This window comes from Hippocampus zosterae, chromosome 19 (assembly GCF_025434085.1).
Source record: "Hippocampus zosterae strain Florida chromosome 19, ASM2543408v3, whole genome shotgun sequence".
NCBI lineage: Eukaryota > Metazoa > Chordata > Actinopteri > Syngnathiformes > Syngnathidae > Hippocampus > Hippocampus zosterae.
Window position 1 is genome coordinate 11,180,198 of NC_067469.1, and position 212,262 is coordinate 11,392,459.

Consider the following 212,262-nt stretch of genomic DNA (forward strand, 5'->3'; position numbering starts at 1 on the left):
TGTGCTGCTGACCTTCGACACACCAATGGATGTGCTTGGGTCAGTAACAGGGCTTAGGCTACCACTGTTGTCCCTTTTCGTGAAAAAATTAATTGCCTCGGGCAAAGTAAGCTCCTGTTGAGGACCCAGTTCCACATTTATAGTGCTCGATACAGCATCTGTATCTCTGAAATTATCCTGAGCACAATGTGTGTCTTCGTTGGTTGGGCTGGAAAACAAAGGGGGATTCACCCCTGGTTGAGAGTCCTGAGATATGATGAGATAAGTTTGTTGAGCTCCTGGATTAGCCTCAATGTCTTCAGGGAGAAATATAGGCTTTGGTGTGACTGCATATTCTATAACTTTATCTGGAGCTTTGGTACCCAAAACTCGTCCTTTGGAATTTTTTTCACTTGAAGCAGCACGTTGCTGATATTTGTTACTATCACTGTCTACTTTTTGTAAAGGACTGCTTGGATGTTTACCAGTAACGTTTCCATATAGGTTATTGAATTCAGTTTCATCTGGTTGTTCGTTTGAATCTAATTGGGCGTCTGGCCTAAATTTAGCTTTGACATCATCTTTCCCATCTTTTCCTTTTCGTGAAGTATTATTACCTTGCGCTTTTGGATTGCGATGTGTCGACATGTGATTTGCTGCTGAATCTATGGATTGGCAAGATGAAATAGCTTGGATAGAATTTCCTTCTGCTTGCCGAGTATCTAAACGAGTTTCACGGTCACTTGTATCTTTTTCCTGGACATCATTCACTTGCAACTTTTTGGAAGTTGGTGGGTCAACAGAATCTGAAAGTACCTTTTCTGTTCCCTTTAATTCATTGCCGTCAATTTGATCCCTAGCATGCAGATCCGATTGCACACCATCACGGGGCCCATTTTGAAATATGTGATGCAAAGCAGCGAATCCTTCCTGGATGGTATTGTTGGGTACTGTTTTTTTAATTGGTGAAAGGGTCAGATTTAGTGTTTCCATGAAGCACAGTTTGCCGTTTTCCTCCACTGGTTCCTTTGCTGATGTTTTTCCAGTTTTTCCTTGTCTTTCCTTATTTATGGTGTTGCGTTTAACATTGTGTGATTCTTCTGATGGCCGATTTTCAGCTCGTCTGCCTCTCTCAGATGATGAGGTTCTTCTATGCCTACTGGTCATTTCTTCATGTTGCCTGTCTCCTTTCCACTGGTAATCTTTTGAATGCTTATCCCGTTGCATCTCTTTGGGGAAATCACTGTAGTTTTCTGCTTGCCGATTTGATGAAGACCTCTTCTGGCCTTTTGAGTCGGAATGCTCCCTCTGTGAATCGCTATGTTTAAGAATAATCTTTTCACGATGTCGGCTATAGTCCTCTGTACCTCCAAGATGAGTTGAATGTTGAGAATCTAGGGATGGTACCTTATGTCTCCTTTCTCCAGTTCTCGCTTTATAGGCATCTGAGGAACCTATAGTATGTGATTTTTCGAATGGAGGACTTTTACTCCTCTCTGATCTGTGATATCCATCTACATATTTGTTGTCTCTGCTTTTACATATCCTGGATTCATATCTTCTTCCGGTGTCTTTGTCGGATTTATGAGGTCTATCTTTCTCAAGAGAATATCGGTCCCTTCGAGGAGTTGAAGTAGTTCCGTACTTCTTGTCTGTGGTATCAAATTGTTTCTGACATTGTTTTTCTCTGTCTTTTGTTTTGTGCTGATCTGAACCATGATGCCGGCTTGATGAACTGATGAGAGAATTGCTGATGCAATGTTCGTTTCGTTTCTCAGGCACGAGACCATGTCCACTTGTAAGACCTTTGGAATGTCTTGTCTCAGTATTGGCCTTGCGGTTAGGGCTCTGACTTTCTCTCCTGGGTGGTCGAAGAGGAACCTTTGGGGAATGACTGTCCCTCGATGAGGACACTCGAGGAGAAGTGTTAAGCAAAGGACTAGGTGTTGTAGATTCTGGAATCCCTCTCATGGAGATAGTGTTAGCCTTAGTGGAGGAGGTTTGATCATGAAGATTATTTGCTCTAGAATGATGATAGTGAACTTTGTCTGATCTGTTGGAAAAAATAAATAAATTACTTCATTCTGGTGTACAAATCACATTTTGGGATATGAAAGAAAAGGCAACCAGTAGGGATGTAACAATAATGGCAATAGCGTGATATATATATATATATATCAGTCATACCTCGGTTTTCGACCAAAATCCGTTCCAGAAGGCTGTTCGAAAACCGATTTGTTCGAAAACCGAAACCACACTCTTTAAAAAACCAAAACAGAACACGTCTGTTCATAATATAATGCTACATGAGGAACCATCACTTCCTCGTCTACCCGAGGAAGCGTCACTTCCTCATGTAAGGAAAGCGAGAGGAGTCAAGTGATGCATTCAAGTGCGCTAAGTTTGTTTGAGAACCGAAATTCGGTCGTCATCCGAGGCATAAAAAAACTCAGAATTTGTGTTTGAAAAACGATTTGGTCGAGAACAGAGACGCTCAAAAACCGAGGTTTGACTGACTGACTCACTCTCTCTCTCCAAACCTCGGTTTTATACAGTATATATATATATATATATATTGGAGCTGTCAATTTAGCGCGTTTTTATTGGCATTAATTTAAATTAATTTTAACGGGATTACATTTTTTCGCGCAAGATTAACGCGGCACACTTCACAAGCGGATGTTACGTTGCTCTATAAATACACCAGAAACAAAACAACAAGCGCGCTGCAGAAGCCCACGCCCATTTCTGTTTTAGCAGCCACGGCAGCGTGAGACACCTAAAACGGATACTTAAAGAGTTTATGAATGGAAAGTTTACTTCTAAAAACTTGCCAGATTGCTCCACTGACAAGACCAAAGTTACCTGTTCTTCTCTCTGTGTGTATCATACAGGTATACGATGTATGCCACTGACGCGATTGTTACTTGTTTGGAACTATTTTATGTGGAAGGTTACAGCGTTTCGTGTCCATATAAATAGAGCGGTTGGAGCTTCTCTGTGTTCGTCTGACAGTGACAGTGCGCTGCTGTGGTAGCGATCTAGCGAAAATCAAACGTCTCCAGTGTTGTCATCGAACCAAGTGTAGTCATCCGAAATGAGGTCTACACAAAAACCGTAGAGAGACTTCCGCGCAAGAAGGACCAACACAATCAACATAAGCCTGACTGTGTTCGGGGGAGTGAAATCCCCCCTCTTTCAGAATGGTTTGCCCGAGCAGCACGGGGAAGTGTTTGCGCTTGTTTGTACGGTCGACAGTTTTGAATACAGCAGCACATAACGAACACTGGTGTCCGGTGTCTCGTTATTCTCCAACAAACATACAGAAACAGACTGCTGTGTTCAAAGCAAACTTGAGAAAAACGAAGTATGCAACCATGGTTTAAATCCACTATAGGCTGAGTACTAGTTTACCTTCGATGTGCACTTTATAATGTTATATTGCTCTGTTTTGATTTCATTAAAAAAAGCTGCTAAAGCAACTGTTGTGTGACAGAATATTTTTTTTCACTCTTGTTGATGGACAGTAATATTGTGTGAGAGATTATGTGTGAACAACTGCTCCAAGTGAAAAATGTTCATTGTTTGTATTTACTGAAATTGTTATTTCAGTAAATATTTGCATTTGCATTTGGCACATAGAAAACTGATTCAGGGAGGTTCCCTGACCAGAACCCAGTTACCATAACAGTGGCAGACATTCAGGAAAGAGTCTCAGATATGAAGAACTGGACAGCACCAGAAATGGAGCTACAATCAGTCACCTCCTCTACATGGATGACATAAAGCTCTATGCTAAGAGCGAAGGGGACATAGATTCCCTGATCCACACAACCAGGATCTACAGCAGCGACATCGGGATGTCATTCGGGCTTGAGAAATGTAGTCGGATGGTGACTAAGAGAGGAAAGGTAGTCCGCACTGAAGGGGTCTCACTCCCTGAAGGAACAATAGCAGACATTGAGTACAGCTACAAGTACCTCGGTATACCACAATCCAATGACAATCTCAAACTGGCAACAAGGAAAGCGGCTACGGCCAAATACCTCCAGCGAGTGAGGCAAGTCCTAAGAAGCCAGCTCAATGGCAAGAATAAGACCTGGGCAGTAAACAGCCCTGCCCTGCCAGTGATCAGATAAAGGAAGAGATTCAGAGATTCTGGTTGTGTGGATCCTAACCATGCATGGAGGGTTCCATCCCAAAACCAGCACCCTGAGACTGTACGCAAGCCGAAAGGAAGGAGGACTAGTAAGTGTGAGAGCCACTGTCCAGGATGAAACATCCAAGCTCCATGATTACATCAAGGAGAAGGCTCCAACGGATGACGTACTCAGAGAATGTCTCAGACAATGGGGAACAGAGGATGAGGAGCTGGAAAAGGGACCATCATGGGAGGACAAGCACCTACACGGGAAATACCACCGGACCATAACTGAAGTAGCCGATCTCAAGAAGTCCTATCAGTGGCTACAGGGGGCTGGCCTGAAGGACAGCACAGAGGCACTCATCCTGGCTGCTCAGGAGCAGGCCCTGAGCACCAGAGCCATTGAGGCCCAGATATACCACACCAGACACGACCCAATGTGTAGGTTGTGCAAAGAGGCACCTGAGACGATCCAACACATAACTGCAGGGTGTAAGATGCTGGCAGGGAAAGCCAACATGGAACGCCATAACCAGGTGGCTGGCATAGTCTACCGAAACATCTGTGCGGAGTATGGACTGGAAACCCAAAGGTCAAAATGGGAAACACCTCCAAAGGTGGTGGAGAATGACAGAGCGAAGATCCTGTGGGACTTCCAGATCCAGACTGACAAGATGGTAATGATAAGATAAGATAAGATATCCTTTATTCGTCCCACACTGGGGAAATTTACAGCCTCCAGCAGCAAGAATGTATGTAGAAAGAAGAAAGAAGAAAGAAGAAAGAGAAAAAAAACAACAAACATCTTTCATTTAAATGCAATATGAACACAAAATGGATAAATCGCAGTACTATTTACAATTTTCCTTCACATCATTTAATTATTATTATTATTATGGTTGTTATTTTTTATACATCAGCCTGACAGCAGTCGGTAGGAACGAGCGTCGGTATCTCTCCTTCTTGCAGCGCGGGTGTAACAGTCTCTGGCTGAAGGAGCTACCAAGTGCTGTCAGGGCGGGCTGGAGGGGGTCGGAGGGACTGGCCATCATAGCTTTTAGCTTAGTTAGCATCCTACTGTTGCCCACCTCCTCCAGAGTGTCAAGGGAGCAACCCAGGACAGAACTGGCCTTCCTGACCAGTCGCTCCATGCTCTTTCTGTCCCGGGCTGAGATGCTGCCTGACCAGCAGACAATGCCATAATGGATGGCCGAGGCCACCACCGAGTTATCGAACCAATGGCGAGAATGGCAAACCAACCAGATATCGTGATCATAGATAAAGGGCAGAGGAAAGCCGTGGTAGTGAATGTAGCGGTCCCAAGTGATGGAAACATCAGAAAGAAGGAACACGAGAAACTCGAGAAATACCAAGGGCTCAGAGAGGAGCTGGAGAGAGCCTGGAAGGTAAAGGTGACAGTCGTGCCTGTGGTGGTCGGACGGGGACGGACAACACCCGAGGGGTGAGATGAGGATTTTTTTCATATATATATATACATATATATATATATACATATATATGTAGCGGTCCCAAGTGATGGAAACATCAGGAAGAAGGAACATGAGAAACTCGAGAAATACCAAGGGCTCAGAGAGGAGCTGGAGAGAGCCTGGAAGGTAAAGGTGACAGTCGTGCCTGTGGTGGTCGGAGCACTCGGGGCAGTGACCCCCAAACTAGATGAGTGGTTGCAACAGATCCCTGGAACAACATCGGACATCTCAGTCCAGAAATGTGCAGTGCTGGGAACAGCAAGGATACTGCGCAGAACCCTCAAGCTTCCTGGCCTCTGGTAGAGGACCCGAGCTGAATGAGGGACGGACACCACCCGAGGGGTGAGATGAGGATTTTTATATATATATATATATATATATATATATAAAATACACAAAATACACAATATCACCCCCCACCCCCTTTATGTTTATTGGCAATACATCAAAATAATTTGAGGTGGTTAAAAAATTACGCAATTGAATGGGTGAGGCGCCACGGTGGTCGACTGGTGAGCATGTCTCACTCACAGTGCAGAGGTCATGTGTTTGAATCAAGGCTCTGGCTTTCCCGTGCCTGCGTAGGTTTTCTCTGGGTACTCCAGTTTCCTTCCACATTCCAAATCATGGATGGTAAGTTAATTGATCACTCTAAATTGTTCTTGGGTGCGGATTGAACGTTGAATGGCTGTAGGTCTGTGTGCTTTCCATTATCGGAACTGCTTATCCTCACAAGGGTCCCACGTAGATCCCGCGGGGTGCACGAGGAAAAGGGACAAACTACTTTAATTTACGGTTTCGTTCATGTTAGGGGCCGTTATGCCTGTTTCTCATCATAGTGTGTGTGTGTGTGTGTGTGTGTGTGTGTGTGTGTGTGTCATGTGCATGTGTGTGTATTTGTATGTGCAGTAATGGATCGATTGCGAGAGACTGGTTGCTTCAAAAGTAGATCTTCACTGAAAAAACGGTTAGGCACCCCTGATTTAGAGTGATCAATTAACCAGCTAGCATGTCATTGGAATGTGGGAGGAAACTGGACTCCTTGGGAGAAAACCCACACAGGCATGTGCTCACCAGTCAACCACCGTGCTGTATTTGTATTTGATTCTAGTTGATTTGCATATTGACATGGACACACTTACGATTGGTTCAGCCTTTGAATCACAGCATCCTTTCGCATAATCTCCTGTCTGGCTGTCCGTAAAAGCGCGGAGATATTTTTTTTGAGGTGGGTGTTCTCAGTGTTCAGCCCTGTGTTCTAAAACAAAACAAAAAAACAAAAACCCCCCCAAACAAACAAAAATGTATTTTGATTATCATTTTCTTACCAACATGTTTGGTTGGGCTCCATTAAACAGCAATAAATACAATTACAAAGTTGCCAACATTTAAAATTCATTTCAAGAACAATTTATCTGAATTTCCATATTTAACAAATTTGTCAAGATTATTATCGCGGGGCTGTGATCGCATATATTAGTCCCCATAGGAATATGTGATTTCAAAGCTCTCCGTGTAATTGAAAACGACCTGCAGAAATAAGGAGAAGGTGCAGAATATTAAATGTATATGTCGTTTTCATCCGGGCAGCTATGTTTTGCAATCAGACATGGCACACTACAGGGCATGATGCCCAATTAAATTTCGGGGAGGCGGTGGAGAAAATCCACTCTTTTTATCTTTTCGCTCGCATTACAAACACAAATGCGTCTTCTAACGTTAACTGAAGTCGTCCGTGATGTGACGAGTAAAGCACGAGTTGAGTGACATGCAAAAGACGATGACACGAGGCAGTGTTTACGGAATTAAATGTGATCCAACATGGAGGGTCTCAGTTTTTCATCATCTCATATCGACAGAGGAGCGATGCAGTAGATGGTGGATTTATTATGGGAGAATCAGGCGACGCTTTTGTTTTTCTTCATTTCATGGAGATGTCCTGAAAAGATGATGTAAAAGAGACGTCTACTAACGATGATGCCACAACTTTGCCGCACTTAATAAATGAACTGTCTGTGTTGTTTCCTTTTATTATCATACCGTATGTAATAGGTTTATATTATCCATTATCATTATTATTATTAAATAAATCTGCGATAGATTTACAGAAAGAATACCGTGGATTATTATACAACAATGTTCCTGTGTTTTTCAGACAAGCCGGCATACAGTATACCGAAAACTATTACGACAGTCAAGACACAGGTGCCGTAAAGTCATGGCAATTGTTATTCGTTGATGAATTAAGTTTCCGTGGGGACACAGTTGTTGTCTGAGCATTATTGCATATAATAATCTGGAGATGACGCTTACATTGGTCATTGCTCTTGTTCCTAGCCACTGATATAAATCCATTAAGGCTGGTGGCAATCAGGGTGAGCCTCAAATCGTTTGCTTTTGGCACATGTTGGATTGACGACGGCGTGTCTGCAATTACCATATTGTCAAACACACATCGCAATGTATGTTTGACAATCGCTCAGTATGAGGGGCGCAATGATTTAGCGTTTAGTGATTTCACTCACAATGTCCAAACAATTTGTAAGAGTTGGCAGCTCTGCAGTTATAAAAATGTCAACGGCATAAAAGGGTTATAATGCACTGAATTAAACTGGCAACACATACTCACATAAACCATAACTTTTCTCATAAAAATGTCAGTGCGATGGATACACGCAAAAATTAGACATTGGAAATGTGATTTTAAAAGAAGTACCAGTACTTTATGAGCCCAATAATTACGAGCAACAGCTACAACAAAAGATTAAAGATAACAAACCTTGATCTCCATTTGCTGAAGCCTTCTGTGCAATTCCTTAATTTGGTGCTGGGCTGCTTGAAATCGAGATTGTAACTGCAAACATTAAAAAAAAAAAGGTGAAACGGTTGGTGTAAGCCGATTGCAACCTCTGCCTTTTTAACCATGAATACAAATGATAAACATAATGATAGGCATTTCATAGTTTATTGTTGTTTATGTATGGCTTATAAACATGAATACGATTTGTAATTAAATGCTAATGTGAATCACTGCCTTCAGAGACAGAGCTCATCACCTCACCTGTGTATGATGGTAGCAAAATTACTTTACACATTGAGGCCCTACTCGCCAAACTTTGCACATACTGTACATTGAGCTTGCAAAAAAATATTTTCATGTTGTCATCCATGATTATAAAAAAGGTTTAAAGGAATCTTATCCTGTTACATTTGACCGAGGGCAACAAAAATTGGGAGGCACGTAGAGCACAGGAGTTTTAATGCAAAAAAAAAAAAACAATTTGACCGAAAACTTTTTGTGCTAAAAATGACTGCCGTCAATTAATCAAAATCTAGCAGTGTAGTGGGGCGCACACAAATTCTTATTAAATAATGCTGAACATGACAAGTAAATACTGTATCTTGTCCAAACAGGGAGAGATTTTTAAACACACATATATAAAGACAGAAAAGAGAGAATGGAAGCATTCAAGTAAACAGTGAGCTTCATTTAGAAGGGGTGGGGGGAGGGGACCCTCAAATTTTTTTCCAGGTCAAATTTTGTGCATTCTGATCAATTTCATTGGTGCAGACACTCTATAACAGAAAAAAATGACTGTTCTTAGAATCTAGATTTGGTACTGTATATCATTTTATGAAAATCTGAAGAGGATGTTTAGATTGGGCCCATAGTTTCCTTTGCTGCCACATTAGTGCCTCATATTTTACACAGTAGCACTTTGAGATGGCCGTAATCTAAAGTGCATTACAAATAACATTTAGGACAATTTTTAAAAAGTATTATTATTGCTATTCTGTTTGGCTAGAAATGTCCACCCTGCAGTTTCGATATTACGCAAATGCACGTAGCTGGCTGTTTTGTTTTTTTAAATATTTTTTAAAGTACACCATGATCAGTGTGCCATTTTCTCCTTTCTCGTCAAGTCATGCCCATCTCCATCTATTTTTGACTACAGTGTCGATGTGCTGAGGCAAGTTCATATGAGTCGCGAACAAAATTAGCTCAGAATGTATTGTTTTCTTGTCAAACCTGCAGCGTCTCATCACGAAGATTCAGTTAACACTTCCTGCTGCATCTCCAAAAGTCCCTCCAAATTCCAGCTGTAAGGAGGGCTTTACTGTGATGAAGTTTGACACCAACAGTGCATAAAACTGTGCTCATATGACATTTTCATCAGGATGTACCGAGTCTACTGTCCAAACACAGCTGGAATAGGCTCCAGCACGCCTGCTTGTGAGCCTTGTGAGGATAAGTGCTTTGGGTAATGGATAGGATGGATGACTGGAACAACTTAACTTTCAAAGCATGCACGCCTGTGTTTTTTTTCCCTTCTCAATTTTTGTTTTCCTAATGACGGAATTCCGTCATGGCGACGGAGATATTTAGGCATTGGTGTAACACCGAGATACGTACAAAAAAAACTGTCTAAAATGTATAGAAAGTGACCTAGGAGTTTTTGAATGTGCAATTTTTTTTTTTGCACATTTACAGGGGTCACACTTTTCCACCCCTATACATAAGATTTCATCTACCCGGTAATTGATTTCAAACTTGGCCTGTACCATCTCAAGACCGGAGACATTAAAGAGGAATAAAAAAAATCTTGAGTTTTGCGATGCAATATGACAGAGGTGGGGCATACCATTATGTGTATATATTATTATAATTATTCTGTTAGGAATATATTCAGCCTGCTTGTTTTGCCACATGAAAAATAAATGTTAGATAATAAAAGTGACACTCCTTTAGAGCAGGCATGTCCAGCTCCGGTCCCCGCTGGTCGCTATCCTGCCCGTTTTCTGTCATTCCCTGCTAACAACACACCTGATTCCAAGGATCAGCTCATCAGCAGGAACAGATGGAAAACAGCAAGACAGCTGCCTTTGGGCACCAAATTTGGACACCCGTGCTTTAGATACATTTTAACTATCACAATTAGATAACTATAAAAATGCACACAGTTTGAGTTAAATTTACTTCTATAGCCTTTCAGGTCAAGTGGGAAGTAATTTCAGAAAATCCCAAATCAAATATTTGTTGTCACAAGTAATTAAATAAAATACATGACAAATACATGGAAAAATAATTTCTATTTCATAAATTCCACAAAGAAATCATTTTCCCGCAATGAAATCCTGACAATAAGTGTCAAACCCGGATTTGCCCCTTCAATGATAACAATAGCAGTGCAAAGTATGGAAAGTGTGCAAAGCCAATCAGAAATCGATTTGGAAAGCAATGTTTCAAAGTTTGCGGCACTTGTCAAACCTGCAAACCTATATAAAACATATCGGAGGTGATCCAGGTGTTTTGAAGAGTTGCAAGAAGAGGAGGTTGTTGGCAAGATTTATGGTAGACCAAACATGTACAAGCCAGATGCTTAGGATGCGGAAAATGTTGTGCCCGAACGGCCGGACATGGAGTGGAGAAGAGACCCATCAAGATTGGAAGAATGGTAAACTGTATAGACTGCACTTATTATTTTAGCATTATTATTTGAAATTCTATGCTGTGCTGTAAATTGCACACGATGTAATTACCTATTTGGTCCATGTATTCCCACTAGCACTGAGAGCACAAGTAGGAGGGTTTTGGTGTCCTACATTGTCATTGCTAAGGTAGTTCTGTGAGATGTAGGCCACTCTGCACAATATATCGGCAGGATTGATAGTTGCAAACCATTACAGAGGATTCCATCCATGCACAGACATACATTTAAAAAATCGTACAGGATTCCATCCATGTAGAGGTACATTTTGGTTCTGATGTTTTTGTAAACAACAGCCAGACTATTGATTGACTATCACACCTACCTTTTTGCAAAACCTTTATCATAAGTAAAACGGTTGCGAAAACAGAGGTTTGTTCTTGAAACAAAAAATTGTAAAAGGAAAAAAAAATCATAAGGGGAAAAAAATTATGAACCTTGACCAGGGGCCACAGATGAGAGGATAGAAATAAGTAGATGGCGCTCTGGCAAAAATCATGCAAAAGACGGCTATTTTCAACCACATTGAAACATGAACTCACACTAGTGTGATCAGATTAAATTATTATACTACCAGCACACACTTAAAGATTTGCCACATTTCCAAGTACATTGATCGCAGTCTCGACCCACATCGAATCAGCCAGCTCTATACATATTCCAGATCTACACATATTGATTGTCCTTTGGAAAGTAATCAATGGGGTCGGAATTTGACATGTACTGTATGCTCTGCACCCAAAAAAATCTCATATACAAAAACACTTTTTGAAATGAATGGAAAAAAATCTCAGTTAATAAAAGTCAGTATCGGTGCTTTATAACTGGCAATTTCAAAGCAATGAAAAAAAATGGTTGCCCGTCAGCGAACACAATGTACTCATCTCAACTGGTATGTGACACAAAAAAGTTTGGGGACCACTGCTCAAAAAGACACCCGGCAACCATTTTCAACCATTAAAAAAATGTGAAAATGTCTTACTGTAAGCAAACTTTTCAGATGACGCAAAACTAACAAACCTCGGTATGAGATGATTCTTTATCCTGTTGTTCTTCTGTTACAATCTCTTCATATAGATCCATTGATTCTTTGAGTTGTTGAGAATTTGGAGAGAACCTCTCTGTACAATAAAAAGGAATACCACAAAGTCAAACAAAACATTTGAGCGTGACAAACACACAGGGTAAAAATTGGTAAAATCAAAGCCTATTAAAATGAAAATGACTGAGAAAAGAAGGTAGGAAGGGAGCCTTTCTAACGATGAAATGCCATTGTTAAAACAAGAAAAATAGGCCACAAAATAGTTTTTCCCTTGGGCTTTTCAAAAAGAATGGTGTTAACATGCTGTTAAAGTACTTTTCTACAATGTTACCGAGTGTTTCTGAAATAATAGCATGTTCACTAAAATCACATTTCAAAATATGGAGCAGAGCAAAAGAAATCATTTTAAAACAGATGTTACCTAAACTCTTGGAATAGTTGAGATCAAGGTCATCGTAGATATCCACAGAATCTTCATTGATCGCAACTGTGGATTTTAAAATGATATCAGACCGCCAGAGAATGTCATAACGGCATATAAAAAAGCCACATTCAAGGCATGCAGTGAGCCAGTATTGTTACATCTGTAACTAAAGCTACCTAACCCAAAATAAAAACAAACAAACAAACTACTACTGGTTTACAAGGCACACATGGGATGTTTTATTTTGTTTACTTATTGAATGTTTGAGTCAAAGAGATGATAGTAAATACTATGGAATATCTTTGTTGTAGTCTTCACTGTGCTCCATAATTGACATTAAAAAAATGACCGTGGACATCAGTACGTGGTGTGGTTCTTTACAAGAGTTTAAAAATTGTGTATACTCCAAATGCGTGTGATGTATTAAGTAGTACATTCTCAACGGCAATTGGTTGTTACCAATATGCCGCCGCTGTAGAAGATGATCTGACGGTCCTAAATTAGTGGACAAACTATGATTGAGTGATAACGGAAGCACTTTTAAAATATGATGATGGATTGACAGACCGGCAAGACCATTTTGGTTCATCTTGAAATTATTAGATTGGATTGGATACATCTTTATTGTCAAATGTGCTGTATGTGTAATATGACGGACTGACGATAACGGACAGGTGGCCCAGGAGTTGCCGAATGACGGAGTGACAAAATTTACTGATGTGCCCACTTCTGGTATATAGTAGACATAAAAAAAAAAAAAAGAGGATCGGGACCTGGGTCTGTATCTTTGAGACCTAATAACAGTTTTTAAACTAGTCCACTGCTTTTATATTTTTTCTACATTCTTTCTACTCTTAGTAAAACCTTCTTACTCTTTCCCAGGATTTATTTTAATTAACTTGCCTGATTTGCTTTGCATGCTAATATAAAGTCAGGTTTACTGAAGTACTGACCATGAAGCGTGTAGTTGGCAAAAACACATTGATCAGAGCGTTCAGTCCTTTTAATTTACATATTGTCATGTTTGTGTACTGCTACGGTTATTTTATAACGTGAAACTATGTATCTGTATTGTTATTTCAGATGATGCCTATTTGTAAGTGGCAATAATATTAACACCATACATTGCATCATAACTTGAAAATTATAGTTTCTGCAAAAGCACTCAGTCAAGACCGTAAACTAGTTCACTATCTTATTTTGTATTATTCTAAATTTGTTGTACTGTTCAGTAAAAATAAATAAATTAAAAAGTGAAAATTATGGATACGTTCTTATTCTGAATTTTTCTTTAATTTACTGCATGTTAATAAAAAAGTGAATGATTTTATTCACTGGTCAGATGAACTTGCCATATCGCCCATCCCTCAATTCAAGATTACAAATCCTCTGCAATATTTTTTCATTGTACATACCACCAAAAGCCACGGCGCTCCTGGTGCTCTCCATTCTTTCAAATAACTCTGCAGCTCACTTTGTACCTGAAAGTAATTTGAATTTAAAGTTATTACTCAAGGCGAGCTTAGAAAGTCTCGTTTAAGGACACAATCATACAGCAGAGCGGCATCTGATGTCCTCCCAGTAGCCATAAATCCCTCCCTGACCATTACATCAATCCGATTTTAATATCAGATATGTCCTTGGATTATATCTGCCAAATTTGAAATGAATAATTTAAAATGATTTTTCCCGATCTGTGCCAATAACACACATACAGTATTTACATATATAATCATCAGGTGAATGGTACAACGTTGAGTAGATAACCACTACGTAAGGTCCGCGAATATATTAGGTCGATATGACATGTATCACTTTTTTAAACTTGGTCGTCATTCCTTTTGTCAGTGAAGACTGCACTCGGTAAAGCCGTTGTAATCAGAAACCTAAACACACAGACATTACTCAACATTTGTCCTCTAGCTTTGACTGTCACACATCTTGCTTTGCATATCACCGAATAGCATTACCAACATCCACTGTTTTTGTTGTTTTCAATTGTACAGTCGACCAACTTGGTAAGACATTTTTGTTCGGTTTAATGGTTACAACTGATTCACTGCTCTTCCCTATTGCAGTAATAACAAAACTGACATCAAACCACGGTAGTTGCCAAAAGTGTATAGTGTACTAAAACATGGACGAAGTTAACTGTTTGGATTTTGTTCCACAGGTACCTTTTTAAGTAGATTAAGTAGAATGTCGCGCCAACAACCCTCCACACAGGAAGTAACGACACATCTTCCCGCGAAAGAGACACGACGGCATCTCCATGGGTATTTTGAAACACGATAACCCGATTTCCCCCTAGCCACTCTCAACAAAAGGAAAAATATCATACCTATTTTTTGCCCGTAGGACTCACATTCCCACTAACTGGTGTTGTTTGTAAAACCATAAGACTGCCTCATACTCGTTGTTAGGAAAAGCAAAGTTGGTCGCCTCCCTTTAAATCCAGCCTCGATCCTCATCGGTTTCGGATTACGTCATTTCTGCGTCCCTTGCTGGGCATAGATAGAAAACACAACTAGGCCCGGCTCGAGCGGCGTAACAAATTTGAGGGACGCCTAAACGCATCGCCATATTGGATGTGTCACAGCTGCTTGTTTAATTAACGCTTGTCAATGGGCTAAACTACAGACCAATGCCTCTCATTCAATGAACTGGATGCCAGTCAATCGGAGGGCACAAATAACGACCATTCACACTCACAACCATACATAGGTACGATTTTGAGTATTTCCTTAAAGTATCATGCATGTTTTTTGAATGTGTGTGGAAAACTGAGTACTTTAAGAAAATCCACGAAGGCACAGTGGAGAATACACAAACTCCAAACAGGAATGCCGGAGCCGGGAATCTAATCCTGGAACTCTGCACTGTGAGGCGGACCTGTGAACCAGTCTTCTTTCTGCTGTAAACAAAAGTATCGTCATGAAAAGCGGTTGAAAAAATAAGACGGTTATAATTTATTTACGGCTACATTTACTGGCCCCACCAAGGTGGCCCTCGTAGGCAGTTCTCTTCGACGGGTTGCTTCAGTGCTCTACATGATTCTGTTTCTACTTGTCTGTCTGTCTGTCTGTCTGTCTGTCTGTCTGCCTGCCTGCCTGCCTGCCTACCTGCCTGCCTGCCTGCCTGCCTGCCTGCCTGCCTGCCTGTCTGCCTGCCTGTCTGCCTGCCTGTCTGCCTGCCTGTCTGCCTGCCTGTCTCTCTCGCACCCTCGCTCACTTGCTCTTGATACAGATATCGCTCTTTTTTAAAATATGAACACATGATTATTTTCTTGGAAGTTTATGAATTTGTGTGTGTGTGTGTGTCTGTGTCTGTCTGTCTGTCTGTCTGTCTGTCTGTCTGTCTGTCTGTCTGTCTGTCTGTCTGTCTGTCTGTCTGTCTGTCTGTCTCTCGATATATAAATTTTCGCAGGATGACGTAGTCAACTCGACCCGGAAGTACTAGCTTTCTCACACACGTGGATAGCATATTATCACGTCGGATGGGAATCTGCTCGTCTACTTTGTAAAAACAATACAACTTTCACGGACTACCTCTTCACGGAACATTTGTACATTAGAGTTCATGAACGTTTTTATTTTGCTTAACTATTTCTTAAGAAGACCAATGATACGATGGAAAATTTAGAACTGAACCCATCATCGCTGGCAACGATATGTAACCATATCGACAAAAGCCACAGCCAACTAAGCCAATTTCTTTCCAAGCAGGTTTGTTGGAAGCAGATCGTGTGGTAGATTTGTGTGTTATGCCGCTTTTGGCGTTAGCTAATCATGGCATTCTGTAAAAAAATGTTGTCCTTTATTGTGCTTTAAGTTTATTTTGTCCCCTTACTTAACCGCGTGGTTGTTATTATTTGAGGAAATATAATCTTACGTGAAAAAGTAACTTTTTAAAAACCTTCTCTTTCTTCAGATATGGAGTCAGCAGGACAGACGATGCATTCTGGAGTGCCTCGCCCAGGTGCTGTTGGAGAAGGATTATACATTGTTAATTGCAAGACACTTGAGACCCCTTGTTCTGGACTTGCTGGAGCGAAATGCAGAGAGGGTTAAGAGAAATGGCAGGATCAACCACGACCTCCACGAACGCCTGTGTGTGGCACTCAGCAAACTTCTTTGGATTAGCCCCGATGCTCAGGCGTAAGTCTACATATTTCATGTTGTTTTACATTATTTGTCCATGTTACCTGTACTGGATGTTTTGTGTATGCGCCGTGTGTTTGACCCAGTAAGCACATTCTTGACACAAACTGTCTCGCATCATTGGGTGTTTTGATTTTCAAATGTATTTTAAACTATATTTACAATGGCTTGACAGCAGGAGAGTTCCACTTGCTTAAAAAGCGGAAATGTAGTTTTATTGTGAATGCCTGTGCGAGTGGTTGAGGTCATTCCGTGAGTGTGTGTGCATTACTACGTTCATGTGCGGCATGAAAGATTGTCAATTCTTCCACTTTCTCACAGTCACAACTTAGAAAGACATGCTTTGTAATCGAAACGTGGTACCTTTGGATTGTACATGAATTTGTGCTTGGTCACACTGACACAAATTGGTCCAGACCGCCTCCCGCCCCCAAACTACCATCCTTACACACTGTATAGTTTATTCATTCATTCATTCATCTTCCGAGCCGCTTGATCCTCACTAGGGTCGCGCGGGGTGCTGGAGCCTATCCCAGCTGTCTTCGGGCAGTAGGCGGGGGACACCATGAATCGGTTGCCAGCCAATCGCAGGGCACACAGAAACGAACAACCATTCGCACTCACACTCACACCTAGTGTGCAGGCAATTTAGAGTGTTCAATCAGCCTGCCATGCATGGTTTTTTTTTGGAATGTGGGAGGAAACCGGAGCACCCGGAGAAAACCCACGCAGGCCCGGGGAGAACATGCAAACTCCACACAGGGAGGCCAGAGCTGGAATCGAACCCGGTACCTCTGCACTGTGAAGCCGACGTGCTAACCATTGGACTACCGGGCCGCCACTGTATAGTTTAGTTCCTCTGTATTTGTTTTTGCTTTGGTTTTGCTGTTTTTTACACTACTGTAAGGTCGGTGTTGGAAATGAGAATCAATTCTCATTTGCCTTAGCTGGATAAATAAAGATTAAATATATAAAACTGTTTTCTGCTCATATTTATCAGGTTTGCTGCAAGGTACTTCATTGATGCCCCGCCAGTGTTTCAGAGGCTGTTCTTCACCAGTGAAGAGACGTCAACTGTTCAATACGGTCCAAGGCGAATGAAATTGCGTGATCTCATGGCTGCAACTCTTCGTTTCCTCAAGAGTGATTGTGGCAAGTTTGAAAAGCTATGGGACTGGAGTCCATGTGTTTCCCAGTTGCTCATGAGCGATGTCCTGGTTCGAGGGTAAGTACTGTCATCCTCTTTTACTACTTGCAGCTAAAAGCGGGTGCAAATACTGTTGTGACCCATTGAATCGCAATGAGGTGACCGTGGTTTGGGCATTCGAGGTTTGAAATCATGCTTGAGACTAAAACAGATATGGGAACTGGTTGTTGGATGTGGATATGGTAGCGAGATGAAGCCCCTTACACAAACAAAGGAGTCGTGCGAGTGTGCGCACGTGTAAAGATAATTTTATAATCCTGCGAGAAGGAACAAAAGCCATACAGCACAACATCTTCTCCAGTGGTTGTTCAAAGAATACTTTTCTGAGCTGGTATTTTATAATGTAAGCAACACCCTACTATTTTCACAAAACATGGATTGAATGCCACCATTGTTTCCACTTATCCCGGAAAGATGCTCTTATCACTGATTTCCTGGTATTGAAACAGCAACTCTACCCGGAACTACAAACATGCTCAACATTCTAATCAGTCTTTAGTCAGTATTAAGCAAATTACATATGAGCCATACTGTGGTTATTCGGGGTGCTGTGACACACAGAATTTCGGTTCGGTACTTAAGTGTCATGGTTAAAAGTGTGATTACCAGCTGATTGGGATTCTCACCCTCGATCTGTTATTGGGAAGTGTTGTGCTGAGTCCCTCATTCAGTGCAGAAGGCATGCAGCAGCAGGTGCCGTTTGGGCGATGACAGCATGCTAACTTGGAGACGTTGTGGCGTTTTTACTTTTTATTTTTGTGGCGTCTGTGTCTCCCAGTTGGCCTGGGAACGCCTCGGGATCCCCCGGGAAGAGCTGGAACAAGTGGCTGGGGAGAGGGAAGTCTTGTCTTCCCTGCTAAAACTGTTGCCCCCGTGACCCAAACCCAGATAAGCGGCAGAAAATGGATGGATGAATGGATGGACATTTTATTACAATTTATTATATATTTGTTTCTCCATGGGTGAAAGGAAAAAAAATGTGCCTCTCAGATGTGGCAAATCAATTCTTACTGCGGTCTACACATCCCTGTGCTTAACTTGCCCTCAATGTCGTTGCCCCTCAACAGAAGCCATGACTCTGAATAGCATCTCTCTAACAACAAATGTGATCAATTTTTTGTCTGCAGCAGGACTCCAACCAGAACCCTTTGATATTAAAGGTTTCAGGTCCCTACTATTGAGCTACTGCTATTCTATCTTGAGGTGCCCCCCGATAGTAAATGGCACTTTATTCTGATTCTTTTGCACAGGTACACTGCTCATTGTTTAGCACTGGTGACTCGGATGACTGATAATCAGAAAAACATCTTTTTGAGTAAGCTTCTGACAAGTGATGAGATTCTGCAGATGAAAATCAGGTATCTTTCCTTTGCTTTTGTCATACGTAATTCTGGTTATCAAATATATGTTCTCAGCATAATGCTTTAACTTTGTCATACCACCAAATATAAATTTACATAAAAGTATGCTACAAGTCGTCTTTTTAATAATCTGCAGTGTAAAGACAATTAGAATTAAATGTAGCGTTACTGTATATATTTGTTTCTTTGTTCAGAGCTTTTGAAGAAGCTCAGCAGATGACGATAGAAAAAGCCCTTGTGTTAGCCAATGAAGGATCATCCTTTGGGCGCAAGGAAAAGAAGCATATCCAGGGCCAGTTAATATCAGAGGACCTCTCTCAGAATGTTGTGGCAATCTGTGGCATTGTGCTGCCTGTAAGAGGACAAAAACAGACTGAAAAGGTAAGAGCCTTTCATTTACAATACATCTTCATTTATACAGCATATTCACTACAACTGCAGCAGTAACACAGCGCTTTCCAGAACATTTAACACAAAATAACCAGTGACGTGCACTTGACCCTATTTTGCCGGCTATTTATGGCTTGCCGCATAAGGTGGTTGGGCTGACATTGCTGCGACCCGGTCCAACAATTGTCTGCTACATAAATAACAATAAAAAGGAAAATATGTGCCTTTATTTTAGGCACATATTTCAAACCAAAGAGTTTGAGGCTCCCATGGAATCTTGTATCAAACGGTTCAAATGGCTCTTGTTGCCCACACTAATGTAATATGTCCCTCCTCGCTTGCTGTGCAGTGACACACCACGACGGTCTAAACTCGTTATCTAGGAATCTAAACGTTACCTATTGTATGAAAATTACGAACAATGGTCACAAAAATATATGCTGACATTTTACATTTGCTCACATCAACTTCTGAAAATTATCGCAGAAGTATTAGGAATTTTAGGGTTTTTTCCTCTTCAGAGAGGCGCTCACGACAAAGCTTATGCCTATTCAAGAGAGAAATGCGTCGTCCATAAAATGGACATGTCTTCACACATAACACAATACCACCCTTTGAAAACTGTGCTTGACTCTCGCATGCAAACATTGACGTATTCCTTGCATATACACCTGCGTCCTGAACCTTATTTTCAGTAACACCGTTTGACTGTTGCAGGTATGACCGGCCACCATTAGAACAAAAATGACATTGCCATTTCTATACGTTTTTAATGTCTTGGTGATGAGCAACTCAACATTAACATTTCACAACACAAAAATAGGGGGGTGGGGCACAAGCGAGTGTGAGATGGAACTGAGAGGCATAAACAACAGCCAGCCCTCTTAACCAGCTGGATTTAATTGTTTACGACTATTTAAACGTCAACGAAGAAGGCATTTAGCTGCGAACACAACCACCGTTGGTTACTAGACTGACTGGCGGTATGTAACCTTTTGGACGAAGGACAAGTGATCCTCTTCTTGTCCGCCTGACGCAAAATGAAGTCACTCTCTCCCACATACATACAAGCACGGTGAATACACACAGGACATGCGGTGCGTGGTGATTATTGCACATTCGATCTGAGGTAATGTATTGGCGGATTACACACGCAAGACGGGCTGGGCGTGTTTCTGTCAGTCGTGAAATGCGTGTCAGTCGGTACTTGACCCGGTAAGGGGCGATTAAAGGGAGTGATGAAAAACCCACTTCTGTCCTTACTTAGCCATCCTTTTTTAAAAAAAATCCTTGTCTTCCGTCCCCAAAGTGGATGTCCGTCCATCCCGGGGACTGCATGTCCATCTCTGAAAATAACATGCATAATAATACAACAGAACACAACATAAAACACAGACAATAATGCAATTGTAACAACGATTCTTTGTCACATAAAGTAATATTTTCTGTTTGTGGTTTTATGTTGAATGCTTTTTGCAGGTAAATGAAAAGGACATGGTGCTGGTGGACTCAACCTGCCTGAATCTGAAAAGACTGGCATTGGCTGTGGCTTCACAGAAGCCGGTGCTCCTTGAGGGGCCCATCGGCTGTGGTAAAACTGCTCTGGTGGAGTTTATGGCTACTGTTACTGGTCACACAGAATCTTCAAAGATTCTAAAGGTCCAACTTGGGGATCAAACTGACAGTAAGGTAAGAAAGTTAATCAGAAATAAGAATATGATTGAAAATAAGAATGATAACAATTATTTGAAAATTTAAATGGAAAATTTCAATGGGCCTGCTACCTGTCAGAAGTCCAAAACCCACATTTGTGAGGAACAGATTGCAAGATGGCCATTCCCTGTATAATTACTTTGGCCTCAACAAAATTGAAAGTCTTTGTATTGATCAATTTTGAAAGACTGTTGCTAACATCTAATCAGTTGGTAAATGCCACAGGCTGGCAACACAATGGTCCGAAGGCCATAATTGGTTCGCTGCTAATTATATCTCACATAAATTGTGAATGTGAGCGTGGATCGTTGTTCGTCTCTGTGTGCCTTGCGATTGTCTGGCAACCGATTCAGGGTGTCCCCCGCCAACTGCAGACAGCTGTGATAGGCTCCAGCACCCCCCGCGACCCTAGTGAGGATGAAACGGTTCGGAAAATGAATGAATGAATAAATTGAATATTCTACATGTTTTTATTACAGGTCATAAATGACTTAAAATAAAATGTGTGACATTGAACAATGTCAAAAGCAAATCTTTTTGTACGGAAACTCTTAATGGGTTTGTAGCATCAAATTGGCAAATAACATGAATTAAAGCCATGACATATATAGTATATATTAGAATTGTGACACAGATCCTTTGTATATGTCTTTCAAAAACAAGAGGTCCCAGCAGAGACCTCTCGGGGACACAACAGGTTATGCTCCTTCTTCATGAACTGTAGTCACCCATCCCTACGTACTGTCGTCTGTCAGTTAAAAAAGATTTTGGCCAGTTATTTGCAATTTCCATTTTGTTGCAATTTTTTTGAGGTTTTATGTGACCTGTTGTGTCAAACGCTTTTTCTTAATTCTATGAATATACCCACAGAATGCATTGCATTGTATATTTGATCCATTATTTCCGCTGAGATCAATCAACATCAGAGCTGTTCAACTGTGATTTTTGAAACCATACTGGATGCCATTCTGTACTTTATGCTTATTTATAAAGCCATTTAGGCGTATAGCAAAGACATTTTTCTCAATTGAGAACATATTGATTTAGATTCAGTTATTGGTTTGGTCTGTAACATGCAGTGTTAACCAACAGCATCTGTTTCTTAATAAGATGCGGCGCTTTCTCTGCAAGCTGGTTCTTAATAATTTTAAGTAATACGAAAAGAGGCTGCTAATGGCCATCAACCACTCAAGCTTTTTTTTTTGTTGCGAGCCACATTACGTTTATGGTTTTACCTCAGGGGGGCCGCTATGGATGCGGATTCACATTACAACAAATGTATGGTCGCTTCGTACAGTATCATTGTTGGATACATTTTGAAATCAGAAGCCAGTAAAAATATCTTCAAGTATTTTTGATTTAATTTTAAATTGGTGTATTGATAACAAAAAATGCTTGCAGCATCTCAACATTGTTAAAAGTGAAGACAATTTGCAATTTTGTCTTTGGCAAGAAATGTGGAGTCAATGCAAATCATTTGCCTTTCCAACATAAAATGATAAGCTGATTGTGACCCCCTGGCCTCGAATTTCACGCTTGTGCAATATAGCATCTACTGCTTAGCAGAAGTAGTACGTACGTACTTACTTACTTGTTCCTACCTAATGATTGCTGCACAAACAGGTCCATAATGAATGTTTAAGTTACATTTTTTTGTGTGTGTTTTCCAGCTACTGCTTGGGATGTATCATTGCACTGATATACCGGGGAAGTTCGTATGGCAACCAGGAACCCTGACACAGGCTGTCTCTAAAGGACTGTGGATTTTGTTGGAAGACATTGATCATGCACCGCTAGATGTGGTAAGTTTAAAAATCCCGAAACAGTTTTTTTACGACAACCTTAATTTAACTTGTAATATTTCGTAAAGGTATTGACACTCACATATTTAGGACAACAATGAAGAAACAAATTTTCCCTACAATGAGAAATAGTCAGTGCATGTCTTGTATGACAGTGTCAATGTACGGACACCTCTAAATAACTCAAAACGCAGCCATAACTGTCTAAATTGCAGGCAACAATAGGGTGTACTCCCCTACTTGTACCTACTTTATCACCTTTTCATTTTATATACTTGATTATTAAATTTAGAGTAGACAAAACAACATGGAAACTGCTACTTACTAGCTGTCTTGTATGTCAGTCAAGTGACAAATTTCACAATGGCAGGAAGGGAATCTATTTTATTTACCATATTTTCCGTATGTTATTTTCAGAGATGGACATTTACCTTCAATGAATGGCTATTTTGTAAATTTTTTTCATACATTTAGACGCGTCGCATTAAAAGGCACAATCTACAATGCCTCCACTAGATGGTGCTACGCTCCTTTCATTCAACTGGAGAGGCGTCCGTTCAACTTGAGAGGCGTTCATGACCGCCTCCGAAAAACGCATTGGCATTTCCTTTATTGTAGCTCCAACAGTACTGTCAGATAACATAAGATAAGAAGACCTTTAATAGTCTCACAAATGAGAAATTCCCACTTCACAGCAGCAAAGTTATCAGAGGAAGAAGTAGAAGAACAAAATAAATAGGAGCTGCTGGAAAAGCAGCCACTCTCGCAACCATCTTGAAGTCAAAATAACACAACAGGTGTTAGTCATAGTTATTTATTCCTTTGTTGTGTATTCACAAATGATGAAATCACAATATAAATTCTGTGGGAGGGAAGGCTATATAATTTATTTTGTGATATCCTCGCTTTTCAATTTTGACATTTTCATTTTTTGTATTTTCATGGAATTAATCGGTAGTTTACATTTTTCGGAGGCGGTCTTGAACGCCCCTCGAGTCCAACGGTAGAAGGCACGGAGACAGACAAATATGTACCTGTATTTGTTGAGACTGTTTTAAAAAATTAACACCACAGCTCTCCTTTTTTCGGAGCTGCAACACAAACTTATTTAATAAAGCAGCGACACAGTTCACTCAACCAACAGTGAGTTATAACATTGGAAGCATGTCTCCAGGAAGGAGCCATCTTGGAGTCTACGTATTACCGTAATGACCATACAAAAGACGCACCGGATTTTATGGCGCTCGGTGAGTTTTGAATAAAATTGAAGACTTTTTGGTGCGTCACCACTTTTTACAGGTAGCTGTATCAATAATATAAAACTGTGAGCCCCGTCAGTGATTGAGTTAATGCCATGCGATGGACCGACACCGCCTTTGCAAGGTACCGGTCAATAGCGAACGCAATACACACCCTTGCTTTAAATAGTCTAACCCACTGTCAAAGGCTCTCACAGTGGGGCGTATCAGTGCCAATTTCTCTTCTAAAAACACACAGCATTGTGACAAGGCCATTTTTCTTTTTTGCAAACTGGAGCGCCTTCTGCTGAGGACTTTCCATTTTGAATGGATACAAAAATGTGTTCTTCCCACAATTAAATGGCGCTGGAAGGATTGCAAAACGGCAGCAGTGCACTTGAAAATGTAAATTTAAAGTGTTAAACTGTTTGAAATTTGATCTCAGTTCATTTGTAAACTGTGAGCCCTGACATTTGCATGACATTCGGGAGGCCAACTTGTTGACAAGTGTGAGAGTATTTGTTGCTCTTTCATTGCTATTTCCGTTTGTTTTCTCTTGTCCTTGCCAGCAAATTATTTTCTCTGAAATGACTTTTTTGTGTTTTAAGATATCTGTACTCCTTCCATTGATGGAGAACAAAACATTAATGATTCCAGGACGGGAAGATAGCATTGACATATCGCCTGGATTTCAGTTCTTTGCAACAAGAAGGTATGGGCGTCATAAAATTTATCTACCGTATTTTCACGACCATTCGGCGCACCGTATTGTTGGGCGCAGTCTCAGTCACGGGTGCTATTTCTGTGTTTGACACATACACAAAACACATTGGGCGCAGCCAGGCATGGTAAACCATACGCCAGCTTAAACATACGGCATGCATGCACGCACGCTAAAAACCCCTTTTTAAAAAGGCAACGGAAGCAAAACTGAGTTCGGTTGTACCTTATTTAGCCATTTTAGAATGTACTCACGTTTTTCTCTTCACCTCTTACACCGTAGGTGTCAAACTCAGGTCCTGGAGGGCCGCTGTCCTGCATGTTTTCCAAGTCTCCCTGTTGCAACACACCTGATACAAATGAACAGGTTCAATGTCAGGCTTGCGCAGAGCATGCTGATGATCTGATCATTTGAATCAGGTGTGTTGCAACAGGGAGACTTGGAAAACATGTAGGACAAGATAAGATAAGATAAGATAAGATAAGATATCCTTTATTTGTCCCACACTGGGGAAATTTACAGCCTCCAGCAGCAAGAATGTATGTAGAAAGAAGGAGAAAGAGAAAAAAAAACAACAAACATCTTTCAATTAAATACAATATGAACACAAATGGATAAATCGCAGAGGACAACGGCCCTCCAGGACCTGAGTTTGACACCTATGTCTTACACGCTCACCCTTCACTCATTGGCGACTGGTACCTGCTAGGGGCGTGCCCTGAGCGTCCTCTTACACGCCCACCCATCACTCATTGGCGAGTGGTACCTGCTAGGGGCGTGCCTTTAGCATCCTCTTACACGCCCACCCTTTACTCATTGGCGACTGGTACCTGCTAGGGGCGTGCCTTTAGCATCCTCTTACACGCCCACCCTTCACTCATTGGCGACTGGTACCTGCTAGGGGCGTGCCCTGAGCGTCCTCTTACACGCCCACCCATCACTCATTGGCGAGTGCTACCCGCTAGGGGCGTGCCTTTAGCGTCCTCTTACACGCCCACCCATCACTCATTGGCGGACTTCCGCATGCCTGTCATCACTCACGCCGCCTTTTCTCTATATAAATAGCGTGTCGGTCGGTCGATCAGCGCTCTCAGTCATGCTTTGGAACTCGGCTCATAGGCTAGACGCTCCACATTATAAAGCTTCCTGTCCATTTTGGAGAAAATTTAAGACCTTTCATGGCGCCTTATAGTCGTGAAAATACGGTAAATGTGTTGACTGATTACATTTCTATCATTTTGTGTCATTTTCCCTCATTGTCGTAACATTTCTAAATAGTTTAGAAACTTCTAGTTGTCCAGAAATACTAGATTCTCTTAGATGTTGTGTAAAAGTAATAGTCAGTGATGGGAAATGCTTGAATTGATTGTAGCAGTAGAGGTGGGCGGTGTATCCTGTAGACATAAACTTGGCCAATCATATAGATTTGGACCGACTGCGGTCACGCTTGTTTATTACATCATTGTATTAGCCTTTGTGTGAAAATGGCATTATTGAGTTGGAGGAGCTGCTCCGTCCAGGTCAAAGTCACTCACCCCCGTGCTTTATTGCTGCTCTGAAACTACAGTAGGATAGCTTGGTGCTACTGTATCTTGTGCTGGACTAGCTAACTACAAACTGCGGCTGGACAAACAGCCAGGCTAAACACGATCTTTCCACAGTGCAGAGCTGCCCCTCTCAGTCATTCAACCACGCCTCCATGGCAGCTTATAACGACACTTCTGACAAGCTGTATTCACATCTAGCATTTGCGACAGCATAGATGTCATGAAAAATCGATCCATTTAGGTGCCCCCCCCCTTTATTTTTATTTTTTATTTTTAAACAAAAATATTTCCCGTGAGTCATCTGAAAGCTCCCTTCAAATTTCCTTCTGGTTCATCCGGATTGCAGCAGATGAAGGAAATACTCAAAGATTTGTTCCTTAACCAACGCGTGCACATATGCACGCACAAACGCCACGATGATCAACAGCCGTAAGGGCCCGAAACGAACGAAAACCAATATATACACTCAAATCTGCTCAATTTGACTCTCAATTCCTCCTTCACACCGCCGCACACACCATTAAACACACGCATGTGCTTTTCTCTCTCGCTCTTGCTCTCTCGCTCTCACATGCATATCCCGGTGTGAAAATGTTGCTTTGAATTATATCTTGGGACTATTAGTAGTCAAGAATTGTCAAAATTTATGGTGTACTACAAGCACCTGTAGTTAAGATTTGGTTTTTGTTGCAGAATGAATTTCAGCGGTGGCAGCTGGCACAAACCAACAAACTCCAATGCAGCTTTGCTGGATAAGTACTGGACCAGGCTGGAGATTGGTAATATGACAAGGAAAGAATTGAAGACGGTAAGTTTTGAGATGAAAAATGCTGGGTTAAAACCTAACCATCAGAAGTTAAAATTAAACACCGTATTTTCACGACTATTCGACGCACCGTACGGTTGGGCGCAGTCTCATTAATGGGTGCCATTTCTTTATTTTACACATAAACAAACTGCACTGTATTAATGGGCTCAGTTTTACAGTGGTAAAACATACACCAGCTTAAACATACGGCATGCATGCGCGCACGCTAACACGTTAGCTTGAAGCATACGGTAGCATGCCAAGACATGGAGATACAAGCTAAAACACGTTTTTAAAAAGGAAACGAAAGCAGAACTAAGTTCGGGTGTATTTTATTTAGCCATCGTATAATGTTCTCACGTTTTTCGATCAATCATCACCCAGAAATCCATCAAAGTCCTCATCCTCTGTATCAGAAGCAGAGGACTGCACATCCCAGTTGTCATTGAACGCATCACGTGCTAAAGTGTGAGTTGCTACGCATTGCCGAGCGGAAAGAAGGAGCAGCAACAGCGAAGTCAACATTTCTCTCGTGTGAAGCTTTCCCACATTTGAAAGTAAAGAACAGAGCGAAACATGGTGGCAGCGCGCGTGTGTGTGTAGAACGAACTGAACAATTGTGCAAGTACATCAAAAACGCCGCGTTCCCTCTCGTTGTCAGAGTCACTCTCATTGCCATGCGGCTCCACAGAACAACAGTGCAACCAGACACGTTCGTCCAAGCAGCCACAATCCATTTGCAAGTTGTGGCGTAACTCGCCCAGCGCTGCCTCTCACTCTTTGTAAAGTTGTGTTTGCCATCGATCATCCATTGTTCCCATGCCGTTCGCAACTTTACTTTGAACGCCTAGTTGATGCCGATGTCCAGCGGTTGGAGTTCTTTAGTCAAGCCTGCGGGAATAACGGCAAGCTCAGAGTTCATTTGCTTGACTTGGTTTTTCACCGCTGCTGTGAGATGGGCACGCATGCCAAAAGCATAACCGTTGGCTTGAAGTTTGAACTGAGCTTCGTAGGCGTGTCTCTTTGTCGAATTTATTTTCAGGGGTTCTTAGAAACCACAACCGAAGTTGTTTTGCAACAATGCACATTGCCACACTCGATACAGGTGTTGGTACCTGCTTGCGGCGTCCCTTCAGCGTCTACTTACACGCCCACTCTTCACCCTGTGGCATGTCTGTCCTCTCTCACGTCTGCTCTATCTATCTATCTGTCTATCTATATCTATCTATCTATATCTGTCTGTCTGTCTGTCTGTCTGTCTGTCTGTCTGTCTGTCTGTCTGTCTGTCTGTCTGTCTGTCTGTCTGTCTGTCTGTCTGTCTGTCTGTCTGTCTGTCTGCCTGCCTGCCTGCCTGCCTGCCTGCCTGCCTGCCTGCCTGCCTGCCTGCCTGCCTGCCTGCCTGCCTGCCTGCCTGCCTGCCTGCCTGCCTGCCTGCCTGCCTGCCTGCCTGCCTGCCTGCCTGCCTGCCTGCCTGCCTGCCTGCCTGCCTGCCTGCCTGCCTGCCTGCCTGGCTGTCTGTCTGTCTGTCTGTCTGTCTGTCTGTCTGTCTGTCTGTCTGTGTCTCTCTCTCTCTGTCTCTCTGTGTCTCTGTGTCTCTGTGTCTCTGTCTCTCTGTCTCTGTCTCTCTGTCCACACACGCCCACCCTTCCCTGATTGGCCGACTTCTTTCCCACATGCCTGGCCACAGTCACTTCCGCCTTTTCTCTATATAAACAGCGTGTCGGCTGTCGGTCAGATTTCGGAACTCAGCGCATACAAAAGACGCTCCGCATCATAAGGCGTCCTGTCCACTTTGGAGAAAATTTAAGACTTTTAATGGCGCCTTATAGTCGTGAAAATACGGTAGGTTAGCAAGTGTATCAGGAAATACAGGTCATTTTTTTTCTGTATTTACATTTTCAGTTTTTAATTGTCATCACATCTCTCTAAGGCATTGTTTAAACTAGCTATATAATATATTGGTGTATCCATACTGTCAAACTTTCATGTTCTTGTGATTTAAGGTGTTTCTTGTCAAATATTCTTCTATCCTAATACACCTATCTTGCACAATGATTCCTTTTGAAAAATCCTTTTGTACCCCACCGTGCACAGATCATGACACATATAACAGCAACTGTTAATTCAACTTAAAAATCAATCAAAACTTGAACTAACAAGGCATTTGAGGCCTTCACATATGTAACCCCTTATCCCTGTTGGTGGGGCGGGGGGTGGGAGGGGGGTTGCCCCTCCTAGTAAGAGGTCCTCCCCCCAGTGGCGGATATCTCCAATGTTGAGCTCCAAATGTCAATGTAGTCCTGATACACCTTAAGTAAAGAAAACAAGACAAAGAATACCTACATGACAAGACAAGTACTGTATTGTATCTTTCCAACTTCACTCAGTGTTGTAACAGTGACCTTTATTTTATTTGATCTGTTCTGTGTTTTTAGGTGGTTATTAGCAAGTACCCAACCCTGACAATGGTGGCAGATCGTCTGTTAGACATCTACTGCCACCTCACCGGTGATAGACATTTGGACCCATCATCCTCTCAAAGCTCCAATGAAAACCAGCAGTCCAAGTCTGAGGAGATCTCCACTCGGCTGGAGAGTAGAACACTTTCCTTAAGGTGTGGTTCCGCCCACTATTCATTTCGAAAGCCCTCTTTAAGGGGAATTTATTCATGTTACACACACACACACACACACACACACACACACACACACACACACACACACACACACACACACACACACACACACACACACACTGGACGTACACTTCCGTGGGCATAATATATATAAATGGCTCTGAGAGGCTTTTTATAGGTCAAATTGTTTGCAAGCTGAGACTCATTAAATTTCATTTTAAAATTCAATGTTATTACATTTTTAAAAAATACTAAAAACCGAATTGAATTATAAAGCTGTGTTTCTCAATCTTTTTCGAGCCAAGGTACAAAGCGTTTGACGGAAAAGTGGTTAGGACTCCACGACTGTCCGTGTTTTATGTTATGTGTTGTGTTTATTATTTTACTTTATGTTAACTGTTTTGTAAAGCGCTTTGTTACAGCTGCCGCTTTTGTGAAAGCGCTATATAAATCAGCATGTATTGTATTGTATTGTATTGTATTTCTTTCATTGAAAAAAACCTGCGCCACATCATCAGGTGAAAATGTGAAAAAAAGCCTATTTTAAGAATGAAAGTGTTATATCGTTATTAGAAGCATTTTTAACATTGAAGAATAATTTTATATTATAACACCTTGAATAGGAATCAAATATTTTATCATCTGTAATATATTCTCACTCGGTGTGATAAATGGTTTGGATGAACACAGATCTGAGATCCTGGCAGCAAACGAAAGACACACAAAGCTCTTCCTCCACAGCTCTCTCTTTCTCTGTTTTTAGTTTTTACAGCAGTCAGACTATTTCTTTAGCTGCTTCGGGTCCGAACATCTCATTTACAATAGCTTTGCAGGCGGGAAGTATTAATTGCTCTGCCGGTGAGACTTTTTTGATTTAACCACAAGTTCACTGGCATGGTAACTTGCTTTCAGGGCTCTCTCATTTACCTTTGCAGATTTTCTCAGGCACGTTGCTTGTTTCTCCATGTGTTTACGCAAGCGAACACAATATTCCACATTTTTGTTTAGAAGTAAAGGTTGTTTTGTTTGGAGATGGAGTTGAAGCCTACTTAGGACCATAGCGCTGTTTGAGACGTTTTCACCTCATACTAAGCACAACGGAGTTGGTGCCATTGCAGCTCCGGTAAAAGTAAATCCAAATGAAAGATGGCTTTCGTTGTAATGCCTCACGCCAGAAACTTCGCTTGTCTCGAAGCACAAGGTGATTAGCTAGCTGCTGCTGCTACCGACTGGTATGGAAGAGTACTACACGATTACTCTGCCGGGCGATAGACTGCGCAGGCATACAAATTGGATAATTTCCCGCCGCACATCTGACACTATCATGTGGCACACAAGTGTTTGAAAAACACTTATATAGTATATACCAGGGGTGCCCAAACTTTTTGGATCGAAGATCTACTTTTCGATCAACTAACCTCCCGGGATCTACCCTGACCGACGCACACACACACTCTCGCACACGCACACGCATGCCATGATGAGAAACAGCCTGAAACTGAGGCATGCGAAACTCTCGTAGCTCGCACGTACCGTTTTAAAGTGCTTCCCTGGGCCCTCCTAGATTCCTATTCTTTGCCCGTGCCCTCGGTGAATTGCACACGAAGCAAACTCTGAATGAGAATAATGACGATAAAAGATGCAGCGCAACGGTTCTAATCAAAAGCTGCAATTGCAGACTGCCGAGAGCTAACAACTTCCAGTGACGCAATCACGCGCCACCGTAAATTCAAGATTTATCTGCTTTATTTTATTTTTTAAATATTTTTTGGTGAAAATAAGACTGATAAGATGATTAGTGTGCAGTGTACATTAACCCCAAAAATATATTACTAACATGTACAAAGACACACAAATGGTTGTTTGTTTGTTTTTTTCTCCACGACACTCCTCGGATCTACTTGGGACCGGTCTTAGATCTACCGGTAGATCAGGATCGACCTAATGGGCACCCCTGGTATATACATTGTGTACTATATAGACAAATTCTGTCTTACATAAATTACATTTTAAAACTTATATCTTAATGATTTTTTAGAGAGTACAGGATGCCAAAATAAAAATAAATAACCTTATGTAGATGGTGGAGGAGGTGGATGGAAGAGTTCTGGAGAGGCTGCTGAGGTGGAAGGCATTGACCATTGACTGCTCAATACCATTTGCATGTGCGACATGAATCATCTTCTCAATAACGTCCAATTTTTTGACAATGGCAAGCTTTGTTTCCATGGAGATTGCCTGGCGTTTTCTACCACGACCACTAGCAATCATCGCTTGCATTATGCTTATTGCTGCCACCAGCACTACCATTAGTTTTATCAGCCATGCTAAATAAAGTTTACTTGTATTGAAACATAAATTGTCCAAGGACATGCACACTCAGATATGTTCATAGAGACAAGTGGCAGAACTAACTGGGGTTCCTCAGAGGGGATCGAGCCTTTTCTGTTGCCAGTTCTTCCCTCTGGAATGACCTTCCATTAAATCTTCCACTTTTAAAACTCATTTGAAAACTTCGTTATTCCTTGGCATTCGACCCAAAATGAGACCTACACTGTTCTGTTGTCTACTGTATACGTATGAGTATCATTAATTTGTTTTGATTTACTCTTTTCACTTTCTTTAGTTGTATTATTTTATGTTATGGAAAGTGTTTCGTTACAGCAGCAGCTGTTGTGAAATGTGCTATATAACAACGGTCCCCAACCTTTTTTGCCCCACGGATGTCAGCCAATATTTTCAGGGACCGGCCTTTAAGGTGTATCTGATAAATACAACAAAATAACTGATCATTTCAAAACATAATAACACTAATTATGACACGAGGAACATCCTATCTGGCCACAACACTCTGGTCGCTATGGTAACGTTTAAACGTGCCTTCAAAATAACACGCCGCAAATGCAAAGTGCATGAACAATACGACTCACCATCGCCGCATGTTATGCAGAGTGGGCATAACGGGGGAATCTCCCGTTGAGATAAATTATTCATTCATTCATTCATCTTCCGTACCGCTTGATCCTCACTAGGGTCGCGGGGGGTGCTGGAGCCCATCCCAGCCGTCTCCGGGCAGTAGGCGGGGGACACCCTGAATCGGTTGCCAGCCAATCGCAGGCCACACATAGACGAACAACCATCCACGCTCACACTCACACCTAGGGACAATTTAGAGTGTTCAATCAGCCTGCCATGCATATTTTTGGAATGTGGGAGGAAACCGGAGCTGAGATAAATTAATTTAATTAATTTTAAGTAGGACTCTTGATACTGTCTTTTAAATGTAGCCTTCTTTTTCTTGAAAGTTGGATTCTCTTCTGTCTCCTGGCTGGACCTTTTCCCCTTCCCAAAGAAACGTTCCAAAGATGTTTGTTTATTACTCATTTCCTATCTGCCGGGTTTCATTTTAGCAGTAACCTATGACGTAACCGAGAAGCATGCCTTGATCTGCGTCAAAATTGACATACTGTAGACGTTTGTAACAGAGTATCCGTTAATTTTTCAAAATAAAACATAATTCAGAGATCAAAATAAATAAAACAGAAGTAATGTAAGTTATTTACATGACTGCTGTCAGGCTGATGAATAAAAAATAACAATCATAATAATAATAATAATTTTTATCCATTTGTGTTCATATTGTATTTAATTGAAAGATGTTTGTTGTTTTTTTTTCTCTCTTTCTCCTTTCTTCTTTCTACATGCATTCTTGCTGCTGGAGGCTGTAAATTTCCCCATCGTGGGACGAATAAAGGGATATCTTATCTTATCTTATTCTTTCTGTGCGGCCTGGGGTTTGGGGACCACTGCTATATAAAATTGTATAATGTTAGAAGATAGTAAATACATTGACTCCCTTCATGATTATATAAATGTGGCCCACCTGTTATTTCATTGCTGCACATCTCTTTATGGCAATTTGTGTCTTCATTCCCTAGAGATTTGCTGAAATGGTGTGAGAGGATCAACGTCAACTTTAACGGCACTTCTTCCGCCACTGCCCAGCATGTGTTTCAAGAGGCAAGGGACTTCCATCACAATTTTTAATGTGACAAAAGTCAGTTTACAGAAAGTTTCCATGTTTTTATTTAATTGCTTACCAGAGGTGGGCAAACTATGGCCCGCGGGCCAAACCCGGCCCGTTGGTCTTTTTAATCCGGCCCGCCAAAGGTTGGTACACAATTAAGGTTCGATGTCAACGACTGCATTCATTTCATTTGGACTTGTAATGACAGGCATTTCAACGCCAGGTGGCACAGTTACTTGAAGTTGCAGAGCATAGGGAGGAAGGGGGAGACGATACGGAAGCCCGCAGTAGCGCCAAGTCAAGCAAATCCCGTTCGATACGACGGAATAATGTACTCTTAAAGTCTGAAAAAACGTGCCAAAAAATGCAAAATACTGCTTTTTAAATAAAGAAATCCAATTAATATTATGTCGAATTTAGTTCACCCTTTTGATCCGGCCCTCCATAATATTTTCTGGTTCTCATGTGGCCCTATGCAAAAAATAATTGCCCACCCCTGGCTTAGACTGTTATGGTCGCTTTTCCAAACATGTTTTAAATGGTACACAAGTAGAAAAAGAGATTAAGAGTTTTATTTGCTTGTTATTTAGCTTCCACGTATGAAAGCAATATCTTTGTTCCTCTCTCTGGAATGACCTCCCACTGAACATTCGGCAAGCCTCCTCGCTGCCCATCTTCAAAACCCTCCTCAAAACTCACTTGTATTATTTGGCATTCGACTCAGCACGACTTAGATTTGTTCTTGGTTTTACTGTTTGGTGCTTTCTACTGCCTTTAGTACCGATTTGTCTTACTGTTTATTGTGCATTTTAAATTGCTCCATGTACAGCACTTTGTATGCAGCGATGGCTGTTTGAAAGTGCTCTATAAATACAGTTGACTTGACTTGACTTTCTATTTCAATCAGGCTCTAGACTGCTTCACAGCAATGATGTCTCACCCTGAAAGCCAACTGCGGATCGCTGCGATAATTGGAAGCAAGCTCAATATCTCCAAAGAAAAGGTATTTCAAGCAAAGTTAAAAAAAAAAAGAACACAGGTGAATATACACAGGTAATCAAAAATGTGTACACTCTTTGAGCGAGAACACAGAACAATAACGTCCCATTTTTTTTCTATGAATTTTTTTTCCATTTACATGCTTACACTCTGGAACTTCTCAGTCTTTTTTTCATCTCATCACCCCCCACCCCCCTCAACCCACCCCTACACACACACACACATTAACACTAAGTGTTTGGCAAACACGTGACAATAGTTGCAGCCTTACTTTGCGTCTTTGATTTGCTTTAAAATCCCGCACTTTTGTAGCACAAGTGTTTTTGCAGGGAAATCCATCTCATAGCTCCTGTGTACTGTTGTGAAATGCCGCTCCAGATTCGTTTTCTTCACTAAAGCCATCGTTTCATTGAAAATCAAACAAACAGGCTTTGAATGAGAATTTAAAAAATAATCTGGCTCCCACTCAGGGTGATAATGGTAGTTCTTGGATCATTTCCTCTCAGCCATGTTGATTTTTCGGGGTGATAACCGCTGTAATCGCGAGCTGCTAACTACTGTTAATAGCGGTCAACTTCCAGCAGCGTTTCCAACACATCGGCAAGGAAAGTAGCTATTGGCTGTCCTAAACGTTGCTCAGTGATGTCATCAGCGCGTGTGATTTACTTGGGGGCGGGGGGGGGGGGGGGGGGGGTTCTAATCATTTTTTCTTCTGTAATTTTTATTTGTTTTTTTAGTTTATTTCAGACAAGGAAAAGTTTTACATTTACATCCAGCCCAGATTCTAAACCTGGCGCTTCATTTGGAGGAGGGGCCACAACGGCTCCCGGCGCTGCTCATTGAAAACAACGTGCTTTCACCACACAGACTCCAAAAGTCTCCAATAACACCAGAAAAAGTCACTAGATTCTTACAGTAAAAGTCCTCTACAACGAAATCATTTTGCAGCAAGACATTTCTCACAACATGGGGTTTTTCACTGTAGAAAATTTGATCTCAGATGTAAACACACTCACACACACGCACACACACAAACGTATGTGTACTTTATTTTTATTCCAGTAGAGCACAAGTATGAGCACACACTTATTTGACACTTCATATAGTCAGTGTAGAAAGGAAAAGAAGGGAAAGAAATTGCGAAATTTACCATCAGCATTCACTTAAATCAATTTCTTGGATGTCTTTTATTTTGCTTCCTCCGTCTTTCATTTTGATCACTTTTACCCACTTTAACCCTCCAGCGTCGGAGCACTTCTTGTCTTAGCTGCTTGACATCCAAAGGTCCGTTTTGTAGCCATTTTAGTAATGCAACATTCATGCTGCACCTGAATCTAACAATGACAAATACTCCCTGGACCCGGTGGCCTTTCTTTCCACCATCTCACTGTCTCTACCCGACCTCCCCTCGATCGCCACCCAAGACGGCGTTGCTCAGCTGATGTTATGCAATGAACTTTTAAAGCTAGCCACGGGACGCTTCGTAATCCTCGATGGCCATTGTTAGCATGATGGAACTCACCTTCTCTCTAATTAGCGCTCCAGTTAGCATAAGGTTTTTAGAATGACAACAAGTAAAGCATTCCAGGAAAAGTTCGTTTATTTGACTGTCCGTTGAGCCACTAGCAATTTACATTGAGCAGCTAATCGGAATCATTCCACTCTATCTTCCACGAATCTAGCTACAGTATCGACACACATAGATAGGGTCCCTCTTGGCCAATCGAAGGCCAGGATGATGCTCGGTAAGCCAATGGCAGAGCAGCTAAGGATATGTTGCGTTCAGGAAATTCAGAGCTGTGTAAACCAGTGTGGTGGTTGCTTTTGCCGTTTCCAAACGAAGCAGTAAAGGTCGCTGTTGGATTAAACTTTGTTCTAGTGAATCTCTTTGCGTGGCAAGAGCAGAGGAAAAGATTTTGTATAACGCAACAGGGTTTTTTCGTTGTAAGGGGGGCAGGAGAGTGGGAATGGTGTCGGTTTCGTTGTAGAGGAGTTTCACTGTACTAGTCACTTTTCTGAAAAAAGGGTTGCGCGAGAGGATCGGAATACTACAATAAATGCAATTACATACATGCATATAACAGTTAACATAAAGTAAAATAATAAACACAACACACAACATAAAATATTGTAACGTATATATTTTGATGCAATTTTATGCTTTAGAAAACAATTTGAATTTTTTGGTTGGGTGATTTGGAATGGATTGGGGCATTTACATGGGAAATGCGCCTCTACTTCCAAATTTTCTACTGAAGAAATTTCTTCCACAACCAATTAATTTTGTAAATAGCGGTACCACTGTACGTAGTATGGGATGTACAGTACTCTGCAAATTATTTTCTTGCAGTACCATCATTTTTGTTTAAGCCTGATGAAACCATCAGGTTTTTTTTAATAATCTTTTTGAACCGCAATTCAATAGTAATGTCTTGTTTTCATTGGCTGATTTTTATCTAGCTGTCTCTCTACCGCTCCATTTCGTCACCTTTTTTCCATTTCTTTCTTTCTTTCATTATCAGAGAAGTACCAACAACTTCATCCATGCGTGTAAAAGTGGTGCTGCCAACCAAATTTGGGACTGACTTTTTTATATTCACAATTAAGTAGAATACCGTAAATAAAGCATACAGAACTTTTGTTTTAAAACAACGAACATTCTCAATAAGACCTTTAGTTTCTGTTCAATATAATACACAGGTATACATTGTTGGAAACACATTTTTTTCCCGTTGCTTCTAGGTGCAACACTTCTGTCAGATGTATCAACCTGCCATCTCGTTGGCTGAGCATGAGACCTTGGTGGGTCGAGTGAGTCTAGTTCGAAAGCAGACTGAAACGGTGCAGCTTGTAATGTAAGTGGCTCATTTACACGGCAACCCCTTTTGCCGCCTCTGTCTATGCGTTTGCTAATGAATCATGGGGAAAAATCTGCTTTTTCCTGGGTTAAAGTTGATGTACAGGTTAATGCATGCGGCTAGTTTGTTTTTATTAAATCACATTGTGCATACAAAAGTATACTACAAACATAGAGCCTCACGTATGAACACAAAATGAAAGTGGATATTTTCTTTTTGAAAGAAAGTCCAATTACTAGTTATTTTTGATAAAACTTTCTTCATTATGTGAGCAAATGAAACATTTTGTAAAGCCTGAAAACAGCTGAATTTAAGTATAGTAAGGTTGCGAAACTTGGAGGGGACTACAGATATGCATTTTGAGCCCAACACCTTGGGTACCACAATTGCTGAATTGGCCAATTTTAAAAAACATTGCTAGATTTCTTCTTATCTGACTATATTTGATCAATGTTTTTTATTGTTATTAGCAGTGATCACCAGACTTTTGCTGCTACTCGTCCAGCTGCTGTTCTACTAGAGCGACTGGCTGTGTGCATTGCTAAACAGGAGCCTGTTCTGTTAGTGGGAGAGACTGGGACGGGAAAAACCACCACCGTACAACACCTGGCCAGAATTACAGGTGACGAACTGGATCCACAAATGGAATAGCCTGGTTTTTAAACCATATAATCATCATCACATTTCACGATGAGAGCAGCTTTGACAATACAAACATGCTATGGTCACTTGTATTTATTCTTTTCCCAAAATCGATAACAAAACCCATTTTTGGACCTTGTGAAATGGGGGCTAAGCTAATGTTGCTACCTTGCTGGCTACCTGCAGGTCCTGGCACAGCATTCTACCTCACTCACACCATTTTTACCTTGGTATTTGTGATTTATATTTTTTCCAGGGCATAAGTTGATGGTTGTAAACATGAACCAACAGAGTGATACTGCAGACCTCCTTGGTGGGTAAGTCGCACTAGTTACCACAGAAGCGGCCATTTTTCAGGAAGAAGCAAGGTATCCAAACCTTATTTAACTGACCAATGGGTGCATTTACATGCAGTCATCAACACCCCTTGTCACGGTGCGGTGTGTTGTAAAATAATAATTAAAATAACAGAGGTATTAAAACGGGACTAGAGAAGGATGTTTTAAATTTTTTTCCTTTAAAATGTCCTTTCAACAATGTTCTTCTTCTGCAGGGGTGTCAAATTAATTTTTGCCGTGGGCCAAATTTTAGTTACCGTTTCCCTTGGAAGGCCGTTATGGCTGAAACCAAATTAAAAAAAGTCAATAATAACGGTTTATTCAACTATAAATAAATAATTGTTATTATAGTAATTATATTTAATTATAAATAATAAATATATAATTATAAATAAATTGTGGCGCGAATAAAGGATATCTTATCTTATTGTTTAAGTTACCATAATGAGGGGTTTGGTTACATTAAAATGCGCACAAAATGTCTTTTATTTATTACATATGAGAATTTTAAATTTTGGTCTAGATTTTGGCAAGCATCATGCAAGTTGACATGCTTGATTTGCTTCCGTGGGCCACATAAAATGACGTGGCGAGCCGGATCTGGCCCCCAGGCCTTGAGTTTGATACCAGTGTAAGACTGTCGGGTCATCCGCACAGTTTTAGCGTATATGATAGTGTTTGTTTTTTTGCAACTTACTTCTCCCTTATCTGTCTAAATTAGGTACAAGCCAGTTGACCATAGGCAGATCTTACTTCCCCTGCGGGAGGCCTTTGAGGACCTGTTTTCCCAGACTTACTCCAGGAAGCAAAACCTAGCATTTCTAGGCCATGTGCAGACGTGCTTCAGGGAGAAACGTTGGCACGACCTTCTCAAACTCATGGACCACGTCTGCAAATCTTTCCTCACTAAAGAGTTGCAAGGAAAGCCAAATGGTAAAAAGCGTTCGTGTAAACAATTATAATTACTGCTCTTCCCTTTACTTTTTTTATCCCCTGCTTTTTATGCATAGCCGCCTTACTGCAAGAGAAGTGGGACTTCATGGCAACAAAATTGAGTCAGACTCGGCAGCAGATTCGAGCCTGTGAGACAGCCATGATCTTTGCTTTTGTGGAGGTAAAGAACTTGAGATCCAGCTGTCCATTTTTTTATTGCACATATCTTTTTTTCAGTGTTTCGGGTGAGTAGAAGTCATGAGGCAAAGATCAGATTCAGAACCATAACATATGTAATTTAACAATCACACTTATGATACATTCTCATGATTGTAGTCTCCTTTTAAGCCAACATACAAAGCCTACATAAAAATAAGTAAAACATTCATACTCAAAAGAGAAAAGCCTTGAAATATGAACCTTGTTTTTTCCTGATTACAATGAATTTCACATTCAAACCAATATGCTTGGGTGCCTCAGAAGCTGAGTGTATCGACTCCATCCATAATGACTTTGCTTGCGGCTGAAATGGTGGACATTTCGCACTCTGCTGGAGACCCAACAGAAATTGAACATCCTTGTCAGTGAGATGTTATTCCAATTTCTGAACACTGTTGAGGTGTCCATAAGCAAAACATCCAATCATCATTCTGCTTGCAGGCAAAAATAAATCATTGTTATGAAACATAAATTTGTCATCAAGTGTATCCTTTGTTTCTTTAGTTTCAAACGTTTTTTATTTAAAGGGAACATTAGCCAAGGCGGTGAAGAACGGCTATTGGATCTTACTAGATGAGATCAATCTCGCAGCATCAGAGACCCTAGAGTGTTTGAGTGGACTGCTTGAGAGCAGTGCTGGATCCTTAGTTCTGTTGGACCGTGGAGATTTAGGTAAGCTTGTTTTTTTTAAGTGATACTTGAGGTGTTAATTCTGCATGTTGTTGTTCTTCTACTTATTATTATTCTTACATTGTTATTCTGATTCTTATTATTGTGAATAATAAATGTTTATAGATGCCTTTGTAAACAAACAAAGTAAGGCAGAAAAATAAAATTGTTCTGAAAGTCTACAGTTATGTCAATTTGACAGTGATCAGTAGTCTATAAGTATGTCTTTGCAAATTCAACGGACATGTTTTTAGTTATCAATAATCTAATTATTAAAGTAGACCACAACAAATTGGTCTTGTAGAAGAAATATCCTGCACGAATAATTTGAGTAATGACTAATACTTTGCAGCTTCATCTGTTTTATTTTAGCTACCTCCCCTTGTCTAAATTCACTTCACATTCTCACGCACATGGCCACGTTGCTAGCTTGTGTCTAACTAGCTAGCTGATTGCTAGCTAGTGTCACATGTTGCTTATTGATGTTTACAGACTGACCTGTGATGACTATGTTACCATTATTTTATTATCCTTGGGAAGTTCGATACTTCTCTGTGTGCCCTTAAATTCCTGTTGGACGTTGACCGGAGTGTCATTTTGGTGATGCACAGTAAATTCATACAACACTTTTGTAACTCATTCAGTACCAGCCATGTACCTGGGGTTGAATGTGTGGAGTCTGAAAATACATAAAAATGTCTTTGGGAGTGGTATGTCCAATTATGTATGGAATTTGTGAGATGTATCCATCTCTAATCCCTCCTCTGCCATTGACTCCAGCTGTCAACAGATTTGAACCTGGACTTGAAAGCAGTCACATTTGGAGCTGTCTTCACAATCCCAACAAATTTCTTCAAAACCCCCATTATTGTTCAATGACTCTTTTTGTCCCAAAACACTAACATTGTACTTCAAACAATCTGGGAAACTTCTCGACCCAAGTATTCCATCAGTGACTTAATATCTTTGGGTAGAGGCAAAGAATCCATTCTCAGAGTGACAAACCTCATCATGTCTACCAGCTCCACTTTGTCAGCCTCATTTTCCTGCAAATGCTCACAATAGTAAAGTTAAATTTAGAATTTAATATTCCACTACATTTATGGCTTTTTTTTCTTCTTGGTTTTGCTCTAGCTGCTCTTATTCGACACCCAGACTTCAGAATATTTGCCTGCATGAACCCAGCTACTGATGTGGGTAAAAAAAACCTGCCCCATGGCCTTAGGAACCGGTAAGGTGGTGCAGACATGTGAACGCAAACCATACTAACACTTAATTGCGATGAACTTTAATGTTTTATCCCTGCAGGTTTACAGAGCTGTATGTGGAGGAGCTGGATAATGAGGGAGACCTGCGGATCTTGGTTTCAGTCTACCTAAAAAAACTGAATCCCCACAGGAGTGTAATCGATGGAATCATAAGGTTAAAACAACTTCATACACACTTTGAGAAATCCAAAAATAATTACCTGCGGGTAAAGGTTTATTGTATATCAGTTTGGCTTGTTCAAAAATGATCCCAAAGGAAATCCTTTTCTGTTGTTTAATGCAGGGCCCAGGGGCTTTTACTCAACCAGGCAGGGAAACAAGCTCCCGAGCTGTTGAGTAAAAGCACCTGTGTTTAAAGCCAAACTATGACCGTTTTTGCTTTCTAGACCTGGACTTTACACCTCTGATGAAACAGGAGTCATGGACTGCACTTCCCAATTACTCAGTTCATCACCTAAGGGGTGTTTACACGGCACACATTTGCTCCGGCGCTGCACCAATGTATTTTGTTGCGATATATTTTACACCGCAGCAAATTGTGTGGAGCGTTCACACGTACAAAGCCGCTGAGCGTGTCGGCACCGGCACAGCGTCGGTGCAGCCCCACTTGCGTTCACACGGCAGTTTCTGCAGCGGAGCAAAACGACAGAAAATAAACTAGCTGTCGTGTTGGTTCTTTTTAAAACATATACACAACTCGAGCGACTACCGGACTGGCACGTCCTTCTCTGTCTCCGTGCCTTCTGCTCGAGACTGACCGCCCCCGTAAACGTAAATCAACGATGACTTCAAAGACACTCAGAAAAGCAAACGCGTAATGCGCCAAACAGAAAATCAAGAGAGGAAATCACTAAATAAATTATATGGGGTGCGGGGGGTTGTGAACACGCAACATAGGAACAAACTACACAAACAACTCTGAGACAGTCCAGTCTCCTACAAAAGGAAAGATGTTACCAGCCAGTCTTGTGTCGTTATTAAACAAACACATGACGGAAGTCCGACAGAGCACGAAAGCAACGCATTCTCGGCGTACGTAATCAACTCTTCACAAGCATTTGCTCTGGAGCAAATTTAACTCATTTGCATTCACACGTGCAAATTTACATCGGAGCTGCTTCGCAAACGATTATTTGATCTGGAGCAAATTTTTAACCACCTGCCTGAGGTGGATCAAATTTGCTCCGGTGTAAGCTGTTTGCCGGGGCTACGCCGGCGCTAATTTGCACGTGTGAACGCTATACTGGGACACCGGACCAAATCTTGCCGTAAGAACACCCCTATAGACGAGATATCTTCAATCCTGTTCCTCGAAGGCCAGTTTGCTAGATGTTTTCCCACCCCACCTTGCTGCAACACGTTTGATTCAAATGATCAGGATCGTTATCCAGCTTTGCAGCCCTTGCTGAGGGCCATCGAGGAACACGCTGATGGCTGCTGATATAGACGGCTAAAAACAAAAAATAAATTAGTAATAAATCAAGTTTACCAATCTCAAATTAGTAACATCACATGCTAACTGATGGATAAAGTAAGATGATGCCTGCTTGTGACGTATCATTTTTCTATTTAAATAACGTTTAAGTGCCAGCGGTCATACGACTCTTGGACCTAACGTCAATTAAATGTGGAGGAGCACATTTTTTTGTCTTGGGGTTCATTCCCAGGCATCCTCCGACATCCCAGGCCTCGAGGTCTCTTATCCTGCATATTTTAGACGTCTCCAACTTCCAACACACCCGATTCAAATGTAGTATTAGTATCCTTATCAGGCTCCTGCTGAGCGTGTTGATGAATGATCATTTAAATCAGGTGTGTTGGAGGAGGGAAACATCTAAAACCCTCAAGGACCGGAGTTGGTGACGCATGCATTAAAAGCACGTCCAAATGTAACCATTTTATATTTGAACGATTGACAGCTTTGCATGGATTTATTTTAATTTGGCATGGCTCAAGTAGCCACACACTACCGTTGGTGTGTGTGCTCGAATCTCAAGAGACATATAATTCAAAGTAAACCCCTTTATTTGTAGAAGGCAGCACATATCCATCAGATAGACACTTCTTCACACGTGCTCCCACACGCGACGACAGTCGAAATGACACAAAATGCACATCGCATGTACATGCCACACCGCCGCCCCCGCGCAGTGAGTATTTTAAACCTTGCGAGGCAAAAAAGATGAAACATGATGGATCAGGGGTGCCCAACCAGTTTTGACCAAGGATCAACTTTTCAAGTAACTGACCTCCCACAATCGACCCACATACTGCACGCGTAACCACACGCATGCCATGGTGAGCAATGGCTATCATGGCCCAGAACACGAATGAAACTAAAAAATAAAGTCGATACAAGAGCTTGTGAGTTGGAAAAAGGAATCGGCTCCTACCTTAGTCGAGACCTGACGTGGTGGCATGGGACGCGCTTTGGCAGCGTCTTCAGGGCAACAACTTTACTATCGTAGCTCACCTGTATCGTTTTAAAAGTTTCTCTTGGGACTTCCAATTCCCATTCTTTGCCGGTGCCAGTGTGAATTGTACATGAAACGAACTTGGAATGAGAATAATAAAAATAAAAGGTACCGTATTTTCACGACTATTCGACGCACCGTACGGTTAGGCGCAGTCTCATTAATGGGTGACATTTCTGTATTTTACACATAGACAGACCGCACTGTTCCAATGGGCGCAGTTTTACAATGGTAAAACATACGCCAGCTTAAACATATGGCATGCATGCGCGCACGTTAGCTTGAAGCATACGGTAGCATGCCAAGACATACAGATACAAGCTAAAAACCCGTTTTTAAAAAGGCAACGAAAGCAGAACTGAGTTCGGGTGTATTTTATTTAGCCATCGTACAATGTTCTCACGTTTTTCGATCAATCATCACCCAGAAATCCATCAAAGTTCTCATCCTCTGTATCTGAAGCAGAGGACTGCACATCCCAGTTGTCATTGAACGCATCACATGCTATTGTGAGTTGCATTTGAAAGTAAAGAACAGAGCGAAACATGGTGGCAGCGCGTGTGTGTGTAGAAAGAATTGAACAATTGTGCAAGTACCGTAATCCATCAAAAATGCCGCGTTCCGTCTCGTTGTTGCGTATTGTGGCGTAACTCGCCCAGCGCTACCTCTCACTCTTTGTAAAGTTGTGTTTGCCATCGATCATCCATTGTTCCCATGCCGTTCGCAACTTTACTTTGAACGCCCGGTTGATGCCAATGTCCAGCGGTTGGAGTTCTTTAGTCAAGCCTCCGGGAATAACGGCAAGCTCAGAGTTCATTTGCTTGACTTGTTTTTTCACCGCTGCTGTGAGATGGGCACGCATCCCAAAAGCATAACCGGTGGCTTTAAGTTTGAACTGAGCTTCGTAGGCGTGTCTCTTTATCGAATTTATTTTCAGGGGTTCTTAGAAACCAAAACCGGAGTTGTTTTGCAACAATGCACATTGCCACACTCTATAGAAGTGTTGGTACTGGCTTGCGGCGTCCCTTTAGCGTCCACTTACACGCCCACCCTTCACCATTGGCGGGCTGCTCCCCAGCTTGCCTGTCCTCTCTCTCTCTCTTCCTTCCCCCATCCATATATGTGTATATATACACGCCCATCCTTCCCTGATTGTCCGACTTCTTTCCCGCATGCCTGGCCACAGTCACTTCCGCCTTTTCGCTATATAAACAGCGTGTCGGCTGTCAGTCAGATTTTGGAACTCAGCGCATACAAAGGACGCTCCGCACCATAAGGTGTCCTGTCCATTTTGGAGAAAATTTAAGACTTTTAATGGCGCCTTATAGTCGTGAAAATACGGTATATGGCAACAGCTCTAATCGCGAGCTGCAAGTGCAGACTGCTGACTGCTAATAACTTTCAGTGATGCAGGTAACGCGCCACCATAGGTTAAAAGTGACTTGCTCTGTTGTATTATTGTATTTTTTAAATACTTTTTTTGTAAAAGTGAAACTGAGAGAATGCTTATGGTGGCGTGTGCACTAACACAAAAATGTAGAATATTGATAACGTGCACACAGACACACATCAATTTAAAATATATACAGTATATTTCCCTACACCCCCACGATCGACTTGGGACCAGTTCACGGGCTACACGATCGACCGGTTGGGCACCCCTGTGCTAGATAGTGGCCTCAATGTCTTGTGAGACAGAAACCTCACTTAAAGCTAGTGGTCCAGCAGTATGCCTGCTCTGAAGCCCCCATCTGTCTCCCACCCACATAAATAGTTGGGGTTTTCACACTCCTCAGGCTGGTGTGTTCTAATCAAGCCTTGTTGCACGAACTAATGAAGACTTTTCGGATGAGAGGCCTTTCGTCTCAAAATTCAATTTTGATCATACCTTCATTATTTTTGCGCATCATATTCATGTACTTCTATCTGTATGTATAGTTTTTACCTGGCAGTGAGAAAAGAGGCTACCTCACACCTTGTGGGCGGAACCGGTCAAAGACCCCACTATAGCCTGCGCACACTATGTAGGGCACTGAAGTATGTGGCAGCGAACCCATGCAAAATTGTGCAGCGCTCACTTTATGAGGTAAGAAGCCAGTGAACATGAATTCACCAAATGTACAGTGGTACCTCTACTTAGGAACGTCTCTTCATGCAAAAATTTCAACTTTCAATTTTCAACAGGAAAATATTGCCTCTAGTTATGAAAGAAATTTCAAGATATGAAAGGTAAAAATACAGTATGAGTTGCTACTCACAGCGTTGAGCTTCCTGAACGCAAAATACTTATAGCTGCTCTGCCATTGGCTATTACCGAGCATCATCGTGGCATCCCATTGGCAAAGGGGGGACCTACCGTGTGTGTCGATAGAGAGATAGGTGTGTCGCACCGTCCTCGGCATTCGCCTCTCGGGCCATGATGTCTTCCAATAGTTTTACGTACCGGTAAATGTGAATCCCCTGACAAAGTGTTCACCAGTCGGGTGTTCGCTCACTCTGCTGATGTTTGCCGTGGACATTGGAATTTTGAAATCTGACAAAAACAGAGGTCCTTTGGTCAGTTGTTTACGAAACGCCAGGCAAAAAACACTTCTGAGAAAGAAAATGAAGAAAAGAAAAGAAACCCTTTATTTGTCTCACAATGGAGAAATGTAGCAATTTACAGCAGCAATAATTATGAAAAAGAAAGTTCAAAAACAAAACAAGTATTTGCATGCACACAAAAAACAATTTAAAAAAACTAAATGCAAAAAACGATGAACGCAGTTAAAAATTAAATGCCCATTTTTATTCTTGATTCTTTGCTTTTTACATTGTGCACAACTCTCATTTATTGTCCAATAATCAAATTTGTCACATGTATTTGTTACATATTTTGATGCGTTTTTATGCTTTAGAAAACGTTTGTCTGAATTTTGGGTGAGGCTTGGAACAAATTAGGGCATTACATGGAAAACGTGTCTCTACTTTTGTAAGTAGAGACACGAGATTTTCTAGTGAAGAAATTTCTTCCGGAACCAATTAATTTCGTAAGTAGAGATAACACTGTAATTGAAACACTAGACTTGTTCACTTTTTGTTGTTGAAGGCTTCAAAGACTAGCTGTCTATTTATTATCTCTGCTTTTATTGACTTTGGTGTTAAGCAGCTCAACCGCCCGATATCTACTTGCACCTAATCGTCCACTAACTGAATGTTTGCAGGGTTTCTGTCTCAGCTTTCTAACTCAGCTCGACAGAATGTCCCATCCTGTGGTCCAGAAACTGGTTTGTCAGCACATTCTCAAAGGAAACACCAAGTGTCTCAATCAAGTAAGAATTCCGAGAAAGTTAAATAGCTTCGCTGTAATGGCAATCAGTCACTGTAAAAGGGAAGATTGAGGCTGATGTTGGGGATTTATTACAGAAGGGACTGAGTAGAATTGTTCCTTTTTACTCATTTACGTAATATTTTTTAAACTTTATTATCATTAAACTGTCTCTGCTTTGGTAAATAATTATTAATGCGGTTTCATTTATATCCAACCTTATTTGCTCTTTATATTTCTTTCAGCCCATTGTGGCTCCTTTAGGCAAACAATGTGTGGCAGTTGAGGGCTACTGGGTTTCACAGGGAGATTTGGAGCCAACTTTGGATCCCAGCTACATTCTCACACCCTCGGTCAAACTCAACCTACGGGACCTTGCAAGAGTGGTATCTGCAGGGTAGGTGCAGCGCATTCATAACGGTGCTTCAGTTTTTCCACATTTTACAGACAAGTTGATAAATGTGAAGCCTTTATTTGTTTCAGTTTTGATGAAGAAAAATTGCTGGTGTTTTGCGTTTACCAAGTGTCAAGATTTATACACCTGAGGTCAATAATGTTCAGATTTGTCATAACATTTAAATTTTATTTATTTTATTTTATAACATTCTTATTTTTTTGGTGTTCCTGCTGTAATCATCAAAATGAAAACAAATAAAGGCTTGAAATGTTCAGCTTTGAGTGTGTCTAACGAATAACAAAAAAGTTTCCCTTTTTAAACGAATTATTGAAATAAATGAACTTTACTTGGGTATTCAAAATTTTTGGCATAGGCCTGTGTGTCCACACACACACACACACAGGAAAAATTAGCTGCTGAATATGCAGGCGGAAGTTTTATCTCCACATTCATGATTATCCAATCACGTTGCGTTTGTGACGTCCAAAAATCATTTCTTTGACATTTTTGACAAAAATAGATCAGTGTATAAATTAATAAATTGTAGCATCATTTTTAATTTGGAAAACAAAGAGTTAATATTGTTGTAACCTTGTCATATAGCCGTCCGAAAGGAAAGCCTCGCAGATAAGCTTTTGGTGCCGCATATTTTTTTTGGTGTTCTCTAAATAAATGATACATTTTCTTCATGTTTTGATAAGAATTGAAATTTCCCAATGCATTATCACTAATGTAAGTATATCTTGAAGAATTTTGAGCTTTACTTACACAAAACACCAAACACAACTGTACGGTATATCTATATTCTCTGCTGTAACACTGTGGTTCTTACCCAAATTAAATGTGCCCCACCCAAAAAAAGGTCTACTAATTATGAATTATTTCTCAACCGTAGACAACTTTCTACAAATCATTCCTTACTGATTGGAAACAAATCGTCTGTTGTAAATTTCCTGTGTGCTTCATCCATAACAGAACTCACCCAGTGCTGATCCAGGGGGAAACCTCTGTGGGGAAGACAAGTCTAATCCGTTGGCTGGCTGCAGCGACTGGTAACCATTGTGTCAGAATCAACAACCACGAGCACACAGACATCCAGGAGTACATAGGATGCTATTGCTCAGATGACAAGGGCAAACTGGTGTTCACAGAGGGTAAGAGATCAGATCTGTCTACTGAAAGTCTGAATATGGAGTCACTTGAAATGTCAAAGGATAGCTGTCGATGTTTAGTATTTTTCCGGAGCTACCACTCATTTTTCCACCTTGACTAAAAAAAACAAAACCACAGTAACTCATCAATTCTCTTTTCTAGTTAATCAACCCTGTTTTTAAAGCTCCAGCAGGGAATCGGTCACAAAATGCGAGGAGTTTGCAACTCATTCAACTGTTCGGTGCAGGTTTTAGTCCATTACAACTGAATATTATAATGTAGCTGAACTTTTGTGCTGGATCCTGGATAGTGTATAGAACTGCCTGAACGTCTCCTGTGGCAGGCTGTGCTTCCTCAGCACATGTTGGAATTAAATCCTCTGCTAAGCCTTTTTGAGGATTGACTTGATGTTGGCCTTCCTCTTCAGTTCTTGGGAGACTGTAATTCCTTGAAAATTGAAATTGTCTTCTGTTGATACCAGTTAGCCAATTACAGTATGAGGGGTAGCAAGTTCACAATCATCTCTTCCTTAATGAGCCTGCTTAGCTCAAAGTTGTGTTGTCTGCAAACTTCAGTTTTGCTTGATGTTTGTTGACAGAGAAATCTATTTTTGTCCAGAATCTGTGAGAAGTGGCTGAACTTGTCAAAGTCGAGATGTGCTCCACTGCTTATTATTGAAGAATGGAAAAACGTAGAATCAAACTTTTTTGCCTGTTGGAAAAAGAGAGTCTATTATTGCGTTGGGTAGATTTGATGTATAAATAATGGTACAACAGGAACAAGACCCCAAGACACTTCAACTCCTCCACTTGGGGCAAGAACTCGTCCCCGGAGAGGGCACTCCGCCCTTTTCCGACTGAGGACCATTCTTTTTTCACATTTGGAGATGCTGATTTTCATCCCAACCGCTTCACATGTGGCTGTGAACTGCCCCAGTGAGAGTTGGAGAGCCCCGGTTGAAGAAGCCAACCGCACCACATCATCTGCAAAAAGCAGAGATCCAACACCGAGGCCACCAATACGGACCCCCTCAACACCAAGGCTGTGCCTTGACAAGATTATGAACAGATTTAGCATTGGTCTGTCGTGGTAAAGAAGGAGCTGAGCCAAAAGGCGAAGCTTTCAATTTACCGGTCGATCTACGTTCCAACCCTCACCTGGCTACAAGCTATGGGTCGTGAGAGAAAGAACGAGATCCCGGATACAAGCAGCCGAGATGGGGTTTCTCTGCAGGGTGTCCGGGCTCTACCTTAGACCCTGGGTCAGCAGTAGAAAATGAATGGATGGATAATTGTAGAACACAATTGTCTGTGGGTCTTGAAAATCAGTCAAAATACTCTGAAATTACTCTGTGAAAATAGATTTGAATGAGTCAATTATGGTGTGCTCGGCTTAGTGGACTTGAGTTTGTGCTAAATACTGGACCTTTGTGTGTGCCTAATACAGAGGAAATACACCACGCGGTGTAAACCAATGGTGAACCTCAAAAACGGGAAGACCAGATTTGAGTTTGCCAAGAAACACCTAAAAGGACCTGTGTAGTTTGGAACAACTTATGGACAGATGAGACACAGACCAACTTGTACCAGAATGATATTCATTGCTTCACAATGCAGATGGATTCCTCGAACATACTGTAAAAGCAGCCAAATCGTTTTAAAGGCAAAGAAGCGATATGTTCTGCAAAAGCCAAGTCAGTTACCTGACCTGAATCTGATTGAAAATGCATTTGACTTCCTGAGGACAAAACTGAAAGTACCCAAAGGACTATTTAATTTATGATTTTTCGTTGTTCACTTACCTTTTGTTCCCTTAAAAAGTTGAAGGCCCTTATAAACTGTTGTAATTTTGCTGTAATTTAATTTAAAGCTCAGGGTGCACTTACAGCACATCTTGGTTTCATTTTAAATCCATTGTACAAAGCTGGAATGCTGAAAATAGTTTCAATGTCCAAATAGTGATGGAGCTGACTGTCAGCTGCTTGTATTTGAATCACTTGCAGGCATTCTCATCGATGCCATGAAGAAAGGTTACTGGATCATCCTTGATGAATTGAACCTGGCCCCCACTGATGTTCTTGAGGCCCTCAACAGGCTGCTAGATGACAACAGGGAGCTTTTCGTTGTGGAGACACAGGAAGTCATCAAGGCTCACCCAAGATTCATGCTGTTTGCTACCCAGAACCCTCCTGGTCTCTATGGGGGTCGAAAGGTATTCCATGAAGATAATACTGACAATTATGGCCACATTTATTGGTACCCTGTGCTTCTGTCACATAATGCAACAGTTCAATGGTTGCAATTAATTATTCTTTGCTGTTCACGTTTATTTCACGGGGTTGCTTCGGGCGGAGAAAAGAAGGGGTTTCTCCTCTACCAGCAGAGAAAAAAAAGTTTGAACATCACAGGGGAATGTGGTGACCTGTGGTTATGTTGTCTGCAAAATTATATCTTGGTTGACAGTTCAACTGATATTAGGGGCACATAATCATTTTCAGTAAAGGGGAAAATGGAAGAATTGCAAAACATTTTTTAATCCGGCGCAGCTATCCCTTATGACAAGAAAAGTCTGGTGAGTGTCTAGAGAACTTTTGACAAACCTTCCAGTGATAATTTTACAGTTTGAGCCCTGTAAGTCCCATGGACTCTGTGATCAGAAAAGTATGAGTCCCATTATGCATTTAGAGAGTCCCAAATTTTGAATTCTGAAATGGTCTACTTCAGGTCACGTCGATCCTGATCTACCGGTAGATCTAGGACTCGTCCCGATTAGATCTGAAAGGTGTAGAGGAGAAAAAAAAAGAGACATTTGTGTGTCTTTGTACATGTTAGTAATATATTTTTTGTGTTAATGCAGACTGCACACTAATCATCCTATCAGTCTCATTTTCCCAAAGAAAGATTTTACAAATAAAATAAAGCAGGTAAATCTTTAACCTAGGGTGGCGCGTGACTACGTCAGCGGAAGTTGTTAGCGCTCAGCAGTCTTCAATTTCAGCTTGTGATCAGAGCTGTTGCGCTATATCTTTGATCGTCATTATTCTGATTCAGTGTTTGCTTCGTGTACAATTCACCGAGGACACGGGCAAGGAATAGGAATCTAGAGGGCAGACAGGGAAGCACTTTAAAACGGTACGTGTGGGCTAGTCAACAGGCTGCAGAAGTGCATCGTTTGCTTCCGTTTGGCTTCTCATCATGGCGCGTGTGTGGGTGTTCAGTCAGGGGCGATCCCGGGAGGTTGGTTAAACGAAAAGTAGATCTTTGGTCCAAAAAGTTTGGGCACCCCTGGTCTACTTATTCAATTGCATATGATAATAACACAAACAACAACAATATACATTGATAATAGGTTTATTTCTTGTAAACACATGCTACAAAAATTTTAATAATTCAGGCATACAAGATTTGCTGAGAAAAAGGTTCTTATTTCATCCCATGGTTCAATCTTTGAGTTCATAAATTCTCCTCTCTTTACTCTGCTTCCAATGATGCATGTCTTTCTCAAAGTCTATATATCATCGCAAAAAACTATCCAACTTTAGCTGCTTCGTCTGTGATATCTCCGCAATCAACCAACACTTGTACGCAACACTTGTTTTAACGTTACACAACTTGGCAATTGTCTGCTTCCTGTGAGGTGAAGGCCGATCTTGCCAATCTCATCAAGCGAGAATGGAAATCTCGTCACGCGAGATTACTTAACACGAGATCAAAACAACAATGGCGGCGATGGTCAAACTGCGATCGTTGCTGGAAAAAATAATTTACCACAGTTTTTTTTTGTTTTGACTGAGAAATTTCCTTGCATCTCAAAAATGCAGATTATTTGGAACTGTGCGTCTCGTGGGAAAATTATGCGTCTAGGACACGGGACGCAGAGGTAGCGAGATGGCTGACCTTCGCGACCTTGACCGTGTCACGTTGCGGCCCCATTACGTCTTAATTTAGAACCCTGTTCATGTTTGCCTCTCGTTTTCCTCTAGGTTCTCTCCAGAGCATTCAGGAATCGCTTTGTGGAGCTGCACTTTGATGAGCTACCTAGCACAGAGCTGGAGACCATCCTCCATTTGCGGTGCAGCATGCCTCCATCGTACTGTACAAAACTAGTCAAGGTCATGATAGATCTACAGGTACGTCTGTTTTAGTGGTTGGTTGAAATAAGTGATAGATACTGTACAAACATTTTGTGTATTTTATTTTTTTAACAAACATTAACATTGTAACATAAAAATTCAAGTAACCTCTCTCTCTCATCATGACAATTGTAGATTACATTATTTTACACCTTGAACTAATAAACTCTAAAGTAATGTCTGTAACTATGGACGCTCTCTGCAACCCTTCGCTACGGTATGAGGTAACATCCCTCCTTCCATTTTCTGAAACACTTTATCCAAACAAGTCCAGTCTCGTCCATATTAAAAGTTTTGGGGAAGATATTCCTCGGCTTTGATGAGATTTTCATATTCAATTTTAAACTTTTCGGCAGCTTCCTTGTCTGAACTGGCTGCCTCCCTATGACGAATGACGGAATGTATCCCACTTCTTTTCCTAAACTTTTCGAACCATCCTCTGCTTGCTTTAAAATCAAACTCTTCGGGAGCAATGCTAGGATCCATTTTTCTATCAAATGTCCATACAATTGTCTTGCTTTGCCACAAATCGTATCTTGGCTAAGACTGCTAGCTGTTTCTCATTTTCGAAAATAAGCAAACGTTTCTCCACTTCCTCTAATATTTGTGGCCTTTTTTGCTAAACACACGAGATCCTTTCGCCACATCAGGGACTTTAAGATGGTCTTTCTTTTTTAGGATGCTGCTGATCGTCGATTTCGGCATGCCAAACTCATTAGCCAACACAGACACACGTACACTTGATTCACATTTCGCTATCAAATCTTTCTTAAATTTAATAGTTTTGCGCACTATTTTCCTCTTTCTTTCACCAGCTTTACGACTTCCACTTGCTTAATTTGGTGCCATGATACACAATGCAGACATAACAGTCCGATTTGCAGAGATGTCAATAAACATGATGCTTTAAAAAAATCTTTATTGAACACGTCCACTGAAATTGGACGCTCTTTTTTTTAAAAAAACCTTTATTGAACACGTCTGCTCACAACGGAACGCTACACAAGGAAGCGTCACTTCCTCGTCTACCCGAGGAAGTGTCACTTCTTCGTGTAAGGAAGGCAAGAGGAGTCAAGTGGCGCATTCAAGTGCGCTCAGTTTGGTCGAGAACCTATTTTTGGTTGTAATCCGAGACATAAAAAATTCGAAATTTCTCATCGAAAACCGATTTGGTCGAGAACAGAGACGTTCAAAAACCCACGTTTGACTGTATATCATTACTGTCCTGTGAAAAACACACGCATACACATATCTTTGTCATATTAATTTTTTTTGTTATTGGGGAGTCCGTGTTTCACTACCCGTTCTCCTTGTGTCATTCTCAAATTTATTGAAATCCGTACACAATGCAAATATGTTGGTCCTTATCTTGAGAAGCAAGCGCTGCCCTCATTTTGTTTGCATCATCACAACATCCGGTTTCGGCCGTGTTGTTTCTGGGACTGTGAGTCTTTTGGACCAAAACCGAAAATTTACTTTGGGACAATTTTGTCCAAATATTTCTGCCCGAAAAATTGATGTGAACGAAAAGCCATGATGTGAAGTAATATTGATGATGATATTTTTTAAACTTGATTCTGACCAGTGATGCCATTCCTGCTCTCTCTCTGCAGTCAATGCGCAGAGGCTCTTCTGTCTTTGCAGGCAAACATGGGTTCATTACTCTCAGAGACCTGTTCCGCTGGGCAGACCGCTACAGGCTGGAAGAGCAGACTGAAGCCTCTCAGGACTGGCTTCAGCATTTGGCTGATGACGGTAAGGCTTGTCAAAAATGTCTGTGTAACCGTAATCTATTTCTTATGTTAATTCAAAACCCCAAATCAACCCCCCCCCCCCCCCCCCTCATTTTCAGGATATATGTTGCTAGCAGGACGCGTGAGAAAGCCCGAGGAGGAGGCCACCATCCTGTCCATCCTCGAAAGGCACTTTAAGAGGACCGTGCACCCAGAAAACCTGTTCTCTCAGAAACAAGTCAACAAACAGTTTAGTGAGTAATTTAATATAATAAGAATTATGGGAGCATTTACTTCCCCGCTTTCTGGATGGGTAGAAAGCATCAGTCGTGCCGCTTCAGGCCATATTCTTTATTCAACTGTCCATCCTGTGGACAGATCCCTTTGTTGATAGCATTGCTGGAGTTCCAAAGGATTTTCACCATGTGGTATGGACACACAGCATGAGGAGGCTAGCTGTGTTGGTTGGACGATCACTTCGATTTGGCGAGTCTGTGCTGCTCGTCGGGGACACTGGGTAAGGTGTTGCACATCTACCTTCCTTGACATTTTGTGTGTTTCCAAGCATTCAGACGAGGGTGTGCATCTCTCTAATAAAAGACGATTACAGAGTAGTTATGTGTGAGTCTGCAATTTAGAGTACACAGACAGATAGGAGCTTCTGCATTAGCATCTCTGGTGAATGCGAGGTTAAGTTTCATCTCCATAAAAAATTGTGAGGTCCTATATTGTACTGTTGAGTTCTTGAGGTAATGTATTGAAGATAAAGGGAACAGTTTTTTTCCCGTAATTTCCTCAAAAATGTGCAATGCTCCTTAATGCCACGCATTTCTCTTTCGTATCAATGCATGCGGGTGCGAGCTCTTCGAAGGGAGTATATACAGACAATCGTCTGTGAATCTGCAAATGTTATTGGGCACAGTTTAGTAACATGTTCTTTTATTTTTATTTTTTAAACATATTGTGACGTTATGGCGTTAAGAGGTGGATTGAATCACTAAATAGCCACTGAAGGCACAGGTCCAAAATTCACCGCCCGCTACTGCATTTGACTATTAATTAACTTGTCATTCCATCCATCCATCTATCCATTTTCCGATCCGCTTTATCCTCACAAGGGTCGCGGGGGGTGCTGGAGCCTATCCCAATTGTCTTGGGTCAGTAGGCGGGTGACACCCTGAACCGAATTAATTTGTCTGTACAGTAAATGTGGCATTTCCTTCAGACGTATTGCTCCAATAAAAGAAGATTCGATGCGTATCGAGACATATTTTAAAGATTCAGTTTAATTTGGTGCACTTGTAGTTTCTAACTCCAAATCGATTTTCTGATTGAAATTGTTTTGTGTTACACCCCTAATGCATACACATCGATCTTCAAAAGGGGATGCAAAGACTTGGGAGAAAGCGAGCTGCGGATGGAATGGCATACTTCATTGGCAGAATTAACTTGAGACACCCTGATTTATATAGTGCTTTCACAACAACTGCAGCTGTCACAAAGCGCTTAACAAAACGGTTAACATAAAGTAAAATAATAAACACAACACATAACATAAAAACACGGACAGTCGTGCAATCTTTACCACTTTTCCTCCATACACTTTGTTGTTTGAAGTAGTTCTAGATGAAAGAGTAGAGACTCAAAATGTCCTTTCACCAGTGGATCAGAGATGTCATGCTCAAAATGTGCACACATCGGCTACAAGCTAAATTTCAAATGCCGTGGCCAAAAAACGCTGAAAACAAGCCACATCAGTCCCACACGACATAATAACAAACACCATGTGACAAAACAAAAAGACAAACAAAAAAAGCAAGGCTCTTGAAGAGCACTTGGCGACAGCTGCCTACTCGGGCGCTATCTTGGGGAGGAAAAAAAAAAGATGTACAAAAGACCAAACAAATATTTTTCAATAATTTGAAATTGAAAAAAATAAAAACAAAAACTGATGTCCCAAGATGCCTGAGATAGAATCCAGCATGCTTGCAATACTCATATGGTAAGCGGTTCGGAAAATTGATGGGTGGATGGGAAAAAATGGAAGCCATACGAAGGGCAAAATTAGAGTAAAAAAAAAAACACAGATGTTGTACTACCCTTATATGAAATACATTATACCTGGAGTGATCATTGAAGCTTTACTTGTGAATGTAATGACTTTTCGAAAACTGAAGCATGATTTGTGACCTGAACCAAAATTTGATTAAAAATCTAATTTCTCAACGGATTTGACTTGCCTGATTTGTGAGGTGAGGTTAAACTATGATTGCACAAGTCATGCTCATGTCTCCTTCTATCCCCATCTCTTCTGCCTCCCACACACTCACATGCTCCTCCACAACTTTTTCAGGTGTGGAAAGACTACAATCTGCCAGCTGTATGCTGCTGTGACTGGGAAGAAGCTTTTTTCTGTCAACTGCCACCTTCACATGGAAACATCAGACTTTCTAGGAGGGTTGCGACCTGTCCGACATTCCTCTCAGGTACCGATGCACAGTTAATTTTTGAACTTATAGATAAAAACAAAACAAAAAAAAAACAACTATTTTTCCCCGGTATCTTATTTGGCTTGCTGGTTTATTTTCAAACCAAACAAACCCCATATGTTTTGAATGATTAACAATAGCACCACCTCAGTCGAAAACATTTCGGTGTGCAATGCAGCAGTAGGCAATGTATGTTGAGTGTGAAGCTCAAATCGACGTAGAAAGCTATGTGAAGCCAAGCATAGCACAAGCTCGCTTTAGCCTTACCGACTCCACATCTGTTCTTACAGGCTCGCTAATGACCTGAAACATGCCCTGTTCTGATGTGGACTATCACTGAATGCTCAAACAGTAAAGCTGTTTCTAGAAAGAGTGATGGTGCCATCCCAGTTAGCTCGAAGGCCGTCCAACAGCAGGTCGGGTCGGTCCCATAAAGATGCCTATTTATACAATACAATACAATACATACAAAACATGTTGATTTATATAGCGCTTTCACAACAGCGGCAGCTGTAACAAAGCGCTTAACAAAACAGTTAACATAAAGTAAAATAATAAACACAACACATAACATAAAACACTGACAGTCGTGCAGTTCTAACCACTTTTCCGTCACACGCTTTGTTGTTTGAAGCAGTTTGAGATGAAAGAGCAGAGAATCAACGTGTCCTTTAACCAGTGGATCAGAGAAGTCATGCTCAAAATGTGCACACATCGGCTCCAAGCTAAATTTTGAAGTCAACAAGAAGCTGTAGCATCCATTGACGAAAAAACAGATTGGTTCACGTCTCCTGTCCCATTGAAATCCATTTCAATTCCAAGCGGCGACCCTCGGTTCCAAATGCGCGTCGGCGCTCTGCGCCGACGCTCCTCTCTCCTCTCTCCTCATCCTCAACTTCAGCAGCCATCCATCCACCCGCACCAATGCCGACTGTCCAACAGCGGCAACATCTCCACTGAACAAAACGGTTTTGTGAAAAATGCTGCCCATTACAGGCGCAAAAAACATACGCGCCCCAGGTCTGTCCAGCACCAACAGTCAATGGCGCCGACATTCCTCCCAATCAAAATCTGTGCTGGTACAGGCGTGCTGCTGAGAAGGCGCAACCACCAAGCACAGATACTTCTCCTTTGACGAATGGCGTGGCCAAAAAACGCTGAAAACAGTCCATATCAGGTCCACACAATGAAACAACAAACAACATGTGACAAAACAAAAGACAAAAACAACAAAAAACAACAGCAACCACTACACTGGTTTACCTAGTGAACGATGCTTATTTCGGTCACAGCTGCGAGTTTCCTGGATTCAACATACTCATAGCTGCTCTGCCATTGGCTTACCGAGCATCATCATGGCCTCCGATTGGCCAAGAGGGACCTCACTGTCTATGTTTGTAGACACTGAAGCTAGATCCGTAGCATCCGATTAGCTGCTCAGAGTAAATTGCTTATGGCTCGACGGACATTCAAATAAACGAACGTTTCCTCGACTGCTTTACTTGTTATCATGCAAAAACACCCACGAGATGCTTTGTAGTACTCAATGGCCATAGTTAGCTCTCAAAGGATACAAACCTTACGCTAACTGGAGCACTAATGAGAGAGAAGCGCTCCAGTTAGCGTAAGGTTTTTAGCCTTCGAGAGCTATCTATGGCCATCGACGCGTCCCGTGGCTGACTTAAAAGTTCATTGCATGCCAGGAAGTATTTGGTATTGTTAGATTCAGACAATGATGGATGTTGCATTGCTAAAATGGCTACAAAACGTACCATTGGATGTCAAGTAGCAAAGACAAGAAGAGCTCTGATGCTGGAAGAGAGGGTAAAAGTGATCAAAATGAAAGACGGAGCAAGCAAAATAAAAGACATTCTCCAAGAAATTGATGTAAGTGAAAGTGAATGCTCATCGTAAATTTCGCAATTTCTTTCCCTTTTTTTTCTTTCTACACTGACAATATGAAGTGTCAAATAAGTGTATGCTCATACTTATGCATTATTGGAATAAAAATAGAGTACACATATGTTTGTGTGTGTGGGTGTATGTGTGTATGTGTGGGTGTGTGTGCTTACATCTGAGATCAAATTTGCTAGGGTGAAAAAACCCCAGCTGTGAAAAATTTCTTGCTGCAAGCATGATTTCGTTGTAGAGGAGTTTCACTGTAGCTAATGTTATTAGCCTTCCGCTGGTGTCTAGGCCTATTGTGTGTTAGCTTCAACGTTGGGTGCTATGGCCCCAGGTGTCCGAGAAGTGGCGTCAGTTTCTCAGATGTTTTTTTTTTCCATCAGTTTGCGACTATTTTGTTCTGCTTCCCATTTAACATGGGTCCAATTCCACTGTTGACCGCGAGATGGTTGCACACTATTTTGGTACCGTAATTTTGAAAGACGAATTAATTGCATGGATGGGGATAATCGTAAAATTTGATCATTTCAACATTCGGGCAGCAGTCAAAATTCCTCTTGTCACGTTTCTTTTCATTACAAAATTTTACTTCAATCGAAAATGAAACCAAAATGCCTCTGTGCCGTAGACAATCTTCCTCCATTCCAATTGGGTATGTTTCTAGATAAAAAGTTTAGCAATTATCTGCGATTGGCTGGCAACCGGTTCAAGATGTCCCCCGCCTATTGCCCGAAGACAGGTGGGAAAGGCTCCAACACCCCCCCCCCCCCGCGACCGTTGTGAGGATAAGCGGATCGGAAAATGGTCTTTAGCAATTAGTCATATTTGAACATCAGAAAAACATTTGCTCAGGTTATAGATGGTTTCCATTGCTTCCAAATGATTAAGATAAAACCGTGATTAAAGTTTCTGACCAAGCTTCTACACAGGACAATCTTTTCTAAGTATTCTGCTTTCCAGGAAGAGCTACCTATTCTCGAACCTGCATGTCCCTCCGTGATTGCATTATTTAGTGTCATCAATGTGCAGATTATTACTTAATGGGTATATGACGACATAAAATTGATGGGAAATGGCTAAATAACTAACCTCGTGTATGGTTACAGGCTGACGCTGATGAATGCAAGCTCTTTCAGTGGCATGATGGGCCCTTGGTTTTGGCCATGAAAAACGGTGGGGTGTTCCTCATGGATGAGATCTCCTTGGCAGATGACTCCGTTCTTGAGAGACTAAATAGGTACACAAAAAACACACAGTCCGAGAAACACTCACTGTACATTCTTGCTGTGTTTTGTTTTTGTTTCGGAGTAGTGTCAATTGTCATAAAGTGTTGGTGCATCAAAAGTAAATAAAACCGAAATGTAATGATTTTTTTTCAACTGAATACACCAAGACAAGATAAATAATGGGAATGGGTTTGTTTTTCTTTGTTTTTGTTTTTTTCTTCCAAATGGGAAATTGATGGATTGAATGGATGTCACATTTTGAGTTTGAAGCCTGTAATAAGGTCCAAAAAAGCTGGGTAAGGGGCAACAAACAACTGCAAAAGTTGATGAATGCTCCAGAAACATTTGTTTGGTGAACAGGTTAATTGGAAACAAGAGAATTTCATAATTGAGTATTTCCCCCCCAAAAAAGCATCCCTGAAAGCCTCGGCTGTTCACAAGAAAGGATTGGGCGAGTTTCACCACCTTGTGAACAAATGCACGAGCAAGTAGTCCCAACGGTTTGAAAAGCTCTGAACGTACAATTGAATATTGGGATTTCATCTTCGGTCCGTAAAATCATCAAAGATTTAGAAAAACCTGGAGAAATCTCTGCATGTAAGCCGCAAGGCCAAAAAACAGCATTGAATGCCTGTTACCCCCAATCCCTCCGGCGATGCTGAATTAATTCTATGAGTGCTGTTGATATAAAATATCTCCCAATTGAATTAGCAACCAATGAAAAAACTAAAAACAAAACGATTGCCAACAGATGTCAGCATTGCGTCTCTCTGCAACAATCACTGTGTTTCAAAGGAATGCTGGAATGTGTGAACATGGCAGACCTTTGGAAATTGAATTGTGACAAGAAGCTTGTGATTGATGGAAGTGTTTGCTGTCTTAAATCTACTACAAAGAGTGTCAATGTGTTAATTTAATTAATTTGGGCTTTGGATCGCTTTTACAAGTTGTTGCATATTAATAAACATGACAACAGCTACAGCTCTACCACAGCGAATTGAATAATTATATTTTTAAATGGTCACCTCCTTGAATTGTAGCATAATCGCATTAAATCGAATTGTATTTTAAAATTGTCACATCCTTGAATCGTATCATAACCTATATATCGAGTATTGTCTTGTGTGGGGACATGTACACCATGTTTAGTGTGTGTGTGTGTGTGTGTGTTCTTTGATCTTCCTGTTGATTTCGAAGATCAAGATGATGTAATTTCTAGCGATTATCATTAAAAATTGAAGCCCCAACACCCCGAATATATTTAAATTTTGATATTGATTTAAATTGCACATAGGCGTGCGCACACACACAGAGCGGTGCAGAGCGTCTGAAAGCTCTGCACCCCAACGTGCTGAGACGGGTAGAGGGTACACAGAGATGGAGGGAGGATGAGGAGCCGGAGGAACGAGAGGTAACGGAAATTTGAAGATCAGACAGATGGGGGGGGGGGCAAGGTTATGGATGGCCTTAAATGAATAGAGAGGGATTTTGAAGTTGATTCTAAGTTTGACAGGGAGCGAGTGGAGCTGTCAGAGGATGGGGTGATGTAATGAAAGGAGGGGGTTCTCGTGATGATCCTGGCTGAAGAATTCTTAACCATTTGAAGTTTATGGAGGAATTTGTGATTGAGACCAAAAAGAAGTGAATTGCAATCGTCAATACCGGAGGTGACAAGACTGTGGACAAGGATAGCAGTGGTGTGAGAGGTGAGAGAGGGACGTAAACGATTGACAATACATTGGTGGAAATATGTGGACCGGGTTATGTTATTGATGTGGGAGTGGAAAGATAGTGAGGTATCAAGGATGCCACCCAGGCTCTTAACCTGCAGGGAGGGGGACACATTGGAACTATCGATTGTGAGGGAAAAACTGTCGGCTTTGTGTTGGGTGGATTTGGTCCCGACGAGGAGTTCTGTTTTATCGCTGTTAAGCTTGAAGAAGTTATGGGTAAACCAAGGTTTGATTTATGAGAGGCAGTGTGAGAGGGAGGCGTCGGGTTTGCTGGAGAGGTAGGATGGGTGTCATCCGCGAAGCAGTGAAAGTGTATACCAAAATTAGATTAGGAGTAGGAGTAGATGGATAATGAAGAGGAGGGGGCCCAAGACAGAGCCCTGGGGTACACCAGAACTTGGCGTGGTGGGATGCCTCCGAGTGGCGCGAGGGGGGGAACGCCGGGGCTCTTGGGCCCCAGATGCGGCTAAATGCCCACCAGCCGGCGGGGAAGCAGGTGGGGCCTCACCGGAAGGTGAGGCACCCAGGGCTCGCCCCGCCGGAACGGAGGGAAGTGGGAGTAGCCACCCCACAACTCTCCTTGAACAAAAATCAGGCGAGGGCCCGCACTGGGTGTGAACCCCCGCGAGGCACCAGCGAGAGTCGTACCGGGTGTGGGACCCGGGGGGGGGGGGAGTCCCTGACGGGGGCCGATTGCCCAGGAGGAGGAGGAGGGGGTACACCAGAAAACGTGGAAGGTTTGTGAAGAGAAGGAATTGAGTTGGATGAACTGAGAGCGTCCAGTGAGATAAGAGTGAAACCAGCGTAGGGGTGTGTGGGTGATGCCTGTGGTGGAGAGTCTATTAAGCAGGGATGAGATTTTTCCGCTTTTAGGTGGAATTCCGCTTTTTTTCCAGTCAAAATTTACCTTTTTATACTGTTCCAAATCCGTCTGGTGTTATTTCTGGGCTGCCAGACTTATTGGCTTCGGCAGACTTGGGACTCGTAATGTTTACAAATCAAGTTTGCAAGCATCCATTTTGAATACAGTTTTTTTCTCGCGAAGCGTTAGTTTGTCGTAACTTCGTATATGGGCTAAAACCAATGTCTTGTTGTGATTGTTCGCTATTTCGGCAAATGCAGACTCACAACCAATCCGTGTTCGCCTTTCTAAACACCTTTTCCGCACATTCTGAATGGTTTTGCACGAGGGATGTAGTGTATTGAAATTACTCGTGTAAGTAGTCTCTATTAAACAAATGCCGAATGTTATCGAGGCTCGTGACGAAGCTAACGTGCGTCAGATAGATGCAGATCTGAAAAACAAGTTTCGATGGGACTGGTTGGATAGAAAGCTGACAGTGTCTCCAGTATGAACCAATAAAGAGGAACCATTGTATGTGCTTGTGTCGGATTTCATGAAAAAGCTCTATGTCGCTGGTAAAACTCTGTGTACAGTGTGTGACGATGTCGTTCAATTACGGAAAATGCATTTGTAACCCATCTATAGTAAACAGTTTGGGACTTCACTATCACTGTATGAGGTAAGAATCAACAGCTTATCATCACATTTACATCACACTTTTTGAATCCAAGAAATGAACAAATCTCAAATATGGCAGGGAATGCGTTTCCTTTTTTAGTTTTGATTTTGAGCAGCAAATTTGAAGTTACATTTTGGTGCTCACCAGGAATGCATAAGGAAAATTGCACAAAGGCCTATGTAAAATTTTCACTTTAAAGAATAGTGAACAATCTTGGGATTTTTTTTTTCTGTGAAAGTTTCACAGAAAGTTTCACATCTTTAGCATGTTTAGTATAAAGTGCCAATTTTGTAAGCAAATAGGGAATGGTATTTCAACAAAAATTGTAAAATTTTGTTGATAAAATTAATGGTTTTAAGGCTTTAAAATTTCTAAAACCCATGAGCTTCCGGGGGATTTGCCCCCTGGCCCCCCATCCAGGGCGTTGCCTGCGGCCCCCAGCCCCCGGCTGATTTTCAGAGTTTTTTTCATCACTAGCCACTCTCATCCCTGATTAAGGAGGATGGGGTGAGAGATGGCGTCGAAAGCTGCACTCAGGTCAAGGAGGATGAAGATGGAGATTAAACCAGAGTCTGCTGCCAAAAGGAGGTCATTCGTGATTTTTATGAGGGCTGTTTCTTTACTGTGACGGGGACGTAGGAATTGAGGTTGGAGTGCAGATGGCAACAATTTTTCCAAGAATTTTGGAGATGAAAGAAAGGTGAGAAATGGGGCGTAGGTTATTGAAATCATTGGGATCTGAACCAGTTTTTTCAGGATTGAAGTGACAGCTGCAGTTTTGAAAGGGACAGGAACAATTACAGTGGACAATGAAGAATGAAGAATGACTGAAATGAAGGGAAGCAGAGAGCGTTAGCAGGATTTGACCAGGACTGTGGCGACGGGATCTAGTTGACAGGAAGAAGTTTTGGATGTTATAATGAGGTCTGAGATTAATGAGGGATGGGGGAGTTCAAAAGAGGATAACAGTTGACAAGGGGGTAGGGAAGTCGGAGGAGGGAAGGTAACAGAGGAGCCCAGGTGCTTGTGGATTTTATTGACTTTTTCACTGAAAAATAGGAGCAGGGCATTGCAGGTGTCAGAGGAATAAAAGTGGAGGGGTAGGGAGACAGGGTGTTGAATGATTTTGTTCCAAAGAGAAAAGAGAGTCTTAGTATTTCCAGTATGAGAGCAGATGAGTGAAGAGTACCGTATTTTCACGACTATTCGTCGCACCGTACGGTTGGGCGCAGTCTCATTAATGGGTGACATTTCTGTATTTTTACACATACATAGGACGCACCGTACTAATGGCCGCAGTTTTACAGTGGTAAAACGTACGCTTAAACATACATGCATGCATGCTAACACGTTCGCTAACACGTTAGCTTGAAGCACACACTGAAGCTCGAAGCTAAAACACGTTTTTAAAAAGGCAACGAAAGCAGAACTGAGATCGGGTGTCTTTTATTTACAAGGTACTCACGTTTTTTGCTCAATCATCACTCAGAAAGCGATCAAAGTCGTCATCTTCTGTGTCCGAATTAAACAATTGTGCAAGTATCGGTAATCCATCCAAACCGCCGGGTTCCCTCTTGTTGTCAGAGTCACTCTCGTCGTCATGTGGCTCCACAGAAATGATGCCGGCTTTGCCAAAAGCTCGAACAACTGTACTAGCAGATACGTTCGTCCAAGCAGCTACAATCCATTCACAGATTATGGCGTAACTAGCCCGGCGCTGCCTCCCACTCTTCGTGAAGCTGTGTTCGCCATCGATCATCCATTTTTCCCATGCCGCTCGCAACTTCACTTTGAACGCCCGCTTGATGCCGATGTCCAGCGGTTGGAGTTCTTTAGTAAAGCCTCCGGGAATGACGGCAAGCTCGGAGTTCATTTGCTTGACTTTGTTTTTCACCGGTGGTGTGAGATGGGCACGCATGGAGTCGCAAATCAAGAGTGACGGCGAGGCATGGAAAAAGCCATCCGGTCTCTTAACATACACCTCACTTAGCCACTCTCTCATCTTCTCCTTGTCCATCCAGCCCTTTTGGTTTGCTTTCACGATGACGCCGGCTGGAAACTTTTCTTTCGGCAGCGTCTTTCGCTTGAAAATCACCATAGGTGGCAGTTTCTGTCCGTTAGCATGACAAGCAAGAACGACAGTGAAAGCTGACTTCTCGTGCCCCGTTGTGCGTATCGCAACCGTGCTGGTCCCCTTCTTCTCCACAGTGTGGTTCACCGGGATGTCGAAAGTCAGCGGGACCTCGTCCATGTTGGTAATGTGGTTAGGCTGGATGCGTTTGTCGGCAATCTTTTTACTGCAGTAGGTGTGGAAAACGGCCAGCTTTTCTTTGTAGTCCGCTGGAAGTTGCTGAGCCACGGTCGTCTTCACTCTCATAGATAGATGGCGCCGTTTCATAAAGCGAAAGCACCAAGACGGACCTCCTTGAAAATGTTCAATTTTCAATTCTTCGGCTAACGTTTTCGCCCTTAGTCGAATGGTGACCGTGGAGACGCTTCTGCCGGCTGCTCTTTGATCAAGAATCCACCGCTCCAGTTGGTCTTCCAACTCTGGCCACCTCGCCTTATTTCCACGGAAACTGCGCTTGGTCTTTTTGACTTGGCGAAGCTCGTTCTCCTGCTTCCTCCATTTGCGAACCATGGATTCGTTGACATTAAATTCTCTGGCGGCTGCTCGAGTCCCATGTTTCACTGCATAACCGATGGCTTGGAGTTTGAATTGCGCTTCGTAGGCTCTCTTTGTGAAATTCATTTTCGGGGGTTCTTGGAAACCAAAACCAAAGTCGTTTTGCAATAATGCACATACTCACAATTTATACAGGTGCTGGTACCTGCTAGAGGCGTGCCTTTAGCGTCCACTTACACGCCCACCCTTCACTCATTGCCGGACCCACCCCCTGCGTGCCTGTCCTCACGTCCACCTCTCTTCATATATTTACATATATGTGCACGGACGCGCTTCACTGATTGGCCGACCTCTTTTCCGCATGCGTGCATGTCATCACTCACGTACCACATTTTCTCTCTCTTCATAATTTACATATAAGTGCGCGGACGCGCTTCACTGATTGGCCGACCTCTTCTCCGCATGCGTGCGTGTCGTCACTCACGTACACATTTTCTCTCTCTCCATAATTTACATATAAGTGCGCGGACGCGCTTCACTGATTGGCCGACCTCACTTCCGCCTTTTCTCTATATAAACAGCGTGTCGGCTCTCAGCCAGATTTTGGAACTCAGCTCATATAAAAGACGCATTATAAGGCGTCCTGTCCATTTTGGAGAAAATTTTAGACTTTTAATGGCGCCTTTATAGTCGTGAAAATACGGTAGGATTGTGATTTGGTTTGAGAGATGGAGTCCTTGTAAACGGATAGTTGAGCTGTGTAGATCTCCTTATGAACAGTGAGACCAGTTTTTCTGTAGAGTCTTTCGAGCTGGCAGGTTTTGGATTTCATAGAATGGAGATTAGGAGTGAACCAGGGGGCAGACCGAGTAATAAAGACAGAGCGGGACTTGACAGGATCAAGCGTATTGAGGATGATGGTGACACCAGAGTTGTATCGGGAAACCAAGTCATCAGGAGAGGAATCTGCGTCCGGAGTCAGCGTGGCGGTACATGAAGTGAGAGAGCCAATGTTCATGTCTTTAATATTACGCTAAGAGATGATCCGGAGTGATTTGGAGATAGAGAGCTGGAGGGTAATGTAAAATGAAACGTGGAAGTCGTCCATTTTAGGAAGTTCATCATCCTTACAGTTGGAGGGGCTAAGACCAGAGCAGCAAATTAGATCCAGGGCGTGACCTTTAATGTGTGTGTCAAAGTCTACAAACTGATGGAAACCAAAACTGTCAAGTGAAGAAGTGAAGTCCATGGTTGGAAGAAGGGCAGTATTGTCCATGTTTATATTGAAGTCCCCCAGGATATTTATATTTGTTGATAGAGAGGAGAGATGGGTGAGGACAGCTGACAATTCGTTTCATACAAGTTCTGTTTTTCATCTGGACGGATTTTAAAAGCAGCATAAAGTTTTACCTGTATTTTTCTACATTGAGGTCAATCCCAAAAGTGTTTCTTTCTATTGTCAGTGTTTTAGAGATGGAGAAGTCACTTGTCCTGGCAGAAAAAGGCAGTGGCGATGACAATGATGTGGAACTGATCAAAGCTGCTGAGGATTTCCGTCTGGTTGCCACTATGAACCCAGGAGGAGACTTTGGAAAGAAGGAGGTAAAACTGCAATTCTGCGTGAGTGTGTGTGTGTGTGGGTGGGGGGGGGGGTGAATACGTATGTGTGCAGTGAATTAATTTAACCTTGATCCCCCCTCTATGCCTTTATTTTACATAACATTTTATGTCTAGACCTACTGCATATAGTGCGAAAATATCATTTTGCGCTTTTCTACTTGGACAGCTTTCTCCTGCCCTCAGAAACCGCTTCACTGAGATCTGGTGTCCACAAAGTAATGACCGTGCTGACCTTCATCAGATTATCCAACACAATCTATGTCCTGGGCTCTCACTCGATGGTAGGTTAGCTTGGAAAGTCTCTCACACTGATCATTTGAAAAGATCCCAACTTTTTCCCAATCCGGTGTGCTGTGTGTAAGATACCAATGCAGGTTTCATAGTTACACGCTCCACAAGTATTGCAACATACTTTGTTTTCAGGATAAAAATATAAAATCAACAACCCACTTCACAAGAATGCATATACTCTGACAGGCATTCCAACCTAAAAAAAAAACGCAGCTCATTTTTATTTTGGTTTGGGGAGTCGACGTATCGCATTTACTGCCCGCTTGTTTCGCCACGATAAAGGGTTAGCATTAGCGTCACATATATCCGCCGCGCACTGATATTCCTATGGATTGTGTATAAGCAGAGCACATGCACAAGTACTGTCAATTCCGTGATTGGCTGCATATCGTCATTGCATCGTATCGTATGATTGGCTGGACACTTGTCACTCAATGAATTGCACAGCAAAATGATACAGAAAATAATGTATGTATTCATTTGAAGTGCTGTCACTGCGCTGGATAGGTTTTCTTGTGCGCTGACAGTGCAGCCAGTGCGCAGCTTAGAGGGAACATTGCTGACAACCATTATTTACTTAATAGTGGTGGATCGCTATTCAAACATTCATCAAATTAACATGCTGTTATTGATTTATGAAATTTTAATGAAATAAAAATGGCACAACCAATTTTCAGTTGAAACAGTTTTTAATCATACTTTAAATGACAAATCACAGCACACTTTTCCCACTTTGCGCCAGTACATTTCAGATGAGGTCTGGCCCAGAGAAGCTTGCGGCTTTTCTGTTTTTGATATATGGCCGAGTGGAAGAGTTTCAACTTGCTTTCGCTGATTTACTGGCAAACTGAGAATGGTTTTGTGAAGTGTTATTCAAGACAACATGGCAATATCCTTTTCGTAATGATGCCGTTTGTGCTTGCGTTTCCGCCTGCTCAAAGGATCGAAGGTCACAGCCATTTATGTTGTTTTTCAGCCTTGCTGCTTACATGAAAAGATTTCTCCAGATACTTTGAATCTTTTCAAAAATACAGTATCATGCGATATAGATGGCATTTTGAGTGACAAAAAGCTACCCTGCGCTGCAAATGTATTTGACCCTCTCCTGATTGCTTCTAATTTTGTTTTTGTATACTGTATTCATCACACTTGAACATTTTAGATAAAAACATAAAAAACATTTTAAAATCTCAGAGACACCCTATTTAGTTTTTTTAGGCACTATACTCAAAAGATGATGAGTTTCTTGTACTTTTTCTTTTCCTTTTTTGTTTTATATTGTCCCATTTAGGTGGTGAGATTGCAGACGTGATCCTGGATTTCACTGAGTGGTTGACCCTTCAAGATTTTGGCCGTCATTGTATCATCAGCGTCAGAGACATTCTTTCATGGGTTAACTACCTCAATGTTGTGTGTAAACGGCATGACAAGGAAGGTGGTACGGAATTGGACCTCAAGCAGGACACTGTTCAAGCTCTTATCCACGCTGCGTGTCTGGTTTATATTGATGGGATTGGTTCAGGTGGGCAAATTGTCTTCTACTCAGTGTTCTACCGAATAGGAAATGTTTTAAAAAAAAAGCCATATGGGTTTTTCTATTTTTTTTTTAAGGAACCACTGTGTCCAGTTCCAACAATGCTATCATGGCACGCAAGATGTGCTTGGGCTTCTTGCACAACCGCCTGAGCAAAATGAATAAACCGGATCAGGAGACACTTGATACACTCAGAATCTACGACAGCAGCCTTCTGCGAGAACCTCAATGGGGCAAAGAATTCTTTGGCATCAACCCTTTCTACATTCCCTTAGGTATAGTTCACAGAACTGCATCCTATATTTGTCCGGATTGTATTTCGCATTCTGAATTGGTGGGTTAACTGTGCAGTCTCATGGAAGTGGTTGTCAGCAATATACCATATTTTCAGCACTCTAAGGCACTTCGGACAATAAGGCGCACCTTCAATGAATGGCTCATTTAAAAAACGTTTTCATATATAGGGTTCACTGCATTATAAGGCGCGTAGAATTAGAAGCTTCAATAGTCGCTGCGGTTGCGTTATACATCCACGAGATAGAGCTATGCTAAAATGAATTCAATGCAATATAGCTTTATTTATATAGAGCTTTCACAACCACTGCAGCTCCAACAAAGTGCTTTGCAGAACATTTAAAATACGTCCAAGAAATCTGAATATTGATTCATATTTAAAGTACCCCGCCTACTGCCCTGAGACAGCTGGGATAGGCTCCAGCACCCCCCGCGACCCTAGTGAGGATCAAGCGGTTAGGAAGATGAATGAATGAATGAATTTAAAGCGCATTAGAAAAAAAGGCGCACTTGGCTTTTGAGAAAATTGAATGCTTCTAGGTGTGCCTTATAGTGTGGAAAATACGGTACTAACATCACCACAGCATACTATAAATTACAACTATGTATCCCGTACACATCGGTCGTGTGATGAAAATAAGATGGCAGAAGATGGAGGGGCGCGCATCATCAATCACTTTCTTCCTCATAGATTTGAAGTAGTGTAATTGTAAGATGAAAAACCTTCGCAGAAGATATAAGCATTTTTAATGAGGACAAACGGTATGGAAAACTGATGAATGAACCATCCTAATAAAATGTTTTTCTAAATAATAAAACGACCTAAAAAAATATTCACCCATATACCTGAGTTACTAATATGTGGGTGTGAATATTGTATGTGGTTTTTCATTTTTACACTGATAGTCAAGAGGTGAAAATTGTCGTTAAGATTGTTTGTGCGTTCCTTGACACTGATTGTTGCTTTTTCAGTATTATTAGGGAAGGTGTGTTGAAGCAGTTTTTCCAAAGTTAATTCGTAGCTCATTTTTACCATTCAGAAAACGGGTTCTTATTAAGGCAGCAAACAGACTACCTCAACCCTATCGGCATCCTTGTAATTTTAATGTGTTACTTATTAATCTAGTATCCCATGTGAATGATGATGTAAACAGTGATATGAAGTGAGGTTCAGGACTGGCATCTCTCATCTAAAAATAAATAATTAAAAAGATGCAAGTGGAGAAGACACCATCATTGGCCGTAAAAGCGAATTTAAACAAGTGATTTAAAAGATGCAATTGATAGCGCACATCTCGGAACCACAGGCAGGTCATTCCAAATTTGAGTTGCTCTGATTTAAAAAAAAAAAAAAAAAAAGCTCTATTATATTGACTGAAGATTGACGCCTCGTCTTTGGAACAACCATCAGAGGGGCTATGTTTGTCCTAAATTAACACATTAAAACTTACCCTAGTACCGCTTTTTCCAAATTGAGACATCTACCGCGTGTCTGTGCAGGTCCTCTGGCTGAGAGCAATAACCTATCGGATTACACCATTGGAGCAGGCACTACTGCAATGAATGCCCTGAGGCTTTTGCGGGCATTGAAACTTAAGAGGCCCGTTCTGCTGGAGGGATCGCCTGGTGTGGGGAAGACTAGCCTTGTATCTGCACTGGCGAAAGCTTCAGGGAACCATCTGGTCAGAATAAACTTGTCAGAGCAAACAGTTGAGTATTTCTTCATGTACCCGTACCTGTCTATTATGCTCTGAAAGGATCCGGAAATACAAATGATGATGTATATTTCCCTGGCAGGATGTCACAGATTTGTTTGGGACTGACCTACCTGTAGAAGGAGGGAAGGGAGGAGAGTTTGCATGGCGCGATGGTCCACTTCTGGCTGCTTTGAAGTCGGGGAACTGGATTCTCCTAGATGAGGTAAAACCCACTTAGAGCAATACACACATTGTTGCTTCATAGTTGTCCGCTCAGGTATTTTTGAATGCGTGCTTGTGCGCAGAATATGCGAATGAAATTCCCTTTGTTTTATACTAACAGCTGAATCTGGCGTCCCAGTCTGTGCTGGAAGGATTGAACGCCTGCTTTGATCACCGAGCAGAAATCTTCATTCCTGAGCTGGGCATGACCTTCCAAGTTCATCAAGAGAAGACAAAAATCTTTGGCTGTCAGAACCCATACACACAAGGAGGTGGCCGTAAAGGGCTTCCCAAATCCTTCCTTAACAGATTCACACAGGTGGGAAACGGTTAAAAAGTCACAGATTTTTTTTGCTTTACATTTCAATACGGTGTTCATTATGCAACTGGCTAGACTCCCGCTCAGAGTTACTGTCAGTATGCAAATTATCTAACAAATGCAAATCAGTTCACAGAGATACAAACTAAGCAATGGAAAAGAAATGTATTATTGAGTAAATTAAGCTCAGCAAAGCCTTGCTTTATACTTTGACTTGGCCCTGCTAGTGTTCTGAGGAAAAAAAATCAGAGGAAAATCAGAATCAGAATCATCTTTATTGGCCAAGTATGTAGAACACACAAGGAATTTGTCTCCGGTATAACACGCTGCACTAGTATCATCGTAAACAACAAAATCATTGAACCATTTTAGAGTAACCAGTAGTTTTGTAGTACCATTTTGTGGTGCAAGAAGAGTGACTATGTCAGTGACTGTTTAAGGAGTTAATGGCTAGAGGGAAGAAGCTGTTTAAGTGTCTGCTGGATTTGGTGCGCATGGATCTGTAGCGTCTGCCTGAGGGGAGTGGCTGAAAAAGGTGGTGGGCAGTGTGCGGGGGATCCAGGAGGATTTTCCGTGCCCTTGTCTTGATTCTTGCAGTGTGCAAGTCCTCAAGAGTGGGTAGGGCGGTGCCAACGATTTTTTCTGCCGTCCTAACTGTCCGTTGAAGTCGGATTTTGTCCTTTTTTGTGGCGGCCCCAAACCAAACCGTGATGGAAGAACACAGGATTGATTCGATGACTGCCGTGTAGAACTGTCGTAGCACCTCCTGTGGCAGGCCATGCTTCCTCAGCAGCCTCAGGAAGTACGTCCGCTGCCGGGCCCTTTTCAGGATGGAGATGGTGTTGGCTTCCCACTTCATGTCCTGGGAGACTGTGATTCCCAGGAACTTGAAGGTCTCAACGGTTGACACAGGGCAGTTGGATAGTGTGAGGGGCAACTGAGGAGAAGAATGTTTCCTGAAGTCCACGATCATCTCTACAGTCTTGAGCGTGTTCAGCCCGAGGTTGTGTCGGCCGCACCAGAGCTCCAGCTGCTCCACTTGTTGGCGGTACGCAGACTCGTCGCCGTCTTTGATGAGACCGATGACCGTGGTGTCGTCTGCGAACTTTATGAGTTTGACAGCTGGATCTGTTGAGGTGCAATCGTTTGTGTAGAGAGAGAAGAGCAGTGGCGAGAGGACACATCCCTGTGGGGCTCCAGTGCTGGTGGTGCGTATTGATGATGTTGTTGCTCCCAGTCTCACCTGTTGTGTCCGTCCCATCAGGAAGCTGAGGATCCACTGGCAGATCGTAGGGGACACACAGAGTTGGAGTAGTTTGGGGGTGAGGAGTTCCGGGATGATGGTGTTGAACGCAGAGCTGAAATCCACAAACAGAATCCTTGCGTAGGTCCCTGTGCTGTCGAGGTGCTTGAGGATGTAGTGCAGACCTATGTTGACTGCGTCTTCCACAGACCTGTTTGCCCGGTGGGCAAACTAGAGAGGGTCCAGCAGGGGTCCAGTGACGTTCTATAGGTGATTCAGCACAAGGCGTTCAAAGGACTTCATGACCACAGACGTCAGGGCGACAGGCCTATAGTCGTTCAGTTCCGATGTTGCCGATTTCTTGGGAACTGGGATGATGGTAGACTGTTTGAAGCAGGATGGGACCTCACACAGCTCCAGGGATCTGTTGAAGATTTGTGTGAAGACCGGAGCCAGTTGGTCAGCGCAGACTTTCAGGCAGGAGGGGGACACTTTGTCGGGCCCCGGAGCTTTCTTGATCTTTTGCTGCTTGAAGAGCCGTCTCACGTCCTGTTCGTGGATCTGTAGTGGAGAAAAAGAGGGTGGGGGGTAGGTAGAGTGGTTTCTGGTAGAAGTGGGTGTGAGTGGGAAATGGGGGTGTCCTTTTCAAATCGGCAGAAAAACATGTTTAGTTCATTAGCAAGACCCTTATTGTTCACTGTTTGGGGGGATGGCATTCTATAGTTAGTGATTTCTTTCAGGCCATTCCATACAGATGCTGAGTCGTTAGCAGAGAACTGGTTTTTCAGCCTCTCTGCATAGCTTCTCTTTGCGATGTTAATTTCCTTTGTCAATTGGTTTCGGGCATGTTTGTACAGTGCCCGATCTCCACTTCTAAATGCGGCCTCTTTCTCTTTCCTGAGTTGCCTGAGTTTGGGAGTAAACCATGGCTTGTTATTGTTGAAGGAGCGGTAGGACTTCGTTGGTACACACATGTCCTCACAGAAACTGATGTATGATGTTACAGTGTCTGTGTATTCATCCAGTGTGCCCGTTGAAGTTTCAAAGACGCCCCAATCAGTGCAGTCTAAGCATTCTTGTAGAGCTAGCTTTGCTTCATCTGTCCATTTTTTCACAGTCTTAACAACCGGTTTAACACATTTGAGTTTCTGTCTGTATGTAGGTATTAAGTGGATTAAATTGTGGTCAGAAAGACCCAATGCTGCACGGGCGACCGATCGGTATGCATTTTTGATTGTTGTATAGCAGTGGTCTAGAGTGTTGCCTTCTCTGGTGAAACAGTCGATGTGCTGCTTATATCTGGGAAGTTCACGGTTAAGATGTGCTCTATTAAAATCGCCCAAAATGATCAGGGGTGACTCTGGGTATTTTAGTTCGAGTTTGTTTACTTGTTCGGCTAGAGTTTGTATCGCCGTGTTAGCGTTAGCTTGTGGCGCAATGTAAACACCGACTAGTAAAAAGGAGGTGAACTCACGTGGCGAGTAGAATGGCTTGCAGTTTAAAGACAGCGACTCCAGGTCCGGGCTGCAGTGTGCGTCGAGCTTCGTGACATCAGTGCACCATTCTTCGTTGATATAGAAGCAAATACCACCACCTTTCGATTTCCCTGATAGCTCCGTGTCGCGGTCGGCTCGGAGAAGGCGGAAGCCGGGTAGATGTAGCGCGGGATCTGGATGGCGGTCACTGAGCCAGGTTTCAGTGAAGCAGAGCACAGCAGAACGTGCAAATGTTTTGTTGGTCTTTGTGAGGAGAAGAAGTTCATCCATCTTGTTTGGCAGAGATCGTAGATTAGCAAGATGGATCGATGGGAGCGGGGTTCGAAATCCGCGCTGCCGGAGCTTGACGAGCACGCCGGCTCGCTTCCCCCTCCTCCGGCGGCGTTTCCATGCTCCGTACAGCGCAGCCGCTCCGCTCGCGATTAGCTCCGAAAAACCTTGTGGATTTTCGTGTACTGGTGAAAAAAGACCGAGCGTAGACTCCCCAATGCGCAGCAACTTTTCCCTCGTGTAAGTAAGCCGCTCAGGGTCGCCAAAAACAAACGAAAATGACAAAAACAGGGATAATACTAGGGAGCGTGTGACCTAGGCTGCCATACCTGTCGGCGCCTGATGGCTGTGTTGTTTTGGGATATGTGTGAATTTTGTTGAGGTGAAACCATGGCTGTGCATTAGCATGGTGGACAATCACCTCCCAGTTAAGGAGAGGATAATGAGCAGAAAGAAGGGTTCAAGCCTATGTGAACATGGCTACTGACATCAGTACATGTTCGTAAGCTCACTTGTGTGACTGCTCGTGCGCACGCATGATGGAGTCAGCATGCACAGGTTCACTCAAATGCACCTGCGCTAAAAAAATGCTAGTCAAATTACCATTTGTTGGCCAGTCTAGCCCTGGCCACCATATTTTTTTTATAGCGGAGGTGTGTTATGGCTCTGTAGTCTCGCGTTCTCCCAACCCAGGGTCTGTTTCCCTGCCCCTGAGACCATGTTAAAGTGTCCTTGAGCAAGATACTGCATCATCAGTTGGTGAGTGAGGAGTCAGTGTGAAGAGCTTTGAGCGGCTTGTAGGTGGAAAGGACTACACAAGTGAATGCCAATTTATACCTCCCCATTTAACACTCTTAAAATTTGAATACAGCCAAACGTTTTGGAGGACACACATTCTTTAACTCCTCATGCACTTCAAATGAACCGTCAACGATTCTTGCGGTTTGTGTACTTTTGAGCTTGCCGTTGTCGTGGTGGCTTAGGATGAAATCTTTCATGGCTGACTGCGTCTTTAAGCAAACAACCCACCTGGGTTTATGTTTAAATTTATTGAATGTGTGTCTTCTCTTGTTCACTGCCAGAGATGTGTTCCTCGAGCCGGTCCTTGGCCTCGAGGACCGGCTCGAGGACCGAGGGGCGATCCTTGGTCCTCGGCCTTGGCCTCGGCCTCGGATTGCCGGTCCTCGGACACAATGAGGAATTAGAGCCTTGAATCCCTTGAATAAGGACCGCAAAAATCACAAAGGTATCTAATAAATTCCATTCCAGGAAACCCATATTGTTGGATTACCTCTGGCGCTTTAAGAGGGGGCGGGTCTGCCACTGACAGGTAACAGTTAGCGCAACGTATAAAGAGCGGAATCACAGTTAATTTCAATCACGGTTCGTTCCGTTCACGATCGGCAGTTTAAATAGCGTGTAAAGCCTTTGTGTAACAGTGGTGTCTTTTATTTAGTTATTTTTGCACAGTCGTCACGTTTCTGCGGTCGCACTAGAATGTTTGTTTGAACCAAGTAATTTGCGTTACAGCTGGAGTCAATAATGTCGGCACTTCACTTTCGGGTTTGGCCGCTGGGATTTAGAGTCCTTTTGCTCGATTCCAGTTATGTTTGCTGAATGCTTTCTCATGTTTGGAATCATGAATATGGAAAATACATAGTTTAAAATCATGTTCGATTTAATTATTTATTATTATTGTGAAGTTGAAGGTATTAATTAATGTAGTATTAGTCGTAATAATAGTCGTACTCAGAGAATGGTTGGAGATTCAGCCAGCTTGTTACCTCTGTGTCCCACGTCCTAGACGCATAATTTTCCTACGGGACGCACAGTTCCAAACAATGTGCGTTTTTGGGACGCAAGGAAATTTCTCAGTCAAAACAAACAAACAAACAAACAAACAAACAAAAAAACTATGGCAAGCCTGAGGATTTCACAGTAACAATCGTTACCGGTAGCGTGTCGTTTCCATCCATCCATCCATTTTCCGAACCGCTTGATCCTCACTAGGGTCGCGGGGTATGCTGGAGCCTATCCCAGCCGTCTTCGGGCAGTAGGCGGAGGACCCCCTGAATCAGTTGCCAGCCAATCGCAGGGCACACAGAGACGAACAACCATCCACGCCCACACTCACACCTAGGGACAAATTAGAGCGTCCAATCAGCCTGCCGTACATGTTTTTGGACTGTGAGAGGAAACCGGAGCACCCGGAGAAAACCCACCCAGGCCCCGGGACAACATGCAAACTCCACACAGGGAGGCCGTGGCGTCATTTTCAAAGTACCGAAAAATAGTTTAATTATAAAAGTCACCGCACTTGAATTGACTGTATGATCCACGCAATTTAACTGCGCCTGTATGTGTGTTTGTGATGTTGTGTGGTGTGTGAGTGTGTTTCTTCTAATTTACTTTCGTTTTGTTTTGTTTTCAGTGTTGAGGAGGGGGGGGGGCACAACAGCTGACGTTATGTGCGCATGCGGGTTATTTTAGTCCGCAAACTGAGGAATCGTGCGGACGAAAGTTTGAGATGGCGGCGAAAAAAACTCACCAAGGGCTACTAATTACGATATTTCTTATTCTTATTCATCCCATGGCCTAAGAGGCCGTCGAGGTGCCATGGTGGAGGTCTGGGCAGTCAGGGATCTCCAGCACTCTCGGTCCTTAGCTGTTCGTAGCAGGGTCTGGAAGCTGCAGTTAGTCCATTCCTTAATGTTGTCCATCCAGCACTCTCTGTCTGCCTCTTCTCCGTTTCCCTTCCACAGTCCCCTGTAGGATGGTTTTGGATAGCGAGGTATGCCTTGTAACGTGGCCATACCAGGCCATTTTGCGACGTTTTACCATTGACAGTACGGGGTCCTGTTCTCCAGCGAGGGTGGTGACTAGCTGTCTGACATAGTCATTTGTCCGGTGTTCTCTGTAAGATACATGGAGCATCCTTCTGTAGCTCTTGTTCTCAAAGGACTGAATCCTGCGTTCCGTGTCTGCTGTGAGTGTCCAACTCTCACAGCCGTATAGTAAGGTGGAGAGTACCAGGGACTTGTACAGCCTGACCTTCACCGTGAAGCTGATGGTATTGCTCTCCAAATTCTGGCCAGTCTTGTCATGGCTGATGTTGCGATGCCTATTCTTGCTTTAATCTCCTTTGTGGAGCTGCCATCCTCACTCACAAAGGACCCAAGGTATTTGAAGTCCTTAACCACTTCCAGGGTTTGCCTGTTCAATGTGATGCTTGTTGGTGTTGTTTTACTGTGGCTATTGACCAGTATCTTGCTTTTCTCTGCACTTATCTCCATGCCATAAGCCCTCGCTACCTCTTCCAGTCTGGTGGTAAGATCCTGGAGTTCAGCTTCGCTTTTTCCCATAAGGTCTATGTCATCAGCGAACCGGAGGTTGCAGATGGGTCTTCCTCCGATGGATATGGAGGTGTGGAACTCTTCAAGGGCCTCGTCCATGATGTTTTCCAGAAAGACATTGAATAGGACAGGGGACAGAAGACATCCTTGGCGGACACCGATCGATGTTTTGAAAAGTTCTCCCATAGTGTTGTTAATGAGAACTGCACTACTTGAATTTGTGTAGAGTGATTGGATGACCTGGATGAGATTATTGTTGAAGTTGTAGTTTCGGAGCACCTGCCACAACCCCTCATGCCACACACGGTCAAATGCTTTTTTAAAGTCGATGAAGTTGTGGTAAAGATCATGTTGATGCTGGAGATGTTTCTCGATGAGTAATCTGATGTTAAAGATCTGCTCCGTGGTACTCCTTTTTGGTCGGAATCCTGCTTGTTCTTCTGAAATGATTTCCTCTGCCCTGCTCTTTAGTCTATTCAGGATGATCCGTAGGAGCACCTTGCTTGCATGGCAGATCAGGCTGATGGTCCTGTAGTTCTGACACTGCCTTGAGTTCCCTTTCTTAGGGATGGGAATAACGAGAGATTGTGTCCATTTTTGGGGCCATTGCTTGGTTACCCAGATATTTTGACAGATATGTGTGAGTACTTTTGTTGTCTCATGCCCTCCATGTTTCCAAAGCTCTGCAGGAATGTTGTCGATGCCAGGTGATTTGCCAATTTGCAGGCTCCTTACTGCCTCCTCCACTTCAGCCTGGAGTATTGGCACGTCGGCATCTTCGCTGGTAGTCTTTGTGGCGTCGGTGATTATGTTAAGGTTGGGTTTTATTGTGAAATTGTAGAGTTCCTGGCAGTACTCTGTCCATCTTCTGGTTACGGCTGTCTTTTCGGTTAGCAGAGCACCGTCCCCATCTTCTATTATTGTTGCTGTATGTTGCCGTGTCTTTGTCAGTGTCTTCAATGTGGCGTATGCTGCTTTACTGTTGCCCTGTCGTATCCCTGCATCTATGTTTTCACACTGCTCTGTGATCCACTTCTCCTTCGCTTCCCTCATCCTCTTCCTGATATTTTTGTTCACCAGAGTGTGCTGTTCTGCTGCCTCTGGGTCATCCTTCTTGGTCCTTTTTAATGTCCTTCTATGGTCACACAAATCAAGGATGTCATCTGTGACCCACGGATTCTTTTTCTTTCTAAACTTCCCCAATACTTCTGTCGCTGTTTCTACGAGTATGCTCTCCATAGTGTCTGTCAATGAGTCTATGTCTTGTAGTAGGTTAAGTGTTGCAAATTTTCCTCCTATGCTTGCCTCAAATATTCCTGCAACTTGTGGGTCTTTCAGTTTGTCTAAGTTGAACCTGATGCGTGGTGTACTGTGTTGCTTTTGTGTTTTAAGTTTGAGTCCGAGCGTCAGCAGTACCATATCGTGGTCACTTCCCACGTCCGCACCAGGAAACGTTCTGGTTTGGGCTTTGTTGATGCTTGACTTGAATCTTTGTGGGATGAATATGTAGTCGATTTGATTGTGTGTCACACCATTTGGTGAATGCCATGTCGTTCTGCGGGAGATTTTATGTGGAAACAGTGTGTTGGCTGCGGTGAGCTTGTGGCTCCTTGCGAATTCCAGAAGTCTTAGCCCTCTGTCATTCGTTTCTCCTAGCCCAAAACGTCCTGCTGTCCCTTCCCAGTGCTCATGTGCGTCTGTGCCTATTTTGGCATTCCAGTCTCCCTGGACAATGAGAAAGTCCTTCTTGGGTGTTGCCTTGATGGTGTTTTCTAACTCCTCATGAAAAGTTTCTACTGCATCATCATCATAATCCATCGTTGGGGCATACACTTGTATGATGGTAATATTCATGGGCCGCGCAGCGATCCGGATGCTGATGAGCCTGCTGGATATAGGCGTGCAGCTGATGACTGAGTTAATTTTGCTGTTGTTGACAATAAAGCCAACTCCATGTTGGTGTCTAGATTCCTCTCCACTATACCATATCTTGTGACCTTCTTCTGTGGTGGTCTCACCACAGCTGGTCCACCTAACCTCAGCCATTCCCAAGACGTCCCACCTGTATCTGTCTAGTTCATGGGTCAGCTCTTTCACTTTCCCACAGGCATACAGTGTGCGGACATTCCATGTACCAATGACGGTATCACTCCTTGGGAGGCTGTGATGACTTGATGGTGTTCTTGTCCCAGTAGTAAACTTGTCGTCCCCACCCTGGGGCAAATCAGTGGGTAGTGCGGTCGTTGTTTTTCCGGGCCTCGACCGATCCGGCATGTGTGATCCTGACTGTTTATTCCTCATGACATTTCAGTAGGCGATTAAACTTGGTGGTGCCTATCTCCTCTCCAAGCTCTTCACCAGGGGGCCAAGGACCCCCCGGTTACCCGTGTCTAGTTTAGCCTGCCGGTCGAAGCAGTTTACCGTGGTGTGGCCGCAGAAACTCTGCTACTTGGAGCCATAGACAAGAGCTGGGTGTTGGTGAGGACCAGTTAGGGATCAACCAGCTATAAAGCATCAGCAATGCAGCTGCGACCGTATCGCCCTCAAGGGTACTACCTCTCCCATACACCCCATACACCACTACAATATTTAAGTAATGGGAATGCTTGTCTGATTGATTTTTCATATGAATCATCCAAAGGTCGTATCACTAAACTCACCTGTGATGTATGCACAGAACGCGAGAGTGAAATACGACGCGATGCACGATTACAAGGCAAATTGGTCATTAGATTTGTAGGCTAATAGCTGTGAAAAATATTATGATACAGTATTGGTTATTCTATAAGCATATTTACTGGTTGTAGCATGGTAACTTTATGAATAAAACATTCGTCACAAGGTGTAGTAATGCTAATGTTAACTGTTGGTAGATCTCATGATGATGTGTGTAAAATTCTTTCGTCAAATTGATCGTAGATTACACATGCATCATCTTGGGAAGAGGATGTCAAGCCACATCAATACTTACCTGTATTAATGATTTCCAGTCAATTAATCATTGCAGTGTGAGATTGGAAAAAACACTCTGATGATGCCACATGAGTACACCAGTTTTTGATCCATTTATTTTTTGGAATAAACCTGGAGTACACAGCTGCTGATGTAATGGTCATTGTTAATGCATCGTTTTCAAACATTGACCCTTGAAACATTGTACTTTTGAGTTTCGGAATTCTTGATTATCAATATCAGTCAAAATACAAAAATCGGTTCCCACAATGAACGTTTACGGAACCCAACATTTATCATGGTTTCCCATTGGGTAATCCGACAGAACCGAAAAACGGTTATCCTCAGGCCTGCTCCTGAATTATTTACATTTTTGCAGCATTTGTTTATCATTGTATGTACTGTATATGTTGTTGTTTGTGTTATTATCATATGCAAATGAATAAGTAGACCCTTTCAGAATTCGAAATTTGGGACTCTCTCAATCCATAATGGCACTCATACTTTTCTGATCGGTGAGTCCCTGGGACTTGCTGCCGGTAAACTGTAAAATTATCACTGAGAGATTACCCCTTTTTCATCATGCCTGTTGAGTGTTGATTTACTTCATATTAAAAAACTACTGCACTAAAACATTAATTCATAAATGTAATACCATCTGATTTTTTTTCCCTCAGTATAAATAACACGTACCCTGACTGTTCTAGTCTTTGAATAAAAACACTTCATTCAAGCTTTAGGGAGTGCAAGGGGTTATGATGGAGGGGTGTTGCAAATCATGAAGACCTGCCAAGTGGTATGATAGCATTGTTTTATACATTTCCTCAGCTAGGCCTCAGTTTCAAAATCAGTCCTTGGTCCTTGGCCTTGGCCTCGGAGGCAAGTCCTTGGTCCTTGGCCTTGGCCTCGGAGGCAAGTCCTTGGTCCTTGGCCTTGGCCTCGGAAGATTTTCCAAGTCCTTGGCCTTGGCCTTGGCCTCGGGTTGCCGGTCCTTGGACACAACACTGTTCACTGCCAACGAGGCAACCACCTACCGTATTTTTCGGATTTTACGTCACCCCGGATTATAAATCGCACCAGCCAAAAAATAATATTTAAGAACTAAAAAACATATATAAATCGCACTGGAGTATAAGTCGCATTTTTAGGGAAAATTAATTTGATAAACATACACCAAAAACATACATGTCATCTTGAAAGGCAATTTAAAATAAAAATAAAACTAGAGAACAACAGACTCAAGTGTACGACATGCTAACGCTACATTGACGCTTAAACAACGGACTGTGAATGTGCCTGGTATGTTCACGTAATATATTAAGACTTATTTAGACAACTATAGCACAAAGAACTTGCTAACAAATTTACCAAACCATCAGCGTGACTCCAAATCACGAAATTCAATGAAATCTTCATGCTCGGTGTCGCTTTTAAACAACTCCTCCAACTCCGGAGGTAGAAGATGCAGCGCTTCCTCTTCTACGTCGCTTACGTCAGTCATCGTCAGTTTTTTTTCTCAGTTACCGCCAACGTGGACAGTATCAACACAGGCCGAGAGCACACTCTTGTGAAAATATCCAGAGTATAAGTCGCACCCTTGGCCAAACTATGAAAAAAAAAACAGCGATTTATACTCCGGAAAATACGGTAATCCGTCAAAAATATGCCTTTACATGAAAGTGGTCCATAGTGTATAAAGGATTGGCCCCCGCTCCGCTATTCTTCCATGCGGCAACTCAGGAGTTGTGAATCAATTTTAAGAGGCTATACATGGAGCTCAAAGGGTTGTTGAGGACAACACCAACATGCTAACTCAGTTGTGTTCAATAGGAATTAAATGTATTTTTATGAGATATTAAGTTTTCTTGCGTTGATGAGCTGCAACTTGTTTAGCCCAGGTACATATTGTAATTAGAAATCAAAAAGTAAAATTAAAACCGGTGAAGAAAAAATTCCATGAACATGACACGTAAACATTAATATGAAATCGCTATTGTGCAGTGTCTTTTTTCAATATTTTTGCAAGGGTTTTTTTTTTTTGAGTGTGCCGACATTGTTAACACCAACCACTATTTGCTGTTGTAAAGACTCTCAAATAATTCCCACGGCAAATCCCGCTCTTCCCACCACTATTCATGAAAAAGAAAAAATATGCAGACCACGGATGCACTTTTAAAAAAAATGTTTTTAATTGTTACGAGAATGGGTGGCGAAGTCACTAAATACAGTGACAGTATCTTTTAAGTTGGCAACTATGAAGACAAGTCACTGCTCTTGTTTTGCTTACACTGCTGACTCATGGGAACAACCCAAGCAGCACATATCTGCGGTTTTAATTTGACATCAAAAAGGCTGCAGAGACTATGGATGTGACCTGCAGGCCCTACTTTTCTCAGATGTGCTGTAAGTCTTGGAGTTCATCCATGCATACTGCATGTTGTTTTTATGAAATTATCATTCTTCTGATATATTCTTCTATAGAGCTTCCTACTCATATGGAAATGCTGCATATCCGTCATTAATAGTGACGAAGCAGTTGCACAATTAGTATAAATGTGATACTAATCAGTATTAGTTGTCTTAATTGGCTCACCAAATCCAGCAGACACTTAAACAGCTTCTTCTCTAGCCATTAACTCCCGAAACAGTCACTGACGTAGTCACTCTTCTTGTACAATAAATACTGCTACTGGTCACTCTAAAATGGTTCAATGATTTTCTGCACCAACTGTACAACTGTGATAGTATTGTATTCTACCACTGATCACTTTAGCTCTGCTCTACTTTGCACATTGGCTCACAGTTGTCACTGGGTGGTACCACCGCACTACGGCTCACTTACATTTACGAAATGCCCTTCCATACCTATTTGGCACGTCCTTGTTTATGAGGATACGAATGCGGCGTGTTATACCAGAGACCAATTCTTTGTGTTCTACATACTTGGCCAATAAAGATGATTCTGATTAGAATCAGAATCATGATCATAATCGTCACCTTACCGTGGTGGAGGGGTTTGTGTGTCCCAATGTTCCTAGGAGCTAAGTTATCTGGGGCTTTACGCCCCTGGCAGGGTCACCCATGGCAAACAGGTCCTAGGTGAGGGACCAGACAAAGCACGGCTCATAAGCCCCTTATGATGAATATAATCAATGGCACTCAGTTTCCCTTGCCCGGACGCGGGTCACCGGGGCCCCCCTCTGGAGCCAGGCCTGGAGGTGGGGCTCGTTGGAGAGCGCATACACCCATGGGGCCCGGCCCGGGCTTGTTCTGCTGGGGGACTTCAATGCTCACGTGGGCAGTGACAGTGAGACCTGGAGGGGCGTGATTGGGAGGAATGACCTCCCCGATCAGAACTCGAGTGGTGTTTTGTTATTGGACTTCTGTGCTCGTCACGGACTGTCCATAACGAACACCTTGTTCAAACATAAGAGTGTCCATATGTGCACTTGGCACCAGGACACCCTCGGCCGCAGTTCGATGATAGACTTTGTGGTTGTATCATCGGATTTGCGGCCGCATGTTTTGGACACTCGGGTGAAGAGAGGGGCGGAGCTGTCAACTGATCACCACCTGGTGGTGAGTAGGCTCCGATGGTGGGGGAAGATGCCGGTCCGTCCTAGCCGATCCAAACGTATTGTGAAGGTTTATTGGGATCGTCGAGCGGAATCCCTTGTTAGAAAGAGTTTCAACTCCCACCTCCGGCAGAGCTTTTCCCATGTCCCGGGGGTTGTGGGGGACATTGAGTCTGAATGGACCATGTTCCGTGCCTCTATTGTTGAGGCGGCCAATCTGAGTTGTGGACGTACGGTGGTTGGTGCCTGTCGTGGCGGCAACCCCTGTACTCGCTGGGTTACACCAGCAGTAAGGGATGCTGTCAAGCTGAAGGAGTCCTATCGGGCCTTTATGGCATGTGGGACCCCAGAGGCAGCTGATGGGTATCGACTGGCCAAGCGTAACGCAGCTTCGGTGGTCGCCGAGGCAAAAACCCGGCCGTGAGAAGAGTTCGGTGAGGCCATGGAAGCCGACTTCCGGACGGCTTTGAGGAAATTCTGGTCCACCATCCGACGTCTCAGGAGGGGGAAGCGGTGCACCACTAACACTATTGGAGGAAGCAGAGTCTGAGTTCCCTGAGGTGGGCTCTCCTATCTCTGTGGTTGAAGTCACCAATGTGGTTAAAAAGCTCCTCGGTGGCAAGGCCCCAGGGGTGGATGATATCCGCCCGGAAATCCTCAAGGCTCTGGATGTTGTGGGGCTGTCCTGGTTGACACGCCTCTGCAACATTGCATGGTCAACAGGGAGAGTGCCTCTGGATTGGCAGACCGGGGTGGTAGTCCCCCTTTTTAAAAAGGGGGGCCGAAGGGTGTGTTCCAACTACAGAGGGATCACACTCCTCAGCCTTCCTGGTAAGGTCTATTCAGGGGTGCTGAAGAGGAGGGAAGTCGAGCCTCAGATTGAGGAGGAGCAGTGTGGTTTTCGTCCCGGCCGTGGAACAGCGGACCAGCTCTACACCCTTAGCAGGGTTCGAATGGAATAGGAATAACTGAGAGAATTTGCACGGCGTGGAATACTCCGGCAGTGAGTCGACTGCCAGAGCGCCCAAATAAAGCATGTGTAATTGGTCACCAATGGGTGACAGGTGTGCAGGTAGCAAGCAGGAAGCCTGCCCCCCTGCTGGCAAACACGGGACGTGACAGTTCTGTGGGTGGTGCTTCGTGGGTATGGGGTACCGAACCCCCTGATACGGGCTGTTCAGTCACTATACCACTGATGTCAGAGTTTGGTTCGCATTGCCGGCAATAAGTCGGAATCGTTTCCAGTGATGGTAGGACTCCGCCAAGGCTGCCCTTTGTCGCCGATTCTGTTCATAACCTTTATGGACAGAATTTCTAGGCGCAGCCGAAGCGTTGAGGGGGTCTGTTTTGGTGGCCTCAGTATTACATCTCTGCTTTTTGCAGATGTGGTACTGTTGGTTCCTTCAAGCAGGGCTCTCCAACTCTCACTGGAGCGTTTCGCAGCCAAGTGTGAAGCGGTTGGGCTCAGAGTCGAGCCGCTTCTCCTCCACATCGAGAGGAGCCGGATGAGGTGGCTTGGGTATCTGATTCGGATGTCTCCTGAACACCTCCCTGGTGAGGTGTTCTGGGCATGTCCCTCCGGGAGGAGACCCCGAGGACACGCTGGAGAGACTGTCATCCACCTGGCCTGGGAACTCCTCTGGATCCCCCGGGGAGAGCTGGAAGAAGTAGCTCGGGAGAGTGAAGTCTGGGCATCCCTGCTAAAGCCGTTGCCCCCGCGACCCGGCCCCCATAAGTGGTAGAAGATGGATTGATGGATGGATGATTCTGTTTATAATTTTGTCCTTTTTTTGTCACTCACTATTGTGACCCTGATTATTCTTTGTTTTTTCTAGGTGTTTGTGGACCACCTCACCAGCAAAGACATGGAGTTCATCGGAAATTCAATTTTCCCGGCAATTGATAAAGAAATAATTTCTCGAATGGTGGAATTCAGTGACAGCGTATGTTTTTATTATTGTATAAGAGCGACAGCACACTCCCATAACGTTTGACTTTGAAATGACATAAAAAAAATCCAATTCACAAACTATATTTTGTTACAGTATACTATATACAATTGATTACCTGCAAATGTTTTAGTAGTTTTTCTACAAGATTTCCCCAAATAGAACCACAATAAAGTCATACCTCGGTTTTCAACCATAATCGTTTCCAGAAGGCTGTTCGAAAACCGATTTGTTCAAAAAACGAAACCACACTCTTAAAAAAAAAAAAACTTTATTGAACATGTCTGCTCACGAGGAAGCGTCACTTTCTCGTCTACCCGAGGAAGCGTCACTTCCTCGTGTAAGAAAGACGGGAGGAGTCAAGTGGTGCATTCAAGTGCGGTCAGTTTGGTCGAGAACCAATTTTTGGTCATAATCTGAGGCATAAAAAACTTTTAAAAAATTTTGTTGAAAACCGAGGTTTGACTGCATTTACTTTCAAACCCTGTGCAACTGGCATACACATCTCTATCCAGAACACTGTAGCTGCGAACAACCCAGGCAGCAAGTGTAGCATACAGCATACGCTCTCCTCATATTCTCAGTCTCGAAGTGTAGTCTCCTAACCCCTCCTCTCCACACCAAAATGCTGCCGTTCAGTTGAAAGTTTAAAAAAACTAGGAAGTTGAAATTTCACACTGACACAAAAAAATAATAATAAAAGCACTGTCCTAAAAATGACAGACAATGCGAAAGCTGAAGTCTGACGATATCTTACATACGGTGCATCGGAAAACAATTCACAGTCCGTATTTCCTCATTTTATGTTATAGCATTATTCCAACTTGCAGAAAATGTATGTCTTTACTCAAAACTCTGTACACAACACCCCATAAAGACAACATGTACATACTGCAAATTATTTATTTTGATTTTTGCTAAATCATTACAATAACAAGATCACCTGTGTAAGTATGAACACCTTTGCCGTTACTCAAAATTGAGCTCCGGCGCATCCAGTTTCCACTGATTGCCCAAAATAATCATGGACTTAGGACAGATGCAATGTACAAGTTTAACGTTCAACAATAGCCTTATCATGAAAGAATACCAGTGCCGTAGCAAGGACCAACCAACTAAAGATAATGGAGCACAGTTAACTGTAGAATGTGTGTAGAAATTGCAATTATGATATTATCAAGTGAAGTGAGACACTTTGTGCCTCTGCAGCTTTTCCAGGAGGTGAGTCTTGAACGGCGCTGGGGTCAAAAAGGAAGCCCCTGGGAGTTCAACCTGCGTGACATATTTCGCTGGTGTCAGCTGATGCTGGCCGATCAGTCTCCAGGATTTTTCAACCCTGGCCAACATGTGGCTCTGGTATATGCGGACAAGATGAGAACAGAGGCCGACAAGGCACAGGTAAACATTTTATCTCTAGCTGTCTAATTGATGATTTTTAAGCAAAATCATTCTCATTAGTGAAGAACATGGTGTTAAATAGTTCGTCTTTTTCACTACACAGGTGCTGGCTGTGTTCAGGAAGGTATTTGGGGAAGAGTTTGAACCTTACATGGGTTCCAGACAATTTCATATCACACCACTCAGCTTTCAGGTAGATCCAAATGTTAAAGCTATTTTTTTCCCCATAACGACATGAAATCGTGAATTTTGTTTGTCTGATATATCCCTGTTAGATGGGCTTCTCTCTACTGCAGCGAAGTGGTGGAGCGCCTGTGGGCTTAGATCCGCCACTCTCCATCACACATCAAGCCCTGGGGCCACTTGAGTCCTTAATGAAATGTGTTGAGATGAACTGGATGACCATACTGGTTGGGCCAACGGGCAGTGGAAAGACCAGCCTGGTGAGGCTACTTGCTCTCTTGACAGGAAACCGCCTCAAAGTCATGCCTATGAACAGTGCCATGGACACTACAGAGTTACTGGGAGGCTTCGAACAGGTAACTTTGTCGATTCATGTTGTAGCTCACTATCATTGCCCCAAAATTTTTGATGACAGCCATGTTTTTCATTCCTTAGGTGGATATTATGCGTCCATGGCAACATCTTCTTGAAAGCGTCTACTACTTAGTTGCCCTGGTCGCAAGGCGTGGATTGATGTCGCTGGATGTATGCCTTCAAGACACCGAGTTTCTACTGCAGACATGGGGCATCTTTTACCACTGGCTGAGGGAAGAGAAGCCCGAAAGCTCGACAAGAACATTGAACTTTGAGGCTGTAAACAAACTGGAAGTCATTGTCGTCCTCTTGCAAAAACTGAACACAAAGCTCAAAGTGTTCACAGGTAATGCGTCAGTGGCTAGCAAGCGTTCACGATTCTATGAGTAATATATTTGCAATTCCCATATTACTTTGTAAACAAGAATAAGAAAAGCTGGAAGTCTCATTTACGTTTCTGATCACTTGCTTTAAAACCAAATGCAAAACTACATATGATGAGTTTACCTCACCTCACCATATGAACCTCTTCATGAACAAATTGGTTTACAAACCCACAGTGCTTCAGTTCGCAGTCACATCATCCACACAAAACTCTGTGGTGCTTTCTCTCACGAAGTATGACCCCCACTCACTCCATGCGTCACATATTTCACATACAGAACCATAGCTTTTTGTGACACTTACTGTACTTAACCACAACCTGTCATGTTGTCCGGGCCCCCGCTCTCCCTTGCGACCTGGCGTCTAGGGCTATGTATATGTATGTACTGTATATTTATGATAGTATCTCTTGTATGAACCCCATAGACATGTCAAAACTGCAACAGGACTTCATGCTACTAAAAGAGCATATGTCGCAGTTGAAAAATGGATGGACAAATGGAGGATTTGAATGGTTAGATGGAATGCTAATCCAAGCCATGCAGGCAGGTGATTGGTTGCTCATGGACAACGCTAACTTCTGCAGGTAAGAAATTGTGAATATCTTTTGCAGGACGGATTTCAGGTGACAACTTTCGTTACGGCAGTGCAACAAAGGCAGAAGAAAAACGCACGCGCGCACACACACACACACACACACACACACACACACACAATCGATTCATCCTTTTCTTCCCATGAAAACATTGCACTCTACTTTTGTTTCGATCGGGAATGCAAAAGTCCTAAGAGTGCAGTCCTGACCAATGTTCTCTAAGCTGCGCAACTGCACACTGGTTGCACACTCTAACCGCACAAGAAAACCTATCCAGCGCAGTGAACACACTGCAAATGAATTAGATGTATGACTTTTTTTCTGTCGTTTTGCTGTGTAATTCAGTGAGTGACAGGTGTTCAGCCAATCATACGATACGATGCAATGACGCTATGCAGCCAATCACAGCATTGACAGTACTTGCGCATGTGCTCTCCTCACACACAATAACAATTCGGCTCCTCTCTCTCTCTCTCTCCTGTGGCTGCACTGTGGTTGAGAGGAAATAAATTTCATCCTTGCTGTACGTTGCACAAAGAGCATATTTGACAATAAAGCTGACTTGACATGAGTTAAGTGACACTAATGCTAACCCTTGATCATGGCGAAATGAGAGCGGTTGGAATGGCTGTCGGAGTATGGGCAAGTAAAAGAACAAGCGGTGAAACTGGGTGAGATCTTTTTTTTTTCGAGTGAGAAAGGTCTGCTCTGCAAAACATGCAGCTAAGCTAAAGTTGTTAGCAAATTTTCAGATGGAAAAATATTGACTAAATGGAAGCCCTACTACCTCAAGTCACAGATTCAGCAGAAGAGTCATATTTAATGCTACGAAGACTCAAGATGGGAAAACGGATTCGTACATTATTGCGGGAGAGCACAAACAATCAGCAGAAAACGAATCGGCTGTTCCACAGAAAAAAATCGGACCCTGAGCAAGTTAAAGTTCTCATTGACAATATATTACTTGCCATTAAAATGAATGCATTAATTGATGTTTTAATTTGTTTCTTTTAATAAGCCATGAAGATTTCTATGATCCCAGGTGTGATACTGGTGTGTGGCCACAGTGAGCACTTCTGATGTTGCTCACAGTGGTCTATGCCTGAGGTCTATGTAGTATGGCTGCAGATAAGAAAAAATGTCAGTAATGTACCGTATTCTCCGCACCATAAGGCACTTTGGAGTATAAGGTGCAACTTCAATGAATGACAACCTTTTTTAAAACTGTTTTCATATGTAGGCTATGAGGCGCATCGAATAGAAGCTACAATAGTGGCTGTGGTTGCGTTTCACATCCACTAGATGGAGCTATGCTGATGGGAATAAAATATAATACAGTGAAACTCCTCTACAACGAAATCATGTTTGCAGCAAGAAATTTTTCACAACGGGGTTTTTCACTGTAGCAAATTTGATCTCAGATGTAAGCACCCACGCACCCACACACACAAATATGTCTACTCCAATAGCATGAGCACACACTTATTTGACACTTCATATTGTCATTGTAGAAAGGAAAGAAATTGCGAAATTTACGATCAGCGTTCACTTTCACTTACATCAATTTCTTGGATACTGTGTTTTATTTTGCTTGCTCCGTCTTTCATTTTGATCACTTTTACCCACTCTTCCAGCATCAGAGCTCTTCTTGTCTTGGCTGCTTGACATCCAAAGGTCCGTTTTGTAGCCATTTTAGCAATGCAACATCCATCCTTCTCTGAATCTAACAATAACAAATACTTTATGGTATGCAATGAACTTTTAAGCCTGCCACGGGACGCTTCGTAGTCCTCGATGGCCATAGTTGGCTCTCGAAGGCTAAAAACCTTACGCTAACTGGAGCACTAATGAGAGAGAAGCGCTCCAGTTTAGCGTAAGGTTTTTATCCTTCGAAAGCTAACTATGGCCATCGAGGACTACGAAGCGGCGACCCATGGGTGTTTTTAGCATGATAACAAGTGAAGCATTCAAGGAAACTTTCGTTTATTTGAATATCCGTCGAGCCATAAGTAATTTACTCTGAGCAGCTAATCGGATGTTTGTAACAGTTTGTAACAGCAAAAGTGTGACTGCAAGAGTACCTAGACATAAAAATGTATTGTTTCCTAGAAACCCACACAAAATCAAATAACTTTTTTTAATACACTCGCAGTATTAAAGACGTCTTTCTTCTCGGGACACACCACCTCCGTGACAGGATTCGTGCATTTCTTGACAAACTCTCCTTACCGCTGCTTGCTATCAATTGAGCAAACCGAAAGCTAGCCCGAACAGATGGCTGGTTCAGCTGAGCTTGGCGTACAAATGTATTTTGCTGAGATAACGTTCCTCTTTTTAGCGTTGACAGTTTGTCTGCTCTCATTTTCCCATGCAAAAAATCGTACTTGTTGTGACGGGATTCATAGTTCATAAGATTGTATTCTTTGAATACCGCCACCGGGAGAGACAGACAATCTTTTCTTTGCATTGAAAAAAAATTGTTTCTCCATTTTGGCTGAAATTCCCTGTATTCTGAATATTTTTTTTCTCTTACCTCACCTTTTCGCCATGATTACGTTCTCTTTGAGAGGGACGGGTTTAGGATTTTTTTTTTCAGGGATTGCCAGATAACGGCACAGACCGCAGAAGGATGGAACAAATGTCACGTTATGTGTTTATGAAATTGTTACTAGCTAATAGTTAATCATGAAAATAGTTCATAACTAAGGAATATTTTATTGCAAAAGCCAAATTTTATGATAAAATACAAATATACATAGATGAAAAATAAATCAAAAGGCTCTGGTATTGTTCAGGGGGGCCGGACCAAATGTGGAGGCGGGCCGCGGGCCGTAGTTTGGTGACCACTGATCTACACACACACACACACACACACACACACACACCTAGACAGTGAGGTCCCTCTTGGCCAATCGGAGGACAACATGATGCTCGGTAAGCCAATGGCAGAGCAGCTGTGAGTATGTTGAGTCCAGCAAACTCGTAGCTGTAACCGAAATAAACATTTTTCATTATATAAACCAGTGTGGTGGTTGCTGTTGCCCATTTTCGAATGAAGCAGCAGAGGTCGCTGTTGGATAAGACTTCGTTGTAGTGAATGTCTTTGCGAGGCTGGAGCAGAGAAAATGATTTCGTATAATGCATCAGGGGGTTTTTCATCGTATGGGTGGCAGGAAAATGGGAATTGTGTTAATGCATGAAGATTTTTTCACATAAGGGGGTATTTTCGCCCATGTAGGTGTCGTTCTAGAGGAGTTTTACTGTACAGCTTTATTTATAGAGATTTCAAACCGCTGCAGATGTAACAAAGCCCTTTCCAGGAAATTTAAAATACTATGCCTAACTGCCTACTTACGACATGACAAACTTATCATCCACCCCCGCACCAGTACTCCAGATGTAACAAAGCCCTTTCCAGAAAATTTAAAATACTATGTCCAAGAGATATCTGAGTATTGATCCATATATAAGGCGCACTGTCGACTTTTGAGAAAATTGAATGCTTTTAGGTGCGCCTTATAATGTGGAAAATACGATACGGTACATTGTTGTGCAGAGATAAAAAGCGGTGTCCCTTCTCTTGAGATTTCATTACGTCCTGCACAGGTTCAGAACATCCTTTCGAAGATCAAGCAAAGCGCCCTCAGGAACATACATAATTAAACCTGCTCTACGTAGTGGCTGCAGTGTTATTTGCTTTTGTCGGCATGACACAATCATAATTGTAGAGACCTTTAAAAAAGGAAAACCCTGCAGTCATGACTTGAATTCCATGAAACTGATGACATTGACTTTGCTTAAATACCTGTTGAAAAGACAGAAATCTTGGACGATCTTATGAGCGAAATTTAGATGGAATTTCAGCGGGGACCTTGACTATCTCAATTTTCCAATTTAAATTTGATTTTATTGTGCACTGAGCAACTGGTACCTCTTGTTCTGCTATTAGTGATTTTGAAAGTGATCGCAATGCAGTCGAAGATATTGAGCCATTTGAACTGATTATGTATAATGTGTTCAGTGCCTCTGTGCTGGATCGCCTGAATGGTCTCCTGGAACCTAGTGGATCTCTCATCATTAATGAACGTGGAGTTATAGATGGGAAGATCCCAATAATAACACCGCATCCTAACTTCAGGTATTGAAGTTGTTAACTGGCTATTATTTGTCACCAATAACATTTCATGTTTTTTAAAATACCATTGTTTTGAACGAAACAGGTTGTTCCTGACAATGGACCCTGTGCACGGAGAGCTCTCCAGGGCCATGAGAAACAGAGGGGTAGAAATTTATATCCCTGGGGAAACTGACGGAATATCCTGGGACACACTGGATTTGAAAACATTGCTTCACACTGCTGGAGCGACTGGGGACTGTGTGTGTAATTTGCTGATAGAAATACACAAAAGCATCAAATCTGCCATCTGGGGTACACATCAGGAGCACAATTTTACAATGTATTTGGTTACTCTGAAAATCTACTCAGTATTGCCTTCATTACTCTAGATTCCCCTGCCTCATCAGTGACCTCAATGCTCCATGCTGCCACCCTAATGTTCTGCCAGCTACAAAGAGGCGTGGATTTACCCAGTGCCCTGCAGCATGCCTGTCAAGAGGTTTACTCCCTCAGTCAACGCACCACTGCCAGCCAGAAGGTATCACGTTGCACACAAAATAAAAACATTTGAATAAGATGATGCTACAGCTTTTTCAATAGGTGAGCTGTTATTTTCCCCTCCTCACTTAAAGCACAATACACACTTGTATAGTCTGTTTTGTTAAGTACCGTATTTTCACGACTATAAGGCGCCATTAAAAGTCTTAAATTTTCTCCAAAATGGACAGGACGCCTTATGGTGCGGAGCGGCCTTTATATGCGCCGAGTTCCAAAATCTGACTGACAGCCGACACGCTGTTTATATAGAGAAAAGGCGGAAGTGACTGTGGCCAGGCATGCGGGAAAGAAGTCGGACAATCAGGGAAGGGTGGGCGTGTATATATACATATATGGAGAGGGAGAGAGAGAGAGGGGGAGAGAGAGGACAGGCAAGCTAGTCCGCCAATGGTGAAGGGTGGGCATGTAAGTGGACGTCACGCTAAAGGGACGCCTCAAGCCAGTACCAACAATTGTATAGAGTGCGGCAATGTGCATTGTTGCAAAACAACTCCGGTTTTGGTTTCTAAGAACCCGTGAAAATAAATTCGACAAAAAGACACGCCTACGAAGCTCCGTTCAAACTTAAAGCCACCGGTTATGCTTTTGGCATGCATGCCCATCCCACAGCAGCGGTGAAAAAACAAGTCAAGCAAATGAACTCTGAGCTTGCCGTTATTCCCGAGGCTTGACTAAAGAACTCCAACCGCTGGACATTGGCATCAACCGGGCGTTCAAAGTAAAGTTGCGAACGGCATGGGAACAATGGATGATCGGTGGCAAACACAACTTTACAAAGAGTGACAGGCAGCGCTTGGCGAGTTACGCCACAATACGCAACAACGAGAGGGAACGCGGCGTTTTTGATAAGATAAGATATCCTTTATTCGTCCCACACTGGGGAAATTTACAGCCTCCAGCAGCAAGAATGTATGTAGAAAGAAGAAAGGAGAAAGAGAAAAAAAACCAAACATCTTTCAATTAAGTAATCCATCAAGTTTTGGATGGATTACGGTACTTGCACAATTGTTCAATTCTTTCAACACACACACGCGCTGCCACCATGTTTCGCTCTGTTCTTTACTTTCAAATGTGGGAAAGCTTCACACGAGAGAAATGTTGACTTTGCTGTTGCTACTCCTTCTTTCCGCTCGGCAATGCGTAGCAACTCACACTAGCATGTGATGCATTCAATGACAACTGAGATGTGCAGTCCTCTGCTTCTGATAGAGAGGATGAGGACTTTGATGGATTTCTGGGTGATGATTGATCGAAAAACGTGATAACATTGTACGATGGCTAAATAAAATACACCCGAACTCAGTTCAAGCTGGTGTATGTTTTACCACTGTAAAACTGCGGACATTCGTACGGTGCGTCCTGTGTATATATAAAATACAGAAATGTCACCCATTAATGAGACTGCGGCCATTATTACGGTGCATCGAATAGTCGTGAAAATACGGTATATTTTCTGCTGTACTACATGTTATGCATGTTGCTTAGCGCCTTAGTACAGGGACTTCTGGCATTCCTTCTCTTGAACAATCCTTTTCAAATCGGGCTTATATTCTGTTGCTACCACTGGAAGCAGGCACTGTCTTTATGCGAGTTGCAGCGGTTACTTACTACTTGGGTCAGCTGGCCAGATAGGGCGAGCTTTTTTGATCGAATATCGACCCGATCGCGCATGTGCAAGCATATGCATGCACGCTGGCGCCAACCACACACAGACACACAAATCTTCCCGAGAAACATTTTTTGTAATTATTGAAGATTTGTGTACCACTGACTCGGTCCCATTCATTTGAATCCCAACTCAGCAGTCATCTGGTCCGAAGCTTGTGGTTTCCCTCGGGGGTGACAGCTTCAGGTGGCCGCCGCAGGGGGAGAACATGCAAACTCCTCACAAGGGGGCCGGAGCTGGAATTGAACCTCTGCACTGTGAGGTCGACGCGCTAACCACTGGACCACATTAAAGCAACATAATACTCCCACCACCATGTTTTATTGTGGTGACTAGAGCAATGCAATATGGCCAAAATTTAATATCTCAATATTTTTGCAAGGCATCTCTCATGATATGATAATAATAATAATAATACATTTTATTTATAAGCGCCTTTCAATGATACAGTATTACTAAAGTTTCAGTGAAAAATTCGCATTTTTAAAAGAAAAAGCAATCTAGAAAGTGGAGTTTATTTATTTTTTTATTAGCATTTACTGACAGCCATCAACATTAACAAATGAATACAAATAAATATGACTGTGTTGTGAAAGAACATGTGATTACCCATTTACAAAAAAATAAAGCTAATTCTGAGTTGTAGGCATACCACCTCAGTCTTGCATGCCACAAGTATAAAAAATGTTCTGCCAGATTTTAGTTTTTTTTTTTATTTTCTTTTTTCGTTTTATCTTTTCCCCCAGACCAGAACCGTTATCATGAGGGGCCGGGCCCACCCACCATGTTGCTTATGTTTATGTATTGATGTTTCTTGTTGTGCTGAATGGTTTGATATTTTAGCTATATCTAGATAAGATAATTCAATGAATTAATGTATCTTAAAACCAACTTTTCCTGCTTGAAACAATGTACAACACAATTTTTACACTTGTCCTTGAATGCATTGCTAAGGCCAGCCAATGCAAAGTCTTGTTTCATGCTAGCCAATGACAAACATCCAATGGCCGGAGCAATTTTGTCACACCTTGCAGAGAGAAAACAGAAGGTAGAGAGAGTGCAGAAAATATTAAACTGTTTTAGTGGCAATAAAAAAAAAGAAAAAATGCATTATTGAGGGTACTTTGAATTTAAAAAGAAAAGAAAAATGAGTGAAGTGTTGGACAGGTGTGTTGAGCTCAATGCAAAACAAGGATATGTTCCACCACGTGATGACACAACATTTTTGTTATTGAACAGCATTGTGAATTGTGATGGTTTCTTTCTGGAGCCAGAAATGGTTCGGAATATTTTGTTTTGCTGAAGAAAAAACTGTGGAGCACTGCACTTTTGCGCTCAAGTCACATAAACACACAATTGTTTGTAGGGGAATAATGCTCATTACAATTTAGTGACATATATTTTTAATAATAATCTAATCACCTCCCCCAAGCATTTCACGTGCCCCTCAGATGGAGCTTTGGAAATGCGTTGAGTTCAATTTCCGACAAATATTTTTTGGCGGGAAAGACAAGTTCTCATACCTGGCTTCCAGTTTTTACATCATTACTGTCGCCACCAGGAAGCGATGACAGGTTTCTTTTGAAATTGAATGTTCGTTGTTCATCTTCGCCAAAGCATGTAGTATTGTATAACATAACCTGTACTATTTTCTTCCCAGCTCGCCCAGCAGGTGATTGAGCAGCGCCTGTCTATTCTGGACACCAAGAACTTGGACACTGGGTTACTTTGTGCTGGCGTCTGGCCTGACAGCTTCCCTTCTGCATTGCTCTCCACTGAGGATTCCTGTTTCTCTACTGTCCTTCGAGATGGACAGGTGTTGTCATTTTGCCTCAACACCCTCAGTTTACAGGGGAAACGGTAAGGGTCGTTGACCAGTGAATCCCAACTCTTTTCGCTATCATTATCTTTTTCATCTATTCATGCCAGCACCACATAGTGACAGGCAGAAAAATAAATGCATCTCCACTTTAAAGTACAAACAATGTTTTCAGTTGTCTTCCAAGACTGCTGTTAACAAAAGATATATTTTCAAATCCAAACTAGAATAATATTCATTGTACCCCTTACATCCGTAGGTATTAGAGCAGCATGTAAAAGGTGGAAGGGTTTGAATCAATCAAAACAATGTAGAAATTAGAGGAGAACATTTTTTTATTTTGGTGGGCATTTTAATGACGAAAATTTGTAATTTTTGTAAATATGTTGTAAATGGGAATTTTGATATAGGTAGGTGTATTCTGAACTGTTGAAAGTTAGAACAGTTTTAATTGGCAATGTAAATGTAAAAAAAAAACAAATCCATTTTTGTTTTTGTGGGTATTTTAATGGTGAAAATGTTTAATTTTTGGTAGGTGGAAATTGGCATAGGGAGAAATATGCTCAACAGTTTAAAGCTGAAACAGTTTGAATCAGTCAAATTGTAGAAAATTAGAGTAAAACTAATTGGAGAACTCTTTGTGTGCATTTTAATTGTGAAAAGGGAGTTTTTGCCATGTTGAAAATCCTTCCCAGGGTCAATTACAGTGAAACCCCGCTATGCGACCACCTCATTTAAACGACCACCTTAAAAATACGACCGGTTTTGTACAGTCCCAAATAGAACGCCTATGTATTGTATTGTATTGAAACCCTAGAAATGAGACCACCCCGGAATTCAGAATTGCGACCGCGATATCCGGTCCCAGGAAGCTATCGCCTCATAATTGCAACCAGGTGTGAAAATGGCAGCAAGCAAGAAGAGAATTGATTTGACCCTACTACAGAAAATTGAAGTTATTCGAGCCAGTGAGCAGCCAGGATCGAGCCAGCGAACATTGGCTGAGCGGTTTGGAGTTGGAAAAACTCAAATCCAAACCATTTTGAAGAAACGGGAGCTCCTAGACGCATACCAAGCAAACGCTAGCTCTTCTAGAAAACGCCTGCGCTACCGAAGTGACTACGACGACGTGGACGAGCTAACTTGGCGATGGTTTCAGAAAGCGCGCAGCCAGAATATCCCTATCAGCGGACAGATGATCCAGGAACAGGCATGAGAATACGCGAAGGAGCTTAAAAAGGACGAAGTCTTTAAAGCGTCCAACGGTTGGCTGGATCGTTTCAAACGAAGGCACAACATTGGAGGCGCTAAGCTGTCAGGAGAGCGAGCCAGCGTAGATCCTGAGACAGTCCGTGCTTGGAAACAGCGGCTACCTCAACTCACAAGAGGGTATGATCCCTGTGACATCTATAATATGGATGAAACAGGCCTTTTCTATCGAGCTCTACCTGATAAATCACTTGTGATCAAGGGTAGTGATTGTGCTGGTGGAAAGAAAGCTAAAGAGCGTTTAACCGTAGTTATGTGTGTAAGTGCCACAGGAGAGATTGAGAAGCCGTTAGTTATTGGCAAGAGTCTGAAGCCTCGCTGTTTCAAAAATGTCGACATCAAAAATCTGCCTGTGTTGTGGACAGCAAATCGTAAAGCATGGATGACGAGTGAAATTTTTCACGAATGGCTGACAGCGTTCAATGCAAAGATGCAGAAAAAGAAGAGACGCGTGTTGTTGTTACTGGACAATGCACCCTGTCACCCAGCTGCTTTGGAATTCTCTAATGTCACGCTGCAGTTTTTACCAGCGAACACTACATCAGTGTTGCAACCACTAGATCTGGGCATCATTCAGAACATGAAGTGCCACTATCGTACGTCTCTCCTTCGTGCTGTACTGTGCCAAATGAAAAAGGGCTCTGCATCAGAAATTTCAAAGGGCATCAACGTTTTAGATGCATGCCATTGGATTCACACTGCAGTCCAGAATGTGAAGGCACACACCATAAAGCGTTGCTTTGAAAAAGCTGGTGTTATTTCAGAAGAGGGCAGCATCTGCAGTGACACTCCCGACGAAGGTGACAGTCTCACACAGCTTGGTGAGCTCTTGCAAGACACAGTGGACCATCTGCATCTGGAGAGCTCCTTATCCCTCAACGAGTACACCACAGTAGATGAAGAGGCACCAGCTATTGAAGATCTCCAACAGGGATGGGAGAAAGACTTAGTAGAGGAGTATAAAACAACCAAAACTTCAGCCACCAGAGGAGAAACCGTGCTGTCAGACGATGAGGAGCCAGATGAGCCATGTCCAGCAGAACCGTTGACCAAAAGCTACACGGAAGCAATGAAATGGGCCGGGGAATTGAAGCAGTTTGCTATTGTCAACAGTCTAAACTCCATCCTTTGCAACATTATGTCTGTAGAGTCTGGACTGCAAGAGGCTGCTTTGAAACACAATAGCAAGAAACGACAATCTACTTTGGATAGTTACTTCTTATAAGAACCATAGTTTGTAGCTGTAGGTTTTTCTCTTGCCTTATACATACTGTACATAGACTATTCAAATGCTTAAATTTCTTTTGTGTACAATAAAGTTGCATGTACATTCCATCATTTATTACTCATTGTGTGTACATGACGCTACAGTATATTGTTGCATGTGAGCCACATTACTTCTGCATTATCATTACTGCATGCCACTTCAGAAATCAGACCACCCCGAAAATAAGACCACCTTGAGCAGTAACATAGGTGGTCTTATTTCTGAGGTTACACTGTAAATGAGCTGAACGTTTTGAATTCAAATTTGGAACAATGTAAATATGTCATGTTGAACGTACTACTGAGGATGAATGGTGGTGGGTTTTCTTAAATTTAGTTATTAATAAATTCATTAATTAATTGGTTGGTTTTGGGGGATGGGGGTGGGGTGTGTGAAAAACCTAAAATTTTGTGAGACCCATACGTTTTTGGAATTAGAAAAAAGTTGGAACAATTCTTGTGAATCCGTCAAAATGTGGAACTAGAACGTCAAAGAAATGTGAGAAATAAAAGAAGAAAAGTGCAGAATTACGTGTGAAGGCCTCAGATTTTGACTTAATCTTTAAAATTAACCAGTTCATTAACAGCCTCAATTAATGCTGAGCTAGGATCATGACGAGAATGAAGCCTGGGCAACCTAGAAACACTTCGGCATCAGTGATCATCAGTGAGAGATGCTTGGCTATAAGAGCAACCATAGGAGCCATGAGATACGTTACCCACCATGGAAAAGACGGTTGAAGGTGAAGATCAAGGTGGCTCGGAAAGATGTGAGTCAATTGACGGAGAACCAGTAAGGTGTGATGAAAAGGCCGATACCACCCTGAACAGAACTCAGTTACCATAACAGTGGCAGACATACAGGAAAGAGTCTCAGATATGAAAAACAGCACTCCATGAGCGCCTAGCAGCACAAATGAACCAGTTGCTGAGGGATGGGACTCACCCAGGATGGCTAAACCGAAGGACGAATAATCCTGACCATGAAGGAAGGATCCCTCAAAGGGTGCAGTACCATTCAACTCTCGGCCAATAACCTGTCTCTCCACAACATGGAAGCTCATGTCAGGCATCATTGCGGCTAAGATAAGTGGACACATGGATCAATACATGAGCGAAGCACAGAAGGGCATTGGTAGATTTACCAGATGTCTTTGACAGAACAGTCGGACAAGACTGCAGGTCCCGACATACCAACCTGTGCACACGCTCGATTGATTCCAAGAAAGCCTATGACTCGATGCCACATACATGGATCACTGAATATTTTGAGTTGTATACGGTGAATAGGACCCTAAGAGCCTACGTTGCGAACTCGTTGAGGATGTGGAAAACCACACTTGAAGCCAATGGCAAGCCACTTACACAAGTGTCCATCAAATGTGGGAGATACCAAGGTGATGCACTCTCCCCACTGTTGTTCTGCATAGGTCTGAACCCCCTAAGCCAAGTAATCGCCAACACTAGCTATGGATTCCGCATTAGAAATGGAGCTACGATCAGTCACCTCCTCTACATGGATGACATAAAGCTGTATGCTAATACAATACAATACAATACATGCTGATTTATATAGCGCTTTCACAACAGCGGCAGCTGTAACAAAGCGCTTTACAAAACCGTTAACATAAAGTAAAATAATAAACACAACCCATAACATAAAACACGGACAGTCATGCAGTTCTAACCACTTTTCCATCACACGCTTTGTTGTTTGAAGCAGTTTGAGATGAAAGAGGAGAGAATCAAAGTGTCCTTTAACCAGTGGATCAGAGACGTCATGCTCAAAATGTGCACACGTCGGCTACAAGCTACGTTTCAAAGTCAACAAGAAACTGTAGCATCCATTGACGAAAAAAGAGATTGGTTCACTTCTCCTGTCCCATGAAAATCCATTTCAATTCCAAGCGGCGACTCACGGTTCCAAATACGCATCTGCGCTCTTCGCCAACGCTCCTCTCTCCTCATCCTCAACTTCAGCGGCCATCCATCCAGCCGCACCAACGGCGACTGTCCAACAGCGCTGACATATCCACTGAACAAATCGGGGTTGTGAAAAATGCCCATTACTGGCGCAAAAAACACAAGCGCCCCAGGTCTGTCCAGCACCGACAGTCAATGGCGCCGACATTCCTCCCCATCAAAATCTGTGCTGGTGCTAAGAGCGAAATAGATGACATAGATTCCCTGATCCACACAACCAGGATCTATAGTAGTGACATCGGGATATCATTCGGGCTTGAGAAATGTCGTCAAATGGTGACTAAGAGAGGCAATGTAGTCCACACTGAAGTGGTCTCACTCCCTGAAGGAACAATACCAGACTGTGAGGACAGCTAAAAGTACCTCGGTATTACACAAGCCGATGGCAAATTTCGAACTGGCAACAAGGAAAGCGCCTACAGGCAAATACCTCCAGAGGGTGAGGCAAGGCCTAAAAAGCCAGCTCAATGGCAATAAACAGCTATGCCCTACCAGTGATCAGATACCCTGCAGGTAATAAGGTGGCCAAAGGAAGAGGTTCATACCACGGATGTTAAGATCCGTAAGCTCCTAACCATGCATGGAGGGTTGCATCCCAAATCCAACACCCTGAGAATGTACGCAAGCCATAAGGAAGGAGGCCGGGAATTAGTGAGTGTGAGAGCCACTGTCCAGGATGAAACATCCAAGCTCCATGAATACATCAAGGAGAAGGCTCCAACGGATGAAGTATTCATAGAGTTTCTCAGGCATTGGGGAACAGAGGATGAGGTGCTGGAATAGTGACCATTATGGGAGGACAAGCCCCTACACAGGCCCCTACATGGCGGCGCGGACACCCGCAGCGGCTCCTCTTGTTTTATAAGATAAGATATCCTTTATTCGTCCCACACTGGGGAAATTTACAGCATCCAGCAGCAAGAATGTATGTAGAAAGAAGAAAGAGAAAAAAACAACAAACATCTTTCAATTAAATGCAATATGAACACAAAATGGATAAATCGCAGTACTATTTACAATTTTTCTTCACATCATTTAATTCTTATTATTATGATTGTTATTTTTTATTCATCAGCCTGCCAGCAGTTGGTAGGAACGAGCGTCGGTATCTCTCCTTCTTGCAGCGCGGGTGTAACAGTCTCTGGCTGAAGGAGCTACCAAGTGCTGTCAGGGCGGGCTGGAGGGGGTGGGAGGGACTGGCCATCATAGCTTTTAGCTTAGTTAGCATCCTTCTGTTGCCCACCTCCTCCAGAGTGTCAAGGGAGCAACCCAGGACAGAACTGGCCTTCCTGACCAGTCGCTCCAGTCTCTTTCTGTCCCGGGCTGAGATGCTGCCTGACCAGCAGTCAATGCCATAATGGATGGCCGAGGCCACCACCGAGTTATAGAACGTCTTAAGGAGTGACCCCTGAAACTCAAAAGACCTCAGTTTCCTTTCCTAATCAGGGTGTCCGTGTTTGTAGACCAGTCCAGTTTGTCGTTCAGAAGAACACCAAGGTACTTGTAGGAGGTCACCCTCTCTATGTCCATACCCTGGATGTTCATCGGTGCTGGTGAGGACTTTTTCCTGCAGAAATCCACAACCAACTCCTTAGTTTTCCTACGGTTGATCTGGAGGAGATTCTGCTGGCACCAGTCCACAAAGTCCTTTGTCAGTCCCCTGTACTCAATACTTGTGTTGTATTGAGAGTGAAGAAATTTCATGTGTGTCAATTTTTGTCACCTAAAACCAGACTAAAATAGTCATGGTCAGTTCTGACGAAAATAAGACTGAATTGCTAAGGCTTTTAGTTGATTAAAACTTGACTCAAAAGAGTATGAATGTGACGAAAATAAAACTAAAATAACAGCTTGCCACAAAAGACTAGACCAAACAGGCCACCAAACGCAACACTATTCAGGTCCCCCCCGATGATCCTCTTCAAGGGGCGGTCAAACTGAACCAGGGAGGCGAGTAGGGAGATTGCTCCAGCACAGCGGTGTTGTTCACGGCCAGGAACTGTGAGATGCTCAGAGCATTATCAAGTGAAACTCTTGCCTCCTATTGAAAAACCTCTTCTCACGTACTGAGCACATCAAAAGCTCAATTATTTTTTTTTTTGCCAGGCATTATGTTGATATTAGTTCACCACAGTTCGGATTTACTTAGCTATCTTTTCCACCTTGTGGTTAGTAGGCCAAAAGATGATCAAGGACTCAGTTTTATAAATAGTATGGCATCATACTAAGTAAATGGCTTACTTTCCATATAGATGGCCATGTTAGCAGTAACTCCAAGCCACCTTATATGCAAAAAATAGATCTGCATATGAAATACAAATTCAGATGTTTGCTTTTTTTGGAACGAAAAAAAATTGTAATTGATCAAAGTTACTTGATTACTACTCGTCCCCATTTTGTGACTAACAAAAGTTATCCTGTTTTCTCTTCAAAGGAATCGCCCACTCAGTTTGACTGACCTGCAGAGGGTCCTTCAGAGCAGCAGTTTACACGAAGGTCTGGTCTTTGAGAGAGGGGAAAATCTGGAGCACGCAGATGTGCTGCAGCTGATACCAACAGCAGTCAGACTTGTCACGGAGTGTGCATCTCACGGGGACTGGATCATGCGCAGTCGCTGGCTCTCACATCTCGGAAAGAGCTCCACTTTCGCCCCTGGTTTGTGACTCTGTGCCCTACTCACTGCAGTAAAAACATTGCAATATTCGATCTACTCCCATACATATTCTTGTGCTACTCAACATCTGCATAATTTCAATGTGTACAGTTGTACTGTCTTTCTTGCAACGCATTACTCATTAGGGCAGATTGGACACATGATTGTCTGGTTTTGTAGATCTGGCTTTGGTTCAAGTGGAAGCTGGAAACAGAGTTCTAAAGGCTGTTTTCAGTTGTCAACTCGCTGCCCAGGGCAAATCCCTTGCTGAACTGCTGCAACCGCAAAGCATCGGTAAAGTTTCCGTCAAATCACGTGTTAATTAAACAGTTTCATGAGTGCGACATTGCTGTCTGTATATTTTAAACCTACATTTAAAAATGTATTATCTTTGAATAGGTTCAAACCCATTTTCAGGATAACGTAAAAAAGGCTACCTGTATACTGGCATTACGACTAAATGAATACTGCTGATCAGTTTGAGTAATCTGATTGCATACACTAACAATATAAGATAAGATAAGATATCCTTTATTTGTCCCACAATGGGGAAATTTACAGCCTCCAGCAGCAAGAATGTATGTAGAAAGAAGAAGAGAAAAAAAAAACAACAACAAACATCTTTCAATTAAATACAATATGAACACAAATGGATAAATCGCAGTACTATTTACAATTTACCTTCACATCATTTAATTATTATTATTATTATGATTGTTATTTTTTATTCATCAGCCTGACAGCAGTCGGTAGGAACGAGCGTCGGTATCTCTCCTTCTTGCAGCGCGGGTGTAACAGTCTCTGGCTGAAGGAGCTACCAAGTGCTGTCAGGGCGGGCTGGAGGGGGTGGGAGGGACTGGCCATATACTGTACTTGGTCACTGACTTGCCACCATTGTTTTGTGTCTCTCTCCAGATGAGTACAGAATTCTGGTGGACATGCGCTGGAACAAGCAGTACTTGGACATTTTAGCCAACAAGTGTAACTTTGAGGATGAGAAAAGATATGTGGCGTTTATGGAGGAGCTGAATGCAGTTGCCAATAGGTCTACACTATGTTATTACTATTCATATTGACTCATCCAATGCCAGCTATTTTTTTGTCAAATTGGGAGAGCAGCCATTTATGACCATTTTGACTGCTTTTTGAAGGCTCAAAAGAAAATGGAGTTCTCCAGCTATATAAGCATGGAATCTAATGAAAGATGGCTTTAACCTTTTTGTTCAGTGGGGTAAAAAAAGTACCAGATTTTCCGTTTTACAAGGCCCTTCGGAGTATAAGGCGCACCGTCATTGAATGACCTATTTTAAAACTGTTTTCATGTACCGATAAAGGGCGCACTGCTTTATAAGGCGCATAGAATAGAAGCTACAATAGTGGCTGTGGTTGCTTTATGCATCCACGAGATGGAGCTACGCTAAAGGAATACAATACAATACAGCTTTATTTATATAGAGCCTTGGCTGCGGTTGCATTATGCATCCATTAGATGGCGCTATGCTAAAGGGAATACAATGCAATACCTCACCTCCCCACATAGAGTCGCTTTACCGCACCCACTCACACTGTGTGCAACCAAGATCAGATCAAAGCCACTCCTGGCATCTAGTAATTTATCATACTGAAATCATTCCTACAGCCTTGATAGGAGGCACAGAAAGCTTATTTATACGTTTTGGCACTAAATGAGTTAAACTTGTCATGTATTTTACAAAATGGGGCAGATAATGCAGGTACTACTGTGGAATGTAAAATGTGTCGCTGAAAACTTGTTTAAAAAGTTAGTCTTTAAAATCGGACAATTTCAACATTTCATATTTGAATTATATGCTGGCTGTACATTTTGTCATATCAATTGTAAATCTTTTTATGCACGTTTCTGAGGTGATCTTTTGTGCAATGTACTTACGGTTTCAGTTGGTCTTTCAGCATGTGTAAATTAAAGGGATTTTGACACAAACAAACAGAAAAAAAAATCACCTGTTTATTTTCTTCTTATAATTATTAATAGGATCACTCTACTGATGGACCGAGAAGAGAGGGCAGTAATTTGCAAGTTTGCTGTCAAACTCTCAGATCACAACTGTGCCCTGAGAATGGCCATGGGCTTTTCCAAAGGTCTGCACAGCAATCTTATACTTGTAATTCCTCAGAGTGCCTTATAAATGTAGGAATATAAGATGTGAAAATTGAAATGTATTGTACTTTGGCTATTCTCCCCATACAGGGACTGTGGACATGAGTCACCTTCCTCATCCAGTGCTGAGACACCTACACACCTTCTTTGACCTGTGGAATTCCTTCACGCTGCAGGCTATACAGGGCGGACAGACTTATATCCCAGACCATGTTATGTTTGAGGTCAAAACCCACGCTGCTCTAAATAATCCCATTAAAATTACAAAACAAATCTATTGTTTGCTAAGGCATTATGTCCTTTCTCATGCACCTTTTTCACGTCATTTTACGTGCAGATCCTGCAGCTCCTGCAATGGCTTGACCGTTTTTGGAACATTTGCAACATGATGCCAGCAGACACTCAAGGGATCTCAGTGATGTCAATGCACTGGCAATGGGTACAGAAGCACCTCATCCCCTGTCTGCCCCTGCTCTTGCTGGGAGACGCTGATGTCACATTCGAGTAAGCTACCTTTTTTTTATATGGAATTCGACAATTGTTACTTTTATTATTATCATTGTGTGGAGGCTGATGCCTATTCACGTTTTCCTACACCTTCAACTTTATCATAGATTAGGGATGAAACATCCAATTTCCGAACCGCTTATCCTCTATTACATATTGGATTTTATTTCTCACACTTTTTTGTCCTGTAACTCCCTCCACATTTTTCGATGGATGCTTGCAATTCCAAGAACATCAACATATTCTGAAAAATCACGCCTTCTGGGCTTCGATTTTTCTCATACCAAATATTCACGGTTTTCCCCAAATGTCAGGTTTTCACCCTAAGATTCCCTATTTACAGTGAAACTCCTCTAGAACGAAACCTACATGGGCGAAAAGACCCCCTAATGTGAAAAAATCTTCATGCATTAACACCATTCCCATTCTACTGCCCCTTATATCTGCCATAAGACGAAAAAAAAAACCCTGTTGCATTATACGAAATCATTTCCTCTGCTCCAGCCTCGCGAAGACATTCACTACAACGAAGTCTAATCCAACACCGACCTCTGCTGCTTGGTTCGGAAACGGTAGCAGCAACCACCACACTGGTTTACATAGTGAACAATGTTTAATTCGGTCACAGCTGCGAGTTTCCTGAACGCAACATACTAATAGCTGCTCTGCCATTGCCTTATCGAGCATCATCCTGGCCTCCAATTGGCCAAGATAGACCTCACTGTCTATGTGTGTAGATACTGAAGCTAGATCCGTAGATCCGTAGAAGATAGAGTGGAATGCATCCGATTAGCTGCTCGGAGTAAATTGCTTATGGCTCAATGGACATTCAAATAAACGAACGTTTCCTTGTATGATAAGTAAAGCATTTTCCTCCAAAATGCTTGACTTGTTATCATGCTAAAAACCTTGCGCTATCTGGAGCGCTAATGAGAGAAAAGCGCTCCAGTTAGCTAGCTAGGTTTTTAGCCTTCGAGAGCTAACTATGGTCATCGAGGACTACGAAGCGTCCCGTGGCTGGCTTAAAGGTTCATTGCATGACATCAGCTGAGCAACGCTGTCTTGGGTGACGATTGAGGAGAGGTCGAGTTAGAGACAGTGAGATGGTGGAAAGAAAGGCCACCGGATCCAGCAAGTATTTGTTATTGTTAGATTCAGACGAGCATGGACGTTGCATTGCTAAAATGGCAACAAAACGGACCTTTGAATGTCAAGCAGCTAAGACAAGAAGAGCTCTGATGCTGGAAGAGAGGGTAAAAGTGATCAACATGAAAGACGGATCAAGCAAAATAAAAAACATTATCCAAGATATTGATGTAAGTGAAAGTGAACGCTGATCGTAAATTTCGCAATTTCTTTCCCTTTTTTACTTTGTACACTATTAAGTGTCAAATAAGTGTGTGCTCATTCTTATGCACTATTGGAATAAAAATAGAGTACACATACGTTTGTGTGTGTGTGTGTGTGTGTGTGCGTGCTTACATCTAAGATCAAATTTGCTACAGTGAAAAATCCCCTGTTGTGAAAAATTTCTTGCTACAAACATGATTTCGTTGTAGAGGAGTTTCACTGTATTTCCAAAGGCACATTCAACATTTCACATTTACATGATTTCTTTTGAGTTCATTGGAAGGGTTTTCACATTTCCAAAATGTGAAATTTCCATAACAACAATTTCAAATTTCTTATAGTAATTTTCCTAATTTTCACCAATTTTCTTAAGCAAAACAAATCACAAATTCATATATTCTATGTTACCTCAAAGTCTACATTTATTCACTGATTTGAATTCCATGTTATTCATTTATTCACATTCCATAAATTCCAGTATGGCAGCCATCTTGGACAGGGACACTAGGTAGGCCCAAGATTCTTACACCCAGACCTCCCCAGTGTGGTGACCATTTTGGACAGGGACATCAGGCGCCGCCTGGATTCCCACCTCCAGGTGCTCCCATTGTGCTGGCCATCTTGGAGAGGAGGCACAGTTTAGATTCTCGCCTACCGACCTCCCCAATGCGGTGCCCATCTTGGACAGGGATATTACCTATAGATACACTCACATTCTCGCCCCGAGGCCCCCGTGGTATGGCGAACATCTTGGACAGGGACATTAGGGGTGTTCACACGGCACACATTTGCTCCGGCGCTGCACCGATGTATTTTGTTGCGATATATTTTGCACTGCAGCAAATTGTGTGGATCGTTCACACGTACAAAGCCGCTGAGCGTGACAGCATCAGCACAGTGTCGGTGCAGCCCCACTTGCGTTCACACGGCAGTTTCTTCAGCGGAGCAAAACGACAGAAAACAAATGAGCTGTCGTGTTGGTTCTTTTTAAAACGTACTGTATATACACAACTCAAGCGACTACTGGACAGGCAAGTCCTTCTCCTTCTCGGTCTCCGTGCCTTCTGCTCGAGAGTGACCGCCCACGAAAACGTAAACCAACGATGACTTCAATGACACTCAGAAAAGCAAACACTAATGCACCAAACAGAAAATCAAGAGAGGAAATCACAAAATAAATTATATGGGGCGCGGGGGGTTGTGAACAAACAACAAAGGAACAAACAACTCAGAGACAGCCCAGTCTCTTACAAAAGGAAAGATGTTACCAGCCAAGTCTTGTGTCGTTATTAAACAAACACATTACGGAAGTCCGACAGAGCACGAAAGCAAACGCATTCTCGCCATACGTACTCTTCACAAGCATTTGCTCTGGAGCAAATTTAACCCAGTTGCGTTCACACGTGCAAATTTACATCGGTGCTGCTTCGCAAACGAGCATTTGCTCCGGAGCAAATTTTTAAACCACCTCCCTGAGGTGGATCAAATTTGGTCCGGTGTAAGCCTTTTTCCGGGGCTACGCCGGAGCTAATTTGCACATGTGAACGCTCTACTGGGGCAGCCCCGGCGCAGCACCGGACCAAATCTTGCCGTGTGAACACCCCTATTATCACCATTCAGGATTCTCCCGCCTAGGCCTGCTTTTGCAGGGGACATCACAAGGCACAGCCCGGATTCTCACCCTGAGGCACCCCCTGTTTGCTGCCATCTTAGAAGACGACAGTAAGCACAGCCCGGATTCTTTCTCCCCATATCACCCCAGTGCAGCAGCCATCTTGGACAGGGGCATGAGGTACAGCCTGGATTCTCGACCCCAGGGTCTACCAGTGTGGCAACTGTCTTGGATAGGGACATTCGATAGACATTCTGCCCCCCAGAACACCACAGTGTGGCGGCCATCTTGGACATTGGATATTAGCTGCACCCGGATTCCCGCCCATACCCCCGTGTGGTGGCCATCTTGGACAGGGACACAAGCTGCACCCAGATTCTAGGCCCTCCCAGTGCGGCGCTTATCTTGGACAGGGACATTTCCCTCAGGATTCTCACCCCTAAGATTCTTTTATGTCCTCAGCCAATATCATTCAACGTTATTCATTTAATCATTCCCCAATTGTTTATCCAGCCTCTCAGTCTTTACTCTTCACAGGGTATTTCTCCAGAAATTGCATTCTCTAGTTGTTATTAATTTTCTCCAGATGCTACCAAGAGCTAAGGGCAGTTGCAGGAACCATTCAGACTCTCCTGTCCACTCCAGTGTCTGTGGCTACAGCACTAAAAGGCATCCAGAGAACCTTGGGAAAATCTCTGCCGTTTAAGGTTGGAAACCCTGCATCAGAAATTATTTTCTAACTACCGTATTTTTCTAACTCTCAAGTCCCTCAGGAGTGTATGTACGTTGCACCCAAAAAAAAAAAAAAACTCGCTCCGGAATATAAGTCACATTTTGGGGGGAAATTTGTTAAATAAACAAACCCACAGACATTGCACGGTGACTACTGGCTAGCACATTCACCTCGCAGTACAGAAGTCACCTATGGATTTGAATCTCAACTCCAGCCTTTCTGTGTGGAATTTGCACATTTTCCCTGTGCCTAATTAGACTTAAGATTTTTTTCTGAATACTCCAGATTCCTCCCAGATTCTAAAAGCATGCGTGGTTGGATAATTAGAGACTCTAAATTGTGTTTTATATTTTTGCAATTGGCTGACAACCATTTCAGGGAGTACCTTGCCTCTTGCCCACATAAAGCTGGATATGCTCCAGCATGCCCGCGACCCAAGTAAGATTAAGTAGTAGAACAATAGAGCTCAAACTCAAAATCCCCATTCCTTAACTGTGTGTGTGTGTGTTTTCGGAAATAGTGCACACTGCATCAGTTCGCCCGTTCTGTAACTGAGAGCGTTGTTCAGATGCTATACTGTATGCACCAAAAGAGGACTGCTGGAGTCCAGTGCATCATGCAGTACAGTTCTAGCACGAGCTGCTGAGTGGTTTATAAAATAGGCTGCGTTCAGAAATTAATGGGAGGGGTGTGTGGTCTGCCTATCTGAACATATGAACTCCAAAAGTGGTGTTATGGCATCATAGCTGAATTGACGAACGTACCCCATGTTGACTGCAGCGACCGATTTCTGGTTGATCGAAACTGCTGCTCCCAACTATGGAAACATCTTTGTTTTTAGTTTAAAATGGCTTACCTTAACTAGAATCCTGCATCACATTCTGAGCAAAGCTCGAATCCTGGTCAGTTATTGTGTCTTTTGGTGCTGTAAATCCTTGTGAGTGGAGAAAGCCACTTCTTTCAATGGAAATAAGTGACACATTAGTTGCCATGATGATTACTTCATCTTGTATTTCTTCCATTTCTTCTTCTTTTTTCTTTTCGCAAATACTTTGGTACATTACTCCCACTTTGTTGAGCATGCTTATGAAGGTGGTGCGCGCTCGAATGCATGACTTTTTCTTTTTCTTCCTCCCCCTCTTCATCTTCCTCAATTCCTCCTCCTCCTTCTGGCCACCGTTCGTAATGCACTAAAAGTATTTGCCAGCTGCCAAACTAAAGTGAACATAATTAGGGAACAGGGATTATAGGTGCTGAGCTCTAATTTTAATTCTACAGTCGTATCTCAGTATAAATCGCAAGACCAGGCAAACTATGATAAAAAGTGTGAACAACAACATACTTTTTAAAAAGAAATCTATGAACTATTTTATTTGAGTTGATTGAAGGCCATACTCTGTTAAAACAGATGAAAAATGTTTAACTTTAAAATCCATCATTATGTTCTAGTTGGAAACTGTTGCGAAGTGTGCATCACAGCTCAGAAGTTTGAGTCAAGCCCTGGATGTGAAAAACTTCACTTTGGATCCCACATTCAGTTCTTGGAAGCAGGAACTAATCTATCTTCATGTTGTTGGACTTCGTGTGGACATTAAAGAAAGTCTCCTTGACGCCTGGGGACTCGTCCTGATGGCAAACAATGAGCTGGACACACAGAAATTTGGTAAGATTTTGTTCAGTCTCATACAAACCATCTTTGTATTTTATAATCTCAGAAGTAGTGACCAGGTGACTTCAAATATGCAAAGCCGCGGCTGTCCAACTGTGCATAGATAGGAGTTGACTGCAGTTTTAATTTGTAATATCACCACTACATCGCAGATATGTCAGAGTTGCGCTTACACAGGGTCTTATCCTGCCGAACAATGTGAGTAGGCCTAATAATTTGTTGTGGATTTTGAAAGATATGCAAGACAAGCCTCAATCATATAGAAAGTTTTTTTTTTTAATGCAAGCGAGCCCCTTGCACTGTTTAAAAAAATAGGATGCAGTTATTTTGCTTGTTTTATACATTTTTGTGGTGGGTTTACAACAGTCATGCATTGAGAAATGTAATATAAAAACTGAAATATATTAAGAACACTTATTTTGCAATAAAGCTACCATTGTGGTCCTCAACACACAGTAAGACAGAAACAAAAAAGACATAGAAGTACAACCTTGTGTTATTAGCGAACCTCATAGATAAAAGGAATGTGTTTCAAGCAACCGACCAATACAAATTAAAGCTATGTACTCAGTGCATATATATACAATCATTTTTCTTTTAAATTATAGGGCAGAGTAATGGCATTAGTAGAGGACGCGATGGTATGATACTTAAAACCTAAAAAATATACTATATTAGATCACTACAGTAAAAAAATAAATAACATTTGTGTTTTTAGGTATTGTTTTGTTTCGGAATCCTTTTTTCAGACGATGAAAAAAAAAGTTCAATCATTAACATTGCATCGTCAAAGAGAACAAGCCATTTTCAACACTCTTGAGTGGTCACTTATTGAAAATACAACACGTGTGGACTGATTCATAGTTTAGGTTAGTGAAAAAAATTGAAATTTTCTAAATATCGAAATTCAAGCTGACACAAAACTGTAATGACCAACAGATGCCAGAAGATGGCAATGCTGCATCATTTTGGATTTAAGAACAAATGTAGACATGAAGTTAAAATGGTGAATCTTAACTTGTAGTAGTAACATTATTGTGACAAAGAACTGCAAGTTGCTAAATAAGAGACTTGTGTCCTCATATAAAATAACTGAGGTGTCTGAATTTCCCGTGGACCACCAACGACAATAATAACCACATTTGATGTCTCTACCCATCAGCAATATTGGAGAGGTTGGTGTCAAGTGTGGAAAACCAGCAGCACCAGATGACATCCTGCGGTCTCTTGAAGACCAACAGCATGTCCCAAGAGGATGGACCAGCAGAAGAATTCCCTCTGTCTCAACAAGAACTTCAGCACCTTAGCCGCAGGGCTCAATTGTGGCCTCTGATGGAGAAAGTGGCTGCCCTCAACCATCTGAGGCTCAGTACAGAATTATTGCAACTGTCTTTTTCACATAGGTAAAACTTTACTCAAAACAATAGCAAAACAAAACTATGATCATCATTTATTCATTATTATTATCATTATTATTATTTGTCTTAATTGATTCACAGTGACCAAGAAGCACTGGACAGCTTGCGCCTACAAATCTCCAGACATCTTCGCTATTGCCTCCAGTCCACGCCCATGAGTGTAATTCAACTTCGGCCACTGTGGTTTCTGCTCAAGAGTGAAAGGGCAAGTATCAAGCTTTACATTTTTGGATTTTGTGATTGTGATTTTTTTTTTTTAACTTTAGTATACTCTATCAAATAGTACTGGGGGGAAAAAACTTACTGTATTTTCACGACCATTCGGCGCACCGCATGGTTGGGCACAGTCTCATTCATGGGTGCTATTTCTGTATTTTACAGGTAGACAAAACACACTGTATTATTGGGCGCAGTTTTAAAGTGGTAAAACATACGCTAGCTTAAACATACGGCATGCATGCACGCTAAAAACACGTTAGCTTGAAGCATACGGTAGCATGCCAAGACATACAGATACAAGCTAAAACATGTTTTTAAAAAGGCAACGGAAGCAAAACTGAGTTCCGTTATATTTTATTTAGCCATCGTACAATGTACTCACTTTTTTCGATCAATCATCACCCAGAAATCCATCAAAGTCTTCATCCTCTGTATCAGAATCGAACAATTGTGCAAGTACCAGTAATCCATCAAACACGCCGTGTTCTCTCTCGTTGTCAGAGTCACTCTGATTGCCATGTGGCTCCACAGAAATGATGCCGGCTTTGCCAAAAACTTGAACAACAGTGCAAGCAGACACGTTCGTCCAAGCAGCCACAATCCATTCGCAAATTGTGGCATAACTCGCCCAGCGCTGCCTCTCACTCTTTGTAAAGTTGTGTTTGCCATCGATCATCCATTGTTCCCATGCCGTTCGCAACCTTACTTTGAACACCCGGTCGCAACTTTACTTTGAACCGATGCCGATGTCCAGCGGTTGGAGTTCTTTAGTCAAGCCTCCGGGAATAACGGCAAGCTCAGAGTTCATTTGCTCGACTTGGTTTTTCACCGCTGCTGTGAGATGGGCACGCATGCGAAAAGCATAACCGATGGCTTGAAGTTTGAACTGAGCTTCCTAGGCATGTCTCTTTGTAGAATTTATTTTCGGGGGTTCTTAGAAACCAAAACCGAAGTTGTTTTGCAACAATGCACATAGCCACACTCTATACAGGTGTTGGTACCTGCTTCGGTCGTCCCTTTAGCGTCCACTTACACGCCCACCCTTCACTCATTGGCGGACTTCTCCCCCGCATGCCTGTCCTCTCTCACATCTGCTCTCGCTCTCGCTCTCTCTCTCTCTCTCTCTCTCTCTCTCTCTCTCTCTCTCTCTCTCCATATATGTATATATACACGCCCACCCTTCACTGATTGGCCGACTTCTTTGCCGCATGCCTGTCCACAGTCACTTGCGCCTTTTCTCTATATAAACAGCGTGTCGGCTGTCAGTCAGGTTTTGGAACTCGGCGCATACACAAGACGCTCCGCATCATGAGGCGTCCTGTCCATTTTGGAGAAAATTTAAGACTTTTAATGGCGCCTTATACTCGTGAAAATACGGTAAATGTAAATGTGTTGACTGACTTTTTAAAGGGAATGGTTTATCTTCTCCAATTAGCGAAAGAAAGAGAAGAAAGTGAAAAGAACCTTAAAAGAATGACAGAGAAATGTGGATTTCATGATACCTTCATTCGAATATTTTAAAAATCATAGCGTGCCCGAGGGCATAAATTAAAATCAATAGAGGATTTGGACAAACATTTCTGATAGAACAAGTTAGGGGCATTCACTAAGGTTCCTTTGTTTGATATATTAATAAAGTCTCTGCACCAATGGGTCAAAGGTAAAAAACAATATTAAGATAACGGCTTATAGACAGGTGCAGCTTGTGTATTTACTAAATGGTTTTTCATTTAAAAATGTATTGGGTGCGGGTTATAATCAGGTGTGCTCTATAGTCCGGAAATTACGGTACTGTAAATTGAGGGAATACTAGAATTTGCTTTTGATGAGATTGTGCTTGCACCTCTGGTGGAAGCACCTTTGGTGCTTTTAATTTAGGCTGTTGCATTATCTTCGTTCACCACTATAATACAGCATCAGAAAATGCTCAAATCAAATATTTCTTTCAGATATTGAGTGCTGGATTTTCTTGCATCCAGCACTCCAGTGATGGCACATTTTCTAGTGCAATCACTAGAAAATGGTTAAAAGCAGAAAAACCAACTGTAAATGATTGGATGGACATTGTTTATGACAGGGGTGCCCATTAGGCAGATCCTGATCTACCGGTAGATCTAAGACAGGTCCCAAGTAGATCCGAGGAGTGTCGAGGAGAAAAAACAAACAAACAAAAAAACAACCATTTGTGTCTCTTTGTACATGTTAGTAATATATATTTTTTGTGTTAATGTACGTTGCACCCTAATCATCCTCTCAGTCTCATTTTCACAAAAAAAATAAAAATAAAAAATAAAGCAGGTAAATCTTGAATTTATGGTGGCGCGTGATTACGTCACCGGAAGTTGTTTGAGCTCAGCAGTCTGCAATTGCAGCTTGTAATCAGAGCTGTTGCGCTCTATCTTTTATCGTCATTATTCTCATTCGGAGTTTGCTTCGTGTACAATTCACCGAGGGCACGGGCAAAGAATAGGAATCTAGGAGGGCCCAGGGAAGCACTTTACAACTGTACGTGTGAGCTACGATAGTTAACGATAGCTGCAAAAGTGCATCGCATGCCTCAGTTTCAGGCTGTTTCTCATCATGGCGTGCATGTGTGCGTGTGTGTGTGCGTGCGTGCCGGTAAGGGTAGATCCCGGGAGGTTAGTTGATCGAAAAGTAGATCTTCGGTCCAAAAAGTTTGGGCACCCCTGGTCTATGAGATATTTCAAATGGATAGAATAACATTTACTCTGAGGCTTCAAAAAGGAGTGTTGTACAGTAATTGTGAGAGGTGGTTAAAGTTGTTGCTGCGAATAGACAGTCATTTGTGTTTTTCTGCCAGTCATTTAAAAAAATATATTTTGAAAACTATATGGTGCACCCCAGATGTTATTTTTATACATGTAGTATCTGTGCTTTAATATTTAAGATACTTATTAATTTGGATTTGTGAATATAATTAGAATAAAAACAGAATAAAAAAATAAAGAGATGCATTGATTTGGGAAAGAAATGTCTTCTACTTAATTACAGGCAAAACAAGAACAAGTTGATATTTATTGTAGTGAGTTGGATGAAAAGTCCCTTTCTTTGGTGTTTTATAGTTTCAAGTGCTGGGCAAATTTCGCTTCTCATAATTTGAGTAGTGTCCAAGGAAATTTCACCTTTATAAAGTAATCTTTGAGTGTACAATGGTGATGTTTATACCCAACAGCCGGTGGAGGAACTACCATTTGTATGGTGTGAGCTCCTGTCTGAGGCTTTGGCTGCTCTGTGGACGAACAGCGCAACATCTGACCCTGACCGTTGGCTGAAATGGAATCCACTCAATCCTGAGAAACAACCTGATTCAGAGCCACATTGTGCAGTAAAAAATATGGTATTGGCTATGAATATACATTTTTTGATATACCTGTATATCTGCACAGAAAATGATTGTGTAGAGACAGCACATTACCTGTTTTAAAGTATTTTCTTTTTAGGGACCAGCTTTGTTAAATAAAGCTGTGTGGTCACATTGTGCCCTGGGAGTGCTCAACACCTGTGCAACTGCAAGACAGTGGGAACCATCAGGGACTGCTCTCCTCTTATTTTCAAATGTGAACCTGGGGGAGTGGAAGGAACAGACTCAGCAGCTCCAGGATTTGTCTGCAATCTTGTGGGACAATATGGCTTTTCCAGCATTGGCCAACCTAAGGTAGGCAACATTACAATATACCGTATTTTCTGCACTATAAGGCGCACCTAAAAGCAATTGGATATGTGCCGCGACGCAGGGTTTGAAAAACACTGTTCTATTCTATGCACCTAGTAATGCAGTATGCCCTATATATGAAATCAGTTTTAAAATAGGCCATTCATTGAAGGTGTGCCTTATAATCTGAAGCGCCTTATAGTGCAGAAAATATGGTCATACTGCTAATTTGCAAACCTTTGTTTCTCTGATCATTTCTCTTCAGAGGCACAGATTTGAAGCTCCAGGGTGCCATCCTACGTCGACAATTACAGAGTATGGCACACATGTTACCTCACAGTTTGCAGGAGGTTTATCTGGCTCTCTGTGAGAGCGTGGTTGAGAAATCCAACCCACTAATTGCTGCTGAGGAGATCCAGAAAATTCTCAGCGATTGCATTTCCCCGAAATTGCTTCCTGATGGAGTAGTGGATACCTGTATTGCCTGCCTGAAGCAGTTTGTTGAAAACAAAGTTCAAGGCACCAACTCTGTGGCCTACGCTGGTGCGTTCTGGGTCAACATGGGGTTGCTTAATATCAATTTATGGGCACCACAGACCATCTTTGACCCAGCTGTCAAGAGAGCCTACAAACTCAATTATGCCCAGCAGGAGGTACAATCAAATGTTTTCATCTACAGTGGTACCTCTACTTACGAACGAACGTCTCTTCATATGACATTTTAAAGTTATGAAATGCCTCAACAGGAAAATATTGCCTCTTGTTACGAAATAAATTTCAAGATTTGAAAGGTAAAATACAGTATGGGCTGCAACTCGCAGCTCTGAATTTCTTGAACGCAACATACTTAGAGCTACTCTGCTGTTGACTATTACATAGCATCTTCCTGGCATTCCATTGGCTAAGAGGGACCTTTACCGTATGTGTCTGAATTTAGATCCCTCATTACTTTGCAGTTCACTTGTCGTGGTTTCAGTGCATCACGGATTTTTCAAAAGTATTCATCAAAAAAAAAGTTAAAATGCCGCAAAAAGTCCGTGGGAGGCAGCGAAAGTGAGTTACATAGAGTAACATATACGGTACTACATGTATGTTTTATGTTTACGGTACTTTGTTATTTATACGTTAACCTAACTTATACATCTTCTACATGTACATATATATATTAGTATATAGCATTAAGTAATGTTAATTACTACAAACATTTACTTCGACATGTATGTATTAAATTTGGCCTGATAAATATTATATATACTCATACACATGTACATATACCTGTACAGTGGGGGTACCCACTTTTCAGATTTTCCTTTTTCGCGGAAGGTTCTGGTCGCCATTAACCGTGATAAGCGATATATTACTGTAGATATGTGTCTATGCATCGTCCTCGTCGTTCGCCTCTCCGATAGTTTTACGTAAATGTGAATCACCCTAAAAAGTGTTCACCAGTCGGCCGATGGCTAACTATGTTGATGTTTGCCTTGGACATTTTCGAAGGATTGTTAAAAGTCGACAAAAGCAAATGTCCTTGGATCAGTTCTTTACAAAGTGGCAGGCAAGAATCACTTCTGACAGAGAACATTAACTCAATAGGGCAAAAAACAACAAGGACACAGTTAAAAGTTAAATGACCATCATTTTTATTCTTAGTTTTTTACATTATGCACAACTCTTAATAATAATAATCTTATTGCAACATGTATTTTCGTCACATCTTTCGATGCATTTTTATGCTTTAGAAAACATGGGGCTTGGAACGGATTTGGGCATTTACATGGAAAACGCGTCTCTACTTACAAAATTTTCTAGTTAAGAAATTTCTTGCAGAACCAATTAATTTCGTCAGTAGGGGTACCACTTGGGATTTTCTAACTACAGTACATTAAGGGTATACTTCCAAGAGATGGAACAAACATTCATTTCAATATAAGTCTTTGTCTTCTTCAATCTTTTAGTTAGCCATTCTGCAGACAGAGTGGAAAGTACGGAGCATGTCCTCTGAGCTGAAGACTGGAGCGGAGTTGGAGGAGAGTAGTACCACTGATGGTCTCAAACATCCTCGAATCAGGTCTGAGCCAGTAGAACTTCATCTATGATTTATTGTGTATCAACTCCATCCACATTCTTTTTTCAGATGCGTCAACTGACATCGTATTTGATCCAATACCACAAATCATTATTCAACTTTATTTATTTATTTATTTTATTGCCATGGCCACTTACGAATATTCGAAGATCCGAATTCCTATTCACAGGTGACTCAGTAAAGTTACCAGCCAATCAGAATTTCCACTAGCCATTTCTTGTTTGTTTGTTTTTTTACTTAAAGGCCACTGTTTTTAATCTACCTTCCTTACACTATCTTTGTTCATTTCCCACACTTTATTGCACTGTAGACTGTAACTTGAAATATCAGCATTTGTGCAACCAGTGTTGGGAAAGTTCTTCTACATTCTAAAATGTAGTCGTTCATGTCATAGTTCATCCATCCATCCATTTTTCTCTTCCCCTCATCCTCACGTGGGTCACAAGCGTTCTGGAGCCTAATCCAGCTCTCTATGGGCAGTAGGCAAGGTACACCCCAAACCTGTTTCCAGCCAATCTCAGGGCACACATAGATAAACAATAATTCACATTTACAATCGCACATAGGGACAATTTAGTGTATTAATTTAACCTACCCTGCATGTCTCTGGAATGTGGGAGTGAACTGGAGTACCCGAAAAAAAACACACACAATTTTTTTAACAAATATACTGTTCCCTTTCCCCACTGTTGCCACACATTCAGACCACACTTGTAGACAGCTGCAACTTTCACCCTATAATGAACACCAAAACCGGACTGTACTGTTAATTAAGTGCACAAGCACAAATACAATCCAAGGTAGGAACCAGGCTGAGGCAGGGAATGATCTGTCACACACCAACTGACTGGTTTTCAACCTCATTCATTGATATACCCACTGTGAAATACTTTGGACATTTTGGAGAAGACTTAAAACGGAATAGTGCCAACAGTCTAATTTATTAAACTTTAAAACCCCATCAGTAGTCGTATCACTACATGATAGATGATTGCATGTTTCGTCACGGCCAACTTCTAATAAATGAAGAAATGGTTACACAGGGATCACATCTTTAAAAAATATCATATATATACTGTGTGTGTATATATATATATATGATCAGACCTACCGTCTCACACTCCATAGATCCGTTCATAGTTTATGAATGAAAAATTGCATTTTGAACTCAACAATAAACGCCTTTTTGGGATTTGTGGTTATAGGTACCTCTGGATCCGTATGCAGCAGGTAAAGGCACAAATAGCCGAGCTTTCCAGGAAGCAGGCATTTCGCCCCCAGGAACCCAACTATGGAAGATTATTCCAGGATCTCCAGCACTACCTCTGCAGCATTGGTCAGGCATCAGCAGTGCAAGACCTACTCTCACACCTACAGAGTGCTCTGCAGAGTTCCTCGTCGTTAACACGATCGGCCATCCAGAGTCTTCTGAAGGAGGAGAGCGTGTGGCAGAACTCTCAGCAGTGCTTCTACCAGAGGCTAAAAAAGGACTATCTTCTTTACCCTGATGTCGTCGGTCCAGTGCAGACTGGAATCATCCAGCTCCGACATGGCATGAAGCTGGTTGCCTCCCAAATAACTTCTTCTCTCTATCATGTGCCTGAACTTTCCAAACTGGTCTCCTGCCTCCTTTCCTTTCCCTCCCTGACCCCTAGTATGCAGTCTTACCTATCCCATGCTGATTTCCTCTGCTCCAAAGAATGTCAGGGAACTTTGCGTAGCCTTGGGCAGTTGCTGTCACAAAAAGACCTCATTCATGTGGACGTGCCACCCTCCACATTACTACTCAATGCTCTTCTGTTTGTGCAGTGCCACGCACTTAGCACAGGACAGTTCAGCGATGACACACAAAACATCTTTAGGCATATCTGTCAGGTTAGAGCCACTGAATTGTTTGGAAAATTGAATTGTTTGTTCCTTAAACGTGATTTGGTTGTTTATGTTGTTATTGTCCGTGCTATGATGCCCCTCAGGCTCTAGTGAATGAGTGGGACGAAATGGAGAAAAAGAAGAGAGACCAAGAACAGCAGGAGGCTTGTCTGTACCGCAGTCGTAGTCAGCAGCATGGTACAGGACTGACTGAGGCACAGCAAGAGGAGAAGGACTTCAGATGTCTGTTTCCTCTATTTGATAAGGTATTCAATTGAAATCTGCTACTGATTTATAAATCACTGAATGGGTTGGATCCCGACTACTTTAAGGCCAATTTAAGTATTTTAAATATTCTGTAAAGTGCTTAGTTACAGCTGCAGAGGTTGTGAAGGTGCTATATAAATAAACCTCTATTGTATTATTTTCCCTTTAGCATGGCTAATGTATTGGTGTCAAACTCAGGTCCTGGAGGGCCACTGTCCTGCATGTTTTCCAAGTCTCCCTGTTGCAACACACCTGATTCAAATGAACAGGTTCAATGTTAGGCTTCTGCAGAGCTTGCTGATGTTCTGATCATTTGAATGAGGTGTGTTGCAACAGGGAGACCTGGAAAATAATGCAGGACAGCGGCCCTCCAGGACCTGAGTTTGACACCTATGGTTCAGTGGATGCATAACACAACCACTATTGTAGCTTGTATTGTATGCACCTTATTATGCAGTGCACCCAATATATGAAAAAAATTGAAAATGGGTCATTCGTGGAAGGCGCACCTTATACTCCTAAGCACCCTGTGATGCAGGAAATAAGCAATACCGTCTGTCATCATATTTGCAAGGCTGTTTCCTTGGCATCTTAGGTCCGCGGAGTTTGCTGCCCCACACAGCAGACAGGCACTTATGCACTTATCATAGAATTCACAATGCTTCTCATTGACGGGCAGTTCTAATTACAGTCAGAATTGTATGAATAACTTCAGAAGCAGCTCAAATGATGAGAGACACACTAGTAAAGGGTGATTGTGCAAACGTACACTTCATATACAATACAATACAATACATGCTGATTTATATAGCGCTTTCACAACAGCGGCAGCTGTAACAAAGCGCTTAACAAAACAATTAACAAAGTAAAATGGTAAACACAACACATAACATGAAACACGGACAGTCGTGCAGTTATAACCACTTTTCCATCACACGCTTTGTGTTTGAACAGTTTGAGATGAAAGAGGAGAGAATCAAAGTTTCCTTTAACCAGTGGATCAGAGACGTCATGCTCAGAATGTGCACACGTCGGCTACAAGCTAAGTTTCAAAGTCAACAAGAAGCTGTAGCATCCATTGACGAAAAAAGAGATTGGTTCACTTCTCCTGTCCCATGGAAATCCATTTCAATTCCAAGCGGCGACTCGCGGTTCCAAATGTGCATCGGCGCTCTGCGCCAACGCTCCTCTCTCCTCATCCTCAACTTCAGCAGCCATCCATTCAGCCACACCAACGCCGACCGTCCAACAGCGCCGACATAGCCACTGAACAAAACGGGGTTGTGAAAAATGCTGCCCATTACAGGCGCAAAAAACACAAGCGCCCCAGGTCTGTCCAGCACCGATAGTCAATGGCACCGACATTCCTCCCAATCAAAATCTGCGCTGGTGCAGGCGTGCTGCCGAGAAGGCGCAACCACCAAGCACAGATACTTCTTTGACGAATGTCGTGGCCAAAAAACGCTGAAAACAGTCCATATCAGGTCCGCATGATGAAACCACAAACAACATGTGACAAAACAAAAGACAAAAACACCAAAAAAGAACAAAAAAGCAAGGCTCTTGAAGAGCACTTGCCGAAGGCTGCCTACTCGGGCGCCATCTTGGGGGAAAGAAAAGAAGAAAAAAAGTTAATCATATGTTAATTGGCAGGGAAATGTATTCAAAGATTTGCACTGAATTTTAAAAGTTCATATTTTCACATTCTGTCCAGGACTTTTCAGACATGTCTCTGCCGAGCCTGGAGGGCCCCACTGATGCAGACCTGGAGGAAGATGAAGCCAGTAGGGGGCTCGATGAAAAAAGTTTTCTGTCGACTCCTACAATGAACACAGTCGTGCAAATTCATCAGCGCCTATGTCTTGGTTATGCTCAGTCATTGTGGTACCGGAGCAGATTACCCAACAGTCAAAGCAATGACTTTATCAAGGCCCTGGTTTCTTCTTACCAAATTGCTGCCCCGCTGATTGCACACTTCTATCATCTAATTGGTGAGTGTCCTTATTTGAACTCTCACTAACATTCACCAGAAATAATTTTCATACTTAAATGTATGGACTTTGTGTATGTTCGTACTGCATGTATTTATATATGTACATATAGGATGCAGAGCGTACCAACTGAATGGTTCAAGATATTAGTACGGTACTCTGATTTTCCGCACTAAAAGGCGCACCTAAAAGCCTTCCATTTTCTTAAAAGCTCACAGTGCGCCTTAAAATCCGATGCGCCTTGTATATGTTTAGTACGGTAATATGTCAACCCCCCAAAATTGCTCCTTGCTCGAGACATGCTTACAACGCAGAGTTCAAACTTAAGGCGATGGGGTTACGCAGTTGAACACAAAAATAGAGCAGCGGCAAGAGAGTTCAATGTTAACGACTCGGTTATAACTTGCTGTTGGTTAAGTGAACGGTGTCGCTGCTTTATTAAAACATTTTTACTGACATCTGATCAACGCTATATAAATCTGGGTGTCGTGTAGTGTTCTTTTGTCATTTCCTTGAGCGCAGCTCCATCTAGTGGATGCCTTGTCGATTGTGTATTATAATGCGGTGCGTCCAACATATGAAAAAAAAATACAAAATAGGCCCTTCATTGAAGGTGCGCCTCATAATCCTGTGCACCTTTTAGTGTGGAAAATACGGTACGCAAGTCTTGAACTGTTGAGTCGGTACGCAATGTTTAGTTGATGCGCTCTGTATGCGTGGTCAGCGTTTTTCAGTGCAACACTTTGATGACATGGAGACTGAACAGAGTGCCCCGTGTTGAACGAAAGCGAAGTCATAATTGGACAAGTTAAAGAATAAAATATGTTTAATGTCACGATGGTGGCATCGTATAACTAAAGAGCAGGTCAACTCAAATCACAAGCTAGCATGAATACATCCATCCATCCATCATCTACCGCTTATCCGGGGCCGGGTCGCGGGGGCAACAGCTTTAGCAGGGAAACCCAGACCTCCCTCTCCCTAGCTACTTCTTCCAGCTCTCCCCGGGGGATCCCGAGTCGTTCCCAGGCAAGCTGGGTGACATAGTCTCTCCAGCGTGTCCTGGACCGGAACACCTCACCGGGGAGGCGCTCAGGAGGCATCCGAATCAGATGCCCAAGCCACCTCATCTGGCTCCTCTCGATGTGGAGGAGAAGCGGCTCGACTCTGAGGCCCTCCCGGATGACTGAGCTTCTCACCTTATCTCTAAGGGAGAGCCCCGACACCCTGCGGAGAAAACTCATTTCAGCCGCTTGTATCCGGGATCTCATTCTTTCGGTCACGACCCATAGCTTGTGACCATAGGTGAGGGTTGGGACGTAGATCGACCGGTAAATTGAGAGCTTCGCCTTTTGGCTCAGCTCCTTCTTCACCACGACAGACCGATACAACGTCCGCATCACAGCAGACGCTGCACCGATCCGCCTGTCGATCTCCCGCTCCCTCCTACCCCCACTCGTGAACAAGACCCCAAGATACTTAAACTCCTCCACTTGGGGTAAGATCTCCTCCCCGACCCGGAGGGGGCACTGCACCCTTTTCCGACTGAGGACCATGGTTTCAGATTTGGAGGTGCTGATTTTCATCCCAACCGCTTCACACTCGGCTGCGAAACGCTCCAGTGAGAGTTAGAGAGCCCCGTTTGAAGGAGCCAACAGCACCACATCATCTGCAAAAAGCAGGGATGCAATACTGAGGCCCCCAAAACGGACCCCCTCAACGCTTCGGCTGCGCCTAGAAATTCTGTCCATAAAGGTTATGAACAGAATCGGCGACAAAGGGCAGCCTTGGCGGAGTCCTACCTCCACTGGAAACGATTCCGACTTACTGCCGGCAATGCGAACCAAACTCTGACATCGGTGGTACAGTGACCGAACAGCCCGTATCAGTGGGTTTGGTACCCCATACCCTCGAAGCACCCCCCACAGAACTCCCCGAGGGACACGGTCAAACGCCTTCTCCAAGTCCACAAAACACATGTAGACTGGTTGGGCGAATTCCCACATACCCTCAAGGACCCTGCTAAGGGTGTAGAGCTGGTCCACTGTTCCACGGCCGGGACGAAAACCACACTGCTCCTCCTCAATCTGAGGCTCGACTTCCTGACGGACCCTCCTCTCCAGCACCCCTGAACAGACCTTACCAGGGAGGCTGAGGAGTGTGATCCCTCTGTAGTTGGAACACACCCTCCGGTCCCCCTTTTTAAAAAGAGGGACTACCACCCCGGTCTGTCAATCCAGAGGCACTCTCCCTGTTGTCCACGCGATGTTGCAGAGGCGTGTCAACCAGGACAGCCCCACAACATCCAGAGCCTTGAGGAACTCCGGGCGGATCTCATCCACCCCTGGGGCCTTGCCACCGAGGAGCTTTTTAACCACATCGGTGACTTCAACCACAGAGATAGGAGAGCCCACCTCAGAGTCCCATGGCTCTGCTTCCTCCAAGGAAGGCGTGTTGGTGGAGTTGAGGAGGTCTTCGAAGTACTCTGCCCACCGGTTCACAACGTCCCGAGTCGAAGTCAGCAGCGCCCCATCCCCACTGTACACAGTGTTAGTGGTGCACTGCTTCCCCCTCCTGAGACGTCGGATGGTGGACCAGAATTTCCTCGAAGCCGTCCGGAAGTCGGCTTCCATGGCCTCACCGAACTCTTCCCACGCTCGGGTTTTTGCCTCGGCGACCACCGAAGCCGCTGCCCGCTTGGCCAGTCGATACCCGTCAGCTGCCTCTGGGGTCCCACAGGCCATAAAGGCTCGATAGGACTCCTTCTTCAGCTTGACGGCATCCCTTACTGCTGGTGTCCACCAGCGAGTACGGGGGTTGCCGCCACGACAGGCACCAACCACCTTACGGCCACAACTCAGATTGGCTGCCTCAACAATAGAGGCACGGAACATGGTCCACTCGGGCTCAATGTCCCCCGCCTCCCCCGGAACATGGGAAAAGCTCTGTCGGAGGTGGGAGTTGAAACTCCTTCTGACAAGGGATTCCGCCAGACGCTCCCAACAAACCCTCACAATACGTTTGGGTCTGCCAGGACGGACCGGCATCTTCCCCCACCATCGGAGCCTACTCACCACCAGGTGGTGATCAGTTGACAGCTCCGCCCCTCTCTTCACCCGAGTGTCCAGAACATGCGGCCGCAAATCCCATGATACAACTACAAAGTCGATCATCGAACTGCGGCTTAGGGTGTCCTGGTGCCAAGTGCACATATGGACACTCTTATGTTTGAACAAGGTGTTCGTTATGGACAATCCGTGACGAGCACAGAAGTCCAATAACAAAACACCACTCGGGTTCTGATCGGGGGGGCCGTTCCTCCCAATCACGCCCCTCCAGGTCTCACTGTCATTGCCCACGTGAGCATTGAAGTCCCCCAGCAGAACAAGGGAGTCCCCAGCAGGAGTACTCTCCAGCACACCCTCCAGGGACTCCAAAAAGGGTGGGTATGCTGAGCTGCTGTTTGGTGCATATGCACAAACAACAGTCAGGACCCGTCCACCCACCCGAAGGCGGAGGGAGGCAACCCTGTCGTCTACCGGTGTGAACCCCAATGTACAGGCACTGAGCCGGGGGGCAATGAGTATGCCCACACCTGCTCTGCGCCTCTCACCATGAGCAACTCCAGAGTGGAAGAGAGTCCAACCCCTCTCGAGAGAACTGGTACCAGAACCCAGGCTGTGTGTGGAGGCAAGTCCGACTATATCCAGTCGGAAATTCTCTGCCTCACACACCAGCTCGGGCTCCTTCCCTGCCAGAGAGGTGACATTCCATGTCCCAAGAGCTAGCTTCTGCAGCCGAGGATCGGACCGCCAGGGTCCCCGCCTTTGGCTGCCGCCCAGCTTACATTGCACCCGACCCCTTTGGCCCCTCTCATGGGTGGTGAGCCCATGGGAAGGGGGACCCACGTTGCCTCTTCGGGCTGTGCCCGGCCGGGCCCCATGGGTGTAACCCCGGCCACCAGGCGCCTGCCAACGAGCCCCACCTCCAGGCCTGGCTCCAGAGGGGGGCCCCGGTGACCCGCGTCCGGGCAAGGGAAACCTAGATCCATTTATTTCAATCATCATTGGGGTCTTTGAGCCGTGCTTTGTCTGGCCCCTCACCTAGAACCTGTTTGCCATGGGTGACCCTGCCAGGGGCATAAAACCCCAGACAACTTAGCTTCTAGGATCTTTGGGACACACAAACCCCTCCACCACGGTAAGGTGACGACTCACGGAGGGGTAGCATGAATACACACAAGTATTATTTTAGACCAAGCCACAGTGTGTTCTTGTTTACTGCAGTAGACAATAATGTTTTCCACAATGCTGCCGGCAGATTTCCCAAATTGGCAGGCAAGCTAATTTTCCCCAACGAGGAACAATTTTTGAGTTTATAAAGTAATTCTACTAATCTAGAATGGGTTACCAAATTGTGTTCTGCTTATCTATTGGGTTCACTAGATTAGGTTAGCCCATCAGTGCAAGCAATTCGTGTACACTCATTTACACTCATGTTTAAATTTAGTTAGTTTTTCCCCCCCAAAATTTTTAAAAGTTTTAAAGGATTTTGGGGTGGTCAGTGACCCTACCGAATGATGTGTCTGTTTGGAAACAAACAAGTGAGGGATAAAAACAGACGTTGCCACCCAATGCCCAAGAGCTGTGTCAAATATTTGCTGGTCTTTTCTGTTGGTCGCTTAAAACGCATGGCTGTTGTTTCGAGAGGCCTTATTCAAGCCATGCAGACTTTTTTGACCTTGTACCCCAAAATAATCAGAATTGACAATCCTTTGGAACCAGAGTCAAAATGAGGAACTGGAATCGAAATCAGAATCATTCAAATACAGACGACACACAACCCAGCATTTCACGAATTTTTGAAATGTGAAACAAACTTTGAGATTAAACAGCCTTGTTGAGCATTTTATAATTCACTATAGTCACGCATAATGTAAAATTTGATTTTCTCCACTATTCAAAATTATCATTGTCAAATGCACTTAAAGCCCAACATTCAATGATTTGAAAACATAATATAATTAGCTGGTGCATTGCTGCCGCATTGTTCTAACTAAAATGGTGTCCGTAAGGCCATATTGTCCCATGAAGAGCGTACCCACTGGACGGTTTGAGATTTTACGGAGTGTCATATTTTCCGCATTTATACGGTGTTTCGGAGTGTAAAGTGCACCTTCGAAGAATGGTCTATTTTAAAACTGTAATCATATATTGGGCGCACTTATAAAGCTCATAGAATAGAAGCCGGAATAGTGGTTGCAGTTGCATTATGCATCCACTAGATGGAGCTGCACTAAAGAATACAATACAGTACAGTCCAGCTTTATTTATATTGAGCTTTCACAAACACTGCGGTTGTTACAAAGCACTTTACACTACGTCCAAGAAATCAGCAGTTTGATCCATATATAAGGATTAAAAGGCGCACTGTTGGCTTTTGCGAAAATGTAATGCCTGTAGGTGCGCCTTATAGTACGTAAAATACGGTACCCTTACATTTGTACAAATACACACGTTATCTGAGCCAAGTGCCCCCAAAAGGGGTGACGGGGAGGTTTTTAAATATTTGCAAGGTTCCCGAACTGTGCTCTACAACAGTGATTTGAAATCTTTTTCGAGCCAAGGCACATTTATTTCATTGAAAAAAAATCCTGCGGCACACCACTAACTGAAAATGTGGGGGGTGAAAGCTTTTTTTAACAATTACCGTATTTTCACGACCAACGTGCCTTTACCGTTCTCTTACACTCCCACCCTTCACTCATTGGCGACTTGTACCTGTGATATTTTAGAATCGTTCATATTTATTCTTACTCGTGATAAACGGTTTGGATGAACACAGATCTGATATTCTGGCAGCAATCGATGAAAGACACGCAAAGCTCTTCCTCCATAGCTCTCATTCTTTCCATGTTTTAGTTTTTACAGCAATCAGGCTATTTCTTTCGCCGCTTCGAATCCGAACATCTCATTTACAATGGCTTTGCAGGCGGGGAGTATTAATTGCTCTGCCACTTTTTTGATTTAGCCCCTTTTTCAGCGCCATGGCAACTTGTTTTTTGTTTGTTTATTGAACATAAAACATATACAGTAATAGTTTGACAGAAAATAAGGTAGATACAGTTTCAACACAGTTATGTTCAAGGGAGTAGGATGAAGTAAAAAACGTATCCAGTCCGACCCCGTTATGTGTTTATATCTACTAAATCATTTTTATATCAATCAGAAAAGAAAAAAGTAAGAAGTCTCCATTAAGGCTCATACTTTACCCTTAACCGTGATATTTTTACAACTTTTGGGTTGTATCGGGATTATATACATCCACACCCTGGCACTCTTGTCAATTTTCTCTTGTATTCATAATGGATATTTCAATACCTTTCTCTGTTTATCAACTTAGTTCTGATTTATCATTATATTTAATGCTTAGAATTTATCATTTTAACTCTGATTGATGTAGGTTGTTTGTACTATTTTTTAAAATTTGTTTTTGAACTCAGCAACCGATTTACTCATTTTCAGGTCCGTTTCGAGATTATTCCACAGATTAACACCTTTGCTAGATACACTTCTTTGCTTGATGTTTGTTCTTGTTTTGAGTTTTTTGAATAAGATGGTACCTCTTAATTCATAGTTGCTTTCTCGAATTTCGAAAAACTTCTGAATGTTTTGGCAGAGCAGGTTATTGTGTGCTTTGTACATTAATTGGGCGATTTTAAAGTCAACCAGGTCATAAAATTTCATCGTATTTAATTTGATAAATAGTGGATTTGTGGGTTCCGTATATTTTGATCTATTAATAATTCGAATTGCTTTTTTTTGTAGTTTGAGAATAGGCAGTGTGTTTGTTTTGCAGGCATTTCCCCATATTTCCACACACTTGCTTTCAACTCTGTCGTTTACCTTAGCGGTTTTCTCATGCACGTTGCTTGTTTCTCCGTGTATTCACGGAGGCGAACAAAATACTCCACATTGTTGTTTCGAAGTGAACGGTGTTTTGTTTGGAGATGGAGTTTAAGTTTACTAGGGACCATAGCTTTGTTTCACCACATACGAAGCACAACGGAGTCGGTGCCATTGCATCTCCGCTAAAAGTAAATCTAAATGAAAGATAACTTTCGTTCTATTGCCTCGCGCCGGAAACATCACTTGTCTCAAAGCATAAGGCAATTTGCTAGCTGTGCTGCTACCTACCGGTATGGAAGAGTACTACATGATTACTCTGCCAGGCAGTAGACCACACAGGCATACAAACTGGATCATTTCCCACCGCACGCCTGACAAGATCTCGCGGAACACTGGCACAGGGTTTTAAAAACACTGCTCTCCAATCCAAATGTACTGTGTTTATTAATAATGTTGAATTGGTCTAAATATGGTTCCCCTATATTTGCAGAACTAAACCAGCAGTTTGCAGGCAGTGAACTGCTGCTGTCAACTCTCATCCAGAACACAGTGCAAGGGTCACCAGGAACAGATACTCTGGTTCTCAACTCAGAAGGGCCTTATGACTTCTATCAGCACCCCAATATGAGTGAGGCCCGCCTCTGTCTTCCTATTCTGGAACAGATGAGGGTAGCTGTAAATAAGAGACTTGAGGAATGGCCCGAGCACCCAGCGCTTGTGCAGGTCAGTGACAGATAAGAATTCCAACATTCCAGGATCCAACTTTTGAAAATAAAGGCTGCTTGTCTCTGGTAAATTGTATCAAATACAATGCAGAATGAAGTTCAGGATAATAATTTATTTTTTTCAATTGTCTTTTTTTTCTTTCCAGCTGATTGTGGTGATTGAGAGGATCATGGGTTTCAGCTTGTCCAGTCCCATAGCAAAGTTTCTCAATGGCTTGGAGATACTACTGAGTAAAGCACAGGTAAGATCTGTTTGCAATTTGTTTGACGTCACTAAATACTATTTTCCATCTTAATTTTTTTTTCCTTGTCTGTTTTTTATTTGTATTTTGTCGACATGGACCAGCTGTTCCTGTAATAAAAAATGAATTGACTAGGAGACAGCATTTTTCTAGTCTCTCGCCCAAGCAAAGTGCTGAAGAAAAAAAAAACGTTTTTTATAATTATTTAATTCTGTGCACTATCTCCATCTGATAGGTATTTCATATTTTAATGTTTTGACGAATGCTTTTGTCAGGATTGGGAGAATAATGCCAGCCGTGCGGTCTCCTTGCAGAGCAACATTGCACCAGTTACACAGCTCATTATCAAGTGGCACAAACTGGAGTTAAAGTAAGACAATATAGTCCTGCAACCGTTGTTGCATGACTATACCTGCAAGTATTGTTGCAAATAATGTCTGTTTTATTTAATTTCATACATTTTGTTTCAGTTGAATACACAATGCTAATTTTTACAGTCCATTGATTGATGGATCCAGTTTCCTCTTATTATCATTAACATACCAATAGGAACATGTTGGATGTCCTTAGTTAGTTGGTTAGTTAGTTCCGCCCGTTCCTATTTGGAACATTGGGCGACGAGTTTCCTCCATTTGTTCCGGTCACTGGCGACCCTTCTCACTGAGGTCTTCTTTGGCAGTCTGTTTCCACGTCTTCTTTGGCCTACCTCTCTTCCTCTTTCCACCCTCTGGCATCCAGTCCATGGCCACACTTGCCGGTCTCTCTCTTGGCAGTCGGAGTACGTGGCCGATCATTTTCCTTCTCCTTTCAGAGACAATGTCTGACAGTTCATCACCTCCTCGTTGGTGATGTGGTCTCTCCATGAGATCCTCAGGATGGATCTCAGGCAATGCCGATGGAAGACATCTAACCTGTTGGTAATGTTGGCTGTCTTCATCCATGTCTCACAGGCGTAAATCGCTGTTGGGATAACCACTGACATATAGAGGCGTAGCTTGGTGGTTGTAGTGATGGCTTTCGATGACCAGATGTTGCGGAGGCGTTGGAACACTCCCGCAGCTGTACCAAGTCTACTGTTGACGTCTTTCTCCACACCACCCGTATTTGAGATGTTACTCCCAAGATATGTGAAGCTGTCAATGTACTCTATGTCATGTTGATGTAGAGTGAGTGGTTGAAGGTGTTGGTACTGTCCGACGGCCATGGCCTTGGTCTTTTCCTGGCTAATTCGTAAACCGACCTTCACTCCGAGCTCATACAGATTGTTGGTCAACTCCTGGAGTGCGGGCTGGGTGTGACTTAACAGAGCCAAATCATCTGCAAATTCCAGGTCAGCTAGTCTGCTCCCTCCGCACTTGATACCAACTTTTGTTCCTGTGATGGACTTCCTCATCACAAAGTCAATTATGACGATGAAGAGTAGGGGTGACAGAATGCAAGCCTGTCTTACACCAGTGATAATGTCAAAATCATCAGTTGCGCCACTGTTGGTTTTGACACAACAGGTTGAGTTGTGGTACAATGACCTGAAGATGTTGATGTACTTGAGGGGTACACCATACAGCTGGACGATCTGCCACAGTGACTCCCGGTGGATGCTGTCGAAGGCTTTCTTGAAATCGATACAGTTGATCATGAGTGGTATCTGAAGTTCTTAGCACTGCTCTATGATGTTTCGAAGGGTAAAGATCTGTTCGGCGCAAGACCTTCCCTTCCTGAAACCGGCTTGCTCTTCCCTCAAGATGTTGTCCACTTCATCTTTAAGGCGATGTAGCAGAACACTGCAGAATACCTTGCTGGGGATTGACAGTAGTGTAATGCCCCACCAGTTATTGCAGTCTGCGAGGTTTCCCTTCTTGGGGAGCGTGACAATGACCCCACGTCTCCAGTCGGCAGGAACCTCTTCAGCATGCCAAATCAGGTTTAACAGGTGGGTAAGGCTCTCCACAACAGCATCTTGGCAATGTTTCAACAGCTCGGCAGCTATCTCATCGAGTCCCGGTGCCTTGTTGTTCTTAAGGCCCTTGATTGGTCTGGCAACCTCAGTCTCTGATATCTCTTTCGATGTAATATTTAGAGCTGGAGCTGGTGTCTCTTGGTCGAAATTGAAGAGCACCGGAGGCATTGGTTGGTTGAGAACCTCCCTGAAGTGTTCCAGCCATCTTGCTTCTTGCTACTCGTCGCTTAGGAGTGTCTTGCCATCCTTGCTCCTGATTGGCACGCTAGAGCTGCTCCTGGAGTTGGTTAGCTCCTGCACTATCTTGTATAGGGTCGTCGTGTCGTTGTTCTCTGCTGCTTCCTGTGCCTCTCTTGCTTTCTCTTCTAGCCACTGTCTTTTATCCTTCCTGCAACTCTTCTTTACTGCCCTGTGCAAGCGTCTGTACTCCTCGTCTTCCATCCTCCAGCTCCGGAGCCTCCTCTTTTGTTCTCTTTTTATCTTAGCCACTTTCCTTTCATCAATCAATTTCTAGATGTTGTCTGTTATCCATCTCTCTTTGTTGGTACCCGTCTTTCTGCCTATAACTGCTTCTGCAGTTTCAGCAATGGCACAAGAGAACATACTCCACTGCTCTTCAATGTTTGCAAGGTGGTGTGATACTCTGAGCTTCCTATTCAACTCCTCGCAGAAGCTTTTTGAGAAGTTTTTATTCTTTAGCTTGTCCACCGCGTAAGGTCTCTTGGGCTGCACCTTCTTCACCTTCTTCAGCTTCAGCTTGATTTTACTCACCACAAGGAAGTGGTCTGAACCCACATCTGCACCTCTGTAGGCGCAAACGTCGAGCAATGACGAGCGCCACCATGTGTTGATACAGATGTAGTCCAGTTCGTTCCGGGTCCCGCCACCAGGCGAAACCCAGGTTACTTTGTGGATCCGCTTGTGCTCAAAAAAGGTCTTACCAATGCTGAGGCCGTTGGTACTGGTTAGCATCAACAGTCTCTCCCCGTTGTCGTTCGTGGAGCTCGCAGACCCATGTGGTCCAACTGTGGCATTCAGGCCCCTTCTGTCATTATCCAGTTTTTCGTTGAAGTCTCCTATCAGCATTTTGATGTCATGTCTGGGGATCTCCTCAAGCACAGTGTGGAGCTGGTTGTAGAAGGATGTCCTACCGCCTCCCTATTTCAACATGATTGTGAAACAGCATGTCCCTCCTCGTGTCTATTGCATATTATTTTGTGTGTGGGTGTGGTTATAGATTATATATATAAAATCTGTTATTATTTTTTGGGGGCCAGACGAGTCTGACACACATTGTATGTATAATGCTGATGTCTTATTTCACCTACCATTTGTTACAGGGGGGCGGGGAGTGACATTTATTTGTTTTTTTTATTTGTTGTACTTTTAATGTAAATATTGATGTGTGTGTATATATAGTAATGGTAGACAATGCAATCTTCTGTGGCAGTTGTTGGTCAAGCAGTCTGGACAATGCTGTGAAACGACATACTGAGAAATCCACAAAGCACTGGTTTTCTATTTACCAGCTCTTCGCAAAATATCTGGAAGATCAGATGATGAATGCAAATACAGGTATGCACACACCAGCTCTGTTTGCTGTTTCATAAGTGGGACAATAATCTGAGCCATACAACCCGATGATGACTGCCCCTACCCTGCTTTTAAAACATTCACATTTTATTTACTGTGATTTGAGATGCTGAGTGACCATTTTCCATCATTGTATGACATTCTTGTCCTATGTAGGCGAAGAGTTGGGAGGTTTGTCCCTGTCCTCGTTGTCATCCACATTACAAGCCTTTGTGGAGGGTTCGAGCCTGGGCGAGTTCCATACCCGCTTGGCCATGTTACTCAGCTTTCACTGTCACTTCCTTCTGCTCCCCAGTCAGCCTGGACAAGGTCAGCTTGCACTTCTCTTTGTGACACAACACAGTTATGGTCAAAAGTTTACATACACTCGTAATGGACATGTTTGGATTTTATGGCAGAGGCAGACCCGTCACCAGAGCCCAGCCTGAAAAGGGTCGCATAAAATGCATTGGGGCAGTTAATACCTAGAGACAGAACTTACTTTGCTCCATCTATTTGCATAGCACTGCCAATCTGATCTTGAATGTCACCTTTTGCAACTACAGTGAAACCCCGCTACAACTAAATCATGTTTGCAGCAAAAAAAATTCACAACGGGGGGGGGGGGGGGGGTCTTCTTGTCTTAGCTGGTTGACATCCAAAGCTCCATTTTGTAGCCATTAACTCGGCCACCCCTCGATCGCCACCCAAGACAGCGTTGCTCAGCTGATGTCATGCAATGACCTTTTAAAGCCAGCCACGGGACGCTTCGTAGTCCTCGATGGCCATAGTTAGCTCTCGAAGGCTAAAAACCTAGCTAGCTAGCTGGAGCGCTTCTCTCTTAGTAGCGCTCCAGTTAGTGTACGGTTTTTAGCATGATAACAAGTAAAGCATTTTCGAGGAAAATGCTTTACTTGTAATACGAGCCAACGTTCGTTTATTTGAATGTCCGTCTAGCCATAAGCAATTTACTCTGAGCAGCTAATCGGATGCATTCCACTCTATCTTCTACGGATCTAGCTTCAGTATCTACACACATAGAGAGTGAGGTGCCTCTTGGCCAATCGGAGTCCAGGATGATGCTCGGTAAGCCAATGGCAGAGCAGCTATGATTATGTTGCGTTCAGGAAACTCGCAGCTGTGACCGAATTAAACATCGTTCACTATGTAAACCAGTGTGGTGGTTGCTGCTACCGTTTCCGAACCAAGCAGCAGAGGTCGGTGTTGGATTAGACTTCGTTGTAGTGAATGTCTTCGCGAGGCTGGAGCAGAGAAAATGATTTCGTATCACGCAACAGGGTTTTTTTTCGTCGTATGGGGGGCAGTAGAATGGGAATGGTGTTAATGCATGAAGATTTTTTTCACAATAGGGGGTATTTTCGCCCATGGTATTGTACTAGAGAAGTTTCACTGTACCGCTGTACTGTACTTGCTTACCTCAACACATTTCTCAAAGAAAAAGAAAAAAAATTAGGCGTGGCTCAAATTTCACCAAAGAGTTACGACTAGAGTCACCAGATCCATGAAGTAGAAGTTGAGCCAAGTAGCTGGACTTGCATCCATTTTGCTGCCTCATAGCATCTCTGAAACAAAAATGCACCACCCATTTATGACGGACTTTCCAAGAAACTGCTGCTGGAAGAATGACTCAAGAAACCTGGGACAGACTGCTCTCAGAAGTCCTCAGAAAAGAAGACCTCAAGCGCTCTGCAAAGTAGGCTCTATTGCGGGGGTCGGCAACCCGCAGCTCTCGAGCATGTTGAGACTGCAACAAGCGCTCTACAGAGTAGGCTCTATTGCGGGGGATGGCAATCTGCAGCTCTCGACCATGTTGAGACTGCAACAATCGCGTCTAGGTTGGGGCTAGCATCTGGTTGGTCGTTTTTCCGAACTGTCCCTTTTATCGACAGTTTTCTTCTGGAGTTACAGTATATTACTGATATGTATGTCTTCACACTCCGTTTCACTGTTTCTTATCACAGATTTGTATATGTTTAAGTGTTTAAATAGTTGAAGTTGTCAGAGTTATCTAAAGTGCGCCTTCTTCATCGCTTAAAAGCGCTCCTCCATACATTAATTTTTGATGGAACTTTGTGAAAGATGTCCATCGTTATCCCAGAGAGCCTTCTCTGTGCAAGTCGTGGTTAGGGTGAAAATTGAGCAAAAATTCAGATGATTAGACATGAGCAGTAAACGAGCTTGTTTCAACTTTTATTAGAGAAGTAATAGTGGGACTTTGCTGTTTACTATGTTTCTGGGACTGTACCATGTCTTTCTTAAGTCTTTAGGTAGTACATCAGCTCTTGCAATATTCTTATCATTGCACAATCTCAGTGTTTACTTAAGAGATGTATTTCGACCCTGGATTATTATGATGACTAATGTTGACTTGTATTTGCATTATTTGAAGCACATTTTATCATCTGCTTTGTTTGACTGTTTTGGGTTGGAAGCAAAATAACCACCATTAATATTGCCTTCCCTCACAGTTACATTGTCAAATCTTCTGTGGAACCTACACAAATATTACAGTCAATTTTCAGACTGCATTCAGAACAAAATCGGACAGCTCAGACAGCCGATTGAGAAGGAGCTCAAGGTACATAGAAAATTATTTTATTTTTTAATAGTATATTAAAAAAATGTGAAGTATAATAATGAAATAACGACAATTAATCACTTCAATTTCATTCTTCTCAGGATTTTGTCAAAATCTCCAAGTGGAATGATGTTAGTTTCTGGTCTATCAAGCAGTCAGTGGAAAAGACACATCGGTAAGAAATTGTCCCACTGGCCGCAATGTTTTTCTAGCAGTGATTTTAGTCTTTGAAAAATTTTTCCAAGTACTTATTGCTCCTTTTTTTTCTGTCGAGAACCCTCTTCAAGTTTGTCAAGAAGTTGGAGGAGATTCTGAATGGCCCCTGTTTTACTGTTCTGGTAGAACAGAAAAACATTGTCTCTCTTGACAATACTGACATACATTCGGATGAAACACCCATTCAACGAATTCATCAGGCCCTCAAACAAGCCCTGCCAGGAAAGAACACAAACCATCAGGTTTGGTTCCATCTTTATTTATATACACATCTCAAGTGAATGGGTTTATCACTTAAGTGTATTGATGATGATCTGCGGATTTCAGAACAAGGAACAAGATGGAGGAGTCAAGTTGGAATCACTGCAAGGACGTCTGCCAGTTTTGGTCAGAAAGATGAAGAAAATATGTGTCCAATATGTACAGAAACACCCAGCAATGGAGCTCACTCTAGATCTGGACTTCTTTACAGGTAATCTACATGGATTTCAGATGAAAAGATGTTTTGATATATTCTCCATAATTTGGCAGCATTGTTTTTTTTCCTTACCCTTGCCATGGGCTCTTTGCCTGTCGGAGGGGCCAAGGGGCTCAGATGCAGTGTCAGCTGTGCAGCAGCCAAAGGCTTGTCTTGGGCGCAGACCCATTGCACATGAAATGCATGGGCGCGTCCGATTATGAATACCCTTAGTACTTATACGTACTGTATTGCTACACACTGCACTGCCACTCCTAGTCAAAAGTTTTGAATGGCGCCCGTTGCGACAACCACTGGCAAGTATTATCACTGACAACATTTGCAAAACATATAGAGTGGTACCTCTACTTAGAAATTTGTGTTCTGGAAGAAATTTCTAAACTAGAAATTTGTAAGTAGAGACTCGTTTTCCATGTAAATGCCCTAATCCGTTCCAAGCCCCCAAAATTCAGACATAAAGCATAAAAATGCATCAAAATCTGCGAGAAATGCATGTTACAATTATACTATTACACAATAAATGAGAGTTGTGTATAATGTAAAAAAAAAAAATGATGGTCATTAAACTTTTAACTGCGTCATCGATTTTTACCCTCTTTAGTCCATGTTCTCTCTCAGAAGTGGTTTCTGCCTGTCGTTTTGTAAAGAACTGATCCAAGGACGTTTGCTTTTGTCGGCTTTTAGCAATCCTTTGAAAATGTCCAAGGCATACATCAGCATAGTGAGCGATCGCCTGAATGGTAAACACTTTTTCTGAATTATTCACATTTACGTAAAACTATTGGAACGCCTCGTGGCCCGAGGGGCGAATGACGAGGACGCTGCATAGACATCTATCTATCTACACATACAGACACATACGGTAGATATCCCTCTTACTCAATGGGCTGCCAGCATGATGTTCAGTAATAGCCAATGGCAGAGCAGCTATAAGTATATTGCATTCAGGAAACTCAGAGCTGCGAGTTGCAGCCCATCCTGCATTTTTACCTTTCATATCTTGAAATTTATTTCGGAACAAACGAGGCAATATTTTCCTGTTGAGGCTTTTCGTAACTTGAAAATTTCGTATGAAGAGATGTTTGTAAGTAGAGGTACCATGGTACATACTCACCTTGAGGACTTTGGCGTCGCATCCGTATTCGATGTGGCAAAGTGAGGCAACTTGTGAAGGTGCCTTCACAAATTGCTCCGAGGATCATCAAGCCAGAACTCATTGGATTAATACTGAATCATTGCTTTTAATTGCGTTACCATCCATCCATCCGTCCATTATCTGAACCGCTTATCCTAACAGCGGTTGCAGGCATGCTGGAGACAATCAAATCGCATTGGCTCATTCTAACTCAATGTTATGAATATAACAAAGGGAACATCCAGTTGTGCGGGTGCGCTAACGTATCGCTTCAAGCGGTGGGCCACAGAGTTCAACTGGTATCTCCAGTAGAAATGAAAAGCATCGATCTTCATTTTAAACGTCCAAAGGGTTTGCGGCTCCAGTGATTTCTTTCATGAAACGGATCCAAATCATGATTTGCCGACTCTATTTCAATATGTGCCTCCTCACTTGCCAAACTGTGACACACAGTGATAGTCTAAACGTCTAGTTAAACATGTAGTTCACTAAATGTCGCTTAATGTCCGAAAACTGTGAGCAATAGCTACTAATCAATGCTAACATGAACCTCTTGAAAATAGAATATTCACCATAGTATTGAATTGAATTTGAATTGAAACCGGTCCGTGGGGCAAAAAAGATTGGGGACCCCTTCTGTAGGTCATGGCATCCAAACGAAGAGGAACAGTAATGACCGGGCAAGAGAAAGTATCTAATTAAACAAAGTGGGTTACAAAATACGAAACATTCAGGAGATGTTTGGAGTCGGAAAGACTCAAATCTACGAGACTTCGAAAAACGAGGAAGCGATTCATGCTCAGTCCGATGTTGGCAATTTCCATGCTCAGAATGAATTGCTTGCGGCTCGACGGACAGTCGAGTAAATGAACGTTTCCTGGAATGGTTTGACTGTTATTGTGCTAAAAACTTTCCGCAAACTGGACTGCCAAATAGAGAGGAGGCGAGTTCCATAGCGCTAACTATGGCCATCGAGGACTTTGAAGCGTTCCGTCGCTTGCTTCAAAAGTTCGTTGCACAACATCAGCTGAGCAACGATGCCTTGCGTCGTGATCAAGGGCAGGTCAAGTTAGAGACGGTGAATGAGTGGAAAGGAAAGCTTCCAGGTCCCTTACTCGTCTCAATTTTGTAGCAAATAGTCCTAACTTTGTTATATTTTGTTCATATACATGTACTGTATGCTGCAGTGTTTGTATTATAAACAGTTTTGGGCAATATATTGTTGCACTTTGTTGCTTGTGTTGTCACACACGTATGTTGTGAACATACTTGGACGTTCATACAGGACATGCACTATAGTTGTTTCACTGTTCTCATTTAAAAAAATGTCACTACTTGAATGCTTTTGTTCTGTTGATGTTTGGTATGGAATGTCAACATATGCGGTTTTTCATATGTATCGTATTTGTTCTGACCCGGCCCACCTGTCACATTTTAGAAATCAATGTGGCCCCCAAGCCCACCCCTGGTCTATTCAGAGGTCCTTAAAAAGGAGGGTACGGTCGGGAAATTGAATCTCAGATTCATGGGGGGCAGTGTGGTTTTCCTTCTGGCTGCTGATCAGCGGACCAGCTCTCGTCCCTTAACGGGGTCTTTGAGGGTGCGTGAGAATTCACTGAACTTATCTCTGTGTTTTTTGTGGACTTGGAGAAGACGTTACACTCTGTCCCTCAAGGCGTTCTGTGAGGAGTGCTACGGAAGTATGGGGTACTGAACTCGGGCTGTATGACTGTCCTCAGTTTGTTTTGCATTGCTGGCAGCAAATCAGATTTGTTTCCGGTGAGAGTTGGACTTCGCCAAAGCAAGCCCAAGTGGAGGTGCTAAGTATCTCGGGGTCTTGTTCGAGAGTGAAGGAATAATAGAATGCGAGCTCATCAGGCGAATCAGTGCAGCTTCTGTCGTCATGTGGACTGTGTATTGGTCCGTTGTGGTAAAGGAGCTGAGCCAAAAGTGAAACTCTCAATTTACTGGTCAACCTACGTTCCACCCTCAGCTCTGGTCACCAGAGCCAAAATGAGTTTCCTCCACAGGGTGGCGTCCTCTACCTTGGAGAAGTACTTCTCAAATAGTGGTGCCGGAGGGAGGGCGTGTGACCCCATGGAACATGCTTTTTTTCGGCATGCGAAAATAAAGTGGAATTGCACATCAACTAAGATTAAGATATCCTTTATTTGAATAAATATTAGAAGACAAACCAAAGTTTTTGCATGCCCAAAAATAAATGTTTCAGAATAGAGCTGTACACAGTTCAATATCAGTGCAATATAAATTTAAAAAAAACAAATACTGTTCCAGACCAAAAATTGTTAACTGAGACTTCTTTGTTTTAAGTTTTTAAGATCTATATATTTTTGTGACTAAGGATACGTCATGCAGAAGAGTACTTAATACAATATTTGAGACGTATCGTGCCATTTCAGTCGCATTGAAAAGCTGACGGGGCGGATAATGTTTTTTTTTCCTCCCAAGCGGAGGTGTGTGTGAGGGTCGGGGGTCGGGGCTTAACAAAAAATAAAGGAGAAACACTGCATTTGAGGTATCGTGAGAAGCTCGGTCATCTAGGACGGGCTCCACATTGAGATGAGGCTAATAAGGTGGCTTGGCCATTTGATTGGGATCTTTTCTGGTCTTCTGGGCATGTCTCACCAAGATGAGGCCCCGCATAACATATGTAACTTCATGATGAGAGAAAAGCCAAAACTTAAGATGGTCAACAAATGGTGGACCAACTCTCTGAATTCCTACACACTTATTTTTATCGTTTTTCAATACATTCATTTCCACCATTTGTGAACCCACTTCATTGGACAATTTCAGAAACATGTAATATATCCAACAATGCCTTATCACTTAAAAATGGGTCTACTGTATGTGGCGTAATTTTGTACCAGTAATAGAAAAATTCAAACAAATGCAAACTACATAAGTAATTCATTGGAGTGGGACAAGACTAAAACGCGATTAAAAACGGCTTAATTGAACAGAAAAAATGTGTATTGTAGTCCCATTTAAAATGATTTAAAAATGCAAGGGGTGACACAGTGGCTAACTAGTTAGCAAGTCAGCCTCACAGTACAGAGGTCCAGGGGTCAAATGCAGGTGCTGGCTTTCCTGTGTGGAGTTTGCATGTTCTCCCCGTGCCTGCGTGGGTTTTTTCAGCGTTCTCCGGTTTCCTCCCACGATCCAAAAAAACATGTGGTCGGACAATGGAACATTCTAAGTCGTCCCTAGGCGTGATTGAATGGTTGTTTTGACTCTGTGTACCCTGCTATTGGCTGGCAACCAGTTCAGCATGTACTTTGCAACTGCCTGTGGACAGCTGAGGTAGGGTCCAGCACATCCACGACTCTTGTGAGGATAAGCGGCTCAGATGATGGATGGATAAAAATGCATGTTTCGATTTAGATTGCACCTATGCTTGATGTCCCATTTATTTGTAAAATATGAATTAATCGTTTTTTTGTTTTTCTTCTTCTTGTTAGGCGAAGTCCTCAGAAATCTGAATGACCTGCAAAGTCTTACCATTGACATGTCAGTGGAAAAAGACAAACAGACAGCTCAGGTGAAACACATCCTGCAGCAGAAGCAGAGAGCTCTGTCCGGCCTGTTCCAAATACTTCGGGAAATAGGTTAGTTCAACTTTCAATGTTAACATTTTTAGAAGCTTAAAGAAGTTTAAACACTGCCATTTTCTCTCCATGTCCCATGAGGTCTGTCATACCGGAAAGGGTTGATATTGAACAGGACTGCTGACCAAGAGGAAACTCTCTGCATACAGCCATTGGATATGAGCGCAGCTTTCGCGACTGTCATGAACCACGAATCTACTGAGACCAGGTGAGAGTCTACTGAGAGCTTTTAAACTTCACCAGTTCATTTCCAAAATAAGATTTGTCCCCCGGGTCACCTACAGGTCCATTGCAGTGTCTTGATAGCTCCCTCACTCTTGCTTTCTCGGTTTACCTTCACGCAAGCGCCCACAGATGGACATGCAAAAGTAGGGATACAGTTCTAAGAGTTACACCAACTTCTTAATTATTGTCAGTCCCTTGTGGAGCAATCCCTGAATCAAACTTGAAACAGAGGTCAGTGGAGCTAAGCAGCCCATCTTAGATATTGCTCATATTTATCTCTTAAAGACCAAATTTTGGCTATATACTTTAATTTATGCAACAAATGATAAATCGAGAGATGCGTTCCGGCTGTGCTCTGATCATAACTGTTTTTTTTAATTCTGTGCGATCAAAACCCATAAATGCCTATTGAAAAAGAATGGGGCTCTGCTGATATGAGTGCCTCACTACAAAGCTCTCTCTCGCTCTCTTGCATGCTATTTTTCACAACGGGGTTTTTCACTGTTGCAAATTTGACTTCAGATGTAAACGCACACACACACACACACACACACACACACACACACACACACACACACAACCAGATGTGTACGCGCACACATAAACGGATGTGTACTCTTTATTTTTATTCCAATAGTGCATAAGAATGAGCATAAACGTATTTGACACTTCATATATTCAGTGTAGAAAGAAAAAAAGGCAAAGTAATTGTGAAATTTACAATCAGCATTCACTTTCACTTACATCAATTTCTTGGATACTGTGTTTTATTTTGCTTCGTCCGTCTTTCATTTTGATCACTTTTACCCTCTTCCAGCATCAGAGCTCTTCTCATCTTAGCTGCTTGACATCCAAAGGTCCGTTTTGTAGGCATTTTAGCAATGCAACGTCCTTGCTGCGTCTGAAACTAACAACAACAAATACTTCCTGGACTGCTGCGCATGTGTAAACAGGTGGTTGCTGTTGCCATTTCTGAACGAAGCAGTAGCGGTCGCTGTTGGATTAGACTTTGTTGTAGTGAATCTCATCGAGAGGCAAGATTAAGATATCCTTTATTTGTCCCACAATGGTGAAATTACAATCAGAATTCAGAAAGGAAAACGGGGTGACCGAGGAAAATGGGGGGTGGCCGCGACGTGGCCGAAAATGACCAGCTGCACGGATTCACACGAGCGCTCTGCATGTCGAACCACGTCACAGGGGAAAAAGAATCGGAGTGATGACAAGCGGATAACAAGGATGTGTATGCGCGTGTGGTTGTCCAGTTGTGTATGTGTATGCGTGTACAGGTCATGGCTGCTTCGTCGAGGTCTGCTCATCATGAAGACAGTCCCGGCTTATCAGTCCATGGCCAAGAAGAAGGGGGGTGATGGTGGGGGCCCTAGATTCCATGCGTACTTCCATCCAGGGGAAAGGGCCAGATAGCGTTGTTTGTTTTGGAGGGACGGCCGCCAACAATTTCAGACAGCCTTGAGTCCGTTTTCTGTATCTCTTCACTGGCGCCGATCAGACGAATCTGAAAACTCTTTCCGCAGCGCGGATTCCAACTTCTCCATGATGTTGTCGATCGCGTGGAGTCGCTCCAAAACCGCATCAATATTGCGGTTGAGCTCAGTCACCGCTTGAGTCTGAGTGTTGGACATTCGTGCCAAACCATCCAGAATGACCGGCAGCTTCTTTACTTCCAATAAAGCCGCTCCCGTCGGTTGAATTTTGCGAAAGCTGCCAACACAGCAGCATACCTATTATCAAAAGGCCAATAATGTAGATGTCTTCCACATCCTCCACGGACAGTATTGCCAGGCACACCGGTCTCCACTTTCTCCATGGATCCAGGGCGTATCCGGCAGCAAATGTCCCCGGAGGGCAAGCAGGCTCCCCACTGCCTGCTCTTTTCGTCGAAAAAATTTTGTTGATTGTATCGAGAGACCAGCCAACTAATTCCATGGTTAGTTCTTCGGATGAAAATACGGTAGGAGGCTAGGAAAAGTTAGACAAAGGCAGCACAAAGACTAAGTGGCGAGCAAGGAGAGGGTGGGGGTGAGGGCAGGAGCTGTGCAAAAAGCGTCCGCCTTTGTCAAGAGCCTTGCAGAGAAAAAGATTTCGTATAACGCAACGGGTTTTTTTTTCGTTGTTTGGGGGCAGGAAAATGGGAATGGTGTTAATGCATGAAGATTTTTTCACACTGGGGGTGGGGGGGTATTTTCGGCCATGTAGGTTTCGTTGTAGAGAAGTTTCACTGCGCGTGTGTGTGTGTATATGTATATATATATATATATATATATATATATATATATATATATATATATATATATATATATATACATACTTATTCACATGAATATAATGTGTGCACACATGTGGATGTTTGTCCAAATGAGGAACAAACTGAATAATTTTGGATCCCAAAAAGGCAGACCAATGATAAAATAGGAAACAAAAATGTTTATTTACAAAAACCCACACTGACAAAGTACAAACAGAAATCGCTGGCAACAAAGAGCCAGGAAATATACGGTTTGAACAAAAGGTGCTTGCAAAAGGCAGTGATTGTGATATCCGAAAATCCACAAAAGGAAATGGCAAGAGTCCTAATACATGAAACCAAAATCTGTAGAAAAAAAAAGTACTGAAAAACAAGGCTCTATTAGATAGAGAGCAACTATTGTCATGAACGAGAGGACTAGAAAACAATATTTATAGCACAACAGCGAGCAAGGTAACTAATCCAACAATAAATGACAGAAGTCAGAGTCCTTACCATATTTTCACGACCATTCGGCGCACCGTATTGTTGGGTGCAGTCTCGGTAACGGGTGCTATTTCTGTATTTGACACATACACAAAACGCACTGTATTATTGGGTGCAGCCAGGCATGGTAAAACATACGCCAGCTTAAACATACGGCATGCATGCATGCACGCACGCTAAAAACACGTTTTTAAAAAGGCAACGGAAGCAAAACTGAGTTTGGTTGTACTTTATTTAGCCATTTTACAATGTACTCACGCGACTGGTACCTGCTACGGGCGTGCCTTTAGCGTCCTCTTACATGCCCACCCTTCACTCATTGGCGGACTTCCGCATGCTTGTCGTCACTCACTCTGTCTAAATAGCGTGTCGGCCAGAAGTGCTCTCAGGCCTTTGGAACTCGGCGCATACACTTGACACTCCACCTTGTAAGGCGTCTTGTCCATTTATTCATTCATTTTCCGAACCGCTTGATCCTCACTAGGGTCGCGGGGGGTGCTGGTGCCTATCCCAGCTGTCTTTGGGCAGGACACCCTGAATCGTTTGCCAGCCAATCGCAGGGCACACAGAGACGAACAACCATCCACTCTCACATTCACACCTAGCCTCCTATGACCCCGAACTCTTGCATGACTGTACTGTCCACGTACATTCAGCGAATGAGTTAAAATTGTGAAATGCTTTGCATAGCAATATCGAGAAGAGCACAGTAGAAATCACTTCACCGTGCTTCCCTAAATTAGAACGTCAATTAAATTGTCATATTATTTGACAAAGAAAACAAAGAATTATCTTTTTACTTGATGAAACGTCCTCGTACGTGGACGCCAGGCCCTTATAGTCCAAAATTTAACATTATAGTCTTGAAAGCCAAAGACGTCATGTCCACACAAGTGGACGCACAGGTCCCAGGAGGCTATTTCAAGTGTTCAATCAGCCTGCCAAGCATGTTTTTGGAATGTGGGAGGAAACAGGAGTATCTGGAGAAAGCCTACTTAGGCCCGGGGAGAACATGCAAACTCCACACAGGGAGGCCGGAGCTGGAATTGAACCCGGTACCTCTGCACTGTGAAGTCGATGTGCTAACCACTGTCGTCCTGTACATTTTTGGAGAAAATTTAAGACTTTTAATGGCGCCTTATAGCCGTGAAAATATGGTAATTGAAAGAAGACAATTTACTTTTTCTAAATACATTAAAAATAGTGCCGAACAAAGCTCAAGTTATCATTTGGGGTTCCAGTTTTTCAAGTGGGCCCTTTGTAAAATATCTTACGCCAGATCTAAATGTATCTTGTGTGGTTTTCATTCTACCCATGCTTTGTATTTTGGCATTTCATTTTTGCTGTTTTAGATTGTTGTCAGAGTTGATCATCGCTGGGGATGGATGTCAGCGTTACTTCTACCGTTCATGGGCTAGGATAAACGCCCTTAAGACAGCACTCCAGCATGCCCAAAAAGTAAGAAACATTTTTGTATCCCACTCTTGACAGCTGTAAAATAAAAATAAAAAAGTACAAATGCAGGCCAGGAATGAGAATAGCGCTTATATGTACAGTGGACAAGGTTTTGGGGCAGCTTGAAAATCACTTTGGACCCCAGAACTTCAATGCCAAAAATTTAAAACACTATTTTCGAGGGCCTCTTTCTGTTTTAGGGCCCTTAGGATCGTCATCACTGACCTTTGTGTGTGTGCGTGTTTGTCTCTGTCTGTTGTAGGATCTGGGTCTAGGGAACATCGAGCGATGCAGAGGCTTTTCATCTCATCTCTTTAACCTACTCCTTAGACAGAGGCAACGACTGGCCAAGCTGACTGAGCAGTGGGTCTGTTTGAGGTCTGTTGCCTACCTTGCCACCAAATCCAGCATATTTACGTAGAGAACTTTTAATCTACTGTTAATGATGACACTCAGCCCTTGTATTTGCTTAGTAGTGGGAGTGGAACCCAAGTCTCTGTCGGAGTGGGCGGGGGAGTGGAAACTGATGGAGTCATCTTGCCACTCCTGTCCACTCCTGATGATTTTCTATACATGACTAACAGGAAATGTGATCAATGTCTGTGGGTTCGGTGGGCTGGGGGATCAAAATCCACTCCACCAGGAATCCTCTCAGACCTTTTTAGCCTGTTGTATTTATTCCTGAGCAGTCGTGTACCAGCAGACTGAGCAGAATGCAGCTTTGCTGGTAATTAAGGTAAAAACTTGGGCATTGAAGGAATTCAGTGAAACCATAGGACATCAAGTGAAGTCAACTTTATTGTTAAATGTGCTCTATGTGCAACAAACAGCACAGATGAAATTTCTTTCCTCTCAACCACAGGAGAGAGAGGAGCCGCTGCGGGTGCCTGCGCCGCCATCAACAGAACAGTTAACATGAATGACAAAATAATACAACACAACACATAAAACACAGACAGTCGTGCAGCCTTAACCACTTTTTCTGCATACACTTTGTTATTTGAGGCAGTGCCCCTTCTCCAGTGGATCAAAGACATCATGATGAATATGTACACATCTGCTACAAGCTAAGTTTGAAAGCAAACAAGAAGCTCGCGCATTGACAACACGAGATTGGCTCACATCTTCTGTATCATGTAAATCCGCTTCAATTCCAAATGCCGACTCCCAGTTCCACATGCGCATCGACGCTCTGCGCTGCTGCTCCTTTTTTGTCATCGTCGGCTCCACAAGCCATCCATCCATCCAGCCGCAGACTGTCCAACAGCACCGACATTTCTGCCGAACAAAACGGGGCTGTGAAAAATACTGCCCATTACAGGCGCAAGTACACAAGCGCCCCAGGGCTGTCCACCACTTCACGTCAAATGGCGCCGACATTCCTCCCAATCAAAATCTAAATCAGTGCTCGTACTTGCGTACTGCCGAGAAGGCGCTGCCACCAAGAACAGATCAGGTCCACACGACGTAACCACCACCATGTGACAAAACAAAACACAAAAACAACAAAAAAAGCAAGGCTCTTAAGGAGCACTTGCTGACAGCTGGCTACTCGGGCGTCATTTAGGAAAGAAAAAAGGAAGCGTCTTCCGAACAATTTAAGGGAAATCCTGCAAGTGTTGGACTCCACCAAGCTTGCCCTTTGTCACTGATTCTGTTCAGAGCCTTATTACAATTTAGTCTCTTCACGATTGCATCTCTGTTCTTTCCAGTTGATTATGGTTCTATTGGCTCCCGATCTTCAATTCTTGCTGGATACCGATCCAGAGTGGCAGAGTGATGCCCGAGTGAAAATAGGTTGGGATATGAATCAGCACCTTCAATTCTGAGGCCATCGTACTCACTCGGAAAAGTGTGGAGTTCCCTCCCCAGGTGGATAATGGAATCCTGCCCCAAGTGGGGGTGTTCACGAATTTTTGTATTTTGGGATCTTTTCTGCAGAGTGAGTGATTAGGGAGCAGGACATCAACAGGTGACATGGTGCTGCATATGTGGGAATGCAGACTCAGTATTAGTTCGTTATTGTGAAGAAAGACCGCACCCAAAAATGCATAAGCTGTACGATTACCGGTTGATCTCCATTCCGACACTCAATGAAATCAGAATCATCTTTATTGGCCAAGTATGTAGAACACACAAGGAATTTGTCTCCGGTATAACACGCTGCACTAGTATGATCGTAAACAACAAAATCATTGAACCATTTTAGAGTAACCAGTAGTTTTGTAGTACCATTTTGTGGTGCAAGAAGAGTGGCTACGTCAGTGACTGTTTAAGGAGTTAATGGCTAGAGGGAAGAAGCTGTTTAAGTGTCTACTGGATTTGGTGCGCATGGATCTGCAGCGTCTGCCTGAGGGGAGTGGCTGATGAACAAGGTCATGGGGAGCAACTGCTGCTCTTTTGCATGGAGAGGTGTCCTTTGAATTGACACGGTTATCTAGTTCAGCTGCCGAGACGCCTTCCTGGTGAAGTCTTCTAGGCTTGTCCCATTAAAGGAGGTCCACGGCATGACCAAGGACACGCTGGAGAGCTCTCTCCCGTAAGAGCTGGGTGAAGTGGCTAGGGTAGCAAGGAGTCCTTGCTTTTCCTCATGTCCCAATCCCAGATGAACTGAAGGAAATGAATGGATGAAAATAAATCCAAAATAACGATAGTATCATTAATAAATTCCTCGTACCAATAAAGTATTGGGAGTGGTACTTGGGAGCCAACACCAAAACAGTTTGCTATTTTCTTGTTTTATTATTAGGAGGCTAACAAGCACCATCCAAGATATCAAGGATACACTCCAAAGTCAAGGAGAAGACGCAGACGGCACACTCCTGCCTCAGGCACCGCTGTACGATTGGGTCAACAAAGGCCATGCTCTTGCTGCTCAGTGTTCAATCCTCCTGCAGCAGCTCTCCTGGCTCGTGCAGTGCTGCCCCGAACCACCTCAGCTGCAGGAGGAGGAGAATAGTAAATCTTGGTTGTACTCTCTGAGATGCACATCTCCAATGGCAGCTCACCATCAGCCCCCTGTTTGCCGCATGAGGAAAGGAGATGCCACCTGGAGTCAACTCAACCAGCATGTAGCCGCAATGCTGAAGCAGATGCTGAGCTTGAAGACCGAGCTTCACCGAATAACACAGCAGAGCTCAGAGAGAGTACTTCTGACATGGTAAAACACAATCATGTGGGATTTTTAATAAAAGACAAATCCGCACTTAATGGCCCGAAGTAATTCCTTACTGTTTCCGTAGGAGGCATTATGTTACGTGTTGTTCGGCTTTTGACCAGCTGGCAACTGTGGCCTCTCAGCTGTTTGATATTGAACAGCTCTTCATGCCAGCCACATCTCTCAGCAATATAAACCTTATCCCAGCCATCATACAGAGCCTACAGTTTGTTAGGAAAGAAGCAATGACAAACGTCACGGAGTTTACCTCTTGGAAGAACCAGAATCTCTCAGATGTACACCCTACCTCAGGTGAATGCATGAAACCGTAGGATATAATAGAGGCAATTTTAAACTAATGTGCAATGTAATTTCTGTTTTCATGCTTGATTATTTTCAGATGCCCCGTCTGCATTCTGTTTGGAGTTTTCGACTGAGCTAGATGCAAACATAAACGGCTTGTTGTGTGCTGTCCAGACACTTGTAAAGAGAAGGGAGAACATTGAGGAAAGCGCTCGAAAAGTTGACAAAACAGGTGAGAACAATGCAATGCTTTTAATGCCAAAAATAGTGTGCCATGTTGGCTGGTTTTATCAGTGTCTTCAAACCGAAAGGTTCTCTATTCTTTAATTTGTTTTTGCAAGTCTGAAGGACACAAGTACAACCTCTAAAATATCGGGTGTTATCCTAAAAATAGAAGAGTTGATATACAGTGAAACTCCTCGACAACAAAACCTACATGGGCGAAAATCCCCCCTAGCGTGAAAAAAAATGTCAATCATGAAAGCCATTACCACTTTTCTGCTCGCCCTACGACGAAAAGTTCCCCTGTTCCATTATACGAAATATTTTTCTCTGTTCTTGCCTCGCAACAAGATTCACTACAATGAAAACAAGCCTTCCGCAAAAGTCTAATCCAACTCCAGCATGCCACAGCGACCTCTGCTGCTTCATTCGGAAACGGCAACAGCAACCACCACACTGGTTTACACATGCGCAGCAGTCCAGGAAGTATTTGTTGTTGTTAGTTTCAGACGTAGCACGAACGTTATATTGGTAAAATGGCTACGAAACTGACCTTTGCAGACCAAGGAGTTAAGAAAAGAAAAGCATTCACACTTGAAGACAGGATAAAGGACCAAAAATTAAAGATGGAGGAAGCAAAGTACAGTGAAACTCCTCTACACCGGAATCATGTTTGCAGCAAGAAATTTTTCACAACAGGGTTTTTTTCACTGTAGCGAATTTGATCTCAGATGCAAACGCGCACACACAAATGTATGTGTATGCACACACAATCGTATTTGTACTCTTTATTTTTATTTCAATAGTGCATAAGTATGAGCACACACTTATTTGACACTTTATATTGTCAGTGTAGAAAGAAAAAAAGTGATCAGCATTCACTTTCACTTATATCAATTTCTTGGATAATTTATTTTATTTTGCTTGCTCCGTCTTTCATTTTGATCACTTTTACCCTCTCTTTCAGCATCAGAGCTCTTCTTTTCTTAGCTGCCTGACATCCAATGGTCCGTTTTGTAGCCATTTCAGCAATGCAACGTCCGTGCTCGTCTGAATCTAACAATAACAAATACTTCCTGGACCTGGTGGCTTTTCTTTCCACCATTTGACTGTCTCTAACTCGACCGACCCTCGATTGCCACCCAAGACAGCGTTGCTCAGCTGATGTCATACAATGAACTTTTAAGCCAGCCATGGGACGGTTTGTAGTCCTCGATGGCCATAGTTAGCTCTTGAAGGCTAAAAACCTTACGCTAACTGGAACACTTCTCTCTCATTCGCGCTCCAGTTAGTGTAAGGTTTTTAGCATGATAGCAAATGAAGCATTTTCGAGGAACATGCTTTACTTGTAACACGAGGAAACGTTCATTTATTTGAATGTCCGTCGAGGCATAAGCAATTTACTCTGAGCAGCTAATCGGATGCATTCCACTCTATCTTCTACGGATCTATTCAGTATCTACACACATAGATAGTGAGGTCACTCTTGGCCAATTGGAGGCCAGGATGATGCTCGGTAAGCCAATGGCAGAGCAGCTATGAGTATGTTGTATGGGGGGAGGGGGCAGTAGAATGGGAATGGTGTTAATGCATGACTATTTTTCACATTAGGGGGGTATTTTCGCCCATGTAGGTATCGTTCTAGAGGAGTTTCGCTGTAAAAGATATTGTGCATGAATTTTCAATAAAAGTGAAAGTGAATGCTGATCGTAAATTTCACAATTTCTTTCCCATTTTTTTATTTCTACACTGGCTATATGAAGTGTCATATGTGTATGCTTATATTTATGCACTATGTATTGGAATAAATATAAAGAGTACACACATATGTTTTGTGTGTGTGTATGTGTGTTTACATCTGAGATAAAATTTGCTTCAGTGAAAAGCCCCCTGTTGTGAAAATATCTTGCTGCAAACATGATTTTGTTGTAGAGGAGTTTCACTGTATGAGGATGTCACTATATCTTTGATCTGTGGTCTGATTTTTCAAATCGTGTCTAGTGAGTGATGATAAAGATGTCGGCAAAGAGCTTGTGGAAGACTTACTGAAGCCACGACACTTCACCCATCACTTGGAGGAGGAGCTGGCTGCTGATGTGGAGTCTATGTGTGTGGGAGATGTGAACGCCAGGCTGGAGAGGCTCCTCAGCTGCTTAAAGATGCACACAAACTCTTTAAAGCCAAAGAAGCTCCAGGTTTGAGAATTTTGACATCTATATTTTCTTGGCTGGTTCATGATTTGAAACTCGAGGTGGTACTGTTCTCATATGACTAAGGAAGGTGGATGGTGGTTTCTTTTCTTGAACTTAAATACTTTAATACTACAGTACATTTGTTTCAAACATGTTTGTCTTTTTAGGAGGTGAACAGAGCATGTAGGATGCTGGTGCGTGTGGAGCCTCTGCTGGGGATTTACTCCGACCTGGTCCGTTACTTCTTGTCTGTGTCAGTGGGAGTGCACAGGTGCACCGGCAAACTGCTTTCGGTGTTGGCTAACATCTTCACTGAGCTCGCACTGAAGGTACAGCATAAACAAATCTTATATAATTATGTATTATACATATGAATGTGTATACTGCATTTTCTTTAAACTTAGGGTCTTTTATTTTTTTCAACATGAATATCCAAATCCACAGGTGTCAGACTGCAAGTATTTGAAACATGATTTTCTTGGGATTTTATGTGATTATACCAACACAAACTGGCACACAACTTCTTTTGGGGGGGGGGGGGGGGGTACAAATGAAAATTAGAAAATTGTGGCCTGCAAAAGTATTCAGGCGGCTTTATTGTTGATCCCCATAAATAATAATCAAAGGAACACCGCATGCAATTTAAAAAAAAAGTTGGGTGATTCAAGAAAAATGTATTCCCTTCTGGGAACAACTCTTATTTCATCAAAATATGGAAAGTGCATGACAAGACTGCACAGGGCTAACCTACAAAGAATCATCCGTCCACCTAAACCAGGGGTGTCCAAAGTCGGTCCTCAGGGGCCGCAATCCTGCCTCTTTTCTAGCTATCCCGGCTGCAACACACCTGATTCAGTTGATGGCTCGTCAGCCAGCTCTGAAGCAGCATTAGAACAACCATTATTATTTGAATCAGGTGTTTTGCTCCAGAGAGAGCTGGAAAACAGGCAGGACGCCGGCCCCTGAGGACCGACTTTGGACACCCCTGACCTAAACTGACAGTCAAGGCAGGGAAAGTGTTGCTCAGGGAAATATCGAACAGGTTGCTGTAGCACCTGAGGAGTTCCAGCAATCCACAGTGCATAGACTCTGTCCATGGGACAGCTATTCGACCTGCACTCTACAGATTTGGCCTTCATGGCAAGAAGAAAGAAAGTCATTCAGGAGAAAGTCATCGTCAGTTCAGAAACTAAATAATCTGTCTTCGACGGCTCGGAAATTTAGTATTATTGATGGAAAGCAACCATTTGTATAAGCAGAAGCAAAGACAGATTATCTTCTACAGATCTTATTTAGGAAAATTCTGAAAAAGATTACAATTACATTTTACAGCCTTTAGAATATTAGACTACAGATGTGGGGTCAAGTCACTCACTGCCCAAAGACAGCGGAGATGGACTGCAGCGCGCCCTGCAGCCATTGTGAGGATAAGCGGATCAGAAAATGGATGGAAGGATGGTGATACAGTGGTGTACCTCTACTGACTAAATTAATTGTTTCTGGAAGAAATTTCTTAATGAGAACATTTTGTAAGTAGAGACGCGTTTTCCATGTAAATGCCCTAATTCGTTCCAAGCCCCCCCAAAATTCAGACATAAATGTTTCCTAAAACGTAAAAATGCATCAAAATGTGGAACAACTGTTACAATTAGATTATTGCCCAATAAATGAGAGTTGTGCAGTGATAATTTTACAGTTTGAGCACTGCGAGTCCCAGGGCCTCGCTGATCAGAAAAGTATGAGTCCATTATGCATTTACAGAGTCCCAAATTTCGAATTCTGAAATGGTCTACTTATTCAATTGCACATGATAATAACACAAACAACAACAATATGCATTGATAATTGGTTTATTTTATATAAACAAATGCTGCAAAAATTTAAATAATTCAGGCATACAAGATTTGCTGAGAAATAGGTTCTTATTTCATCCCATGGTTCTGTCTTCGAGTTCATAAATTCTGCTCTCTTTACTCTGCTTCCAATGATGCAAGGCTTTCTCAAAGTCAACTTTATGTGCCACTGAACATTCATCAGTTTATCAAGAAACCTTCGCAAGACTTGTTTTAACGTTACACAACTTGGCAATCGCCTGTTTTCCACGAGGTGAAGGCCGATCTCGCCAATCTCGTCTCATGAGAACGTAAATCTCGTCATGCGAGATTACTGAACGCGAGATCAAAACAACAATGGTGGCGATTGTCAAACTGTGATCGTTGCTGGAAAAAAATATTCACCGAAGGGTTTTTTGGGGGTGGGGGTTTGACTGAGAAATTTCCTTGCGTCCCAAAAACGAACATTATTTGGAACTGTACGTCTGGCGCGAAAATTATGCTTCTAGGACGCGTAACGCAGAGGTAACGAGATGGCTGGTTGTGTATAATGTAAAAAAACAAACAAGAGAGTAAAGAATTAAAATGGTCATTTAATTTTTAACTTTTTTGCGTCCTCATCGTTTTTTGCCCTCTTTAGTTTCATGTTCTCTGTCAGAAGTGGTTTTTGCCTGACGTTTTGTAAATACAGTAATCCCTCATTTATCGCGGGGGTTATGTTCCAAAAAGAACCTGTGATAAGTGAAATCCGTGAAGTAGGATTTATTATAAAAAAAAAACTAAAATGTGAGAGGCACGAAATTTCAAACGTGCTGTATGTTTCACATCTTTATATATAAATGTGTGTGTGTGTGTCTGTGTGTGTGTGTGCGCGTGTGCGTGCGCGCGTGTCTTGATGAGTTTAATTTAAAAAATGGCAGGTTACAAACCCCGTAATAAATTGCCATCCATTATCTCTACCGCATTTTCCTCACAAGGCACACAGAGACAAACACGCATTCATACTCAATCACACCCTGCGGCAATTTATAGTGTTCAATTAACTTCTCATGCATGCTTTGAAATGTGGGAGGAAATTGGAGTACCTGGAGAAACCCCGCGCATGCATGGGAACATGTGAATTCCACACAGGGATACCGAAACCCAGAATTGAGGTGGACATGCTAACCGGTCGGCCACCGTGCCGCCCCTAAATAAATGTATGAATAAACTTATTTCTACATTACAAATCAGTTAGTGTTGTTGGACAACGAATGAATGGATGGATGGATGGGATTGACACATGGATAGATAAATAGATTGCGTGCTAGTAGCTAGATAGATTTATTCAGCCCATGGAGGAATTTTAATAGTGTCCTTGTTCATTTCTGGTGTTCAGTGCTGATGCTTTATTTTACGATTAACTTTTTTTCACCAATTGAAAAATGTCAGTTTTAACATGAATTAGCGATGTAATTTCTTTGTTGATTGCATTATTGTTCCTCTCACTATTCTCCTTAGGGTTTCTGCTTGCCTCAGGAGCTGACCACTGGAGAAGGTGACGGTGCCACTGAGTTTCATGACTATGAAGGTGGTGGAATTGGTCAAGGCGAGGGCACAAAGGATGTCAGTGACACAATTGAGAATGAAGATCAGGTAATGCTGTGCTCATTGTGCTCATAATTCTCCTCCCCCACCCCGCGCCTCTCCATCAAGAAGAAAACACTCTCTCCTCCACTCTCTGCCCCTCCACTCTCTGCCGCCACTATGAATAACATCATTTGTCTCGGAAAGTGTTTTCTATACATCTCTGCAATACATTGTATCATTGTATCATTAACATGAAAGGAAAGGGAGAAAAAAACAAAATAAATTTCAACTTCCAACAAAGAATTCACTTTAAAATTATAATGCGTCTCATCACACTGTTGTTTGCCATGTGAGCGACTCGGGGGGTGGGGGGGCATGGAAAAGCTAGAGCAGTGTTTTTCAAACTTTTTTGAGCCAAGGCACACTTCTTTTATTGGAAACCCCCCCCCCCCCCCGCTTATTTTAACAATCATATGTGTTATGTTGTTACTATAACCGTTTTTAACACTGAAGAATGACGTTGTAACAGCTTGAATTGAATTCAAATGAACACAAAGAAAACAGTATTTTATCATCTTTCATATTTATTGTTACACCGTCGTCCTGCATTCATGTGTCACAAATTCGCTTGTCTCTCGTCGAAACAAGAAGGCAATTGGCTAGCTGTTGCTCCTCCCTAGCAGTATGGGAGGTTACTACCGTATTTTCACGACTATAAGGCGCCATTAAAAGTCTTAAATTTTCTCCAAAATGGACAGGACGCCTTATGGTGCGGAGCGTCCTTTATATGCGCCGAGTTCCAAAATCTGACTGACTGCCGACACGCTGTTTATATAGAGAAATGGCGGAAGTGACGGTGGCCAGGCATGAAAGAAGTCGGCCAATCAGGGAAGGGTGGGCGTGTATATATACATATATGGAGAGGGAGCGAGAGAGAGAGAGAGAGAGAGAGGGAGGGAGAGAGAGAGAGGACAGACAAGCTAGTCCGCCAATGGTGAAGGGTGGGCGTGTAAGTGGACGCCTCAAGCCAGTACCAACACTTGTATAGAGTGTGGCAATGTGCATTGTTGCAAAACAACTCCGGTTTTGGTTTCTAAGAACCCCTGAAAATAAATTCGACAAAAAGACACGCCTACGAAGCTCAGTTCAAACTTAAAGCCACCGGTTATGCTTTTGGCATGCGTGCCCATCTCACAGCAGCGGTGAAAAAACAAGTCAAGCAAATGAACTCTGAGCTTGCCGTTATTCCCGGAGGCTTGACTAAAGAACTCCAACCGCTGGACATTTGCATCTACCGGGCGTTCAAAGTAAAGTTGCAAACGGCATGGGAACAATGGATGATCGGTGGCAAACACAACTTTACAAAGAGTGAGAGGCAGCGCTTGGCGAGTTACGCCACAATACGCAACAACGAGAGGGAACGCGGCGTTTTTGATGGATTACGGTACTTGCACAATTGTTCAATTCTTTCTACACACACACGCGCTGCCACCATGTTTCGCTCTGTTCTTTACTTTCAAATGTGGGAAAGCTTCACACGAGAGAAATGTTGACTTTGCTGTTGCTACTCCTTCTTTCCGCTCGGCAATGCGTAGCAACTCACACTAGCATGTGATGCATTCAATGACAACTGAGATGTGCAGTCCTCTGCTTCTGATACAGAGGATGAGGACTTTGATGGATTTCTGGGTGATGATTGATCGATAAACGTGAGAACATTGTACGATGGCTAAATAAAATACACCCGAACTCAGTTCTGCTTTCGTTGCCTTTTTAAAAACGTGTTTTTATCTTATCTGTATGTCTTGGCATGCTACCGTATGCTTCAAGCTAACGTGTTAGAGTGCGCGCATGCATGCCGTATGTTTAAGCTGGCGTATGTTTTACCACTGTAAAACTGCGCCCATTCGTACGATGCGTCCTGTGTATGTGTAAAATACAGAAATGTCACGCATTACTGAGACTGCGGCCATTAGTACGATGCGTCGAATAGTCGTGAAAATACGGTACATTATTACTTTCTGGGTGCTAGACCTCACAGGAAACAAATTGAAACTTTTCCTATGGCACACCTGACAATGTCTCGCGGCACACCAGGTTGAAAAACACTGAGCTAGAGCACGCACGAGAGCAAAAGCGAAAGTGAGCGTGAGCGAGAGAGAAACAGAGGGGCTGTTTGGGCTTGTCCGAAAAAAGCAGCACTTCTCTCTTCGCCTCCTCCTCATCAATACCGATTAATTGTCATAATAATCAAAAACACATCGGCTGTGCGGTGTTAGCTGGCTAGCAGCTAGCTGGAGGCTAACGGTGGCTCCACTGTCAGAACGGCGTAAAGTGAAAGTAACACAAGTCTCTTTGTCTCTCTCAAAAGGTAATGCTGATGAATATTAATTACTGTACGGTGGCACCTCTACTTACAAAATTAATTGGCTGTGGAAGAAATTTCTTAACTCGAAAATTTTGTAAGTAGAGAGGTGTGTTCTATGTAAGTGCCCTAATTCGCTCCAAGCAACCCCCAAAATTCAGACATAAATGGTTCGATCGGCCGATGGGTTAACACTTTTTCTGGGTGATTCACATTTACATAAAACCATCGGAACATCTCATGGCCCGATGGGCGAATGACGAGGACACCGCATAGACGCATATCTTTCAATCTACCCACATTGACACATACGGTGGAAGTCTCTCTTAGCCAATGGGATGACACAATGAATCTCGGTAATTGCCGATAGCAGAGCAGCTATAAAAATGTTGTGTTCAGCAAACTCAGCGCTGCGAGTAGCAAGCCATACTGTATTTTTACCTTGCGTATCTTGAAATTTCCTGCGTAACAAGAGACAATATTTTCCTCTTGAGATGTTTAGTAACTTGGAAAATTTCATATGAAGAGACCTTCGTAAGTAGAGGTACCACTGTATAAGGTTTTATTAAAGATTTAAGTAAAAATGTGTACTCCAGCTGCTGTAGCCTTTGTCTCAAATATATAAAGTTTAAGTGCTGTTTACATATTTTAAACATGCTGGTACCCACATATACTTACACAAAAATTCCTAGGGGGGAGCCAACGCTCCATCGCGGTTTTCACTTATCGCGGCAGGGTCCCGGTCCCCATTAACTCCGATAAGTGAGGGAACACTGTGATGTCTTTAAGTGGCACCTGTATTTGGCTGCCCACTGTCAGCATTTTTAGACACAATTTACACACCTGTCTTGACAGTGAAGATAGACGCGACATACGCTTCATCATATTTCCTTGTCTTAGCGTTTAGGTGATTTTCTTTTGTCTCATTATCTTCGCCTCTCTCCACCTTTCTTTTCATCTTGTCTCTTGAGGGTTTGTTTAATGAACTTCATATCACCTGCTGGCGACTTTTATTAGTCTCACAATGGAGAAATTCCCAATTCACAGCAGCAAAACTATGAAAGGAAGAAGTAGAAGAACAAAAAATAGGAGCTGCTGTAAAGGCAGCCACTCTCGCGGCGCCAGCTTGAAGTCAAAATAACGAAATAAGAATGTTCTAAGAATTTTCTTTTAAACTGATTTTATCATATTTCAGGTGGAGGATTCCTGTGCAGAGGGTCAGGAAAAAGAACATCAAGATGACAAGAAAATTCAAGCAGAAGACAATGCTATTGAGATGTCTGAGGATTTTGATGGCCAAACACATGATGGTGATGAGCATGATGCTGGTATGTCGATTTGTGCCTCACAGCACTGTATATGTTTGGAATACAATTCCGCGAGCACTTCGTAAATTCCAACCTCTCTGACTTACAGATGATGATGAGTCGGATAACGACACTGACCAGGAGGAGGAGTTGGATAAAAAGATGGGTGAACTGGGTGATGGACAGACAGATACTCTTGATGAGAGAATGTGGGGTGGGGATGAGGAGGACAATGATGATGATGATGACGGAGGAAGTGACAACGAGGAAGAGTCTGGCCAAGGCATGGACCAGGTACTTCATTCTAAATGAAACGTTTTTTCACAACTACTCTCAGGCAGATCAAAATGTGAGGCACGCTCTGGAGAAAATTATTGAGAGCCCTCTAATTTAATCTATTACACAGTAATAGGAGTTAAGCTCAATACAAGAGATGCTCTTAAATTAAAAATATTACCTGAAACAGAAAATTACAATGAAGATATGACAACTCAGCACAACTCAACTGTTTTTATAGGGCACTTTCAAACAGCCATCGCTGCATAGAAAGTACTGTACATGGAGCAACTAACATATACAACAGTAAAGCAATAAATGGGTAAAAAAGATGGTAGAAATCACCAAACGGTAAAACTAAGATCAAATCTGAGTCATGCTGAGTCAAATGCCAAAGAACACAAGTGAGTTTTGAGGCAGGTTTTAAAGATGGGCAGTGAGGGGGCTTGCCAAATGTTCAGTGGGAGGTCATTCCAGAAAGAGGGACCAACAACGGAAAAGGCTTGATCCCCTCTGAGCCTCCGTTTAGTTCTTCGTTCTTCTAATAATGTCTGGTCCGCAGACCTGAGGCGCCGGGCAGATATGTAGGGGCGGATGAGCTCAGAGAGGTATGGTGGCGCGAGGTCATTTAAAAATTTGAAAACAAATAATAGGATCTTGAAAAGAACTCTAAAATGTAAAGGGAGCCAGTGAAGGGATGCCAGAGTATGAGTTACTGTATGTGCTCCCTCGTTCGAGAACCAGTCAAGAGACGAGCAGCAGCATTCTGGACCAGCTGTAGACGCTTAATGGAGGATTGGCTGACTCCGAAGTAAAGTGCATTGCAGTAATCGAGCCGGGATGTGACGAAGGCATGAATTACTGTCTCAAGGTGCTTTTGAGAAAGGAGAGGTTTTACTTTAGCCAGCTGTCTGAGATGAAAGAAGCTGGATGACAATGAAATCTCTCTCTGGCTCTCATGGGTTGTAGGAGCGTGACGCTTGGGGTGGTGAACTTGATTGTGTTGTACCTGTAAATTTCTAAAGAGTAACCGTGTTGATCAGATTCGACTTTGATCGTCCTGGAAACATTAAGCGTGAAGTGGCCATAGACAACACTTTGGGGACCCCTCTGTACATGGAAGAAAAAACACAGTGGGTCATATGTGAAGGGCTTGAATTTGGCAATAGTAATTTTCAATAAAAGTCCTGAAAATTAATCAATAAAAATCAGGCATCGCTCTCGAATTGTTGTTCAACAGAATTATTTTCAAAGCCAACTTGTGACTGAAAAATATAGTACCAAACAAAACAAAAAAAGCTAAAAAAATAAAATCAGTTGGGCGTCAGGCCCTGCAATGTGGACGTGCTTCACTGGTTCTGTGTGAGAACAGCTTTGACAAGGACCTGTTGGACTTTCAAATTTTCTTTCATTTCCAATCCAAAAATTGGTCTTGCTAAAATTTATTGATGAACGGAAATCTCTTCATCAACTTTCAGACGTTTTAGTTTGCACACAATCAAACCAGTTAGTCTTTTTGCTGCTCTGCTGCTCCACATGGTCAAAGTTAAATTGGGAACTACAAAGTGATGCATGACATACTTCGTCCAGATTCGGTCACTCCAAACTAATCACTGGTCATAGAACCATAAATTTTCTCCCTCACGCTGTCACTTAAACTATGACTTTAAGGAGTTGTTTTTAGAACCTTCATACCTCTCCTTGTTGTTTAGGGTGAATCTGTATTAGCCGCAAAGGATGACCAATTAGATGCCGCCGAACCTGACAAAAACAAACAGGACAGTGATGACAAGATGGACGCTGAAGAGAAAGACAAAATCAACGAGCAAGGAGATGAGGTAATCATCTGACCATGAAAATGGTCAGTCGAACAAGTAGTGGCCTTGGGACAGCAGACCTTTGCTGTCGTCGATGTTCTTAGCTCACATTGTTTATGAATCTGACACCCATGCCAGTACAGTACACCAGTGTTTCCCAACTGCGGGTCCAGGCACATTGCAGAGGGTACAGGAAAACATTAAATTTTATTTCCCAGAGCATTAACTTCTTGCACAACCACGCCAAAATCACAATAGGCACATGTCAGCACAAGTGTCTCATAAAATCTCAGATGGCTGATGAAAAGTAAAACTCCTTTAGTAGCGCTGGATATTATTGATAAGTGCTTTGTTAATGGGATTTAAAGGTCATGTGCCTGTTTAAAGAGAACTTGTTTGAAGGAGCTCCACAGTTTTGTTTTGTTTTGTTTTTAAGTATGAGTGACATATATATAGTAAGGGTTTTTTTCTTAGTTTGGATTTCATTTTTTAATTGATATTTTTATTAAAGGCAACATAAAAAGCCTTTGAATTAAATGTTCAAATTAAGGATGCAAAATAAAAAGATTTTCATTTTATAATCAGTTGTATTCCGTTCTACTTTTGGAGAATCATCATGTATAAGTCAAACGAGTAGTCATTGTACCACAAAAATGTTTGGGGCTACACAAATCCTTTTTTTGGGGGGGGGGGTTATTTATTTATTATGGGGCCACCACTGAAGGCGTTTTAATAATCTGAGGAGATTATCACAAAGTGCTAATTAGAAACGCTAACACTCATTTGCGCATACAAACACACGCACACACATCCCCAAATGTCTGTGTATTGATGAATGTTGATCTGTGTTTTCGCCAATGCATTTCAATAAAATGTGAATTTTGGTTATTCGTGAGGTGGGCCAGTCCCTATCCCCCGCAAATAGAGGGTGTCGACTATACTGTATAGTAAGTAAAAATGTTGTTTTAATAGGCTGCATCGAATGTTCAATCTTTTGATTAAATCAGTGATCGTTTTTTTTTGTTGTTGTTTTTTTTTAACTCTGTGATCGGCTCCAAAATCCTGATTGTGGAACACTTAGTTCTAATGTGTTCGTGTCTGTGCAAACAAAGAGGATTTCACTAAAGGCAGTATTTATGTTTGGCATTTAAATTGTGTATTTTGAGACATTCAAGTGTAATATCTTGTTATATTTACAAGGTACAATAAAATTGGCATGAATAGCATTGGGTAGCAGCTCCTTCGTGCCCAGGGACCAAATTCTAGTTTTGTGTCATAGCTAATATTTTTGCCACCTTACTTTTTGTGACTTTGTGACACAGATCATTTCAAACTTCATGTCATTACTTAGATTCTCTGCATGTGATCTTTACTGTGTCTCCTAGAGAGATTTTGATGAGAATGAAGTGGACCCCTATCATGGCCAGCAGGATAAGAACCCTGAATCCGAGGCAATCGATCTGCCTGAAGATCTTAACCTGGACCAGGATGACGAGATGGAAGACAATGGTCAAGATGAAGGTGATGGTGAGTCTTGTACTTTGATGAAGAACACATCAGCCCATCCATCAATTCATTATCTGAACCGCTTTATCCTGTTTGCATGTTCTCCCCGTGCCTATGTGGGTTTTCCAAAAACTTGCGTGGTGGGTTAATGGAACACTCTAAATTGTCCCAAAGTGTGGTGTCATTGGCTGGCAACCAGTTCAGGATGTCCCCCGCCTACTGCCTGAAGTCAGCTGGGATCGGCTCAAAATCGCTGGCAATCCTCTTGAAGATAACGTGGTTTAGATATTGGCTGGATCGATTGATTTTCTTAACATTGTTCCTACCGTCTCCATTTTAATATTACTATTGTTGTTATTGATGTTTCTTTTAGAAGAAAATCCATTTGACATTGACAATGACAAGGAAGTGATCATAGAAGGGGACGAAGAAGGACCGAAAGAGGGAGATGAAGAAGAGGGAGATGAGCAGATGGAAGAAGACAAGCCAAACCAAAAAGAAAAAGACAACAGAGAACCAGAGTCACAGAGTGAAACAGAAAAGAGCGAAGTCGATACAAAAACAGAAGACCGTGAATCCCAGAAAGATGAGAATCTCTCTTTCCCAAAAGAGGAAGGTCCCTCTCCTAAGGTGGGAATATCAACTACTTTGTCTGATTATTTCATTGCTTGTATTCATGATGAGACACGATAAAACATCCATTACTGCCTGAAATGTTTCATGAAATAGGGGCATTTCCACTCTCTGTTTGAAACTCTACTCATGGAATGTTTACCATGTATTTGTTGTCATTAACTGACTGAGGTCTCTGTTCATATAATTGGCAAGGAAGTAATTCATTTTTCTATTTTTCTCTGATGCAAGTAAGTGCTGTACTAGTTACCGACATTGTTTTGACTCATAGTCTGACAATTCCTCAAATCATTGCAATTGAAAGACCACTTTACGAAGATGACGTTAAGTTTTCTTTCAATATGTGAAACAAAAAAGGCAAACAAACAAAAAAGAGAAGTCATCCTGCACTCACATAAAACATTGTCCTCACATAAAGTGAAATGCTGCGCATAATGCATAAAACATAAACTGACACTGTCTGCGCGTAATGACCACCTTCCAACCCCACCTTCCCTATTGGCACAGGAGGAGGCTGATGGTATGGATGATGCGGAGGATCCATTGGAGTCAACTGAGAGGAAAGAACATGCCACTGATGGGCAAACCGGGGAGCAGAATTTCCAGAGTGATACTGCTGTGGAGCTGGCTGGAGAGGCATCAGAGAGAGACCAAGCAAAAGAGGTGTGCCTTGTCTTCAGTGTGGTTTTAAACTTAAGGTCATTTACCATTGTGAGGAGCAGCAAATTCCCTGGTTGGTTTGGTCGTTGGTTTATAAAAATTGCACCATTTGTCAAGTACAGTCAAACCTCGGTTTTCGAACGTCTCTGTTCTCGACCAAATCGGTTTTCAACTAATTTCGAGTTTTTTGTGCCTCGGATTACGACAGAAAATCGGTTCTCGACTAAACTGAGCGCACATGAATGCACCACTCGACTCCTCTCGCCTTCCTTACACGAGGAAGTGACGCTTCCTCGGGTAGACGAGGAAGTGACGCTTCCTCGTGTAGCATTCCATTGTGAGTGGACGTGTTCAATAAATATTACAAAAAAGCGTCCAATTTGAGCGTGTTCAATAAGGATTTTTAAAAAAAGCATCGTGTTTGTTGACATCTACACATATCGGACTGTTATTTCTGCATTGTGTATCAGCCCCTAATCATGTCACCAAAGAAAGCAGGTGGAAGTAGTCCAGCTGGTGGAAAAAAAGAGGAAAATAGTGTGCAAAACTATTGAATTTAAGAAGGTTTGATTGCAAAATATTAATCAAGTGTACGTCTATCTATGTTGGCTAAGGAGTTCGCCATGCCGAAATCAACGATGAGCAGCATCTTAACAAAGAAAGACCATCTTAAAGTCACTGATGTGGCGAAAGAATCTCGTGTGTTGGGCCACAAATATTAGAGGAAGTGGAGAAACCTTTGCTTGTTTTCATAAATGAGAAACAGCTAGCAGGGGACAGTCTTAGCCAAGGTACGATTTGTGGCAAAGCAAGACAATTTATTGGAGATTTGATAAGGATTGCTCCTGAAGAATTCGACTTTAAAGCAAGCAGAGGATGGTTCGAAAAGTTTAGGAAAAGAAGTGGGATACACTCCGTGATTCGTCATGGGGAGGCAGCCAGTTCAGACAAGGAAGCTGCCGAAAAGTTTAAAGCTGAGTTTGAAAATCTCATCAAGGTTGATTCAGGTCCATCAATTTGACATTCAGACATAAAACACAAGGAGGAGACAGGAGACTCAATTCTGGTACCGGGGGGAACGAGGAGAAGCGTCAATGGACGCCACAGCTTCGTGTTTCCTTTCAAAACTTAGCTTGTAGCAGACGTGTCTTATCTTATCTTAAAGGCCGAGGAATATCTTCCCCAGCAAACTTTTAATATGGACGAGACTGGACTTGTGTGGATAAAGTGGTTCAGAAAATGGATGGAAGGATGTTACCTCATACCGTAGAGTTGAGTTGCAGAGAGAGATTCCATAGTTACAGCCATTACTTTAGGATGTATTAGTTCAAGGTGTAAAATAATGAAATCTACAATTGTCATGATGAGATAGAGAGACAGATGTTGAATTTTTATGTTACAATGTTTATGTTAAAATTGGTCAAAATAAAACATACAAAATGTGTGTACAGTATTTTACATATTGTGTGCGTTCTTACTACATCTGTATGCAGTTTATGGTGTAAAATAGTTTAAAAATGCTTTCAAAACGTGTTCTAGACTTGGAACAGATTAAAATGTATTGCATTGATGATAATAGGAAACATGGTTTCGGTTTTCGAACAAACCGGTTTTCGAACAGTCTTCTGGAACGGATTATGATCGAAAACCGAGGTTTGACTGTACCTTATTTTCCGCACTTAAGGCGTAAAAGTTTTCAACTTTCTCAAAAGCCGACCGTGCGATTTATAACGTGATAAAGTCTCTTTACATTCCCCATTGAGTTGGTTCCCTGTTAGTGTTTCTATTCCAACTAGTGGTGATTATTAGCAGGAACCAATTGTAAAGTAAAAGGGTTACCGACACTAATTGACATGCACATTCGCCAACACACACTCACACAACTACTTTGTGAGCTCTGCGCAGCCATAATGAAACAAAGACAATACCAAAAGCATCGTTAACTACTGACTAAATGAAGGAAGCGGCAGACAAGCAAGACTCCTAAGCATATTTAGCCCCTTGTGGATGCGAGCCCACAAGGTTCATAACTTCATAACCTTTGTCTTCCATTCATTGTTTCGTAATGCCATTTGTATTTTTATGTTTCAAGTCCGCGTTTGTGACCAGTCCTCACGGGTTGCCAAGCAATAAACCCTGTATTTTTATGGACTTCCTGTCGTGCTTCATGCTACATCCTGAAGGAGCTACATATGGATCAATATTCTGATTTCTTGAATGATGTATTTTAAAAGTTCTATAAAGCACTTTGTTATAGCTGCAGCGGTGGTGAAGCCTCTATAGAAATAAAGTTGTTTTATGTATTGTATTCTCTTTAGCATAGCTCCATCTAGTGGATGCATCACACAACCACAGCCATCTTCTATTCTATCCATCCATCCATCCATCTTCTACCGCTTATCCGGGGCCGGGTCGCGGGGGTAACAGCTTTAGCAGGGAAGCCCAGACTTCCCTCTCCCTAGCTACTTCTTCCAGCTCTCCCCGGGGGATCCCGAGGCGTTCCCAGGCCAGCTGGGTGACATAGTCTCTCCAGCGTGTCCTGGGTCTTCCTCGGGGTCTCCTCCCGGTGGGACATGCCCGGAACACCTCACCAGGGAGGCGTTCAGGAGGCATCCGAATCAGATGCCCAAGCCACCTCATCTGGCTCCTCTCGATGTGGAGGAGAAGCGGCTCGACTCGGAGCCCCTCCCGGATGACCGAGCTCCTCACCTTATCTCTAAGGGAGAGCCCGGACACCCTGCGGAGAAAACTCATTTCGGCCGCTTGTATCCGGGATCTCGTTCTTTCTGTCACGACCCATAGCTCGTGACCATAGATGAGGGTTGGAACGTAGATCGACCGGTAAATTGAGAGCTTCGCCCTTTGGCTCAGCTCCTTCTTCACCACGACAGACCGATACAACGTCCGCATCACAGCAGACGCTGCACCGATCCGCCTGTCGATCTCTCGCTCCCTCCTGCCCTCACTCGTGAACAAGACCCCAAGATACTTAAACTCCTCCACTTGGGGCAAGATCTCCCCCCCGACCTGGAGGGGGCACTCCACCCTTTTCCGACTGAGGACCATGGTTTCAGATTTGGAGGTGCTGATTTTCATCCCAACCGCTTCACACTCGGCTGCGAAACGCTCCAGTGAGAGTTGGAGAGCCCCGTTTGAAGGAGCCAACAGCACCACATCATCTGCAAAAAGCAGGGATGCAATACTGAGGCCACCAAAACGGACCCCCTCAACGCTTCGGCTGCGCCTAGAGATTCTGTCCATGAAGGTTATGAACAGAATCGGTGACAAAGGGCAGCCTTGGCGGAGTCCTACCCTCACTGGAAACGATTCCGACTTACTGCCGGCAATGCGGACCAAACTCTGACATCGGTGGTATAGTGACCGAACAGCCCGTATCAGGGGGTTCGGTACTCCATACCCACGAAGCACCCCCCACAGAACTCCCTGAGGGACACGGTCAAACGCCTTCTCCAAGTCCACAAAACACATGTAGACTGGTTGGGCGAATTCCCACATACCCTCGAGAACCCTGCTAAGGGTGTAGAGCTGGTCCACTGTTCCACGGCCGGGACGAAAACCACACTGCTCCTCCTCAATCTGAGGCTCGACTTCCTGACGGACCCTCTTCTCCAGCACCCCTGAATAGACCTTACCAGGGAGGCTGAGGAGTGTGATCCCTCTGTAGTTGGAACACACCCTCCGGTCCCCCTTTTTAAAAAGAGGGACTACCACCCCGGTCTGCCAATCCAGAGGCACTCTCCCCGTTGACCACGCGATGTTGCAGAGGCGTGTCAACCAGGACAGCCCCACAACATCCAGAACCTTGAGGAACTCCGGGCGGATCTCATCCACCCCTGGGGCCTTGCCACCGAGGAGCTTTTTAACCACATCGGTGACTTCAACCACAGAGATAGGAGAGCCCACCTCAGAGTCCCCAGGCTCTGCTTCCTCCAAGGAAGGCATGTTGGTGGAGTTGAGGAGGTCTTCGAAGTACTCTGCCCACCGGTTCACAACGTCCCGAGTCGAAGTCAGCAGCGCCCCATCCCCACTGTACACAGTGTTCGTGGTGCACTGCTTCCCCCTCCTGAGACGTCGGATGGTGGACCAGAATTTCCTCGAAGCCGTCCGGAAGTCGGCTTCCATGGCCTCACCGAACTCTTCCCATGCTCTGGTTTTTGCCTCGGCGACCACCGAAGCTGCGTTCCGCTTGGCCAGTCGGTACCCGTCAGCTGCCTCTGGGGTCCCACAGGCCATAAAGGCTCGATATGACTCCTTCTTCAGCTTGACGGCATCCCTTACTGCTGGTGTCCACCAGCGAGTACGAGGGTTGCCGCCACGACAGGCACCAACCACCTTACGGCCACAACTCAGATTGGCCGCCTCAACAATAGAGGCACGGAACATGGTCCACTCGGACTCAATGTCCCCCGTCTGCCCCGGAACATGGGAAAAGCTCTGTCGGAGGTGGGAGTTGAAACTCCTTCTGACAGGGGATTCCGCCAGACGCTCCCAACAAACCCTCACAATACGTTTGGGTCTGCCAGGACGGACCGGCATCTTCCCCCACCATCGGAGCCTACTCACCACCAGGTGGTGATCAGTTGACAGCTCCGCCCCTCTCTTCACCCGAGTGTCCAGAACATGCGGCCGCAAATCCGATGATACAACTACAAAGTCGATCATCGAACTACGGCCTAGGGTGTCCTGGTGCCAAGTGCACATGTGGACACCCTTATGCTTGAACAAAGTGTTCGTTATGGACAGTCCGTGACGAGCACAGAAGTCCAATAACAAAACACCACTCGAGTTCTGATCGGGGGGGCCGTTCCTCCCAATCACGGCCCTCCAGGTCTCACTGTCATTGCCCACGTGAGCATTGAAGTCCCCCAGTAGAACAAGGGAGTCCCCAGCAGGAGTACTCTCCAGCACACCCTCCAAGGACTCCAAAAAGGGTGGGTATGCTGAGCTGCTGTTTGGTGCATATGCACAAACAACAGTCAGGACCCGTCCCCCCACCCGCAGGCGGAGGGATGCAACCCTCTCGTCCACCGGTGTGAACCCCAATGTACAGGCACTGAGCCGGGGGGCAATAAGTATGCCCACACCTGCTCTGCGCCTCTCACCGTGAGCAACTCCAGAGTGAAAGAGAGTCCAACCCCTCTCGAGAGGACTGGTACCAGAACCTAGGCTGTGTGTGGAGGCAAGTCCGACTATATCCAGTCGGAACTTCTCTGCCTCACACACCACTTCGGGCTCCTTCCCTGCCAGAGAGGTGACATTCCATGTCCCAAGAGCTAGCTTCTGCAGCCGAGGATCGGACCGCCAGGGTCCCCGCCTTTGGCTGCCGCCCAGCTCGCATTGCACCCGACCCCTTTGACCCCTCCCACGGGTGGTGAGACCATGAGAAGGGGGACCCACGTTGCCTCTTCGGGCTGAGCCCGGCCGGGCCCCATGGGTGTAGGCCCGGCCACCAGGCGCTCGCCAACGAGCCCCACCTCCAGGCCTGGCTCCAGAGGGGGGCCCCGGTGACCCGCGTCCGGGCAAGGGAAACTGGGTACCATCGATTTTATTTGTCATAAGGGGCTTTGTGATCTTCTATTCTATGCGCCTTATAATGCAGTTCGCCCTAAATTGTGAAAACAATTTTAAGGCCATTAATTGAAGGTATACTCTGAGGCGCCTTATCGTCCCGAAAATATGGTACATTGGTTATTTCATTATTTTTTTTTAATGATTGCATATATTTTCATGTACTACCTTTCGTAGGAGCATGGGACCGGAGCAGCTGATGCTTCCGTATCAGAAGGTCACCAGTCAAAGCTGACTGCAAGGATGCCTTCATATACACAGAAACATAACAGCACTCAGGTACAGTGTGATAAATGAGCTCAAATATTTGGAATTCTTTTTTTCGCTCATGTTTTTACAAATCAGTTTTAAATAATGATTGTGTTCCAGAGCTTTAAAAGAAAACCTGGTCAAGCAGACAATGAGCGTTCAACGGGTGACTCCAATGAGCTTGTGAACAAGCGTCTTCGTACGTTGGAAAGCTCTCATGAGCAGACGCAAGAAAGCAGGCAAGGTGAAACCCAACAAGAGTCCGACCTATATGAGCATATCAAAGAGGGCGACATCCCCTACGATCGGCAAACATACGGTCAGTAGCAACTACATCTGAACAAAAATTGTTTGTGTGAAGTATGTAGAAATAATGAATATGTTGTGATAATAAATATACTGTAATGAAAGATGTCTTTCTTGAATGCTTCCAGATGTCGCCAATGCGAATCAGGAGGCAGCAGAGCATCGACAGGTCAAGGATGAGGAGGATCTTTCAATGGAAATAGAAGAACAAGATGATGATTTGCATGCTGCTGAAGTCCAGGAGCTGAAACATCAGTCGCTGGATACAGCTATGGCCCTGCAGGAGCAAGGTGTTACAGCATTCAGTATCCACCTGCTGACTGACACAATGCAAATCCTTTTTTGCTTTGTTTATGCATCTCTTTTATTCCCTACTCCTGAAACACCATGCCCCTGGCCTTGTTTAATCCTATTTACATGACATTTGAAACTAATGCAAACCTAGCTCTTTATGCTCTGTCAGTCCCTCACTGCCACCGTTGATGCAATGAGCTTCTTATTTTACTGTAAATGTGCTGTTTCCTTCAAAGAGATTATAGGGGTGTTCACACGGCACACATTTGCTCCGGCGCTACACCGATGTATTTTGTTGCGATATATTTTACACCCGGAGCAAATTTTGTGGAGCGGTCACGCGTACAAAGCCGCTGAGCGTGTCAGCAGCGGCACAGCGTCGGTGCAGCTCCACTTGCATTCACACAGCAGTTTCTGCAGCGGATCAAAATGACAGAAAACAAATGAGCTGTCATGTTGTTTTTTTTTTAAACTTTTACACAACTCAAGCGACTACTCTACAGGCACGTCATTCTCCTTCTCGGTCTCCGTGCCTTCTGCTCGAGAGTGACCGCCCTCGAAAACATAAATCAAGGATGACTTCACTGACACTCAGAAAAGCAAACATGTAATGTGCCAAACAGAAAATCAAGAGAGGAAATCACAAAATAAATTATATGGGGGGCGGGGGGTTGTGAACACGCAACAAAGGAACAAACTACACGAACAACTCCGAGACAGTCCAGTCTCCTACAAAAGGAAAGATGAGGACTATTCCCCCAACCCCCCGTTCTAGTTGAGATGGTATAACCCAAGAGGTGCTTGCTACTGTTACCAGCCAAATCTTGTGTCGTTATTAAACAAACCCATGACGGAAGTCCGACAGAGCATGCAAGCAACGCATTCTTGCCATACGTAATCAACTCTTCTCGAGCATTTGCTCTGGAGCAAATTTAGCCCAGTTGCGTTCACACGTGCAAATTTACATTGGTGCTGCTTCGCAAACGAGCATTTGCTCTCGAGCCTCTGGTGGTGGATCAAATTTGCTCCTGTGTAAGCTGTTTTCCGGGGCTACGCCGGAGCTAATTTGCACGTGTGAACGCTCGACTGGCGCAGCCCCGGCGTAGCACCGGAGCAAATCTTGCCGTGTGAACAGCCCTTATATATCTACTCCGTTTTGCTAGCATGGCTTTATTTCAAAGTGAAAGTTTCCAGGACTTTTCGAAAACTTTTTTTTTTTTTAAGCAGGTGTAGAGAATGTAGAGATGCATCTGCAGAGGCAAGAGAATGAAGACAAAGAATGGGAGCGTGGCAGGCATTCACGAGATGCCAAGGAAGCCGAGAAAAATTCTGAATCAACCTTTCACACCCTGACTGAGATGCTCGTAGGCACAATGCAGGTGCGTGATTTATTTGTGACTTGTATGTTATTTTTGACACACTTCTTTGAAATGACACTATCAGCTCATTGGATTCCATGATCGTTACGGTAGGGATCGCCCTCAGTGCTGCATTCACACTTTCCATGAGACTTTCAGGTGGTACTTCACATAGCCGTTGTAATCGGTTTCTAGGTTGCCCAGCTTTCATTCTCACCATGATCTTAGCTTTCAGGTCAGTTGCTGCCTCGCTCAGCATTTCATTCATTGGGGCTGGCCTCCCAATCTCATCATCTGCATTCATTGGGGCTGGCCTCCCAATCTCATCATCTGCATTCATTGGGGCTGGCCTCCCAATCTCATCATCTGCATTCATTGGGGCTGGCCTCCCAATCTCATCATCTACATTCATTGGGGCTTGCCTCCCAATCTCTGGTATGACCTCCTCCTCTGATCTGGCAGCCTGGGGCCCTTCACCATGGAACTTGCGTTGTACCTCAGTCACCTCCCCTACATGGATGACAGAAAGCTGTATGCTAAGAACGAAAGGGACATAGACTCCCTGATCCACACAACCAGGATCTACAGCAGTGATATCAGGATGTCATTCGGGCTTGAGAAATGTAGTCGGATGGTGACTAAGGGAGGCAATGTAGTCCGCACTGAAGGGGTCTCACTCCCTGAAGGAAGAATAGCAGACTTTGAGGACAGATACAAGCACCTCGGTATACCACAAGCCAATGGCAACCTCGAACTGGCAACAAGGAAGGTGGCTACGGCCAAATACCTCCAGCGAGTGAGGCAAGTCCTAAGAAGCCAGCTCAATGGCAAGAATAAGGCAATAAACAGCTATGGCCTGCCAGTGATCAGATACCCTACAGGAATAATAAGGTGGCCAAAGGAAGAGATTCAGACCACGGACATTAAGACCCGAAAGCTCCTAACCATGCATGGAGGGTTCCATCCCAAATCCAGCACCCTGAGACTGTACGCAAGCCAAAAGGAAGGAGGCCGGGGACGAGCGAGCCACTGAAATATCCAAGCTCCATGAATACATCAAGGAGAAGGCTCCAACGGATGACGTACTCAGAGAATGTCTCAGACAATGGGGAACAGAGGATGAGGCGCTGGAAGAGGGACCATCATGGGAGGACAAGCCCCTACATGGGATGTACCACCGGACCCTCTCCATGCCTCTCCATTAGCCAAGCAGTTCGAATGCTTCGAGGGCTTCCAATGCCGCAGTGTGACGACGACGAACGGTTGATTCAGAGAGATGAATGACATGAATGAGAGTGGTGCTCTCCATTTAGGTTGAATGAGCACTGGCAGCGAATGTTGCATGCCACTCGAGAAATCACGATCACATTATTGCATCCATGATACATGCGAAATTGTAAATGTGGTCCAATATTGTTTTAAGACACAAAATATGTGAAGACTATATTTTTGTCTTGGTGGCTGCCTCGGAAATGGATTTATCCTTGTTATGTGAAAGCTTTGTAATTAATGGGTTGTACTACGTCCCCCCCATTATGCAACAAAAATTTATATTTTGAATCACCCCCAAAACAGTGGCCAAAACTTGTCATTGTAAATGCTATGACACAAGCTTGCACCGTACAGTTGATCCTGCCCAAACGCAAGAGAGGCAAAGTGGTGTGGTGTGGTACTGGGCCCAGTGGAGTGGAGGTGTGTGGTGTTGGGCTGTTTGGGGTCAATGGAAAAAGTGGCATGTTTGTGTGTCCCCATTTTTTCAGAAGTTCGACAGAGACCCAGACGACATCCGGAGGGAGCTGGAGTTGCAGTTGTCAATGTGGCACAAACTAACTCCAGGAACGCAGGAGGAGGTGTGTACCAATGTCTTCATTATGTAGTCTTGGCCAGGGGTCACCATTGTGGCACCTCTGGGCACCTGGTACCCCTCAAGGACTACATGTGTAGCCTGCGGGCTTATTCCAAAAATAGTCCACCAGTGATGAGACACTGTGACTCTCCAGGAATATTGTAGAAGCCATCATTTCAAAATGTGAACACTGGCAGATATTTATAAAGTGTGGCAAATTGATATTTACCTGTCTCATAATTATTGTGAGAAATTGCCAATGTGATCTGTGTCTGCTCAATTTATTCTTCTCATTATTATTCATATTATTATTATTATTATTGTCACCGGCTTGTTTATAACCTTTATGGACAGGGGTTCTTTTTCTTTGTTGTCAGGGTGTTGGTAGGGTCTGATTTGGTGGCCTCCTTATTGCTTCAAACCCCCCGACCTCTTAACTGTAAAACAGATGTGCTAACACATTCGCATTTTAAAAAACAGGACTGCAATGCAGCCTTAGGGCCTGGATGCCTTGCTGTCATTCACAGAAAAATCATCTCAAGTTTATCACGCCATTTGCAGGAGAATTTTTTGAGTGATGGACCCAACCAATTGAGACGCTCTGGTATGACCGACCCCAGGAGACCATGATCACACCAGACATCCCATGAATATTACTGAACTGAAACGTTTTTTGAGAGAGGAATGTTCAAAATTCTTGCTGACCATTATGCAAATCTGATTTGCAAGAACGGTAAAAGATTGGTTGAGGTCAGCGCTTCCAAAGCAGGCTCATGCAGTATTAAAGTTCAAAGGTTGACATGCATTTCCTTGTATGCACAGTTGGATCTGTGTGTTGTGCTTCGTAAGAACATGGTGACCTAAATGTTGTTGTGGTAGTTAAATAAAACTGCATGTGTATATTGCTGTGACTTGGACAAGATCAGATCATATTTTAGGACCATTTTATGCAGAAATCCAAGTAATTCTCCTGGGTCCACATGCTGTTCCTTGAAACTGTTAATACGTTTGAATTACTGATCACTTTCAACTGATTTGCGATCCAGGAGAGTGCAGCAGCATACATGTGGCGGCAGTACAAGACAATGACCTACCTACTCTCCCAACAATTGTCCGAGCAGCTTCGCCTTATTTTGGAGCCCACGCAAGCTGCAAAGCTCAGGTTGGTATGCCCATAACTTATTGCAGACTTTGACAGAATCTTACAAATGAAGTGTAATGTCTTCATCAAATGACGGGAAAACTTTCTATTGGAGCTTCAATCATTCAATCATTTCACTTGGTCATCTTTTGTGCGATCGTTTTCAATTTGCTATTCTCCAGAGGGGATTACCGCACAGGAAAACGCCTTAACATGAGAAAAGTGATCCCATATATTGCCAGTCAGTTCCGGAAGGACAAGATCTGGTTGAGGAGGACCAAGCCCAGCAAAAGAGATTACCAGATCTGCCTGGCTGTGGATGACTCCTCTAGTATGGTGGACAACCATTCCAAACAGGTAAGCCCTGCTCTTCGTTTGCACAGTCCATCCATACTTTTTCAGCTTTTCCGGTGAACGTCTTCCCAAAATAGCAACTATGGTTGATCTATATTGTCTTGTAATTTTATACCTGCCTGTTCAATTGAAAGAAAGTTTGGATGATTGTAGATTATGTTTGTGTTCCACATAACATTTTAAGACAGAACCAGTTTTTACTTGAATTGTTGTGTTCTTAATTTAATTACAATATTCATTTTCCAATAGGTCACTTGTTGGAATTAAAATTGTATCCCTTTATCCGTTGTATGATACACAGCAACATATCAGCACTTTGCTATTTGCATTACGAGAGACTGCTGATATCAGGTCACTTAACCGTATTTTCTGCACTATAGGGTGCTTAAGATTATAAGGCGCACCTTCAGTGAATGGCCTATTTTAAAAATGTTTTCATATAGAGGGCACACTACATTATAAGGTACATATAATCGGAGTTGCGGTTATGTTATGCATCCACTGGATGGAGATGCGCTGAAGGAATACAAGACATCCATCCATTTTCCGAATGGCTTGATCGCGGGAGGTGCTGGAGGCTATCCCAGCCGTCTTCAGGCAGTAGGCGGGGGACACCCTTAAATCAGTTGCCAGCCAATCACAGGGCACACTGAGACGAACAACCATCCACGCCCACATTCATACCTAGGGACAATTTAGAGCGTCCAATCAGCCTGCCAATGCTCGTCTTTGGAATGTGGGAGGAAACCGGAGCACCCGGAGAAAACTAACGCAGGCCGGGGAGAACATGCAAACTCCACACAGGGAGGCCGGAGCTGGAATCGAACCCCGTACCTCTGCACTGTGAAGCCGACGTGCTAAACACTGGACTACCGGGCCGTCCCGCAATACAAAACAATATAGCTTTATTTCACAACCGCTGCAGCTCTAACAATGAGAACTGGTCACAAACACAGACATGAAACATACAGGTATAAATACAAGTGGCATTATGAAACAATAAATTAAAGACAACAGTTATGAAGCCAATTGATTCAACAAAAAAGCACAGAAAACCTCCTGGGTTCACATCCACAAGGGGCTAAATATCCTTAGAAGTCTTGCATGTCTCCTTCCTTCGTTTAGTCAGCAGTTAACGATGCTTTTGGTCTTCTTCTTGGTTCATAATGGCTGCTCAGAGCTCACAAATTGTTGGTTTGAGTGTGTGTTGGCGAATGCACATGTCAATTTGTGTCCGGCAGAACCCTTTTACGTTACAATTGCTTCCTGCTAATAATCACCACTAGATGGCATAGGAACATTGAGAGGGAAACAACAGTGTGTGTGTGTGTGTGTGTGTGTGTGCGTGTGTGTGTGTGTGTGTGTGCGTGTGTGTGTGTGTGTGTGTGTGTATATAGATGTGCACACACACATGTATACATATCGAGAAAGCGAGGTACATATCAATATTAAATGGACACAATTACATGTGTGCAATCACTGATCTTTGCCATTTTTTTTTTTCCTGACATGCACTGCTGTGTTCCAGCTGGCGTTTGAATCCTTGTCAGTGATTGTCAATGCTCTCACTCTGCTGGAAGTTGGACAAGTGTCTGTTTACAGGTATCGACATTTCCTTGTACATGAGGTTGTGGTTTTTTAGCAGGATTAAAGAATTCATAACACACATAAAAGAATAGATGAAGAAATAAATACATATCACAAAAAATAAAATAAAAAAGCATGATCCCTATTCAGAATTTAACTTTGGTGGAGCAGACCTAGACCAACAAACCATAAGATGAATTAACTGCAAGGAGAGATTCCACAAACCTTTGTACCTGTAGTGCATGTGAATGTAATGTAGTCTTGCTTTGTCCCCTTTATAGTTTTGGTGAGCAGGTGCAGCTTCTGCACCCATTCCAGCAGCAATTCAATGATGATTCTGGAGCTCGGATCCTCCGATTGTGTACATTCCAGCAGAAGAAGACACGAATAGCTCAGGTGGGAATCATGCTTGTGCTTTCTGCTTACTAGGCAAAATATTGGAGATGTTGAAATATGAATTTACTGTTAAAGTCATTACAAAAATGATGAAGCGAGTCAATACTTTAGACACTCTCGGAGAGTTTACAATATACAGTATTTACGCTGCCATAATCCTCTGAGTTTTGATAAAGCCCAATAAAATTTTGATTTATCATCATCATCAATGTTCCCTCTAAGTAAGCAATTGCGCGCCGCTTTCACTCTCTCATCGCACAGCAAATGTGCGTTAAAAAATTTGGCATGGTGATCCATGTGGGATGCACAATAATGAACCAACTATGCTACACTGAGTTAGGAAATTTAACACACTGTGCCCGGTCTTATATTTGAGATTTTGAATACAGTGGTACCTCTACTTACGAACGTCTCTTCATACGAAATTTTCAACTTGCGAAATGCCTCAACAGGTAAATATTGCCTCTTGTTACAATAGAAATTTCAAGATTTGAAAGATAAAAATACAGTATGGCCTGCAACTCGCAGCTCCGGGTTTCCTGAATGCAACATATTCTAGCTGCTCTTCCATTGACTATTACCGAACATCATCCTGACAATCCCATTGGCTAAGAGGGACCTCGACCGTACATGTCTTTGTGTGTAGATGGATAAATATGTGTCTCTGCAGCATCCTCGTCATTCGCCCCTCGAGCCATGAGGCCTTCCAATAGTTTTACGTAAATGTGAATCACCCAGAAAAACTGTTCACCTGTCGGGCGATCGCTCACTATGCTGATGTTTGCCTTGGACATTTTCTAAGGGTTGTCAAAAGCCGACAAAAGCAATACGCCAGGAAAAAGCCACTTCTGAGAGAGAACATGAACTAAAGAGGGCAAAAAAAACGATGAGGACGCAGTTAAGTTAAATGACCATAATTTTTATTCTTTGTTTGTTTACATTATCCACAACTCTCATTTATTGTGCAACAATGTAATTGTAACATGTATTTGTTACATATTTTGATGCAATTTTATGCTTTAAAAAACATTTACCGGAATGAATTTTGGGGGGCCTTGGAACGGATTAGGGCATTTACATGGAAAAAAGCGTCTCTAACAACAAAATTTTCTAGTTAAGAAATGTCTTCCCAAAACCAATTATTTTCGTGAGTAGATGTACCATTGTATTAATATTTAGCATTTATTAAAAAAGATGCTTTCTAGAAATTTATTCTATTTCTTCAAGAAACTTCTTGAAGATTATCTAACAAGTGAAGCATTTGAACAATTACTGTAATTAGTAAAAACACTCAACATTTTGTTTACTTTTTCATCCACTTCATACTCATATTGTGATGAAAAGCGTCACTCCTGTCATTCTCCACTTGATCATATTTTGATATTTAGAAAGCAAATATCAAAGCCAAAATGTATTCAGAATTATTTTTAAAACTACCCAGTTACTTACCGGTACATCAATGACTGGCCAGTTCAACTTGGGCCAATTCACAATATAAAACTTTGCATAAATCCACATCCAGTTCTTACAAACCAGGGCTCATTGTATTTATTTCAGTGATATGTTCTTCTTTGATATATAAGTGCTTTGTCTTCATTATTTTCTTTCTGGGGGGAGGGGAGGGGCCATAGCGACATCATGTCCTGTATAGGTTTAGGCAGGTGTGATACTGCCCTGGCCACGTGCGCATGTCTCATGTTGCTGACCGCGGACCAAGGAATCCTCAGGGAGTTTGTGCGATTGCTCAGACGCATGCAAAGTTAGCGGGAACATTGACCATCACTATCATCATTATTAGTAGTAGTAGTAAGTTTGTAGTTAGTAGTTATTCTTAGTTGAAGTAGTAGTGTAACTATTTCTATGATTATTATTATTAGAGTCATCATTATGTTCATTTCAGTTACAGTATTATACTTTTATACATGTTTATAAAATACAGTCAAACCGCAGTTTTCGAACATCTGTTTTTTGACCAAACATTTTGCGTTTTTTATGCCTCGGATTACAACCGAAAATCGGTTCTCGACCAAACTGAGCGCACTTGAATGCACCACTCGACTCCTCTCGACTTGCTTACACGAGGAAGTGACACTTCCTCGGGTAGACGAGAAAGTGACGCTTCCTCATAAAGCGTTCCATTGTGAGCAGACGTGTTCAATAAAGATTTTTTTTTTAAACGAGTGTGGGTTCGGTTTTCCAACAAATCGGTTTTCGAACAGCCTTCTGGAACGGATTATGGTCGAAAACCGAGCTATGACTGTATGGTGACTTTTGCATCGCTATTGGTGATCTGAGGATCGATATTGAAATATCAATTTTTCACATACCTGCTCAAATAAAAATATTGCTCCTTTTTATATTGCAGTCATTCAGTACGCACATTTCATTGACTACGTATTTATTTTGTGCCTCCTGTGCAGTTCCTGGAGAGTGCCACCAAGATGTTTCTTGCAGCACGAAAACAGATCTTTCGATCGACAAATTCAGGTGATTTCTCACACAGCCATCCATCCGTCCATCAATTTTCTATTCCGCTTGCCTTCTTTTTAAAAAAGCCTCAGAGGGAACCGGCGCCTAGCTTAGTTGTCATACCAGAAATTTGCATAAGTAATAAGTGAGAGAACGGTGTACTTATTTAATTATCTGATGTTACCCACCAACTAATTTACCTTTTTTTTTTTTTCCTTATTGAAAGCACCCCCCCCCCCTCACTCACCACGTAACAAAAGTCTGCGCTTTTCATCATGGTGTCCCTTGTATTTTGTGCCTTGAAACACATTGCGCTGCTGTCCTCTTCACAGAGACGGCCCAGCTACTGATCATCGTATCAGATGGTAGGGGATTGTTCCTGGAAGGAAATCAGCGAGTGATGGCAGCGGTGCAGGCAGCCCGCAACGCAAATGTGTTCCTGATCTTTGTGGTACTTGACAATCCCAACTCACGGGTAAATTTTTTGTTTTGGTTGATAGTCATTTTGTGTGTATATTTCTTTTCCTTACACAGTAGTTCGACAGATTTATGTTGTAGTTGGGTCTGGCTATTTCTGAATATACTGGATTGGTTCTTTGAGATACAAGCTAAATATGATCCCTGATCATGCTTGTAACTCAAAACACTCATATTGAGGTGAATGGAATTATTATGTTCCACTCTTATCATGCCCTCTCTATGTCGACAGTATTTACCCTCCAAAAGTATTAGAACAGTGAGGCTAGGGTTGGGTGAAAAAAGAAATTCACCAATGCAATTCGACAACTTCCCCCAATTTTATGTCTTTGTTCTTGAAATATTTTGGCGGGTTCCACTTTTTCCAGTTCATTTTCGCTATGGGGTTCAACTGTTAATACGCAAATTGTTTAGATATACATATTAGATATATGTCTTGCTCCATCTTCTGATCGAATCACTGAACAAGTGTCAGTTTGTTTGTTTTTTTGTTGATGTTTATAATTTATTTGGGGGGGGGGTAGTCGGGAGCTGACTCCAAAAAAATGGTTCATGTCGTTTAGTTAGTCTAGTTTCTACAGAAGAAAATAGTTTCGAATAAGTTTGGAATGAAGTTCAGAAATAGGAACTGTAGATTTTTTTTTTTTATGAAACCAATTGGTCCTTCGTTATTAAGCTATTGTATTTTCTCCCATTTGTATTTTTTTTAATTTATATAAGCATATTTTAATATGCTTACATTTCTATTTTATAAGTTGTATTTATTGATATACTTTTTGTTCTTCTACTTCTGCCTTTCATAATTTTGCTGTTGTAAATTGAGAATTTCTCCATTGTGAGACAAATGTTTTTTTTAAATCTTATCTGATATAAAATTGCCCATAATCAAGTAAAATATATTTATCCAAATAATTGATTATTCAATATAGTTTTCAGTTGTATACGCAAATGGTAAAATATTCAATCACTGCATCTTTACATCTCCCCTGTTGTATTGTCATATTTGTCACACAAACCTTGTGACCAGGATGAACCCACAACAAAATTGCTCCTCAAGTGTCATTGATTTGCACAAAAAAAAAAGACTCAAGGGAAAAAAAACGCTTTTTCAAGCCTTGATCAAGTCACAATAATTTTAGGATTGATTCATCGCTTGCAACATATCCACATTAAAAAAAAAAGTTACTCATTAGCACACGACACAATGTGCATTGATGCTTTCTGTGGTGCTTTATTGCAGGACTCCATCCTGGACATCAAGGTGCCACTCTTTAAAGGGCCAGAGGAACTCCCAGAGATCCGCTCCTATATGGATGAGTTTCCATTCCCCTTCTATGTCATCCTGCGAGATGTCAATGCTTTGCCAGAGACTCTGAGTGATGCACTAAGGCAGTGGTTTGAACTTGTCACAACTGTCGACCAGTGAGGGTGTTTTCACCCACCCCAAAGGTGATATTGTTAATGAAAGAAATCAAACTGTATTGCTAATTCATGACTTCAAAGAGAAAAAAAAGACGCTGCTGTAAATGTGCATTTTCTTAGATGCTGTGTCACAATTCTCAAATCGTTGTAGTTTTAACATTGTCTTTTTTTACACCGGGTGTTCTATTTCATTTTCAAATGAATCATGATTGCCCAACTTGCAAGTTGGTTATGAAGTTGAAATGTAACAATGTTTTTTTTTTTGGGCGGGGGGAGTGTTCACCTTGTTGAAATCATGTGCTGTATTTGATTTTTGTGTATTATTTCAGTGGAGAGAATAATGAATGTTCATTGTGAACATACAGTTCAAGCTGTGCGATTTGGTTTATGTTAGTGGCCCACCACAAGCAAAACTCACACAATAAGCAGGTGGGTTTTGGAAACTTAAAAGTGTGCCTTTGGGAAAGTAAATGGCATGGCTCGGTGCTCCTCCGAGCTGTGTGCAGTCACAGCTGTTAGAATTGTAGGGAAATGACAGTTGGCGCATAGCTGCTCATTCATATTTTTTAGTTTTCGAATACGATTCTGTTATTTAAACTCAACCACACCCTTTTTTGCTAAATTGTGAGTTAAACTAATTGAGCAGTAGGTTTTGCTCAACTGAAATGTAAATTACTGCTCTTTTTTCTTTCATACAGTATGTGTTTCAATCATGATATGATTTTAAAAAAATAAAGTTTTAATTGTGAGCGCAATGATTCTTCACTTGGGTTTGATCAAAATTGTACAAAGACTTTTTTTTTTGTAACTAGCATTTTTATTATCTCAACCACACATAGGACCATACAAATTTGCGTCCATGCATGGCTGTAACGGTCCTTTAACATAGGGACCAACAAATGACATACAAAACTATTTGGGGGAAAAAAAGAAAAGAAAAAAAAACCACTACAACTAAAAATAGTAGAATGTTGTGATCAACAGTGACAGGTGTCCCTTATGTTGGATTTATATCCGGAATCTATAGTGACCTATCCCGATTTGTGGTGTCATTCCCTCATTCATTTATTTTTGTACTCCTCCAATTTTTCCCATCTCGTTTTAAACTTCCCTACTTGGACCCTTAATATGTATGTGAATCTTTCCAACTCAAATATTTCTCCCACTATTTCCAGCCACAGGTTCTTTGTTGGCGGGTCAGTTTTCAACCATGTTCTTGTTATGGCCTTCTTGCTGGCTACCAGCAACACCTTTACCAAGTACTCGTCTCTCGGTAGTACATTACCTTGATTTATATCGCCCAGATACATCACTAAGCCGGTCTTTGGTATTTCATAACCGATTATCTTTTTCAGTTCTCTCCAAACCTCTTCCCAATAGCCTTTCAGCCTTTGACATTTCCAAAATATGTGTGCATGATCTACCGATCTGTCCTGTCCACATAACCGCCAGCACTCACTCTGCCCTTGTTTGTATTTCCCGGTCATCCCTGGGGTTATAAAGAACCTCATATTTTTCCAACCAAACTCCCGCCAACGTCTCGAAGCGGTTGTTGATTGTTGTATCCTGCACATATTCAACCATACTTCCTCCGTTATCTCGGTTTGGAGTTCCTTTTCCCATTTCTCTTTTACGTACAGAGTCGAATTCCCCTTGTTCAACAGGAGCCCTTTGTATTGAGATGAAATCACCGTACTCTTGCCCCCTTTATATGCATCCATCATTACCTGTATTACATGTCTTTCAGTTGTCGTACCCATTTTTTTCTTTTGTATAATAGTCTCTAACTTGTAGATACCTGAAGAGGTCGCTCCTTTCTAGATCAAACATGTCTTTCATTTTTTGGAAGGTCGGTATCTCCCCCTTTTCTATCATCGTACTTATCGCTGTAATACCTTTTCTTTCCCATCTTTTGAAGCCATAATCTTTCCCTGGTTGAAAGTCCTCATCATGTGATAGCCACCTCAGGATCTTCACCTCCTTTTCTAATTTATTTTCTTTTACTATGGTGAACCATGTATTTAAAGTAAATTTTATTATTTGATCTATCAAGCCCTCCTTTACCCGAAATAATCTTCTGTCCCCCAGCAGTGGTTGAGTCAGGTATTCCTCGGCCATCACTTTTATGTCTTTCCATTTTGCTCTATACTCTCTGTTACACCAACATGCCACTGCTCTGAGTTGTGCTGCACGGTAGTAATCCTTAAAATTCGGTACCGCCAATCCTCCCTTCTTCTTGGGCAACTGTAGTGTCGTCAACCTGATCCTCGGTCGCTTACCCCCCCAGATAAATCTTGAGGTCAGTTTATCCCATTCTATAAATTGTTTCTGTGGTATGGGTACCGGCAGCGACTGATAGAGGTACAGCAATCTCGGCAGTATGTTCATTTTGACCATTTCTATTCTAGAGCTCAAGTCTAGGACATGTGTCGACCATCTCCCCAGGTCCGCCTTGATGGCTTGATTAATCTTTGTATAGTTCGTTTCAAACAGTTTGTCCATGCTTTTCGTGACATACACCCCTAGGTATTTCACCGTCTCACTGTCCCATTTTACCCCTCTGTGAGTCGTCACCTTACCGTGGTGGAGGGGTTTGTGTGTCCCAATGATCCTAGGAGCTAAGTTGTCTGGGGCTTTATGCCCCTGGCAGGGTCACCCATGGCAAACAGGTTCTAGGTGAGGGGCCAGACAAAGCACGGCTCAAAGACCCCTTATGATGAGCAAAATATATGGACCAAGGTTTCCCTTGCCCGGACGCGGGTCACCGGGGCCCCCCTCTGGAGCCAGGCCTGGAGGTGGGGCTCGTTGGCAAGCGCCTGGTGGCCGGGCCTACACCCATGGGGCCCGGTCGGGCACAGCCCGAAGAGGCAACGTGGGTCCCCCTTCCCATGGGTTCACCACCCATGAGAGGGGCCAAAGGGGTCGGGTGCTATGTGAGCTGGGCGGCAGCCAAAGGCGGGGACCCTGGCGGTCCGATCCTCGGCTGCAGAAGCTAGCTCTTGGGACATGGAATGTCACCTCTCTGGCAGGGAAGGAGCCCGAGCTGGTGTGTGAGGCAGAGAATTTCCGACTGGATATAGTCGGACTTGCCTCCACACACAGCCTGAGTTCTGGTACCAGTTCTCTCGAGAGGGGTTGGACTCTCTTCCACTCTGGAGTTGCTCACGGTGAGAGGCGCAGAGCAGGTGTGGGCATACTCATTGCCCCCAGGCTCAGTGCCTGTACATTGGGGTTCACACCGGTAGAAGAGAGGGTTGCCTCCCTCCGCCTTCGGGTGGGTGGACGGGTCCTGACTGTTGTTTGTGCATATGCACCAAACAGCAGCTCAGCATACCCACCCTTTTTGGAGTCCTTGGAGGGTGTGCTGGAGAGTACTCCTGCTGGGGACTCCCTTGTTCTGCTGGGGGACTTCAATGCTCACGTGGGCAATGACAGTGAGACCTGGAGGGGCGTGATTGGGAGGAACGGCCCCCCGATCAGAACCCGAGTGGTGTTTTGTTATTGGACTTTTGTGCTCGTCACGGATTGTCCATAACGAACACCTTGTTCAAACATAAGGGTGTCCATATGTGCACTTGGCACCAGGATACCCCAGTCCGCAGTTCGATGATCGACTTTGTAGTTGTATCATCGGATTTGCGGCCGCATGTTCTGGACACTCGTGTGAAGAGAGGGGCGGAGCCGTCAACTGATCACCACCTGGTGGTGAGTAGGCTCAGATGGTGGGGGAAGATGCCGGTCCGCCCTGGCAGACCCAAACGTATTGTGAGGGTTTGTTGGGAGCGTCTGGCGGAATCCCCTGTCAGAAGGAGTTTCAACTCCCACCTTCGACAGAGCTTTTCCCATGTTCCGGGGGAGGTGGGGGACATTGAGCCCGAGTGGACCATGTTCCGTGCCTCTATTGTTGAGGCGGCCAATCTGAGTTGTGGCCGTAAGGTGGTTGGTGCCTGTCGTGGCGGCAACCCCCGTACTCGCTGGTGGACACCAGCAGTAAGGGATGCCGTCAAGCTGAAGTAGGAGTCCTATCGAGCCTTTATGGCCTGTGGGACCCCAGAGGCAGCTGACGGGTATCGACTGGCCAAGCGGAACGCAGCTTCGGTGGTCACCGAGGCAAAAACCCGAGCGTGGGAAGAGTTTGGTGAGGACATGGAAGCCGACTTCCGGACGGCTTCGAGGAAATTCTGGTCCACCATCCGACGTCTCAAGAGGGGGAAGCAGTGCACCATTAACACTGTGTACAGTGGGGATGGGGGCGCTGCTGACTTCGACTCGGGACGTTATGAACCGGTGGGCAGAGTACTTCGAAGACCTCCTCAACTCCACCAACACGTCTTCCTTGGAGGAAGCGTAGCCTGGGGACTCTGAGGTGGGCTCTCCTATCTCTGTGGCTGAAGTCACCGATGTGGTTAAAAAGCTCCTCGGTGGCAAGGCCCCGGGGGTGGATGAGATCCGCCCGGAGTTCCTCAAAGCTCTGGATGTTGTGGGGCTGTCCTGGTTGACACGCCTCTGCAACATCGCGTGGTCAACAGGGAGAGTGCCTCTGGATTGGCAGACCGGGGTGGTAGTCCCTCTTTTTAAAAAGGGGGGACCGGAGGGTGTGTTCCAACTACAGAGGGATCACACTCCTCAGCCTCCCTGGTAAGGTCTATTCAGGGGTGCTGGAGAGGAGGGTCCGTCAAGAAGTCGAGCCTCAGATTGAGGAGGAGCAGTGTGGTTTTCGTCCCGGCCGTGGAACAGTGGACCAGCTCTACACCCTTAGCAGGGTCCTCGAGGGTATGTGGGAATTCGCCCAACCAGTCTACATGTGTTTTGTGGACTTGGAGAAGGCGTTTGACCGTGTCCCTTGGGGAGTTCTGTGGGGGGTGCTTCGAGGGTATGGGGTACCGAACCCACTGATACGGGCTGTTCGGTCACTGTACCACCGATGTCAGAGTTTGGTTCGCATTGCCGGCAGTAAGTCGGAATCGTTTCCAGTGGGGGTGGGACTCCGCCAAGGCTGCCCTTTGTCGCCGATTCTGTTCATAACCTTTATGGACAGAATTTCTAGGCGCAGCCGAAGCGTTGACGGGGTCCGTTTTGGGGGCCTCAGTATTGCATCCCTGCTTTTTGCAGATGATGTGGAGCTGTTGGCTCCTTCAAACGGGGCTCTCCAACTCTCACTGGAGGGTTTCGCAGCCGAGTGTGAAGCGGTTGGGATGAAAATCAGCACCTCCAAATCTGAAACCATGGTCCTCAGTCGGAAAAGGGTGGAGTGCCCCCTCCGGGTCGGGGAGGAGATCTTGCCCCAAGTGGAGGAGTTCAAGTATCTTGGGGTCTTGTTCACGAGTGGGGGCAGGAGGGAGCGGGAGATCGACAGGCGGATCGGTGCAGCGTCTGCTGTGATGCGGACGCTGTATCGGTCTGTCGTGGTGAAGAAGGAGCTGAGCCAAAGGGCGAAGCTCTCAATTTACCGGTCGATCTACGTCCCAACCCTCATCTATGGTCACGAACTATGGGTCGTGACCGAAAGAACGAGATCCCGGATACAAGCGGCCGAAATGAGCTTTCTCCGCAGGGTGTCCGGGCTCTCCCTTAGAGATAAGGTGAGGAGCTCGGTCATCCGGGAGGGGCTCAGAGTCGAGCCGCTTCTCCTCCACATCGAGAGGAGCCAGATGAGGTGGCTTGGGCATCTGATTCGGATGCCTCCTGAGCGCCTCCCCGGTGAGGTGTTCCGGTCATGTCCCACCGGGAGGAGACCCCGAGGAAGACCCAGGACACGCTGGAGAGACTATGTCACCCAGCTTGCCTGGGAACGACTCGGGATCCCCCGGGGAGAGCTGGAAGATAGAAGTTAGGGAGAGGGAAGTCTGGGCTTCCCTCCTAAAGCTGTTGCCCCCGCGACCCGGCCCCGGATAAGCGGTAGATGATGGATGGATGGATGGACTGTCCCATTTTACTTTGTATTTTCCCTTCATCGACTTTGATGGTGTGTAGTTAAGTGCCAGGATCTGCGTTTTTGTCACATTAAGTCTATATCCTGAGTAACGTTCATATTCTTCCAATTGTTCCATCAGTTTAGGGAAGCTCTCTTCCGGTTGTGTTACGTATGCTATCAGATCATCGGCAAACAGGCTCAATTTGTGTTCTGAGCCTCTCAGTTCCACGCCTTTGATGTTGTGATTCTGTCTGATTGCCTGGGCTAGAGGTTCAATGAAGATATTGAATAGTGTTGGTGAGAGGCAACATCCTTGTCTGGTCGACCTTTCAAGTGTTATTCGGTCCGTCAAGCTGCCATTCACTTTCACTCTTGCAGTTGGCCCGTTATACAGTGTCTGTACAACTCTAATCGAATCTCCGTTGAAGCCGAATTTTTCCATGACTTTATATAGATAGACCCACCGCACACTATCGAATGCCTTTTCTGCATCCATGCTCACCAACATTGCACTCGTTCCTGCCTTCCGAATCGCCTCCACTAAGTGTAAAGTTTTTCTTATATTATCCTGGGCCTGTCTCCCTTTGACAAAACCCGTCTGGTCTCTATCTATAATATCAGGCATGAAAGTCTCGAATCTTTTGGATATGATTGAGGTATAGATCTTATAATCAACATTAAGTATGGATATTGGCCTGTAGCTACTACATAACTCTTTACTTTTACCCTCTTTGGGGATTATAGAGACTATTGCCTTTCCATGACGGTGGAATCTTACCCTCCTTCATGGTATATCTTAGTGACGATAGCAAAAGGGGACGTAATTCCTGTCTAAATATCTTGTAAAACTCTGAGGGGAAGCCATCACTACCCGCTGCTTTACTATTTTTTGTTCCGCTGATCGCGATCTCCAATTCTTCTGCAGTAATTTCAGAGTTCAGGGTTTAATTATCTTCTCCCCCTATTGATGGTAATTCCAGGTCCTCTAAAAATGTTGCAATACTCTCTTCATCTGCAGCATCCGGTTGGGTATATAAAGTCTTATAATACTGCCGAAATGCTTCCTCTATTTCCATCGGTTCTTTTAATAATTCATTCGTTCTGGGGCACCTAATCTTGTGAATTGTGTTTAACACTTGTTGTACCCTTAACCTTCGTGCCAGTAATTTACTTGCCCTGGACCCACCTTCGTAGTAAACCTGTTTCACAAACCGTGCTCTTTTTTCCACCTCCGTTAATAGTATTCGATCTACTTCCTTTCTGGTGTCTGTGACCTTCATAAGTACCTCTGCGTTTTTTGTCCTTTTATGTTGATCTTCAGTTGTCTTGTTAAGTTTTCATATGACTCTTGTCTTATTCTTTTAAGCCGTATTGCATGTGCTATAAGTTTTCCTCTTATTACTGCCTTCAGAGCATCCCACACAATATTTGGGTTAACTTCTCCATTGTCATTTTCTTCCCTTTATTTCTTGTACTAATTCCTTGTCATTCAATAAACCTACATTCAACCTCCAAATTGTAGATTTCCTTCTACTGGTCAATTTCACTGTCATATACACTGCGCTGTGGTCTGACAAATCTGTGACACCAATTCTGCAGTCTTCCACCCTGTGTCTATCCTCTATCCATCCATCCATCCATCCATCCATCATCTACCGCTTATCCGGGGCCGGGTCGCGGGGGCAACAGCTTTAGCAGGGAAGCCCAGACTTCCCCCTCCCTAGCTACTTCTTCCAGCTCTCCCCGGGGGATCCCGAGTCGTTCCCAGGCAAGCTGGGTGACAGAGTCTCTCCAGCGTGTCCTGGGTCTTCCTCAGGGTCTCCTCCCGGTGGGACATGACCGGAACACCTCACCGGGGAGGCGCTCAGGAGGCCTCCGAATCAGATGCCCAAGCCACCTCATCGGGCTCCTCTCGATGTGGAGGAGAAGCGGCTCGACTTTGAGCCCCTCCCGGATGACCGAGCTCCTCACCTTATCTCTAAGGGAGAGCCCGGACAGCCTGCGGAAAAAACTCATTTCGGCCGCTTGTATCCGGGATCTCGTTCTTTCGGTCACGACCCATAGCTCGTGACCATAGATGAGGGTTGGGACGTAGATCGACCGGTAAATTGAGAGCTTCGCCCTTTGGCTCAGCTCCTTCTTCACCACGACAGACCGATACAGCGTCCGCATCACAGCAGACGCTGCACCGATCCGCCTGTCGATCTCCCGCTCCCTCCTGCCCCCACTCGTGAACAAGACCCCAAGATACTTGAACTCCTCCACTTGGGGCAAGATCTCCTCCCCGACCCGGAGGGGGCACTCCACCCTTTTCCGACTGAGGACCATGGTTTCAGATTTGGAGGTGCTGATTTTCATCCCAACCGCTTCACACTCGGCTGCGAAACCCTCCAGTGAGAGTTGGAGAGCCCCGTTTGAAGGAGCCAACAGCACCACATCATCTGCAAAAAGCAGGGATGCAATACTGAGGCCCCCAAAACGGACCCCCTCAACGCTTCGGCTGCGCCTAGAAATTCTGTCCATAAAGGTTATGAACAGAATCGGCGACAAAGGGCAGCCTTGGCGGAGTCCTACCCCACTGGAAACGATTCCGACTTACTGCCGGCAATGCGAACCAAACTCTGACATCGGTGGTATAGTGACCGAACAGCCCGTATTAGGGGGTTCGGTACCCCATACCCTCAAAGCACCCCCCACAGAACTCCCCGAGGGACACGGTCAAACGCCTTCTCCAAGTCCACAAAACACATGTAGACTGGTTGGGCGAATTCCCACATACCCTCGAGGACCCTGCTAAGGGTGTAGAGCTGGTCCACTGTTCCACGGCCGGGACGAAAACCACACTGCTCCTCCTCAATCTGAGGCTCGACTTCTTGACGGACCCTCCTCTCCAGCACCCCTGAATAGACCTTACCAGGGAGGCTGAGGAGTGTGATCCCTCTGTAGTTGGAACACACCCTCCGGTCCCCCTTTTTAAAAAGAGGGACTACCACCCCGGTCTGCCAATCCAGAGGCACTCTCCCTGTTGACCACGCGATGTTGCAGAGGCGTGTCAACCAGGACAGCCCCACAACATCCAGAGCCTTGAGGAACTCCGGGCGGATCTCATCCACCCCCGGGGCCTTGCCACCGAGGAGCTTTTTAACCACATCGGTGACTTCAGCCACAGAGATAGGAGAGCCCACCTCAGAGTCCCCAGGCTCCGCTTCCTCCAAGGAAGACGTGTTGGTGGAGTTGAGGAGGTCTTCGAAGTACTCTGCCCACCGGTTCACAACGTCCCGAGTCGAAGTCAGCAGCGCCCCATCCCCACTGTACACGGTGTTAATGGTGCACTGCTTCCCCCTCCTGAGACGTCGGATGGTGGACCAGAATTTCCTCGAAGCCGTCCGGAAGTCGGCTTCCATGTCCTCACCAAACTCTTCCCACGCTCGGGTTTTTGCCTCTGCGACCACCGAAGCTGCGTTCCGCTTGGCCAGTCGATACCCGTCAGCTGCCTCTGGGGTCCCACAGGCCATAAAGGCTCGATAGGACTCCTTCTTCAGCTTGACGGCATCCTCTATCTTCACGAAAAAATAGTCTATTCTAGCATAGGTTGCATGTGGGTGAGAGTAATGTGTGTAATCTCTATGTGATGCGTGTGTATCCCTCCATTGTTAGCCTGCAATGCCGACACCCAGGCAGGTTGATTGTCGAAGTCGCGAGCTAATGCTATGTTAGCAGTAGCCGCTAGCGCCGATCCCCCTTCACCTCCGTTGTGCGTGTTTTCAGTCTGTTTCTCGCTCTTCTTCTTCTTTTCCTTTCCCTTTCCAGGCAGAGCTTTGTTCATATCCATCTTATCATGTGTTCGGATCGCTGCCTCCGTTCTTTTGTCGATTTCTTTCTCCGTTTTTTGCTCGTACGGCCGGGAGCTCCTCGCGTTTGCTGCTTACCCTCTCGCTGTCATACCGAATCCCTGTACAAAGACTTTTATGATGTATTTTACCATAAAAGTAAAACGTGAAAGAAAATTCAAAATGACGGACTTCCTGTTAGTCCGAGCAGATGGCTACAAGAGGCTTATTTGTAGGTCTTTTGACATTCAATAAACCTTTGGGAACTGAGGGCGTTCATTGTTGAAGCTTTATCAGTGGAATTCTTTCCCATTCTTGCTTGATGTACAGCTTCAGCTGTTCAACAGTCCGGGGTCTTTTCAATGGGATTACAGGGCTGGACTGCAGGAAGGCCAGTCTAGTACCTGCAGCCTTTTAATACGAAGCCATGCTGTTGTAACAAAGTACAGAATGCGCTTTAGCGTTGTGTTGCTGAAATAAGCAGGGGCATGCATGAAAAAGACCTTGCTTGGATGGCAGCATACGTTTCTCTAGAACAGGGTCATCTCAAGCTCATTTTCTCTCCACTTTCTGTTTTACTACTGTCTGTAAACCTACCGGTCATCGTTTCTCCTGTGAAACAACATTTCCTTCGCTCTTGTCGTGGTTAAATTCCATCTCACTGACAGGTTCCCTTCTTTCAACTTTCTCTATTCCCTTTCCCTCTTTCACTTTCTGCCTCTTTTCATATTCATTTTCTCTCTGTAATTTTTGCACATAGTTCTAATATTATCCTGCAGGTGCATTAATGTTTGTGTGTTCAGCTGGCCAGCGAAATTATATTTTTTATCCACAAATGTAGATGTTTTATCTTTGAAGGACATTGGCTCTCTACGAATTTCCAGTCCATACGCGTTAACTTCATTTTAGGATTCATTTTATCCGTGATCTTACCATTTAGTGTGCCCATTTTGCTAATTTGAGAGTCAGCGGTTTACCTAGAGTAACAATGCTGACTTTTACCTTGATCAGGGTGACAATTTCTCCCACTGAGGTAATTTCCAACCTTCTGCCACCAAAGTGGCGGGAAATTCTTGCATCTGCTTCCTCAGACAGTTGCCACAACAAATGTCCTGTTCTAATGAAGTAGCAAACCTCCACTCACACAGTCACTCATTAAGCACATTTTATTCGATTACATTCAACCTAGGTACCATTACACGCGGAGTTTAAGCACGTACAGGACACCGTCGCCCTCAACAGTTTTAGAGACTTGACTCTGTCTATATGCCTGATAGGGACTAGTATGGCTCAGGGCTTTAAACGGCTTTAAAGACTAGGTCTTCAGCGGCGCGCAAACGCTTTGAAAGTGTCCCTTCTTAATAGATCCCTCCAAGGCTCAAAGTCAGTTCTCGAACCAGGTGTAGTCTAAGTACTCGGTTGTTACAAATCTGCAACACCTGTCCTGAGAGGGTTCCAATTAAACACAGGTTTGAAGACCACCCCGACCTCCGTCTTTAAAAACCCGGCGCGCAAACACTCATCCAACGCTTGAAAGAGTGTTAATGCGGAGTTTAAGTACGTACGTACAGGACACCGCCGCCCTACTTACCAAGAGTAGTCCTCTCTCCTCTGGGTTCGCGTCAACCCTCAGCCCCCAGACGAGGAGCCGAAACCCAGTCCCGGCTAAAAAGGTGTTTTAGCCGTGGCCACGGTCTTCCTGGCCGTCGACTCAGCGTCTGGAGGCATCAGGTGTATTGCGATCCCGGACGAGCCCCCCAAAATGTCAGATATTGAAATACAACAGAGCTAAATGGAAGTAACTGTTCATACTATTGAATGCTGACCAGTTATTTTGCTGATAAGAAAAGTTGCCTGCTCGTGCACTAGTCTGCACTTTGTGTAGCTGCTCAAAATGCTGATTGAGCTTACTTTCACCACCTCCCAACAAGATAGAATGAGAGCGCAAGGCGCGGAGGGGGGAGAAGGCTCACTTGACAGATCTGTGAAGATAATTTCGTGATTTCGTGTCCCTCCATGTTTTTTTTTTCCTTTCTCGAATATATCGTTTTTTTATAATACTTGTTGTCTTGGCTTCCCTGAACAAGAAAATTGGATAGGATCATCAATTCTAAAAAGATTGATGACTGAAATAATGGCAATTTATGTGAAGACACTACCGTAATCACGTTCATGATTTTTCACAAGAATTAGGAGACAAATACCAATATGCAACACTTTATTTCGAGGAATCTCTTCCATTTTTTACATTTTCTTAAACAACATTCCTAGAATATCGCAATGCACCATCACTGGTGAGCTATTTTTGGCACAAGCTAGCAGGCTACTCGTTTTGAGGGCTACCTGGTTGGGCTCTCTGTTGCTGACTCCGGATGTAAAGAGATTGCACAGAATAGTATGGTCGAGGATTCCACTTTCAGCAAGTGTGTTGTTGTGTAATGCCAATTGTATTTACATGTTTCAAGTCTGTGTTTGTTCTCATGGCTTTATTCTAGCTGCAGCGGTTGTGACAGTTCAATATAAATAAAGCTGGAGTTTATTGTATTGTAGTCCCTTTGAGCAATCACCATCTAGTGGATGCATAGTGCCACCGCAGCCACTATTGTAGCTTCTATTCTATGCGCCTTATAATGCAGTGCGCCCTATATATCAAAACAAATTGAAAATAGGCCATTCATTGAACGTGCGCATTATAATTCGAAGCGCCTTCTAGGGAATAAAATACAGTAGTTTAACCAACCTCAAGTCATGTTCAGTCAACCCAAGGAGTACAAACACCGGTTTCAATCTGTTCCAATTTGTCAGAATGTCCAGAAGAATTATCTTCAGTAGTTTTCTGTGTTTAATTCATAGCCAATGCCAGGGACCTTTGAAGCTCTTCCAGATGGTTGTTAGCTTGTCTGATCATCATACAAATGGCATCCTGATTGAAGGATAAAAAGGGAAAAACATGAGCATGTAATCGATTCATCAGATGGAGTCATCAGTCCCTCCGAAATTTTGGTGGCTTGCGTTTTAATTATTGCTTCCGCAACAAGGTCATTTTGGGTCCAAGCAGCGACCGCTACGCCCCCTAAAAATTGTTAACAAAGCATTTCATGTTATAAGTTTAGAGGTACAAAAATTGGGGAGCAGCCCACATGGTCCAAAAAAATCTTTTGGAACCATATGCTAAACCTGACCGAAATTGCGAGAGTTGCGTCACAAAGTATGGACGATTGAAAAAAGTTGGCAGCTCTGTTTAAAAATTGCAAATAGAAAAATGAAAGCCTTTACCTGATCTGTGATTTCTGAACACAAGTCGGGAAATGTAATATGAGCGTAATTTGTTTCCCCTCAAATTTGTTTCGTCTTGATCCAGAAGACGTTTTTTTCTGCTGCAGCGGCCGAAGCATCCTGAGTCATTTTCGGACTGACACATTTAATGTGGCTTCAAACGACTCGTTATGATAAAAAGAGTTCCCGCATCGCCTCAGGCAGTTGGCTTTCACAATAGAAAGTTTTACAGTTCGATCTGCTCAAAGTCTTTCAGAGGAACTTTGTCCCTCATCAAACAAAAACAAAACAAAAAAAAGCATGGCAGGTCTAAATATGAATGAACTGTGTCACCTGGTCGGTGGCATTCCGGTTCCGCTTGAATTCATCTCTCGCCCAGTCTCTGAGATACTTCCGATCTGTCTCATCTGGCACTCGTCGTATAGTCCTCATTATGTTTCTGTATATTCCCAAAATGTTCTGCCGCTGTAAAAACTGGGTAAAAAAATAAATAAAAGATAAGACTCAAAATGATTGATAATTATTTAAGATATCCTTTATTTGTCCCGCAATGGGGAAATTACAATCAGAATTCAGAAAGGAAAAACGCTGGGTAGGGGGAGGGGAAAAAAAAACACGCTCGAACTATCCTCCTCATTCAGTCAATGATTTTACCTGCATTTCCACAAATATAATGATTGTCATCTGCAAGGTTAACAGTGTTCAGATATTTCCTCATAATTTCATCCCACTTAAAACAGTATAAAGTCGAAATTTTTACATTATTACATCCAAGGCGGCGCGGTAGTCAACTGGTTAACATGTCCGCCCCACAGTGCAGAGGTCATGGGTTCAAATCCAGCCCTGGTCTTCCTGTGTGGCGTTTGCATGTTGTCCCCAAGCCTGTGTTGGTTTTTTCTTCAGGAATTTCGGTTTCTTCCGACATTCCAAACACATACAAGGTAGATTGATCAAATGCTCTAAATCACAAGTGTCAAAGTCAAGGCCCAGGGGCCAAATTGCTCACTATGCTGTTTGCCTTGGGCATTTTCAAAGGATTGTGAAAAGCCGACAAATGCAAACGTCCTTGTATCATTTCTTTACAGGACAGGCAAAAACCACTTGAGAGAGAACATGAACTAAAAAGGGCAACAAAAAAAAAAACGACAAGGACGCAGTTAAAAGCGAAATGACAATCATTTTTCTTCTTTACTCCATTCTTTGTTTTTTACGTTATACACAACTCTCATTTGTTGTGCAATAATTGTAACATGTATTTGTTACATATTTTGATGCATTTTTATGCTTTAGAAATTTCTGAATTTAGAAGTCTGAATTTTGGGGGAGCTTGGAACGAATTAGGGCATTTAAAAGTGTCAATCGTCACTTCATATGTTACTCAGGGACACATCGCGAAAAGCTGCAAAGTCCATCAAACCCTGCCTGATTCCGACAACACAACTAAATGCACCAAGTCTGTCATGGAGACCTTACAGAGTGAACAGTGAAAATGTCGGCAATTTTAAATGAATAGAGCAATAGTTCGGTGACTCGTTCACAGTTTGACGTATTCGCCGACACAACTCCAAGCATCCCATAGACCCTCAAAACATGAGCAGGAGTAAAGGAAGTAACAGTAATACATGCAAATGGACATGAAATGGAATCCCGAAATGGAACGCTCCAATTTCTATTTTGATTTCATTCATTTGCAAAAGAAGAAGCAACAGTACAAGAAATATAAATGTTCTCCAATCTAGAATGAAATGTCTTATTTTACCGGCTCCTTTTCACCCCAGAAATAAATTACAAAAAAACATAAGAACATTCCATTGTCTAGCATTACGGAATGTAATGACATTGCAAATATACCCTCTGCCCGTCTCAGCACAATGGGGTGCAGAGCCTTCAGCCGCTCTGCCCCCAAACTCTGGAACTCACTTCCACCCAATATTCGTAACATTGATTCTCTTCCCACAATCAAAACCCACCTATTCAGACTTGCTTATTCCACTTAAAATTATAAATAAAAAAGAGATAAATGTATCTGTGGTTTTATTGTTTGCTCTTGCCTGTAAAGCGTCCTTGAGTGTTGTGAGAGGCGCTTACAAATAAAAAGTATTATTATTATTATTAAATAACGATTGGATGAGATTCCCACTCAAGGTGTCACTCTTCATCACGCACATTTAAAGTTCAAATATGTACAGATTTACATATTTTAAACATGCTGGTACCCACACACACTGACACAAAAATTCCTGGGGGAGTAGAGGTGGGGGAATGTTGTGCAGTTTTTCACTTTCCGCGACCGGGTCCCCATTAACCCTGATAAGTGAGGGAACACTGTATATCCATCTTTGTCATGATTTTCGGAGACAAAATAGAGAGAAATTTGTGTTTCTGGTCATGAAGATATAAAGACCTTAGAACTAATATACATATTGTTTTATTGTAGATACAATAAAATGTTGGTTGTTTGCTTGATTTTGTATTTTTCATGCTTTATTGAGAAGTGCTGATTTTTGTTGGATATTAATTAAAATTAAGGACTCAAGGTGAGTGACTTGTCAGCACGTCCTCATCACAGTGCAGATATCATGGGTTCAATTCCATGTTCTCCCCGTGCCCGAATGTTTTGTTTTTTTTCTGGGGACTCTGGTTTTCTCCTTTCCTTTTCATGGAAAACTAAGATTGATCCGTGATGTGATTGTGAGTGTGACAGAATGTTTGTCTACGTATGCACTGCAATTGGCTGGCAGTTTAGGTTGTACCCCGGCTACTGCCCTAAAACAGCTGGGATAGGCTCCAGCTTGCCCGCGACCCTCGTCAGGATAAGCAACTCGATAATGCATGGACAATTAAAATAAAATACCGTATACGATGGATGGATGGAAACCGAGGGAGGGAGAACATTAGAGACAGTGTAGAAAGTATTGCATGTCATTCACATATACTTTATTTGATCGTGTATCTTTTATTGGGTCTTTAAAAACGAGCACCGCAGACTGAGTTGGTATCATGAACATATTTTGAGCGAGTTTAGATCTCGTCCTTAGCGACCGAAATTGGCCGACCTGCTGAGCATACGGCACTCACATTGTGCAAGAGTCACAGATCCTGTATTGACATTTTCTTACCGACACTCGAACAACCTTACAAAATGGCGTAAACACTTAAGACTGCACTATATAAGGAATAGTAGGCACATTCGGACACTACCTGAGATCCGGTAATCTAAAATCGCCACGACTGAATCATATTTATTATTGATTCTAAGTGTGTTGTATTTACCTGTTTCAAAGACAGTGTGGAAGACGGTATTCTTGACGTCGCCATTTTGCTGTAAGACAAAAATAACTCTTCTTCTTCTACTGCTGCTGCTGATGATGATTGTGTTTTTTTCTTTTTCAGGTGGTGGCACCTAACATTGAAAACTGCGGTCAGGCCAGCCTCCACTTGCAAAATTCAAGAAAAAACTGCCACCAGAGCGATTGTTAATACTGTGCATTCCGGTAGTCTGCAGAAGCAAGCAGTGTTGTCAGTCTTCAAAATAAAAGCGTTAGCTCGTCATGATTTCCAAATTGATGATTTCAGAGGCCTTTTATTTTGAAATGCAACATCAGATTTTAATGGTTTTCTGGTTAAATACCTGGGGTGTCCGAGTGTGGCCTCGACCTATTGTGGTTGCAGGATAACTAAAATAAAAAAAATAATTACTTTTAAAATCAGGTAAAAAGGTCAAAACGTCATATTTCACAACCTTTTATTCTTAAATGCAACATCAGATCAGACTGCAAGGGAAGCTCAGCTTCCCCAAAAATGTCAAAAAGTAAGTGATCAAATACATGTGTGTAATACACACATATATTACGTACAATTGTGTGTACATGTCATTGACTAAATATGCGCTACAACACGCTCAACCTTTGTCCTGAATCAGTTATTATTACTTACTTATTACTGGTTACGACGCAACTCTCTTCTCATTCATTCCCACAGCTTCACTGTGCTTTAAACTGTGTGGACGCTGAGCGTCGACCACGGACGCTGAGCGTCGACCACGGACGCTGGGCGTCTAGAGAGCTCAGTGTTGGTTGTCCCAATGCATTGAAACGAGTTTTGTCTCGCCCATCGGATGCTCAGCGTCTCTGGGAGTCTATGGACAGTGGGCGTTTATCGTCTGGCCCGGACGCTCAACTTTTCTGCACGATGATTGGATGATCTGTTTTAGGCTGAATCTCTTTTTGATTGGCAGCGAAATGAGCCAATCGCCCATCTGATGGTGAAGGCATCCATTTCTTTTTTTTCTTTTTTTTTGAAAAGGAACGTAGAGTAGAATTCACGTATAAATAAACGGACACATTTTATGATGAAGGCCGAAATTGAGCTTCCCCTCCTTGACAGACCAGCATCTGCCACTGCATCAGATCTTAATGAAAGTAGTATGGTTGGATACCTGGGGTAGCCTAGTGTGCCGTAGACCAGGTCTGGTCACGGGATAATGATTTTTTTTCCTTTTTTTTTTTTACATATTATGAAAGATCAGGTGAAGTTTTTGTCATTGATGTGGATTTACCTTTGACTTCATTTTCAATCTGAACCTCAGAACGCCTATTGGTGTTATTTTAAGAGAATTTTCATTCTCCCTGGGTGAACTCATCGTTGCCCGACCGCCATGAGATTATTTTATAACATTTGAAATCCAAACCACTGACCGTATGCATTGGTTAGAGATATTTTATTTTGAAGGTGGCCAACATCGTTCGCTGGCGGCAGATTACCGTAATGCTCAGTATTACCTAATATCGCTGTGGCGGCTGGTTTGACTTCAGTTTTGTGAGTGGAGGCTGTTCTGACCGCAGCCCTTTTAAGAGGCATTGGCGCCTTTTAATGTGCAAGAGTGTGAGTCAGAATAATTTAGTTATTCAGTCACCAAGTACGGACGACGAACTCATCGATAAACACCCCCCCCCCCAAAAAAACGGGCCCCAACTCTAATTAGGCCCCGTTTCTTAGTGTTTTGTCTGAATGAAATGAAACTTTGGCCATAACTAGTTCATTATATACAAAACATCACATCAAAACACTAGGGTCTTTGGCCTTTTTCTCCATTCTACAGCATATGTTCTAGATGGCCTCCATTTCCCTCCGTGCATTTCTTGAGGCGCAGCACGAAGTTGTCTATGACGTTCTTACAGACTAAATTGGTAATGGCTCTCATCTCCTCCCTGATGGCTTTCTTGAGTTCCGTGATGGTTCTGGGTTTCCCTGCGTAGACTCTGTCCTTAAGATAGCCCCAAAGAAAAAAATCTGGGGGGCTTAGGTCCGGGCTATAGGGTGCCCACTTAAAATCAGTCTTGAGACTGATCACTCGTTCTCCGAAGTTCTCTTTCAGCCAATCACGGGACAGTTGAGAAATTGCTCCGTCTTGCTGGGACCAGAACTTGATCATGAGCGACGGGTAGATGGTCTGGAGCTCATTCTTGAAGGTTTTGAGGACCTCCACATAGCGCTCCCTGGTGACTGTCACTGCTGCGCCAGATTCTTCGATGAAGATTGGTCCGATGATGCCTCTGGCCGAGATTGCATCCCACACCGTGCACTTAGGAGAGTGCAGGGGCTTGGTGGCTACTTCATTGGGTCTGGAGGACCCCCAGAAGACATTTGTCTTGGATTTCGCCTTTCCATCAGGATGGAAGTGGGCTTCATCTGAGGTCCAAAGAAGGTTAAGGAAACTTGGTCGATCTTCTCGAGCATCTTGACTGCCATAGCCCTCCTGTGCTTCTTGTTTGAGGCTGTAAGGGTCTGCAGCATTTGTATGGGTATGATATCGTTCACCAGCACTCTCCTGCAAGTCTCATGGGACATACCGAGGGACTGACTTTGTTAACGCACAGAGCGTTTCGGACTCTGCTGGAGAGACTCTCTCACTCTTTCAACCAGCTCGGCTGTTCGCTTCTTGGGATGTCCCGAGTGGCTTGGATGGTTCTCACTGGCAGCGTTGAGGTTCTCCATGGTCCCATACTTCTCGACGTGGTCCTCTGAATTCTTCTTTTGGATGGACCCTTTTCACAATCGAACTGACGCATGGAACTGTCCTGGGTTTTCTTAAATGAGCCTGTCTTGTAGTAAAATTTAACACAGTGTATTCTTTGTGCCAGCTCCCACTGGGGTCTTGGTGTACTCACGGTCGTTGATTCTGCCATGTCCTGTAAAATAAGGGCAATCGGTGAATAAATAAAGGAGATATCACATAAAGTGTACACAGGGCCCGTTTTTTTAGGGTCAATGTAATCGTATCTTTTGAAGATTTTTTTCCACGTAACTTTATGCAGTCAGTACTGTATATTTTGTATGACTCAATTCATATTTTGAATCACTCAATTCACGTAATTTCAGATAATGAATGGGTGGATGGATAAATGCAAACATATATTTAGCAATATTGTAAATTATGTTTTGTCAATCACAGTATGTGTAGCATGCCCTCCCTCCTGAACGCTACCTTCTTCTGGTCAGAGTTGGTCATTGCAACCTTCTGCAAGAATACCATGATTTCTTATTCCCCTCTAAAAGTAACCATCAATATCCACTCTGTATCCAAAACGGCGACATGTAAGTGACTGTTTATTGCAGTGAGTTTTACTGGGATTGCAAAAGTTTGTAATTTAATTCATTTACATTTACGTCCTGTAGATCATGGTATCCAGACAAAGAAGAACGGTCATGACCGCGGAAAAGAAAGTGAAATGCGTCATCAAAGTGCTGGTGAATCATTGCATCCCACCAAATGGTTTCTCACAACTGATCAGATCAGATATTGGGATGCATTTTGCGAACAAACACCTGCAAGAGGTGGAACAAATGTTGGGTCAAAAACATAAATTTGGAACAGTCCATCACCATCAGTCATAAGGAAGGGTGGAAAGAATAAATACAACAATCAAAGAAGCAGCGCTTACATCCAGTCGCACAAATCCACCTGGTATCATTTAATCTCCTGAAAAGAGCTGGCTCTGTATGATGGTTGAAATCCTAAAACCAGACTGATATTTCTCTAAAATATTATCTGGCATGAAAAAAAATCCATAAGAGAAATAAGAGAAACAATCCATCCACTTAACAATCCGTTTATCCTCACCAGAGCCGCATTTTTCATTTGACTTTATTTTTTAAAATGGAAAAATATCTCATTTTAGAGGCCTTTTGTTTTTAAATGTAACTTGAGATCACAATGAAATTAATGTGTTTGAATAGGATAACTGGGGTGGCTCAGTGTTGCCATAGACCTGGTCTGGTTGCAGGAATACAAACATTCATTTTTTAATTTTTTGTAATGAGGTAAAATTTATGTGATTGATAGGAGAGTCGCCATTGTACGGAGCCCCTAAGGGGACATGGAAGGAAAAAAAAAACTTTGCGAGATCTCGCAAAGTAATGCGAGATCTCGCAAAGTAATGCGAGATCTCGCAATGAAAGATTGCGAGATCTCGCAAAGAAGGATTGCGAGATCTCGCAATACTTTATTTATTTATTTTTAATGGTCGTTGACTTGCTTCCGGGTCATCGTACGTGCTTCCGGGTCATCGTACGTGTAAACGCAGACAACAGTTATGGAGCGTGTTCAACCGTTCGTGAGTTTAATAGAATTTTACTTTGAAATCGGCTTGAAATACAAAGACATTAAATCTGTTCTTGATGTTAAGTACGGTTTCCAAATAAGTGAAAGACATTTGAAGCGAGTGCTGAACCAAAGAGGACTATTTCGTCGGAAAACGTTCAATGACTTGGCAGTCCTGGTTGACTTCATTCGCAACCAATTGCAGCATTCCGGACAACTACACGGTTACAGGTGGATGTACAGTAAGTGCAGAGAATATGGACTTCTTGTCAGGAAAGAGGACGTTCGTCTGGTCCTGAAAGAGTTGGATCCGAGAGGAGTGTCGTTAAGGCAAGCAAGACGTTTGAGACGGCGAAACTACTTCTCCAAAGGGCCCAATTTTATATGGCACATGGACTCCTATGACAAACTGAAACCATTTGGAATTTGTATCAATGGGGCTATTGATGGGTTTTCAAGGAAAATAATGTGGCTCAATGCCTACATAACTAGTAGTGACCCGAAGTTGATTGGGGGTTACTACATCGACGTTGTGCACCGTTTGGGGGGTTGTCCTCGAATCGTTCGAGCTGATCTTGGGACTGAAAATGGTCACGTCAAAGGCTTTCAGCGTTTCCTCGTGCCAATACCGCCAGGCAGCACTCTTGACAGTTACTTGGATGGAGCCAGCACCGCCAATCAAAGAATTGAATATTGGTGGCGGTTTCTTCGCAGCCAGTGCATGGAGTTCTGGTTATCCCTCTTCACAGACCTCAGAGACAATGGCTTCTTTGATGGTGGATTTCTGGACAAAAACATCCTACAATTTTGTTGCATGGGACTTATTCAGGTGAGTTCATACATTCTGATAGACTCGTTAATTAAATGTGTATTTTTGTATGTGAGAGTGAGTTAATGGGAAAGTGGACAGGAACACCCAAGAGGATAATGGTGTGTGGTGAAGGTGAAGGAAAAGTTGGGGAGATGTGGTACACATGAGAGGGGAGGAGTGAGACAAAAAAGCAGCTTCACGCTAAAAGTTCTTGCTCATAAAAGCCGATATGACTGTGCAACTCTTATTTAATCTGGCTGTATATTATTTTCAACAGGATGAGTTGGATGACACGGCCTTAGTTTGGAACAGCCATCTCATCAGGCCCTCAAAGAACATGAATGTCCCCAGTGGTCGGCCCAACGTGATGTATACGTTACCTGAACTTTATGGTACAACGGACTTCCTCTCCCCGGTTGACAATGAACAAGTTCAACTGTGCAAAAGCCAGTGTGTGTTTCGTTTGACCATGCCTTGTGATCCAGATGTATTTGCATTGTGTGCTTTTTTAATGGCCCAGTCCGATCTAATGCCACCAAAAGATCCATTTCAGGCTGTGAACTTGTATTTACACCTCAGAGAGGCCCTCACCGCTACTCTTTAAGATAAGAAAACCTTTATTAGACTCGCAATGGAGAAATTCCTAATTCACAGCAGCAAATTTATGAAAGGAAGAATATAAAATATACAAAATATAGGAGCTGCTGGAAAGGCGGCCACTCTCACGGCTGCTGGAAAGGCAGCCACTCTCACTGCGCCATTTTGAAGTCAAAATAACACAACACATAGGACAGACAGCCGTGCAATCTTCACCAATTTTCTGCATACACTTTATAAATTACAGCAATCTATGTATTGCTTGGTGTTTGGACCAAACTATATTACGGCTCCTCAACTGGTGTGAGAAGTAACATTTATTGAAGCCTGAATTTGACCATTGTCATTTCTTTTATCACTTCACCTTCAAAGGATAATTGAAACACTTTTGATGACAAATAATATATACCGGTACCCATCATAATTAAAAGCATTGTTTATCTGCTGTTTTTCTACCTGTACAGTATAAGGACAACATATTTGATCTACAATATAAAATGTTTGTCTGTCAAAGCATTATTGGTGTAAATAAACATTCTTTCTTGGTTCCTGACTTTATTCACAAATACTTAACCAACGTGGATGCTGGGGAGTATTCCTACACAATTGTACATCATCCCAATTGAATTTTCACCTGCATGTAAATGATGACTGCGTAATTGTCACTCCTCACTTTCGTCAGCAGGTGGTTTCTTGTGTTTAAAAAAACTGTTAAGAATGATTTGGAACAAATTTTATTCACATTGACAAAATCTTACAAACATTAATCTCAACATTTTAAATGGAATGTACAACTTCAGACCTTTGGGTAAAACTGAAAACTCCCATCTTGCCTGAAACCATCATGAGAATAAGTGGTGCAGAAAATGGAAGGAATGGAGAACTAACACAGAATCGATTGCATTTTAATAATGCACAATACACAAATGGAAAACAATTGCAGACTGCCCTTCACGTGGTTAACTATGCCAGATGTTTTACATCTCAAAAGTGCCAAGAGCCAATAAAATTTTTAAATCTTGCCATTCTCTCATCAAGGTTTTGGAGCACACTTGGAGATCCACCCAGTACACCTTTTTTCCTCGATCTTATTTTGTCTCTCAATCTTTGGAGGAGCATTTCATTATCACCCCTGGACATTTTTTGTTGACAAAAGCAAAGGACAGCTATTCGATCACCATAGAAAGTGATATATTTGCCCATTTGCTCTTCAGTCATCAGAGAAATTACCTCCATGTCAACCTGCAAAGATAAATTGTGAGAATGAATACTTGAAATTTTGACTTGATTAATAATAACTTTTAACAAATGTAACATGAGTGATGGTACAGAGCAGTCATCATTATTTGTATTCAATATTACATAATATAATAATAATACATCAGGAAGCAGCAGCACATTTAGTAACTGTGATGTCTTTTTAGAATTGTGTTACATAAAGTCATTATTGTAAGAACTAAGAACATCAACAGTACAGGTAGAGTATATAGAAATGCTAGCTTCACTTTCCCTGAAATGCTAGCTTCACTTTCCCCGCCAAGTTAGTTTCTCACTGTATTTGGAGGCCTGCATGACAAATTACTACTACGATGACTACTACTAGGATTAATAATAATAATAGAATTTATGTAATGCTTTTCTTACTTCTCAAAAGAATCAAACGGTTTGCACTACAGTAGTGTATTTACAAAACAGAAAATTAACAGTAGAGAAAGTGAGCGTGTCGGAGCCAGTGTCCATTTTGCTATTGCTACGCTTATTATGTTAGTGTATGGGTGTATGCCCACCTTGTCGCTTTTCATGCGCGTAATGTCCACCTGAGCGACATTTCTTGATCGCAAGAAGTTTTCCAAGTCCTCCTCCATTATTCTCTCCCCCTCCGATGTCGTGTGTAGTCGCTCAAATTAGCCGCGCACGACAGTCAACATTCGCCAAGCTGACCCGGAAGTAGATCAACGCGCAGGAAAAGAACACACTCCATAACTGTTGTCTGCGTTTACACGTACGATGACCCGAAAGCACGTACGATGACCCGGAAGCACGTACGATGACCCGGAAGCAAGTCAACGACCATTAAAAATAAATAAATAAAGTATTGCGAGATCTCGCAATCCTTCTTTGCGAGATCTCGCAAAGTAATGCGAGATCTCGCAATCCTTCTTTGCGAGATCTCGCATTACTTTGCGAGATCTCGCATTACTTTGCGAGATCTCGCAAAGTTTTTTTTTTCCTTCCATGTCCCCTTAGGGGCTCCGTACCATTGAACTGTCTGAACTTAAGAACTTCTTGGTGCTATTCTGGGAGAGCTTTTATTCTCTCTGGGTGAACTCATCGTTGCCTGACCGCCAATAAATTGTTTTAAAGCGTAATTTTTAAATCTAAACTGCTGACGGTTTGGAAAGCTTTTATTTTGAAGGTGGTCATCGACAAGTTCGACATCTTTTATAGCCGACATATTTTATGTCGACCTGCTTTTATGGTCACCGAGTGAACAATGATCAATCCACACTCGATCGGCCGAACTGTCATTACCTGTCATCGAGTATTGAGTTGTCGTTGAGTTGCGGCTAGCGGCTAGCTTACCCACTAACTGTTGCTGCTTCCCGACTTCATTACTCCGGTCCGGCTATGTCAATCAGCTGTGAGTGGCTTGCTTTCTGCTGGTTCGCTCTGTGTGTTTTCCACCACTCATTGGAAGCGCTTCACCAATATGCAGCCACTGAGCTCAAACTCAACTTTAATCAACACGGTCCACCACCGCCTGCTCTGCTCCAACACCCGGACATCCTTTACGTGCCCCGGCGAAGGTGCACTCACCGGGGCTCACGCCGAAACTATCAATACGACAACTCCAGCTCCATCAGGTCGTTCTGGTCCACCGCTCGCCGCCCACGGAAGAACACCGGACGCCGTGCGGATGCCTCTGTGTTGACACGCGTCCCGAGGTCGGATAGCATCGCGGTCGCTCGCAGCTGCACTCCTGTCAACGTTGGCCTACTGAACATCCGCTCCCTTACGAGCAAGGGCCAGTTCGTCCACGACCTCCTGACAGACCGTGAGTTTGACATTCTGTGTCTGACTGAGACCTGGCAGCAGCCAGATGATTATGGTACTCTTAATGAAGCTACTCCACCGGGCTTTGTTTATCACGCTGTGCCGCGCACGACTGGGAGGGGAGGCGGCCTCGCGATGATTCTGCGCGAGGATTGGAAATTTGCACCTGTAAATGTGCCTGCTTTTTTATCTTTTGAAGCGACTGTTATACAGCTCTCTGGATCAACTCCCACACTGATTGCCACTATTTACCGTCCACCAAAACCAAACAAGAATTTTATCACTGACATTACTACACTCCTCACTCATCTGTATACACTATCACCAAATGTGATTCTCTTAGGAGATTTTAATATACACATGGACAATATCAATGACTCACTTACCAAAGACTTTACCTCCTGTCTGGACAGTTTTGGTTTTCAACAGTATGTCAACTTTCCCACACACAGTAAAGGACATATTCTGGACTTGATCTGCTGTATTGGATTATCACCAACAAACTGTAAAACCGATCTCCTCCCATACACAGATCATCTATTGCTTTCATTCAATGTTAACCTGTCATTTTTCAAATCCAACCCACAACGCATTATACATTTCCGTAAAATCAAGGACATTAACCCGGACAATTTAGAATCACTTATCAACAACCTCCCCAGTACTGATTGTCTTTCTACAACAGATGAGTTTTTGACACACTACAATACAAATCTCCATAACATTCTCAATATCCTGGCCCCACTCAAAACCCGAACTGTCTCCTTCAACCAAACAGCACCCTGGTTTACCCCTACCCTCAGACAACTTAAATCAAAAGGCCGTCAACTTGAAAGATTATATAGAAAAACTGGACTCGCCATTCATAAAGAAATGTACACTACCCACTTTCTCCATTACAAGGACTCAATATCCAAAGCCAAATCAATCTTCTACTCTGGATTAATCAGTTCCAATGAAGGCAACCCCAGATCACTCTTTTCACTCATTTCTAAACTCACTAAACCTGCTGACACTCTTCCCTCACATCTCTATTCCACTGATTTTTGTAATACTCTGGCCTCATTTTTTACATCCAAAATCCAACTTATCCACCAGCAACTCACCCCTTCAGCTGCTCCTAACCCTCCTTCTCCATTCTCCCCGGTTCCTACCCACCTATTCTCTGCATTCACATCCCCATCTGTCCACCAAATCTCCATCTTAATCCAGAAGTCCAAATCCTCTACTTGTCAGCTTGACCCTCTCCCTACTGTTTTAGTCAAAGCTTCTATCCCGGCCCTCTCCCCTCTCATCACTAACATTATTCAAACTTCCCTCTCTACTGGCATTGTACCATCTCATCTCAAAACTGCTGCTGTCACTCTCATACTGAAGAAACCTGGCTCTGATCCCTGCGACTTGAACAACTTTCGTCCCATATCAAACCTTCCGTTCATCTCCAAACTTCTAGAGAAAACAGTAGCTGCTCAACTTCACACCCATCTTTCCTCCAATAAGCTATACGAACAATTTCAATCTGGCTTCCGTCCCCTCCATAGTACTGAAACTGCCCTCCTCAAAATATGCAATGACCTTCTTCTCTCTGCTGACTCCGGTTCACTCGCCATCCTCCTCCTGCTTGACCTCAGTGCAGCCTTTGACACCATCTCTCACTCCATCCTCCTCGACAGACTCTCCTCCATTGGCATCACCAGCATCCCCCTCTCCTGGTTCCGCTCCTATCTTTCTGACCGCACCCAGTTTATCCAGCTCAAACGTTTTAGATCTCACCCCTTTCCCCTCACTTCAGGTGTTCCTCAGGGTTCTGTCCTTGGCCCATTGCTATTTCTAATCTATCTTCTTCCCGTGGGTAATATCTTCAGGAAACATCACATTCATTTTCATTGCTACGCGGATGACACCCAGCTCTACATCTCTACCAAACCTAATACCGTACTTCCACCATCCTCCCTAACCAACTGCCTGCAGGAATTAAAATCTTGGTTCACCTCAAATTTCCTCAAACTGAATAGCAATAAAACTGAATTCCTCCTTATTGGCACTAAATCCAATCTAAACAAAATAAACAATTTCTCCATTACCTTCGAAAGCTCTTCCATCTCCCCCTCCCCTCAGGTCAAGAGTCTGGGTGTCATCCTTGATAGCACCCTCTCCTTCACCTCACATATCAACCACATCACTCGTTCTGCATATTATCATCTTCGAAACATCCACCGGCTCCGCTCTTCTCTCACTCCTCAGTCCACTGCTATACTTGTACACACCCTCGTCACCTCGCGACTCGATTACTGTAATTCCCTTCTGTTTGGTCTCCCTCAAAAAACCCTCCATAAGCTTCAGCTGGTCCAAAATTCAGCCGCCCGCATTATCACACTCACGCCATACATAAACCATATTACACCTGTCCTCCAACATCTCCACTGGCTTCCCATTTTACACCGCATTCAATATAAAATCCTGCTACTCACATTCAAATCCATTCATGACCTAGCCCCTCCATACCTATCTGACCTCATCCATATTCCTACGCCTGTCCGCTCTCTTCGTTCCTCCTCCTCTGTCC

At 43.1% G+C, this 212,262-nt stretch overlaps 3 protein-coding genes and 1 long non-coding RNA gene across 9 annotated transcripts; 3 read left to right on the forward strand and 1 right to left on the reverse strand.

The window, feature by feature from the left end:
* Window positions 1-16,021: 16,021 nt before the first annotated feature.
* mdn1 (midasin AAA ATPase 1) lies at window positions 16,022-184,942 on the forward strand. Of its 6 annotated transcripts, none has more exons than XM_052052117.1 (102): window positions 16,022-16,293; window positions 16,499-16,725; window positions 17,729-17,953; window positions 19,186-19,293; window positions 19,491-19,677; window positions 21,166-21,375; window positions 23,070-23,201; window positions 25,048-25,151; window positions 27,401-27,515; window positions 29,951-30,129; window positions 34,089-34,170; window positions 35,085-35,180; window positions 37,919-38,031; window positions 38,505-38,656; window positions 38,933-38,993; window positions 39,736-39,947; window positions 40,025-40,128; window positions 40,694-40,838; window positions 41,970-42,066; window positions 42,144-42,257; window positions 46,516-46,663; window positions 47,781-47,888; window positions 48,130-48,281; window positions 49,257-49,435; window positions 51,436-51,644; window positions 53,416-53,562; window positions 55,179-55,320; window positions 55,418-55,552; window positions 55,677-55,815; window positions 57,652-57,784; window positions 60,799-60,929; window positions 68,264-68,402; window positions 68,587-68,701; window positions 70,003-70,233; window positions 70,323-70,520; window positions 72,040-72,248; window positions 72,337-72,459; window positions 72,580-72,777; window positions 87,502-87,609; window positions 88,825-89,013; window positions 89,117-89,206; window positions 89,289-89,552; window positions 89,632-89,896; window positions 90,361-90,520; window positions 94,551-94,667; window positions 94,750-94,958; window positions 95,036-95,184; window positions 98,531-98,730; window positions 105,642-105,862; window positions 106,041-106,154; window positions 106,776-106,905; window positions 107,872-107,978; window positions 108,088-108,221; window positions 108,335-108,501; window positions 112,053-112,173; window positions 113,649-113,862; window positions 115,031-115,271; window positions 115,368-115,491; window positions 118,699-118,863; window positions 118,967-119,181; window positions 119,444-119,831; window positions 121,134-121,246; window positions 122,470-123,139; window positions 123,238-123,399; window positions 125,115-125,391; window positions 132,790-133,022; window positions 133,171-133,266; window positions 133,542-133,636; window positions 136,674-136,798; window positions 136,973-137,125; window positions 139,285-139,394; window positions 139,496-139,569; window positions 139,669-139,852; window positions 139,938-140,082; window positions 144,706-144,852; window positions 144,934-145,060; window positions 149,182-149,287; window positions 149,547-149,662; window positions 152,034-152,444; window positions 152,527-152,753; window positions 152,842-152,976; window positions 154,968-155,161; window positions 155,326-155,487; window positions 158,491-158,625; window positions 162,120-162,252; window positions 162,341-162,525; window positions 164,220-164,345; window positions 165,710-165,851; window positions 166,204-166,460; window positions 166,971-167,126; window positions 172,890-172,991; window positions 173,082-173,280; window positions 173,396-173,557; window positions 174,786-174,940; window positions 176,680-176,769; window positions 177,812-177,927; window positions 178,089-178,263; window positions 179,789-179,862; window positions 180,129-180,243; window positions 182,664-182,730; window positions 183,045-183,187; window positions 184,430-184,942. In XM_052052117.1, the coding sequence occupies exons 1-102, from the start codon at window positions 16,198-16,200 to the stop codon at window positions 184,613-184,615; spliced, it is 16,467 nt and encodes a 5,488-aa protein (XP_051908077.1). In that variant the 5' UTR covers window positions 16,022-16,197; the 3' UTR covers window positions 184,616-184,942. The 6 variants fall into 6 exon arrangements, with proteins under 6 accessions (XP_051908077.1, XP_051908078.1, XP_051908080.1 ...); XM_052052118.1 differs by having other exon boundaries at window positions 174,789-174,940; XM_052052120.1 differs by having other exon boundaries at window positions 166,207-166,460.
* LOC127591931 (uncharacterized) lies at window positions 167,157-168,498 on the forward strand. The gene is made up of 3 exons (XR_007960025.1): window positions 167,157-167,305; window positions 167,357-168,120; window positions 168,289-168,498. It is a non-coding gene; the product is annotated as an uncharacterized LOC127591931 (long non-coding RNA).
* A 12,120-nt stretch (window positions 184,943-197,062) lies between the features above and the next one.
* On the reverse strand, window positions 197,063-201,104 carry lyrm2 (LYR motif containing 2). Its single transcript, XM_052052226.1, has 3 exons — window positions 200,905-201,104; window positions 197,965-198,105; window positions 197,063-197,278 (listed from the first exon to the last, which is right to left on the reverse strand). The coding sequence occupies exons 1-3, from the start codon at window positions 200,947-200,949 to the stop codon at window positions 197,198-197,200; spliced, it is 267 nt and encodes an 88-aa protein (XP_051908186.1). The 5' UTR covers window positions 200,950-201,104; the 3' UTR covers window positions 197,063-197,197.
* A 4,023-nt stretch (window positions 201,105-205,127) lies between these two features.
* On the forward strand, window positions 205,128-207,195 carry LOC127591899 (uncharacterized). The gene is made up of 3 exons (XM_052052186.1): window positions 205,128-206,063; window positions 206,323-206,641; window positions 206,942-207,195. Exons 1-3 carry the CDS (start codon window positions 205,227-205,229, stop codon window positions 206,947-206,949), a joined length of 1,164 nt encoding a protein of 387 aa, XP_051908146.1. The 5' UTR covers window positions 205,128-205,226; the 3' UTR covers window positions 206,950-207,195.
* The last annotated feature ends 5,067 nt before the right edge of the window (window positions 207,196-212,262 follow it).

Excerpts from the sequence above, each read along its gene's own strand:
- LOC127591899 (XM_052052186.1), top strand. The coding sequence starts at position 205,227 with ATGGAGCGTGTTCAACCGTTCGTGAGTTTAATAGAATTTTACTTTGAA. Across the intron at positions 206,064-206,322 it reads GTTGCATGGGACTTATTCAG|GATGAGTTGGATGACACGGC; the intron begins GTGAGTTCATAC and ends TATTTTCAACAG.
- mdn1 (XM_052052117.1), top strand. The coding sequence starts at position 16,198 with ATGGAAAATTTAGAACTGAACCCATCATCGCTGGCAACGATATGTAAC. Across the intron at positions 19,294-19,490 it reads ATTCTGCAGATGAAAATCAG|AGCTTTTGAAGAAGCTCAGC; the intron begins GTATCTTTCCTT and ends TTCTTTGTTCAG. Across the intron at positions 21,376-23,069 it reads GGGATCAAACTGACAGTAAG|CTACTGCTTGGGATGTATCA; the intron begins GTAAGAAAGTTA and ends TGTGTTTTCCAG.
- lyrm2 (XM_052052226.1), bottom strand. The coding sequence starts at position 200,949 with ATGGCGACGTCAAGAATACCGTCTTCCACACTGTCTTTGAAACAG. Across the intron at positions 198,106-200,904 it reads CCACACTGTCTTTGAAACAG|TTTTTACAGCGGCAGAACAT; the intron begins GTAAATACAACA and ends TTTTTTACCCAG. Across the intron at positions 197,279-197,964 it reads ACCGGAATGCCACCGACCAG|GATGCCATTTGTATGATGAT; the intron begins GTGACACAGTTC and ends TCCTTCAATCAG.